Below are 288,358 nucleotides of genomic sequence, written 5' to 3'. Positions count from 1 at the left end.
GAAGGCCAATGAGGAGGATTTATCATGGAAGAGATCGGAGCAGCGGCCAAAGCAAGGCCAAGGCCATATTAGCATATTTATGCTTATTTTACCTTTACTTGTGATCCGTTTATTAACCTGGTATGCTTGCTCTGTCGGAATGCCAACTTCCATTAGAAAGGTTGACTCTCTCATTTCGTCTCTCACTCTCTCCATCTCATGCTCTCTCATTAGTTCTTCTCTTCATTATCACTTGCAGTCATCCAGTTTTAGATAACCACAAGCGGTTGAACTTGTTGTTGCAATTGAACTTGAAGATACATCAAGTTGTTTTCGAATGTCTTAATAGGCAAGATAATAAATATATAGTCTACCACTGAGAGACATAATGACTAACTTAAATTAGAAAATAGAGTACACTATAATAGAAAAATATACTCAAGCGAATTTCATAAACTTTGACATTTTTGTAACGGAATATGCTGTACATTTGACAACTCACATTGTGAGAGACAGATTTGAAGATGCGATTTTTTACGAAAGTGTCTACTGTACCCAATTTGTATCTATCTACCATCTACGCGTTATACTTCAACAACCGTCAATTTCATACTTATCTAACTTCAAATCATCAGAACCAGTAATCTATGGAGTGCAGGTTATTATGATTCTTCCAAGGATAATTCAGGGACATTCTATTCAATTGGTGATGCTGTACTATAGCCTAGACTTCTATTATCATTTTCCGACCTAGTGCTACACTGTCTCGTACTTCTGCAGTACCTATTATTATTCTCTGATCTATTGAAGAGTGTTACGAGACGATTTATGTACTTTATATGCCACATTGATCTGATAAGAAACGCGTTGATAATGCGCCGTGACGGTTGGGATTAATTTTTAATTCACAGTGATTGAGCGCACCGCTTGGCACCTCAGTGCTGTCAGAGCACGAAATCTGAGACGAACATGTTTCCCAACAGCTATTCTGTTGAAATAATGCGCCTCAACTGCGGCATACTAATGTGTGCGCAAAGCAGACAATGAATGACAAAAGCAGGTCGCACCTGTGGTTGCATTGCATTGCTTTAGAACAGAGTTGATTGTTTGATGGAGCCATTCTTAATTCTCGGCTGTGTTCATTGATGTTGTGTGAAGAGGACGAGAGAAGTTTGGAAATGTTTCACTCTGAAGAAAAACTCAAGCTTCAAGCAGATAAGAAAGCATGTTTAAACTCACATATTAAAACCTCTGTTCTGGTAACAAGTTCAAATCAGCTAAAGTAGAATCGGATCAAAATCATCAAATTCACATCAGTAGGCCTACGTATCTGCTTTGTAAATTCCGGGTGCGTTACAAGTCACTGGGTTTCACCTCCAGTTCAGTGTGCAGAGAGTAGGCCTTCTTTGATTCCTTTCAACAGTCCCAGTACGGCAAACAAGGACTTCAGTGTTTCAATTTCTGTACTGGTAGTGATGATACATTTGGAAGATTTGTACAGTACGTTTTGATTCTATACTCATTCTTGGTATTGTACTACTGAGAAACACATTAGTAAGCTATAAGTGGAGGTGCTGACCAATACATTGATAGGCATCCGAAGAGAGTGATTCTTATCTACCTACGAGTTCATTGTATTCGATTATATTCTATCTTACGTCCACCCATTAAAAACGAAATATCATAGGCCTACCTAGTTTTTGTAAAAAAACTCAGTTTCCAACAAATTCGTTAGAAAAATCTTTTCAAATGAAGCCTAACTTCCGTTTTCAAAACAAGGCTTCAGTGTATCAATTTCTGTACTGGTAGTGATGATACATTTTTTGAAAGATTTATAAGGTATGTATGTTTTGACCCTACACTCATTTTTGGTATTTACTTCATTCTTGGTTTATTTCGCAGTAATTTTATCACTGCTAAACACATTAGTAAGCTGGCCAAGATATTGAAAGGCATCCAAGGAGAGTGATTCGTATCCACCCCATTTATATTCTATTCTATTCTATCTCACCTCCACTCAAAAAAAGAAAACATCATACCTAGTTTTAGTAACTCACTTTCCAACAAATTCGACTGAATAATCTTTTCAAATGTAGAATAACTTCTGTTTTGATAACAAGCCTTCTTTTATATTCATTTAACGAGAATCTAAACTAATATGTCATCAAACGAAGAATCTAAAATACATATTTCGATAGTATACATGATTCAATAATATAGACTACATATTCTAGATTCCTTGCTCTTCTAGTTTTTAATCCTAATCTTTCTTCAAACAAACACCATTAAACTGGACTCGGCATTAGCTCAGCTAACAGAATTTGCAATTCAAGTTACATAATTACAGTTTGGAGATTAGTTTAGCGGCGGCAATTGGTCGTTTTCCGGTTGTAGGCGCGAATCTGCTGTTTCCTTTTCCGTTTTACAACACAAACGTAAAACGTAACGGTCACTGACTACTAGCTCTAACCACTGCTGCTCTACCCAACCAAAAATTCAACATGCTCCCGAGTACACAATCATTCATAAGATTTCAAGGTTTTCATTTCTTATTCAGTCTCTCGCTTCTTCTTCTCTACAGTCTTGATATCCTATATACAGAAGAATTGAATTTATTGTACATTTTATACTATTGGTCTACTTCTTTTGGTCGTTCATATTGATTTCATGAATTTTTCGAAATTCCCTCTAATTTTTCCAAACCCATCAAACATTTTCAATGACTGACAATTTTCATGTTCACTATGATACTATTTATACCTGAATAATACTTTGTTCTTCTAATTATATTATTCACATAATGCAAGCTTCTATCATCATAAAAGTATTGCTTTATCGCATGATTCTTCAAGCGTGGTGTAAGAAAAGTATATTATTTTATTATGGGCTTTTATGGAAATCATGTATCTTAATAGTAAGAATTTTCAAGCAAAAAGTAAAGTCCAGTAATGCTTCAACATGCTACTAATTAAAGAGTAGGAAATCATAATATATGCATAATAATAAAGTCATTATTAAGAGTTCATCATAAATTGAAGAGTAGATTCATAATAAATTCTATCTAGGGTAGGAAAATCGTTAGTAAGAATATTAATATTATTAAATATTGAAGTTTACTAATATTTAAAATTTAAATTAATATTATTTTCAATTCATTTAAAATTAAAATATGAATACTATTATTACTCAGAGAATATTAATTTAATAGTGATTCGTTAGTTTGTTACACTTTATACAATTTTGCAAACGGCTTTTCGGAATGTGTTTAGGCTAATATTTCTTGCATTATTATTGCTTCCAACAGTTACTCAGTCACTTCTCGGCCAGGGATATTCTAGTGATGCGCAAACTATAAATATTTTTTAAAAGTACACCCTTTTGTCAATTTACTCTCTTAACAAATCTCTTTTTTTTGACAAGCGTTTTAAAAATATTTTTCTGATCTAAAGAAGATGTGGGGACAATAGCCTTCGCAGACCATTTCTAATCCCGTTCAAGGATCTCGAAAAGAGTGGTAGAATTCTCCAGAGAAAGCCATTCACAATAAAAGACGGAAAGCAATCAAAAGCAATGAACTCAGTCCATTCCAATCCAATGCTCAGAAATGGCATCTTTATTATGTGAGCACAATTGGGTGGCTGACAGTTAGCAGGCAATAATAAGAATTGGTCACAGGTCACGGCTGCTGACAATCACACATTCCACAGAATAAACATCACTGAAATATGTGATTCATCATTCACCTGAGATGAATAGGGCACCTGTTAGCCTGTTGGATCAATGGGTCTCATATCCTAAAGATGCAAGTCATGATTGAGTTTTCAAATGTAATGACATTTTTTCATCCAGTTTGAAAATTATGAAATGTGAACCATCATTTAGCTGAGATGAATAGGACACCTGTTGGTTGGATCAATGGGTTTGATATCACAAAGATTCAAGCCATCACTCAGTTTTCAAATGTAATGACATTTTTCATCCAGTTTGAAAATGCAGCATTCCAACTTGATAATTTTTATTGTGTTTATATATTTGATAGTGTTAGACTTCTGAAAAATATATTTCTTGGTGAGAAGTTACTTCTCGACATAGAAGTGCCCATCAATCTTCAGATAACCTGCTATAAACATGCTAGATGAATAAAGTAAGTAAATATGGTAGAAACCAAATTCAATTTTAAGAATAACAATTTAGCCATAGCATAAGTTTCTCCCAATTTGAATAGGTACAGTCCATTATTGTACTTGTTGCATGGAGTCTACAATAAGTTTATCTTGGAAAGATCCTTACTTATTAAAATGCAATTGAATCCACCGGTACAATTATTTACCGGTAGGTGATATTTATTTCACCAATATTCAAATTTCTAATTATATAATCACGGGTTATCATGGACAGGACATCTCGAATATTCAAGATCATGGCTAAACCTCAACTTTGAATGAATCATCTTAGAACAACCGTCCAAATCTCTTCAATCTTCATAGTTGATCCACTTTTAATTTTCAATATTATTCTGAAGATTGTACATGCGCTCACCAATCCTCAGCCCGAACAAGTTTGTTTGGCTACAACCACTAATCATCCATTTGAGCGGTAAATTAATAATTAATGCTACCTACACACCTTCTTAGAATTAATTTCAGGCGTGGGTAGTGTGGATGGAAGCGGTCAATTCAACTTGCTGAAATCAGGGACAAGTTTTGACCTAATTAATCTTCAAACTTGTAGCAAACTGTTCTGAGGTTTCTGATGGCCTGAAAAATGAGTAGCGATTAAACAGGTTTTGTATACTGAATGAAAGCACAATGAATCGCCAGCACAGCCACCGTCCAACAAAATAGCCGTCTTCTTCCGAACCCCGGTAATTCAGCTATGTAGCTACTCTCCATTCTCTAAACAATAACAACCGCTTGTCTATTTCAAATCAGTATTTTTCTCTGACTTCAAAATGTGGATGTGAATCAAATGGTTCGTAACAATTTCTTGTTGTTTTAATAAATAATACAGTCTTTTCTGTGTCTAATAACTGGAATGAGGGGGATGTAATATAGTAATCGAATGGCGGTGAACATCATTTACTTAGTTTTATTCATGTTGGATAAATACCACATCACTTACAATACTCTAATAACAATACGCATTTACAATACACTTACAATACTTCAAGTCATCTTATGACTTACTCTTATGAATGGAATGTTATTTATTCTGAATATTTTTATTCAAAAATTAGCAAAGATGCTTTGACTAAACACTGCAATTTTACTGAGAATATATAATCATGAATAACAATATTTAATTGGAAGTGAAATTTAAAATTTATGAAAAAATGAGTAGCCTACCGTACCAAAAAAAAAATTTATTCTACAAATATTTGCATAGTCTCATATTATATATAAGATCAATCGAGGTGAGATTTCAACCAATCAATCAACCGACAGGACAGAAAGCTCTCTCATTGGCTGATTGTCTATGCGCCAACCCAATGGCAGAGCTTTCTGTCCAGCTTCCTGCCGTGTCGTGTCGGAGAAAAATATGAACAAAAAAGCAATTAAAGTTAATGTTGAGTAAGAAACATACACAAAAACAATGTATCCGCCGTTAATTTTCAATATTTGATCTTCTCTCGTCTTTATTTGTGTAAAGTGTGGAAACTCTCATTATTTGGCAAGCTTAACTGATGATTTTGATGAATGGTACTTAATCTCATCCAGTAATTAAATGGATTTCTCATTTTGTATATGAAGTTTGAATAGGCAGATTTGAAATCCTGTGTTCTGATTAAGGTTGAAAATTGTTTTTTTTCTGGTTGATCAAAATCTATTGGAAATCATTGAGGAGGCCAATAGGATATTTCATATTACAAACACTCAAGATTCCCCTTCAATGCATTCTTATTCTAAATCATTGCATCATTGTTACGTATTATCAAATCTATGTACTTGTTGCATCGGTGCATCAATGGGAATGGAGTTTTTCATGCATTTATTCATTATTTACCAGGTTGTTGTCTGTTATAGTCATAGTAGGTACCTAATTTCTTCACTTCTTCTTTGCACATCAACATTGAACATTAATCACTGAAAAATCCCATTCGAGCCGACCTAATAGTCAGTAGCTTACATTGAAGAAGAAGAAGAGCATATATATTATATTATGTTGGTAGGATACCTATTACTTCTGTAGACGTTTTCTTAATTCATATAAGGGAAGATTTTGACCAATGAAACAATCTTGGATCGAAGAACAATGAAAAACCTAAATACAACACTGGGACAATTTTTACAGATCAAGTTTGTTGGACAACAAAATATACAGACTCCTTCGTCCTTTTTCAGGATATACCAAAAAATAACATTGAAAGTGCATAAGAAAACATTTTGTTGTGATTTATCATTTAGTCAGCTGGAGTATTTTTTGTGTAGTTGAGAAGTTGATATTGTGGTAATTATTCATATTGGATGAAAAAGACTAAGAAATTGTCAAAAGCCACAGATTTATTGATACTAAGAAAGACCGGTTTCGGTTATTACACCACTGTCAATCTCTGATAAACTCTGATAAACATTGTTTATCAGATATTGACAATGGTGTAATAACCGAAACCGGTCTTTCTTAGTATCAATAAATCTGTGGTTTTTGACAATTTCTTAGTCTTTTTCATTCAAGCTGGAGTATTCGTTGCTTGCAATTAGGTACTACAGTTTTTCCATTCATTCATAACATCAGCTGAGGCTATTTGGGAGCTATCACACAGACAGTCCGTTATGCTCTGACACAAGATTTCAGCTGGTTAATAAAAAACATAATAATTTATAACTTTTAGTTTTACATTAACAAACTGAAACGGTTTGAGATATCAATGATTGTGTGGTTTTCGTTATTAATTTTCTCTTGGAACTCTGAATCGAAGTCATTTTATATCACATGACCACCTTCTCTTTTTGAAAAATTCATTTGATTCATATGAGGGACAAAAATGTTGAAATAGAGTAACAATTTTTGAAGAATAATTTTTCATCTAAAATAGGATCCCCAATAAAACCTACTGTCAAATTATTCTTGTAAAAAAATATTTTGCTACTGTTTCCATAATTTTCACCAATTCTGTATTATTGAAAGTTGTGGGTTTCAAATATTACAATACAACTGTTCATGAGCGAGTTCTACAACCCAGGGGGTCACTAGTTATTAACTATTACACCCATAGGCTAGTTGAAAACTCATGCATATTTATCAAGAACTGTGATTAATAAACCAGAAACTCACCTATTAAACTCAGCAATATATCCAATAACAGTGATTATAGTCAGCTAGCCCAAGAAGCACTTTCTTTGAGAATCCCTCAGGATATTATGTCCATTTTGGGACACACAACACACAAAAGCCGAATTCTTCAAGCACAACAAGGTCTAAATACAATCGTTCACTTTCCCATGTGATAAATAAAGGATATTGAAATCACATGAAAAATACCTTTGCAAAGTTTCACAAATGGGAAAAGTTTGTCAGAGTAGAGACAATGGTTGGAAAAGGAGAACACACAATAAACACGTGAGAATCAAACGCCGATAAACGGAGAGAAAAACACAACAATACACACGAGCAGCATGAACACGATTGATCATGTCAGGAGTCGGAGCGCCGTTCGAACCAGTTCAGTCTCAGTCATCAAAAATTTCCCTCCGACGCTAAAAAGTTCCCTTTTTCCACATTTATAGCAGGAAGCGGGGAATGTTCAGCAAATTTGCGGCTGATGTGCACCAATCTTTGGAAACTTTTTATTTATTTATTCAATCATTTACAATAAACTGATATTCAGCTCATTACATTTTGTTTTTACTGGTGACATTTTCCAAAGAAATTCGATTTCATCATTTGGATAGGTAGCCTACTATCAAATTACCGAAATGGATCAAAAGGAAAAGCCTTTTTTTATCATTTCATTTTTTAGGATATGCCTAAATTTTATATGCGCACAAAGTTGAAATCTATGGTGACATTCCAAAATGGAACCCAGAAAATAAATTCATGAATTTTTGTGGATACCGTACATTCTCCAAGATATTGTTTATCTCATGTCATATTTTATTTCTCAGAATAGTCTGAAGGAATTAATAGAAGTCTGAAGGAATTTATTCCGGTTTTTATAAATTTTCCTAGAATGATATTATTATGATTATTCATCCTACGGTATGTCATGGAATAAAACATGAGTTTGATGCGAGTTTATGGATCATCTCATTAAACATGTTGAGAGAACTCGCGATTATAAATTTCATTGTAGCCTACCTATCTATGTTTGAATAATAGAAAACTGAAACACATGGTTTGAATTTATTGAAATGAAATTGCGGAAAATTCATTCTCTATATAAAATGTTAATAAAGTTGGGATCATATCTTATAACTTAACTTTTATCTCCTTAATGAAATTTACTCATCAAAAAAGAGAGAATTACAAGAATAATAATTATTATTGTATTAGTCTATTCACGACTTGTATTATCCGATTCAATGGAAACTCACAACATACTCTAAAAATTACATATAACTTCACAATATAATATATATATAAAAATGTATAATGCCATACAAATTCATCATATGTTATTGTTCCTCTGACATAAAAGGTGGAATCAGTATGACCATATGACAGCTCCTTTAATGGCTGACAGTGTTTTAGCATTTGTCACTTGCTGAAAAAATTGTAGATTGAAAACAATTTTAGAGGAAAACGCTAAATATTCATTCAAATCCTTTTAAGCAGGAAGCTATTAGAAATATTGCTAATGGACTAGCAATAACAAGTTGCTAGTGTTCATGGTAAGTACAGTTAGCATTTTGTTTTTTAGTAAAATTCATTAAAATAAAGGTTATCAGATAGTCAATTTAAAACAATTTAAAATATTTTAATACATCATTCACTTATTGATATAACATTATCTTATAATTAAGCATTTTAATATATTTATTTTTCATTAGATTAATAAGAACAGCTTCAAATACCAGAGGATTTTCTTCCAGAGAATTTCAGAGGATTTTTCACATTTTTTGGTGTGATTGACCACAAATTTCATTAGTAATTGGACTTTGTGAGTTTTTTAAGAGATGCAGAGACCTATTTTTCCTGTTAATTGATTTTTTTACTTTGTAGTGTAATTTTAATATCCTTAGACTACGGATTTGGAAAAGTTACAAGACATTACCGTATTCAGATAAAAGTGACAAACATCACTACCTACTACAAAACAGTGCTTGGCCGTTGAGGAATTTTACCAATGCATAAATATTGTCAGATAGGCTTGATAATGAATTTTAATCAAAAAGGTTTTTCTACTGTTTGTATCTTCAATATTACTAAGTTTACAACCCAAAAACCATACATTCTATTAGTTATTGGATGAAAAAAAACTGTTACAATTAATGGTAGAATCAATTCATTGTGTTTTCTTTATTCTAAAGAGAAATTACTAAAAATATAATTATAGTAAACCACATAAGATTTCTAAATAAAAAGTTTCATTATCTTTTATTTATGACTGATCTTATTTGAAACATAGGTAACATTTTGTAAGCTCAAAGTGTTCGAGTAAAAAACTCCAGTACCGTACGGTAGGCTACATAATATTATGTATTTTTCAGTGCAGTATTTTATCTCAACTAAGTCTATTGCTTTCAGTTAGAAAAATAATTAAAATTTCAGATGAGATAATTCAATCTGATTACATGAATGACTGAAAATCAAATGGAAGCCTCAACAACAGCATTCAGGGCTAGTTCGGTAAGTTGAAGAAAAAAATCATATCCTTAAAAAATTAATAAAGCATTTTCTATTCTCCAATGCTTCAAAGATGAACACCACGCTCTTTTATGCATTATAATTGTCATTTTTCAATTTATTTTGATTTGATCAATTTACCAAAATGGATTAACTTTTTAAGAAAATTTGTTTCCCATCATTCTTACTTTTTAAGGTATGAGCATCTAGGATGAAATCTTTGGGGCAATCTACATACATTCTAACATTCTAGAATTGATAGCAAATAAATTAATGAAATTTTAAAGATGTTTTATTCAACGTACTGTTTATCGAAAGGGTTACTTTTTCAGAATATCAAATTAAGCTAAATTTCTTCAAATTTTAAAAAATAGCTTAAATTGTGTTGGTTTTACAAATAAAATAAATTTTCTTAAAATTTACATTTTTATAAATAAAATAAGACATTCGATAAACAATATCTTGGAGAGTAGTAGATGGAAAGAAAGCATTTCAAATTAAAATATCTACTGAGTACCGATGGAATATGAATTTGTACATCGTTTAATCAACAAAAAACACACAGTAAACATAATTTCAGCCCCTTAAACAATACATACTGAAGATGCCAAATAAAGTTTTACTCTAGATGATTCTGAATAGAATCCTGATTTAATAGTTAATAATAATTAATCCTGATTTATAGTTTTATTAATTTTTTAATAAACATATTTTAAACTTTTATTCCCAGGCGGATCAGACCCTTAGAAACTTCCATACTAGACTGACAGTGGGTCAAGAGTTCATTAGTAGTAAATTTGACGTAAGTTGCATAAGTTAAATATTTGTATACTAAATCAATATATCACTCATGCATTTTTGAATTAATAAGCATGGCCAATTCCAAACGATCTTTCAAAAATAATAAATAGGCTACACCTTAATTAGAAATAATTAAATTTCAGATCACAAAATATAATATTCTATTTGGAATTTCTCATCCCTCTTATTTGTTCAACTATTTTTTATCCGTGTTGAAACCAAATCCAGTAGTTCATTCCAATAGTCTTAGACTTTAGAGTTAATATCATTCCAGACAATTTCAAATTTTACCATTATGGAATCAAGAATATAGGACATTGAACGGCTTATTCGATTTCAGAATCTCCAGTAGCATTATTCCAGATAATAATCTCAATTATAAATTGAAGATATTTTTAAAAATGGAAGAATAATAGTGACAAAACAGTCTTTACTGAATACTGTTTGATTTCAGAGTTTGGACTATGATGTTCTGGAGAATTCAGTATACTTACATCGGTCCCGGAAAACCAACTATAAAATGTATAGTTTGAATGTTGTACGGCGGTATTTCAATTTCGCCCTCCTTGGTGCTATAACCGGGATCATTGGAGCCGGTTCCAATCTCAGCATTCATTTTATTGGTCACGATAAAAATGGCTTTCTTGCAAAATGTATCCTTTCAAGTGACATTGTTGACTCTACAGTCACAATTTTTATCAATATTCATCGCAAAGTAGCCTACCGTACTTGGAATATTCCTGCTCGTAGAGAATATTCTTTGTAAACTCTGGTTAGACTCCATAGGAAATAGAATCATCAAAATGATAGTTGGATATCGTATTTGCTTTAATAATAATAATAGGATTTTTGTCCAAGTTATTTGAATTCGAGGATTTAATAATTTATTGATTTATTATTTTTTATTTATTTATTCATGAACCTTATTCATTCATTGAGTTCAAAATCTTATAGTGAATTGTAGTGGAGTCTATCATCATGATAAAATTTTATATAATAATTGATGAATAGAGATATTTCAAGTTTGCTATGATTATTATTACTCATGACAACATTTATGTCAATCATCACATGAAAGCATTAAACCTTTTTCAAATTCTCCTTTATATCAGTGCAAGAATAATTTAAAATATGTAATACAAAAACTGAAATGCATTATATATTAGAAAAATATTATAACTTTCATTTCTATATCGTTGCATGATTTTCATCACATCTCTAATATTTGTGGATTTTCAGAGGCAGTACCTAATATGTTGAATACAGTATAAATTTGTTTTTGAAAATGTCTAATATAAAAAAGAATAGTTTCAATGTCAGAAATTTCCCTTAACAATTTGATAAGTGGGCAACAGCTGTGATTTGGAATTTGAATGCTTGTCATATCTATTTCTATGGTGGATGGGGCTAATTCTTTTCATCGTATTCATCGGAGTCTTTCTTGTTACTTACATCGAGGTAAGTTGTTTGTATTATGCTATCCAAATCCAATTGCAAAATAAAAAAATCAATACCTCTAAATTTTTGAATGTTTTTAATTTTATTTTTACATGTTTCTAGATTCTATATCTGAAGTTCAAGTAACTATTCACATATTTGAAAGAATTTAATTATTTTATTCAACTGTTTTATAGCCTACATTTTTTAATTCAGCAGAAACCATAGCAATAATTATTAGTGGTATGGTATGCAGAAGGCCTATGTAATACTTTGATGAAGTGCACTATCGTTCTTCAAAAAATGGAGAAAACTTGATAATTAACGTAGGTGGAGATCTCTTCATTTGTTCTATGTCAAATTTTCAATTTTAAATCAATAATTTTTATTTTGGAATTAATTATTAATGAATTAATTTGAAAACTATCTTCGATTATCCTAAACAAGTGGTTACCGTATTTTACAAAATAATAATTAAGGAGAAATATGTATGTAATAATAATAATAATAATAATATATTTTATACAGAAAACAAGACACAGATAAATTAAAAACTTACATGTATCAGGATATTTCGGGGACTGTGTCACCTTTTTCAACTGGTGAAATATGTACCGTAATGAAATAAGCAAGTTTTCAAGAACTTCAATCTATCTGTGTCGAGTTCTCTGTAAATATAAATATTATAGAACTCAAAAGTGTCTATTATGTGTTATATACAGTATTAAAAATCAAATATCAGAGATATACTTTGAAAAAACTTGTTGTATCCACACGTAAAACTTAAACTTATAGACGTAAACTTATCCACACGTATACTTTTTATATAAAACACAACAGAAGGGTATTGATGAATTATTTTCATCAATTTACAATTGAAGTAGCCCTATTGTTATTTTTATTAAAAAATATTATAAATAAAAAATATTTCTAGCCAGGAGCTGCAGGAGGAGGTGTTTCAGGAGTAGTGGCCTATCTGAACGGGGCCAACATTCCCAGAATCCTGAATGCTCAAGTCATCATTCACAAAGTGGCCAGCATGATCTGCACTTGTGTCTCGGGAATCACTGGTGGTAAGGTCAGTTCACCTAACAAACCTTCAATTTAATAGTTGAAAAAATAGTACAAACATGATCCGATTATCAAGTACTGTACAGCTGTCGGTTCTAAGTAGTTTTTTGTACAGCCAAACCTGAAATAGTACCTACATCTCAAGGGAACGTTCAAGAATTTACTATTATAAGGCCTGTACAGAATCGAGGGTATGATAACTATATCAGTATAAAGGTTCCACTGTATAATTTGTTAAAAATTTCCACAAAGCTCTAATCTAATCAAAACAATACAAGATCCATTATATCAATTGAAAGATCAATAATTGCATATCTTGAACTCTTAATTGAAAATAATGTTGTTCAGTTTGTAATTCACAAATCACTAGGCCCTATCTGTCATTCAAATAGCTCTAATTCAACTTATTGCCCATAATCAACTACAATTATTATTATTGACTACAATTATAAGGTTTTTATTACTCTTCACGTAAAAATATTCATAAGTTTTAAATATTCGTATTCAAGAGTATTATGATTGTAATTATTGAAGGGATAAATATGTATTATTGAAATCTGAATTGTCGTTCCTGAATATGGTTTGTGATGAGATTACCTGACGATTAACAATGGTTATTCTAAATTACTTTGGAAATAATGGATGTATGCTTCCTTTTTTTGTGATTCAGTCATGCTTACAAAGTTTCCAAGCTTGTATGAGGGTGATGGTAGGAGACGAGTGGATCTTCAGCTTTGGTTTTGAAACAACGGAAACCGATTCTACTAATGACACATTGATGAATGTAAAATGTAAAATTAATTTCAATCACCAGAAAAATCAATTTTGAATATTTGTTTAAATTTAGGAAGGACCAATGATCCACATAGGAGCAGTGGTCGGTGCGAACTTGGTGCTGGTGCCTCGGAAGTTGACCGACTCATGTTGCAAGATTTTCCACTTCGACCACGAGATCCGAGACATGGTGGCGGGGGGAGTGGCTGCCGGGGTCGCCGCTGCTTTCGCCGCACCTATGGGTCAGTTTTCATCTTCTTGCCCCTTAACATTTCTTCAATTCAACTATATAAGTCAGTTTTCATCTTTCTGCTCCAGACACATTTTTCCAATTTCTTCTCTAATTTGGACATTTTGTTTTACTGGATGATGCACACTAAAGTATTCAATTGTACCTGGTAGTCCAATAAGATGCGATGACATTACGACACATTATTTCACATAATGTGAAATCCACACGCTTGACGGATCGAATCGAGCCCACGAATATCAAGGCCGCATCAGTCTTTCAAACATTGATTGCGCCTCATTCCCCATCTGACTGAATATCATAGTCCTCATTATAATGGAATTTATTTTGAGAAAACGTTTTCTTTTTTTGAAAAAGTTGAATTGAGAAAATAATGTCAATAATAGAACTATAAACTGTATACATTTTACAATAACGAAAATAGAATTTTCTATAGCAGCTTTTTTAATTGGAGAATTTTCTTTAAGATAATTAGTGTAGGAAATAGAAAAATTATGTTTCGATAGATTTCAAATTGGTAATAGCATTTTTTATTTTATTTAGTTTATTTAATTCTTTATTGTGGATGATGCCCACATGAGATGGATAGCTCATGTCCTTTATCATGGGAGATATTCATTATAAAAAATAATACGGTATTTTGAATTTTCTCAGAGCTTCTATCTTGGAGAGTATTTTTGAACTGATTTCTAGGATTAATCGACAATATTTGATAATTGACCGAGCGAAGTGAGGTCTAAGATTCAAGTCGACGGTTTGGCATTTCTCTTTATGTTTAAATGTTTATATATTGCGCATTTACGGCGAAACGCGGTAATATTTTCATGAAATTTGACAGGTATGTTCCTTTTTAAATTGCGCGTCGACGTATATACAAGGTTTTTTGGAAATTTTGCATTTCAAGGATATAATATAAAAAGAACGCAAATATCCTTCATACGCAAATATTAGAGTAAAAATCAGACAATAGAATTATTCATCATAAATCAACAACTGTCGAGTGGATTACAAATTGCATGCCATGACGCATGCAATTCAATATCTCAATGTAACTTGGTAAAAAATCAGCTGCTGTGTAGACTATTAATTGCATGACTCATTGAATGCAATTTTTATGCACTATTAAATGAACTATTGATTGCGTGTGATAACGCATGCAATTAATAACTAAAATAACATAGTATTGTCTCTCGAACTTTCTCTGCTTTGAACTCGGTGTGCCCTGTTGCCAGTATGTCTTTTATTTATTTATGTACAGTATTATTTATTATTTCACAAAAACGACTTTCTAGAAGTATTTTAAGCCTAGGTGATAATGGGATGAATGATATATAATGATCTTGAAAGAGATTAGCTTTTGATGATAGCATTTTTGATACACCAACCCCAACAGCCATTAGCCGTTTTCACACCAATATCTCGCCGACACGACATACAGACAGGATATACTCTGATGGACAGTATAAGAGCAGGCGCGAGGTCTACTGTTCACAGAAATACTAGTTTATAAAATGTACTAATCGCTTTAGTAATGGGAATGGGTGTTTCTATAATTGAATCAGATGTTGTCTATCTTTAAGAATCAAACCATGGAAATACTCAACATTATTGGAATCATCCTTATTTATTATTGCTAAAGTCAAATGAATAACTTTGAAAGGGGTCCTAGAATTATATGAAATGAATCTTTAGTAGTAATAAAATATGGATCATTTAAAAGTATATACATTAATTCTATTATTTTTTGTTTCCATAGGTGGTCTTTTCTTAGCAATTGAAGAGAGTGTCAGCTTTCTGAGTGTCTCTTTGATGATCAAGATTTTCATAGCAGCCATGTCTTCTTCTTGGTGTGCCAACCTGATAATGTCTCTCCATACTAAGGACCCAGGTAAAAAATATTATGTCTAAATGTTTTTTAATTTTATGAAATTAAACTATAGCCTACTACTGGACTACATCAACACTCTTCAACATTGATCCATATAGCGTGTTTTATTTTAAACTAGCAGGTAACCTGTAATCCACAAGGGTCTATTTTAAAACTTGACAAACTGAAAACTTATCGTAATGGAATCTTGAAGAATTGAAAATAGGCCTATAACCATCATTGGTTAATTAAGAATCTATATACAAAATTTCAAGTTAATCAGTTGAGTAGTTGAGACGTGATGATGCGCCAAACATAATTTTCCTATCCCGTACGTGTATAAGCAATACCTACTATTACTTTTATAAGCCAGTTCTTCCCTTTATTATAGTATAGATTATCATAATTACTCACGAATAAAACATTAATGCTCCTCATTCAATCAATGCTGGCAGTTCAACGTGAATTTTACTGTAAAAATCGAAGCTTTTTCAATAATATCTAAATATTTTTTAAAATTTTTCAAATAGATACACTAGGTTTCTCTAATACTCGTTTATTATTATATTTCCATTATTCCATCAGGCAATGCTGGATCCGAGGATATCCTGTATATGGGCTTGATAACACAGGACGAACTGAGGTACACGTGGTACGAAATACCAATTTTCATTCTCATTGGAGCCATTGCTGGATTGTTCGGTGCAGCATGGGTGATGATTCAAAAATTTGCCACCGTTAAACGCAGGAAGTATGAAAATAAATATTTTTCTAATGTAACTGATTTGAGGATTCCACAATTTTATCTCATCTTTCGATAAATTGCGATCTTTTCAGCATATTTCCCTACCTGCAGTTCTGTTAAGAATATTGAACATTTAAAAAAATTTAAAACTTTGAAAACTCTATTTCCAAACGTGTGGATAGTTTACGCTAAGGAATCACAACTACAATCAAGCCTATGCATTTTTCAATAAATATATTTTTTAAACTGCTGAAAGAATGACAAGTGATAGGATATAATTTTATTAGTGAATGATTCATAAAAACAATGAGACACCTTTCGATAATAATTATGAAGATGAAAAGAGATTTTGCTTTTACGAAATTGTAGAAATTTGTACATAAAAATACTAGTTTGATTTTTAAACCGAGTCATTTAACTATGGACAGAGACACACAAGGCTTTTTGAGTCGATACGGCACGAAAGGATATAGGACTATTATGTTCATATTATTTTATACATTAAACAATTGGCACCACTCAGAACTGGCAGATCTGAGGAACTCGCCATGAAGCTCTCCGATTGGCTGATGCTCGATACACCAACCCTATCAAAGCGACAGCAAAAAGCATTTGAGTGAGGAAGCAGCTGAAAAACTTCCATTAATAAGTATTGATAGTTGACAAAACTATATCGAATAGTTTGCAACGCATGTCTCTCGTACAGTAGAATTTGAACTATTTCATCATCCTGCTACAAGTTAAAATATTCACGACAAGTATGACATTAATAAATTATCATTTTTTATAGATACATTGGAGCAAACAAGCATAAAAAAATGTTGGATGGATTATTTGCTGCTATCCTAACAGGAGTGAGTCATTTTGCTCTGTCTGTCTCATGGGAAGAGTGTCGTCAATTCACTTCTGTGTTTGGAGAAGGCGACACTGCTTTGAGTGTAAGCCTGATTGCAATTCAAATTAAAATTCTGCGTTTACAAGTATATTCTAAATAGTTTTACTTTATTGGAATTAGGAAGTGATGAACAGACAAAAAAATCATCTTCTCAATCCTTAATAAATTAGTTACCATACAGTACTTTTTATACATAGCAGATATATTTCCAACCGAGTGTTAGACCTATTGATGTTTTTACCAAAAATAGCGGAAAATTCATTCAGTCGATATAATCTGTATGATATAGATAGCTTGAATATTTTAATAAAATCTGAATAAAAATTAATTTTATTTCAATTACTGGGAATGATTTTCAGCATGGATGCCCGGATGGTTATCAGAAAGATTTGACATTCTTTACACTGAATACTGGAGAGGCTAGTCTCAGGTGGTTGATTCATGAAGATCCAGGTGAGTATTTTATTACAAAGCTTCTTGTGATTTAAATTTATCAAAATACAGAGTGGCCCAATAGTCACTACCCATCATCAAGTTTACGTTGCATAACCACATTTAGTTATCCCTAAATAAAATTTCAATTGAAAGCTCATGGTACATACTATAACACAAACACAATTATTATTACCACTATTAGTAAAGCAATTAAAATTGGACTATCATTATAATATTATTTCTCGGTATTGGTCTATTTGTGAGCCTATTGCATCTTCTTTCAACAAAATCAAATCATTAGCTGAAGTAGTGTTAGATCAACTAAAATTATAATCCGTTTTTGAAGAAAACGAATTATCCTGCTAGCTCGATACTTTATTCTGTATTTTTCACTATTATAGTAGTTAGTGGTATTTAGTTAATCATGCATAGTGAAATAGATGAGTAAAATTATAAGTAATTTTATTTATGCTATTCAACCTTACAACTGGTAGGAATAATAGAAAGTACTTTTTCAAAAGTGGAAGAATTGAAATGTTTAATTTCTTCAGCTATTTATAAAACAAAACTTCCAAAGTAGGTAAACATGTTATTTCTAGATAAGTCATAAATTCTTCATAATCATATATAATTTAACCTATAGGTCTATTGGACGAAATATATATACCGTAGCTCGATAGTAAAGTACCTTTTAGAGAAAGTTTTCAATATTAATAAACATGAAGCACTATTAGCCTATAATAATAAAAGAAAATAATATAGTATTGAATATTTTTCTATTTCAGATTCAATATCAACACTGGCAGTGGGAGTTTTACTCGTTCTGTATTTTTCACTGGCCATGTATACAACGGGAATCAGTATGGCAATTGGCATTTTTGTGCCTAACTTGCTTTTGGGAGCTTTATGGGGCCGATTCATAGTATCCCTCTTGTACGTTCACTATCCAGATTTTGTAAGCATGGATGACTCATTTTATGAAAATTACAGTAGCTTCTTCATTGAGAAAAGTATATACCATTTTTAAGTTTTACTAGTAGCTACTAGCAAAGAGGATAAATGGAGAGAAAAAGATTTTTTCGTTATTCGTCTATGCTACTAGTTAGTGGTATTGAGATGTTGACAGTATACGAGTATTTAGTGAAAATTACCATTTGTGTTGTCTCTTAATATCATATAAATATTATAAATTTTTTACCATAACAGAAGAATATTTTTTGCGGTAAATTTCGAAATATTTATATTGTGGAGTAGGCTACTGACTTCAACTTTTCATTCTATGCTATTCTCGCTCAGATAGGCAATTAGCAGGTACTTACTAATATACCAGCTTAGGAAAATAGGATGTACAATGTACCTATATAAACTTATCAAGAATAGATTTCAATCTTTCTATCCTCTTTGATATTAGGTACACTAATATAGTCCAGGCAATGATCAAGGCTCGAGGCAATGATCAAGTTTATCAGTGAATTGAAGTTTAGAGGTTTTTCTTCCTAATACAAGCTTACGATCAGACATTTGTCTTGTGAGCTTCAAGTTCTTTTGTACTGTTACGGTAATGATTTTATTTTTGGTAGGTAATATTAAGTAATTGTATGTATGTGTTTTTACAAAAAGAACAAATTAGGTAGGTAATTTGAAAATAAATTGATCTATCTAGTAATGTTCCCTTCGTTCATGTATAAAAAATTGTTTAAATTAGATTGGAACAATCTCAAAGTGAATTTTATTTTTTTGTCAAAAGAATGAATAAATAAATGGTGTATGTTAATATGAACAGGCAAACTTGGTAGAAGCAAAGAAATACATTTACATGGCTTCCGCAGCCCAGCTGTGTGGCACTCTGCGACTGACTTTCAGCACAGTAGTGATCATGATGGAGGTGGTTGGCAACAACTCCATGGTTCTGCCCCTCATGATCACCATCATGGCAGCGAGAATTGTCGGTGACTTGCTTTCCCCGGTAGGTAAAATACGATTCATAATATTCCATTCATTTTAATTAATCAATTATTCATTAATGAGTTGAATAACCTACTTTATTAAATACAAAAAAATAATTGAAGATAGGATAAAATATTCTGAGGAGAAAACGGATCCATAAAGTTGTTCCAAGTTGTAACTATGTTCAATTTGTCTAGGTCAAATTCAAAAAATTGTAACGTTTTGAACCTGTTCAAAAGGTCCTGTTCAAATAAGTTTTAATATTATTGATAGTATCATTCTTCTTTCTTTTCTTTATCCGGCGCTACAGCCCTAGGTGAGCTCTGGCCTCCTTCACAACACACCTCCATTCTTCCCTGTTCATGGCTCTTTCCTTCCATCCCTCCTTCCTTACCCCCATCTTTCTCAGGTCATCCATCACTTGGTCCACCCACCTGTTCCTTGGCCTACCTTTCTTTCTTCTGCTGTGCAACTTGCTATTAAAAACTATTTTCGGCATTCTAGCCTCACTCATCCTCATCACATGCCCCAACCACCTTATTCTTTGGGCTTTAATGAAGCGTACAATATTTTCTCCTTTTATTAATGCTTCTATTTCCTCATTTTTTCTTATTCGCCATTGCTGCTCATTAACCTGAACGGGACCGTAATTTCTTCTTAGTATGGATCTTTCAAAGATTTTTAACGCATTTTCGTCAGCCATATTCATCACCCAAGTTTCTGCCGCATATGTTGCCACTGGACGCACCAATGTTTTATATATTGTTATCTTGGTGCTCCTGCCGACCAACTTACTTTTAAATAATCTAACATTGGCATAGTAGGCCCTATTAGCTGCTTGAATCCTTTCTTTTATATAAGCATTATTACCTGTGGCATTTATTGGGCATCCTAGATACTTGAAGTTCTCTACACCTGCAAACTTTTTGTTATTCACGTAGATATTTCTTGGTACTCTGGACTTGATTGCTGACACACACAGATATTTACTCTTGTTCTCATTTACAACCAGTCCGACTTTTTGTGCTTCAATTTCCAGGATTTTATAAACTTCATAAACTAGCCATTATTACCACTGATAGTGTCAAAGGAAATAGAAATAATTTAGAGTTCGCTGAGTAAGTCAAATGATAGTATAAGGATATTCAAGGATAGTTTAAACCTATATACTAATCTTAGGGTAAGTTTACAATGTGTTCACTGGATTTGCAACTCTCATGAAATCATAGAAAATAATTTCATGAACATACAAGGATAGCTTCTTTAGACAGCTCCAGAAGTAGATTTATCACAGCTTCTAGTTACATTTATAACGACTTTTGTACTGTTTGTTGAAGGTTTTCTGACAAAAGAATTGTTTCAATTGGGGTTCCATTACACAGTCATAGGTATAAGCTGATCATACGACAGATTGAGGATATTTGACCAACTTCATCAAAGATTTCATTCCATTTTAGTAATAGGACTATATAAATATTTGATACGTTTAAATATTCAAGTTACGATTGAACTAAAAATAATATTGAGGTACTTTTATATTTTATCAATAGATATAATAAAACAAAAAAAGCGTAAATAAAATGTATATTATGAATATACCTAGATGTTATTTTCACCTTCATGAAAGTGGTACTTATCCCTATAAATCAAATTGGATTTATTTATTGAATAGAGTAAACAAATACAGTAGTCGAAAAAGAAAATTCCTCACCGTATCTATGATGTGATTTATCATAGGATACATATTATATGACTGTGTAATGGGGCCCTTACAAAATTTTAAAATTGAAAATACCGTAATTAATACAATTTCTAGTACTTACTGTTCTGATAGTCCTGTTTCTGAACTTCTGAATGGTATTGGAGAAGGTCTTCAATACTTATGAATAGGATGATAATGTATGTTGAGTATCTAATCACAACTCCATCCTCAGAGTTTTCAATAATTTTAGATTTTCAATTTTTGAAGCCGCAATTCGAGCTGCAGCTGATTTTGAGTGGATTTCCTTTCCTTCCACCCGATGCTCCACCCTTCTCCAGCGAAACTAAAATAGAAACAATCATGACGAAAAGTGTCAGCACTTTGTCTCCTCAAATATCAGTCAGAGTAGCCAATGAAACGCTCTCTGAATATAGTCATGGAGGATTCCCAATTGTCAATAAAAAGGTAAAAAAAAACGTCTAGAATAACTTATAACAAGGTATTATTATGACAAAGCTACAATAACAAGTCATTAAATAGTTCAATCGGAATAAAAGTTCTATAGAAAATAAAAAATACCATATGAATTTGAAGAAATATTTTTGAATACAGTAGGATACCATGAAATTCTCAATTCTTTGATTCTTTAAAATGAATAAATAACTTGAAATGATTTTGAGTTAATGGCTAGCAGCTATAAAATGGAAAAAAATTATATGCCTATATAATCGAGGCGTAACAATGCTTATGAATAGAATCTCATCCATAACTAGTTCACTAGTAGAATTCCCTGTTCGGAGAAAAATGGAAACGTTGCCAAACTAGGTTTACGTCAGTTGGTCACAATTATGAGGTTCAACAAAAATGTGCGTGCAATAAATAGGTCAAAAAAAATCTGGTGTGGCGCACTCACACAACTTTCCTTGCCGTTATGAAAATTTATCACCTGACGCTAGTGTTCCCGCGCATCTCAAGTCTACTATTCAAAGATTTGAGCCAGCTGGTGACAGGGCAATAACGCTGGAGACACACATGAGGTCTGCTATCTCTTCATAGTGAATGATTTAATAGAATCAACAATAATTTGCAATTGAATAATCACATTTTCTCGAATTTAAAGCTAATTTTCAATTTTAGGTGAAAATGTTACTAAACATTATTTGTAGATATTTTCATGCTCAATCTACTCCACTTGATTTTTTTTGTTTCAATTGTATCTGGAGCCTGATAATTGGGAATCTATCTGCATTGATGGGGCGGAGCTCCTGAAATTTTTACAGATATGGGACTTGTCGCAGTTGATAGAGCTTATCGATGACTATTTTAGGTATGAATTTTATCAAAATCGTTGGAGCCGTTTCCGAGAAAATCACGAAAAAACCTGTTTTTGACAACATTTTCGCCATTTTAGCCGCCATCTTGAATTGCATTTGATCGAAATTGTTCGTGTCGGATCCTTATAGTGAAAGGACCTTAAGTTCCAAATTTCAAGTCATTCCGTTAATTGGGAGATGAGATATCGTGTACACAGACGCACATACACTCATACACACACACACACACATACAGACCAATACCCAAAAACAAGTTTTTTGGACTCAGGGGACCTTGAAACGTATAGAAATTTAGAAATTGGGGTACCTTAATTTTTTTCGGAAAGCAATACTTTCCTTACCTATGGTAATAGGGCAAGGAAAGTAAAAATTGAAATGAATGAAAGTGGATGAGAGATAGGCCTATAGTTGCATAATTGTTATCAGCAACTAAAATCACACTCAATCTGTTACACTGATAGACTGAAAATGGAAATTATATTTTATTCTTTCAATTTGATTATTATTATTATTGATTATAGAATATGAACGTGAATTTAAATGAAAAAATAAACATATAAAACTGCATAATGGTTCATTGTTAGTGATGCAATGTTCATCTTTAAAATATTTTCATCATTTACAGAATTTAACATTTCCAGCAGAAGAGCTAGAAAAAAAGATAGACTTGGAAATTATCATGAATCCAACCCCTTATGCAGTGAAACCCGTAAGTTATCAGATTGATTTTTCTTAATTCTATCACTATTTCGTGCACCTCCATATTCTCTATAGACCGGATCTCCTGACTAGTGAATGAAACTTGAACATAAATGTTTGGACTTGAAGAGTAAGAGTACTATAAACATGATAATCGATAATCAATTTAATTATTGAAATTATAATAATTTTCGTGTTTTTCCACATAAAATAATTACTCATTTTTCCAGAATATGTCACTGGCTAGAACGTATAAATTGTTCCGAAACCTTGGATTGAGGCATGTTATCGTAGTGGATAACGAATTTAAGGTAATGTAAATTAAATTTGAAACATCATTCTATAGAATTACAATAAACAATTAATTAATCCCTATAGCTTCAGTAAAGTAATTAAATATCAAGTGAAAATAAAATGGTATTCATAATACAAAAATAATGTGCTCAATAATATATTATATTGTCAATAGTATATAAGGGTACGATAATGTATAGCATGAGTTGATCGAATTATTTTAATCAACAAGTAGCAGATAGGGTTCATTATAAATTTATGTGCCATACTTCAACTTATGCTGATCGTAAACAGAACTATCATGCTGATCGATGATCTCAAAAGATCTAATCATGGATTCTCAATCTCTACTCTCTTCTCAGAAATTTTTATTGCTTTCTAGTTCATGTTCATAAATTATATCATAGTCACAATCGAGCTGTTGAGACAACTCTACTACTGTACTCTACTCTACTCAAAGAAACCAAGAAGATGTAGGTTGAAATTATTTGTATCAAATTAATATTTTAAAAATTAATAAGAGTCGTTTGATTTTCAGCCGATCGGAATACTAACAAGAAAAGATCTAGCCAAATTCCATGCATCGTTTAGTGGGATTACTGCTTTACCTATTGTTTGAGAAAACAGAAAAATGTCTACCGTACTCTTACTCTTATAAAGTATTTTTGTTAACAAGTTGAAAAGGTTTTCGTTTGTAAATACAGATAATTACAGGAATCTACATTGAATTTTTGGATAAGAGCTTCAACTAATATGTTTAATATATTGAATTATTACTGGAGTTGATTTAATCATAAATTGGTTTAATCAGTATATAAATAAAGTATAATTTGAATGACAAAAGCATGTAACGGAAACTCCATTTATAAAACTGTATTAATTTGACTTTGGTGCATAATAAGCTTGCATGTCAGAGGCCCTGAAATTGATCAGTTGCGACCTGAAAACTCTGACACCAGACCTGAGCCAGCCAGGTCACTCGACATTATTATTTTTTTTAGCTTGCAATTTTTATTCTAAGACCTAATTACAAATATTCAATACCGTAGTGGTAAGTTACAAAAAAAAAAAACAATCAATAGTCGTTTCAAAAATGTATAATTTATTGAATTATAAATTTTTGAGCCTCTTTCACATTTCATTGAAAATCACCCAGCATTATTTGTTTATAAATTCAGATAATGGATAATCTATAACGAAACACAGCATTCATATTGTTTACTCAATTATTTACGTTTATTCAAATATGAGTTATCTCCACATTTTTATACAATAAAAATAATGCATGATATTGATATGGAAAAATATTTTTAGATCTTTAGAAATAGCATCAGATCTTTTAAATACGTAACAATTTTTAGAAAAATGTTGACTTCTCTTTAAAATTAAAAATTGAAATAAATACGTCTGTCTTCATTTTCATCCATCATGGTTCATAGATATGAAATAAATTTCAACTAAAACTAATATCGCGTTACTGTTAGATTGTGATGAAAAATGGCAAAAGTTTCATGAAAATTGGATAAGTAGCTTGTTCTTAGTCTTGTAAATAATTCCATAAGTCTGGATGTATAGATGATGAAGGACTAACATATATGATAATAACGTTAATGAACATTTTTGAAAAAATATTTTGATATAACACTGGAATATTTTTCCAATTTGATATTCTAATATGATTACAAAAATGCAAAAAATTCCACTACATGGATTACTCCTTAAATATGGATCCTTACTCATGAAAGTTACGTAATTGGGTGAGAAGACCATTTATAAAAGCGTATTTGACTACTAAAATATTCTGTGCGTTACAATATGGGAGAATCACTACATGTAAGGTACACTATACAATTGAAAACTTTAGTCTACAATGGAAACTGTACGTATTTCTTCTAAACAAAGTATACATCTATATCTAGTAGAATATCGACAACAAATAAAAGATAATAATGAACAAATTTGAACAGACAACGCAAATAATTACTAATCAAAAACAACAAGAAAACTAATAGATTTAGTAAGAAAAATATAAAATACATATAATTTTTTTGAAAATAGTATTAGTTTTATAAATTGAATGAATATTTAATTTCGTTTCTTGTTTAGTGATAATTCCAAGTGTTATCTCATTTACCTTACTCTTCATTGCAATTCCAAGATCCATAAAAATAACTAGAACATCGATCATGAAGTTCTCTCACAAAATTGTACCCTTTTCTATTCCTTAATATAAGACGGAAGGTGATAAAATCAGACGCTACTATAACTATACAATAACGCATGTTAATCTGAAATGTCAAATAAATCAAGCATAATTTTAGAGAACTTGAAAAATTGGTGTTTTACACAATTTATAATTACAAGACGCGAATATTTATTGTCATTATCCTTGGAAATACTCATTAAGCACCTATTCTGCACATTAGTATGATGAAAAATAAAAATAGGGAATCTTTTTGACACCCTACACTTAGGTTACAAGAAATTTGAGTAATTGATTATTATAAATGCACATCAATAGCTTATAATTTCAAGATATACCTATATTATTATTTATACAGGAGAAATCAATTAATAAATGCTGAATTTAATCACAAAATCAGTTTCCAATGTGCAGAATAGGTTTTGTTTCCAGCAATAGATGGAGTGATCCTCCTCAAAAAGTTCAATATCTTTAAAAAAAATTAGCATAGGCCTATTATTAATCATTGAATTACAACAAATATCTTCAACAGAAAGGACAACATATTTAAGAACATCAGTATTAATTTAACGTGAAATAAAATAAATAGCTTATAAATAAATAGAAACAAAAAATAGACATGTACCGGTAATTTTATGGAAGCACTGGACTGGTTTCGTTGTTCTGCTTGTCCACAGTGCTTTTGCAATAAAAATAATGTAAACTAAAAATAAAATAAAAACTGGTTTTGAAACAATGAATAAATAACTTGAACATTTAAAGCACAGTAAAAAAGTAATATCAGAGTAATATCAGACTAATAAAAGTAATATCGAAGTTTAAAAATAGATGTACAGTTCTTCAGTTCTGAACTGAAGCTATTTTAAAATAGTCACATTGAAACAAAATCCCAGTTTAACCCCATTATAATCAGGAACTAAAATAATAATTGCAAAACATTGGTATTGAACAGGTTTTTTCAGTTTAAATGCATTTAGAATAATCGATTAACCTATCACAGTAGTCTCCTACTGTTCAAAAATTAATATCAAGGAAGTTGAATAGTATCGTACACAGGCAACTTAATTAATAGTTTGTTGAAATAAATAGTATCTAATAATATCGATTAACCTCAAGGTAGATAGATAAAGTAACCTGGCTATAGTTGGCGCACGACAAGATAGTTTCTTAGTTTCCAGCCAAGGGCTATCTCGTCGTACATTACCTATAGGTCAGATCTAGTGAGAAGAGATCTTAGGCGGCTTCATATTTGATAAATGCGGGACAACACAGTTTCACATGGGCATTTGAAATGCAAAAATAGGCGAACACGAAACATTCACTAAGGCATCTGATATGTTATTGACATACTGATATATAATTTTATCGAGCTCGACTAGGAAGGGAAGTAATGAAAGTGGATCAATCAAAAATATGAATCGTCTACGTCACATTATTTGTGATAGAACAGTTTGTTCATGGCTCAAAAATTGCTAACTATACAAATCTTCAGACCCACAGAACATTGGAATAAACTTTCAAACTTTTCACAAATTTTAATGCTCTACACACTTTCCACGATTGATAAATATTGTTATATTATAACAAAATGCTGTAGATGTATACTGGTTCAACACCAGTTTGATCTGGGAAAATATCTTGATGGCACTTATAAACTAAATTCTTACATACAGTAATATAATATAAATTTTACACAAAATAATAACAAACTAAAATAGTAATCTTAAACATATATGTTAGTTAAAATTTTAAGTAATTAAATTATTGTTGGCAATATAATCATAATTCACGACGATAATGATAATAATAATAATGGTTCTACGTATAATTATTTGTTTCATGGTGTAATTATTAATAATTATAATGATAGTACAGAAATGAAAGCACTAACAGAGATGATATTATTATCTTTTTACAATTATATTTACATTGATAATCATCACCAGACAATAACCAATATTATTACAATACATATTTATAGTCTACAGCCAAATGTAAATGAGTATTATAGAATGGAGCTGATAAAAGTAATCATACCTTACCAAAACAACTTACTTGTAAATTATTTTGAATCATGACAATATCTACTATGATGTTCCAAAGTAAAATATTTTAAATAACAATAAATATAGTACGTACACTCTTACTAAATTAATTGCAGCAAACTAAAAATAAAGACGATTCCTATTGTAATTGACAATCAGACATAACATTTTTGACATACATCGTAAATTAAAATAAAAACTTTATTAAAACTGAATAAACATACATTGATACTTCTTAAATAAACGCCAGCAGCAGTTTAAATTGGAAATCGTTTCTCAATTAAACTTACAATGGCAAATTTGAAAAGTTTATGGTAGATTGTAGTTTAGTAACCAAGTTGAACAATGTAATTTTAAAATTGATCAGCTAACGATTGGTGTCTAGATCCATTTCCTATGGAACAGCTCAAAGATCGTCAGAGCCTGTAGCCACAGTAAGGGCTCACATAAGTCTAAGTGGAATATATAAATATAATAATAATTGCGAAGTGCAGAATTGGTTGAAAAGATTGGATAGAATGAGTTTTTCGAATTCGGTCTACGGACCGAATGTTGCCCATTCGATTAGGCTGAATAGGGACAAGCGAAACTTCACTCTATCCTAGAAAACTAGAGAATTGTCTAGAAGCCTGGACATAGACATCGATTCCCTGCTGCATCATTTGCTACCACCAGCAAACCAGTTCGTGTCGTGTCACCGGGTTTCTGGGCGAATTTCTAGTTTGCTGTGATGGAGTCGAGTCTCTATCCACCCTAATCCAATGAGCTACATTCTGTTTGTGTGCCAAATTTGAATAACTCATTCTATCCAATGTTTTCAACCACTTTTGCACTTCTCAATGGGAGGTGAAAGTTGAAATTATCACTTGTCTTGAAGATAAATTAATATATATTCCACTGGCGTTGTTGTTTGTTTAAAAATAGGTACTTTTGCTCTAATATAATCGATTACATACATCAACATAGAATAATAATAATTCAAAACGCAGCACCAAAGGAAGCCCAACTTTCAAAACTTTCCTGAAAAAAATCAATTCAATTCATGTGAAATAAATTTATTTATTCTTCATTCGGTGATAAATATATTACTTCATTATTATATTATATTACTTCAATACATTACTTCATTTCTATTAAATCATTGAAATAATTGGGAAAGCACAGCCCAAAACAATGATCGATCTTCCACTTCCTCAACTTCAGTCCAATCTTTAATCCAAAAGTAAACAAACAAGTTTATATTGAGATAAAATACCAAGATAGATAGAGATAAAATATTTTTTGGACCAAATTTTATCAAAGATTCGATTTTTTATAAGGCTTGTGATAAACTATCGGATCTCTGATAAACTATGACCTATTACACCATAAAAGATCTTTGACCAAATATTTTACCGTGTAATAGGGTTCTAAGCTAAGATTGAACTTATTTTAAGTATGAAGTATAACTATTAGCTAGGCAAAACATGTATGCAATTACGGTACAAAGACGTAAAAGAAAGGTCATACGAAATTGTAACACGACTTGTATGAGCAGGTGCCTTATAATAAATGTCCATTATTATCCACAATTTAGTATATTTTTGTTTATGCTGACTTAATGACAGTATTGTGGTTTTGCTTTGTATTGATGTTGCATGCTACGTATGTTCATTTTGTGTTTGTATCTGTGCAAGCTCCAAGCTGCAAGTTCACTTTCATTATTACTACAATGCTGGATAGCCATGACCACTTGACTTTTCATTCACACCAAAGAAGAGCGACGTCCAGTGATCAGTTTTTGTGGTCATAAGGTGTACCAGAGGCCAAAATTAATCGTTAATATTTTGGTACGATACAGGAGTAGTGTTTTTCCACAACTGCGAATGAACTTCAACCCCTGATATACCCTTTCGACCACAAAAAACCGATCACTGAACGTTGCTCCTATTTCGTACAAATGGAATTTGAAATGGCCACAGTGATGTTGAATCTAAACGCAGCAGCATGGAATTAGCACAGGCACAAAGAGAAATAAACTAAGCATGAATCATCAACCCATTTAATAGAAATATACCTTTATTGCAGGTACAACCTACGCTCACACTTGTCAATTTGATACAATTTCTCATAAACATGTTGATCCTCAATTTAAACTTTCCTATGGATGTTGATATACAGAGAGATTGAAAAGTCGCGCACATGTGAATGAACCTTCCTGTAAATAGTAGTTTCCATGAATTAGTTATGCTGGCTTCTGCAACATATCACCACACGTAGTTCCTACTACAAATCTAGAGATCATTGAACTGGATACTAGCCACATTGTGAAGTTACCGAGTTTACTGCTTCGTAAACATGTCGTTTTCTCAAGAGCAACGAGGTTTACTTTAAAGTGGGGTAAAAGTAGAGTAAAGTGGGGTAAATAAACCCACTCACTGTGGGTTTACCTTGAAGAAAGTGTTTATAAAAATATACCACACTGGATGAGTTGAAGATGAACATAACAACTGAAATCAACATCAATGTAAACGTGCTGAAAAAGTGTCATCAAACATGATAAAACGAGTTCGTGCATGCATTACTGAAAAATACAGCCATTTTGAGCATTTATCGTAAAAATGTAAGTAATTTGTGAATACATGTATACCTAATAATAAATAAAGTTTGTAAAATACATTTTACTACTTCCTTATCTTATTATCTGCGTATTGATGTGCGCGACTTTTCGATCACTCTGTATTTGCCCCAATGTTAATGTAAAAAGCATGATGAACGACAAAGGTGTCGATAAGTCAACCCCAATGTTAATGTGGACACATACCTATGAATGACTGCCTAGGAGTGGTAGGGCGTGACATAGGTGGAGGGGAAGAGGCCCTTTCGCGCGCCTATCTCGCCATGCCACCAATGCTGGTCGCTCCTGTCAGTCACTGTGATCACGTCACCCCGTCTGAACTCCAGCTCACCTGGCTCCTGCGGCTGGAAGTCGTACAGCGCCTGCACTAAGCACTGAACACACACAAAAAAAATGTCATTAGCAACGTCAAACAAATTCACAGTTGTATTATCATCTGAAATGAAGTTGTATTATAATCTATCAATTCAGTGTCAAGATAAAAATAAAATAATAGTTCACAATAATCAGTTGAGAAAGTCTTTCATTAAATATGGGCTAATTGAAATTGAATTTATTTTCAATTCGTTCTTGAAATCCGCACCATCCTTCTCTCTGATATTAATCGGTAAGTGGTTAAAGAACTTAGATCTCATGTAGGAGCAACGTTTTTCAAAGAATGTGTTGCTGAAGTGCATAAGTTCTTATTGAGTGTTTATGATACCGATGGTTAACATATTCTTCATTTTTTAATTTTAGAGTCTGAACACATTCTATTATAATGGAGTCCATAAACGATCAAGATGTAGGATTTTAAATTCTCTCGTACAGACTCTCTGAAATCTAACCTTAAGATTATTCTTACTGCTTTTTCATGTAATATGAACAATTTTTTCAAGTTTCCAAGAGATGTTCCTCCATAGAGAACTATTGCAAAAGACAGGTGAGAATGAATGTTGGCAAAATAGATGGTTCTCAGCGTTATCTGGCTGCAATAATTGGACAATACCCTCAGTGAATAGAGGCCAGAGTTCAACTTCTTCAATACGCCATCCACGTGGAAATTCCAAGACAATCGTTGGTCAATTGTCAATCCCAATTGTTGGTCAATGGTACTTTGATTTTGCGGGTTTTCTGAAGCAAGTCACCATCAAGGGTGAAGTCAGTCTCCTCACTCTCACGAATTCCAGCTGAGAACTTCATGGTCTCACATTCAGTTGGTAAACAGTATTACTAAGACGTCCCCCGCCCGAGTATTACTCAATTTTCCCCGGTGCAAAGCACGGGTTACCTGCTACGTAGTTATAGAATAAATTAAACTTTTCTGGACAGGGCAACGTGTATGAGAGACCTGAGAGTCCTGATTGACCCAGCACTTGAATACAGGATTCATTTAGCTAATGTCGTGAATTCGGCCAACAGATCACTAGAGTTTCTCTTCCGTAACTGTTAGGCTCAACTCACACTTACGCGACTCAGGTCGAGAACAAGAGACTCGCCTCTAGTCGAGAGTATGTGTTTCCAAATGGTGACACTCAGACCAGTCGATTTTAGTCTCCTCGACGTCACCATTTGAAAACACGTCATGCTCTCGATTAGAGTCGAGTCTATTCTCGACCTGAGTCGCGTGAGTGTGAGTTGAGCCTAAGCCCTAATATTCATAATGGAACAGTGAGGAGCAAGCTAGAGTATGTAGCATTTGTTTAAGAGTTATTACAGAGCACTGCCGTTAATGATTAGTGTTTTATTCAAAAAATAGTTATTGAGGTACCTATTTTAATTCAAGAAATACAAGTTTACATTTTGTCTAATAGTTTTTTTCACTGAAACCTTGAGGTCAACATTCCAAGTCTAAAAATTGAAAACCAGAAGATGCATTAGAGCATTATTGTTATATGAAATTTGTTAAATTTCTATGTTCCATGCAATAGACCAAGAGTCTATATAATATATAATATAAAGAGTCTATCTAATATACCAATTCAAATACTGTTTGTCAAACCCGGTCACCATTTCAATCCCTAACTAATTGGAATGACAGTGGGATAGTACAATAGACCAAACCTACTCCTTGACCCCTTTTATGACCGCTACAATACATTCAAAAATTCTTGTGAAAAATCATGCTGCTCAATTGTTTAACGTTTCACATGAAACGTTATCTTGTTGGTCATGTCATGTCTTGTTGGGCTTGTTGTCATGTCTATTTCTCTTACTGAGTAGTTGTGAAGGTGATATTGTGGTAGTATTTATCCGTAATGAACAATATCTAGTCTTTTTATTCAGGATTAAATTATTATTTTTGAGCTCAACTAACTCTTTTTCTCTTTTCAACTTTGTCTTCCCATTTTTTCTAATATATTATTTTCACACTATACCCTATTATTAACATATATTATTTTCACACTATACCCTATTATTAACATATATTATTTTCACACTATACCCTATTATTAACTTTCATGAATCTAACCCAAATACCGTCTCTTCTAATCTTATTAGTTATTCTAAATCGTTGTGGATATTTAGGCTAATGAAGTGAGATATATTACATTTCTTTTGATTTCCTTTTTCATTTTACTGTTATGCTATCACATGTCATTAAGGCTCGTACTGGAATTTGTCTGTGAGCCTTTCTATGTTTGTATCAAATAAATAAATAGAACACGGGAAATCAAATTCTTGATGAACGTTGGTCAAATATATATGAACATATTATACTGAGTAATATCTACGTGTGTGTGTGTGTGCGTAATATGTGTGTAGACTATGAATATGTGATGGAACTCTTTTTGCATGTGCGTGGTAATGGAGTGAATGTGTGGGTGATTGATGAAATGATAAAACATTCATGCCTATCGTCGGGAATCGAACCCATGACCAGGTAGCGCTAGCCGACAGAAGGGTCGGCTAACCTGGCCAGCATTTAAACATTTTACTTCGCTTCTCTAATACACATCTATTTTCTCCTCCGTTTTCATTCACAAATATAAAATAATTAAATTTTTCTTTGATAAGAAGCTTGTTTTATTAACCCATAATGAGGTTTTCTTTTTCTAATAGCTGGATCCACAGCCATCCCTAATAGGCTATAGAGATAACTGTGATGAAGCTAAATTCTTGGACAAAAATACCAATAGTGTTCACGTGTTACTCAAATGCAGTTACTTTTAGTCCTAAGGTTCAAAGCAGTCATTCAACTCTCTTGGGAGAAAAATAGTACTTTTATATTCAATACCAGAGTTAATCATGAGAGTAAAATGCAACTTTATGTAGTGAAGGGAGGAAAATATCAATTCATTTGGATTTATTTGGTCCCTGAGACGGGAAGCTGTAAAACATGAACTAAAGCACTTTATATAAATACATTTTTTTGACTCAAAATTGTGTGCGAATTAAGTTACGTCGGTAACATAACCTTTATACTGTGTATTCCAAATTAAGGTTTGCAGCAGTTTTGGGCAAATGCCTGTAGTTTTTACCTGGATTGTATTTGCATATGAAAAAATATCTATACTAAAACACTGATCAAGGAAGACAACACACAATTTGAACATGAAAACGAAAAAGAAGTATTCCCTAATTTATGTATTTCATCATTTGTTCATAAGTACAAGAATTGTTCATCGATATGATTGCGAGAGAAAAAACAGGCTCAACTATTTGCCAGAATTATCCGATATGAGATTCGATTCACTTTTCACATTATACACGAGTTGCAGTACAATACATTTATTATTCCTTTTTTATCTTTTTTTTCTTCATTGAATATTTTTCATTCTCTCTTTTGTTTCCATAGACAGGTATATTTTCATTTAAAGTTACATAGCAATCATCAACCTATGAAAAAAATAAAATGTATGTGAAAATAATAAAAAATTTAAGTAATAATATTCATGCAATACATGCAATACTGATCAGTAGAGAACAGCATGCTCTGCATACAGATATTCTCCTATTGAATTTGTATTGATAGCATGTTCCAAAAATAGGTTAGGTCTTCATTTCCAACAATTCAAGTCCAATATATTTCTGTTCATGACGTATCAGTATTTGGTCCATTATTATTATTATTATATTATTATTATTATTATTATTACGGATGATGCGCACATGAGCATTTTGCTTGTGCGTGGGTGATGAAAAGTGTGTGGATGATTTGATGAGATGATCAAACGTCCATGCCACGAAACAGGCAGAATGAAGTTGGTCACGCTGACCACTAGACCAAGCTGGCCCTTCAGCCAACCACCACCAATTAGCCCACCACATTAAGCAGGTTTCCAAAAATAGCTTAAACACCACAGGTGGTGGAACACATTTACATGAACAGACGTAAAAGCATACATGAAGAACTTACTATTTGATATCATCGTTGAAAGCGGAATGATAAATATCTTATTTATTTATTCAATTATTCAAAATTACAAACTTTTAAAAAATCAGGTGTGGTACACTCACACAACTTTCCTTGCTCATTGAACTGTAAGCCTCATTCTTAAACGAGAATAATTTAGGGGAATAACATAATGGCGATTGGCGGCAAAATTTTTGCAACTACGATCAGACTACTTTATTTGTGTATATATAATTGTTTTCAGAGTACTTTTTCCTTTGTGTAAATTGTGAAATTCGATGATTTTTTCAAAAGTTGTCAAAACAGCTGTTTTACAGATGAAATATCTCGACTATGACTGTGTTCTTTTTATAAACTGCTCTACCTACCTACCTCATGCACGAGAAGGAGGTTACAAAGTCCATTTCTCAAGGATGGGGTGGACCCCCATCAGTTTCCCAGGAAAAATACTCATGCCAGTTGATAGAGCTGATAAATAACTATACAGGGTATGAATTTGAAAAAAATCGGTCAAGTCATTTTTGAGAAAATCGTGAAAAACATGGTTTTTTGTAATTATCTGCCATTTTTCTCAAGAATATTACGGAGCTCCTGCAATTTTCCCAAAAATGAGACTCATGTCAATTGATAGGGATTATGAATAGCTATCTATGGTATGAATTTGAAGGAAATCGTTGAAGCCGTTTTCGAGAAAACTGTGAAAAACATGGTTTTTTAGTCATTATCCGCCATTTTTCTCAGGAATATTACGGAGCTCCTGGAATTTTCCCAGAAATGAGACTCATGTCAGTTGATAGGGCTTATAAATAGCTATCCATGGTATAAATTTGAAGAAAATCGTTAGAGCCGTTTTCGAGAAAAACGTGAAAAACATGGTTTTATCCGCCATCTTGAATTGAATTTCTTATTGTCGGATCCTTATGGTATAAGGACCTTAAGTTTAAAATTTCATGTCAATCGGTTAATTATGAATGGAGTTATGGTGTTCACAGACACAGACACACACACACACCACACACACACACACACACACACACACACCCAAAAAACATGTTTTTTGACTCAGGGGACCTTGAAACGTATAGAAAACTTGAGATTAGGGTACCTTAATTTTTTTTGGAAAGCAATACTTTCCTTAACTATGGTAGTAGGGCAAGGAAAGTAAAAAGTAGCACAGGCTCAAGCCCAAAACGGTTCCAATTCTAATTTATACGAAAGTCCAGATGTAGCTTATTTCTTAAAAGGAGCGAGCTATGCATCGACAGACCTTCGAGAGCCCAAACAATAACAATAATTTGATATTTTTGTTAGCATTGGTTGAATAGGGAGGATTGGTGTTATTTTAGGGAATGCTGGCAGTAAATTTGAGTATAACAACTGGCCAAACATTGCACAGCATTTGACAAGCAATATTGATTTGCTGTCATAGGTATAAGTGGTATTGATCACACACATGTCATGTGTCAAAGCGAATGCTTTACTGCTACCAATCACCATTAACAAAACAAACACGTTTTTAGAACCTTTTATTATATAATAAGTGACGAGAGAAGCTATATTGCTAGCAATACCCACCACATAAAATAACTTATTTGCTTCTAAATCAATTCCTGACTGTTTGAAGTAAAGTAGGATCAATCATGAATCTTCAAAATACATTTCATACTAGTCTCACGGTTCATACTCAGTTGAACATTGATACTTCTAATACACTTAAATCTTTTATAACAGTATTTGAATGTGATGTAAGTAATTTAGGCCTACTGTTGTATACGTGACTTCCATTATTGACCAACCGTTCAAGTTAGATTGAACTTTTAGAACTTATTACATATTTGGTTTAAATAATAATTATTTAAAATCAACAGAAAAGTGAAATTGAACCTCAGCAAATAAAACTAAAAGCAAACAATTGATAAAAATAAGGAAGAGAAATATGAAAATGACAGAATCTGATTGGTGAGGCTTACCTCTTCAGGGACCATGTCTCTTAGCTTGACATCTTGAGAGCGTGATACGGAAGCCGTCCTATGGTATTCAACTAACTCGTTCAGACTATTAAATTTCACCACCCAAAGGAAGAACTTGCCCTGTGCGTCTCTTAAAACTTTGAAATGCTGTACATCGGTAGAACATCTGCAACCAAATGTTACAATTCATTTTAGAGTCAACAATAACCAAATTTTATAAGACGATGCAAGAATTTAATAGAAGATATGTCTGAATTTAAAGAAAGTTGGAAATTGTTTACATTGGAAATGCGAATGTTTATATTCTATGAAACTTCTATTTTTGAGAAGATTGATCCGTGAGTAAGAGATGATTAATCAATTTGAAACTAAAAGTAAAGATAGGATCTTCAATTATTCATATTCACTGTATCCCAAATAGCAAAATTACTTCTACCGTACTTATTTTTTCAGTTACTCCAAGTCTTATCTACCCGTTTTCACTCATTAAAGTATCATGTAAGTTAGTAACTATATTTTTGTTTTATTTGAACAATGTACGAAAAAGTATTTCTTTAAACATTGTAAGGCCATTGACCTCAACGGTCCGTAGCTGAGAGCTGATGATATGATGTACATTGAATTCTCATGAAAGCTGTCCTGGGACAATTTAGAAATAAAATAACTTTTTAGCACCCTAAGATCTTACTTTCATTTTCTCTTACATTTCATGCTAATTAGCTCTGATTGTCCATTACCGAAATGTTTGGTGATCGTACGAGCTAATAAATGTATTTTTCAAAGCAAAATAGCTCAGACAGAGACAACATTTTAAATGTTTTCCTGTTGAAATAACAATGAAGAATGTATAGCTAATGGCCTTGTTTAATGATTAATCTTGAAACAAGGCAAATTCACTAAAAAATATTTCAATCCGATAAGAAAAAAGGAGTTGAATCATTGCATAAAATTAATATTTAAATCCATCAATATGAAGAAATTACGGTTCAATTTTTCTGAATTTCAATATTTTCTTTTAAAATAGAAGAGATTCCATAATATATTTAATAATTGAAGCTCTGCTCAAATTTTCGAATGAATTCAGTAAACGATTTGCGATTCATCATTACAGATATTAAAACAAATTTTAAGTTTCAACAATAGTATAAAATTACAGATTAGTCATACAGCATTAATGTGGGTGGGATTGAACTTCACGTTAACATGTTTCATTCTTCAACCTTCCTTCTGGAACCTCTTCTCAAGAGAAAAGAGAACACTCAATTACACAAGACTGGTAATTGAACAAGATTTGTCTTTTTATGCTTGAATAAAGAGGCTGGGATGATTCGCGATAGCTGTAGACGATTCCTACAAAATTGATATTGAGCTACGTCATTTCATCAGGAAACGTTATTATGGAACTTGCAATCCAGAAATGCAATCATAATACTGTAATTACAATTCCACATTTTTCAATCGAAATAAGATAGCCTAAACTAGAATGGAAGACAACACTTCGTAATTAACAATAAGTAGGATTTCAAACGAAATTAAGATTTTATAATTGAAATTTTGAATAGTTAATAACATTGAAATTTTACTATCTGTAGAGTTTATTTTCTACTGTATTTTCCAGTAAACTATACCCAATATCCAAGTTCGTCTTTTATATATGGAAGAATAATATTGAACATGACATTTTTAGAATATTTGACTTTTGTGATAAATTGTATGAAGATGAAGTTGCAATGACTTACTTGACGGATAATGAGAAGTCACCAGGTGAACTTTCGCTTACTCTTATTAGGAACGCCCCTTCATGCTTGTTCGACAATAGTTTTTCCGCATCTGCCCTCGTAATCTTCCATAATACCAACTGCAAGTGAAAAATATTTTATTACAAATTAAATAGTACTCGTACTGAGATATTATTTCATTTTTTATATTACTTATTTTATTACAAATTAAATAGTAATCGATCTGACCCTCGCTCCCCCACGCGCAGGCACACACGCCCTGCCTACCTGCGCTATTGTGCCTTCTAGGAATGAACGAAGAACAATTCAATTGAAACCAATAGAATGCCTGTGCTATCACCAAGTATTCCTTGTGCTGAGCATTTACATTTCTCTAACTGTTAACTTTTCTTAATTTGTACTCTAATTACTGAAATCTACATATCATTCCTTTCAAATGAGTCCAAATCCTTGAGTGACGGAGTTCCTGTCACTCAGAATGAAGACGTCTCCAGCATTATAAAATAGGTTGGTAAAGCCCTGGATGTTGCAATCACGGAGGATATGATCGATGCCTGTCATCGTTTGAAGCAGCAAAATAACCGGCCATCTCCTGGGATAATCGTACGCTTTGTTCGCCGAGCTATTAAGGAAAAATGTTGGAGAGGCGACGGGTGAAGAGGACTCTGTCTACAAGACATATAGGCATGCCAATGGATACTCCCGTCTACATAAACCAGTCTCTATGTCCGGCTAGAAGAATTTTATTTGCTAAAACAAAAAGGGTGAAAAATCAGATGAACTTTAAGTTTCTATGGGTTGACAAACGGGTAACATAAAGATAAGAAGAGACGAAAACTCGGCCATTCATCTAATCAAAACTGATAATGATATCGCAAAACTTGCAGGCAGTGGAAGCGGCGTTGATAAGACGCCAACACAGCTGACTGCGAGTCGAAAAACTAACTAAAATAAAACAGTTATCAAATAAATCCCTGCTATGATAACCCCAATGCACTCTACTATTACGATACCAATGTTATTTTATTTTTTGTTGTAAAGCTATTTATCTTTCTAATTCAATGTACTGCTATAGTTTATTATTTCATTATTAAAATGAATTCTCCTGATGTAAACTCTGAATTGATAAAATTAAATTATCAAAATATTCGAGGTTGTCGCACTAAAACCAATGATTTGTTCAGATCTGTACTAGGTGAAACTTATGATATTGTAGCGTTGTCTGAGACATGGTTGAGTAATGAGATTCATGATAGTGAATTGTTCGATTCTCGTTATCGGGTATTTAGGTGTGACCGTGATAGATTGGTGTCTGGAAAGCGGTGGGGAGGGGGTGTACCCCCATCAGTTTCCCAGGAAAAATACTCATGCCAGTTGATAGAGCTGATAAATAACTATACAGGGTATGAATTTGAAAAAAATCGGTCAAGTCATTTTTGAGAAAATCGTGAAAAACATGGTTTTTTGTAATTATCTGCCATTTTTCTCAAGAATATTACGGAGCTCCTGCAATTTTCCCAAAAATGAGACTCATGTCAATTGATAGGGATTATGAATAGCTATCTATGGTATGAATTTGAAGGAAATCGTTGAAGCCGTTTTCGAGAAAACTGTGAAAAACATGGTTTTTTAGTCATTATCCGCCATTTTTCTCAGGAATATTACGGAGCTCCTGGAATTTTCCCAGAAATGAGACTCATGTCAGTTGATAGGGCTTATAAATAGCTATCCATGGTATAAATTCGAAGAAAATCGTTAGAGCCGTTTTCGAGAAAAACGTGAAAAACATGGTTTTATCCGCCATCTTGAATTGAATTTCTTATTGTCGGATCCTTATGGTATAAGGACCTTAAGTTTAAAATTTCAAGTCAATCGGTTAATTATGAATGGAGTTATGGTGTTCACAGACACAGACACACACACACACACACACACACACACACACACACACACACACCCAAAAAACATGTTTTTTGACTCAGGGGACCTTGAAACGTATAGAAAACTTGAGATTAGGGTACCTTAATTTTTTTTGGAAAGCAATACTTTCCTTAACTATGGTAGTAGGGCAAGGAAAGTAAAAAGTAGCACAGGCTCAAGCCCAAAACGGTTCCAATTCTAATTTATACGAAAGTCCAGATGTAGCTTATTTCTTAAAAGGAGCGAGCTATGCATCGACAGACCTTCGAGAGCCCAAACAATAACAATAATTTGATATTTTTGTTAGCATTGGTTGAATAGGGAGGATTGGTGTTATTTTAGGGAATGCTGGCAGTAAATTTGAGTATAACAACTGGCCAAACATTGCACAGCATTTGACAAGCAATATTGATTTGCTGTCATAGGTATAAGTGGTATTGATCACACACATGTCATGTGTCAAAGCGAATGCTTTACTGCTACCAATCACCATTAACAAAAACAAACACGTTTTTAGAACCTTTTATTATATAATAAGTGACGAGAGAAGCTATATTGCTAGCAATACCCACCACATAAAATAACTTATTTGCTTCTAAATCAATTCCTGACTGTTTGAAGTAAAGTAGGATCAATCATGAATCTTCAAAATACATTTCATACTAGTCTCACGGTTCATACTCAGTTGAACATTGATACTTCTAATACACTTAAATCTTTTATAACAGTATTTGAATGTGATGTAAGTAATTTAGGCCTACTGTTGTATACGTGACTTCCATTATTGACCAACCGTTCAAGTTAGATTGAACTTTTAGAACTTATTACATATTTGGTTTAAATAATAATTATTTAAAATCAACAGAAAAGTGAAATTGAACCTCAGCAAATAAAACTAAAAGCAAACAATTGATAAAAATAAGGAAGAGAAATATGAAAATGACAGAATCTGATTGGTGAGGCTTACCTCTTCAGGGACCATGTCTCTTAGCTTGACATCTTGAGAGCGTGATACGGAAGCCGTCCTATGGTATTCAACTAACTCGTTCAGACTATTAAATTTCACCACCCAAAGGAAGAACTTGCCCTGTGCGTCTCTTAAAACTTTGAAATGCTGTACATCGGTAGAACATCTGCAACCAAATGTTACAATTCATTTTAGAGTCAACAATAACCAAATTTTTATAAGACGATGCAAGAATTTAATAGAAGATATGTCTGAATTTAAAGAAAGTTGGAAATTGTTTACATTGGAAATGCGAATGTTTATATTCTATGAAACTTCTATTTTTGAGAAGATTGATCCGTGAGTAAGAGATGATTAATCAAATTTGAAACTAAAAGTAAAGATAGGATCTTCAATTATTCATATTCACTGTATCCCAAATAGCAGAAATTACTTCTACCGTACTTATTTTTTCAGTTACTCCAAGTCTTATCTACCCGTTTTCACTCATTAAAGTATCATGTAAGTTAGTAACTATTATTTGAACAATGTACGAAAAATATTTCTTTAAACATTGTAAGGCCATTGACCTCAACGGTCTGTAGCTGAGAGCTGATATGATGTACATTGAATTCTCATGAAAGCTGTCCTGGGACAATTTAGAAATAAAATAACTTTTTAGCACCCTAAGATCTTACTTTCATTTTCTCTTACATTTCATGCTAGTTAGCTCTGATTGTCCATTACCGAAATGTTTGGTGATCGTACGAGCTAATATAATGTATTTTTCAAAGCAAAATAGCTCAGACAGAGACAACATTTTAAATGTTTTCCTGTTGAAATAACAATGAAGAATGTATAGCTAATGGCCTTGTTTAATAATTAATCTTGAAACAAGGCAAATTCACTAAAAAATATTTCAATCCGATAAGAAAAAAGGAGTTGAATCATTGCATAAAACTAATATTTAAATCCATCAATATGAAGAAATTACGGTTAAATTTTTCTGAATTTCAATATTTTCTTTTAAAATAGAAGAGATTCCATAATATATTTAATAATTGAAGCTCTGCTCAAATTTTCGAATGAATTCAGTAAACGATTTGCGATTCATCATTACAGATATTAAAACAATTTTAAGTTTCAACAATAGTATAAAATTACAGATTAGTCATACAGCATTAATGTGGGTGGGATTGAACTTCACGTTAACATGTTTCATTCTTCAACCTTCCTTCTGGAACCTCTTCTCAAGAGAAAGAGAACACTCAATTACACAAGACTGGTAATTGAACAAGATTTGTCTTTTTATGCTTGAATAAAGAGGCTGGGATGATTCGCGATAGCTGTAGACGATTCCTACAAAATTGATATTGAGCTACGTCATTTCATCAGGAAACGTTATTATGGAACTTGCAATCCAGAAATGCAATCATAATACTGTAATTACAATTCCACATTTTTCAATCGAAATAAGATAGCCTAAACTAGAATGGAAGACAACACTTCGTAATTAACAATAAGTAGGATTTCAAACGAAATTAAGATTTTATAATTGAAATTTTGAATAGTTAATAACATTGAAATTTTACTATCTGTAGAGTTTATTTTCTACTGTATTTTCCAGTAAACTATACCCAATATCCAAGTTCGTCTTTTATATATGGAAGAATAATATTGAACATGACATTTTTAGAATATTTGACTTTTGTGATAAATTGTATGAAGATGAAGTTGCAATGACTTACTTGACGGATAATGAGAAGTCACCAGGTGAACTTTCGCTTACTCTTATTAGGAACGCCCCTTCATGCTTGTTCGACAATAGTTTTTCCGCATCTGCCCTCGTAATTCTTCCATAATACCAACTGCAAGTGAAAAATATTTTATTACAAATTAAATAGTACTCGTACTGAGATATTATTTCATTTTTTATATTACTTATTTTATTACAAATTAAATAGTAATCGATCTGACCCTCGCTCCCCCACGCGCAGGCACACACGCCCTGCCTACCTGCGCTATTGTGCCTTCTAGGAATGAACGAAGAACAATTCAATTGAAACCAATAGAATGCCTGTGCTATCACCAAGTATTCCTTGTGCTGAGCATTTACATTTCTCTAACTGTTAACTTTTCTTAATTTGTACTCTAATTACTGAAATCTACATATCATTCCTTTCAAATGAGTCCAAATCCTTGAGTGACGGAGTTCCTGTCACTCAGAATGAAGACGTCTCCAGCATTATAAAATAGGTTGGTAAAGCCCTGGATGTTGCAATCACGGAGGATATGATCGATGCCTGTCATCGTTTGAAGCAGCAAAATAACCGGCCATCTCCTGGGATAATCGTACGCTTTGTTCGCCGAGCTATTAAGGAAAAAATGTTGGAGAGGCGACGGGTGAAGAGGACTCTGTCTACAAGACATATAGGCATGCCAATGGATACTCCCGTCTACATAAACCAGTCTCTATGTCCGGCTAGAAGAATTTTATTTGCTAAAACAAAAAGGGTGAAAAATCAGATGAACTTTAAGTTTCTATGGGTTGACAAAACGGGTAACATAAAGATAAGAAGAGACGAAAACTCGGCCATTCATCTAATCAAAACTGATAATGATATCGCAAAACTTGCAGGCAGTGGAAGCGGCGTTGATAAGACGCCAACACAGCTGACTGCGAGTCGAAAAACTAACTAAAATAAAACAGTTATCAAATAAATCCCTGCTATGATAAACCCCAATGCACTCTACTATTACGATACCAATGTTATTTTATTTTTTGTTGTAAAGCTATTTATCTTTCTAATTCAATGTACTGCTATAGTTTATTATTTCATTATTAAAAATGAATTCTCCTGATGTAAACTCTGAATTGATAAAATTAAATTATCAAAATATTCGAGGTTGTCGCACTAAAACCAATGATTTGTTCAGATCTGTACTAGGTGAAACTTATGATATTGTAGCGTTGTCTGAGACATGGTTGAGTAATGAGATTCATGATAGTGAATTGTTCGATTCTCGTTATCGGGTATTTAGGTGTGACCGTGATAGATTGGTGTCTGGAAAGCGGTGGGGAGGGGGTGTACTTTGTGCAGTGAAAAACAGTTGGCATTCCCGACTCATTCATGTCCGGGCGACAGCGCGCTATGAATCTTTACTTGTCAAGTTATCTGCACAAGATAAAGTAATCTTTATCAATGTTGTCTATTTCTCCCCTGAATCTGGTCTTCTCGATTACTGTGACTTCTTTGATTTTATTGAAAGTGATAATAATATTTTTTCACATGATTTATTAATATTGGGTGACTTTAATCTGAATGAAATAAATGGTTCAAGTTTTAATTTTGTTGGTGGTCCTAGTAAATATGCCAGACTGATGAATTGCATGTGTTTATTCAACTTAGTATCCTTTAATAATGTTTTAAATGCCAATGCCAAAACTCTTGATCTAGTGCTGAGTAATCTACCTCTGATTGTTTTGCACGAAACAAGCCCTCTGCTTGCTGAAGATCCACATCACCCAAGCTTAGATATTAGTTTTTTGATTAAAAAGAGCCTCTTGCATCCCCCTTTGAGTATCGAGTATTACAATTTTAAAAAAGCAAACTACTATGAATTTTATCTCACACTTAGAGATTCAGATTGGCATAGACTTTATGAATTCAACGATGTCGATCTCGCTGTAGACTATTTTTACGATTTATTGAATTATGCTTTCGCTTCGCATGTGCCCAAAAATAAAAATATTATTAAATCGAAGTATCCGGTTTGGTTTACTAGAAGCATTATCCAGATGATTAATTAAAAAAGAAATGTGCACGGAAAAAATCGTTTTCGGGATATTATTTGAACAAATTCAAGGAATTGAGAGCTGCAATAAAAAGTGAAATCAACATAGCACAACAAAATTATATAGAATCTCTACAAAATAACATAAATTCAAACGTTAAACACTTCTGGAACTATGTTGCGAGTAAAAAAGAGTCTAGATCGGACTCAAAGTGTTTTGAGTGGAATGGGTGCAGGTATACCGATCGGGAAGTACCGCAGGCTTTTGCTGATTATTTCTCATCTGTTTACAATAACAGCAACAACCGTAATAACATCCAACATAATAATGATAATGAATCATATGACAGCATTTCCTCATCTCCTCATCTTGACATATTACAAGTTTCATATATTTCTGAAAATGAAGTAAATTCAGCTATAAATAAACTTAAAGCAACTAGATCTTGTGGGCCTGACGGTGTACCAGCATACATTATAAAAGGTTGTAGAGATATTCTTATTCAACCTTTACAATTTATCTTCAATTTGTCCTTGAGATTGAATAAATATCCTAAAAAATGGAAAGCTGCAAGGGTGACACCTGTTCATAAGACTGGTGGAAAGAATATAATCTCGAATTTTCGTCCCATTACTATCCTCAATTCTCCAAGTAAGGTCTTTGAATATATTTTATATAGCAAAGTTTTCAACCATGTAAGACCCGCAATCTCCTCATTCCAACATGGTTTTATGCCATCGCGGTCAACTATAACTAATCTGTTGCAGTTCACCCAATCTGTCTCTTCGCAGCTAGACATGCATGGTCGTATGGATGTTATCTATTTAGATTACAAAAAAGCCTTTGATTCGGTGGATTTTGGGATTCCGTTGAAAAAATTGAAATGGTTTTGCCTGTCTGATAGTTTGATTGCATTTTTTGAGAGTTATCTAACCGATAGGATGTCTTATGTGGTTTTTAATAATCACAGATCTCTTTACTTTACCAATTCTTCTGGGGTTCCACAGGGGTCAAACCTTGGTCCCTTGTTGTTCGTCCTACTCATGAATGATCTGCCTGACCATATTAAAGAATCTAGTATTTTGCTTTTTGCAGACGATGTAAAACTTTTCAGACCTATTTCTAGTCTGGAGGATTGCTGTCTCTTGCAGCGGGATCTGAATGCGATTCATGACTGGTGTTTGAGAAATAGATTGGAAATAAATATATCAAAAACAAAATACATGATATTCACACGTCAGAAAAATCCTTTTCATTACAATTACAATATTAATAATGCAATCCTCGATTGTGTTATCCGTATAAAGGACCTGGGCGTCATAATGGACCCTACTCTTGAGTTTAAGGAACACCTAACACATGTTATGAATGGTGCTAATAGGTCGCTAGGATTTTTATTTCGAAATTGTAGGCCTTTTACAGCATGTGACGTTGTTTTGAAATTGTACTATGCTACAGTGAGGAGTAAACTTGAATATGCTGCTTTAGTTTGGGCTCCATTTCACAGCAGCACTATTCATGATTTGAGAAAAATTCAGAATATACATTTTTAAGGTATTTTTATTTTAAAACGTTCAACGCATTCTGTCCGATAGCTTTTTCAACAGACAATCTAAGGTTGATATTTAATGTTCAAAGATTGGAAGAAAGGAGATCTGTCAGTTCCCTCTTGCTATTATATAATATCCTAAACAATCAAGTATTCATGCCAGAATTTATAAGTATGTTGCAACTTCATGTCCCGTTTAATAGACCAAAACCAAATATTCTGTTCCACATGCCATTTATCAGAACGACTCATCATTGCAATTCTTATATATACAGAACTTTACGTTTGTACAATAGAATAAGCCACTGCATTGATCCGTTTGCTGACCGTTTCAAAACCTTTAAGAAATCCTGTGAACTAGCATATCGCTCTATAGCTAACTCATGATTGATAAATAATTATACTAAACTCCCTCATTTTTTTTTCTCTGTTCTAAAGCCCTATTTTTCCTCTATTCTCTATTTTATTCGTTATTTTATTTTTCTTATCATTTTTATTTCATTCTTCTTCATTTTCTATTATCATTGGTTTATTTTATTTTTTCATTTCGCCTCTTCTTATCTTATTAGTATTCAAAAATTGTGTTTACAATTTTATTTTATTTTTCATTCTTATTTTGCATCAAATATTATGTATCTAAACTAGTTGATGTCAATAAGGCTCTTCATGGATTTATTCTGTGAGCTTTTGTATGTAAATAAATAAATAAATAAATAAAATAAATAAATCCTTCAGAGCTCACGCCTGTTTGGACAACTATAATTAATTACAAAAAAGATTAAATAGATACGGTACTACTGTTTGAAAGGTACATTTGTGACAATTCTAAGCTTTTAAAAAAGTCTAATTTATTTATAATATTGTAACCTATTGACTATAAAACTGTTCAGAGTTGTCACAATTGTACCGTATTTGAACTCATTTTGAAAGGAATCATTTTTAGAGTTCAATAATTTATTGGAGTACAAATTGAGTAAAGTTGACAGTTGGAAAATGAATTTTTAGCACAAGGCGATTCATAGAAGAATCATTAGCGGGCAGGTATGCAGACCGTCCCTTTACTCACACACACAAACGCGGACTGCACTTGTGTGTGTGAGTAGTGTCGAGTCGGCCTGGCCTAATCCTTCAGAGCTCACGCCTGTTTGGACAGAGTATATTTAATTACAAAAAAGATTAAATAAATACGGTACTACTGTTTGATCGGTTTCTAAGGAAACGTATAGTAAGCAATAATTTAGTTAGAGTTTAATTGATTGTTCAGAGGATGAAAATATTACTTAATATTACATCAATTTGTAAGTAAGGATTCTGTCTCTAAAGACAGTATACTATGAATACTGTAGTATGTATAACTTTTTTATGGAATTACTAGTAAACTTTATTTTTTTGAAGATTCAATCGGTTTCGGCTGAACAAGTAATTCTATAAAAAAACATTTTGGTTTATGACTTTTTTTTATAATTTGATAAAAAATAAAAATATAGCATAACTCATCCAAACAACTTATTAGGTTCTAGAAATGAATAGTCGTACTTTTATTTAAATACAATATTTATATTTTGAGAAATCTAAGCCTACATTTGTAGAGGAGAATTCAAACACGACAGTCGGTTATATTGGAGCGAAACAGCCACCTATGAACAGGTGAAATATTAAAATAATATTTATCTTTGGATTAAAGATATTCAAAATCAAAAAGAGGTCTGGTGAGGAATGTTATTATTGCAATAGACAAAAGTCAGCCTTGAAATTATTCAATTGCTGCAAGGAAACATTGTTTGCATTGTGACGATTCGTTCGTACTTTTGTAAGTTTGTGAGCAATCTCATTACCGCGCGACTTTACTAGCAAGTTCACAACAAGGACACAGTAATAACAATATAACCAGTGTTCTTCATTATTTCAAATGAAGATCGATTGATAGTAATTACAAGGTTAGATCAACTTGAGTTGAGCGATTTTTTTATAGATTATTAACAAGATTCATCGAAGGTCGAAGATAAGGATACCACTAGAAATAATCAACATGAGAAATAGAAATTACTATGGAAAATAAAATAAATTACAAGCTTTTTACTAACTGGATAGCAATATAATTGTATATTTACTAACTCCATATTATAATATATTTGTTATTAAATAATTATTTATCAACTATTATGAATGTAAAAGCAACTATCATTCATGGAACAATGGTCACAAAATACACATAATATAATAATACTAATACTAAAGTACAAATAATACTAGGTAAGCCTACTTGAATAACAATGTTATTAAAATGTCCTATATAAATAATAATTTTACTGCTTGACTACAGGTAAGTTATTATTCTGCCTTGAAAATGTTAGTTTAAAATTGATGGGAACAAAGACCATTGTGTAAGGAAAATAACAAGTTTTTTATAAATATTCAAATAAGTGGCTAGAGTCACTATTATACAATACATACACCAATGATAAGAAGTATTTTGACAGTTTATGTTAATATTTATGAAGTGACAGCTCTATCACTAAAAAAGGAAATGCCGTTGTCAATTTTCATATTTTTAGAAGTGTAGTTAAATGTAAATACTGTTTTCAAAATTTTAAATTAAAATGATGTACTGAGAGAATAAATTCTTCGAACTTTGACCTTATTCTACATTCCTGGGTCAGGAATCATTTTAATAACAACACATATTTTTCTCATTGCGAGTTGTGTTGCATAAATGATAAATTAATATCACCAGAAAATTATGGGGAAATTGTTTAAATTTTGAAAATTGACTGATTAGCCTATTTGAAAATATCATTAGATTATTTTTTATTGGGAATGAAATACAGTAAATCAAACTATTAATTCATCAATTCGTGTTATTCATGGCCTGGAAGAGATCTCTTCAACACTAAGTGAGTCTTTTCATTTAATTTTCAACAATGCTTTGGAATTTTCAAAAATTCAATTTCTTTGGATTCCTAGAATCTATCATCTTGTGGATCATTGGAATGTTGGAATTTTCAGACAAAAGTGTAATCTTGCCAGTAAAGAGATAATCCGATTTGACGTTGAGAGTGTTGAGATCCCTTATGTTCATCAATAAATTGATATTTATTACTACTTTTAAAGCAATCATATCCGATGTTTTTTCAAAGATTAATAATTTTATAACTCTGTAACAACAATGCATATTTATCATCTATATTTCCATTAAACTTTATTAGGATGTTATATAATTTGGTTTTGAATGATTCCATTTCGAAACTCATCTAATGAAATCAGGAAGTTACAAATTATGTGATCATGCTGGTTCGATGAATGCTAAAAACCTGAACAATAAGTGAAATTAATATTTACAATAAAATATCCTGGTTCAGTCATTTTTGATAATTTACGTAGAAATAGTGATTATTTGGTTCACCAAGGCCTGGTCATTCTGAGAACGGAGCAACATTGCATTGAACGGTTCAGGCCAACTACGCTTACGATAAGATAATTGGATGTTTACTCCAAATGTTTAGGATTTGTGTTACTTATAGAAATGTACAAAATGTGAGTATAATATAATATGGTGCATTGTTGATGGTTTTTCGAATATTCATTTATTGCTCAAATGTACGTTACAAAATAATGACAATAAATTAAACGTTATTTCACAGTAATTTTTTTAAAATATTATTCCATTTTCCATGTTATTTTGTAACGCCAAAAGTGAGTACCGGTAGTTTTTAAAAATTTACTGTGAATGAATGTAATAAAATTTCAATCAATTTTTCATTGTAGAAAGAAGCATCGAATAAATTTCACTCATTCATTTTTCAATTATATATATTACAGTAAGGGATTAACTAATCGCTATAATATGCTTATAATTTATAAAGAAGCTTCAACAGCTAATCTTTGTTTGGGAAAGTGACGTTGAACTGCAATCTTCTAAAATCGGTTTTAAATTAAACTACGGCCCTGTAGAACATTGAACTAAAACGTTTCATTTCTAGGAAAGGGAAATCTTATTTAAGAATATTTCGGAAAAATTACATGTTCAACTAAATGTTTACACTTCATGGAATTTTAGAGCTCAAGTGTGAACGACCTCATTTAAGATACTTATTGAATTAGTTAAACTATTATACTTTAGTTAACTCTCCAACAGTATAGTTATAAGCATAATATATTATCATTAGTGATATATAATTAGATGAAGCACAAACAACTCAAGTTAATAGGCGAAAAAAACAAATAAGGAGTTTAATCTTCATATCTACTCAATTGAAAAAATACGATTATTTTTTATTTATTCATTATGATTTCTAAGCTTTGATTGGTCCAAAATCCAAGTTGTGTGCTTGTGTCATAGTTGAATTATTTATTTCTATAATTTCTGTATGCTTTCTGAAATGATTTGTATCCAGTTTTTAAATATAGCCTATCTCCTCTACTGGCTGTCTAATCCTCATAAATAAAGAGGAATGCAAATCGCAAAGAATTTACCAATTATTACAAACCGCTGTTTCAGAAAAATAACTCTGATTATTTATTGATGCACTGTATTTGACTTTCAGTACAACCTACATCTATCATTTGTCTTTTATAACATATATGTAATACTTAAGATAAAATGTAATAAGTTTGATTTAGTTTCTAGAAGAATATTGGTCTTGATTCTCAATTATACATCAAATATTGACATCCAGACAATGAACTATTAAGCCTTCATTACTCACTCGTGATTCTTCATTTCTATATAATTGCTGGGTATTAGTCCTTCTTTAGCGTCCAGTTCAGCTCTGTACCAATTCATATCGTCTTCCATGTTTAAAATCTGAAAATAGGAGGAATATTTATAATTCTCAAACATAATTATAATAGATACAAATATTTCTGAAAGTATTGTCGGGTTCCATAATGATGACTTAAAGTTAAATAAATTTTTTTATTATTCACTAAAATTTATGTGTTGAAAAGATCGAAAATCATTGTGACACAAATTAGCATAGTAATTTACTATCATCATGAAAATGCTTTTCAGTGAAACGAGATAATTTCAGCCCATTCGTACTTTGGGCTCGTATTGTATTCGCACACTAGGTATCCAGAGGTCGAGGGGTATCAGTTATGCTTCTTACACTAGTAAGTTACTGTATTCATTATTTTAATACTAGGCACTGGGCACTATGTTTATTGTTTATTGAAGGGATGAATTCAAGGATCCAAAGGTAAAAAGAGCCCCACACGTCAACCGAAGCTTATTGTGTTCCCAAGGGGTAGCCGTCTAGTTGTCCCCCCGACTACTTGACACCTACTGGACCAAAGGTTCCAACTAGTCATGACCGTAAACGACAACTTGACACCTCGCACCCTCGCGTCAGGGTGTCCCCCCGACTAGTTGTCACCTCCTTAGAAAGGGACAAGTAGACGGGGATGGCTCACGTCTACATGACACCTTGCACGTTGGCGTCAAGGTGTCACCCTGACTACTTGTCACCTTTAGCACTTGTCACAGAGTTGGCACAACTTATACCCCCGCGGCGTAGGGAGGAGGGATCAAACAATTTTTATCACTGGTTATGATGTATAATTTAATTCTAAGCACTTTTGGTTTAGTAACATTTTTCCGTCAAACGCACGGTTCGGGAGATATTCGCCGTCTTTGCTATTTTTAGGACAAATTTTTTCGAGTTGGTTGAAAACAGAAAAAATAAATAATAAGCCCTATTGATGACTGAACCAGATGTAGAACACCATTCTAAACACATTTAGTTTAGTTATATTTTCCCATCAGACGCACCGTTCACGAGTAAATTGAGCCTAATGCTAGGACAGTCAAATTTTCATCCATCAATGAAAAACCGGTTTTAAAAGGGGACAAGTAGTCGGGGTGGCACCTAGTCGCGTACCCTTCCTTCCAAAGTAGTATGTTAGTAAGGCAGACCAATACCTATGCCCTTTACAAGAACCAGGAGTTTTTCCCTATACTGACATTCCATTCATCACCTGGTTGCAATCCTTGTCGCAATCAAGTGTGATATGCTTGGCAGTCTCTTCAGACTAATTAGTCCTCGTGACCTACGTGAGTTCCACTCCTGGCCTTCTTTGTAGGTCCTTCCGCTGAGGAAGGAGCGGCCAAGTCGCCTCTAGGGCGCCCGGCCACCCTTGAACAAGCCTATTGACCCACATTTGTACCTGGTTTTTCACCCATCACTGGTCTCTTGAGTTTTTTTTTCTTTTTGCCCCTCCGAAACTTCGCAGGGTCAAAAGCCTCACCTCTCCCAAGAAGTGCCGCCCTTCTTTGAGCAGTGGTGAGTTTTGGCCTCTCCACCCACAAACTCGTGACCTACGTGAGTTCCACTACTGACCTTTTTGTAGGTCCTTCCGCTGAGAGAGGGGACGTCAAACTGACTCAATAGCGCCCGGCCACCCTCGAATCAGCCTCTTGACCCACATTTGTGCCTGGAGTGTCGCCCATCTCAAATCTCGTGGGTTTTATTTTTTCCCCTCCGAAACTGCCCTGATGGGGTAGATCCCGTGGATTTGAAGTCACGGCAACTTCTGGAGTTGCCTTGAGGTCCATTTTAGTCGCCTCCTTTGACAAGCATGGATACTGTGGGTGAATTCTGGTTTTCAACACATTCTTGAGTACGATGATCAAAGCTCCCCCAACCCTCAGGGGGCCACTGAGCGCTATAGTGAGATGCACGTTATACAGTTGGCACTTGATTGAAATTGTATTGCTATCCTTGTCTGATATTAGAAAAGCAAACAGCTCTATCCTTTTCTTGCTCCGCACCGTTACTAAATCGTTTCTAGACTATGTACAAATTTAATGAACTACCAAAATATTTAATCTCAATTATGAAAATGTATTATTAAACCATATGGGAATAGTCTTTGTTGACGAATAAAGTAAAATTGATCATTATTAGTAGGAATAAAAAATAATTAATAGGTTTATCAAGTTTATATCACATTTTACCAGGATTAATTGAATCCAGTTATAGTACCGTAACCATAGGGCAACCATGTAGCCCTATCTTTTGACTTTATAACGTCTCACTCTCACTATAGGGACACTAATGGGAATGGTATCCGAGAACAATTAAAGACCACGTTAACCGAATTGCTCTATTATGGACACAGACACAATTTATTTTTATAGCAGCTTCAATGTGGGGGTCAAATGTTCAACTCTGCAACAAATAACAACTTAGCGGTTGGTCAAACGGTTAAAGGTCAACCTTCAGCAGAGAAGTTAGAGATGCGCACTTTTGCTATGTTTATCTCGTTACTAGTTCCATTTGAGCTGCAAAGTAAAAAATTGTGTTCCTGATATTCCCCTCAAATTTCATCTCCAAACGATTAACTTTTGCAAAAAAAAGGACACATAAAAAAGATCAATTTGTCTGTGAATAAACTACTACAAAACGTAAGTAGGCCTAAGCTTAGAGCAGATCTAAAATTGTGTGACATTTTTATTTCTCTGCAGCTATTGTAGGGGACGCGACTGTCGAGGACTGCGACATTTGAGGACTGATTTTCAACCCGCTGTCGCCTGCTGCAAGCGACAGCCTGGGACACATCCTACTGTGATACCAGACTGTAGGCCTACCTGTTTTAACGCTAGGTATCCACGCTCGTTTACAATAGCCGGGGGATTAAAAGCTTACTAAAAGGTACTGAGAGGTAGGAAAATGATGAACGTTCAGTCATTCCACACATGACACCCTGAGCGGAACGCTATCCCCAGATATAATATGGATAAATTATCTTCCTCAAATCTCCATCTGGTACACTCAACCCACCTATACAATTCTAAATATATTTTTCAACTTACAGCGAAATTTGAACCTGTGTTCAAATACCGAACGACCGAACTGTAAAGGCTGGTATAAACGTATGATATGTCCTCAACTATCGTCTAGCGCAGGCGACATTTGAGGACTCTCTTTCAGGAGTCTTCTACGGTCGCAGTCTTAAACTGTCGGGGCTGTGCAAAAATTAAAGAATCCTCTACGGTCGCAGTACTCAACTGTCGCTTCTGTGCTTTTAGAAGAGATCTCTATTATAGGTGTCATCGTTTGACAAAGACCCTCTAAATTCAACTTTATTCTATTGCCTATACAGTTGAAATTAAAAAGATTGGTTGTAGATTAATGATTTATTAAATATTGATCTAGACTGTGGCTCTCTCTACTCATTTGCGGATGACACTAGCTCTGTTTCATGGAAATTCATGGATGGAAACATTTGAGAAAGCAAATAGTGGTATAGCAAAGATAAAAAATTGATGTGACCACAATAAATTATGTATAAATAAAGATAAAACTGTGGTTCTACCCTTTTACCTCACAATGGCTGGTAAGCCCTCTGAGGAGTACCAACTTAAAATTATTATTCATAAACCTGACTGTAACCAGTCTTATTGCCAGTGTGGTCCTCTCTTTGTTCATGATTCTGTAAAATACCTAGGCATCATGATAGATTCTCGACTAAGGTGGGAGCCACATATTTCTTATGTTTGTAATAGATTAAGGAAAACATTTTATAAGTTTGTTCAATTGAGAAATATTCTTCCATTGTACCAGTTGAGGATGGTATTCCTTGCCCTAATCTCTTCTGTAATTGAATACGGCATTGTTGGATGGGGAGGTTTTGCAGTATAAGAAAATTGTAAAAATATGTCTGAATAGACCAATTAGATATCCGACTAACCTAATCTATAAAGAATTCAAAGTTCTAAGCCCTGAGGATTTATATAAATTGAACTTATTAAAATATGTATTTGAACGACCATTAGATTTTCCAGTGACTCCTGAACATGGATATACAACTCGTGGTCAAGCCAGAGAGAAACTGTATGAGCCGAGATGTGTAACTGCATCTGCGGCTGGTCATGCAGCCTTTCAGGGTCCTTGTTTATTTAATGTTTTACCTTTCGATATTTCTAGAGAGTCCTCCTGATCGATTTTCTGTAGAAGGTTAAGACTGTATTTATCGGCTTCATAAATTGTTTCGTTTCGTTTTATTGAAATATGTTTAACTTTATTCTGTAAACTAGGCTATATAAACTAAACATTGTAATCAATTTGTTTCTTTTTGTGGAAGATGTGTATTTTTGTTTAGATTGCTTAATGGCATAAGATAATACTATTTATGTAAGTAGCTCTATATAGTACTTGAAGCAGCTGAATCGTTTTTCTTATATATTTTCTGTAATTCATAAGACGAACCACTCCTCGACGCAGGCCTAGCCTAATGAGGAGTGCACTTGATATTTTTTATGTTATTATGCTTTGTAAAATTGCACAATGAAGTGAATAAAAAAAAAGTTATTAGATTGAAATCTGAACAATTGAGCAAAGGTAGTTTTTTTAAACGCAGGCTAGAAGGAGACAGCCTACTTTTCGTCAAAACTCTCTAGCATATTGCTGATATCACAATAATTCCTTAGCCCCCAAGTGCCACGAGTTACTTATGTAGTTATATAAGTTGGACTGTGAGACTGTGACTTTATGATATACGGTAGATACTCTGAGAATTATGTGATGTTTTGAGCTCAACAAATAGAAAAGTAAAGTAAACATTCAGGATTTGGTTGTTGGAGTACTATACTCAACTGAATGAAGGGTTCATAAACTATCCCACTTCTCAATGAATAAACTATAGTATTTAGAATAGACCTCAGCCAACTCATCTCTATGTGAAGGCCTAATAAGTTAGGCTACACATGACGGAGTTTTTTAGGACATAAATGTATAAAATACTTGAAAATTGGAAAATTAGCCTGAACATGGTGTTGAACTGTAACTTAAATAATTTAACTTAACTAGATTTTGGAAGAATCTATAAAGGGTTGAATGTCATTTTATGAATTCATATTTATTAATAGAAATAATTTAAATTTATCATTGGCAATATTTGTTTGGACTTAAGAATGAATCATGAGAAAACTCACAAGACCTGAATCAAGGTTAGTCATAAATAACATGTGACTAACCTGATTTGTTTTCAAATGAATCACTCTAGGCTATATTGAGTTCGCCGACTACTGACTGGCAGACCCTGCTGAATTTATGAAGAGAATTTGAAAAAGTAGCCAAATGCTTCTTACAAAAAAGGAAATAACATAAATATTGGGCAAAAATCAAATAAAATTTCAGTTACAATACATTTGTAGTAAATTTTCTTAGGCCTAAGCAAAATGTAAATAATCTCCCACGTTCTTACCTTTAAGATTTGACTTTTCCTAAAGCTCAATTCATCTTCCGCTGTTGCATTGAAATCATGTTTTGCGATGGCTTCCATTATTGAATTATGTGACAAATATTCAATGCAGTCTAATAAAACTTTCACGCTAAAATATTAATGTCCTTGAGAGAAAATTATTTAAGGTTATCCCGTCAACTAATCGGCCACTAAATTTCACGGTATATTCATTTGATCACATTTACACTACTTTACAAATTGAAATCATTACATTTCTTTAATAAAACACAATCATTTTGAGCACGCTTGTCAAGTATACACAATAAACATGAAGAATGTATGGTCGCGAGCAGATTCACGAACACAAATAGACTACAAATGATTACTATTTTTCACTCTACCACCTTCTATGGTTGGAGATGGCCTCTACAAATTTGACAGATAAGAAAACATTTATGGATCATTCAATGTAAACACTATGTAAAATTTAGTTCAATTGTTTTCATTCGATTAATCTACTTAAAATAAGAGTTTACATTAAAAAAAACTACGTTTCAAAGCTTGTTATTACAATTTTTGTATGGAACTATTTGACTCAGCGTAGGTCCAAAAACAGATATACAGCAATGAACGAAATGCCTATGACTACTGTTCTTCTTCCAAGAACAAAGTGTGTCAAAGTATCGAATAACTTGAAACTTGTTTTGAGCCAGTTTGATAAAACGTGAATATATCCTGGAACAAATTATTTGTCTGGAAGAGGTATTCAAAATTCCTTAGCAAAACAGAGCGGTATTCTAGAAATTACTAGTTTTTCATACAATGAATGTTGATTCATCAAGAAACTCAATACTCATGCGCAAGGATATTTACCGGCAAATACGAATCACAGGTGAAAACAAAAGTAAATAATAATTGAAGGAATTATCAAAGAGAAAAGAGTAATAATATTCTAAATTACTTTCATAAGGCAATTTAATATGCTATATGCCCTATTTTATAAATAATAATAGAGACATTAGTAGCAAATAATGCTACGTTTCAAAAGAAGCACCGGGAAGTGATATTTGAAAGAATTATTACAATTTATATGTTGTCTTTAATAAGTTTATATATATGTCAATGTGTCGACAAACACCTGACAAGAGCCCATCTACACTGTGATGGTGTAGATTTAATTAAACTCTGAGGGATCTTAGGTATTGGCCGGGAGCGAATGATAATAATTGCACTGAACACTGCGACTGATATGCATATGCACCTAAACACTGACAAACAAAAACTACACCCAAACGGGGTACAGCCTCGCCTCATCTCCTAGCCTAGCCCTTTAACCAAATACCAGAACTAAAAACCATCTATATAATGAAGAAACAAAAATAAATAAAATTCCAACGACGCAAACTCATCATGGAAAAGGCGAAACAAACTAGATAAAATACCTCAGAATATACCACTTGAATTTACAAAGAGGACTACAAAATAAAATAGATAAACTACAAATAGAACTTGATCTCTATACTCCTGTCATAATCATACTATCAGAACACGGCCTTAGACTTGCGAGCTGTTGAGCACAAAAAAATACCATGATATTCATTGGTGACAAACTTTTGTCGAACTACTTATGTGGGGCGGCATATAGCATATTGTACAGAAAGGGCAGCCTAACGGAAATAACAAAAGAGATTGTTTTCAATGAAATGCAGAATCCTACGGAAAAAAATTTCGAGACAATAGCAGCAGAGATAAGACTCAAAAAACAGAATGGTAATAATATAGGTTCCTACAGATCACCAGACCCCAGAACGGAAACAAAATACTTGAAAAAGCTGGGAAGTATAAGGTACTGCAAAATTATTCAGATGAACAGTGTTTTATAGTATTGCTAGGTGACACAAATATATATACTCAAGACAAACAACAACTTACTAAAACAAGAAGGCTGCTATATATATATATATATATATATATATATATATATATATATATATATATATACAACATTCCAGTAACCAGAAAAACTCAGGCATCTACTACAAGTAAGTTATAGAGATGGCTGCTACCTAAACATGCCCATTGAAAACTACAAACAATCGCACATCCAAGCTTTTTTCGATCACCATTCCATACTGTGACATGAAATATGAAGTTGTTCATCTAATGGCCACCTATAAATATATATAAGAAACTACTCAAAAACAAATCTAAATGAACTAAAACTGGAAGTGAGTCAATGCGACAGGAGATATATAACTGCATTTCATACTAGAGGACAAATACAACAAATTTCGAAGAATCATGCGGTTCGCTGCATTCATGAAACTATGCCAAGACAATCTAAGAAGATAAAGACAAAAAAATTCAAAGACAATAGAAAGGAAAACCTGTACCTAACTGTAAATGAGGAAAAAATAACTGATCCCACACAGGTATGCAACATTCTAAATAAGTGCTTCACACAACAAAATATAGAATTTAAAAATTGTGAAAATACCACAGTAGAACTGGAAGAGTCGTTTACTGCTCAAGCTTTTAACCAATTTAAAGCCATCACTAATGTGGAACTTGGTCATATTCTCAAACAACTCGTCAGTACATGATGATATAACAAGCAAAATTCTCAAATACTGTGAAGATGCAATAAGTAAACCACTTTTTCATTTAGTAAAAGAATCAGTTGAACAATCAGCTTTTCCTCAAAGATTAAAAACTGCTATAAGATCTACCCAAAGTACAAGACAGGAGATGAGACCCAAAAAATGACATACCATTAGCAAATTTCCCAATCACATCAAAGATAATAGAGTGAACAGCTTATAACCAATTATTCACACATCCAGAAATAAATTATTATCTTTAAGCCAGCATGGTTTCCGGAAAAAACACAGCATATCTGTAACAATATTTGAAAAACAAACGCATTCAATGTGATCATACCCTAATCCTCTCATCTGGAGAACTGTATTAGTGAGATAACTATAAAGAAAATAAAAATCTCGGTACCCTTTTTTAAAAATATTTTATCACAACATGTTTTGGTCATTTATGCCATTTTCAAGTGATATGAATTAAATAAATCAAATTATATTTATTCAATTCATATCACTTGAAAATAACATAAATGACCGAAACATGTTGTGATAAAATATTTTAAAAAAAGGGTACTGAGATTTTTATTTTCTTTATATTTATATTACAAGTATCCCTATACAGGAAAGAGATAGTGAGATCTATATACGGTATATAGCTCTAATCAGAAGAGATTAGATATGATGTAAATTCTATTTATAATATGTGGACTAAATGAAAGTCCTAACTGCATCAAATAATAATAAGCAATGTTTCAAATAAGTCTTATTTCCTATCCCTATATGAATCTACACTATGCAATTGCTACCGATTAGAATATTACTCAAGGTGTATTTGCTCTGCCATAGCACATTCTAAACATATATTTTTTTATTTTTGTAAAAATTATCCTGCTTTTTCATTTGAATTTTTCAATGATATTATTTAGGATTATCGAATTTATTTTGAATATAAACAGAAAACTTTGGAAGTTAACTTATAGTTCATATATATTTTACTAAAGACAAAAAGACGGCGAGAAAAATTGTCTAATCAATTACTATATTTACATTTGAAATCTTCATAAAAGACACATCATAAATAAGCTATAGTTTATAGCTTCTTCAAAATTCTAATTCAATTTAAAATGGTAGATTATATAGAAATCTATTCATCCTTTTTCTTAGATACAACGGCTAAATAGCAGAAAGCGCCACATTTTGGAATGGGTTGAGCGGCAAGGAAAGCGCCGCCATCTGGGGACATTCTGACAAGCATTGGCCTCTCCCCGCTGGCTCCATCAACATCTTCTCCCCAGCAGCCTCGCTTTGCTTCCATTTCCAGGGCTTCAGCTGTTGCTTCGGCTCCACCAGGCTTAAAAAAACATCAAGAAGATTGAAAAAAGTCTTTCATATTATTTTTATCAAATACTAGAATTTTCTTAATAAAATATACTGACAATAATTTTTACATTTTTATCTTTCAGGACCTTCTACTGAGATCCGCTCAAAATTCATTTATAGGTAATATTTTTTTTAACATTGGTAGTAAGAATTTTTTAATCTTATTTTCATATTTTTGTTTCAATGGATTAGAAATCGGTATCTGATTTACAATAGAAAAAGTTTCAGATCTGAGAAGAGTTCTCTTGTACCAAATTCTTAACATGAGAGCATTCTGAAATTTTCATAATAATAATTGTGAGAATAATGATGTAGAATATTATTAATACTTCTTAAAGATTTCTTATCTTGTGTGGTAGTTGATTCACAAATTAGGCTGACAATAACTTATTCTAAGATTCTGTAAAAATATACATGAGATTTATTTTTTATAAACTGAAATACCAATTCATATTATATTAGTAATATGAGTAAGCCTATATAAAAAATGAATAGGGTACCATAAGTGCTGTGCAAAGCACTGAAAATCATACAATAGAAAAAATGTTTTTTAAAGGGTAATAAAAAGACAGATTTAAGTTTATTGATTGGTTTCTTTATTGGTATTTGCTAGTTGCAAGAGCTGACTGTTCTCATTAAATGAATGGGAAATTGAATAAATTAATTGAGCAATATTAATGAAACTGGTCATATACTTGGCAATGTCTATTATAATTATTACTTTGAAGAAAAAATATTACCAATAATTGAGCCATAGCAGGTAATGGTCCAGCAGGGGGGTCCTCAGTGAAGGGGGGTCTTAATTCTCCACTCTGGACATTGAGAGTCAGGTAATACATGAAGTCATTTCTAAGTTTTCTTTCTTCCAAGGTCCTATTACATGTTGTCAACTTTCTTGTCCATCTCAATACTCTCTGACGGTCTGGAATCGATGCTAGATTCTTCAGAATAATTTTTGTGAGAAACATATTGTAGATACAATCATAATCAAGATCTTCGACTGATTCTGCCATTTTGATTATTTAGAGGGTTGCCTGTAGAAAGATAATTTAGTTATCAGTTTACATATTATCTAAACATTAACTCACTTAAAACAAAAAATATATTATAACATACTATTCATATTCTAAAATTAATAGCTGAGATAACAGTGGTTGCTCACCGGCTAGACTTAAGCCTATTTTTCTACTATAATAATTAAACGGATTAAATTACTATTTATTTTAAATATGTATTTATCCAAACAAAGTTTTTAAAGCAGCCTATAGTATCAATAGCAATTTTCTCAGCAACTAAACATATTTTAGTATTTTTATTTTATGCTGAATATGAACATGAATGATTGATAGTTGAATACACTATCGTAGTAGGTATAAAGGTAAGATTTTTGTTCAACTTATTGGGTCAACATCTATCACATTTTTTATGGTCATATATTTGAGCAATTTGCAATTTGAAAAATGTAACCAAAATTGTGTTTATTCAAGACAATAATTATTAGTAGGGTTTTGACAGTTCAAAAAAATTAAAAGTATAGGGATACAATAATGGATGAGAGGAAATAGTTACAAGTATACAACATTAAAAATAAGCTTGATATTATACCTCAATTTGGAAAATATTGTCCACGAAAAATCAGTAGATTTAAAAATATAGAATCAGTCGATTATGAATGTGAGTTTCACTAGATAATTTGATACATAATTTCGAAATTTGAGTTTGAAACTGAAGCTACAATGTCCTGTTGATTTATGATTTCACTGAATAAATACTCATTTCTTTCTTCTTCTTTTCGTACTGGGCATCTTAAATTTAAAAGACTGTATCACATGATTTGTTATAAAGATGTTTTAAAATCTCACACTAGATAGTCCAACCAGAACATAATGCATTAATTTATATATATAAATTTATAAAGACTAGTTAACAAAAATAATATAAGGGTAAAAATTACATAATTTTTATTTAAAATATGTAATCTATTCTTCAATTTTTAAAATTTATGATCTTTTGACAAATTAAAAACCAAAGTTGTTGATTATGAATGTAGGCCTACAGTTTTTTGGGCGCTAAGTGTGTTTGTAATACCGTACTGTATGTATAATGGATAAGTATTGGATACGACATTTATTATAATTAGTTTATTACCAGTAGATCAAGATATCAATTAAATTGATAAAATATATGAATGTACTTGCTAAGTATTGTTCTATGAAAACTTATATTTGTAAAATAATTGAATAAGTAATGCCAAAATACTAATTCTTTTAACAAGTTTTCAATTGATGTTTTTCAAAAAAAGATGCCATTTTTAAACTTCGCGGTACCATGAGTGCCAAACTTTTTTTATCCGAATAAATGATTATGCCATAAGCAATATTCCATGGGAAAATGGTTTAATTCCATTTTTTAAATTTATTTGAATTTCATTATGGCTTGATTTGAAGGAGGGCTATTTGATTTCACATAAAAGTCATTGGATCATGTCGTCCCGTCCCAACAGAGGTACATAACCTCACTCTCAATACTGAAATTTTGTACTTTCCAGCATGTGACTATGTAAACTGGTATTTTATGTTAGATTTCATATTTGTAACCTAAGAATTATTTGTGTTAATATTGTTTTTTGATTTAGAATATTTAATTAAAAGAAAACATGGATTTAGTCGCGGCTGCTTTTGAGAAAATCGAAAAGGAGAAGGAAAAGTACAAACCCATCACTGTCAACAAGCTTATTGAACTTGATTATTATCCAGGAAACCTTCTCGCTATTGATACAAATGAATTGGACAAAACCGAATTAAAGTAAGTTTGATAGTTTTATTGAATAGAATTTAAAATTTATAATGATACTGTATTCAGTTTTATTGTTTACTTTTTACTGCTAAACCAAGCTACTGTACTGCGTACTTAGTTTTTACTGCGGTGGAGTCCATTATGCGTATAAACAGCATATTTTATCAGTACTTTATAAAGTAATCAGTATTAAAAACATCACACATAATATCACTTGAAGGATTACATTCCAATATATGGGAGAAACCTTCATGATTACAGTGAGAAACAAATATTTAATGTAAACATTTCGTTCATGTCTTGTCTCTGAAACATCCTTCTCATACTCTTTATACTTAAATCTGCATCCTTTACCCATAATATGGGATCGATGGCGTCAAAAACATAACATACAATACACAAAACAAAAACATACATAAGGCATGTTTAGCAAGACAGCATTTCCGACAAATCATCACTCATATATTCACTAACACTGTAGTACGCTTTGCTTTTCAAGTGCTTGGATACTCTTGGTACTCGTGTACTCTCTAGCAAAACAAAACAAGATATTGAACATTGCCTCTTGGAATTCCTTGGTTTTGTAGAAATCGACACAGGAGAATGTTTGTAGCACGTCTTGCTCAATAAGAAGTTACAGTTTTTCGTCACAGAATGATTGGTTTATAGTGCTTTCATCTTCCTGAGAGAGTGGATTGTCATTGGGCTACAGGACAGAACGTTTTTGAGTTTAACTCCTAGGATACTGGTTGACTCTCCGCCTCAGCTCGTGGTAATGCTGCCGGGCCTGCTTGAATTCTTCAAATTACACCTCGGGCTTTTCCAGCGTAAATAGTCCCAACTATTTAGAATCCGCCGTAGCACAATTCTGAACGTGGAAGCTCTAAAGTTACCCTGTATGACTTGCTGGCGCAGCGTTTCCATGCTGTAAATCAGCTTGTTCCATTCTTTTACAACATTCCAAACATAAGTTTTGATACTTCATGTTTTTTCATCTTTGACAAGCAGGACTGGATTGATTACGACACAGGTGAGTCTAGCTCTAGACGATGTCGTCCAAATTGTTCTCGAAATACTCGTTCAGTGAATCGTAAATTCTGGCGACAAGCCATGACTTGAGTTCACTTCTAAAGCTGCTGCCATCCAAGCACTTCCCCGCGGCTGGCAGCCTGTTGAACATCTTGAGGGACATGTTGGGAAAGCAGTCTTTCTTCTTGGTAGATCTGCATTGCGGGAGGTTTATTGATGTGCCATGTCGGAGATTCCGGCAATGAAGCTCCGCTTTTTTGAAAACTTATTTAGGTTTGTCTTGACGTAAAGTAGGCTGATGAAGATATAAATACTGTAAACTGTTCGGATTTTCAGCCGCCAAAAATTGGCCTACAGTGATCCAGATAGCCTAGCTACTTGGAGATATCACTCTCTCAGTCCTCTTTTCAAAAAGCAGAATAGCTTCACAATTGGAGACATGGCCCCACAACTGCAGACCAGCTCAGATGGCTGTGAAAGAGCCCATGATACTTTTCCAACAATAGAGGTTTAAGACTGTGCAGCTGGTGGACAACCCAAGACAACTTCTTGCAGACATTGTCAGTATGCTCGGTCCACTGCAGTCAATTAATGACTGCGTTTTATTGTCATTCAGGCTCAGCCTGTTAAGTCTGTCCTTGCTGAAAATCTGATTTGTCTTAAGGGTTGCGTCTTCTGGCGAACAGATGGTGGTGTTATCAGCAAAGAGCAGTATATTTCCTAGCAAACTCAAGTCTTTGGTAGCAATGATGAACAGGACTGGCCCCATGACTGATCCCTGTGGTAAAACATTTTTCACTGATAGTTGAAAGGATGAGTTTTATAAATAGGTACAGTCCTAGCAGCCTTGAATGCCCGTGGAAAACCCCTTGCTCCAAGCAGGCATTAATTACCTCTGAAAGGGTTCTGAAATATATTTCAAAATAAATAAATTCCATACACATCTGAATTTTTAAAAGATTTGATGAGCCTCAATACGTGAGATGGGCTGACAGGTCTCAATTTGTTGAACCGATTGTTTGTATTGAGAGGCCTCTCCAAGGTTCAAACAGTCATTGCTTTCATCTGATGTGGAATTTACAATCCGATCCACCTTCCCTAGGATAAACCTGTTCAAGGCATCTGGACTTGCTGTTCACTTCATAATTAGATTGCCCTTACTAGTCTTACTAAGTCCCAATCTGCCTTACATGGGTTTGGAGCCTGCTGAATTTTCTGATATTGGCATGACTCTTTGCTGTGTCTGCTTGCTGTCTATAAAATTGCTTAGTTCTTAGGTATTCCGTATTCAGAGTACAGACTATCCCTTGCTGAGCCCATTTCACACTTACATCTATGATGCACATTGATGACAAGTTTTTGTATACCAAGTGACTCAGGTCACATGTATAGCAAGTGTTATCATACTTCTCACATTTCTTATCTAAGCTTAATGGAGTTGATTTTTGAGTTTTTTTTATAAACATCAAAGTTCTTGAGCATCTGAAAAAAATCATCAAACACAAGTTGGGCTGGCTTATCAGAAATAATGCTGTCTCAATCAATATTTTTTAATATTTGTATTATGAATACGTGCAGTCTTCCTCCACATATAACTCTAGTTAGCTGAACATAGTTTTTCTCCCAAGGGAGACCAGATGCAAGAGGTTCACCAGGTTTACATTGACATCCAATGTTACCGGGCAATGATCAGCAATCACTGGATCTCCAACAATAACGGAATACTACCAGGAATCAAGAGTTTTGGCTACTGTGTCCAAGCAGTTATGTCCTCTTGTAGAACTTTGATTGACAATAAATTGGCAAAATATCATTATCAATATCTAGTGAAATATTGAAGTCACTTCCCAATATATTCTTTCCTAGACTGCTTAAAGCAGAGAGGCAATTGTCAAGTTGATTAATGAAAAATATCAAGTTTTCCGCTGGGTGAGTGTTACACAGAGACAAGAAACATAAAAACTTCTAAAACGTCTAAACCTGTGAGTTCAATGTCCATTTCAATACAAAACTCACTCAGGTCCACTGATTTAGTATTATTCTTGTCAATAACATATACAGCAACACCCCCATTTTTGTAACTAGTGCGTGTATAAACTGATTTCAAAGCTAGGTTACTATAATGTTCTGATACGCATGCACTTCTTCATTTGTTAACCATGTTCATTGATACATTATATAACAGAACAGAATTTATCCATGAATAGTGAAATTAATTTCATTTTGGTTCTTAATTATTCATGTATTAATTAATATTAATTAATTAGGCCTACTTATTATTAATTTGTATTTTTATTTTTATAGGTCAAATTTTGAAGAAGATGAGTTGCCCCACAGTTTTACACCATAAATCAAGTGTGAATGGAAGAGACCAAAGTAAATCATTTTAATTACATCAAGGTTTACACAATATTTCAGTCTTCGTAAGAGAAATGTTACTCTAGAAAGCTTTTTACATAAATTCACTAGGTGATACTCCCAGCTGAGTTTACTATCTAAGTACATTCCTAGTAACTTTACAGGCTTGAAAACATCATCATTCAGATTCAGGTTACCAGTACTTACATTGTTGAGAGAAAATATTATTTGTTCTGTTTTGCTCTCATTTACCTTAAGTAAGTTGGCATTGAACCATACCTTAGACTCATCCATAGCCCTTCCAAGCGTATCCTGAACAGTTTTTATATCAACGTCCTTATGTACCAGAGTGGTATCATCTGCATATAATATTTTGAAAAGACAGAAACATTTTTACTAAAATCATTTACAAAGACTAGAAACAGAAAAGGGCCAAGGACTGATCCTTGAGGAACCCCCATAGTTACATCAAGGAAATTTGAGTTTGCGCTATTCAAGCTAACCATTTGTTTTCTATTTTTCAAATAACTCTTGATCAGCATGAGCTCCTTATCTTTAATACCATACTTTTCAAGTTTTTTGCAGAGTATAGAGTGAGAGACACAGTCGAATGCCTTGCTTAAGTCCAATAGTAAAGATCCAACTGATTGCTTGAGTTCAAAACCATTCAAAACATATTCAACAAGTTTTTCAATTGCATCAATAGTACTATGATTCGGTCTAAAGCCATACTGAGAAGGATAGAACAGCTGGTTGTTAACAAAATATTCATTAAGTTGAATTACAATACATGTCTCAATGATTTTACTTAGTATAGGTACAATTGCAATTGGTCTATAGTTCTGGCGTTCATTAGGATCCCCCTTCTTATAAACAGGTGTAACTTTGGTAACTTTTAGAAAATCAGGAAAAACTCCGTATATAATTTACAATATAAGTCAGTTCAGATATAAAAACATCAACTAAATTTTTCAACAAATAATTTGACATACAATACACATCCTCAGATTTTGAGTGACTCATTCTATTTATAATAAGACTAATGATTGTTTCATCAACCTTTTTAAATCTAAAATTTTGGTTATTCAGATTACTATTGATACTATTATTTAATAGATCAGAGAAGTCTACATCATTTGTACTATTACTATTTGTTTGAATATTACCAGTAGCACATGACACATTAACAAAAAAATTATTAAACTGCTCAGGAGAGATTGGAATGACCTGTTTTGTTGAATTTACCAGATTACCTTCATTTTTGACAATTTGCCAGGCTGCCTTGCATTGATTTTTAGCCTCAGCTATAAATTTACCATTAGCTACAAGTTTTGCCCTAGAGATCTCTTGCTTGTATTTTATCTTTAAATTCTTGAACATAATTTTATACTCAAGGTTATTAGAGCTCTTCCATTTGTTATATATCACAAGAAGTAGTTTACGCATACTATCAAGTTCAGGAGTAAACCAGTTTATCACAGATGCTTTCTTCTTACCATTTATATTTCTAACATTTATGTATGGACAGCTAACATTGAAATACTTTGTAATAATATATAACAAGTTCCTAAGAACACTATTTACATCTTTGGTATAAATATCAGACCAGTCTGCGGTAGTCAATAACTGTCTGAAATAGTTTAAATTATCTAGAGTAATAAAACGCTTCTTAATGTATGTTTTACTACATGCGTCATCATTTTCAACCTCTGATCCAAATAGAATCCAAATAGAAAGTAGACCAGATACCTGCATGATCAGAGATCATGTCCTGTTCTAGAAACTTTAGCTCCACACTGTTGGCTGAAATATTTGATGCTACAATGTCAAGACAAGAATTGAATCTGGTAGGACATTTATGAACACAGTAGATATCAAATGATCTTAGTAGATTTAACAATTCAATACCAGCACTACCATTTTCTTTTAAGATATCTACATTTAGGTCTAAATGACCTAAGATAAGAGAACAGTACTTGGTTTATTATACAGGGTTAGGTTTTGAGTACAATCTTGCAGGTAATTAGTGAATAATTTCATAGGAATGCCTCATATGCCCAGAAACTGTAATTTCTCTAGTAATATTTTATACGATATGGTGTCGAAAGCTTTACTTGGATCAATAAATACAGCCAAAGTTTTTTCTTGTATTGAAGTTGTTGTATATGAAATTGATTAATTTTACTTTTGCATCTTCTGTACTTCTTCCCTCTTGAGAATCATATTGATAATTATTGATTGTCATGTACAACGTTATGGAAACTTAGGTAATTTATAAGGCAACTCTTTATTACTCTTTTCATATTTAAAACAATGGAACATCCTGTAGCTAGCAAGGCTACGACTTCTCGTCTCCAAACTTGATTGATGTCCACACTATGGAATGGAATTATTGTGCAACATGTCTAAGTTGCATGAAATCTCCCATTTCTGTAGGGAGACATAAACCTGCGATTTTAGGTATCGCAACCGGCCTGTAGAAAACAATTGTCCATATACACGTTTTATATAGACTACCTGATAAACGTTTCTTAGACCAAAATCGCGCAATATGTCTCGTAATTTGTACTAAGCTTTACATAAATCAATGATATTACATACTAGAAATTATTCATGGAACCGTTTCGGTTTAACCAGGGTTCAACTGTAGCTAGCCTACTCATATCTAAAAATGTGCATTATCTATATCCTTAAATAAATTTAAATGGCCATGTTCTTGTATTTTGGATTTTATGGTTATATTGAAAGGATGGATCACTCTTGTAACTTGATACATTATCAAGTAAAGAATAATCAGTTTGATTTTAAAATCCCTATTTCATAGTTCTTTACTTATAGCAATAATTCCTAATTGAATCGATTGTTTCAGAAATGGGTTCCTGTACATGGATTCAAGAAAGCGGCATCAGAAAAGGACAAGAATTGGCTGATTGAGGTGCCGCAGAATGCAGATCCGTATGAAGATCAGTTCGAGAAGAAAGCGACGGCCAAGAAAGAGAGGGTTGCCAAGAACGAGTTCAGTCGGCTGCGTAACATTGCTGCCTCTCACAACATCAAAGTTCCCAACATGGGAATATTAACCTCTGATAAGCTGTCGTCAACAGAGGTATGTTGACAATAAACAACAATTAACGTTAATATTGATTGACGAAAATTCTAAATTAGTGCCACCAAATACCCTGAATGCTTCCGTGCTGCGAATATTTAGAATATCCTTAGGGCCCGGTTGCACAAAAGCTTTTTAGATTTTAACCGGGATTAAATGCCACGAGAACCAATCAGAGAAGCCTTATTATCAAAAAAGCCTTCTCTTATTGATTCTCATAGCTTTTAATGAGGATGAAAATTTAAGGGGCTTTTGTGCAACCAGGCAAAAGAAGTTGCGATATTTAGAATGAAGTATAAAGAAAGTATAAAGAAAATACAAATACGATTAAGAAAATCACTACCTGATACTGATACGATGTTAAATACTTATGATTCCTCTTACTTGAGGCTCTGCAATTGAATACATTTCAGAGGTCACATTTCTCAGGTTGTATGCTATGCCAAATAGGAAATTGATGAAGTAAAGCCTTGACAGGTGGTGGTGGTGGTGGTTTGAAGTGTATCTTGTTTTTGGTTATTACTTTATGAGTAGCTTCATGGTCAAAAGTTGAATTAATCACAATGAAGTTATACAATGAAGCACTAATGAAGTACTCTATAGAATAATTAATGTTGTAGTTTTGGCTAGAATGCCATTCATTGCAATAATTGCAAATATAATAATTGTATTATCATTATTGGTCATGGCTATTATTGGTGGAAACTATGGTACATCAATACTTGAAATGGATCAAACATATTGAACATCTTTGCTCTAAGTTGAAATATCTGATCAGCGTATTTTATAGATTGAATAAAATTATACATGCTGAAGTTTTCAGAAAAATATATTTTGCTTATGCACATTTTTTAATATGCTAATGAAGTATGGAGAGCATCCTATAACACATATTTTGAAAATCTTTCCACTACTCGTACGTAGGCTTATCATAAGAGCAGCATTAGGTAGACCTAGACTATACCCTAGCAGACTCATATTCAATGAGTAAAAGTCCACACACTAAGAAAACGTTTGAACAGATTTATCAATCAACCGCCATCAAATGTTCTATTATAGCAATTCTCTTATCAACAAATTACCTACCAGCTTCATCAACAATAAAATCTCTGGGAACTTAGCCAAGCAAATTGATAAATACATACAAGAAAAACTTCACTTTGATTTAGAAATATAATTTTCCTCCACCTACTGTCTAAAGTGCTTACTTTACTCCCTGGAACATAATACTAAAGTGTCACTTTTTCGCTCTCGGGACGAAAAAACGAAAAAACTCCCTAGGGCGTAAAAGTAACTCCATTTAAATAACATGGAAGCATCTCTGTTTTAAAAACTTACATTTGAAATAGGTTAGAAGGTCTAAGCTGAGATGAGGAAACATAATAGAGGTGTCTGTCATTGAGTCAACTTCATTGTATTTTGTCTACTTAATTTGTTATTTGATGACAAATAAATTGAATCTGATTTGGAAAATATTTATCTTCTAATACTCCGTCTTGTTAGTTGGTATTTTTTACTATTTCTCCAGCCATTGAGCCCCGTTATGCCAAATGGTCTAGATCAAGTACCGGAGATGAATTTTAGAATAATGTATTATACTACTTGGCTTTGCTATTGACATAGTTAGAATTCAGCATCCCACTACATCAGCATGTAGAACAAACGCCTAAAAATATCAAATCACCACACATTATTGTATAGCAAAATATCATAAATGTAATTTTCCAAATTAAATTAAATTTTTATTTCCAGTTGAAAACTGCGGAAGGTGTTGCCAAGCTATCAACAGCATCACTCGGAAAATTCCAGCCCAAACTCAGGAAAGAGAAAGAAAACATCAAGCAGAAAAACATTCCCGGCGTTCAGAAAAGGAAAATGACAGTTGTGCCAGCTGCGGTCGAAAAAGCATCGAATCTGGAAATTCTGGACGGAATTCTGAACAAGAAACCCAAACTGGATGTGGACAAGGCGGTCAACAAGCAAATATTTGTTGAACAACAACAGTGAGTATTTTATTTATTTTCAATTTTTAAAATAATTTGTATAATAATAAAGCAGCTCTTCAAATTGATTTGTCAAGTTGTCGGCCAGGATAGCCGAGACAACAACCTTTCGTCTGCTAGCGCTACCTGGTCGGTCGTGGGTTCGAATTCCGCCGGTAGGCATGGACAGTTGATCATCTCAAGTCACCCTCAAACTTTCCATTATCCACCTACAAACAAAAAGCTCATGTGGGCATGATCCACAATAAATGAAAAACACAACCTACAGAGGGGGTACAAAAATAATGTATACACACAGTGAATATCTTGATGCCTAATGCACTGGTAGGCCGTTTCAGGCCTATTTCAATTAATTTCTCTTGAACACTGCTCAAAATGAGATAAAATATAAAAATAATTTGAAATATATATTATATTAATACTCAAGACGTGCTACATCCCCCGATGACGCTACGGCGGTCTTAAACGGCCTTGAAAGTTTACGACGGTCTGAAACAGTCGCACAGTTTGCATGCGGGCTACTCAAGCCACACTATCTTTTGACAAAACATTGAACTACAATGCAAAGTAAGATTTATAGTTGTACATTGTTTTGTTCTCTTTACATTCACTGTCAATATTAGTGTATACATTTTTAGACCCCTCTGTATTAAAGTGATGGCATTGTTCTGATGTGAAAATGTTCTTTGGCAAAAGGAAGAGACAACTTCATTGATATCACTGGTTCTATAATAGAATGAATAAAGGAGAAAAGGATTTATAGTTTGACATTTGAAAAAATTATCTTCTTTTGGAGGGATTTAGAGAAGTGCTGAAAATGTTCAAGCTTGATTTAAATCAAAGTTCTTTCACCTTTCGTTTAGCTCAAATTTCCATCCTGACAAAAGAAATTGCCCAATATTGTTTCAATTGATGATAATAGTTATGTGCATTGCGCATTTGCGTGGATAGGATAAAAACTTGGTGTAGCGGGAATGTAGCTTCAAAATTGAGAGTGTAGAAAATAATACATGTATTCAAATTGTGGAAAACATGTTGTGATCCATTGCAATACAAGAGCATTACATTCAACACTCAAGCTTGAAGATACATTCGCCGCTCCACTATGTTTTCACCCATACTGTGCATTATTTAAGCAATTGATTAAACATGTCGAAGATCGTTTACAAAAATGAGTTGAATAGCGACTATAAAATAGATGAAAAATTATTGTTGTAAGGTACTGTAATTATTCGTGATATTATATTTATAAAATATTATGCCATAGAAGATTTGTTGCACGTTTCGTAGGTCATGTGGCTCTGCGCTACATCGGCTTTGTCGCTACATCGGTAAGTCTTGATTAAAGCTAATGCTAAAAGGAATATCATCATATTTAAATAGGCTATTCAAAGAAGTTGAGTGAACTTACATTAATTTGGTCCATTGCCAATTCTTTTTTCTTCATCATTTTCAGGCGAGCTCAAGAGAAGAAGAACGAAAAACCGAAAGGTAAAGGCAAGAGGAAAGGGCATGCAAAGGGAGGCGGCGCCGGGGGTGGAGCAGGGGCTAAGGGGGGCGGAGCCAAGGGCAAGAAGTCAGCCATGATTGCGTCGAAAATCGGCAAAGTGAAGGGCAAGAGGAAACACGGAGGAAGTGCAGGAGGAAAGAAAGTGGGAAAACGGTATTCGGGTGGAGGAAAGAGACGTTAATAAAGTATGATTAATTTTTAATAATGTTTTGTCAACTCAAGTTACCCTGAAAAGTAATACTGTGTCATAAGTTACTATTGATTTTTTTCTGATTACCACTTAAGAAACTTTATTGCAACATTACATGGTAATGTGCAATGGTATAAACGTGTAATACTTTACGTGGGCCATTTTTTCAAAAAAGTTGATAGTCGGTCAGCATCAGAATAAGCTGTCAATTTTTTCCCAATTCATTACTTACATCTCAATGCGGGGAAGTAGAGGTAAGGAATTCTTGACTAAAGTACGTTAAATAAAGGATGATGATTCATGACATGCCTTCGGCACAGTAGGGATGATGCGGTTGTGTTGATTAATGCTTTTGCTTTTCTTGAAGGCATCAATTTTTATCACGGAAGAATTCCTCTGTTATTATTAGTATTAAAGAGAAACGAATATTTAGATAAATTTAATATACCTTTAAAAAATTTAGGAGGTTAGTAAATTTAATATACCTTTGAAAAATTTAGGAGGTTAATTTAGCATCTTCTTTTTTAAAACACATTTTTGAAGCAGATTTCATATTCAGATTTTCTATAGAATCTGAGCATGTTTTGCCACTAGTCTGCTATCCTTATTTTATTTGAATTTACTGCATTGGTTTACTTACAATTTTATTGAATTATCTACAGCAAGTTCTAATTTTCCATAGAAAATGGCGAAGACCGGTCGCAAACTACATCCATGCAATTTACAGCCCACACCAAGTCACTTTCAATCAAGGTCAAGCGAAGCCACACGCTGAGCTGGGTCTCTCACCGCAATGTCAACTTAGTCCGCGGTCCACGCTACCTCGGCAAAGCCGGCAGAGTAGTGCGCATGCGCAGTAACCATCTTTGAACTAGACTGATCCACGAAAACTGTGAACGAATCACAAAACGATCCACGCGTGGATGTTTACGTAGTGGATTGTGCTGGGCTGGATTCAGATTGCGGTGCAGCACTTCCAACTATGCTTTTACAAAAACTTCCCACAGCGTGGTTTGGTGTGGCGTGGATTGGACTGGACACACTTTGCGGCGTAAACAGTACAAGGTGTGTTGTCCAAGGTGCATTGAAAAGCACGAATATTAGAGTCAACATTTATCTCATTGAATGCTTATATGTATGTGCAAGTGCTGACCAAGCGCGCAGATGAGAAACAAAATGTGGAAAGAGCAATAGGAACACTCACACTGAACGCTACCAGCTTGTGGACTCGTTCAGTGCGAGTAGCTACAGGCAACTCATAACGTGATTAAATGGCTCTTCAGATTTAGTTTCTCGGCTCATTCATGATCTGACTTTCACTTGCACGTATCCAATGTGATCATACCCCTCCACTTCTGTAAACAAAATTCTGAACGCAGTTTGAACAACAGCTGTTCGTAACGATTTCACTGTTAATCTCAAGATCCTCTAGAGTCTGGTCTGATACATGATAGAAACCAAGTTGTAGAGATACAACTCTCAACCTCTACAAGCTCGATTGCCTCAAATTCATCTCGAATGTTGAACCACTTTTCGGTCTGTTCCTCATTGAAAAACAAATATAATTATACTATTTAAAAATATAGTGAGACCCTTATAATCCATACAAAACAACTTCCAACTTGGAGGAATATGTGGAGCAGATAAATGGAGGGAGATCAGCCAGTGATGAATAGTCATAGAAAGAAGCGCAGTTGCCAATTTGGCGATCAGACTCAGTCGATAAAGTGCTTTCAGAGAGGAAACTACGTATGCGTATCATGAGCAGTGAAACACTCTCTTAAATACTACAGAACGCTGTCCGCTTTAGCACGACAACATCACTGCTGCTTCATCCCTACTTTTCTCTGCTCCGCATATCCCTCCAAGTCGGAAGTTGTTATATAAGAAATATTATATATATATATATATATATATATATATATATATATATATATATATATATATATATATATAATATATATATATATAATGAATATTATATAATATAGTTATTATAAGGAATGCTGAAAAATTATAAATGGATCTCACTTATTAGAGATATATAAAAGCCTGGTCATGACTAATTCATCGCCTCTACTACATACGGTAGTCGAAAACTTGCCAGTATTGATTTGATAATACAGTTTAATGGGTATTACTATAAGGAATGCTGAAAAATTATAAATGAATCTCACTTATTAGAGATATCTTTTGAGCAGTTTTGGCTGCAACGCTGTAGTTCCTTTTTCATGCGATTGTAAATGTTTTCTTTCATGTACATATTATACAATCCAGATAAAAACAACAGACATTCGCCCAATATTGCTTTAAATCTTGATCTAGAATACACAGTCTAGAGGATATTTGCCAAAATTATAACTTAATTCACACAATTTTGAGTCCAACAAAATGTATCTTCTGAAATTTTGAATTTATCAGATCAATTAATTTCCAAATACCAATCCAAACAAAAGACCTCAATCACAGTAGAAGAAATGTCACCAAGGTTAATGTCAAGTCATTCCAATTGAAAAAACTTAGAACCGAGGTCAATTAGCAAATAGCAAGGTATAAAGCAACTAGCATATAATGTGGAGAGACCGAGAAGCCCTTTAAAAAAAATTACTAATATAATTCTGCATGAAATAATGCACTCAGATTGACGGTCTCATGATCAATCAATCATAGTGGAACATGGTAATGTTATGGAACCTACGAACGAAACCTCAAAAACTTGACTTTTGAGATAGGTCGAAATCACCTGACACAGTTGAAACTAATTTCACCTGGTGATTTAGGCTCGTAATAAATTCGGCCGCAATAGAGCAACAATTGGCGTCCGAATGTTAGAGCCTGTTCACATGACAGCGACTTACGTTCGGTTGACCAACCGAGCGGTTGCTAGGTATAGGGAAACACGTGGTGCTGTACACATGCAACGCTCGGTTTTAGTAGTCGCCGGCGAATCGCGGCGGTTGTAGTCTCAGACTCCACCAGAATCTGTCAACCCTAGTGTAATTAGCGCAATAACAGCTAATGCCCCCCGAATTGACCAGACACTTGACAACCCATATGTTGCCGAGACTGGAGGCTCAATGAAAAAATCTGAAAGGAAAACATATATGCAACAACAGCTTCATATTACAGTCAATGAAGAGTTAATTAATTTATTAATTAAAATTATTGGGGGAATTTTAATTAATGTTGTTAATAATAGACATTCCATTCAGGGTAATTTACTTATAATTTCTTACAGGGAAAAGTTTGGAAGACAATTTTTACTTTCCTTTCTCTATTACCATAGGTAAGGAAAGTATTGCTTTCCAAAAAAAATTAAGGTACCCCAATTTCTAAATTTCTATACGTTTCAAGGTCCCCTGAGTCCAAAAAAGTGGTTTTTGGGTATTGGTCTGTATGTGTGTGTGTATGAGTGTATGTGCGTCTGTGTACACGATATCTCATCTCCCAATTAACGGAATGACTTGAAATTTGAAACTTAAGGTCCTTACACTATAAGGATTCGACACGAACAATTTCGATCAAATGCAATTCAAGATGGCGGCTAAAATGGCGAAAATGTTGTCAAAAACAGGGGTTTTCGCGATTTTCTCGAAAACGGCTCCAACGATTTTGATCAAATTCATACCTAAGAAAGTCATTGATAAGCTCTATCAACTGCCACAAGTCCCATATCTGTAAAAATTTCTGTATAAATAAGCCCCATCTATGCAAAGTTTGATTTTAGATTCCCAATTATCAGGCTTCAGATACAATTTGAACAATAAATTTCAAGTGGAAAAGATTAAGCATAAAAATGTTAATGTTTTGTAACTTTTTCACATAAAATTGAAAATAAGCTCGAAATTCGAGAAAATAAGATTATTCAATTACAAACTGTTTGCAAAAGTTTATTCTATTAAATTATTCACTACTAGCAGGTAACCCGTGCTTCGCAAGGGTCTTTCATAAAATTTTGACGTAATGAAATCTAGAAGAATTCAAAATAGGCCTATAAGAATCCTCGGTTGATTAAGAATTTATATGCTGCATTTTAAGTAAATCAGTATGACCACCTTTCAATTAAAAAAAGAAGTTGGATTCAAAATGGCGGAAAATATTTGGGTGTGACGGAAAACCTGTTTTTATCATTCGAAAAGGATCCCCAATCATAAGTATCTTCTAATTTCCCTTTTAAGAGAAATCTTCTGCTGCTTCCATACAAACTGGAAGCATGACAAATAATTGAAAACTTGATGTAATCAAATCTTGAAGAATTTAAAATTGGTCTATAACCACCCTCGGTTAAGCAAGAATCTATATGCAAAATTTCAAATTAATCAGTCCAGTAGTTCTGACGTGATAATGCGTCAAACATAATTTCCCTATACTTTACATCTGTATAGGCTACGTTTATAATCCAGTTCTTTCCTTTATTATAGTATAGAAGATGATACATGGATGGATGATCATTGTTATTTTACTAAAAGATAGAATAAGTTAAATAGTTTCCCTTTCAGAGGGAGTTTTGACAACCCACAAAACTCATTTTTCATTTGAAGATATAACGAAAAGGTGCATATGACCTTATTTTTTTGCTCAGCTTGCCAAAATACCCCTCATTCCAATATTAAAATTTTCGACTGACTGTACAGTGAGTCAGTCATTCTATCAGGGCTCGAATAATTTTGAAATTTTAATTAAATAAAAATGGAAGAATATAATTTCTTTATGTAAATAACAACACCTTCATTTAAAGACATATTAACTGCATGCGTTTTCATATTGCCGATAAAGCATTGATGAAACTGTAGACGTTTATTTAGCACTTTGTCTCAAAAATTGTTCTAGCTGAAAAATTAATAATCCATGCCACGTGTAGGCCTAAACATTGCATCAGGAAAACGAAGTTTCAAAACTATGTTTTTCAGGTAGCAAGCAATATAGAAACAAATGTTACTTTTTTAATTTCGACCATATGATTTGGTGATTTTTTAATCAAATCGAATGTACCATTAATGAAATTTAAACATTAATTCTGAAAAATCTAGAAGGAGAATAATAATTTGGGCTTCCAGGAGCACGAGATTGATATTTTTAGAATCTATGTGCAAAATTTGGAGATCTAAATAATTCCCGTTTTCCGGTATGCAATCCAGAAGTTGACATGTTTTGATGCGAACAAACACAACCCTACTCTCTCTTATCTTCTTCTTCTCTTCTTCTTCTTCTCTTCTCTCTCTATACTTATAAAAGGCTAAGCCCCGACAGACTGAAATCACACCACAGCCCAAACTATTGAGCCTAAAAACTTGAAATTTTGCACGATTGTTTATGGTAGCCTGAAAACATCCACTAAGAAAGGATTTTCAGAAATTTGCCCCCCTGAGGGAGCTGGGGCCCCCCAAAATTTTGTACTTTTTAACCGCTCATTGCACAGCAAAGTCATGAGGAACTTTTTTGTTCAGCTACGAAAAAAAATTAGATCTATGCAGAAAAATTTTGATCAGGAGCACAGGGGGGTCCAGGAGAGGGCATTTTTCGAAAATTTTGATGTAAAATCACACTACAGCTCAAACTAATTGTCCTACAGACTTGAAACTTTGCACAAATATTCTTCAAACATGCTAGACGCGCACTAAGAACGGATTTTGATATATTTTGCCTCTAAGGGTTCCAAAGGATGAAAAAGGATCATATTTAGTAAGGTTATGAACATGGTAAGGTGAATGCCATATATGGAACTGAGATAATTGACACATGATATTCTAACATATGTTATAATCATTGGAAAGCTTAAAATAATTTCATCAATCAGCTGATCGAATTTAATTTTCCATGGATCGAAAGCACTAGCCACGTGTTTGTTCCATAGTTGTATGAGTCTCATACATTCCGATTGGAACAGAGCACAGAGATTTTCTTTGGTTAGGAGTTTGATGATAATTCTTTTTTCAAATTTTATTGCAAACAAAAATCACATTGAAAAATTTCTTAATAGACAACAAGATTACAAAAACAAGATGTCAAACATAAACCTATATTCATTTGTAGCATGGCCAGAAAAAGACAAACTTGAGTACTAGCCGTGGGCTTGTATATTCAATATAACTCATATTTTTGTGTTAATATTTTGTGAACAAGAAGTACGAGTTGATGAGAGATGTGAGTAATATCTTTTATTCGATCTAAATGGTTATTCATATTGTAGTAGTCGGGGTCACTTCAATCAAAGTTTTTTATTTTGTAGCTAATAAATGTCATACGTATTGATTGTCCATAATGTAAGTGATTAAACTAATCAAAATTAATGGCTTACTGGTCCTTCACAGAATTTATAGTATTCCTGGTGATTGAGCCTGTCTTTTTTCAGTGTTGACTATTAATAATAAAGCTTTATTTACAACTAGCTTACCTGGCGAACTTCGTACCGCCAAAAGTCAATGTATACTTCACTTTATTTGGTGAATCATGAAATTTATCTGACAATCAATATTTTCATTCACATCTAAATACGGACTTCCTATGTGCTTAGTCATGCAGCATTCATTATTCCCAAAACATATTCTTCTCAATCAATTGGTAGTAATATCTAACAGTAAAGTGTTTAATTAAAAAAAAAATAGGATAAATTAGTGTTTCAAAGATGAGTTCAATGTTTTCATAGTTGTTGATTAGATGGTCCAGGAAATATGCGATGTACGATGAATCATCACCAGGAATTACATATTCTTTCCATCTTCCATTTTAGGATTTTCAGGATGAAAATAAGCTAAGCTAAATTAAAAAAAAAATGTGAATTATTCTGAAATTCTTCAGTAATAATAAATGCAATATGAACAACTCTCTTCCATGAGGTGAATAATTTTTTCCAACATTTTCCGGTTACTCAATGATAGGGCGAGTGATAATTATTTGTATAGGTCTTCTAAGGAACCATTATCTACAACTGGAACCAATCAACTATACTTCAACTCCAAAGGTGCGTACAGATATATGCGCCGCGAACATGAGTAATTCACTTTTAATCAGCTGATGCCAAGCTTATTATATCTGAATCTTACTGTTCCTGTAAAAATACAGATATAAAAAGCTTGGCATCAGCTGATTAAAAGTGAATTGATCATGTTCGCGGCGCGTATATCTGTACGCACCTATAACTACCGTTGTAATATCAGTAGCCTACACAATTTATCATAGGGTGACGTGTTTATTACAGCTGGTAACTTTAGATGCTAAATCATATTATCTCAATATGATCTTGAATCATAATCATCTTTTCGTTCTTTGGTAGCCTCTAGGCCAACAATTTTGAAAACATAGGTCTGTAAAATAGATTAATAAATAATCATTATTAGCCACCCTATTAAAATTTCTGGTCAGAAACCATCCCCAATATTCACACAACATATTCCCAAAGTTTCATGCCGTTATGTCAAGTATTTTTCAAGTCATAGGGAACAAACACACAAACAGACATTCATTTTTTTATTTAAATAGAAGATTTCTTTCGGCTCAAACAAAAGCCTCTAATGGAGGTAGAATGATAAGGTTGACAACTTTCAGTTCTGTTGTTTTAACATTTTTTTCTTAAATCACTTTCAAAAAGTTCAAGTAGTACCTACTATTGTGTTTGAGACCTTCTGGCGCTATCATAGTTTCACAACTATTCTGTTCCACACTCCTATCTCTTGCAATCGTTAACCATATCTATAATAAAATAAAGAGTAGGCTTATACACGTATGGGATAGGAAAATTATGTTTGACGCATCACTGCGTCTGAACTACTGGACTAATTAGTAATTAACTTGAAATTTTGCTTATAGGCTAGATTCTTAATTAACCAAGAATGGTTATAGGCCTATTTTAAGTTCTTTAAAATTTCATTAAGTCAAGTTTTCAGATTATCAAGTTTGAAAATAGATCCTTGCGAAGCACGGGTTCCTGCTAGTTATTCACTATAATGAAGAGATAGCAGACTTCGTGTGTCTGCAGCGCTATTGTCCTGTCACCAGCTGGCTTGGATCTTAGAATAGTAGACTTGAGATGCGCGTGAACACTAGCGTCAGTTGATCAATTTTCATAACGGCAAGGAAAGTGTGTGAGTTCGCTTCACCAGATTTTTTAACCCGCAGTTCAGTTTAGGGTATAAGAAGGTAAACATACCAAAAGTCCCCACCCCTATGAAAAGGTACAATTTTTTGGACCCTCGCAAATATCTCGAAAACTATACGTTTAAAGGACATGACTATTCTGTACAAAATTTCCTACAGCGTTCATCTCACAACTTTTTTCATGATTGTCTCTCATAGTTTTCGAGATTTTAGATAAAAACACGTTTTGCTCCAATTTTTGTTATTTTTGGCAACATAGAGCTTTTTAATTATCGATTTAAAAATGCCATGCTGACTATAGAGCATTAAATTATCTTTAATTTTCTTCATTTCCCTAAAACCGTTGCAGTAGTTTTATTTTTGAGTGTGAAATCTTCACTTTTGCAACAATAGATCAATTGACAACAGAATTTGGAGGGAGTGTTTGCTGAACTCAATTTTCGACTTAGCAGCTTTGTTTGGACCAGTTAAGATGTAGGGTCTCCATCCCTACCACTTATGCTAAAGGGATGAGGGTTGTTTAAAAGTGGCATTTTTTAATTTGTTGCTTACCCGTTCATATATTGGGAACAAGCAATGCGCTCCACTGACATGACTAACCGTTCAAAAGTTGAGCTTGATAAATTTCCTAAAAATGTTGTGAGTTTTATATCTTCAATAGGTTTTGCAATATGCTCTTGAAAGTGTGAGATTTTTAAAAACACGGATTTTGCAGTTTCTGGACTTATATCTTTCAAACAATACTTCGAACAAATGAATAGGCAGGCCAGGCTACTAATCGTAGAATTAAAGAGCATTAAGTGAATGTTGTAGGGAATTTTGTAAGCTCTAAGTTCGTACAGAATAGTCATGTCCGAAAGACGCTTAGTTTTAGAGTTGCGAGAGACCAAAAAATGGTACCTTTGAAACAAACCCACTCCCTTAGCACAGGGGGAAGTTTGGTATTTTAACCTCCTTACTACACTAAACAGAACTTTAGTGTCAAAAATTGTCTTCCAAACTTTTTCCTCCATAGCCTACCCTTTTTTGAGCATTTATTGCCTTGACTACATTTAATACTAGATTAGTATTTTAGACTTGGACTGTGCAAATAGGCCAAACACTAAGGTTTTAGGGAGGAAACTGACTCAGCAGTAGGGTTATTAATCGTTCTCATGAGGTGCTGTGCTCTTGGTACTCCTTTGGAAGGGTGAATGCCATCAAGGCAACCCTTGGGTGAAAAGCACTATAATGCTTATCGAGGAAAAAATGCAAGCATGAATGAATTTCATGTAATTAAAATTATTTTATTAAAGTGGCTTAACTCTATTTTTTCAAATTGTTTTACTAATTATTGATAAAATATTTTAATGTAAATTATCAAATTTAAATAAATGCCGTTGGTCATGACATGCTGTTCTATAATAGCCTTGTATTCGACTCTGATTCTAGTTTTTTATAATTTATCTGCTAATATTTTTTCAATTTCAACGGTCAGTTGTCACCCACTATCGATTTACTTTGAAAGAAAAATCGAAGTGACAAGTGAGTCAGTTTATTATAGAGAATCAGATAGATATTAATAAAGACTAAATTAATAAGGGAATGGATTCGCTTACTAAGCTAGAATATCAAAGTGATTTGAATCAGATATAATAAGCCTAGGCTACTAAAGAGAACCGCAGTAAATTATTATTTTACTGTTGAATTTTTAAATTTATAATTGTATGGATATATAAACCTTTTCTGCACCGTTCTCAAGTGATGTTAACAGTAATTCGATATAATATGAAATGTATTTTTAAATTTTTGGGATTCTTCAGCCGGGAGTGAATCATTTTGAAACAAAAATTTCTTCCAATTTTCCCAATAGACAGCAAAATTAAAAAAAGACGCTAATAATCAAAATATTTTTCTAGGAAACCGCATTGTACTTCAATGCTCCATGTAAAATTGTAAAACTCAGTAAACACACAGAATCTGGTTGACTGGTCCCTAAATTTATTTAAAGATAAAAATAATTTTCGCCTCAAATCTGCATGTTTAATTATTGTTTATGGATCTTTCATAATGTACATATTGAACACCTTAGAGCATGATGATTATTTTTCATTGATGACCAGAAAGATAGATAGGGTTGAATGTGGGATGTAAGAATGGGAGTGGGATCATGATCCACGTTGGTTGGATGTGGATGTGATTTCAACCCCATGATTCAAATCCACGTCCCCATTATTGTCTTGATAAACAAAACATGATAACTATTTCACACAGCAAACTAACTCCATAGACCCAAAAGTAGACATTATTTCAAAATCAATACAATACATCATAAGTTGGTGGATGAATGATTACACCTATTCTATTCAGAAAATTTGGTTTATACTTTTGTTTTGACAAGAAAATGATTTACAAATTGATCTTAATTTGATAGACAGGCAAGCCTTGCACAAATAACAGGTCAAGCAATGGCCTCTTCATATCTCACGCAAAAAAGTTCCTTTCTCAGACAAAATAAAAATTACAAATCTTTATATTATAATATGTACACATCCAATCAGCCTAACACACACTTTATAATCCCGAATGTAGATGATATATCTATTTGAAAAAACAAATCAATCTATTTACCCAAACAGTTCTGGGCGTTTGTATATTATATATATATATATATTTGTTTATAAATTCGCATTTCTATTCAAAATTACACAGAACATTTTACAATAGAGCTTTTTCTACACTCGAACAATGTACAGAATATACACGAAAATTTACAAGTAAATCTATACACAACAGAATGGTCATTCATATAATCACAAAACTCCAATCAACTTCAAATAATTATTAATGGATTAGCTTATTTGAATTGAATCACTAAATTCAATTTCCAGAGCCACATCAAGCATTTTAAATGCCGATTTCAAATTGAATACAGTGTTACAATATTAGATGCAATTTGATAACAAACACATTTCAAAGTGAAAATACAAATTTAAAAAATAGTTATGACTTGTATTCTATGTTTCACATATTTGTGACATTGCTTTCAAGATAAATAAATTATACATCATAAAATATAATGAAATTTCAAGATAAAACTTTTGATTAAGATGAGAGGGAAAAGCAATTTCAAAAATGAAGCCAGAATTAATATCTCATCACAAGAATTGAATATTAACACATTCTGGTCCCTTAATTTTGTCAACTATCACGCTCTTCCAAAACGTTGAACAATTTGAATGAATACCTTTTAATCCCAACATTCGACTTCATCAAAATTTATACAATTATTGTATGATTTAAAAATTCGCTAACAATAATTTGTGTACACAGTATTTGAACATGAGTATTTTATATTTTTAAATATGAGGCTCTCAATTTATATGGTTATTTGATTAATAGTTGTATAACTTCTGGTAAACGGAGAGTTGGAGTAAATTATGATTGGATGTCATTTCCAGTTTTAATTATAAACAATTTGAGACCATTTTTTTCTAAATTTTTATAGGAAGAAAACCAGTACGCTTACGAATCGTGATAATTCCATGGTTTTCAACTGTAAAAATTTAAACATCTGAAATGAAGTATTCCGTATGGAGCACTTAATAGTTTACGATTCGGTTAAAGCAAATATTTTCCAACTCACCAAAAAGTTTTTGCGATTCAGCGTATTCAAAATCACAACAGGGGTTGATGAGTTGGGAGTTTTTTGCTAATTTGTTACTAATTGAAGGTGATTAAATTCTAACATTAGTACACCATCCACTAGTTGACTATATTTCAATAGAGTCGAAATCAATGTTCGGCTCTATTTCAAGTATTCAAAAACGTCGATAGATACTTCAACTCTTTCAAGACGAATTATTAGGAAATAACAGTATTATGACACCACACAACATCAATAGAAGAAAACTATTTATACTATGATGATGAAGAATTCTGGATATTAATGAGTTTTGTACAATATAACAGGCTATACAGGATTTTAGCTTAGATGAGTTGAGCTTATTCATTTTGATTATCAAGAAATTTGTATGAATATTGAGTGAAATGAATGGTATTATTTGAGAAACGTATAATGTTGAGAAAACAATTAAATTCTATAACAATGAAATCATAGTTGAAGATATATCGATAGTAATGGAGAAATATGACAATACCATCAAAGTATTAACCACGACTGAATTAAAGACAAATGACCAGAACCAGTATCACGCTAAGAAGGTTTAGGCCTTTACTAATGCAAATTTTCGAACTGGTTTCTAAATACTTCTTGAAAGTTTTTCATTCCCTTCAATACATAAAAAGGATTTAAAACCATCAATCTTTAAATATGTACTGTATAGTACCTAAAACGAGTTCCAAGAAGCTTATTTTAGATATTTTGCATAAGTCAAGATGAAATCAGATTCAAGACATGATATATTTATATATATATATGTATTTATTTATAAGTATGACACGATTAGGAATGAACCAGGCATGTTAAGAACCGTTAAAAAAGCTATTTATCAAGTGCTAGTGTGTTTTACATAGTTATATTCTGATACAAACGCCCAGACCAAAGAAATGATATAATTTTAATACTGGCTTCACACACTACAAGTAAATGCAACAGCCGAATGCTTCCTCAATATAATACATAAACATGATATTATAAAAAAAGTAACAAATAACATTATATTAGATCATTTTATCCACAAGAAAACACATCAATCTCTCAATGTGAATATTAAAAAACTGGAGATAAGGATTTGTTGAATGTATCATACTTCGTATAGGATGAAACCAATGGACTTTTCAAAAGCTATAAAAAGATATTTCAAACATCGTTCACTCGTCGATTCAACAACAATGTAATTCATAATATTTCAACTAGATTTTGTCTTTCAAGACCACAATTTAACCGTTATTTTAATAATTTTATTATCATCATCGCAGATTGGACCAAAAACACACATCTATTTTTTCTAACGTGAAAAATAATGTGTATTATAAATTGTATTGGTTATTTCGATTTGTTTCTTTCGATACAGGGTGTCTCGATGGGAGAGGTGACGCTGTTGTTGTTTCAGTAATTCAACAATAATTATTCAGAAATGTTGAAAGTTAACGCCGTCTGGGAACGGCTTGGGTTTTAATTGTGTTCTGTTGGCAAATATTCACATACACAAACATACATTCATACTTATCTCATTGCTATCACTCAAAATCGCACACATAAGTTTTACTTTGGGAAACGTCATTTGGCCTCGCATTTGTTCAAAGTTCTTCCACAATCCAGCACCGAAACTCATATCACTGTGTTCGCAACTATTTTCTCCTAATTAATAAAGTCTGAGAGAAATCATTCACTTCCTGTAAGTTGAACCGCACTTCAACCGTTCTTTCAAACATGAACTTTATTCGTGTAGGTAACTAACATGGCTGACTGTTTCGTGGTGTCTTACGATACTTATCCAGTACTCATTAAAACAATTATCACAAACATGCAATTAATATTGATACAAAAATAATGGTGTTTCTAACATTGAAAATAATAGTGTTCAGTTTAGACGAGAGAGTAACACACCTCTACACATGGAAAAGTACGTCTAGATAATTATATTGATGAGATTTCAGTTCAAAAACAACTCAGTTCAAAAAATCATAATTTTGCTATTAATTTCAACACAAACTATTCTTGCAAGAGAATCTGAACTTCGGAGAGAATATAGGTGATATTGAATGCAATCGTTTGAAAAAACAAAAACAGACGAGAAGAAATATTTCAAAGCTTTAACTACACTCAAATGATTCTCCTAGCACCATATCTTAATAAAAACTGTTTCTAAATAGAATTTTTTCGCCATTGATGAAATACAGTCAAGTTCTATAGAAAACTCAATTGAAAACACAAATGTTTTTTCAATTGGTAAGTTACGTTCAGATTTTCATGTTTTGAAGTTATTGTTACATATTTCTTTAGAAACAGTACTTAAGTAAGAATAGCTGTGTTAAATTAATTGGAATCGTTAAGATTCATAGAATTAATTGAAATCGTTCAAAGATTCATAGAAACAATAGGAAAGACAAATGAAATCTGTAAATGCTAAGATTTCAGGTGAGTTTTTTATAATTTTGAAAAAATCGTAAAAAACACACTTCACAATAAAAGTTAAAAAAAATGAAACCGATTAGAGCTCAAGTATGTTGAAATAGAAATATTCAACGGATTTGTAGTTTTACGATAAACGTTCTACACTACATATTTAAATATCTTTCTTAAAATTCAGTTATGAAGGAATAATGAATGTTTGTTATTTTGACTGAAGAGATGCGATTGGTGACATGTTTACTGGTGATTTAGCCGATTGCCATGCCACGCAAGCCAGCAATTGTGTTTCTGGAAGACAATGACCTACCCAAATATAAATACTAGCAGAAATATTTTCATCATACATCTAGCCTTCCAATGTGATATACAAATATAATAACAATGAAGTATAACAAAACTGAATAATTGATCCAGCGAGAAGATCAAAGACGTTACATAAAGCTCAAATTATTCATTATTCTCTATGACTTGTCTCAAAACAACTCACTCATAAAAAACAACAAAAACAACACATGATAAATACAAGCTACTATTATAAAAATATTTTGGGAATCTCACAGTACACACCATTATTTAAAATATAATATGTAAATATATATAGAGAGTAGGATATGAGGCTACCAAAAAGCAACGTTAGTAGCTAACTTAGACTACTAACTTAGACCAAAAATAACATTTATGACATACCATTACCTAATAAGTAGTAATCGTTTATCGCCTGAACTGAAAGGATAAATTCTATAAACCATACTACAAAATTACAACTACTTGGATGAAAAATAAATAGAATATTTATTCTTGATAGAAATTCATGTTTTCAAACAGGATGGTGCAGGTTACAGGTTCTTCACAGCGCTGTAGTCGTTGCACAATTTTAATTTTCATGTGAACGCAATGCCATAAAGTAATAATGACCATTGGACCAGTGGGGTACGCGCAATAGCGATTAAAGAATCTATAAAACCTGTATTACTGCATTCAAAGTCATAAATGCTGAATCTTTTGGGGGATTCCTTAGACGCAAGGTGCACCGTACAAGTTTCTACAACAATACATAACTGAAGGAAAACATTTAAAACGAGATTACTGTCATTCCGCAAAATTTGCTACATAATAGAGTTTTCATAACAGGCTTTGAACGCCAAATGAGGGCATCTTTGAAGTAATTTTAAAAAGTAAATAAGTACGTTTAAACATTTTGACTGTAGAAACAGGAATTGAATGATGAATGTATGCCATTTCATTAGTAATCTAGTAGTTTTATGAACGTTTCATGGAAATTACATTATTTAAAAATGTCTGGTTTCACTGCACCACTCTGTATTTTCTCATGAAAATTGAATCGATTCATGTTTCATCATTATTTTTTATCACCTAATAACAGCAACCATCAAGCAGTGAATGATTGTCATCGTCGTTTATTATACTTATATTGTTTTTTTTTAAATCAAATTTCAACACAGTTCTCAATACAAGAACTGAGGTAATCCAAGATCGAATTTCAACGTATGCTGTTGGAATACTTCGATTTTTTAATACAAATAAATTGATGGGATATAAGTTCAACGCTACAAATTTATAATAATATGTTTTACTAACTTACCTCTTATTGATAAAAGTAATAACATCAAACATGCAAAAATGCAGGTAAGCAAGCAATGAAGACAAAAACAGCCAGGCATTTTGTGGAATTAGTTATGTGAAACAAAATGTATGTGCGTAAACCTAAAGTCCGTTAAAGCAAGATGATTTGATTTCGGAGTTTCTACTGAAGTTAGTTCGAGATGTGGTTGGCAAACTGAAGCAACTAAAGTTATTTGCGGCGACGAAAATTAATAGAAGTATGCCGGGACTCGAATGATATTATTTAAGTTTGTTTTGATTTTTGAGGACACCTTTCAACTAGGGTTTCCCAGATCAAGTCAAGGGGACAGATCTAATTTTTCACTTCTAACATAAGCCTTGCTTTTATATATCTTTATTATATCATTGCAAAAAAGCCTGGTATGATAGCATGACTCAAGAACCATTACATTTACAATATTAGTCGAAAAACATGGACAAAGCATTTTTGTTGATAATTCAACATGCATTAATACAATATTAAGCAATAATTCGTCCAGTTATATCCATTTTTACACACTTTACAAATTAACACAGATTATTGTGATCGAATGCAGAATTTTTGGTAACAATTAGCATTCTCTTTGTCAGATAAAATGTGAAATTCATTTAAAGTAAATGAATGCAACAAATATAGTCTAAGTAAATGAATGTAACAAATATAGTCTATCACACATTTTTTGTAGAATAAACATCTATTTAATTCATTAACTTTAATAGGGAACAGTATCATTTCTTAGTAAAACGTAAAATAAACATAATTCAGTTTATAGGATAATTAGACTACATTGAAACCATATATTTTTTATTGGATAATTGTATCATAATATATATATATATAGTTGACTTGGCTTATTTTGAAGACAGACGACAATTTTATAAATTAAATGGATGGGGATTGGTTATCAGAATTGAGGAGAATTTACTACTGGCATGAATAATCTTTGAAACAAGATTACTTTTCATATTCATTTTATGCATGATATTCTTCAAATGGTAAAATCATTCAAATGTGATACAGTAATTTTAGAGCAAATATGTATATAATAATTAGAAAGATTTTGATTAAAACTGGAAGGAATGTCTGAGAATGAAGGTCATTAATATATATTTAAGAATGCTAGAATCAAATTATTGTTTGAAGAGGAGGGAGAATTGAGTTATTTTTGAAAAATTCACATTACATTAATACGTTTATAAACATTCCATAGTTTTCCAACATCCTAATTCAATCTTTTTATTTTTTCTAACAGAGTTTTTACAAAGTATGAGTGCTTGGTGATCATCTGAACTATAACCCAATATCTAACCTATAACTTGGATGTAAATAGGAAATGACATTGGGGAATACGGCAAGGCAGAACATCCAAAAGGATCAATCTGCAGATAAGAGTCATTTGAATAAATAAATTTGAAATAATACTTGGGGCATTTTTACCTTTCTGCAGATCATAAAAACAGATTTCAAATATTTTTCTAAGATACTCAGATTCATTTCATGAATCAGATAACACATTAAAATTGACTAATATTGGATAAAGGTTACAGAGTTGAATGAAATATTCGTATAAAATCAATTCATTCCGAATTCTTTGAGGGCGTTCTGCATAATTGTATCTTTGACAGCACAGAACACAAGTTTTATGTTTTCCGTATCTGTAGATTATCATGCAGCATGCAACACAGAAAATAGAACAAAACACAAAATTATTAATTGAAAAAAACATTCAAATTAAAGGATACACCCAACAAACATACAGCATTAAGAAGTAATGCAAGGTTGAGATAAAAATATAGGAATTATATAGACCTAATTTATTTTAAAAGTATTTATCAAACCTCAGTTATTTATTGATTCACTCTGATCAACTGGGTAACCAATGCAGTGTTTAGAATTTACAAAAAATGTACTATCGTGAGTTATATAAATTGGAGCACTAAAGTGTTATGGAATAAAAATTATGTGGTCATTTTTAATTCTAATGGTTTGCAAAGTGCCAGTATAAACTTAATTTCATTTTAAACTGGATTAAATCCATATCAGTCTCGTTCGTAATAATGTTGTATAGTTAGTAATTTTGACGCATGCACGTTGATAATTTTGTGCATTTTGAGTACAGGTCACCAGCTGATTAAATTCGGTTCAAGCTTTCACTGTGCAAAAGGCCCTTGGAGTAATATTAGATTCAACAATAATGTTAGATTTGAAATTAATGTCTAGTCAGCAATGGAAATTTTATCTATATGGTCTTCTCAAGAGGAAAAATCACACCGTTAACTGTTTTACATAGACATTTGTAATACTGTTAGTGGCAATAAACTATTCTTCAACTTCCTCTTGTAAAAAATTCTCAAAGTGGAAATTCATGACCAATTCACTCGTTCCAATGTATAAAAAATGAGAGTAATTTGAATTATTACTATTGTATTATAAGAGATAGATATTTAGACTAATTTTTTGTGAGGGAAAGCAACAATATTGGAAGAAAGAGTCTAGATATTTGGAGCTTTAGAATCTTTCAAGTTGAATTCAACTATGAGAAAACATTATTTTTAGTTTTGTTTCTATACTTTCATCGAGATAAGGGTGGCCTACTGAGTATAGAGAATTATAATTTTATTACTGGACTTTATTACCAACTTTCTTAAAAATAATATAAAAATTGAAGAAGCACATGCAATTTAGTTTGGATAAAGCCTGAACACACCAATGCCCCAATGTGCCCCCTCCCCCAATCAACTCCTGTGCAAAACTTTACTTTTGTTGATTAAACAAAGCATGCAATAGAGTAATTGAAAACGGACATTCCAAAGGTTAACTGTCACCGGCATGCACAGAATATTTTTTAAATAAAATACCTGTGGCACATGTGAAATGTGAATAGATTATCTTTTCGCTATCAGGATTTAGGTCAACAAACATTCGTAGAATGAACTCTCTAGCTGTGATAGCATCACGCTGAGGCCCTGTCATGAAAACAATTGCAAACAAATTTAGCACAAAATCAACAATAATCTAAAATAAAGTGATTAGTCTATTCAAAAATAGAGAATAATGTTGAACAAATTTAGCACATAATCAATCATTCAAAAGATATTTACTACTCACACAATCTACATTTCAAAAAATAATCACTATAAACAAATTGCGTAGGTTGAACTGAAATGTCATTGATGGGGGAAAACATGTAGACAAATAATAATAATTTATTACTCGAAAGGCCAGAAGTATGAACGTGTGATATTTGATAGCAAAGATAGGTACTGCAACCCGACTAATATACAATGCACAGATAATTCCAACAAATTCAAGGGAAAAATGATTGAAGAAACTCGAGATATCGTCAAAAATCCACTTTATTTTAAGAAAGATATTTTGACAATATCTCAAGTCTCTTCAATTATGGAAAAGTTCCACAACATCAATATTCACTCTACAAACTTTATCGAAGGGAAAAAAATTAAGAATAATAATAATTTTATATTTTTTATCCTCTAACAGTGCTTCAAGAACCATGTTGTTGAGATTAGCAGTTGAGATAAATTAGAAGAATCATTCAAGCTTCATCCTTTATGAAACTCCTCAACATTAACGGGAATAAATCGAAAAATAGGAAAATACATATTATGATTCAACAAATTGATCATTGAATAATCTACTATTTGAAATAAAGATTAATTGATAGAAAATTTTATTAATTGCTTTTCGGGAAACATCGAATGTAATTTGGCGATAATTAGATACACTCTTCACTAAGTTTTCCCTCAACTTCAATCAGTTCGATAAACTACACAATAATATTTGATTTATATTATCATTAAGAAGCAAATGGAATGAGGAAATGTAATCAATAAGGATTGTAGAAAACCCTATCAAAGAAATTTAGAAAAGATTTATGACAACATTTTTCAGTTCGCTTGAGACAACAAAAAACTCAATTAGAAACGATAATCATAAACATTTCTCTAGAGCACTTATAATACACCACTAAAAACGATAAATAATTCACAGTAAATAGTAAGCTAGTAACAAATGAAATTATTTCAAATAAATAACAAGGAAATAATTTTAAAAGGCAATTTTTACAAAGCATGTACCTAGTACCTTAACATTAAACCATACTTTCACGAATACCACACGAGGAGTTTGCCAATTTACTTCTTCAACTATTTGAAAAAAAACAAATTCATGATTATCACAAGAAAACGTACTGGGTGTAAGCTGAACTGTTTTATATGTATTTATGGATATATTTTCTATTATGAATGGGTTTTTAAAAATCAAAATTACGGTACTTCAAAAACACATACTAGGTGTAAGTATACATATTATAATGTAATATGCAAAAATAAAGAAGTCTAATCTCATAGGGAATGTGATGAGTAGGCTAATCAGAGATCAATATAGATTGAAATTTGTGCTGTGCTGTGTTTAGTAGTACTGGAAAGCTACGATCACACTGGAACCCAATAGAGGAAAAAGGAACTTTGGCCAAAAATGAGCGAAACAACCTGTGGCAGTAGTGAAATGCGAATAGCACTGTCGGTCTGGATCCGGATTTGTAGACAAATAGATTTTGCAAATGAACTCTCGAGCACCGATATGATCTTGTTTGGCGCCTTGTTTAAACAAAAAATATTATCAAAACTATTATAAATAATCTAGGTCTATCTGTGGAGATACGGGTCATGTGAATAAAAGTACGATATTTATTGAATGTAGTATCGAACCCTCACACACACTCTCTTTCTCTCTCCAATGGCGCTACATCCCAAATCGGGCTCTGGCCTCAACCAAACTACGCCGCCATCCCTCTCTGTCTAACGCCGCTCTCTTCCATCCCCTTACACGCAACATTTCATTAGCATTCTTCTGCACCCTATCCACTTTCACACACACAATGGTAATTTATAGTAACTTCTGGCGCGTTTCAAAGCATTGCATAGTAGATATACTGGATCCTACTATATCAAGAAAGTTAAGGCTATGCAAAGGCTGAAAAACTTTCTTCTGGTGATATTTCTCAAGTTTTTTGATTTGTATACTATCAAGTTTTCTCAGGAAAACATTTTTTATTCGATCATTACTTTTTGAGATATGAGCGCATAAAGTTTAAATTTTTGGGACAGATCATTTAGAATTTGGTAAGAGATAAATTCATGAAACTCTATGGATAAATAATTCTTCATGGTATTGTTGATTAAATAAAACAAAAATTTCCTAAAAATATCAATTTACTGAAAATAGCTTTTAGTTGAGTTATTTTTGGTAAATTGAATAACTTTATCAAAAAATGATGTTTTCTGAAAAATTTTGTTTTATTCAATCAACAATATCATGAAGACTTTATCCTCAATATTTCATGGATTTATCTCTTACCGAATCTGAAATGATCTGCCCCAAAAATTCCAACTATATGCGCTCATATCTCAAAAAGTAATGATCGGAAAAAATGTTAACCTGAGATTTTTTTATTTTGTTAGCTTGCTAGTATACAAATCAAAAAACTTTGAAAAATATCACCAGTACAAACGTTTTTTAGCCTTCTCCACAGACTTGAAACACATGGAAATACTGTTGTAAGAATATTGAGACTACATTGGATTATTGACTACTTATCAGTTTAAAACGAATGAGGTGATGAAATTGTCAGAAGGTGACAACTTTTGTATGTATAACATGTGTTTGTTTCAAGTTAAAACTAGCTCAAAAAATAATTACAATAGTGAGACAATGACAAATAGAAGATTAACAGAAGATCACACTATAGTTGGTAATATTGTAATTAATATTGTTCATATTTCATTATTACTATTATGGTATTGTAACAAAAAAAAAATTAATTTGCGCTTTTCCATTCCTGCTTTATGATAAATTTGGAAAAATTAGAACTTTTAATCAAATCACTTACCATCATACTCTGGAAAGTAATCAACGAGATGAGAATACATGATTTTCTCTTCCAAGAGATCCTTCTTATTAAGAAACAAAATTACTGATGAATGCTGAAACCATGGATATGTGATAATTGTTTTGAATAAGGCCTTCGATTCCTCCATTCGATTCTGCAAATAACATACATTTTATTTTCATACAATATAATAAAAGAAAATATGTTTATATAATAGATAAAACATCTTAAATCCTAAATTTAATTCAATAGACTAGAGTTCAATTTCATGACCTCTCTATTTCAATGTAAAGGTGAATCAAAAAGCTATACACCGACAATATTAATTCTCAATTATTCTTAAAAATAAAAATTTAAATATTAAATAAATTTTATAATTTTATCAATATTATATATTTTATCATAAAGTGGGAAAATTCTCAATCAAGAGATATGATAGTTACACTACAATATAGAGACGAAGTTATAGAAAATAATCAATATTGTAGTTCATACTTGAGTGGGGAACATATCACAGTGGAATTGGAAGAAAGATTTCAAGAGAAACATCGTTTGATGTCGGTGTAGTAGCCAATGAGAATGCTTCAAGAACTACTGTAATTTGGCAATACAAACCAAATTAGAAGACTGTGTGAGTATGTATTTAATACACTCTCAAATTTAGAAAGTATTGCTGAATGATATAAAAACAACAAATATATTATTCATTATAAACCAATGGTTTCCTGTAACCTTGCTAATTTTTAATAGACAGTAATTCACATGAAATCGTGTGCAATGGAATGTAGGCTACTAAGACATGTTCAACTCATAGCAGACTAATGCATAACACGTGCGTGCAGTGCAGTGCACTGGGGCAATTTGCTAGTTCTTGTAAAATGCAATCCAGGAAACTTGAAAAAGCATAATAATTTATTATTTTGTCAAAATTACGTGGATAATCTTCATCATATTTGAAAATTTCCATTAAAAAAATAAGTTTGATTGGTCTAGAACCCGCGACCTTTCTTTCAAGAGTCGCGCTTGCTACTGACTGAGCTATGGAATCACATGGAGTAAGCCGTGTTTGGTTGAGCATTTATAAATTAGAATTAGTTGATTAATAGAAATGAATTTAAGCTTATGTCCATCCTCTGTATATATCTTCCTGTAAAATTGCACGTTACTAATCAGTTCTTTAGTTCATAAGTGATGATGTGTCATTCGTGTATCTCCTATCCTGTTTATATCCTATCTATGAGCCGATTCTTTTCATTATTATATTATGCATTAGTTATATGTACACTTTGGGACTCAAGTGCAATTTTCAACATCGGGACGATATTGCCTAATGGGCAAAGTTACCATGAGGGAGGAAAAGTACCATGATACACACATCATATTTCTTTCACCTACATCAGTATTTATAACAACTAACCAAATTTATTATAAAGTGATATCTTTCATTAAGACCCTTTTCTCCAAAAATATTGATCCAAAATATAACTAAGGTATTTGATTGACACGTCGAAACATGTCGTGAGTAAAAAAAGATAAAAAAAGGTAATTGGATTTTTATTTATTGATACTACCTATAAGTATGCTCCAATAACTATACTACCTATATCGCACCATCGACGCACAGTCTCCACACGTAATACCCAAAAACCACCTCCACCTCCACTTCCAAAACTATTACCACTAGCTGCTGCGGGAACACGGAATTGGAAAATGTCATGTACATTTGAGTTCCAATTCCGCGTTCCCGCCACAGATCATAGCATCTACTAATGTCCCAGTGTGCCGGCCGTAAAGTTGAAATTCAAGAACATTGCTACATTTCTCTGTCATTCAATAATATTCCACACTAGCTGGTCCGGCGAACTTCGTACCGCCAAATAGTTAATGCATCTCATGACAAACTTTAGCTGGATGCAAACCTGAGGAGGCGCGATGCGGCATTTTGCATCCAGACGCTTCTTACTTATTGGTTTGAATGGAAGAACTCACACACACACTGAATCGGGCATGGCGTGGAATAGTGCGATAAGGCAATCTCCATAAGATCAAGACTTTGTATCATCAAGCCGCGCCTTCTCAGGTGTGCTTAGCCTTAGATTAATCTGATGCACTATATTTATATGAAAATTATCCAACAATAAGTATTTACATTTATATCTGAATATGGACTTCCTATGTGCTTAGTTAGTTGTGCAGCAGTTTGTATTTTTTAATTATAGTTGAATGAGGCTTGCTGGGAATTGAATGGTACATCTCATTGCTGCTGATTTTTCCGTGCATATTCTAAATTTACAGCATTTTGAGTTCTACGACCTAAGTTTGGACGTCGTTCAAACCGCGGCATTATCAAGAATTAAAATTCTGTCAATCAGTAGAAAAAAATTGAAAAACAGATCCAACGGCGGCTGTTGGATGACGCAATGATTATAAAAGTTGATTTTTATTTATGTGTGTGGCCAGCTCACAAATTTTCTCTCATAAGAATTACATGCAAACTTTGAAGGACCGTAGGAAAGAGTCTTGAAGTCAGATTATAAATTTGATGGGCCACAAACCTGGTCCTGAACATAACGAACAAAACTAAAAAAAAATCATCAAATTCGGTGCACACATGAAAAAGTTATTGAATGTTGAAATTTGAGGCTCGATTTTTATTTATATAGATAGATTATTAGCACTGTTCTATAGGTGTGTTACCGGAATTTTCCCATGTTATTAAATGGGATAAGTATAGTCACATTGAGAATTCATGACAATAGATACACGGAACTTTTAGCCTCATAGGGGAAAATTTCAAGTAAAAAACGGAAAAATTTCTAGTACTCTATTCCAGCGGATGAAATACGAATTTAGGTGGTAATAGAAAGAATTCTTCTTGTGCTTGCTCACCTCATTTTCAGATTCGAAGAGGATCTGGTCATATTCACTCAGAGCCACTAGAAATATAATAGAAGTGACGTTTTCGAAACAGTGGATCCATTTCCTTCTTTCCGACCTCTGACCGCCTACGTCCACCATCCTGCGAAAGCAATTCAAAAATTAAGTACGAACCATTCAAAATATCCAAATACAGTCAAATATTGAAACTGCTTCATGAAAGTTAAAAAAATACAATCATAGTATCTGAATAAATGCAATCAGTGTATGTAGTTTCTGCACTGGATAATAAAATAGGGTTTCTGTCATTTGTTTAAAATAAAAATTCAATATAATACAATGTGTTTATGCAAATTTATTGTATTCAATACATTTATTGTATTCAATATAATGTGTTTACTGAAAATACAATAAATTATAAAATGGAATCCGTTCAACTGTAGATATACACAATGATCAGGCTTTCCATGTAATTTTCATGTGGATAGAAGCATCCTGATTCACTAATTCATTACACACAAAATAAAAAGTAAAGTAGCTTTTATAAAATTCTTGACTAGAAAGAATACTTTCTAGAAAGAATAAAATTCATTTATTTAAAACGAGTCATCAATATTTGATAGCAGTGAACATTGTAATCATATTATCATTACTATTCAATAAATAAATAATAAACTCAACAGAAAACAATATAATGCATTTTATTCATTTATTTAAAATGAACCATCAATTTTTGATAGCAGTGAACATTGTAATAAATTATTATTACTATTCAATAAATGAATAATAAATTATTGCATTTGAATTGATCTCTAGACTGGCTAGACTAGTTTATGCACAATTCCATTCATAAAGGTTTTAAAAGGCTGTTCAGTACACCTTTTTATTTTTAATTAAATTGGATATTCTTTTTCAATATAATTGTTAAGATCATTATAAGAGTGAAAAAAAGTGGCAACTGAAATTTTTAAGTGGTCTAATAAGCGAGTTATGGGTTGTTGAAGAAGTGCTAAACACAGTTTTCTTTCCAGATCATAAACGGTTTCGAATTTTCCATTGGAGTTTTTTTTAATACATTCAGTATATCATTGGCTTTGTTCTAATATGCGTTTTTTCGCGATAAATGCCAAAATAAACAAGTTACGGTATCGAATTTACAAAAAATGTTACTTTTTTGTTTATGAACGATATGGAGAATATAATGTTTTAGTTTGGAAAGATACATTTTTTGAATTTTTAAGAGAAGTTCTAATAATATAGTCGAAACCGTTTACGATCTGGAAAGAAAACGGAATCTGGAAAGTTAGCACTTCAACAACCCATAACTTAACGCTTATTAGACCACTTAAAAATTTCAGTTGCCACTTTTCTCACTCTTATAATGATCTTAACAATTATATTGAAAAATAATATCCAATTTAAATAATAAAAAGGTGTACCACCGAACAGCCTTAAAGCAGTGCTTCTACACAATGGTAATAAGCATGCTTCTATGTTTCTATAATAGCATTCGAATCATGCAAGTTAATTTAGCAATTAGGAATAGACATCAAACAATGTATAGTATTGTCTCTTTCTGTATAGGGCTACTTGTAATATAAATAGAAATAAAAATAAAAATCGCAGTACCCTTTTTTTGATTATTTCTGGGTACTGAGATTTTTATTTTTATTTCTATTTCTATTTATAATGTATAGTATGTTTATTTTGAAGAAGATATAGTTTTAATATTGATTATTTCAATGTCAATAACGTTTATTTACAAACAAGTAATAAATTCTCTCTTATCATAAGAACTGTTTATCAAAGAATGTGCTGTGTTTATTCTAGAAAGATATAGATTCTAATATTGATTAATTGCACATCAATGGCGGTTATTAACCAAAAAAGTCGTAAAAATTATCTTATCTATAAAACTACTTTTTCATAACCCAATACTGACCATTTATTCTAATAATTACTATTTTTTTTATCCAAGTAGTTTTCCATCAAATGATGATAGATCAGCACATTTTTATCACTACTTACGTAAAAAATGAAATGAAAGCTTCAATTCATTTCCTATACATACAAAAACACTTAAATAATTGCTTGTAAAATAATGAAAATCACAAGATCCATGCCATGCGTGATATACAATCTAGACATGCTACTGTATGTCACATGCTTTTAAGGGGAAGAAAGATTATAAGAGAAACTGAATATGGGTTATGGAATATTAAATAAGAATAAAGAGTTGTTAGAATAGGTTAATAGAGTCAGACTAGCAAGAGCACTACAGATATATTCGTAGTAGATTAGGAGTAGACATATACAGTAAAATGAGGAGAATGCAATAAGATCAATAAATACTAACCATTTTCACATATTTGACAGTTTTATAATAAAAGAGAAGTTTGCAATTTGTCAACGTTTAGAAAAGTTGATAGAGTTCAAAATGTTGGATAAATTCTCCGAAAATTAATTATTAGGAACAATCAACCTGAGGAAGAATACAACCGTGATCTACTATTAAAAAAAGGATTTAGACTGTGGATAACATGACTGCTAAATCTCAAATAATTAGAGGGGTTAACAATCATGGAAAGAGCTCAAAAGGCATAAAGGAATTCTAATATTAGAACTCCAATATTAAAGGATTCTAATTGAGATTTTAAGGGTTTAAATTGGTATATTCTTTTCATTTGATTAACCTAATACCTAAATATGATAGAGTCCAAGTCAAATGGGTACTCTATAATACCAGTGGTCGGGGCTCGAGCTCGAAGAATATCCTGCTCAGTAGGCAGAAAATCTGCACTTTCAATTCTCGCTAGATCGCTGAGATAACTGCAACATGCAACATGCAACACTCACAATAACATGCCAACATTAACAACAAGTAGCAAAAACATACATGAACCAAACCTTATTAGAAAAAAATATGTACATAGAAAGCATATGCATTACATATTAATTTGTTTTCTCCCGATAAACTTGCAGGTGATCAGAGAGTCATTCCCAAGCAAAAAGGAACAGGATGCAATCCTGAAGAAGAGGAACAAGAAGAGATTAATCAATACTTTGATAGCAGAAAAAAACTTTCGTAGACTAGGGCCCAATGCCTATGATATTAACTTATTAAATTTGATGCACCATTAAATCAAGTAAGTTAGAGGGGTTTAACAACATGGAAAGAGCTCAAAAAGAAAAGGCATAAAGAAATTAATGTTAGAGCTCCAATATTGAAGAGTTCTAATTGAGTTTTTAAAGATTCAAATTTGTATATACGCCAGATGCAGTGGCATATTTTTAAATTGACCTAAATTGATTTAATAGGTATGTTATATACCTAAATAGCTTGAAAAATTAAGTTATTCTTTTTATTTGTGTTCCACCTTTTTTTTAAAAAAAAAACTTGTGACTAAGATGACTTTATTGTTGATATGTGTGACTTGTGTTAGCTGACATAAAGATCTGTGACGTAGAGCCATACGCTAAATAAAAAAAAATGCAACATTGAATCTATATTAATACTATCGGTTAAACATATAGAACCTATAGAAAATAAATACATTAAACCTATAGGTTTAATATAGATTCGAGTTAATGGTTCATTCGATTTAATAAGTGTCCTAGAAACCGGGCCTGAGAATGCAGGAATCATCTTTTAATAAATTAATGAGATTAAACACATTGCGTTTTGATGAGTGATTTTAAGCAGTCACTAGCAATCTAGTCTTCTATGAGATGCGGATTCAAGATAACGTGAAGAACCCCTGTAGTGCCAATATTCTAATCCTAGAAAATAATTTTATTCTTCTGGTTATATGCATTGGGTAAACCTACTGGTTGACCCTTTCCATGAATTGATATTTATGACAAAATTATTTTTTCAAAAGAAATTAGGATTACCAATAAAATTCTAATAAACAAAATTGGATGCATGCAAAACGAACAGAAAAACAGTACATGAGGATCATTCGTTGGATGGTTGGATTATCATACAGCAACACCCCAAGAATTGAAGTTTACTGTCCTGCCACCTGAATCGTAGTTCTTGATTGTCAATCAGGGTATTAATAAAAAAGGTCCCATCTGATCACATGAAAAATAAATGAGGATAAAAAGTACAAAATTAGGATTCTAGAGAAAATAGTTATAACACTTATAACAGTAGACCATAACACAAAAGCCATGCGTGCAAACGAGCAGAGTAAATATGGGAAGCATTTGTTATGAGGCAGAGGCAGCCCAAAATTGGAGTTGACTCGGTAAGCTACCTAAATCGTATTTCTTCAAGGTCAAAGGGGTATTCGATGATTCCAGTGGTGGGGACTCGCACCCGCAGGATGTCCTGCTCAGTGGGCAGGTAGTTCGGTGCCGCAACTCTGTCTATTTCCATAAGGTAACTGAAATTCATCAACATCAACATCAATAACACACATCCACTTCACCTATATATAGATTAGTCCCTCCCCTCTTCATCTTAGATAATTCATTAGAGAGAACTATCTATTTAATAGATTAATCATTTATTAAAAAGAACTATTTACTGTATTTAATTATCTTAATTTTTAAAAAGAATACGCTAATTATATTTTAATAGATCGAATTTAATTTTAGTGCTTCGTTCAAGTCATAATTACTGTGGACCTTCAATGCAACGTATCTAAAGGAATCAAGTGAAATATGATGTTATTACGTTGAAGCCTATCAGGGTACTTTTATTAATAAGATTGTTTTAACAATGGATATCATAAATATTATGATATAAATAGAAGCATTCAAGAATCTTTAAAATAAGGATTCGTTTGATCAGGGTTCTATTGAACTAAATTATTCTAAAAAGTGAACAAGGCAATTGAAACTAGACACATTTGGTGAATGTATAAGGTTTATTGGGTGTAAATATGATATTGAAGCTATTTGTGGGTTATATGACTCCATATTTTGTTTTGCATCTAAACCCAATGCTTATATTGAAGAATGAATAAAAAGTTTGATGAATACAAACGACCAATCCTCTATTATCATATTTTAATTCTATGTTTTGATAGATAAATAATTTTATCTGCTGTTAATTCGTTGATCATTCACTACGTCCATCAGAAAAACTAGTTAAAATGATAGAGGAAATAATAATAATAATACAATTATGGAATACTATATTTGTCGCGAGTGCCTAAGAGTGTAATAAATAGCATTGCACACACAATTTAAGGCAAGAAAACAATGATTGACGATTTAAAAGAGCATGAAGATAGAGAAGATTACTAATAGATTACGCTCATTGAACTGATAAGATTGTCATTATTTATTTAAAAGATGATAGTAGGCTATATTTTAGCCCTGCAACGAGTACTAAAATGAGTTAAAAATATTAATTAAAAATTGAACTTTGTTCATTCGAATTTAAATAATGGGAAATTGGTTGATACCAATTTTAAAAAATTGAAACTTGATTGATTATTTGTTCATTGAAATATGTTCTCTATTAACAGTTAAAAGTGACCAACTCGAAGAATGAGTTTGAAATTTATAGTAAATAGTAGACTAAAATAGGTAGAGGAGAACTATTTAAACATTTCTGACATACTCGATTTTATTTATTTGTGAATATTGTAGCCTATCGACCATTCGAGGTAGTGAGTTGGACCTGTGCTGTTGCAGCATGGATTTGTAGAATGATACTGAGATCAAACTGTTTATTCAAAATGAATATTCATCGCATTGAAGCTCGAAATGGCATGGAACGTTTAGAAGGCACATTAATACTCAAGCAACCGGTAAGAAATCTCATCTCAACACAACTCATAAACAACAGCACACCATCTATTGTAAGAATGAAGCACATTTCAATGGCGAAGAAAAAGATAACATAGTTTTTAAAACAGTTGAGAAATTAACAGAGAATAACAGCGGTTTTGATAATATTTTACAAAATGAAAGAAAAATAAAGAATCAAACGATGTATTGACTCAGTTTTCCTGTTGTTATCAACGGTAAAGGCGACCACAACTTATTCTTGACCATGAATGCCGAAAATGATGAATGATTGTAGGAAAATTTCACAATATTATCTGAATTGTTTTCGTTTCAGAGCCGAAACCATTGACTAACATGATGCTTGTTTGTAGCATGAAGCTTATCAATGAACTAGATATTCGAAATTGAGCATTAAATTCAATATAAATATTATAAAATTATGAATATCATTTACAAAGTTGAGGGAATCATACACAGTACTTATTGTTAGGAAGTTGACATCAGAAGCAGATTACATGGGATTCAAGGAGGTTTCTATGTGGGTAAAAACTCTAGGCTTGTGCAACAAATCATAAGTTGAAACCTTAAAGTTATCCTGATATAACGCTCCAATCCTTTTTTAAACCTAGAAAATATAATTACTTTTCAAGTAAAAACTTTAGCATTGGCTTTATAAGAAACGTCATCTGATACAATGAATATTTGAAGATTTACAAAAACTAAAGTACATAGCTCATTGTTTTTGATTGATCAGACTGGGTTGAATAAAATAATATCAACACTTTCAGCCAGTTGCACAAAGATCTAATAGAATTTAACCGCCGTAGAATTATGTCATCTAAATGAACAAATGCTGGGAGATACTATAAACGAAACTGACGGAAATTTGATGACATTTTACAGTGGTAAAATTGAATTTTATTCTTGTTTGAATTGGTTTCGTTTTTAGTTTTTATTTTGATTTGAATTGATTTTGATTCATAAATCAAATCTACCATAAATGCTTATCTCGGTTGGCGCAACCCAAGGAATCCATAAGACATTTCAAGATTCCTTGGTCCTCGAGTAACTATACAGTTCACCTTGATAATCAGATGATATACTCACTATTTAGCAGAGTCGGTAAGCTGATACTCCCGTCGCCGGTCATAGCACTCCTGGATGCCGGCGTCGGCCCACAGGTCCTTTATCGCCTCTACGTACGGACTCTCGAAAGTCGTCACTGTTTCAAAGTCTACACTTCGTATTGACTCGGCTTTTTCCTGTAACAAAAATTCACATTTTTCAATCAATCAATAAATTACTTGGTGAAAATCATAAATCTTATTTGAATAGAACCTTATCTGCTGATAGTCCACATTATAAATATCCTATAATCTAGAATAAGATGCAGTGGGAAAAAATATTAATTTGAATTATATAGTAGTATGTAGTATGAAATACGACAGAAATAACTTACAGGTCTCAATCATCTCTAAAGTATATTGTACCTTGGACCAAATAGAACAAATACAAGACTTGAAGTATCTAGCAAATAATATTCATATAATGATCCAGAAGAGTGGTAACATTACAAGAGTTGTATCTCAGGCAAAATGATTCAGGTTATAGAGTCAGCATGTGATTAAGAATGCCTTGCTATCCTTGTTTGTCATTAGACAAAGCAGATAGCTCTATTTTTCCATCTCCGCACCGTTGCCAAATTGTTTTTAGACTACCGTACTTTATGAAGAAATACGCTAAAATACCAAAATATTCAATCTATATAATTTATTATGAAATTTTATTATTAAACCATGAAAAAATATATTATGCCCGACGAAAAAAATATATTTTGATTGGACATTATATATTTATTCATAAACTTTATGAAGAAATACGCTAAAATGCCATAATTTTCAAGCTATATAATTTATTATGAAATTTTATTATTAAACCATGAAAAAATATATTATGCCCGACGAAAAAAATATATTTTGATTGGACATTATATATTTATTCATTTATTATTAACAAGAAACAATAATCAGTCTTGAATAACAGCTATCTACTATTATATAAGGCGATGAAAAAGGAAAAGTGGCAACAATACCTTCCTAAATTTCCTCTGACTTTATAAATTAATATCTCATAATATAACAATGCTAAATAAATACAGAAGCACACAAATAACGCCAATTCTTGTGACCCACTTTTTCTATTATCTGATTATTGTTTGAAATCCACCAGGTTTACTTTACTGTTCAATGTGAATGAAATATAGAACTTTTTGACGGATCAGATATCCTCAAAACCAAACAAAGAAAACTATGAAAATAATTACTTGAATTGATTGTCTTCTTTATTACTTATAATTTATAGTATTGGTTGATTGAAAATAGCTGATAGCAACTCAGTAGTTTGAGAGAATGAGGATGCTTGAGTTCAACTAATATTGGGATGCTAATTTGAAGATAGGGAAAATTTTTAAGATGAACATCTCAGAAATGTCAAGATAGTAGAAAAATTAAATATATTTTGGTGGATGGAATTATTAGACAAATCAACGAATGAAGAAATGAGTGAGTATTCTGAGCCGAGACACAGACCAGATGAAAATTTTCATGACGCTATCATAAATTACTTGAAATGACTAGGTTATGACAACAGTTTTATATTTGAGTATCAGGACATCCAAAAATATCAGTGGATCATCTTCTGGCGCTAGACACACACCAGACATGACAAAACAATATAAAATCCCAATTTTCAACAGAAAAGCATTTCTGATTTGTGAGTTTGTTGTACAAGGTTGTCAATTTTTCAAGTTATTTTATAGTCTTGTCAAATGAACTTACAGGAAAAACTTGAATTGTTTTCATCTAGTTATTGAGTGAGTAAGATTTTATCAATAAAGTGATACTGTTTGGCTGGTGATGAAACATATTGAACTCTGTGATGCTTATCACTTGACTAATGAGAAACGAGAATAACAATCAACTTATTTTAGGATTAAATTTTGATTAAAATGATCACAGCCCATAACCAGTACATAAAATAGCACATATATATTATAAAATTTGTCTGTTTATTTGTACGCGGCTTTCATCAAATTTCCAAGCGTTTCAGATCCAACATGAAATTTTAAGCTTAATAACTACTAGATTGGCTACAGAGATAGGTTAACAATAATTATTACTTGTATTACTGAAGAGATCATTTGATCATCTCATAAATTACCAACGCACTAATTCCTTCACCCATGCTCAAGCAATAAGCTTATGTGGGCTTCATCAGCAATAAAATAGAATCATTTTTCAGTGATTTGTGGCTTATAAAATGTTTAATGTGATGAAATCATTAATTTCATCGACATTAACCGATTCACCTTGGTTCTTCCAACAAATTCAAATGATAACGCCTAGAAAATAGAAGTGTCAAGTATTTTTTGAGCCAATATATTGAACCAGTACTCTTTCAAAAACTAATAATCGAAGTACGGTACAGTTCAAGGGAAATGTAGTTAACAATACGATATCATATTAAGCTCCATAACATTGACAAATTTTCCTAGAGAATGTCTGTAATTCACAGTTATTTTATATAATAACAAAACGCTGCTCTATAATGATAATTATTTAATCCCTTCATGCCCTCCCTATTCTATAATCTTCCTTATAAAAATTTATTTTCTCAGAAAAATTAATAACATTACAGATTACAGAAAATAATAATCATGATTTGATTGAATCCTTAATGCCCTCCCTATTCTACAATTTTCATTATAAAAATTCCATTTCTCAAAACATTACAGAAAACAATATTCCTGATTTGATTGATCCAATTTTTGCGGAAACTCTAGAATAGAAGAACAAACGGGACAGTTGAATTAAATATTTACGCAAGCATCATTCAGAGTTTGATCCTCACCAACAATGAAAATAATTGCAGTTCAATATTTGATCGGAGATCAAAAAAATGATTGACGTATGTACAACCGGCTAACAGTGCGGCTTATACCATACCGTACATACAAATATGGTCCTCAACTAGAAATGATATCGAAGTTCAATATTTGATTAGAGACGGGGACCTGTTCCATAGAAATTGACGAGTCTTTTAAATTGGTAGCATGTGCCAACATTGCCAGCTTTTCAGTTTTAGACTAATTTTGAAAAAAATTGGAACAGCTCACAGTAAAATGTGCGTACTAGATCTATGTAATAGATTATTACATAAACTGGTACAAGCGTATAAGCCCTAACGAAATGACAGATTGTATGCAATAACATATATTTTCCTTTGTAGTAATGGAAAATTCACTTTCTTCAATATGTTCTACCTAGCTTTGTAGTGGGAATTTTATTAGAAGTTGTAAATAAGAAAATATCGGCCATATTGTGGAACTGGATAATAGTTCTAGAGCCTCCACTAATTCATAGGTCATGATAGTACATACATTTTTTGGACTCAAAATAGTGTGTGAATTAAGTTATCATTTACATAACCTCTAGACTGTGTATTCCAAATTAAGGTTTAAAGCAGTTTTGGGCGAATGCCTGTTGGTTTTATCTGTATTGTATCTATTGTCTATGAATAAATAAATGATCATGAACTCATGAATGTTCGATCAATGATCGATCATCCATGAAACATTAAGGCTGTGCAAAGGCTGAAAATAAACTTTCTACTCGTGATATTTTTCAAAGTTTTTCGATTTGTATATCATCAAGCTATCGAAATGAAAAAGTTTTCTCAGGAATACATTTTTTCCGATCATTACTTTTGGGGTATGAGGTATGAGCGCCTGAAGTTTGAATTTTTGGGACAGAACATTTCAAATTCGGTAAGATATAAATCCATGAGATTTAGAGGATGGATTCTTCATGGTATTGTTGATCTAGTAAAACAACAATTTTCTAAAAAAAAAAAACAATTTTTGAAAAAGTTATTCAATTTACCAAAAATAACTCAACTAAAAGTTATTTTTGTTTTTTTTAGTAAATTGAATAACTATCTTAAAAAATTATATTTTCAGAAAATTTTTGTTTTACTAGATCAACAATATCATAAAGAATCTACAGTATCCTCTAAATCTCATAGATTTATCTCTTACCGAATTTGAAATGTTCTGTCACAAAAATTTAAACTTTAGGCGCTTATATCTCAAAAAGTAATGATCAGAAAAAAATGTTTTCCTGAGAAAACTTTTTCATTTTGATAGCTTGATGATATCAAATTGAAAAACTTTGAAAAATATCACGAGTAGAAAGTTTATTTTTAGCCTTTGCACAGCCTTAATTCAAAATGGGCATTCAATTGGAATATCGAATGGAAATCGAAGCATGATCCACAATAATGTAGAAGTGATTGATCCCCTAGATATTTTCGTTATGATATTTAATTATTTGATTCCTCATGCATCACATAAAATAGGACTTCTGATAAGAATATCTAATGACATTTAACCTTATCGACTATATCGTGAAACGGTTGATCTTTAGCTCTAGTCTACAGCTCTAGCAGCCTCATTTTTCTTTGTTTAGCTATGAGAGATCAACTCTTTTTCAAATCAATAAGGGTGGTATTTATAAATTGTTATTGAAGACTTCCTTAGCCAACAACGCTTCTAGGCAACCAAATCAAACTTGACCAGGTCGTTCTTGAAAATCGCCAATAGTCAAGGCCCCAAATAAGTATTTAATAAGAAAAATGACATATTATTCCACCAGGAATAGTACAATTTCCATCTAACGTAGAACAAAAGATCGTAGATCGTATCGTACAATCGATCATAGTGGACCGGTTGATATTGTAACATCTATAGTTTATGCAAACCTTAGTTTGCAGCACGGGGCTTCAAGGTCAATGTTATTTATTACGAGAATAGGAGCACACTGTTACCATTTCTATGATTCTATCAAAATTACCAACGCTCTTTCAATCACACAATTACCTCACAGGCTTCTGTAGATCTGGCTGCACTGTTCTCTATATGAGCAATGCTGCAATCCAGATATTTATAAACTGTGCATGCATTTCTCTGTTATAGGAAATTTTCAAGAACGAACTTGGTCGAGTTTGGTTTGGTCAGCAAGAGCGATTAGAACGATTCCAGTTTTTGTCTGCTGGTAACTGTAGCGTTGTTTGTATAGGTGTAGGTTTTCGAAACCGGAAAGGAACGTTCATGGACCTTTTGGAACAAAATATTACCATTTGATAGTTTGAACATCGATCTCAAAGGTCCTCTATCAACTTGCCCCAAGATCTAGACTTCTAGGCCCTAGCATATGATATTATTTGAAAAATGGTGGGATACTCACAATACATGATGAGTCTGCGTACTGAATTTTGAGCAAGTCCATGGCACGTATCATGCTCTGCATGGCCATGAAGATATTTTGGTAGACGAGTTTGATGAAGCCGCGCTTGTCCTCGTCCGAGTAGCCCGAGCCATGGATAATACGCATCTGCTTGATGAAAGTCGACTTCCCCGATTCTCCAGTACCTACAAATACAACACATACCAGTTACAATTTTGTTAGAAAAACTTGGGAATAATAGGTAGCTCTATTAGAAGGTACCTATAATACTCGTACAATACAATTACATAAGGAAATGCATTTTCAAGAAAGTTTGCCCAAAAATGAAAGTATTGAAATAGGTAGGTTGGTAAATTAAATAGGTTTGATTTGAGTAGGGAGGGGATAGATTCTCCAGTGCCTCATCACAACATAAACACACAATAGAGTTATTTTTGAAGTTTATTATAAAAAAAATTGAGAAACTAAGTGAAATCGACAAAAACTATATAAAAATTATTAAGATATTGGAATCGATTGGAAAACACAGGGGAATGAGTTCTTAGAAAATTAATGATTGGGAAATGGGGAAACTGAATAATAATGAACAATAGCATGCAATAATAATATACGAATAAAGTTCCAAAATAGTTTACAAGGTATTACCATCAAATTAGAAATATTATTGAAAAAGATTGGTTTGAAAAAGGTTTATAATTGGTGTGAGAGAATGAGGAAGACCAATGTGTATACTGCAGAAGGATAAAGCCGAGGACACATCTTTCATGCAGCGTTTCAATGCTATCACGGATGATGAAGATGAAGGCTTAGAATGGTGCATGCCATACATGTGATCTGTCCCACCACCACCCCTCAACCCTACACAAATATCGGACAAGAGTAGGATTGGAAGGCTGCATGATATATATATGTGGCTTCGGCTTACAAACAAATGCAAAAAAAAACATCACCGGCTTTTTCCAAAGCATACTAAATCTTTCCTACTACCAATACATACAAAATCGACTCAATATCAACCAGCAATCAGTCTCGCCTTGGTTTTAGACTAAATCATAAACCGAGTATGGAACTCATTGCATTCCAGGCATTCATGAATTGTAGGTTTAATTTTTTCTAGCAAAACGTTTTCCAAATATTTTTTATTGGTTAAATTTGATTTGATACGAGATATTTTCCCCATTCATGCTACGTAGGCTATTCCCCATTGTATTCTACGGGTTGGTAAACATTATGGAAGCATCTTATTATTCCTGTTACAATGAAAATTCAACGATGGGTTTCATAAGGGATCCTATTTGGATTGAAAAACTTTTTTTCTGTAGCTTCACAATTTGGTCCGCCATATTGAGTCCAACTTCATGTTTAAATGGGATGGTGGTCATGTGACACATGATTTCGATACAGAATTTCAAGAGAAAATAAATGGCGAAAACCACACATTGATATATCGAATACTAATAAATCATAAAGCAATGAGTGAGTACATTAAAAATCTGACACATCAAACTTTGCTGTTCAAAGTGTTGACTATGTGAGTAGATGTTACTTACTTTAAGTGAGTACTGTCACTTAAAAACCAAAATTTCATAGTTTCGATATCTTTACTTTCCTTGCCCTATTACCATAGGTAAGGTAAGTATTGCTTTCCAAAAAAAATTAAGGTACCCTAATTTCAAGTTTTCTATACGTTTCAAGGTCCCCTGAGTCCAAAAACATGATTTTTGAGTGTGTGTGTGTGTGTGTGTGTGTGTGTGTGTGTGTGTGTGTGTGTGTGTGTGTGTGTGTGTGTGTGTGTGTGTGTGTGTGTGTGTGTGTGTGTGAACACGATAACTCCATTCCTAATTAACCGATTGACTTGAAATTTTAAACTTAAGGTGCTTATACAATGAGGATCCGACAGTAAGAAATTCAATGAAATTCAATTCAAGATGGCGGAAAAAATGGCGGATAATTACCAAAAAACCATGTTTTTCACGGTTTTCTCGAAAACGGCTCTAACGATTTTATTCAAATTTATACCATGGATAGCTATTTAAAAGCCCTATCAACTGACATGAAACTCATTTCTGGTAAAATTGCAGGAGCTCCGTAATTACCTTGTGAAAAATTGCGAATAATGACTAAAAAACCACGTTTTTCACGGTTTTCTCAAAAATGAGTTGACCGATTTTTTTCAAATTCATACCCGGTATAGTTATTTATCAGCTCTTTCAACAGCTCTATGAGTCTCCTTCCTGGGAAACTAATGGGGGGTCTACCCCATCCTTGAGAAATGGACTTTGTAACCTCCTTCTCGTGTATGAGGTAGGTATGTAGAGCAGTTTATAAAGAAAACACATAGTCGATATATTTCATCTGTAGAACAGATGTTTTGACGACTTCTATAAAAATCATCGAATTTCACAATTTACACAAAGGAAAAAGTACTCTGAAAACAATTATATTACCTATATACACATATACAGTAGTCTGATCAAAGTTTCAAATATATGTTGCCGCCAATCGTCATTATGTTATTCCCCTAAATTAATCTCGTTTAAGAATGAGGCTTGCAGTTCAATGAGCAAGGAAAGTTGTGACCAGATTTTTAAGATTTTCAATGTAACATACAAAAAGATACAACCAACAACAAATTCTAAAACTAAAACACAAAGAGCGTGGTACAATACTGTGATGTGAAATAATGTAATAAATTGGGATAATAAAGAATTCTGTTATTATTTATTGACTCACCTACCTGCTACAATAGTAGAATAACCAATCTAGATTGTTTACTCCATGCTTTATAGGTAGGTTGGATATTCTAGGTAGCTACCTAAAGTATCTCTTCCTACTCTTTGCATATTTTCTTGCCAGTCTATCTTCTGTACTCTCCAGTTCTTTATTATGCATATTCCTTTATACTACTGCCTACAACCTTTGGCTATTCCCTACTTATTCCAAAAATTACCTATTTCAATAAAATACTTCATATATCACATGTAGCAAACTTCTTACTATATCTTCCTATTTAGCTCGTTCTATCATACATCTTTCATGATACTAAAACCTTTTATAGTGAAATCAACTTTACATTGTCAGCATTCCTTATGAATAACATCAGTGCTTCCCATTCAGTCAATGACAGTTTCAAGTTAATTGATTATTCCTGTGAAATATTCCATATCTTACAAATTACAAACTACTAACAATATCTTCCCATTGCATACTTTATCTTACCTACTCTTCACCAACAGCTATACATATCTGCTACCTAAAGCACCTCTCTCTACTCTATAGCATTCCCAACTATCCCTAGAGAACACTTCATACGTTCCATATTTACAAACTGCTTTCAACTTACAAAATCTTCTTATGCTTACTCTATCTTTCCAATTCACCACCTATATCAATATTTATAGGATTACCTACCAGCTAACTAGCTTGGACCAGATAAATCCATTTTAATTTATTGATTTAATTATACACAATTATTTGAAGTGAATGAGGAATTGAGGGAGCCCAGAACTGTTCCTCTCCCGAATTTTGTTACATATAGACAAACAGCTTTATATTTCTGGTCTGAGACCAATAGAATTTCTCCCAAGCCTACAGCATACTACCATAGAGAAAAGATAGCAGAAGAAGATATCCCATGGTATAAGGTAGTTCATGTTCCAAATTTCAAGCCAATTTCTTGTTAACTCAAGCCAATTACTGTCGACTACTGTCTATATATAAAAATTCGGAAAGGGAACAGTTTTGGGCTAGGCCTGTTGGTCCTTTTCTCATCATATATCTGATTTGTGTATTATGAAGTGTGAATAAATAAATAAAAATAAATGAAATTATTCATGTTGTGTTGAGTGTAAGAACAGTACAGTATGGGAGACTACAAGCGTCACATAGTTTCACGAAAACCAACTAGGACTATTAGCTTTATTTAACATTAAAAATTAGAACATAAAAGCCCAATACCATGGGATATATTCTTGTGCTATCTCTTCCCTATGATACTACCATTGCACACCAATCAAATCAGCCTCTACCTATAACCATCTACCAATTGTATCGACTGATGACCGGCCGGCTTGATGGTAGGCAGACATGAGGCATTGCCAGCACACACTATCGTTAAAAGTTTCGCTTTCGTTGGAACCTGTGCAGGTGTGTGCGTGAGGGGAGGGGGGAATGCGTCAGTCACCACACGACATACACAGTCAAAAGCTGGTCGGTCGGCCGGCGGCTCCTGATGCAGTTCCAACAGTAGTCGTAATAAATGGAGGAGGACGACAGTGAGGAGGAGGAGGAGAGAGGTATGGGGCGCGGCGATGGTGAATTTCGGAATGAATGGAAGGCGCACAAGAGTCCCGGCAGAATGAGTGCGCGAGCATGGCTGGGGGGATGAAAGGGTGGAGGAGGAGGAGGCCTCTTCACTCCTTCCGCTTCCTCCTCCTCCTCATTGTACCGATGAGAGGGGTGTGTGAAGCGGACTATCGATCCGGAGCTAGTGCTGGAGTACTGGCTGAGTCGACGCAACACCCCAACCCCCCCTGAATACCACCTCACCCCTTGGCCAGACCATGTCTCCACACGGATGTCGTCGGTCGACAATGTGCAGCAAAGCAGCCCAACACGGGGCTGGCAGGCTAGCCCCAACACGGCTTTCACTCACTAAATTTGCCACTAAATGGTGAATTTTGACAATAGATAATAAATAATGAAGTAAATCAGTAAGGGTATTAGGAAACCTTTTAAAAATCGGAAAATTGATATTTGGCTCCTGAATATAAGGTGGAAATGATCTAGTGGATCTTGAACTGTCGAATTTCAGTCACAGAAAATAGAATATTGCATTTTAGGTGAAAATAAAATATTGCATTTTTGGCAAAAATATTGAGCAAACTACTCGTTTTAACGAAAAATGGGGAATGAGTTGCGGTTCAGATTTTTTTTTCAAACTCAGTACCACTTCTATGTATGTAGGCTATAAAATGGTCGGTTACAGCTAACATTTTTTTGTAATTAGACTTCCTCTCATAGAAATTGTGATATTAAATTTTGAGGGGAATTTGAAACCGAAAAATCGTCGATTACAGCTTACAGTAAGCATTTTTTGTAATTAGACTTCCTCTCACAAAAATTGTGACATTGAATTTTGAGGGAAATTTGAAACCGAAAAATCGTCGATTACAGCTTACAGTGAGCATTTTTTGTAATTAGACTTCCTCTCACAAAAATTGTGATATTAAATTTTGAGGGGAATTTGAAACCGAAAAATCGTCGATTACAGCTTACAGTGAGCATTTTTTGTAATTAGACTTCCTCTCACAAAAATTGTGACATTGAATTTTGAGGGAAATTTGGAACATATTAGGGGAATTTTGTCACTATGTATGCTCTCAGCCCATATAGCTTGACTATGATTCGGATGAGAAGAGTACTGTATATTAGGATAATTTATTAGTACAGATGAAAGTTGGTATTTTTTTATCGAAGGCTCACTGTAGATTGCATTCCAGCTTCCACCCCGGTTCTCAAAATGTAAGCACATCAAATCGAATGTTGTGATTTTAAATAAATGAAGCAACTTAACAATATTGGTAGATAATTATGAAGTGCATACAGTGGGTTCACCGGTATAATTTTATGTTAGTCGAATTATTTGAATGAAAGATTAGAGTAATTTTTCATTTTTGAGAAAAAATGGAGCACTTCAATAACAGGTTTCTGTAATTTTGATATCTCCCAACATGGATTAGATTCCATCTCGCCTCAAACATGTGAATGGCAAACGGAAGCATCTTCCTTGATTTGGGCTGTAGGTTGGTAGTTTCCTAGTTTGTACTTTAATTCCAATACACACTTTATAGCTCGAACCTCAGCTTCCATCTCAAGCACAACCCTAAATTTGGGCTGAAGGGTATTTGAACTTTGTCTTGACTTGCGAAGGGTAGGATTTCGTTCTCACCCCAAAAAGGTTGGATATTGATTGAATATACTGATAAATTGTTATCTAGTTGATGATTGGAAATTTAGTAGCAACCTTAATACATTTGAGCCTGTAAAAAGGGGAGGCCGACCTGTACATCCTTTGAGAAAATGCAGCCTGATTGGAGTTGGAGAATTGGAGAAGCCTGATTGGAGAAGGTGAAAGTTTAATTTAATAACATTCATTTGTGAATCAAGGGTTGGTTTCTATTTTCCACTTCAAAAGAGATCAATGACTATTTGGATGGGTACTTGAATCATGGTCAACGAAAAATTGAAGAACTTGATAATAATGTTGCAATCCACAATAAGCTATTTCAGTCGAGAAAGATACTTCGAGTTTTGTTTGTATTGGCATTAACATATTGTTATCCACCAAAAACATGTTTTAATAAGATTCCTGCAATACCTGCATGCAAGACAGCCCTTCAAGACTTCAATTTAACTCAAATTGCTGGGTAAAAATGTTTAAATTTTGATTTAATAGTCTTTTTTACAACTAATTATAACTTCGAAAATAATCATCGCTTGAAGATAGGCATCCACATGAGTAAAAAGACTCATTCTCTCTCTCTCTCAAAAAATAAAAAATAAAAAAAAATAATAAAAACGTTTTGCAAATGATAATCTGTCCTATATTTGGCGTCAATGAGAGAATAAGAGTAATGCCATATTTGACATTAATTCTGATAAACCAAGAGAATATTTTACATCGGAAGCATTTTTCAAAAAATATATATCTATAATAATTAGAAACACTTCACTTGAATGGGCTACTTTTATAAATTAATAAAACAATATTGAAACTTGAAGTATCCTTTATTATTTAAAATATTACAACGACTAGTTGACCTATGGTCGAAAATAGTTGACCTATGGTCGAAACTAGTCGTTCTAATATTTTAAATAATAAAGGGTACTTCAAGTTTAAATGAAAATCATAAGTTGTTTTTAAGTGAAAATGGACTAAATTTTAGTAAAGTGAAATCATAACCCTATTTTAGACTTTTAAAATGTTAATTTGGGAGAGGAATAGTACAAGGCGTATCCTTAGTTTTTCTCTCCCAATCAGTTCTTCTTTGTAAAAAATATAAATAAATAAAAATAAATATTGTTTTTATTAATATAATAGCTAGCTTAGCTTACCTTTGAAACTGACACATTCCAGTGGTAGGATATAGTTCTAATCAAATTAGCAGGGGAGCAAAGTATAATCTTTAATCCAGCACTTGTGGTTTATGAATAAAACCAAGGAAGGATTAATTGAAGAGTTACATACTACATACACCACGATACTTTAGTCAATTAAATTTATGACAATTTGCCCAATAAATGTGCAACAAATCACTAGTATTCTGTTCTATTTACAAATGAATCTATAAATTTGCAACAAATTATTCTGTTCTATTTACAAATGAATCAATACCATAATATGAATTCAACGCAAGGTCATTTAAAATAATTTCTTTCATTACAATCTTATCTTTAGTATCAAGTTATGAATTTAAAAAAGCACAACCCATAGCTGAGAATGGCGATTTACACTGTTTTCCCGGAAATATCGCCACAAATGTAAGCTTCTCATCTAATAGCATGAACTTAATGATGCCTACTACTATGGAATTATTTCATTGGAAATGATTTCAGGCACAAGGAAAGTACAATAATTTAGTTATATCAATCACTCGTAATGTATAGGTAGGTAACTGATTCTACGAAAACTGTTTCAAATATTCAATAACAGCTAATAATGTGCTCTTAATTCGCTAGGAATGTACGGAGCCCGTATTGGCCTTCTTGTGATATGTAAGCAAAGTAGAATATGGTGCAACATACTGGTGTGCTTTCATTAAAGAGGTACTCAGAAGTATAACTTGCTAGAGCAAAGAATTGACTGCAGCGAAATAACTTGAGTATCATTAGAATTAAATCTCTATGAAAATATTCCGTGAGAGTTAATGGAGAATATTGTACAAAGGGAAAAATGTGATGGGGAAATAGTGTAATAGTTTAAAAAGGAGAAAGCGTAAATTATATTGTATTTATTATTTATCATACGAGTGGGCTTCAAGAAGTTTACAAAAATATACAAGTGTTTTCAATTGAGTATAGAAAAACATTCCGATTGGTAATTGATGAATGCAACCTACATGGTCAAGTGACCTTCATTGAGAACTAGAATAATAATATGAAGCCTACAGTTACTGCAAAACCCATGTGCTATCGAATGAGTCACTGACAAGCCAAGTGTAATTTTCAAGTGTACAGGTACATTCTCTGTAAATACAAGAACAGGAAATTGTAAAAATAATTCTTGGAAGCACAATCACTCAATTCCGTTCATATTTTTTGAAGGACTTGACGTTATTCAAGTCCGCATGAACACTACTCAGTACACAGCCATAACTTCATCTCTCATTAAAAAATTTATTGATTGAAGCAAATAATAAAAATTGAACTAATATTCTGCTATTTATTATAATAATATTGTCCAAACGACATAACATTTTTGTTTGATCTATTAAGGGAAGATTTGACGACGTTTATTATTATTTACTCCCTGGCACGTTAATAGAAATAGATGAACATTTGAATTATTTTACATATACCTTGAGTTGAACAACAAACATCATTGTCCATTGCTCAAGCTTTGGCAGAAAAATTTAGGGGTTCGAAGTGGAATTTGAGGTCTAATCTTTCCTTCAATTAGGTCCAATGTGATGGTGTCTCTAAAACTCTCAAAGTAGGAGGGTGTTAGATCAATGTTCATTGAATGCACAGAATATGTGGGCTACTATGACAAATATGTCCAATGAATAAACTTTGATTAATTATCAAATTATCTATTGAGAAAATGATGTGGAGAAAATCCCATGATTTTGAAGTATGCAAGAACATTTGAAAGTCTTATTCCTAAAAAAAGGATACAGACATTTGTCAAAATTGATACTGACTTAGTAAGAATACACAAATACAATGTTATTATGCATGGGAAAATGAAAGCAACTACACCGAAAATCAGGTATGCCACTCTACCGTGAGATTCGAGAATCTAGAAGTTGAAGAAACTCGCTTTGCAAGAATCAGGTTGTACCATGGCGTTGAAGTAATTCTCTGCCTCCAAGGACAACCTTTGTTACTTGGAGATGGAGGCTAAAGGTAAACGAGTTATTACTGAAATCAAGACTTATGGTCTGGAACTTGAAGGGTTGACTGTAATAAATGAGTTGTTTTACTGGGCATATATGTCGAGAATATTTGAATAATCTAAGACACGTGGCATGAAAAATTTGGCAAATATTCTACCAAGTTTTCCTGCAGATTATCTGGAATTGTGGCAGTTCTCAAATTAAAAGCGGGAGAGCATATTATTTGAACGATTCACTTGTTACACGTGGATAACACATTTTTGGATCAGATTCTACTGTTAGCCTAGAATGAGCACGTCATATATTATGTATTTTGCTGAAGATGATGCTAACTTAATTATAGGATTGTGTACTGGGAACGTGAGTTATGATTACGATAGATTATTGACCCTACATTTTCCAGGTTCTACTAAACCATTGAAATTGATGAAATTGATTGGCTTAGCTGACCAAATATGATATTGAGAATACAAGAGCGGTAACGTCTTTCTCCGAGAAGTATCTTAAAGAATATCCTTCAAATTTCCAATTGACATTGCTTAGATATTTCTTTTATCATCAACAGCTCACAGATAAAAAATGGATATTATAAACGGATTAAAAATGTATATTTATAATTAGAATCTACGGAAATACATATCTTTCAATGATAACGCTGCTGAGTACTGAATTCTTCTTCTATTCTCAAAGACTGGCTCTCCTTCTGGGATTTATTTACTTTCATCCGATAAAATTGATCGTATTTGTTTTTACAAGAACTCAAAAAGGCACGGTTAGAATAGGAATGAATTGAACTTAGCCTGACTAGCCGTAAGCGACACCACTGCGATTCAAATATTTTCTAAAACGGCTCATAAGAATTTGCGAAAGTGGTGAGCAAGCACAATGCTTAAACCGTTGAACCTAATATACAACCCATGATTCTGATACCGATATTGTATTGAAGTTATTGAGAACCGTATTGTAAATTCTACATGCGTTATATTCCAATTCAATCAGTAGGAATTACTTCAAAACTTTTAACAGAATAACTCAAGGTCAATTTTTGAAAACTCTGATTTTCCTGCATTTCACTTCGTAAAAAACCTTCACGGATACGACTTTACTGCTGGGAATTTTTTGTCTCAATTTCTGCGGTATAGAAAAGAAGGGCAGACGCCGATCTGAGTATTAATAGACATTGTGTGTGTGAGAGAGAGAGAGAGTGTGACCGATGTGGGTAGATAATTAGAAGGTCAATTGGTAATTAGAAACAGGCCTTGTTCATTAATGTGGAAAACACCATTTATAAGAGTGATAGACTGTTTCGGCAAAAATAGATTTTGATTGGATTCATAAAGTTAAAATAATGATCGCGCAGGTTCAGGAATATTGTAGTTAGTAATGAAGTTTTTATCAATTATTTTTAAAGGAACTTTCGGAGTAACAGACAATAATAAATTTCTTGCAAATTTTATTTCCCAGTGCTTATTTCAAGTATAGAAACAAACTGAAACAAACTAGGTATAGAAACAATCTATTAGTCCACATACTTCAGTATTATGAATTAGTATAACCATTTTTCAATAATTGGTTACTACTGTTAGTAATAATACATAGCTTGTAAGATTATTTTTCATTTGATAGAAAGAAAAATGTATCAGCCTTCATGTTAGAATTGTAAATGTAAAACCAATTCTAAAACTTTCATCACATTTTTTTTAAACTTGCATTTGGGTGAAAAATGAGCTTTGAAGAAACTCAAAATCAGCAGATTTATAATAATTACATCAGCAATTTAATTACTCAAATAATTTCTCATACTTCTAAATATTTTGAAATCAGAAGATATTGCTGAGAAAGCTTAGTCAACCATATCAAGCGCCTTGGAATATTTATTTATTTACAACAATAAAGTAAATAATAATACATAGGAAGATATATTATTGTAAAAACAAAAAACCTGGATCAGTTTTTGAATTGGTTTGTTGTGAATTTTAAATCCTCATCAATAGCTATATTCTTGAATAATTTTTTCAAAGTTATAAAACGAAGATCCTATAAGTTTATATAACTAGTTAACCATGTTATATCTATACTATAATAAAGGAAATAACTGACTTATACACGTACGGGATAAGAAAATTATGTTTGACGCATCATCACGTCTGAGCTACTGGACTGATTAACTTGAAATTTTACATATAGATTCTTAATTAACCGTGGATGACTATAGGCCTATTTTCAATTCTTCAAAATTTAATTACGTCAAGTTTTCAGTTTTTCAAATTTTAAAATAAATCCTTACGGAGCACGGGTTTTCTGATAGCCTAGTGTTTAATAAACATTTCAAACTACGCTAATACGCCCCGCCCCCCCCACCAATAAGATTCCGTACAAAATACGTTTTGGAATAAGAAAAAAGAAAAAGATTACTGATGATAGAAAAGAAATAAATTTAACAACAAGCGATTGAAACTGTGTATTCCCCATCGAGCTATTATAGACTACAATTCAACGACTAATCAACTATTGAACAAATTCAAGGACTATTGAACAAAGTTTAAAATACAATATTAATTTATATAGATACATTGCTATAAATCATTTTTTAAAAGCTATACTCTCATTTTATTGCCATAGATTGAGAAATTGCATTTCGATAACATTACTTTTAACATTACTATTTGTCAACTCTGAATAATTCAATTTCTGTTTTTCAACTACTGTATAATAAAGTATGATATAGCTAAAATGCTATAGTGTTCCAAATAACCAAAGGTGGGAGCTGTACAATGTACATAGAAATATTGTGGTATAGTAATAGTTTACGGTAGGCCAGGGGTGCCCACAAGGGGGGGGGCATGGCGCAATTTGCGCCATCAACATTTTTGGAGGGGGGCATGATTTTTTTTATATTTTATGTCAACATTTTAAATCATGGCTAAAAAATCAAGGTATTAAATAGAGATATCCTAATGTAGTTAATTTTAATACTTTTTCCCACCTTTACAATGCTATATTTTGCAAAGTGTAACTCAATATAAAGCATAAAAAAATACAATTGATGATAATATGTATGCTGGAATTTTAGTAATTTTAAGCCTATGAGTTTGAAGGTAAATCTTTGACAAAAATAAATCATAACTTCATCATCCACTATTATTCTGATTTCATTTGCTCAATTTTAAATGGTCCTGTGTTTGAGTTTCCTTGCTGTTGCAACCTAATTTTCTTAAAAGCACAATGATAAGTAAAATTGTAATGTACATTTTAATCTAATAATTATTTTAATTTCGAAGGCGTTTCATGATGATATTAATATCTTTGAAATGGGAATGCAATTATAAACAACATCGCAAACTAAAAGAATCTCCTCTTTTATGTGAGGTGAATGATTTTTGTAAAAATATAATCGTCAAGTAAGATACGTTTGATTCAGAAAATCAAGAAATTTTCTATATTTTTCTCATTTTCACAGTCTCGACAGTTTTTCGATATAATCAGTGATGCAAGATCAACTTAAGGCAGCTTATAGAGCATGGAATTTTCTCTCATTTAAGACCAATCGCAAGTTTCTATCATGTATTGTACTCATTTTAGAGACTCTTTAATAACAGTACAATCGCAAGAAAAATGAGAAAATAAAGATCATCATTCAATTGGCTGTAACTTTTTAACGGTATTGAAAACAGAAGTATAATCCATGGGAGTGAAAAGAGGAGAAAATTCATTACAACCTCGACTACTTTCTGGATTTTTTAACTGAAGTGTTCCACAAGATACGCAACGTTGCATATGCGAGACTGTGAAAATGGGGGAAATATCACAAATTTCTTGAACATTCGAAGTTGTGTATCTTGTGGAACACTTCAGATAAAAAATCCAAAAAGTAGTCCTGCGCGACCAGTCAATTCATTGGAAATTTCATTATCTTTAATATTATATAGAGAATGCTTTATCTCGATAAATTCAAGGTTCTCGAGATTGAATGGAAAACTTAAAAAAAGTCCAAAATTTTGGGGGTGAAGTCGCCCTCTGTTGTGTCAGCAAATTTCAGATTAGAATTTAGTGCCCCAAAATACAAATAAAACCATCGAAAAAAATTCTTTCGGGGCTGTTTGCTGAAAAACGACCATTTGACTGGACTATAAGTTGTTATCCTATTATATTAAGCGAGCAATTTCTGTATATCTGTTTATATTTTTCTATTTTTATATCTGGCTATCTGGTTATATGGTTATTTATGTTCAAAGAAAAAATTCTTTCGGGGCTGTTTTCTGAAAAACGACCATTTGACTGGACTATAAGTTGTTATCCTATTATATTAAGCGAGCAATTTCTGTATATCTGTTTACATTTTTCTATTTTTATATCTGGCTATCTGGTTATATGGTTATTCATGTTCAACGGATCTCGAAAACGGCTCTAACGATTTTCACGAAACTCGGAATATAGTAGGTTTATGATATCAAAATTCGATTGCACTAGGTCTCATCCCTGAGAAAACTCCCTGAAGGACATGAAAAGGATAATTCATCCTTGGAAAAACACTTGATGATTTCGTCGTCTGTCGATAACAAAAGATGCGTGTGCCTGTGTGGGAGATCAGCTGTGTAATCAATTAGCTTATCGTATCTCGCGAGAAATCTAGAAATTTTAATTTACTCGATCAAAATACAGTAATCTGATTTGTTGACATGAGATGGTATATATAATAATATTCAAAGTTATTCATTATTTTACAGTTCTAAGTGATTAGTGAGTGTTATTTTGTTATTCAATTTGGTATGTAAACAATCTAAATTAGAACTTTTATGTTTTCAATTATTTGGACTGAAAATTCCACTTGAATTCAAGTGTATGAAACATAACTACTTTTTGGAATATTAAATATTCCAACTATAAATTTTATAGTGAATAAATCAAAATTCGGGGAAGAAACAGTTTTGGGCTCTGCCTGTTAGTCCTTCCCCAATCATTTCAAAGAATTGAGTTCTGTTTATCAATGAATAAATAACGAGCAAAGCTCGGTGCCCCGATATTTGGTATCAATAGATAGAATTCACAAAATGTACTTGTTCAGATGATATCTTTATTCCAAAAACCAAACCATTCAAAGATACATTTTGTTCGACTTGTGTTATTTACTCCTGTAATGTTAAAAATTAAATACTACCAACAACACAACATCAGTGACAACCTGTTCCAATTTATGATAAATATCGCGGCACCGAGCTCCGCTCTGGAGTACCTACAAAAGCATTTAAAAATTATCACGAAAGAAGAAATTATAATGAATATTCATAGTTCATACAGAAAGGTTCTATCTAATCACAGTGGATTGAGATTAATTCGCAGAGGAATGCAAAAATTTCTTTCACAAAAGCATGTCAAATTTTAATCCTGATTAATTTCACGTGAACCAAATCACAGAAGACCATCTCAAAAAGATAGCTTATCTGATTGGTTCTACTGGAATTAATCAGGATTAGAATTTAACCGGCTTTTGTACAACTGCCACTAAGTACCTGATTGAATTAGGTAAAAAAGTTCAACAAGCTGAGTCATAATTTTGTCTGAGTCTCACACACATGCACTCGCTCACTCACTTCCATCATCAACAGACGACGATTTATCAGCTGTTTCTTCAAGGATGATTAAATTCCTTTAATGTCCTTTAGCGAGTTTCCCCAGGGATGAGAACTAGTGCAATCGAATTTTTATATTATAAACCTACTATGTTCTGAATTTCGTGAGAATCGTTATAGAGCCGTTTTCGAGATCCGGTGAAATACAAACATATAAACATCTAAACATCAAAACATCTGAACAGAAATTTCTCGTTTAATAGTATAGGATTTGGAATACCTAAACTTGCCGACATTATATACTGTATGAATAGAATCGTTCCAAATTTGTATGAATGTTCACTGAAATTGCTATGCAATATTCTTTTGCAATAAATGATATTATTATTCAACTTTTTATAAGTAACCTTTATATATTTAAAAAGCAAAGCCTCCCTTACTTATCTTTTAATATCCTATTAAAATATTTGTCATGTAGTTTTTCCTGATGTAATGTATAGTACTTTTTAGTCCTCCCGAACAAGAACGGGTGCACTGCTAGTCTCAAAAATAATATCAAAAAGATACCTTATTTCTATTTTAAAAGAGATAAGAATCGATGGTATATATTTTTACAATATTATAAAAACAGAAATAATTCCTCACAAGAACAAAGGTAAATAATGTCCTTTGGAAGATTAGAATGTAAGATGTGAATTTTATTGTCATACACTGACTAATGTTAAAAACTAAAGGGTTGGAATTGGGATACTTTGGGGGGGCATTACTCTTGGATTGGGGGGGGGCATGCGCCATTGCCCTTGGGGGGGCTGGGCACCCCTGCGGTAGGCTACATACTACAGTATATGTATATTTATATTGTATGCTACAAAGAAAAGGGTACAGCAGATATAGCCACCGCAATTAATGAAATTGATGAAAAAAAAACTAAGAAAAAAAGTCGATATTAACACAAGAGAGCAGAGCAGACTTGTGAAGGCCACGAATTGTTGGACTTTGAATGACGGCTTTCGAAAAAGGCATTGAGTGCAATTGTTACAGAAGCGTGAATACAATTATTCAGATTGTATTTTTTAAAAGAAATTGATTTTTCATCAGAGAAGAGAGTGTATTGAAAACTCTTGGATGGATTCAATTCCAACGGTAGTACTGGATCTGGACTGAATACATAACAATGTCCAAAGCAAGAAACAAACTGAAAGTGTGGAAAGGCAGCCGAACCTTCAAAGAGAAACTTCAGATTATAATAAAAATAGCATCAATCAACCTAATTTCAATAAATCAAAGTTTCGTTCAACTAGTTTCAGAAACAACGTAGAGCGAAATAAACGTTTTCCATAGCATATGCTACAAACCATTTCCTAGTGGTTAGGAACCCACCACAAACTTTATTCTCATGACAATATGATCTTAAAATAAAAGAGATGATGATACTCCCCACCATTTATTCTCAATTGTATTGAAATTTCTTAAAAAATTAATTAAATTCAAGATTAATAATCAGAAGGGACCCATGTTTTAGCGTATTGTTTGAGAAGAATGCTGTTCAACAAACAAGAAAAAATGGTATTGGTGATCAAACAACAAATACAATACACGTTTATCAGTGAAAAATATTAACAAATTTCTATAATAAATGATCTAGTAAGAAAAAATGGTACGTAGACACTAGAAACGTACAAAATATGGTATCAGTATCACCTACCTATATGATATGTCAACTGTAAATAAAAGTATAAATCTGAGTACCCTTTTTAAAATTATTTAATCAGGACATGTTTCGACTATATAATGCCATTTAAAAGTAGCCCTTACGAAAACAAGACGATATGTCAACTGTATGTTGGTTCACATTATGATGATGGAAAGGATCAATGAAGTCAAAACCGCTTGATGTCATCCTATTATTCTCGATTATTAGATGAGGTAAAAATTTAAAAAAAAATTCAGCGGGAAAAGCCTGCATGTTAATGCGCTGTGAAGCACATGCAGGGGAGAGTATTTCAAACATGTCAAACTCCAAGAATAATATTGCCACTACAAATAAAATCCCAGGAAAAATATTTACCACAGTCTTTCCTGAACGATGAAAATCAATTTGGCAGAAAATTGTTGTAATTTGTATTTATGAGATACATTAATTAGTAACGTTCATCAGCTTACGAATAAATATGATAAGGGTGTAAAATTCCTAAATTCCCAGCTCAATACACATAACAAGGGCAAAATTTGCAATCGAGCAGCATTGATTGGCAATGAATTAATAGGTTTTACAAACAAATTCTACAAGTTATATTTTTAGGCAAAGATAAGAAACTCCATAGATGAACAGTGATTGAAGTAATTTTTGCCCAATTTACAAATAATATAATTAATATTATTTTTAGTGATTTGAGTATTCTTGAGAGTAATAATTTTATCACCAAGTAGGATAGTATAGGATAGTATATTATACCTGTAGACTATCCTTGAGCACTGTTTATACTATCACTCATCGTTATACAAATGCAGGTTATGCTATAATAACTATGCAGTACCTATACTATCACTGCACCGGTAATGTGTTCGATTCCTATTCCTTCTAGCATTCATTGTATCCCTTATACAATAATCACCCATAAGTCATAGAATTATGTAGGTTTATGAGTAAAGAAACAAAAAAACTATTTTTTTCTAATCAATGAAATTGAGTTTGATACCACTGTACCACGGTCAAAAAATATAACTATTTTGGGAGAATACTTTGCAATCAAAGACTCCGATCAATATTTCTATAAAATAATCTTAATCTAATATAATCAAAAGTATAAAATAATAAAACCTTTTATTCTACTTTAATATTAATAAAAACAATAAACAAATCCTGAAATACCCTTTATTTTTTAGAGACTTTGAAATAGTTCAACAACTAGTTCCGACCCTAAGAAGTTAGTTGTTGAATTCTATTTTAAAGTTTTTAAAAAATAAAGGGTACTTCAAGAATTGTATATTGTTTTTATTATTTTTTTAAAAAGTAGCCCAGGTGAGTGAAGTATTTTAATACTTCAATATTTCTACAATCAATCAATCTTTTTCTACATGATACACTCCACATTTGATACGTATGTTTTTATCAGTGAAATTGAATTTCTGCAGCCAAAGAAAAATGGCTATAACCGATGAGCACTATCACTTTCCAGTAGATGTCATGGTGTCATCATCATGACATCATTGACAGGTAGGTTCGCAAACATCCATTAGCCATTATTCGTGGTGGGGCAGACGCGAGGGGTGAAGAAAAACTAAAACAAAGAACTCTTTTTTAGCCTGGATTTGCTATGAAAAAAGCAATAGGCTAGTCATGTGGAAATTGAAACTCCCAGGACATCATAATATTATAAGTCTGGAATCAAGCATCATTGTAAACTTTTGAAACAATAACCTACCCTACAAGTTAGCAGGACTACATGACCATTATCTCCATGATTTCGAAATGGATTGATTGATTTTAATTCAATCACTCACTCATTCATGAGAATATATTTATTTATATATCAGAAGATACCACAACTGAGTTCTATCAGACCTCTTTAAAAACTTTTACACTACTATTCAATTACTATTTGGTATATGGCCATAACGTATATTGGCATATAATATATAAATACAATACAAAGGATGTATATTGTGATTGCCATTGTGATTGCTCAGTTTTCAACGTGTCTGGGTGTGTGTGTGTTTGTGTGGGTGTGTGTGTGTGTGCGTGTGTGGTTTTGTGTGTTATTTAATAATATAAAATACTATCAGTAGAATAAAAAATATTATACAGTTCTGAACTCATTGACCCACGAACAGGCCTAATAGGCCTATGTGGGCAATTATTATTTCATTATTAGGGTTCAGAAATTTTGCTATGCAGTGCAATAATTGTAATCAGATGTTAGACAAAACTATAATAGTCTGAAGCACTTTATTTATAACACTATTTATAGATACCAATCTTTATTATTCTAATAAGGTGTATTACTATTATATTATAATCTTTATTACTCTTATAAGATGTATTACTATTATATAATATAATTATTGTACTCCTTTTGTCATGATGTCTCAAGTTTTATTTCAAATAATTGTTACGTTGTGCTGCATGCATTTTGTGCCCTTTCAAGATATTATAATCATGTATAAAATCTGGTGAAATAAACTCAATTCAATTCATATTTGGTAACGTATTTTGGTATTTGATATAATAATATTCGTATGGCTTTTATTGGTGGAGAGTTCCTAACGGAGGTTACCCCTCGCCTGATTCAGAGATAATCTTACTTATTTACTTAATTATTTATTATTTACTAAATTTATGCCTGTATGTATCATTTAGAACGTTATGACTGGGTTTGAACCTGGGATCTCTAGGCTGCTATCCACTAGACCACCGATCACTCTTATTTGATATAAGACACCATGATATATGAATGATGTTGATAATGATAAATATTTGTCAACTTGGGACAATATCAAGTTTTTTCTTTTTCAGGATGAATTAACTGTCCAAATTTCCAAACTTCGTGTGTCCAAAAAATGATAATTACCTCCGCTCAGTTCATAAGGGACAATAAAAATGAGGGGTTGTAAAGGAGTATTTTAAGAATATTTTTACATAGCAATTGATTAATTATTGGGAAGGAATACTCGGAATTTAAGAACATCTGTTATTTGTTTGTTATTTAAATTAAGTCACTCTTCACCACAGCCGAGTATATATATTAGTCTATATAAATAAAAGCGAAATGGCACACACTCACTGACTGACTGACTGACTGACTGACTGACTCACTCACTCGCAGAACTAGAAATCTACCGGACCAAAAACGTTCAAATTTGGTAGGTATATTCAGTTGGCCCTTTAGAGGCGCACTAAGAAATCTTTTGGCGATATTTTAACTCTAAGGGTGGTTTTTAAGGGTTTGAAGTTCGTCTTTCAGCATGTATATTCTTCTTATTCCAATATCTTGAAATTATAATTGAAAATGTCCATACCGTATGTTAATATAGAACTATAATCTAGAGAGAGTACCTCTTCGTTGTTCCTTTAGTTGTTCTGGTAACTAAATTAAAAATTTTGTCAGGTTGGCATTAAGTTGAGTTGACTTTGTTAGGTTGACACCAAGTTCAAGATTGAAATGCATTTATCCAGGACCTCCTAAATACCAATTTATCCAGTACCTCCTAAATACCAATTTATCCAGTACCTCCTAAATACCAATTTATCCAGTACCTCCTAAATACCTATTTAGGAGGTCCTGATTTATCGCGGAAAAATTGATTGGGTACTGCTACTTCAATCAGAGCTATTCCTGGGAATATTATATTACTAGCCGTCAGGCTCGCTTCGCTCGCCATATCCGTTTAGCCAGATGTTTAGTCTGGACCCCCGACTGGATCATCCTAACATATGATAAAAATATGACATAACATTTCAAATTTTGTAGGTGTGTTCAGCTGGCCCTTTAGAGGCGCAATAGGAACGGATTTGGAAAAATTTCCAAAGATACGCCCGAAATCTGCGTTTTTTAGCGTTTTCTCAGCTTTATCGAGAACAAATAAACAGATAATGTTCAAATTTACTACAGAAGCTCAGCTGGGGTGCAATAATGTTGTGTTAGAAGGAATTAGAAATAACGCCAAAGATATGCCCAAAATTAGCGTTTTCTCAGCTTTTCTGCGTTTCATCACCTTCTTCAATACTGTAATTGATGGAAATATATTTAAAAAAAGTCAGTACACAGGTTAAGCTGAGGTGGAAGAATTTTGTTCGCCAAAGATACGTCGATATAGTAGCAGGTGTTTTTCGAGATCAAATTGACATAATACGTTCAAATTCGGTACAGAGGTTCCGCTGAGGTCTACATGAAGGCGAGCGAAGCGAGCCCGCTGATCTCATTTTTGGACAATCCAGTCGGGGGTCCAGAGTTCGGTACAGAGGTTCCGCTGAGGTCTACATGTAGGCGAGCGAAGCGAGCCTTCTGATCTCATTTTTGGACGATCAAGTCGGGGGTCCAGGGGGCGGAGCCCCCTGGCTAGACGGATATGGCGAGCACAGCGAGCCTGACGGCTAGTATTCTATATTAGTATAGACTCTACAGATACTATTCTATGAATCTACGTGAGAAGTTGATTCTTACGTAGAATAATTATTTTTCATGAATTAACCCTTAACCCTTTTTTAATTGCCTTAACCCTTAACTATCCCATTGTATTATAATTGAGTGTCAAGATTAAATTTAATAATATACTTTAAATAAATTTTAACCGTGGGTTTCCATTGTCAGTGGTTGAAGTGATTGCTCGCAGAAGTGAGATTTTTCCATCTGCGATTTTTGAACTAGGCTAATCTAATTCGTGCTACAATCCAATTTTCTAACCTCAAAGTGAAGCCTCAACTGGTGACGACCGTGTACTGATACAGTGGAATCAATGCAAACAGTCAGCGTTCGTTATAACAAACACCAATCCTTCCCATTCAACCAATGCTGACAGTTTCAAGTGTGTCGAAGCTCCACAAGTCTCATCCAATTTTCAGTGTGTTGAAAACCAACTTACGTTGAAGCATCCACCACTCTAGTAACATCTATGAGTATCGCTTCTAACATTTTTATTCTTTTTCACTTGACAATCATATTTTTACAATTCATCTGGGCTTTTCTACTTCAACTTTCTGTATACTTCACTTCCATCACTTTCTTTCTGAATCGAATATCATCTTGTAAATGTAGGGTTGGGTATACAAAGTGGCCCCTCTACATCTTTGCTCTCCAAAGTTTGAGTAAATCCAGAAATTATAATTAATAGTATCCATTATTGACTTCATCTCAAGCCTTTTTACTAAGTAATTGATAAAAAGTTATCTTGACAAAGTTGTATTATCAATTTCAAGTATTTTCATTAAACAGATAAACCAAAAATCTATAAACTCAAACACGCAATAACTTAAATCGACCAATAATGTTCTGATCTGATCTAGATCTGCATCAGCCGAGGAAAAATAATAAATTTATTTCCTAATCCTCATTGAATTTTCATTCTTTATTGTTATATATTACTGAATATTAATTTTACTTGAATAACGTTATTCTATTCAACTTTTAAATAGAACTGAGACGTTTATGAATAAAAGTAAATTAAATATTCAATTTAATTTACATTTTAATAAATCTGGTGAATAATTATTGTATTTTACGTATTCATTCAAAATTTGAATTTAAATTGAGGACAAGGTAATTATTTTTGAATTGTTCGTTTTCTTACTTTCTAAGATCTAAGGAGTTGGATAAAAATACGATGACCGAGCATTTTGATAAAAAATTGAATAATAGAAGAAAATGATAAAATGAATGAATAAATAGTTTTTTACAATCACAACAATGTTCCAGTCCGATTTACAGGCACATAACCTGTTGAGTGTGGTGAGAGTGGTGGAAGGGGGTAGGAGGCAAGACCCCAATTTGAATAAATTGGTAGCGGCTTGACATTGGTAGTGCAGTTTGACATTAGGTGCATTTGCCACGTGCAGCCAATAATCAAGCTACACTCTAGTCAAGCTAACTGACATCATTAGTTAAAAACATCAATGCTTCTCATTCAACCAAATGCTGCCAGTTTCAAGTGAATCAGAGTAGGCCTACTTTGTTAATGGACGGACAGACAGCCAATACTAGATAACTTTAACTAGCCGGCTGCAACAAGTGAGATCGACTGTCAGCAACGGTTGAATGGAAAGCGTTCAAGTTATTCATGACGCGAATGATGACAGTATGAAGTGAATCTCAGTGAAAGGAATAATTATAAGAATGGACGAAAAGTAAATTATCGCCGGCTATGGCTGTGGTTATAGGTTATATTGGCGGCCGCTTCATTTCACTACTCTTATCATAGCACACACCAACACGAATTTCAGAATTTCTTCAAGCCGGTGCAAAGTGGACAGCAAGACGTTTCTGACCTTGCACCTAATCAGTTGTTGTATTTCTTTAATTTGGGTGCAGTGTAGACTGATTGACTGTTTGAGTAAACTAGGTTCCTGCTTTCTCGTTCTTAACTTCATTGTTACAATTTTAAGGGATGAAGTAAATATTACATTTTTTCAATTCCATAGAGATATTTAATTAATAGCTTATAAAGCTTTGAAAAGCCTATACAATTAGCTTTATAGCATTGATATTATTCAATACTTAGTTCAATCTTCATTATTACTACAGTCTTGCTTTCCAATGTATTCCTCTGCAGGATAATGAAGGAAAGAGATTTATTCTTGTGAGTGATCACACATTTTTACTTTCCTTGCCATATCCATAAGTAAGGGAAGTATTGCTTTCCAAAAAAAATTAAGGTACCCTAATTTCAAATTTTCTATACGTTTCAAGGTCCCCTGAGTCCAAAAACATGATTTTTCAGCTGATATCAATCAATAAATAATTTTATTCAATTCAATAGAATACAATAATGAATAAGTCAATACACAAATTTCTAATAATAATACAGAAACAGGTTTTATGGTTGTCTGGGCTGAATAGAAAGAAATGAGGAAAAACCTAGCCAACTATGGTTTCCCATGTAATAGGCAGGCAGAGGATATAAAAGTAAGAAATGAAGGGTGAAGAGGAGCGAAAAAGGGATGAATGGGAGAGGAAGAGAGAAAAAATATTTCAACACTCCTCTTATGGTAGACATTCTCTTTTTGTGCAGAAGAGCAGAAATTCAGTGGAAAGTGAAGATTGAGACCATTTAAATCTTACAATTTTGGGATTAAAATCTGTTTTGCTGCAACAATTTCAACATTAGGCTATTTCCAATTAATTAAGGATGTTTCAAGAATTTTCCACGTTTGTCAAGAATACCATTTATCTAATAAACTAAGAGGGAGCTTCCACAATCAGTCTATACAATAGGTCTGATGCACTTATGCACGTTGTGCCAACATTGATGTTTATTTCATCTTCACATTATAATTAATACCAAGTATGCAATATTATCTAATTTAAGAATTGATAATCGTTCATTATGGTATGGTACTCATATTGTGTACCGATAAAAATGGTCGATTAACTTCAATTATAATTTAATTTTTCATACCAATTTATATAATGCATGCAATTTATCTTAATGCATAACAATGTGATAGTATTGAATCACATTATTTTGGGTAATATTGTGGCAATATATTGAAAAATATGGAATTAAATCTTTATTATTATTGTTTCAATCCCAACCGAGTGATAAATTCAGTGTTTTTTTTCATGACAAATTCAGTGTATTTCCATCCATTTCATAGAATAAACAATTTAGATTGCTAATTCATGGAAGAAAAAGACGGTAAATAAATCAGAGGTGTGGATCGCAGAGAAGGAACAGGTGTATGCCAGATTACCAGTATTATTAATGATTATCTTCAGAGACAACTACATCTTGGTAGTTACCATTGCCCGTTTTTGTTGTTTCGACTTTTATTGTGACAATGACGCCATCGATCCCATAAGTGTGGGAAATGGATGAAGAAGAAGGTATAAGGTACTGTTAACCTATTCCTATTGATAGGTAGATGGTATTATCTATCCTATTAAAAGACAACATTATTATAGTTTGGGTTTATGCTAATTTACAACAGAGCCCTTGCCCTTATTAGGGGAGACGGGAGACACTTACATAAAGTCCATATTTTATTGGAAAGGTGTCAGTTGTAATGTAATCAACACCCATTTGATACTTACAAACAATTAAAACTAGTACTACGGAGATACTTCAAGGTAAGACCATCCTACTCACTATTCGAATAGTGATAAACAATTACTGAACTATGTTTGATAAAGGAGAAGTCCAAATAAAGAAAACTCAATAATTTGAAAAAACTGGAATAATGAAACTTGATTAATGAGTTCGTATTGAATTGAGTATGACTTATGCACAAGTACGAACGTCATATGTCGTCATTAATTTTCGTAGTATAGTACAATAATCCTTACAATAAAATGAATACAGTATTCCGATCTACTATCGGGTTGTTCATTTAGACTGCTGCCTGAAAAGCAGTCGTTAGGTCATGTCAGAGGCCCTGAAATTGATCAGTTGCGACCTGAAAACTCTGACACCAGACCTGAGCCAGCCATGTCACTCGATATTATTATTATTATTATTATTATAGGGTTGTTGCAACACATCCCATACCAACAGCCAACCTGTAAGTCCAAAGTATTTATTATTTACACAAGTGCAACTTAAAATTAGTTCTGTACGAGTAAATTGAACCGAGAAACAATATCCACCCACATTTCTAGATTAGTCACTCAAAGACAAGCAATTTCAGACCCACAACACAAGTTAAACTGCAATAAATTGAAGAAGATTAAAGAATAGGCTCTATCTTCACTGCTCGCCCTAACCTGTCCAATAAAACAATAATCACGTTCCGGGAGCATGAAATAAAAACTGAATTACCGTTGATTTTGCGGCCAAGGTGTAATCTTGGAGCATGATTGGCTGCCTCGCGGCCAATAAGAGAAGAAGTGAGCAAATAGGTTTATGATGCTGATTGCAGGGCGGGTCGTCAGATATTGTGGACTTGTTTGTTTTCAAGAGTGAGTAGCACCATAGCACCATAGCACTACTTTCAAAAGATATGTTGGTTGTTACTCTATAGGGAAAAGAGGAACATCTGACAAACTAAACCTAAGTAGCGCCCAAGGCGGACAAAATAAAACCAAACAGATTGATCGATAGTAACTTGAAAAGAGATAAAGAGAAAGATAAGTAAAGAGAGAGGGTGGATGTAAGTAGAAGAGAAGAATCTGAGAGCAGATGAATAGGTAGAAAGAGAGAGCATAGGTAGTGAGAAAGCAGCAAATTTGAGAGAACAAATTGAAGGAAATGCAAATGGCACGATATAAAAAATCAATGTTTGGAATTTGTATGTTAGTACCCAGACAAGGATATAAATTTTAAATGCAGCACAGGTCTCAGGTAAAACGTGTCATCATTTCATTTGATTTGTTCTAGCGAATGCGACTGACTGCTTGCTCTATCTATATCTATAGTAATGCACTCTCGCCTTGAAACCGGTCTTAGGCACTGATAAGAGAATTCAGTGCCACATACACTTGGTTGAAAATGGAGTCTTGAAGTAACTTTGGCTTCAAATTTCGACTCTAGAAAATTTAGAGTATTCTAATCGTAGAATAAATATTGGAAACAAAGTGCAGGGTAACAATTTTCTTGAATCTGATGCACTGAACCGGTGCGAATTATAAAAGAATTGAAATAACGAGTAAACTAAGTAAGGAGTAAGTGTATAAAAGTGAGAAATACGTAAGTAATTACAAAATTACTAGATAAAATGCGTTGGGAAACATAATAAACAAGAAACTATACATATTTATGAAAAATGTGTTTTCAATTCCATAATTAAATCAATATTTCATAATATTATGCTGGAAGTATTTTATAATATTGCAACATTGCAAAGAAGTCATTCGACAATTTCATAGTGAACATAATAATGATTAACCAAACAAGCATAATTACGGGGATTCGTTCTCATCATATAACACTTAAACGTCGAAAAATAAAAACTACGAAACTCTCAGAAAGACTTGCAAAAAATACATGATTCTTGATTCGCTGAACATTATTGGTATGAACATACTGTGAGGGATGAGGGTTGAAAAATGCTGTTACTTTAATGAGACTAATGAAGATCGAAATGGCAGTGAAATTTTAAATAGATTTCACCGAATATGGACTCAAAACAAATAGGTTTAAAGGAGTTGACACATTTATTGGAAACTACCACAACATCATGTCCCGAAGGCTCAAGGTGGGGTGTTTAAAAAATAAAAAAATTGACATGTAAAGAAGAAGAGTTGGAACATGTTGTAAACTCATAATCAACTAAGAAATTTCTAACTTTCTTTTATTATTTGGACTTTTCAGTGATATAAATTCCAAGTACAAAGTTAGATACTGTAGTACAAGAAGTAAACATGACATTTGACATTTTTATTAGTCTAATTCAGAAGTCAGAACTACTACATCTATACAAGGAGATACCACTAAAACATCATTTAAAAATCACATCAACCACCAATTACAGGGAATATTGCAATGGTTAATCGAAAATGTCATTAATATGTCTAAGGTTAGAAGGACATACAAGCAGTTTATATATATTTGATTGCCAGGTATTCCACTCTAATTGCATAATTCTAGTGATTGTTTGAAATTGTGTTCAGTTATGAACGGTAAGTAACTTACATAACACGTTGAGCGGTTAAGAAGACATTGCAGAAGAGTATATATTTCATCAGGTAATGCTAGATAAGATGTGGCTCATACAGCCAAGGTTTGATAAGCCATTAAAAGTATCCTCATAAGTGAGAGGATCGCCAATATTGAACTCTTAAAAACACATCGTCTTCAGAAGCTGTATGTGGTTTTCCAATTCTAATGAATATTATTTCCTTTTAGATACTCAGACTTTGTTTTTTATTTTTATTGTAATCTAGTTTGAAAAGACTAATGAGCATTTTTCTCTAATAATAATAATAATAGAAACTCAGAAAATATTTACATTTTTCCAAGATAATGCATAGAACTATTTATTTATTATAAGTATACTAATTTACATTACGATTGTGTTTTCATCCAATTGAAAAGAACCATATAGCCTATATAATATAAATTATATAGTGGATACTATTCAACAAAGTTAACCATATAATTGTGATTTTAGTAACACCATATATACGAAAACCTGGACAACAGAACTTGGAAAGTGGTTTAGGAGGATGACAAAAATTATTCGTTGGGATGGAAACAAATACTACGGAAATTCTTACCTCGGCTGAAGGCAGAGCTATCCTTATCACTTATTGCTGATTGGAGGTAATGTGCTGGAGTAGGTTTTAAGGATTAAGGTGCAATCACAAGTTTTCCCTGAGAATGATACCTACATAAGCACTGGGCTTGTGCGTGGGTAATGGGACATGAGAGCGATGATGGTAATAGATGAGTGGACCCACAATTATTTTGGATGGGATCCGAACCACCGGGAGTGATTTAACAGCCCATCAACCAATGTCAGTATTATGTCGAATCTTTCTTTCAATGTAAATGTCTGATCAAATTAGAATATGGTATACTAACTGACCTATCAAACTTTACCGTGATATTTCTATTTAGTGACAAAATACGGCAATGAACTAGCAAATTTTCGGGCATGAGAGATTAAACCAATTGGAGGAAGACGTCCCAGAACAACGTTCGAAAAAATATGTAGGAGCACTAGAAGCTGCTAGAGGAAACACCCTCCAAAAAATGCGAAGAGAATGGCAGGGGATAGAGGTGAGTGGAGGCGCTGGGCCGAGGAATCATCAAACTACCCTACCCTGTGAGGCAGAAGAGTAACTGAGAAAGAAGAACAAGATACTCGGACATTATTATTTTAAATGTTTTTAATTTTTAAACATAAATCTCTTTGCATAGGATCGATCCCAAAATTAAAACCATCACCAAGAATTTTCTATATCTGAAAAATGTATGAAATTCTCAATGCAATGCTTGACTATTTATAAATAGTACGGTCGGCGTGAGAACCGAAACCAGTTTGTATGGGCAGAAAGGCGAAACTTATTGGATCATGCATGTAACTTCTTGCAGCTTCTCTACTTAGTACGTTACTACATAATGTAGTGAAAGTAAGAAATTAATCACAAATATTGTCAAGATAGCTCCCTAAAACCACACATTTAATACAAGTAGCTCATTTTCAGTGCAATGCAACTGGGTAGCAAATACAAATGTTTTCTAATAGAATGAAACCTAAGGATTACTTTGAACTTTGATTTACAATCAATTTAATTACATTCTAGTAGATAAAGAGAAATGCTGATTATTTTTTTGACCAATCTATTAAGTTATGATTAACCTCTTCTCAATTTATTAGTTATTAACTATGGCACTTGACAGACAACTATCAATATATTAAATGAATCAAGCTGTTAAAAGCGATCACTTGTTCTCTGCAAAGACTAAACTACAGAAAGGTTTGATCTTGAAGTTTCATTGTACTGCTTTTGGAAAGTGAGAGAGCAGTAAGATCAAGCACCTTCATCCTTTTCTGCAGCATTTTGCTGCGGTCTATCAACACAAAAGCAATCACCACTATTTGCGCCAAGTTTTTTTGCAATTGCATTCTACAAGTTTCGACCACACACACCGTCAGATTCCCAATTAGAATCTCCCAATCTTCATCTTAAAATTATTCCCAACACATTGCATGATAATTAATACACAAAAAATATAATAGGATTCAACTATAATTTTTATTATTACGGCTGCATTTATCTGAATTACCACAGATACACTACACTGTGAAAATGAACTCTGTCTGGCTCACATTCTCAACCCGTTCTCAGTACTTGGAAAAGGAAACTATCTGATACCAAATGATATTATTATCAATATGAAAGGAAACAAATGGCATAGTAAATCTAGGAGTCCACCGTCAAAAAGTATGAATGAATCGGGGAAAATGAGTGGGAAACGTTGAAATTTGATAAAATCAATCAAATATGAATATTTTTCCAATTGCCTTGTGTGCATTATTTCGTGGTTTCCGTTGCAAAATAAAATTACGCATTTCCTAATAAAATATGAGGATAATTTTCAATCTCAATTTTATGTTTTTCTAGCAGACTAATCCTCAATGAGAATGGTTTAGAGTTTTTGAAAATTAAATTCAGCTGCTAAGATGTTTTTTGTATTGTATACCAAAGTCTTATACTTTATTATCCTTGAGCTAATACTAAGTGAACATAATAAAATAAAAATTATCTGTGATCTGTAATAGCATAGCCACCTATGGTATTAATTAGATGGTGATCACACCATCGTCAGGTTATAAAAATGAATGTTTACTAGTAGTTAAACGTAAACTGGTAGTTACGTTACAATTTGTATTCTTGTTTTTTTAAATTTTATCAATTGTTAAATAAATGTTATTTTAAATAACAAAACTATTAGTAAACTTTTATTTTTATAACCTGACGATGGTGTGATCACCTACACTAGTAGTTTCGTTAAAAATTTGTATTCTTGTTTATTAAAAATTTTATCAATTTTAAAGGGAACTATAATTATTCTATTTTAAAAATACAATAAAGTAGCCCTGAATTCATACATTTTATTTATGGTTATTTATGTCCAACGAATCTCGAAAACGTCTCTAACGATTTTAACGAAATTTGGAACATAGTAGGTTTATGATATGAAAATTCGATTGCACTAGGTCTCATCCCTGGGAAAACTCGCTGAAGGATATAAGGGTAATTCATCCTTGGAAAAACAGATGATAATTTCGTCGTCTGTTGATAACAGACGATGCGTGTGCCTATGTGGGAGATCAGCTGTGTAATCAATCAGCTAGAAATTTTAATAGACTCGATCAAAATAATTTGATTTGTTGACATGACATGGTATATCATAATATTCAAAGTTAATAATTATTTCACAGTTTTAAGTGATTAGTGAGTGTTATTTTGTTATTCAATTTGCTTTGTAATCAATCTAAATTAAAACTTTTCTGTTTTCAAATATTTGTACTGAAAATTGGACCTGAATTCAAGTGTATGGGGCATGCCCTACTTTTGGGATCATTTATAGTGTATAAATCAAAATTCGGGGAAGAAACAGTTTTTGTCTGTGCCTGTTAGTCCTTCCCCAATCATTTTGAAGAATTGTGTTCTGTTTATCAATAAATAACGAGCGAAGCTCGGTTCCCCGATATTCCTTCCTATTATATTGAGCGAGCAATTTCTGCATATATTTTTATATTTGGTTATTTATATTTATTTATGGTTATTTATGTCCAACGGATCTCGAAAACGGCTCTAACGATTTTCACGAAATTTGGAACATAGTAGGATTATGATATAAAAATTCGATTGCACTAGGTTTCATCCCTGGGAAAACTCGCTGAAGGACATGAAAAGGATAATTCATCCTTGGAAAAACAGATGATAATTTCGTAGTCTGTCGATAACAGAAGATGCGTGTGCCTGTGTGGGAGACCAGCTGTGTAATCAATCAGCTTACCGTATCTCGCGAGAAATCTAGAAATTTCAATAGACTCGATCAAAATAATCTGATTTGTTGACATGACATGGCATATCATAATATTCAAAGTTAATTATTATTTTACTGTTTTAATTGATTAGTGAGTGATATTTTGTTATTCAATTTGGTTTGTAAATCTAAATTAGAACTTTTCTGTTTTTAAATATTTGGACTGAAAATTGGTCCTGTGTATAGAACATAACCTACTTTTTGGACCATTAAAGCTGCGTTTATACAAAAGTTATTAACAAAATGTTAATAACTTAATCTTAATAGGTTCTATTAGATTGAACGGAACTTCACAAACACATATGCTCATCATGTGTATGATAAGTTATGTTCAATCTTATAGAATCTATAAGGGTTAAGTTATCATCATTTTGTTATCAAGGTTGGTGTAAACGCAGCTTTATAGTGTATAAATCAAAATTCGGGGAAGAAACAGTTTTGGGCTGTGCCTGTTAGTCCTTCCCCAATGATTTTAAAGAATTGTGTTCTGTTTATCAATAAATAAATAACAAGCTAAGCTCGGTGCCCCGATATTTGATGTAATATTAACAGCTGTTCATTCTTGTTAAAAATAATAAATTGTTTTTTATTAAGCAAGAAATAATATTTTTCAATAATTTCATAATGAATTTTCATAATTAAGATGAAATAGTTTGTTGATTAATTATTAATTCTACATTGTTAAACGACGATCTGGCAACAGAGCAGAGAGAAAGAGATAGCGCTATCCGCTTTGTTGAATGATAGACAAGGATAGCAATACCATTGCTAATCAAACACTGCCATTATAACGTGGACCTCACTTTATAGACGTTTTCGGTATACAAAATGCACTTTTGGGTATGTAGGCCTACTGTACTTTTGGATCAGAGACATTTGATTGCACATTGCACCAATCAAGTGAACTTGCAAGGTTGGAAATATTATAAAATGGACCAACAGGTAAAAGGAAGGGAGAGGACAATAAATGCACATGCTTCAAGGAAGATGGGTATAGCTCACTACTGAATTTTATTCAAAACGGATCTATCCTACAAGTATGAACCCAAATACTGTTTCAAAATCGCAATACTATTTTATGAGGGAAAGTTTTGTAATGAATAATTATCACCAAAAGTTATACGATTTTCATCAAAAAATGGCAATTATTCAATATTATAATAGCCTACCTACATTTAACTTATTTATTATTTATAGGTAATATTATTATATTTGACCTTTATCAAATCTTATACCTATCAGGTTCTTCTGTTTTATAAATATAATGGGATATAGTTGATTTGGTAATTAGCAGATTAGCACATGCATATAAAACTAAAACAACAATTTAACTGGTTCGTGGCATTCAACTTAAGTGCCGGTTGCACAAAAGCCGGTTAAATTTTAACCTTGATTAATTTCACGAGAACCAATCAGACAAGGCCTTTTCATAAGACGGCTTCTCTGATTGGTTTTCATGGAATTAATCAAGATTAAAATTTAACCGGTTTTCGTGCAACCGGCACACAGGGTAGGTAATTTTTAATGAATCAGCTGAAGTTAATGCTCCAACTTTTTGACTGAATACAACCCGAAGACCTAACAAAATGGGAAAACACTTAAGGGATGGAATTATAACAAAAATCCTGAAATTACTGGTTTCAGGCTATAAATGATATCAGTAGAAATTTTGTTGTCTTGTTGAGTATAACTTGTTAACACATAACAAGTAGCCGGTACAACGTACGAACATTTTCAGTGAAATCTAGATATTTCGATATTTAGTAGTGCTGCCTACGGTACCTACAATAGTGGAAACGTGCCATTTAGAATAGGCTATATTTTTTCATATGGTTAATTAAACGAAGGCTTTCGAAGTTCTATTCAATTACAATTTTGTATTAGGCCTACATCTTATATCTTCCAAAATACTCGTTGATTTTAATGCTTAAGAAGCGTTTTTATCAAACCAATTTGCTAGATATTGGTAGCAATTACAGAAAAACAATAACCCCATGCAAGTGAAGAAATAAACCTTTAACAATCAATGCGAAACTTGTACAAGTTTTAGCCAACAGTTCTCTCCATAGTACTTTCTTATCAATACTAACCTAACTTATCTAGAAAGCTGATCAATCAACAGTCAACATTTCTTGTTTGAGCATGAATGCATGTTAAAACAAATAAGTTGGAAGGATTTCAATTATAGGTACTCAATTGTAAGTTTAGAAGATATCAGAAGAATTAGAATGAGAAAAAAGATTTTTGCCGTATCAGTATGATACATGACATCGTAGTTTGTTTGAAAGCTAAATTTTACTTTTTGCTGACATTATTTAGATCCAACTACACCTCTTGCAGTAGAAAGAATATTGTTCTTTGATCTCTTACTATCAAGTACTTTCATTAAAATAGGATTTGTGAGCAAATGGAATGTAAAGTGCACGGCATAGCCACTCGGCTCTCATGCATACCTAGCCTTATCAATCTGTTATCAGTAATTATAATTCAGTCAGAAGTGATGGTTAAGTGATTGTTTGAAGAATTTCTAATGTTTCTGAGTAAACTATAAGATTAAATGTAAAATTTGGTTAGGTTGCAACTGGAAACAAAGAGAAAAGTGATACATTGATTGAGATCAGTACGGTATTATCTGAAAATTTATATACTTGAAAATTTAAGTGACTTACCCAATAACAGAAGTTTGAGCTCTCTTCTCGCATCTCGCTTATCCCTCCGTAGCTGCCTTTCTATTTCTTGATTAATTCTTTTTTGCTCCTTTGCCTCTTCAGATAGGCAACACGCCATGTTTTGCCTGGGCTACTCCGGAGGGGTCGCTCAGCCAATATTATCTGAAGCGAGCCGTTTTGGAGTGGTTGTAAGAACTTTTTCCACTCTTTACACAGCGTTCACTCCTAAGAAGGAATGAACATGGATTAAAAATTGTTTTTCACACGATTAACACCCGCACACACATTCACGCTACACACACTAATCGAACCCGTGATAGGGATCACTACTACACAAGTTCTCGCTGACACTGGGTGTGGTAGCCAACAGACGACGCAATTAGGCTATGCTCTGACCCTATCGAACAGCAAAGTTTTACTACCGGAAATTCAGACCTATGCTAGAAACCCCTGAACAACGACTCCCTCAATCCTATTAAATTAATTCAATTTGAGAAGCCAATCATTTTTACTCTCACGTGTAAAATAACAAGATTAAACACGACAAATAGTTCCGAGGTGGGATGAATGTGGGATCGGTCTTATCGAGTCGATTTTATCACTGCACACGAATCAGTTTACGCACAACATACACTGAAACGATCGGTTATCGTCTGACAACTTTCCATTAACACACAATACCAATTAATCCATTTATGAGCTGAAAAACAATTATTTAACATGAGAAGACACAGCAGACGCCTTCTGTCAAGATGGCGTCTTTTATTAACTTAATCCCTTAATTCCGTATACTGAAAACAGAATACGGCGAGTCGTGGCGGACTACATTCAAATTATCGGTTTCGCCGGTCACCCCGGATTCTTTACCATTATACACCTTTGGATAGAAAAATATGAATTTATCTCGAATAATGAACGACAGATTTGTCTAAAATAACGAAAATCACCCACCAAAAATATTGTTATAACTAAAACCGTCAAATATTGTTGCAGATAACTGAAAGACCTCGCCCACTTCCTGCAAAGTGTTCATAATAACGCCTAGAGAGAGCAGCACCGTACGAGCAACAAAAGGAGCGCAAATTTAAATCGTATTGTTGTGGGTCAAGTTAAAATTGTTTAGAAACTTGAAAACTTTGGTAATATGAATAAAAGACAAAACTTTAAATTAGCTTTTATAAAAGCTGTTTTATATGTTATGACTATCTGCTATTGTAATAGAAATTGTGCTATTAGTCTTTTATTTTTATTTTAAATGGTTTTTTCTCAAAAATGCATTATTTTCATGTCAAAGGCCAACATTATTTTCATAATACAGACCAACCTAATAATATCGTAGTAACCTAAAAACATTCTCAATTCACATGTTTACTAAAACTTTACTATACAGTACGTATTCATTCAGTGAGGAGTGCCAGTATTATTTTAATTAGATGTTTTTAGTGTATAAGGGACTGACTAAATGAATTAGAACTGCAATTCAATGACCAGGCTATTTGATTTGCATTTTTTATTCATTTACCCGTATAAAAAATATAAAACATGACTAAGGTCCAGACCATTATTAAGCGTTTTTCACGATTTTTTAGTCGGCAGGGAAGAAAGCTCTCTTTCAGATTGGCGCCTGAAAAAATGCTTAATATGATCTGGCCCTAAGTCATGTTTAATATTTTCTGATTCGGGTAAATAAATATAAAATGCAAATCAAATAGCCTTATAAGAACTTACCAATCTTATGATCCACTTCATGTTACTGGGAAGAAAGTTCTGGCGTCAATAATTCCTTTCAAGTAAATAATAATAATACTAAGCTGATCACTGATTAAGTGAACAGCTCAAAATATTTGAAGCAAGTACTTACTCAAAAACGTAATTTATACATGAGAAATTTAATCACAAACCAAATAAGAACGTTTCAGTTTTACTGAACTTTTCCCAATGAACGGCTTAAAAAAGCGACTTGTCGCTACGGAATGAAACAGCTTTTCTAAGTCTTCATGAGCAAGGCCAGTTCGGGAAGAGCATTGAAATCAAATTATACAGGTAATATTGCCGTTTGTTTGAACGAATTAGATTCAACTTTTAGAATCACCTTCATTAGGGAATGTATTTAGGTCAAGTTCAATAAAGGTATAATATATTTAAAAAATATATTAGCAATAGCGTTCAAGTTGTGGAACTGTTATATAGCAAGATAAATGTGAAGAAATAATAAAAGTGATGGATTATTAGAAGGCCTAGTTGTACGCAAAAAATCATATAAAACTGTAGATGTATGCAACGAACAATTTTATGGACGAGCTGTCTTTAGGATAATTTATTAGATCTTAGGGAGTAAATATATCTTATTTCAAAATATTAATTATTAACTGTACTCTTCCAACTCGTGGAAATGCACATTTTATATAGAATTATTATGATTTCATTCAATTTAGGTAGGCACTTTTTTATTACATTACAATAGTGAACTATTAGATTATTAGATGAGCTGAAGTCATGCAAGAATTGCCATAAAATAGAGTTGCTCAAGAAATTCATTGGTCATAGAACATCCACAAGAGTAACACACAATAAAAATACAATGGCCTCGAGAACACTTGAAAGCACTCCAGTCAGTGAAAAACTTAATGAATTACCGCACAGCTATTTTACTGCATGTAAGAATATTGTGAAACTCACAACTGTTTATAGCACAGTTACACAGTTCATGATGGATTAAGAGACACAGTTGAGTTACATCGGTAATTTTTGTACTCTACCCACAAAACATACAAGTTTATCAACAATAAACAAATAAATAGCTTTCAAGTTTTCAATAAATGATGTCTCAAAACCTACAAATTGTTCCACTGGATAATAAGATCATGGCAACATAGTTCGATATTAGTTTTGAGTACAACAGTCGAGCATCAGGTACTATTTAAATGAATCAAGAATATTGTCTTTGAAAATATAATTATTTATTAGAATAAACATGGTAAAGAACACAATCAAACTGTAACACTAAGATCCATAATAAATTCGTTGATAAGCACGTGCATATAATTTGATAACGATTAACACACAAATATTGAAGTGAGTTTTCAGGGCATTGACAAAGCTCTGAGCTTTGGCAAAGTAAGAAGAATTATTAAATGATAATAATTTATGCTAACTATGATATTGAACAATGACCACTCAACATACAATAAATTACTCAGAAAATTTAAAAGGGGATGGATAGTACTGGATAGCAGATAGTACTATAAACCAGAGTTGAAAGGTAAATTAGAGTGCTAGTTTACAGTGATGGATTGTTAACTGAATTGTTTGTAAAAATTGATGGTTGTAGTTTGGAAACATACTAGGAAATTCATAGTAGCCTATCTGGACACTTCAAAGGAGTAACTTCCAGGGCTCCCAAGAATACAAATATTCAATTGAAATGTTTCAATCAAAATCAACAGAATAAATTGATTTTTACACAACACCATAAATACGAGTATAATATCTAAACAAAGTGATTCATGGGTTAACATCAAATAAATTTCTATCAGAGGTAAACTTTTAAAAGTGTTTGCAATAAATACGTTCAATCATTCTGTTCCTCTTCATTGCCAAGGTCCAAGTTTGGTTCATATTCTAATAATCTTCTTCTCATAGTTTTCACTAGATCGTTTTTCTTGGCAATCATCTTTTTCATATTACTGTAAGCGGTTGTTTGGTTGAATTTCCTTTCCAGCTCCTGAAAACGGAAGAATGGGAAATGATAATACGAGTCAATAGAGAAATAGAAAACACCAACACTTAATACTATCAACTATTTCATCTAATACCCCGCATCAACTACATCATTTAATACCCCGGCGATATGGTTCAAATTAATTATATTTAAATTAATTTATTGGTTCAATTCATGTTGAGTAAAGTCCACATAAATCCATAAGTGGAGTCCAATCTCAATAAATTACATATCGAGAATACAAAATATCAAATACTTATGTATTTCATTAATATATAATTGGCAATTGCAATTAAATTAAAAATAAAACTTATGTATTTCATGAATATGTATCTGGCGAGTGCAATTAAATATTCTGAGAAACTCATCAATCAATCAATTATCATAAAAATCGAACTTAGCCTAATGACCATACGAAGGATTTACACTGATTTGATTCATTTCTTATAGCTGCGTTAACGCTCTCTTGCATTGAAATGCTAGCAATGCAAAAGCGAACAACGCAAAAATGAAAATTTTAAATCAGAGAGATAGACTGATTCCGAATTAATTAATTGTTAGCTTGTGCAAAAAATATATATAAATTCAATGATTTACTAAGCCAAAATATATAAGCATGTCTCAATACAAAAAAAATGTTGTTTAGTAGTGTAACAAACATCTGTTAAGGAATCAATGTCGTAAAACTTTTGGGATTGTTGCACTTCAAAAAATCAAAGCCTTTGCTGACTGAAAATGATAAGGAGTAATCATCTAAATAACCAGGATATGATAGAGAACCAAGAGCATGAGATCACGATTACTATCTTGAATCGATTACCATATATTAATGTCTAGAAATGAGAAGAAAATAAGGTTGAAAATTTTAAACTCCGATTGCCGGTTGTTGGTCTTTATATATAAGAATTGATATTATTTTGAATATATTGAATACATTACCTGCTCAGCTAGTTGTAACTGCGATTGAACGCACAACACTTGCTGACGCATGCTATCAAGTTCTGTGCTCAACTGCTCACTCAATACAGCCTCATATTCCCCAAGAATACGCTCAGAATCAACGCTCTATTCAAACAACACAAATATCAATATTAGTTGCATTAAGTTGATTGGTTCAAAAAAAAAACATTATTTTATTTGTCTTACAATTTTCATTCAATTTACATTCAACTGAATTTCATCATAGAGAAACAATAGCATAAATAGATATCCCATGGTATAGGGCGTTTATGTCGCAAGTTTCACTGTTATCCCAAGCAGATAGTTCACGTAGTTCTTTCCCGTGAAGCTTTATGACGCTGGTAGTCTTTAATATTGTGCCGTTCATACACTCTTACCCGGTCAAAACAGTAAATATCGACAATAATCGACAGTAATCGGCTTCAGATAACAATAAAAGTTGCGACATAAACTCCCTATACCATGGGATATCTACTTACGCTATTTTTTCTCCATGATTTCATCTTAACTAAAACAAAAAACATATCAACACATATATGCAATCAAAACTACTAAGATACCTACGAAATCTTAAATAGAATAAAAATATTCATTTTAGAATTGAATTTAGAATAGAATAGGATTTATTGTTTCTCATAAACAACAGTGCAATATTACAAGAAAAAAACGAAACAAAGATATTAAGTTATTAGCCAAATTTATCAAATGCTATGGCTCAAAAATATAACAATGTAAGAATACAAAGAAATATTTCTCATTTAAACATCGCCATATGCAGTCACAATAATATAAACAAAAGTCATTAGCCACATTTTCCAGCTAATTAATGCTAAAAAAAGCTAATATTAAAAATTCATATTTCTTTTAAATGACGAAACAATACATAATGTAATATACATATGTAATGTACTGTATGGTACAAGAAACAATAATGTGTGGTACCCCTGTAATGAAAATTGTGTTGGGGTTACCAAACTTGATTTTAACAAAAAATAAGAGTGAGTCAAGCCCGATACTCACTTACACTTGATCAGAAACAAATTTCCTTTTAAAAAAAGAAACAGAAAATAAATCTTGAAAAAATAAAAACATCAAGTGCCATTAGCCCAATGACCTAATCCAATTCTCAATATTAACTATGCTCATCAAAAATTGCCTGATATATTTTTCCAATAAAGGTTTTGACCTCAAATTTTCCTCAGTTGGATTAATCTTACTCCACATTTTTGGAGCTAAGTATTCAAATGATTTTTATATGCCTCTGTGTATGGTCTTGGTATCACAGTTGTCTGGGTATTTCGTAATCTTTGAGAATATATATTAATATAACTCACTGAATTACCACTTCTCAAATAGAAAGCCCTCATAACACGAAATACATATAGATGTCTTAAAGGAAACACAAGCAGTTGAGAAAAAAGGGGTTGAGCATGTTCTCGACTTCCTTTGAACAGCATTACTCTAACTAACTTCTTTTGTGTAATAAACAGTGGTTTCACAGATGAATAATAAATACCTCCCCACAATGTAAGCCCATACTGCAATTCAGAGTTTACTTTGAACTTTATTTTTCAAAAAACATTACAAACAAAGAAAACGAAAAACAATAAGGGAACTTACATATTGCATTAGCAAGTTGATGCTAAATGTAGCTATATATTTATAGTTTATTAATAAGAAAGTAACATTGCTGTTAGAATAATTATAATGTCTATTATAAATAATTACGAGTAATATTTGAGGGAAAATGATACCTGCATAGGTTTAAAACCTGTGGGCAGGTACCTAGGTTATTAAAAAAAGATCAAACAAAGACACAAAGAAAATTACAAACGAGTTGATAATTGTAACTAACGTAGGTAGGTACCTAAAAAAATAAAAGTGGAAACTTTCCAGAGATGAGGTGAAAGAGATTATAATCATAAAGAAGAAAGCAAGATTATAAATAAAACAAGCATTAGACTAATTGAACAACAAAGTTCGCATAGCTATTCAATAGTTATGCTTATATGGAACCTAATGGTTTTGCAATTACCAACGATGACAATAATTATATTTAATTACATTACGGGACTACTATGATACTATGAACAAGTTAACTAAAAAAAGGAGAAATGGAAAGGAGTACTACGAAACTAAACTAACAGAACAAACAAAATAATTGATGATAAGTTACTGAAGCAATCAAATTGGTGCAAACTGTTTTTAATCGTAAGCAAGTAGCTCAAGATCTTTTGATTCAAAACTAGGAAGACTATTGAAATAGGAGTTCACTAAGATTATATTCAAGTATATATTTATCTAAATTTTTCCTTTTTCCGATATTCATATTAATAATCAGGAAGTCTCGAGGAAGACTGTTCATCAATTTATTTGATACATAGATGAATTGTCGACGACATACATCAAGCACGGTCCGATCATTATCGTAGATTATGCTAGAAGGTCTTAAGTGGTATATGGGCTCACGCAGGTTGAAATTATTCTTATTTTTCAATATAAAGTGAAGAAGGCTTTTGGTGTACAACTGTCTCAGCGTTAAAACATTGAAATCAATAAAAAGATCGTTAGTAGGGTATCGTCTAGGTTTGGATGAAATAGCTAATGCATAGCATTACTAATGAATTTACTAATGCATAGTAAATGGTTTTTAGCACAGATAGTGGACACAGATAGCGCAAAAAATAGAATTTTCTAACCAAATATAGAACTTCATTCTTTACTATATCTATGTGAATTTTCCTATTCAAATTCTCATCAACTAAATTTCTACGATTCGAATGCACTCATGACACACAGTACTTGGAATTTCTTTTTCAAACAATCCCCACATTTATAATAAAGAGTAAATGGCATTTTAACTGTCCCTCTATAACTAAACAAAACATATCTAGTTTTTATACTTAGAGGTAAATGATTCAGATCAAACCAATATTTCAAAATATTCAAATCATTCTGCATTTTACCTTCCAAAATTTGAGGGTGATCCGCAGAGTAAATCAATGCAGTGTCATCTGCAAAAGCAGTGACACTCCCACTGAACCCACCCTTACAAAGATCATTAATATATCCAAGGAACAATATAGGCCCCAATACTGATACTTGGGGGACCCCATATCTGATTGCTAACGAATGACTCGTATTATTTGCAATACAGACACACTGCGTCCTATTGGTAAGATAACTTTAAAACCATTGGAACGGAGTTCCACGAATACCAGAAATCCAAAGCTTTTTTAATAGGATTTTATGATCGACACAATCAAAAGCTTTGGTAATATATATAAACAAACCTGCAACATTACAATAATTACGATTCAATCCATTATTTAGTTGAGATTATTTCGTGGAGTTAACAATGCATCCTCAGTGCATTTCCCTTCTGTAAACCCAAACTGATTCTTACTAAAAAATTTGAACTTGCTGTAGAAAGAAAGTAATCTACGCTTGACAACCTTTTCAATTATCTTGGACATAACTGGAAGAAGTGATATGGGCCTGTAATTACCGGGAGATTTTGGATCTCCATTTTTGAAAATTGGGACAATCACTGCACTCTTCAACTTGTCAGGAAATACTCCACTGCGCATACTCAAATGTATAATGTAAGTAAGAGAATCAATAATAATGGGACATATATGTTTAATTAACTCTACTGACCAACCATCAATACCGGGAGATTTTTTTATTTTTTAATGACGAAATTATAGAAATCAATCAGTGAGGAGCAATTTGGATTTATGCCAGGAAGAGGAACAACAGATGCAATATTTGCTCACCGGCAGCTGGTGGAGAAGGCAAGAGAGCTAAGGTCTCAGCTGCACATGGCATTTGTTGACCTGGAAAAATCCTATGACAGGGTGCCCAAGAGATTTGGCGAAGTATGAGAGGAAAAGGTGTGCCAGAGAAGTATGTTAGATTGGTGCAGGAGATGTACAAGGGAGCCGTCACTCGAGTGAGAACCAGTGTGGGAAGGACCCAAGAGTTTCCTGTGAAAGTTGGCCTTCACCAGGGTTCAGCACTTAGCTCATATCTGTTTAATCTGCTCATGGATGTCGTGGGTGCTGCAGTCAAGAGGCCAGCACCATGGTGCATGCTATTTGCAGATGACATCGTGCTCTGTGAACCTACCAAAGATCAGTTGGAAGAAAGGCTGGAAAGCTGGAGGAAGACTTTGGAGGAAAGGGGACTGAAAATTAGCCGATCAAAAACAGAGTACATGGTATTGGGAGACAATGATGGGCTACCCTTACAGCTTGAAGGAAACCAACTCAAACCAGTTGCAAGTTTTAAGTACCTGGGTTCAAGTGTACAGAGAGATGGAGGGCTTGATGTAAAAATACAGCATAGAATAAATTGTGGATGAATGAACTGGAGAAAAATGAGTGGTGTTCTTTGTGATAAGAGAGTGAATTGTCAAATGAAGGGAAAAGTGTATAGATCAGTGAGGCCAGCTATGCTGTATGGAACAGAAACATGGCCCATTTCAAAGAAACAGGAACGAAAGATGGAAGTGACTGAGATGAGAATGTTAAGATGGATGTGTGGGGTTACAAGGAGAGATAAAATAAGAAATGAATTGATCAGAGGCACTGTAAAAGTTGGACCACTGGGAAAGAAAATGCAGGAGACAAGGATGAGGTGGTTTGGACATGTACAGCGACGGGAGGAGGATTATGTTGGACGAAGAGTGCAGGATTTGGTTTTGGATGGTGTGAGAGGACGAGGTAGACCTGGGATGAGGTGGGGAGATAAAATAGCGGCTGACTTGCGAGAGAGTGGTTGGAGGAGAGAGGAAGCATTGGATAGGGCTTTGCGGCGAGGCAGACTAAGAGGAAGGAATGCCGACCCCATTTTAAATGGGATAAGGCACAGCCAGAAGAAGAAGAAGAAGAAGAATGACGAAATTATAGAATTGATTTCTTCGGTGTCAGTTGGATATAAAAACATGGACTGTAATTGACAAGTGACTGGAAAGCATTGCTTACTTACTTACTCAGCGTATGGCAGCACACACAACACATTTATAATCACAAAATTCTAAAAAAAGAAAACAATAGAAAATTCATAGGTATATAAAACGAATGAAAATATCTTAGTCACTTTTGACCTGGAAATTAGAGGCATGCTTCCAGGGTATTTAAGTAGGCTATTGATGCTGGTTTAGCCACCAGGAAATCTCCATGTGCACCCGTGTATGCTGATCTGGGGCACTCCTCCACTATGTGTCTCACAGTCTGGACTGCTCCACACTCACAGAAAGGGGAGTCAGCCTTCCCCCACTTATGCATCAGATAGGCACATCTACCATGATGAGTTCGTACCCTATTCAATGCCGACCATGTTTTACGAGGCAAATCGAAGCCTGGTGGCCTTTTGGCTACAAATGGGATGTCAATGTTCTGCTTCGCTGACCACGCTTGTTGCTAGGCCTCAGTTAAACGGAAACCTGAATCTAAGGCTGTAATTGCCGTCCTAACCGGTGGCTTACGAGATTGCAGACGGCTCTAATTGGCATCTTGTATATCCTCATGTATTGGCAGGCTTCGATTTTCCTGTATCTTCTTGTACTCTCTAGTGAGGGCATTCATGTGTCGAAGATTTAGGGGTGGGATGTGACTCAACACCGGGAGCCATTCCACAGGGGTAGATTTCAGAACACCACCTATCATTCTCATTGAGTTATTTAGCTGAACATCAACCCTATGAACATGAGAGCTATTCATCCAGACTGGAGCACAGTACTCATCAGCTGAAAAGACAAGGCTTAGGGCTGTAGAGCGTAATGTAGATGCTGAAGCTCCCCATGATTTTCCGCAAAGTTTTTGCATAATATTGTTTCGGGTTTTTAGTTTTTCTGCTTACTTTGTTAGGTGCTCTTTGAATGAACGTGTCCTATCAAGTATCACGCCCAAATATTTTGGAGCCTTACTGTGTTTAAGGCTTCTATTTTCGAATTGAATTCTTAGCTCTCTGTTAGCTTCTCTATTGTTCAGGTGGAAGCATGAAACTTCTGTTTTGTTGGCATTTGGTTGGAGACGCCATCTTCGAAAGTACCTACCCATCTCTCTCAAGTCATCTGTAAGAATTTTCTCTGACTCTTCAAATGATTTACACTGTGTTGATAATACCCAGTCATCAGCATAGCCATGTTTTCAAGACAAGGTTTCTGGCATGTCGTCAGCAATATACAGACTGAACAAGAGAGGGGCAAGAACTGAGCCCTGAGGCAGACCATTCTCAAGTTTTCTTTGTGAGCTTATATCAGATCCAATGATGACTTTGAAAGTTCTATCACTCAGCATATTATTCACAAGACAAGCTGTTATTTTACACTTGATCACTTTTAGGAGCTTATACCTTCTCTCCAAACAGCGTCATAAGCTGCTGATAGATCGATAAAGGCAGCAGATGTTTTCAGTTTCTTCTGGAAACCAGCTTCAATGCATGTTGTAAGTGATAAAACATGAGCTGAGCCAACTTAAGAGACAGGCAACAGAGAGTGAATACAGCTGGTGCTTTTCTCCCTTTCACCCCAGAAGAAATTGCATCAGCTCTTAAGCATGTAGCTTCTGGAAAAGCACCAGGATTTGATAGTATAAACCCAGAATTTCTAGTTAAATGTGGAAAATATGATCAACACAGCTCCTGTCTGGTCTGAGCCCAGCCTGCTCAACAGGTATGATTTCAAATATTTTCTGGCATACTCTATTGTAGATTAGCCTCTCCAGTAGTTTATACACCACCGATAGTAATGCAATTGATCTATAGTTTTTTGCTGAGTTTGCTGGTTTTCCTGGTTTCAAAATTGCTATAATCTTTGACTGCCTCAGCTCTTTGGGTACATTGCCAGTTTTCACATCAGTGAAAAATTTAGCCAGCCATACCTTTGCATATTTTCCACATTTAACTAGAAATTCTGGGTTTATACTATCAAATCCTGTTGATTTTCCAGAAGCTACATGCTTAAGAGTTGATGCAATTTCTTCTGGGGTGAAAGGGAGACTGTATTCACTCTCTGTTGCCTGTCTCTTAAGTTGGCTCAGCTCATGTTTTATTTTGGTCGAGTGTTCTCTCTCCACTTGTGCTCTGGATGTTTCCACTATGTGAGATGCTATTGTGTTTGCAGAGACACCTGCTTTTTGTCTTTCCATGGGTGCTCCACTGCCCAATTTCCTTAGAAGAGCCCATGCTTGTCGACTTGAGGTTTGGAAGTTCATGTTCTCAACCACATTCATCCATTTCTGTTTTCTTGCCTCATCAAGACTATGAAGGAGCTCATCTGCTACCTCTTGCTCACCTGTCTCCAAGAAGGTTTGATAAAGTTCATCACTATTCTGGGACCAGCCTGGAATATATTCTCTGCGATATCCTCTTGGGATGCACTTGTTAGCTGTACTAATGACTGCCCCAACAAATCATTTATAATTTTTACTTAGAGGAGGTTTCCAACCCAGGCATTTATCAAGTTCTTTTGAGTACCTTTCCCAGTCAGCTTTTTAGAAGTTCCATCTTGGATGTGGTGTGGAAGTCACAAGTGGGACCTGGTGACCTATTTCTATGAGAACTGGACGATGCTGACTGTGTGGAAAGTCAGAGAGAACTCGTCTGGTGATTGGAAGTGGTTGGCCCTTGTTATCACATGAGGAAAAGCATAGATCTGGATTGTATTCCTGCCTCCAAGCTGCAGATTTAAATGTGAACCGATCTTTTGCATCAAACACAAGATTAAGATTTCCACTTTCAGCCCATTCCACCACAGCTTCACCATTTGCATTGCAGTCCCTATACTTCCACTGTTCATGGTGACTATTGAAATCCCCTAAATAAACTGCAGGGTGAGGCTGAATTGGGATCACTGCAGTTGGCCATGGGGTGTTAGGTGGTTTGTAGATGTTTGTCACTGTGATATTTCCTATCTTGACTACAACAGCATAGATGTCATTGTCTGTTGAGGTGGAGATTAGGGTGGCATTGTCTATATTGCATCTCACATAGGTTGCAACTCCATATACATTATGATAAGTAGCACCAAGTAGGTCATAGCCAGGTATAGTACCTCTTCTTTTCAGCTTTCTTGAAAGATTTCTTGTCTGGTAGTCCTTAAAAGGACTTTTGAGTTTGAAATTGGTATGTGATTTCAAATTTGTAGTGTTGTGTTGTGTTTGGTCAGGAGAACTAAAGTTTGTCTGACCGCCAGCAAGTGCTAGTCCATTTAGCATTATCCAAGGTGCACCGTGTGGGGACGAACTGGCGTTACACATACTTTTTGCAGTGAATTCATTTTATTGATGCATCATTGCTAACATCCAACAAATACCAAAACCCTCAAATTATGGACATCCCAATGGCAGCTGTTATTGCCAGTCCACTATGGCGTGGGTATTCACCCATTAATAGAAACAATTTTTGAAAAGAAAGAAAGAGGTATTGGTCAGGGAAAACCAGATAGGATAGAGAAAGGATGTAGTGCGTGATCAGTAAGCATGCCACCCACCAACTACGCACTCAAGAGAATGGCACAAAGCTAAGTCAGTGGAAAGGTGCCATTCTAGAAATTGAAAGCTCCAGAGCATAAAGAAGAAGAAGAGGGGTGGGGAGCAAGGTCTCTGGAGAGGCTGTCTGCAGCAGCACTAGGCTACTGGGCGGTGGGATCGCCAACCCCTATGCCAACAAAGCATTGCTGATAAGTATCTGTTGTCTGACTCAAACTATTGCCAGCTCTCAGCTTTCCAACCACATTAATATAATAAGAATTGAGTATATTTGCAACTTCATGTGGGTCTGTTGTAATATTTACTTGGTTGTCATCACAGTATAAGGAAATTTCAGAATTGTTTTACCTACACCAGTAAGGTCATCGATTATTTTCCATTGGGCTGAGGAGTTGTTTTTATTGATTTCAAATAAATCATTATAATAATTTTCTTTCCTCAACTTTAAATAAGCTTGCAATTTTGAATTGAACCTAGTATAATTTCTTTTAAAGTTTTCATTATTCGGATATTTCAACGTTTTTTTAAACAATAGTCTTCTCTTTTCAATACGTTTTATGAAATGCACATTCATCCATGGTAACAGTTTATACCTTTTCGATATCCGTTTTTCATGAGTACATTGCATTAGAGCTACGTTAATAATATCACAAAAAGTATCATAAGCTAGATTAACATCAGATTGATTTAAAACAGAGCTGAAATTGCTATTTCCAAGTATTTCAAGTAATGTGACATAATCTACGTTCTTTATAGTTTTATCACCTCGATCTTCTCTACTGACTTCTGTTTGCTCTATTGAACAAAAAATTGCTGAATGATCTGTAATACTGAAATAAACTTTACCAGCAACACATTTTAAATTATCTCTACTTCTAAAAAAAGCATGATCTATACATGGTTTTGAAAAACGAGTTACTCTTGTTGGTGTGTGTGTTTATGTAGCTTTCTAGACCACAGCTTGCAATAAAGAAAGATAATCGAAATTAGAAGCGTTTATTCAAGATCGCAAATATTCAAATCACCGACTAGCAATAAATTTCTATTGTTAATATTGTCTAGAATATCTTGTAACTCGTTAATGAAAGAAGAAATTGAATACTTATGTAAAGGGTAAATGGCTAATATTGATATGGAAAACTCTTCAAAAATAAAATTCTGATGAACTATATTTGAGACAATATTTTTGATCACAGGCATTGTAATAAAATGGATCTCAATGACAAAGAATTAAGAAAGATTATTTTTGATTGGACTTAAATTCTATTGTCAATACCATCTATTGTCAAAGTTGAATGGTATTAAAAGTGCAAACCGACAAGATTGCATAATTAGTCATATTGTGATTTGAGTTATTTTTGTTTGATTCATCCAATAAATAAATATAATATTGACTAGTTACAGTAATAGGAGAGGATATTTCAACATTCTGGCTACAAGACAATGATCAAGAATCCGAGGAGGTCAATATAATTTCAACATCAGAAGTTGGTTTCTGAAATATTGATCTACAGCAACATAGGCTCGAAAAATCAACTGCACCGCAATCTAGGCTGGATCACACATCCTGCCAAGAAGACTCAAGTCATGCAAGTACATAGGGTACCTACCCACACAGATGCAACATGACAAGACCAGACCTACTGAACCGTAGCCGAGCTTATTGAAGAACATACTACATTTCAAAATCGGAGGACATGATTAAGAGAATCCTTAATTGAGTTCACCTTCCAACAATCATGACGATTTCCTGATCCATAGACCGTCACGAAGATACCGCAATTGAAAAGCGTTTTTAAAATGGTGTACAGTATTAAAAGTAAGTAATAAAACAATAGAATAAAAAGTATTACAAAAATATTCACCTCATTGATAGGAGGACGGTTCTCATTGGCTTCAATCCTCTTCAACAAGTCGTCTATTCGTTCTTTCAACTGGTCCAGAGATTTATCTTTCTCCAGCATATCTTTCAACATATTATTCTTCTCATTACATAGTTCGGAGATCTGGAAACAGAAACATTAATCTTATACTGTATTCAGAAACAAATTTGAAACTAATTCTACTTCCTATATATTTGACAAATGAGATCAGTTCAACTTGTGAGAAAAGTGAAGTTTCAATGTTGAAAATGAGGATTTAATCAATCTATGAATGAAATCGGTATATACGCTACAGGAGATTGACAGGCTTTAGTTGTTGGCGTAGTCCCTGAAATAAATCTATGAATATGGGCTATAATCTTGGAAGTCTGCTTCGATCCAACCAGGCCTATCACAATCAAACAAAACGTTTATAGAATAAAGACAGTGTCTACCGGCTGATTACAAATGATTTCTGACACACAAATGTAAGAGCACAAATTTTTCAAGCTAAGAAAGTTTCCAACGACTCTAAATCTTTAGAAATAGTTTGAATTCATATTTATTCAATCATTCGACGTGTAAAATGTAACAGCTCTTGCTTTACATAGTAAAAATGCAAATGTCCGAACATGAACCTCCAAACTTTTATTTTAAATCTCCCTTCCAATTCTTCAATTATTGACTTTCATTGGTAGAAAACAGTATTTGTCTAAAAGTATCTGGAGTTACACTGGTGTTCTGTCTTTAAAATTATGCAGTTTCAAATAAAATATAATCTAATGCTAAATGTGAAATTATTGTACGGCAATTGATTCAATATAGTAGTTGATACAACGGTTAATCTTTGAAGCACGAGTTGGATGTAAGTCAAGACACTAGCAAGCGAGTGACTTAAAACATCTCACAAACTTAAGACTACTCAAGCAAAGTATCACATATTCACATTGCTGACTTGTTGTTAGGTTAGAAATCAACCAGCTCGTTATGGTAGAAAGATTGAATCAAACATGAGGTGAAAAACTACTTGGCGAGAGTGAAGCCATAATTTGGAAACTTGACGAATTGAAAACTTGACAATTTTAAAACTTAACGAGTTCAAAAGATGACAAACTGGAAACTTGCCGTACTGAAAACTCTAAGTACTGAAACCTTCAAGTACTGAAAAACTAGAGGAACTGAACATTTTACAAACTGAATATTTGATGAATTGAGAACTGAACTGAAAACTAGACGCACTAAAAACTTGACGAACTGAAAACTCATCAAAAAATTACTAACGTACTAAAAAATTGAGGAACTGAAAATATTGAATTAACTGAATACTAGATGAATTGAAAACTGAAGAACTAAAAACTGACGAACTAAAAACTTGATAAAATGAAATCTTGACATACTGAGAACCTGTAGAAATGAAACCAGCATCAGAAACCGTAATTTAATGTTGATGCCGCCAGCATCTGAAACCGTCTTATAATGTTAAAGTCGTTGCATAATGTGTTCACTTTCCAGCATAGTTTTGGAAAACCACTGCGAAAAGAGCCCTGTAGTCGTTGATTGTGATGCTGCATCTACATATTGGCCCAATGAAGGCCAAAGAAGGATTGGTTTAACACAGCTGGCCTTCATTGGGCTTTAGTTAAATTGCAGGCTAGGCCGGTTTACTGTGCCAATGTATACATTTTAACATGGTGGTGTATTGGGGTACCGAGACCGACCCGTGCTTCAGCTTGCTTGACAATCTGATCGAGCCGCTCATTCTCCTGCTGCAGCCGACCCACTTCGATCCTCATCAGCGCCACCGCTCCCTCTGTGTTGTCCACAGGCTCCAGCCTTTTGCGCTCCTGATGTCCGCCCAGGTCCACCACTTCCATCTGCTTCACACATTCCAGCAGTTCCCTGCAAATACAATTATAATAGTTATTTTTGTTACAAGTGCGCAAACTGACAATTTGCTGCATCGTGCATTTACGCACGAGCCGTAGTCGAGTTTATTAGAGTTTCTTGAGTGTAACAAAATAATTATCATACTCTCATTAATAGTACATCATATATTTTATCCATTCATCAATTACTTCATTGTTCAATATGATTTTGTTCATCTATTAATTTTTTCCTATCTATCTTGCAACAGTTTAATTTAACATCTTGAGAGACTATCAAGATGAGTCTCATAAATGAAATCAAGGTCTATAGAAAGAGGTCGAGACACCAATGTTACTTATGGAGCTATTTTGGCGGCAAATTTCAAAATCTATTCTAAACTCTATATTAAACCAGATATATTCAATAATACCATTCTGAAATGCAACTTTTGGTATCGTGTCTTGACCTCTTTCAGCAACCTTGAATAAAAATTAGGGCCAGCTCTTTGTTAAATTATTGTCAATAATACTTTCTTCACATCATATTATAACTTAATAGAGAATCGAATATCCCTGTATTTTAGAAGGATTGCCAATTTATAAAATACGATTCTTGATTTATCACTCAAAAATTTAATTTTCTATACTAATTTAGTAAAGCAAAGAGAATACAGTAGTTTCCTCAAACGATTTGTATGTGTGGTTGAAAAATGTGCAGTAACATTTGTATTCTATATTCTTAGTTCTGCCAGTACCAGTTTCAACCATGAGTAGAATTTCACATCTTATTAGGATACTCCGGTCTAAAGAACGATCTAGATTAAGCAAGGGGTGGAATTAATTGCTTGAACAAATAAAATTTCAACCTTAATTATTATTCAGAGAAGATCTCTCCCCATTCATCAATTTCTCAACCCTAAACCAGTTCTGAGACTGAAATCCCGCAAACCTACATGGCTGAGCTGCAGAATCAGTAATCAGCAAGCCTTACTGTATGGCAAGAGCGATGTCAACTGTTGGGAGGTGAGAATAGAGATGGGATCAACGTATCTGCCCTCCCGACGGGTTCCTCTCTGCCTAGGAAAACATGGGTGCGCCTCAATAGAGTAAGGAATGGTTGCAGTAGGGTAAAAGCGACAATCCATAAATTAATGGGGTCTTGCGGAGTCAGCAGATTGTGAGTGCGGTGAAATGAAAACGCACCACCATATTACTGATGAGTGCCCTCTATACAGGTTCCCAATTGGGGCTGCAGGTCTCCTCACTCTTAGTCCAGATGCTCTCCAGTGGCTGAGTGACCTGGAAGTACCTATCTGAAAGTTAATATATGTGTAACTTTATTTTTATTTATTTTTTGACAAAGCTACTCAACTGGCAAGCATTTAATTTTTCTTGACGATTCTTTTCTAGTGAGGAAAGTACCTACTATGTTTTTCCCCCTGACCATACGAATATATTCAGAGAAAGATGCATAATTTAAGACCAACTGAAAGAATTCAGTATCAATACATATTTCCGTTCACTATGGTTATACGATCAATAGATGTAACACTATTATAAACTTGAATTTTCAAATACAGTGGGGCCTCAGTTAACCTAAATAAAGGGAGAGGACCATTTCGGATAACCAATCTTACCAATATTGTATACATCACATAATGGTAAATACATTATTTTAGAACCTAATCAAAATTCATTTTTGGGCATTTCACCGTGGAAGAAGTTTTTGATACAATTCACAGAATGAATAACAGCAACTGTTTGGATGTAGATGGCCTTAACTCTTCAATACTGAAAACGGCTGCTTCCGAAATCTCAGAAGTTCTAGCTCACATATTCAACCAGTGTCTGGACGTGGGGATTTTCCCTGACAAGCTGAAAAGGGTGAAGATGATCCCTGTATTCAAGAAGGGTGACAAGTCTGACATAGAGAACTACCGACCGAGATAGAAATAATATCTTAATTATTTTAGATGCTGCTCCACAAACAATTGGTAGAATATTTCGAAAAAAACCGATATGGTCTTCGAAAGAATTTGAGTTCTTGTGACACTGTTTTGAAGCTTGTTCAGGATGCCATTGAAAAGTTGGAGCAAAATAGACGTGTCAATCTAAGAGCCTATGATCAATCCAAAGCATTTGAACCAGTGGAATATAGTATCTTAGCAGACAAATTCTCTTACTATGGCCTTGAAAACGCGGCAGTAAACCTCATTCGATCATACCTGACCAAAATGCAGTTCGTGTATAGATATGGTGAATTTTCAAGTGGTGAAGTCGTTAAGTATGGTATGCCACAGGGATCCATACTTGGACCACTTTTATTTATCATCTAAATAAATGACTCACCAAGTTTGATAAGCGATTGTCACATCGACAATCAGCCCAACCTTTTTGCCGATGATCTAGGTCTAATAGTGAATGGTTCTGATAAAAAAAGGGGATATACAGTGAAAAGCAAATTGGCGATCGAGATTGGAGTGCATCAAACAGTTCAAGCCTGAACCTACAAAAAACCAACGATCAGTTCAGCTTCAGCACCAGGTCCACCAACATAGGCTCTCTAAAATTCTTGGGTTTTATGCTGAACATTAATTTAAATTGGAAGAGCCATATAACATACTTAGCTGGAAAGCTAAGTAAAGGTTTATTTGTATTGCGCAGGCTGAGACATATTGTGAGCCATGATGTTTTAATAAGTGTCTATTACGCTCATGTCTTTAGTCACTTAGCTTAAGGCATACAATTGTGGGTAAACTGTTCCACAATTATCATACTTGTCAGACTGCAGAAGAGGACTGTAAGAATAATCTGTAATGAACCACCCCAAGCTTCATTAGAGCTTTAGAGCACTATTCTGTAGATTAAGGTTATTGACTGCCTTCACTTTATGTGTTTTCGTGTTCTTTATAAATGTTAAAAAGAACCTGAGTAATTTTAGAGTAGGCTAAATGGTGATATCTATAGTTACCCCACATGAAGCAGCCTTAATGTTAGAATTGAGAGCAATCAATATACAAGCTCTCAGAAAAATTGGAAATACATGTCGGTAAAGCTGTTCAATGAACTTGATGTAGACGTTCCACAATTCAAGATTCACTTGAGGGATTTGCTACTGGAAAGGTGCCTGTATTCTATGAGAGTTTCTTGTCTGACCAAAGCTCACTGTGATAATTTATTGTTAATGGTGTTAGGCGTCTTAGGGTCTGCTATTATTATATTGTATTATTTTCTCTGTTACTAATATTATATTGTCGATCTTTGTATAAGCTATTGTAGAAAATGACGTTGTTTGTAACATTTTTATGTTCCTTGACAGTAAAAAATTGTTTGAATGATTGATTGATACATCACATCGGTTAACGCTGCATGTACTAGCAAATAATGGTGGTCAGACCATTATGTTTTCCTGACCAAAACCTACACAACATTTCAAAGAAATTGAACAATGAACAAAGAAATATACAGTGTATTTAATATATAGACATTTGAGACTTATGAGCTTTATATTATGTTGTGTATCTGCCATACGCTAAATAAAAATAATAATAATTATTATTATTATTTTTCCTCCACTTCCTATCTAAAGTGCTTACTTTACTCCCTGGAACATAATACTTGAGTGTTATTTTTTCGCTCTCGGGAGGAAAAAACAGGAAAACTCCCTAGAGCGTAAAAGTAACTCCATTAAAATAACATGGGAAGCATCTCTATTTTAAAAACGTACATTTGAAATAGGTTAGAAGGTCTAAGCTCAGATGAGGAAGCATATAGAGTAGTCATTAAACCAACTAAATTCAATACCTCAAATAGACATTTGATCAATATATGAAATTTATGTTTGTATGCTAAAATTATTACTTGAATATCATTATACTAAAAAAATGTTTAAACATTTTTCTTTATTCCATGTTATTCAAAATACCAGCCAACGAATATTCCTCATTAACTAATCAAATTTGAAACGGGAACTTCATTATAGTTGTGGCGGCCATTGTTGTTACAGCTTTTGCCTACAGATAGCGCACAGCGCTGTTGGCGGAGACAAGGTCTATAAATAAAGGTTATGACACTCGTGTTCCTTATGGAGCGGCCATTATGTGAGTTCTTTATGGCGGTACATTTGAAATATTCCAATCTGCTCATAACAAAATCATGCATTATGCTTTTTAAAAACAATATTCTCGTTCAGATAATATGTAAATTCAGGTTTTCGATTTTTTAATAATGAAATTTCAATATAATAAATGGTTCAATAATTCATTTTTCATCTTTAAAAATTGTTCTTATTCTTGTAACTTGTTATGATTCATAAGGCATTGGGACAAAATGCTAATTTCAAAAAGAGTTTGAAGTTCACAATCTAAAAATCAAAAATTCAGTTCCTAGTTGGAATCTAAATATTAATATTCTGTGAGAGGAATTTATTTTACAATTCAAAGCCAATATTGTGAACTAGAGCCCCATGAAATGGCGATTTTGCAATGCATCACGGGATTGTGTCATGACCTGTATTTTATAGACCTTGGGCGGAGAACTGTGATTACAAGCCAGCCCAGCTGTTTAGTGTTTACTTTTTAGATTATGTTGTAACTCATTGTTTGGTCACGTACGTTTTTAAAAATTATTTTATTTGCAGTTTTTATAAAAATGTTGTGTATATCACGAGTGAAAAATATTTTTTCTCCCTCAGGAAGATTGTTGCCCTCGGCTTCGCCTCGGGCTTCAAACTTTTCCCTCAGAGAGAAAAAACAGTACTTTTCACTATTAGATATACAAATAACTATTATCTGCCATATGCTGAATAAAAAAAATCTTTATAATGCATTACATATTACAGAAATCAGTGATATTATACATACTTGTAATTAAATATGAAACCATTTCGGTTGACCTGGCTTTCGGTTAACCGGAGTTCCACTGTATTCAATAATAAATATAGCAGGGAAAAATGTCTTCAAATAAACACTCAATAATCTTATGAAAAAGATAAATCTCGTGCAATATAATAACAAATTCAGTGCAAGATTACCTTACAAATATACTGTGCACTTGAATTATTCAGAGCAATAATTGACCTGTTCTGAATTTCAGAAAGATTAACGTTCATACGCAAGTGCCACTTTTCGGCCTGATTGAAGAGCTGACTCAGCAACAGGACGTTATTATGCGCAAAACCAATCAATTCCGATTCAATGTCACCTCTAACCACGTCCAGTAGACTCCTCAGTATATCCTCCACCTCACTTCGTGTGTACGTTGGTTCCAGTAACCTGAAAATATACAGAATTGAGACATTGATTGACTTATTTATCTAAAAACAATAAACCATAGACATAGATGAAAGTCCATAATTATCTCAAATAACATTGACTGAAACAAGTGACTGAAATCATAATATTGTAAATAGCAATAATTGAGGAGTCTGGTCAAGCATTTTTGATGTATGTTCTAACCTTTTACTTGTTGAGTTCTAGGCTATCCCACAATAGTCTGATCGGATTGATATGACAATGGAAATAGTATATAAAGGGTCGAACAGTTCTAGGTAGGTTCATGTTAGTGGAGCTGGCCACAAGCAGTCACCCTGACTACATAAGTAACTATAGTTTGTATAAAATAAGTGGAGACTTGGCCCTCATCCGAGGAAATAGCAGCGTTGCCAAATTGTGTAGAATTGCAACTTTCTCAAATTTCTAACTTAACCACAAAATTGAATGTAGAATATCATCCACGATACTCCAGTAGTGCTGTAAGTTTCAGGGTTGAAGGATTGGAAGGAAATTCCAATTTTTTGATGAAATTGAAAACATTGCGAAAATATGTTTTTCTTTTGGATATCACTTTTCTCAGAACTATGGAATACCGTAATAATTAAGAACTTTTAAGGGGGAGAACGTCTCCTTTTTATTGGTCTTGAGATCATTTTCATCCGCCCAATAATAGTTATTTTTCAATTGATGATTATGTTCGTCAATGTCAAGACATTGAAATTTTATTTATTTATTCATTCATTCAGAATTACACAACTTACAGAAAAGTACCACAGGCAAATGTAGCTAGGTTAGATCACTTCAATATTCTTCTTATTACACTCTCAATTTACAATTCAAAACACACAAAGATTATTTTTAAATTAAAAAATACTTCTAAATTAAATTAAATTAATTAAAAATAGTTGAAAAATTCCAAACTTTAAAATTTTGAGACCGAAATTTTGAAACATTGAGAGCAGAAAACATGAAATTTTTACATGCTAGAAACATTTTCGTTCAAAATATAAGAGGGTGGTGGAAGCGAGGAAGTTTCTCAGCAATAATTGAAATTAATTTTTAATTGTCAGAAGTAGTTGGAAGAAAGAAATTTGAGAAAATTACATTTTTAGACAATTTGGCAACGCTGTTATTTTTTCGGATGGAGGGCCAAGCCTTAACTTATTTTATACAGACTATAGAGCACTTTAATTATTTAATCCGGATGACCAGACATTGATACTTGCCAAGAGCAGTTAGTTATCAATCCAAGAATGCACAGTAATTTGATATTTGCGAAACATAAAAAGAGTTTCACAAAAAAATGTTGTTTTTTCTTGATAATGGTTTGGATACAGTACTGTGTCAACAAAACATTAAAAAAATAACTTACTTCTATTATAAAGCTGAACAATATAATATAATTCATGGTAGTGCATTATTGATTGATTCTTTATAAGAAATTTCAATGTATTGCCAGGTCTTGCAAGACCCATTGCATAATAACACTAAAAATTTTCATTAAAACAAATAAAAAAAACTTAATCAGAAAAGAGAATAGATATGTAGATAAGTAGAAAACTTTTAGAAGCTAAGAGTAAAACTTATCTGTTCTATGAAGAATACAAATAAGAATACACTTAAAATTTTATCAATACTGAGTAAATAAATGACTCAACTTTCCTGAACTAAATAAATCACTGAAGATCGCACATATGACATAGGTAGCGGATTGACGAGAATCATGTCATTTCAATTTTTACTATACGGTTGTCAGGTGAACATCAACGATTTTTATAGAAACATTCTTTAGAAGAAAGGATAGTGTAGTGGCAGGCAACACAAAGGACTATTTTAAGGTAGTTTGGTACGACTACTCATGACAGGATTCTCAATGCAACAATATTTTCGAGCGTTCTCACATTCTTAGGACGCTCATCTACAGGGTGTTTACGAACTGCTTACCAATAGGGCCTCTAGGGCATGGTTCCTCGGTATAAAACATATCTAAATATCATATCTAAGTTGTCCGTAAATCTTCAGTTACTCACACAGCGGCCATTTTGCTTTTTTCACTTATTATGTTTTTCTAAATAATGGTTGAACATAGAAAATTGAAACTCTGCGAAATCATTTATAACAACTAGACAAAGCTACAAAAGAATTATGCTAATTTTTCAGATTCATAAAACAAAATGGCGGCCATTTAAAATGTTGTTTCTTAAAAAACTCAGAAACCGTTGGCTTTACAAAAACTTTACAAGAATAACTTTTTTTTAATAAATTTAATTGTCTATCGACTGGTACCAGATTTTTGAGATTGGACCAATATTAGCTGAGATATGGCGGCCTTAGTGGTAGGTGACCACTGAGAGTTTGTTGCAGTGCAAACCAAGACATGCTGATGTAGTCGCTTCAATGATGCAACAATCTCTATTTGCATTGCATGTTAATTTGTAAGCGATTTTAGGAAACAAACAAACAAAGAACTTTACATAACCCTCTAAAGGTGGGTCACCAGCCACTAAAGCTGCCATATCTCAGCTAATATTGGTCCAATCTTAGAAAAACCAATCGATAGGCAATCAAATTTACTTAGAAAGTTAATCTTATAAAGTTTTTGTAAAACCAACGGTTTCTGAGTTCTTCAAGAACCACAATTATAAATGGTCGCCATTTTGTTTTATGAAATTGGAAAATTAGCACAATTTTTTTTGTAGCTTTGTCGAGTTGTTATAAATGATTGTGCAAAGTTTCAGTTTCGTATATTCAACCATTATTTAGTAAAAAAATAATAAGTGAAAAAAGCAAAATGGCCGCTGTGTGAGTAACTGAAGACTTCCGGACAACTTAGATATGTTTTTCACCCAGGAACAATGCCCTAGAGTTTTGGTAGGGAGTTCGTAAACACCCTGTACATATCTCTAGGAAGAGCATAAATGATACTACATTGTGCACATGTGCTTATTTTCACTGATTGACACTGCAGAGCTCATTATTATGCCACACCTGGAATAATTATGGTTTCTAAATCAATAGTCCATGATACCTTAAAGTTGAGAAAATATATGGTATAATACTTACCTAGAATCCAATACATCTTGAAAACACAAATCAACCGCTTTCAGGTTTTGCCCTCTCTGGTATCTGGCAAACTGAATATAGCTTTTGACAATTCCCTCATGATGCTCATTCAAACCAAGGTCCGTCTGAAAATAAGCAGATTTGACAGTTTAGCTTAAAATATAGTAATTATAAAAATTATCTTATAGAACGCAATTGAATGAAACCGGAAACACACTTGTCATGGATCGTTTTGATCTTAATCAATCATACAGGTGTATAAAGGCGAAATATACAACGTCTAGAATGCGGCAAGCCTCATCTGTTCATGAGTCGGATTGAAACCAACGATCTATATATACTAACTGGATAGCGAACTGCATGCTGAAAGAAGCGGTCCGGCTGGGCTGAGCGCTCTCCCCACCACAAAGGGGCAAGAAAGGCACAGCGCTGGAAGGCACCCTTGCTTTTCTATTGCACTATCAAACCCTTCGCTGACAAAAATTCGCTTTATATTCTCAATAATCTTACTTATTGATAAAAAGGAAACTTTGTAGACACATAAAGCATGTAAAAACAAAATATGTAATATTTATTATGAATTAATATAATTATTTATTAAGCTATAATTAAACACATCATATAATATTTTGTGTTTGCAGTACATATATGTAGCATGTGATCTACAATTCAATGAAATTTAAATAATTTCACAATGAATATAAAATTGAATCTATCTAGTACAATCTACCTAATCAATTATTATATATTGCACATTGATAATCTAATCGGATCTATCCAATTTAATCTAACTAATCAATAATAATATATAATGCAAACTATATTCTATAATGTACAATGATCTAATTTATTTCAAAGATATTGCACAATATCTAATTTAATATACCTAATTGATAATAACAATATTTACAATCAAATCCATACGATTACAATGAGAAGCAAACATTATTTTTAATATTATAAACTCTAAATTTATCTAATCTATAGGCTTAATCACTATATTTACAATCAAATCCAAAGAAAATCAAACATTATTTAATAGAATAAGTTTAGTGAGCTTCTGTCGGAGCCCAGTTCTATCTATATCAATTTTATTTGTTTTTTTCCTTGCTAAATGTTGGTCTATAATCTTCAGGTCTTGTTATATTTACCCGGTGGTTGTTCTCACCAATATCATCATTAATGAAATTATTTTTGAATGGGGAATTTTTAAAATGCATAAAACTTCTCATTATATTATTCAGTAGTTTACAGTTTTGAAGTATTACTGTAAACAAACTTGACAATTTTCAATACATCTTTGCTTGGCCTGACAAGTTTGCCATTTGATATGTGGTCAGTGAATTCTGTGAAGTGGTAATTTACTTCATCATTCAATAATGAGTCAATATACTCTTGGCATTTTAGAACTCAATATAATTTTAGACTGTATCTTATTATATTAAAGCTGCAAAAGACAAAAAATTACGAAAAATTCTCAGCCAATACGGCTGATTGTATCGGAGAACCAACCTCGAAATCAGTTAGAGAACACACTGGAGGCTAAGGGAAAACCTCCAAAATACGAAAATTTTACCCCCCCCCGGCACCCCTAGAGCCCCCCAAATTTTTTCGACACATTTGAAAAAGCCTCACACAGAAAATTCGATAGAAGCTTTTTTGTTCAGCTCCCGGAGATAAGCCTATATCCATAGTTCGATTTCGATCAAATTCAAATGGCGACCCGGGAATTTGAGTTTTCATCGAAAATTTGAAGTTTTCCCAAATACCAAAAATTCTCAGCCAAAACTATGAGTTCACTGTGAAAACTGAACACCAAATCTGTTGCATACTACACTGGAGGCTACGGGAAAACCTCCAGACCTTCCAAATTTTTCCCCCCGGCATTCACCCAAATATTTGGGACACATTTAAATTTTTTTCTCACAGAAAATTTATTACAAGCTTTGTTGATCAGCTCCCGGAGATAAGCCTATATCCATAGTTCGATTTCGATCAAATTCAAATGGCGACCTGGGAAATTGATTTTTCATCGAACATTTGAAGCTTTCCCAAATACCAAAAATTCTCAGCCAAAACTATGAGTTCGCTGTGAAAACTGAACACCAAATCTGTTGCATACTACACTGGAGGCTACGGGAAAACCTCCAGAACTTTCAATGTTTTTTTCTCCCAGAACCCCTAGCCACCCCCAAATATTTGGGACACATTTAAATATGTTTCCCACAAAAAGTTTATAAGAAGCTTTTTTGTTCAGATCCCGGAGATAAGCCTATAACCATAGCTAAATCTCAACCAAATCCAAATGGCGACCCGGGAAATTGAGTTTTCATCGAAAATTTGAAGTTTTCCCAAATACCAAAAATTCTCAGCCAAAACTATGAGTTCACTGTGAAAACTGAACACCAAATCTGTTGCATACTACACTGGAGGCTACGGGAAAACCTCCAGACCTTCCAAATTTTTCCCCCCGGCATTCACCCAAATATTTGGGACACATTTAAATATGTTTCCCACAAAAAAATTATCACAAGCGTTTTTGTTCAGCTCCCTGAGATAAGCCTATAACCATAGCTAAATTTCAACCTTCTTCAAATTTTCAAATTTTCTCGGGAAATTGAGTTTTCATAGAAAACTGTGTGTGTGTGTGTGTGTGTGTGTGTGTGTGTGTGTGTGTGTGTGTGTGTGTGTGTGTGTGTGTGTGTGTGTGTGTGTGTGTGTGTGGTGTGTGTGTGTGTGAGAGAGAGAGAGAGAGAGAGAGGGAGAGAGAGAGAGATCTATGTAACGTGTTCCGCCTCTCCTGGCATCATTCCAAGTTGTTACTGACCAGCTGCTGTGATCTAATTGAAGAAGAAGTAGAAGAAGAAAAAGAAGAAGAAAATACTACTAGACTCACTGAGTCCATAGAAGTTTGAGTTTTGTTTCTACAACCAAAAAAATAATACTTTTTGTAAAAAAAGCTAAAAGTTGCTCTGTCCAAGAATCAACAATGTGAAGACCCAAAGCGATTTCTCCTATTCTCCTATTCTACAGTTTTTGGCAAACCATTCTGGTTCATTGCAGACGACTACTCTACCTAATCTTCACTACCTAGCTTACCCTACCTAACCTACCCTCAACACCCCTAACCTAATTAACCTGCCCTCCCTCGTACAGTCGTAAATGGCAATTGCCCCCCAGCCGGAGCGCGAAGCGCGGAGGCTGCTACCCAACACTATACAGTCATAAAGACTATTGGGCGGGCAAAGCCCGCCTCCCAGCCAGAGCGCGAAGGCTGCTACCCAACACTATACAGTCATAAAAGACGATTGGGCGGGCGAAGCCCGCCTCCCAGCCGGAGCGCGAAGCGCGGAGGCTGCTAACCCACCCTACTGGTGGTGCAGGGGGCGAAGCCCCCTACCGAGCGCGAAGCGTTAGTAATAAGCTATAAATACATCGTTTATCAAACTTTGACTGATTAAGTGTGGTTAGAAGGCAGTTAATTTATATGTGCAGCAAGTTCATAAATGTATTCCTATATAATCTGAAAAATAAAATTAGTAATTATTAAACAATCTATGACTGGATAATGGACAACTATTTATTTTCTCTGTTGTAGTTCAGACACTGTGTTACTTGAAAATATTTGAAAAACACTTACTTTTCTTGTAGTAATATGAAATGAATACCGTAGTTAGAATAATGGTATTTTAATGCACATAAAAGAATAAATATATTTATTTGTACCATGCTGAAATAAAATATCACTTCCTTTCTTAAATCTGTTGGTGCAATTGTGAGCAGAACATGAAGCAACCATCATCTAAGGTGCTCGACATTTGGAGCTTTAATGAAAGTTATTAATGGTGCATAGGCCTCCGGCTGGCAGTAGGCTACTCGTGTGCCCCTTTGTGGAGGGGATGGCTGAAAAGGCGCCGGACCGTTTCTCGGCTGGCAAAGTCTACTCTGTTCGCTATCCAGTTAGTATATATAGATCGTTGATTGAAACGCTGTATGACAAGATTGTATCTGCTGTCCGGCTTCACTGGAATTTCATTATTGGTACTTACTTCATACTTCATTCCTTAGTCACGACCAAAGATTTGATTTGACTTTGTCTGCAGTGGACCCGCGACTTGGTCCTTGTCATCGCATGGGTTGACATATGAGCTGTGTAATATTACTTCAACACTTATTCACGTTTTTCAACTTGGTCAAACATTTAAAAAATATATTATTTTCAGCTTTTATCAAGATGGTCTTGTCTGTATAAGATCACGCATTTTTCGCTTGAGGTTCAGATGATTTGTTGGCCTCAAAGTATTTCTCCACAGAGTAGAATGGAGATTCTATCAACCACTTACTGAGTCTTTCCTTGAAGCTCCAGTCATCAAGGCTCTTCACTCCATCCGGTTAGTACCATGCTGCTGGAGAGGAGGCATGGCAGTGGCAAGATATTGCAGTCTATGAATGTTTAATCTGAGGTACCCAGGAAAAATGTTCCTTTCAATTTAAAAAATACACACTAACTTGTACTTTTATTCTGTTTCTAACGAGTTCTCTTCATATTTATTTAACAAGATTATATTAGCTGCATCTCATCTGGAATATAAGATGTGTTACATTATTTTCCTCACCATGTATTATCATTCGTTCTTCTGCAGATGTTTGCCTCTTCAATGGGCAGACTAGGATGCTAGTTTTATCTTCATTGAGCTTCAATATGTTAGCTAGAAACCACAGCTTGGCCTCCTCCAAGAGACTGGCATATTTTTCTCTCACCTGTTCGATGGTGGTGCCTCTGGAAATCAAGGTGATGTCATCCGCAAAAATTACTGCACCCGACCTGCTTGTAAAGTCGTTCATAAAGCAACATGACAAGTAGGGGGCATATATATAGGACTTGTTGAGCCTGTGGTGGCTGACAATCAGGCCCTAGTTATGAATGTTGTGGACTTTGCTAGAAATAAAGAACTGGAACCAGCATGGCCTGATAAGTACAAGTCTACATACAAGAGAATTAACTCTGAAAGTCTCCCACTCTTTGCCTCTGCATTACAAAGGATCAATTGGGAATATTTGGATACTTTTAACAATCCAAAATCTGCTTTTGGTGAGTTTTCAATGTATTCAACTTGCAGTTTAACATCTTCTTCCCTTCCAAACTGAGGAGATCTTCTGGGTTTCCAAATGTTAAGCCTTCATCTGTGGATGTCAAGCAGTGGTACACGGCTGATCAAAGCAAAATCAGGATGCTGATGCTGGTTGCCAACAACCTCTACAAGACAGCTGATGCCGGCGAAGTGAAGAATAACTATTACTCTGTCTATCTTGGGCTGAAGAGAATCTATCGACAGGAGGTGATGAGGGCTAGGAGATGCTGCAATGAGAAAGTGATAAGACAGGCCCCAAATCCTTGTGAAGCTGCATGGAATATAATCAACAGTGCAAGCAAGAGTGCTAGTCCAGATGACTTCAATAACTTTTTGTGCAGTCATTCAATTAATTTTCTTGGATCTCCTGCTATTGCTGTCAATAGGAGGCCTCAGTGTGTGTACAGGCTTCCCAGATGGAAAAAAGTTACCACCCAGGATCTTATCAATATAGTCAATGTATAATTCTACTAGTCCATACCTACATATTTGGTATGTCCCATCACTCATGAAGTCTATGATTGGAAGTATAGCTGATCCATTGTGTTCCTTGATCACCGCTGTTTGAATCTTCCCTGACCTGCTTGGAACATCTAGAACAGTCCCAATCTCCAAAAAGGTGACTTGGGAAAGGAATTGGGTTACTACAGGCCCATATCAATCATCCCAGTGTTTGGAAAAATCTTTGAAGTTGTGTCAATTACCTCAGTGCCTACTTTGAGGAAAAGTCTCTCTTTTCACCTCAACAGTTTGGTTTCCGCCAGGGCAGATCTACCACAGATGCTGTTTGCAGCTTGGTTGAAAACATGCTGAGAGCAATGGAGGATCATCATTCTGTGGCATTGACTCTGTGCCACCTGACAAAGGCTTTTGATTGTCTCTCACTGCATATTGCTGGAGAAACTTAAGATATATGGAATCTGTGATGTGGCTCTCAGCACACTGAAGAGTTACTTGGATTGTTGGATCAGGTGTTGTTCATTGGTGGTGCTGTGTCTGATGCTCAGGATGTGTGCTGCGGCATGCCTCAGGGTTGTGGCCCTCAGTACACTGAAGAATTACTTGGATTGTCGGAAGCAGGTGGTGTCCATTGGTGGTGCTGTGTATGATGCTCAGGATGTGTGCTGCGGCGTGCCTCAGGGTTCCATCCTCGGACCTCTCCTGTTTCTGATTTTTATCAACAAGCTCAGGCTGGAAGGAAATGCCCTCCTTTCTGCAGACGACACAACTCTGGTTGCCAGGGAAAGTAATATTATTGCAGCAATCCAGGAGTCTGCCCAGCTGTTGAAGGCTGCCAGTGCTTGGTTTCAAGTGAACAGCCTGTCAATGAATGAGAGGAAGACTCAGCATCTCCTCTCCACTCTGCAGCGGAATCCGCCAACCTTTGGGGATTGTAATATGAAGCTACTGGGATTCATGATGGATGCCACACTAACATGGGAGCCACATATTGACATGATATGTAATAGACTGTCAAGAGTGACCTATCTAATGCATATACTGAGAAGTCATGTTTCCCAGGAGTACCTTGTAACAGCATACCACGGCCTCTTCCACAGCCATATCAAGTATGGTATTGTGCTGTGGGTTCATGCAGGTAACTGCAGAAGGATTTTGCTCCTGCAGAAAAAGGTTCTCCGGATCATCACTGCTTCTCATCGCTTTGAACATTTTGCGCCGATCTTCAGGAGACTGAAGATTATGACAGTCTACAGTTAGTATCTGTTCAGCTCCCTGTCACTGTTGAGAAGAGTACAGCAAACCTATCTTCAAAAAGGACAAGTTCATGATCACAACACAAGACAGCGGGCTGACATTGATCTACCTCATGCAAGACTCACACGGTCACACAGTAGTTTTCCTGTCAGTGCACTAAAATATTCAACATGATGCCAGTGAGTCTCCGTGTGCAGGAAGTGAAGATATTTGAGAGGATGCTTTGGGCAAAGCTTGTAAACCTGCCACTTTACTCCCTGAATGAGGAGGTAATCCAGAATTTTTCAAGTTCACTTCAACTGCCACCCATCTCGATCTTGTGTTTTAAAGTTTGACCTAATAACGCAATTTATCCAGCAAGTGTTGGTCATGTATGGAGAAAACTTAATTACTGGTCTTTGAGGTACTCCATGCTTTACAGCTTTTAATTTTGGAAGTTATAAATTACTCAGTTGGATTACTTTTACTTTCTGCTTTCAATGAAAGACGCCACTGTCCCCAGGACTGTGCTACCTAGACCGGTATCTCTCAAGTCTGTTTGTCAATATTTTGTAAATACTAGCCTTCTACTTCCTTGAAAACTTACCTCAAAAAGTTCAAGACATCTTCTTCTCACATAAACCCTTATCAGATATTAGACCACACAGAAAAATAAGTTAACCTATTGTATACCGTAGGCCTACCTAAATATTATTCCACAAAATTCTCCATACATGAATGAATCAAATAGCCTACAGTAGGCTACCTACAAGTCTTATGCAGAAGAGTATCCTTACCTTTGGTAACAAGACACAATGATAGATTTAAGACACTGTGAGAAATGAGAAATAATTTTTTATTAAAAATAAAATAATTATCAAAATAACAATAATAATATTAGTGAAACTTATAATAAAGCTAATAATAGTAGGGTAGCCTAGCCCAAGTGACGAGTCACACTCACCATAGTGAAGCTTTTTATTTTGGAGTTTGGACTGTCGACTAAACTTATTTATATTGATCCGAAAAGTACAGACAGAATTTTAGAAGCTTACACGCACATACTAAAATATTAATCAGGATATTGAATCTATTGATAGACATGCAACAGAATGCCAATTTCAGTTTACTATCAAGTTGCCATGACAACACATTTTGTCCTTGACACTTTCTCATTTTGAGGTTATGTTCGACAAGACTGCACAGACACTTGTTCATGTTCGCTTTTCGGTGATATTTGAACTGATAATTTCGTAAACTAGTTCTTACTCAACGTTTATCGATAGATAGCCCTTCATTCAACCTCTAAATACCTATTATCACCCGATTATTTTTAGTGTTTATATAAATTTATTTAAAATGGAAAAGAAAAGTGTTTCTTGTATGATAGGACCTTCGATATTGAATTCAGATTTGTCATGTTTATCTGACGAATCTCAACGATTAATTGACAATGGTGCAGATTACTTGCATTTGGATGTGATGGATGGACATTTTGTTCCAAATATGACGTTTGGACATCCTGTGGTAAAATGCCTTAGGAACAAAATAAAAGAAGCTTTCTTTGAATCCCATATGATGGTTTCAAATCCAGAAAAGGTAAGTTGCTGCTGATAAAATTGGTGCCGTTTCTTAGACTATGAGAATCTATATACTTTGTTAAATGTTGCATTGTTTCTCAAAAAAACAACCTACCTTCTAACATAATAACCTGTCACCCAATATTCCTGCGTTTTTTTGGGAATGTTGCTTCTTTGGGCATACCACAGCTGCCATAGTAGTTCCGTATCCTAATTTATCATACTCACTTGAATTAGTACCAAATACAGTAGGTTACAATCATAGAGAAACTACTTATCAAGTGTCTAGCCTACACACACTCAATCCTGACGGCAATTAAGTGACCTGACGGACTGAGAGAAAGTCCAACTGAAAATTGGGCCAGCACCGAACAGGCGTGTTGGAAGTCTGATGGAAAGAACTCTAGACATCCAACTGTCGGAGCGGAAGAGCTTTTGTTCTCCGGTTAGGTTCGTACAGTTAGTAGCACTGTTTGTTGACAGTCGCAGGCCAATCCTCGTGGAAATGACTACGATAGTGTCCCCGCTCAGACAGACTGACTGATGTCTGGATTGTGAGTTTATAGCGCGCCACCGTATCAATGGCCTTGGCGGTCTAGATTGAATCTGTGTAGAGAACGCCTCTGACAGCTTAGCTCACACCAGACTGTCCGATTTGACGTCAGGATTAGGGCTTTTAGGCCTCAACTATACGTCAGACGCAGTGAAATCCTCGTTAGCAAGATACAATGTCTCTTATGGGATAAACTATCAAGGCTACTGAATAAGTCCATATATACTATCCTTATAGTAAAACATACAAGCGAAATAAACTCTCCCCATAAGAGGCCATGCATTCTTAAGACGCGCACAAAATAAGTTCAGCGCGTCAGACGGCCTTATAGCTGGGGTCACAGTCTTCTCTATTTTTTAGAGTAAACAACAGGATTATTCCAAATGATGAACTCATTTTGAAAAATCAACTGAACTATCCAAAATGAAGAGGTTATCAATCAATATTTATACCAATGAAAACATTCTCGCCATTTTAGCCGCCATCTTGAATTTTATTTGATCGAAATTGTTCGTGTCGTCCTTATAGTGTAAGGACCTTAAGTTCCAAATTTCAAGTCATTCCCATTCCGTTAATTGGGAGATGAGATAGCGTGTACACAGATACACATACACTCATACACACACACACACACACACACACACACACACACACACACACTCATACAGACCAATACCCAAAAACCACTTTTTTGGACTGAGAGGACCTTGAAACGTATAGAAATTTAGAAATTGGGGTACCTTAATTTTTTGCGGAAAGCAATACTTTCCTTACATATGGTAATAGGGCAAGGAAAGTAAAAATCTTTTCAAGTATTTTACAATTGAATAAATAAATACCTTAGGCCCCTATTAGCCAGTCTGACGGCCGGTCACGCAGTTAATAAGGCGGGCAGTCTGTCACTCCATCAGTTGGCACTGTTGTTAGACTACGGCAGCCACATTTTGGCTGCTGGTTGGATGCCGAGCCCAGCGATCACACTGGTAGCCGAAACGTGACTACCCAAGTTTTGAAACAATGTCCGGTACGGAGTGAGCGACTGTCCACCCGGCCGACTGTGTGATCTGGTAGCGCCTCCCGGCTGCCTGGCCTGGAAGGGGCTGAATTCTTTATTGTAAAAAACTTTTCTCTTTTCATTGATGTAAAGATTGCTCATTTTGGATTAGTAGTTTGGTGATTATGCATTTTTTAAAATGGGTCATCATTTGTAATGTGTATAGTTTTTCAATTAGAATAGTTTTTTCTATGCTGTGACATAAGTACTATAGATAGATTCTATCTACAGTAGGCTACTTAGATGATATATAAATAATTTAGCAGACACTGGTTTCTTCCTTATTTATTTTTAAACATTTTCTGAACATGTTATAAGATTGGATTGAATATGTCATCTCTCTTTTTAGTGGATTGAACCAATGGCCGACTCTTCAGTCAACCAGTACACATTTCACATTGAGCCTTGCGAGGATGTGCCAACAGTTTGTAGGAAAGTTCGAGAAGCAGGTATGAAGGTATGTACGATGGATTTATTGTTTTGTTACAATCTTTAAAAATAACTTGTCGTCGTCCTCTACTAGGCAAGGAAAAACAAAAATCAAAACAGTGGCTCATCAGCCATTCTGTCAATGAATTCAATAGAATTGAATCAATCTTTGTCTGATGAGAGACAGAACGAATTGTTGAAGTCAAAAATATTAAAATCAAATAGTTGAGGAAATCAAATACTGGAGGAGGAATCAGTGAAATAGTTCTGCATAGAGTTTTAATCCATGTTAATGTGCAATGTCAGGTGTTTTGAATTCCATACATGACTAACCAGCAATGTGCACTGTTCCAATAATTACTTTGGGATCCCATCCTATGGAAAATAGCTAGCGGAGAAATGAGATGATGCTTGAGATAGAGATCTATCGTATTTTGTCTCAAGGGTAATGGAGGGAGGATTTGAGAGCCCAACACTCATCTGAGAGATTAGATGTCTAGTCTTGCTATTTTTTATAGCGAATGATGCACACATGAGCTTTTTGCTTGAGTGTGGGTAATAGAGTGTGATAGGGTGATTTGATGAGATGATCTATTTGATGATACTCTATTTTATAACTTGTTACCTTCTTGTTTTAACACATACTACTGAGCCATGCTTGATTATGTAGTGTTTTCGTGATACAATAAATTCTATTCCAAGCGCTCTACCGGCGGGATTCGAACCCAAGACGAGGTAGCGCTAGAAGACTGAAGGATGTGACGTCTTAGTCTTCTCGGCTATCCTGGCCGGCGAGAATAAGAAAAAATATTCTCTTATTAGGAGACAGAATCTGTTTTCCTTTATTTTATCAAATCCCAAGTTTAATTGCCCACTGTAATAGTTACCTCTGGAACCACACCTTTTGTATTAGGTCTATTTATTATTTTTGAAACTCTGCTTGTTAGTTTGTGAATGAGTTGAAATTAAGGAGTGACTTCCTCACTTCCTATTTTTTGTATTGCATTTGAAACCTTGTTCAAGATGGTGGAGTAGAAAGATTACACGATTGCCAGCGAAGGCCAATTAAGCTTGTGGTGAATAAATCACTCCCCTTCAGCCCAGTACTGATCAATATCTCCTCCATCTCTTATTAATATTTTTGGTTTCCTTTTACCAATGACACCAAAATAAACATTGCTAGCAAAGTCGAGATATAAAGTTACAAAATGTACTACTTTTTTCATTATGGCATTTTCACATTTCTTAATCGAATTTTAATACTTTGTCAAAATGACTGTCTTTGCTTTACTGTCATTTGATGTAAATTAGTGTATAAGCCAGTATATATTGTACGTAATATACGTGAATGAAGAATTATCTACTCTATTGTTATTTTGTTGCAGGTTGGATTAGCGATCAAACCTAACACACCAGTTGAGGCTGTTGAGGAGTACATTGAAATGGCCGACCTAGTGCTTATAATGACAGTGGAGCCAGGCTTCGGAGGCCAAAAGTTCATGAATGATATGATGCCGAAAGTGAGACATCTGAGGAAAAACTACCCCAACCTCAATATAGAAGTCGATGGAGGTGTTGACCTGAAAACCATTCAATGCTGTGCTGAGGTTGGTATTTTCATCTAAAATGTCTTATATTCTTTGAATAAGTCTTTTATGAAAGCTTTTCAGATAATTTGAATGGATGTCTATATTTTTTGATGTATTGGTAATGCTAGTTACTGGCAAACTTTCAATTAGAAAGTTTCAAGAAAAACTCTATAAATAAAAGTGATTTAATAAAATTATGGTTTAAATTACATATAACAAGACATCAATCAGGATTCACAGCAATAAAAATGATTCTAAATTAAATTCTAAGGCCTACCATACACGTTTCGATCGGCAACCGGTAAAACCGATCAAAACCATCGTGTATGGTGTCGTCTCAAGACGAAAAGTGGTCTCAAGGCCGGATTCCTGCCGCACTGGAATCCAGTGAGGCCCGACCTCAAGACGGATTCGGAACTGAACGTGAATAAGGAAACCTGGTTTCGTCTTAAGGCCAAAACACCCGCTCTTCCTCCTCCGTCATATTTTCTACCCTCGGTCAACACGTTTTGCACGTGTTATGAATAGCATAGTTAAGCCGCGTTTACACCAAAGTTATTAAAAAAAATTAATAACTTAATCCTGCTAGATTCTATTATATTGAACATAACTTTTCATACACATGATGAACATATGTGTTTGTCAAGTTCCGTTCAATCTAATAGAATCTATAAAGATTAAGTTATTAACATTTTGTTAATAACTTTGGTGTAAACGCAGCTTTACTCGAAAAATCGATTTCTTGAACAATTTTTATCCACTTCATGACAAGCTAGAGACTTGAAACTTTCAGAATAGATCGAAGCTTATGACAATGCATCCTTTAATAGTTTTTATTATGATGCATTTCAAATTTTGATTGATTTTTACAAAACTAAATTTGATATGGATGAATTAGTTTGGAAAAAATCAAAATAAAGATTCATTTCATCAGCTGTATAGCAAGTTACACTATTAAATCTGAAAGATATTGATTTTGTTGTATTAATCATTGCATCTGTTAATTACTATGAGTGAATGCTACAAACACCCATTTGGGCATTTTTCCCAAAACAGCTCTTCTACTAATTTATACGAAAACAGTTCAAAAAAAGTTCTGTTAATCATAAAACTTAATATAAATAATTTCCAATTTCAAAAAACCATTATTTATCAATAGAAACAATTTTGGTAAAGACAACTTAATAGTTCTAAACAAAAACTAGAAAAATAATACAAAAATTCCACTATTTTGAATTCACATGAAAAATTTAGAGCTAAATAGAAACAAAGTCACTAGGGCTTTTCACATTGGCGTATTGTATCGTGTATTCAAGCCACATGTTTTAAAAATCTGTCTCTATGATAACATCAATATCGGGACACCGAGCTTCGCTCGTTATTTTTATATATTGACTAGCCGTCAGGCTCACTTCGCTCGTCATATCCGTCTAGCCAGGGGGCTCCGCCCCTGGACCCCCGACTGGGTCGTCCAAGAATGAGATCAGCAGGCTCGCTCCGCTCGCCTGCATTTTTCATTTGAGCATTTTTATCATATATATTATGTCAGGACGATCCAGTCGGGGGTCCAGACTAAACGTCTGGCTAAACGGATATGGCGAGCGAAGCGAGCCTGACGGCTAGTAATATAATATTCCCAGGATTGAAGTAGCAGTGCCCAATCAATTTTTCCGCGATAAATGCATTTAAATCTTCAACTTGGTGCCAACCTAACAAAATTATTAATTTAGTTGCCAGTTAACAACTGTTTCGAAGAGGTACTCTATCTAGATTATAGTTCTATAGTAACATATGATATGGAAATTTCAATTATAATTAAGAGATTGGGAGAAGAAGAATATACATGCTAAAAGACGAACTTTAAACCCTTAAAAATAACCCTTAGAGTTAAAATATTGCCAAAAGATTTCTTAGTGCGCCTCTAAAGGGCCAACTGAACATACCTACCAAATTTGAACGTTTTTGGTCCGGTAGATTTTTAGTTATGCGAGTGAGTGAGTGAGTGAGTGAGTCAGTCAGTCAGTCAGTGAGTGAGTGCCATTTCGCTTTTATATTATATAGAAGATAGATAAACAGAACACATTCTCTAAAATGATCGTGTTTATATTTCACAGCTGGCTATACGTCATCTTATGAATTTCGGGGATGCGATAATTTGATTTTTTATATACTCACTCGCTCACTCACTTTTTTACTATCCACAGACGACGAATGTCTCAGCTGTATCAGCCAGGGATGAATTACCCTTTTAATGTCGTTCAGCGAGTTTTCCCAAGGATGAGACTTGTGCAATCGAATTTTTATATCATAAACCTACTATGTTCCAAATTTCGTGAAAATCGTTAGAGCCGTTTTCGAGATCCGTTGAACATAAATAACCAGTTATAAAAATACAGAAATTGCTCGCTTAATACAATAGGATAAATATTCAAGATCATAATCATCAAAATTATTTTATCTAGCATTATTTTTATAGCATCATAGACAAATTTGGAAACGTTGGACTTAATACACAATACAATAATTCAGTGTGAATAGCCACTTGAACTGAACTATATTTACCTTGCAGTAGTCCTTTAGTGCTTTCGCCAATGCCAAGCAAGTCTCTGGTATTATTTTCCCAAAGCATTGAGGAGAAATTCTGGTATTGAACTTCATGTCTTCTAATGTTCTCCCCGTTGCCAAGTAACTCAATGTTGCTGTCAATTTTTCATGCGGCGTTATTGCTTTTCTCATCACAGAATCTTCTTTTGAAATTAACGGGGTGACCATTCTTAATAGATCCAAATAAGTTGACTCATCCATTCGTAAATAGTTTTTCTAATCTTTTGGATGACATTGCAACTCGGACAATAAGTTTACATGGGTGAACTTCCTCCTTTCAAGCCATGACTTCGCCCACATGCCCCTTTTGCGTTTTTTTCATTTGGACACTGCATACATTGTCACTGCAATAGCTTGTAGGTCTTCAATACATGACGTCTTGAACTGAATTTACTAAAATGTATTGCACTAAAATCTGCACAAAACAACGCCCACCTTCCAATAGAGCTACCGCGCGACTGGATACGCATCGGCCGTAAGGCCGACCGATACGTGAGTGGGGAGACCGCCATTAAGACCCGGCCATAAGGCCCGGACTGAAAACTCTGGGCCTTAAGGCCGATCGAAACGTGTATGGTAAGCCTAACACCAAAGGAGCAGTTTAATACAATCCAAGAATAACGTTCAAGTCAACATTAGATGGATAAATATGTTGAAATTAATAGAATGTTTTCCATTTCGAGTTGAATTCACCAGCTGATTCGATTCAGTTTACTCACTGCATTAATCACATATTTTATATAACAGACTTTCTGCACGTTTATGTTGCTGCGTTATATCAGGACTTCTTATATACTACCTAGTTTATAAGGGAGGTATATGGGAGGTCCTGGTTATATACCATATACATGTCAAGGCAGTATCACATGCAACGGTAAATGCGAAGGCCTTGAATAATTTCAACTGGAGACTAAAACCTCCTGTCTAAAGTATTTACTTTACTCCCTTGAAAATAATACTAAAGTGTCACTTTTTCGCTCGCGGGGGGAAAACAGGAAAACTCCCTAGAGCGTAAAAGTAACTCCATTTAAATAACATGGGAAGCATCTCTATTTTACTAGTAGTTATGTGAACAGTAGACCTCACGCAGTATTCTCATCCACAAGTACCTGATTGAAACTATAGATCTTATGGAAATACAGCAATAGACTGGCTTCTCCACACATCTGTGTAATCACTTGTCAGCTGATTTATGATGAATAATTCTATAGTCTGATTTTTACTCTAATATTGGCGTATGAAGGAGGCTCCTTTTTCCTTTTATATTATCCTTGGAATGCAAAATTTCCAAAAACCTTGTATATACGTCGACGCGCAGTTAAAAAAGGAACATACCTGTCAAATTTCATGAAAATCTATTACCGCGTTTCGCCGTAAATGCGCAACATATAAACATTAAGAGAAATGCCAAATCGTCGACTTGAATCTTAGACCTCACTTCGCTCGGTCAAAAACGTACATTTGAAATAGGTCAGAAGGTCTAAGCTCAGATGAGGAAGCATATAGAATAGTCATTAAACCAACTAAATTCAATACCTCAACCAGACATTTGATCAATATAGGAAATTTATGTTTGTATGCTAATTACAAACTTCATATCACTATACTAAGAAAATATAAACATTTTTTTTTATTCCATGTTATTCAAAATACCAGCCAACGAATATTCCTCATTAACAAATCAAATTTGAAACGGGAACTTCATCATAGTTGTGGCGGCCATTGTTGTTACAACCTTTGATGACAGATAGCGCATAGCGCAGTCGGCGGAGAACTGTGATTATAAGCCAGCCCAGCTGTTTACTTTTTAAATTATGTTGTAACACATTGTTTGGTCACCTACGCTTTTAAAAATTATTTTATTTGTAGTTTTTATAAAAGTGTAGGTGGAGGAAAAATGTTGTGTATATCACGAGTGAAAAATGTTTTTTCTCCCTCAGGAAAATTGTTGCCCTCGGCATCGCCTCGGGCTTTAAACTTTTCCCTCAGGGAGAAAAAACTGTACTTTTCACTCTAGATATACAAATAACAATTTATAAATACGTTGCGATTTACCTTCTGGCCCTCAGATTTATCGTTGCGTGTGAAGTCGCATTTGGAATATAATGAAACTAAGAGATAATTTGATTTTTTTAATAAGTGTACCCGTACTATGCTTGTGCATGTCTAATGAAAGAGGAATGATGATTAGAAATGATTGTATTTTCAATTTTAGGTGATTCTGAAATCATACATAAGATACATACAAAAGATTAAAACGTTCAGTCAGTAGAGTTCACCACAAACAGTCACCCTTTCGACGGGAGTACCAAGAGCACGTCGCTTTATTATTGGATTTCTGTTGTGCTTTGTATTGATTCGGTACTACATAAGAAAGGTGTCTAGTGATAGAGTAAGAGAGTTTCAAAAACTTACCCCCCAAATTTTTTTATTTATTTTTTACAGGCTGGAGCAAATTGGATAGTAGCTGGAACTGCGATTGTCAAATCGGAGAATCCAAATCACGTTATTTGTTCTCTTCGAGCAACTGTGCAAAATTCATTTTCGAAGAATGACCTCTGAGCTGATATTCAAATGCCATAAAGTAACATTCCAATATTGATTTTGATATTTCTATGTTAATAAAATTTTTTATAGCTGGTGTTCATAAATTTCAACTTATCAACTTTTTCGAATCCTTGATTTCCTATTTTTTCGAAGGATTATGCCCATATGATATTCTGGTTTGATAGTGATTTGATAATTAAAAATTGAACTTAACAACGCTTTTTGGTGGGTTCCGAACAACCGAGATGTAATTTTGAAAGGACAAAGATAAAAAGTTTGTGGTTCTGTTTAAAAAACGGTCACGTGTCTAACATGAGTATCAGGCGCTCGTCAATACTATAATTTCGAAATTGAATTAGGATCCTTATTCATGCAAGTTGCTGAGTAGAAATTACGACTTAATTACATTAATAATAACAAATTTATACTGAGCAACTTGACGTCTTTCTTTCTATTGATCAGCTTACAAATACGGTCCTGAATCACCGAACTAAAAAATCTCCCAATTTCAACAACGGCTTCTGAGTAAAATTAACACAGTTTGTTATTTACACGAGAAATGAAAAAAAAAAACAAGTCTATGATAATGTGAAATTAATTTAATAAATAACTAAAAATTTTATAAATAACTTACAATCTCTCAATAGGAAAACGAGGAAGTATTTTCCACGTTGAACCATTATCAATCTCTCCGAAAAAACGTTAGTGTGTGATAAACGTAATTTGAATTTCGATTTTTCAATAAATAAACTGTGACTATATTAAAGGCCGTATTTATAAACAAATCTCAAGAATGAACGAGCTGATTTCGGTTTGGTTGCCCATCAACCAATCACAAAGAGTCTAGTACTTGGATGCTACGCATCAAACCGAAATTTATTTATTTATTCCATTGTCATTACATATCATAATTATAATAAATATAATATGATTGGGAGAAGACAACAGGCATAGCCCAAAACTGTCTTCTCCCAAATTTTTACAAATAAAAGTTTCAAAAAAGAATAAGGTTAAGATTTCACTTTCACTTCAAAAAGTCCAATTTCCACTTCAAAACTAAAGACTAAACTAAAAATTTTGAATTAAAAACTGATTAAAAACAAAAATATTTCACTCAAATCTCTACAGATTGGAAATTTTTGAGTAATTTTGCAAAATTTTGAGCCAGAAAAAAACACACCACTTCACTATTAGCACAGCTAATTTGACTAACATTATTCTCAAGAATCAATTATAAATATCATGCATAACAATACATTTTTATTTTTTATTCACCAGTTCTTATTTAAAATGCGTATCTACCACAATAAATTTTACCTTCACTATAAAAAAGTTGATAATTTGAAATCGTTTTTTGGGAATTGGTGGTTGATAAGGGAAGGTAAAATACAGATTTAAGGTATTTTAAAATTTTATTAAAAATTGCATTGATATATTTGATCAAATATTGAGAACTCGCCTTAGTTCCGCCAACGATATCAAGATGGCCTCTTCCGTTCTAATCACTCTAGACCCTTGTTTGGGGCACGTATTAATGTATTTGTCAAATAGTAAACTAACATCATCAACAGTTAGTTTTTCATCAGCTTCTAGAGCCGCTTCTAACCCATGGAGTCCACCAAAAACAATCAAACAATGTTTGTAACTACTGAAAGAGTCGACATCGACATCTTCAACATGTGTACCTTTTTCGGAAGTGCCGATTGTCAGATCATAGCCGTCTTTGTAGGGACTGTTGGTCAAAACGTCGCTCAAACTATCGGCCAACCTCACCGTGTAGCCCCAGTACAGGTTCAGTTCGGATTTGGGCTGTGAGGGGGGCACAACTAGGCCCGTCAACTTTTTTGAGCCCTCTTTTTGAGGCAGGAATTTGACAGTGACACGCAGAGAAGGCGTGAGTACTTTGTCAACTACCACGTCTCGCAGTAGGCCAACATTCACGTAGGAGCCTTTGCCTGCACGCAAAGGCACGTCACTGACCACTCCTTCCCTATACAGAAACACCAATCTGTAGTAAATATAATTGTATTCAATTGAACTACAATTTTTAACTTTTAGAAATACCATATCACAAACAGGATAATGAATAGTAATAATTTCACAAACAGAAATAATGAATAGTAATAATTTCTGGTATGTCATTGATTTAAAGATTATTTATTTATTGGTTGAACCAATACAATATTCAAAAAAGAGAAAACTGGCTGCTGCCCAAAACTTCTTTTATTTCTTACTTTTGTCTCAAATATTTAGGTTGTCTATATTAATATTGATATAGCGTAAACTCATATTATTATTATTATTGCTTCTCAAGATTGTTTTGGGTAATCATTCATGTGAATAAGAAAAAGAGGATCCAAGAATTGACCTTGAAGCAAACCATTGGATATTTTACAGAGAGAATTATGGTTAATTGTTGAATATTCAACATAGGAATCTACCATATTACATAATATAGAAACGGCTTTCCAGTACACAGAATGCTGACTGAATATGTGAATCGAATAGAGTTCAGGAACTCGGAATTCAGCCTTGCAAGTCGGGTCTTTCGATTTATCAGGAATTCATACAAAACTCAAATTTAATAAGATACTATTGAAGTATCAATACATGATGACCTGTAAACATTTGAAAATTTACTAGACATAGAATCTTTATCTAGATCTCATTTCAGGACTTATCTGGATGTCATATGTTTCTGATTTTTGATCAGTGCTACTTTTTCCGGTTTGAGAAACCAGGTTGCGACTAGTTGAAAGTGATTGAATTATTTAGGTGAAAAATAAAGAAAGGGTTATGCGGTGGTAATGTATTTCTCATGGAAATATTTCCTAAGATGTTTAATGAATTTTGAATATTTCCTTAAATTCGAATTCAAAGGTGAAAATAATTTAGTTACCTGAACGGAGATTCATCTTGCTGACGTAGATGGTGGGGGGCATCCAATGGATTGAGCAGTCCGGCATACTGCAGGTCTTTGTGCAGGGGGAATATGTGCTTCCTCAGATACTGCGGACACTCTAAGTACTGCAGAATTCTAGCCAGCTGCAGACAGGACCAGCTCTTCTTTTTGTCCACAAGGATTTTCACTTTGCTGTCGTTACCTTCACCTTTGTCATCAAACACGATAATCTGAAAACAACGTTTGTACGGTAATGAAATAGGATATTTTTTAAATAGCAAGTAAGTATTTAGCTAGGAACTGAAGAAAGATTGACTGATAAGGAGACAATGAACTATTTTGGGATTAATTATTACAAATATCATTCTCACAGATATCATGGGAAATTGAAAGGTTCTAATAAAAAAATTGTATGACTTTTAGTTGGTTGGGAGTACCTTAATGCTGCATCCACACTTTCACCCAATGCATACAAATGTCGACAAGCGCGAAAGTAAGGATGGTTGCCAGGTCTCGCCTTCACTTGCCTTCTCTTCCCATCGCTCCGATTTTTGTCGAGTGAAGGCCAGCCAAGCATCCACAAATGGATTGCAAGACCAACGTGGCCAAGCTGGTAAGCTTGCAGCGACTTGACGATAGTGTGGACAAGGAATTAGGGACGGTCCCAACTAGACAAATATTATAATTTATGCCGTCAATGGGCCTCACGACTGTTATACATCAACCGGGACCGACAATTTAACGTACCCATCCGATAATAAGGGCTTGGCTTAAAAAGTTTGTTCATATAAATATAAGTGGATTGGATATTATAGGTACAACTACACAGTTCTCGTGTATGAATATAATCTTCATTCTTGAATGTGAGCTGGTCCTTTTCTATTGAAATATAGTTACACGAGATGAACACAATTTGTTGGATATTATCTATTTTGAGTCTATACATTAACAGTTGTAACGCTAACTGAATATAAATAATATTTGAATCAATATTTACGGGGACTCCCTTTTATATAGAATGTAATAATTCATTCTAAAATTTACTTAAGTATTTCAGTTATATTTCAAACTTGGAACGATCACCTAACCATCAGTTGATGACAGAATTCATCTTCCACCACTGTACTTGAGGATTATTCATCCAGAAAAGTTCACTTACTTCATCGACGTTGTAGATGCAAGCCGCACGTGCAATTTGTCCGGCCAGATACGTTCTCAATTCAGCTGACTGCGCATTTTCCATAATAGAGCCTGGTACTGCTATGCTCACTGTAGGCGGCTCAGTGAGAGCTGGTGCTTCTTCAGGTTTGTCAACAGGTGCCACGTTCGAACAAGTAGCTTCACACGTGATTTCACTCTCTTCTGGCTTGTCCAAAGCCTCCTCAAAGCTATTCACATCCTTTTTCATTCCTAATTGTTTCAATAGTTTTTTCTCTTTCCATTTTTTTCTAATTGTTTTTCGTTCGCTGTTTACCTCCTTCCAAGTTTTTTTAGTTGGAACTGGCGCCATGTTTTAGGCTAAGGCTAGATCTAGAAGAAAAAAAGCTTATTGAAATTATGATACCAACCATTTAATAATGGTGGAGTAAGGGGTTATAAAGAGGGAAAAGGAAGATGAATTGTATTTAGCTTGAAATAGAATGAATCTTTCAAAGATGGTTTTGTAGACCATAACATTATGACTTGTGTAACTTACGGTACATTTATCACAATTATTTGGAGAACTATCTTTAATGTGAAGCTCATGATACATTCAAATTAACGTTCAATTATTCATCTCTATAATTATTTTTTCTCTCTTAACACATGGACTATGTGCGGGCGCAAATGTCATGAATAAGGCACTCCGTGATCATTTTTGAGTAACAGTCGTGGAAGATGTCTCAATTTCTTCGTTAGGTCTAGCATAATAAGAATCGTATAAGTCGAAATCACAGGCAAACACCTCGGAAACAAGATGGCCGCCAAAATTTTCAGGGTTTTGCTATATCGCTTGTATTCCAATAACTGTTCAAGATATTAAAACGTTTTTCTGGACAAAAATATTTTAAAAATCTTCCTCTACAATATTTGTTTTATAAAATTCTCCTCTAAAACTCATATTTTTTTAGTTATAACCTTCAAAAGCCAAAAAAACGTCTTCTCTAAATTTGTTCAAATTTCATTCCATTATAACTTTTTTGTGCAAGAAATAAACTTACAGAGAAATTTTAAATCTATGAAATCTAGAAAATTTTTTCAACTTTGAAACGATATATCTTCATGTGCTGTACGTCAAAAAATGAGTTCTCCAAAGAAAACCCTGCATGATTTCTGGAGCGTTTTTCCATAGGCATGAGGTAATAAGCTAGAACTATAAAATCGATTTTTTCATGACTACTTTAAGATAGAGACTTGCAAATGGTCTCAATCTCTTCGTTACAACAAGACGAAAAAGAATATCGATGATGGAAACAACGAAAATATTCGTCATCATTGAAAAATGCAAGATGGCGGTCATTATTGACAAGAGTATGAAGTTATATTCACCACAGTAAAAGTTGGTGGAATTGGATAAATCTTTCGAATATTGTAGTATGATTATTTTGGAGCTCCCAGATGGCTGAATTGATCCGATATCCTCGACATTATTAGAATTACAGATGATTTCTTGAAAATCGACATATTTTCGCTGCCTTTTTTTTTCATCATGACAAACATTTTTGAGATTGATATCATGGATTAATCTCTTTCTACACATCATTATAAAAAGATTGATATCATTCCCAAGTCTGTACCTTCAAGGAGTCATGAGTTACACGGTTTTCTAATTGTTGGGATTGGCGCCTCTCCACTCACATGATCTCATGAACTTATGTCATTGTGCGAAATATCAATGTGAGGACAATGTAGTTGGTGATGGTTGAAGCTGAAAATTAGGTGTTTTTCACAATACAAGGAGCATTGTTTTCAGGTGTACCTGGAAATCTATTTGAGATAGAGCGCTCTCCCTGTCTCAGATTGTAGAGCACAAAAATACGCCCAGAGGGATTTTGAATTATACATCTAAATGTTGACAATCGGAAAATATTGTTAATCAAAAACTGAAATTCATCAAAATTGATTTTTCCTTCAAATTTCACTCATTTTTGAAAAATCATAACTCAGTACTCATTGGAAATAAAGAGCTCCGAAATATCTCATTTTATTCAGAATTTCATGATCTAAAAAAAGGCGAGAGCAAATTTTTCTGTCCGATTACGAGATTTGGCAGAAATAGCTGAAAATGAGCCGAAAATACAAGGTTTTTGGGCCATCCTGTTTCTAGCACAAGAAAATTTTGCATGAAGAAATTGGTTCTGAACTTCTCTTATGTATAATATTTTAATAATAATAATATTTTAAAAAATCAGAACTACAATATGAATTGCATGCACCAATGTATATAGTGACTGGACTATAGTGTTATTCAACTGTGAATACATATACAGAGTGAAAAGTGAAATATTGTCCCCAAAAAATGTATGTTTCAAGTTCTTGAAGTTGAATAAATAATGGAAAGAGTGGTCAAAAGTTGAAAAAATGTTCTAGATTTCATAGATTTGAAATTTCTCTGTATCTCTTGCACAAAAAAAGTTATAATGGAATGAAATTTGAACAAATTCAGAAAAGACGTTTTTTTGGCTTTTGAAGGTTATAGCTAAAATATTATTATTATTAAAATATAATATTATTAAAATATGCATTTTAGAGGAAAATTTGATTAAACAAATATTGTAGAGGAAGATGTTTAAAATATTTTTATCCAGAAAAACGTTTGAATATCTTGAACGGTTATTGAAATACAAGCAATATAGCAAAACCCTGAAAAATTTGGCGGCCATCTTGTTTCCGAGGTGTTTGCCTGTGATTTCTACTTATCATCATCACGATCCTTATCATGCTAGACCTAACGAAGAAATTGACACATCTTCCACGGTTGTTACTCAAAAATGACCACGGAATGACATTTGCGCCCGGACTAACATGCGCATTTTTCAAATAATAAGTTATAAGTGGGGTGATGAAATCCTGATTGTCATGATCTAGTTGTTAGTGAATCATTAATCCAAATTCTTGCTAACCATTCATAAATTTATTTGATCATCATTTAAAACTTTTATATCGTTGAAACATTTATTTGAACTATGTAATTTATAACCAATATATTCAATATATTTCGTATTGAAAGCTAGGAAAAATTAATCATAATATTTTAAAAACCTGTTGCTGGTCAAGCTATAGGCCAGATCCAGTCTCCTCTCCCCACACAGAAATCTGCCTTCGTGGAAGAGTTGCATGTTCTACTTTTCCATTTCACAAGTATTCAAACATCTTCATTTGTTAGAATATTTTTACTAATGTAGTATTACATAGTATTTTATTATTAGTCACTGAATGCATATATTTCGATTTAATTGTTCACATTGTAATGGTTATTTCAAGTTATTTATAAAATAAAAACATTTTGAATTTGTAATAAATAATATAGCCAGGCCTACTGATATCTTAAAAAGCCTTGAATACGCAACACATTTTAATGTACGATTTACTGCCACTAAATGTGCAAAACAGCTATCTTTAAGGGCCGGATTCCGAGCTCGGGATTTAGCTATGTTCTAGACTTTAAACAGCTGGAGTCAGCAAATTGGCTTCCCGAAACGGGGCGGCGTAGTCGCAGTTTTTATGGTAATCTTTCTTTTCTCATTTCTATAATTGGAAATGTTTTTTCTTGACGAAATGAAACATTCCTAAATAATTCAAAATAGCTGAAACTTAACACTATTTTCTCTCTATTTTATTTTGTGTTCAATTTTCTAGTTTTTCGAAATTCAATTTAAACGTGGACTACGACTAAGCCCCGTTTCGGAAAACCAATTTTCTTACTGCAGATGTTTCAAATCTAGAACTTAGCTAAATCCCAAGCTCGGAAACTGGCCCTAAGAGTTCTCATCAATTCCTTCTTTGAGAAGAATAAACTTTTCTCAAGTACGTAGTTTGATTTCGCAGAGTAAGGTCGTATGGTCGCAGTAAATCAAGCGGCTGAGCAGATTGGTTTGAGGTTGGTGAGTCCCTGGAATTGACCTTATGTGATTTGAGTATTCGACTGTGTTGACCATTACAGATACCAAACTTATTGAGAAACATCGTTACTAAGGCGTTGTAGACTCTGCTTTAAACATCTTGAAGACGTACCTGACTGGGAGGACACAGGCATTATCATTGAGAGGAGCTACTTCCTGTCCTTTTTCTATGAATTTTCTTGAACCTCACGGTAAATACTGGGGACGATATTAATTGATATTCCTTAAGTTTTTTATTCATTGTTACACATTCTGATTCACTTGAAGTATTATGCCAACCTTAAAATTTCAAAATCTTTAAATCATTATTCCTGGACCAAAAATCAAATGATGGAGCAGTGTGTGATATCATAACCTCAAACTTTGGACAACATTAACTATTTATCAAAATTCTTGGAGAGAAATAGTACAGGCTAAGCCTAGTTTTTCCTTGAATGTCATAATTATATTATGATTGTAGTATTTTGTACAATAAATAAATGATCGTTTATTTGCACAATAAATAAACGATCCATTTCATAATAAAGTTCAACGACTTGGATAAAAATTGCTCAACTTTCCTGTTAGCTGATAAAAAATTGCTGTCATTTGGTAATGACATTAAGCGTATATTCATAGACATGAACGTCTGTGGTCTTCAACGTCATTGACCCCAGCTCCATCTTTTATCTGAACGAGTGTAAGACAAAATATATCGTCAAAGTTTGTTGCAAAGTCTGCCTTATGACCCTGCGCGCTAGTAGGCTTTGTTTGGGATCCAAAACTCCTCTAGGCTAGTCACATGCAACAAGTCACAAGATATTGTCCCCTTTCCCTACCCGAATCTTTTTCCTTTTGCTCGAGCATCAGAAGAACGCATGTCTGGTAATGGTGAGTCATGCTATTTTCCACTGCCATTCAGCCAAGGTTGTGAACATACTGAAACTGCAAAAATGAACTGGATTATAACGGCAAGCAAAAATCATGCACATTGCAACCTCCTTTTTAATAGTCTGGGTATTTCAATAGTAGCCAGCACTACCTTTTTCTCTGCCTATGTACATCAAGAAGTACCAATGATATTTGTTGACTCGGAAAACAACAGCCAATAAGAGCTATTTGACATCACAAGAGTGCGCCTCCAGAGATCGCGGGTTTGCTACATGAGTTCAGAACTATGCTACTTCAACAGGCTGCCTGCACGTGTAAAGCAGTTTATTCTGAGCCGGGCCAAGTTGTGACCAGTTACTTGCGAGCCAGGACTTATTAAGATGTCCATAAATTGTCTACGACCTGTCTCAATGCAATCTGGCTGAATTTGTCATTGGGTTCATGAGGACGGCCATTACATATGTTAACTAATTGTAAATATAATTGAGTGTGGCATCTCAGTTCAAAGCGATTGACAATCAGTATTGCTGATCAATTAGTATTTTTTCAAGTTTATTCATGTCTTGACGCTATCGATCCCACAAGTATAGTTGACTTAATGGATGAACAAAAAGGTATAAATTTCTAACTCATCTAATATATTATGTTCAGTTGGAAACAAACTTTATTTCAATTTAAAATCCATATTGAAATATCAAAGCAGATGTACATCAATAGACAAATTGAGAGATAATTAGGCCTATTTCAAGATTTTATTATAAATAAAAAATGGCAGCTTTAGTGATAGGTGACCTAGCTTTAGAAGGTTATGTAACATTTTATCTGCATAGCAGATGGAAATTGTTGCATTATTAAGGCAAACTTTAGCAGCATGCCTTGGTATGTACTGCAACAAACCTCCAGCAGTCACCTGTCAGTAAAGTTTCCATATTTCAGTTGATTCGTTCAATCAAATGAGAACATGTTCTCAAGTGAGAACATGAGATGTCAATCGATTTTTAATTAAAGTTGGTGAAAAAAGTTATTCTTGGATTTTTGTAAAATCACGGTTACTTGGTTATTCAAAAATACAATTTTAACTCCCCCATTTTGTGGTATGATTTGAAGAATTGTCATAATTTCTTTGAAGATCAGTCTTATTGTCGAGATGTTGTGAAAAGTTTCACTCCCTTATGATCAACCATTATTTAGAAAAAAAAACTAAATTGCGGCTGTGTGACTTAGGACTCTCAGACAGCAAAGCTTCTTTATCAGTATGTATGTGATGGTCAACACAATCAAACGCTCTGCTCAAATCACACAATGTAGCTTCTTGATCAGTAGGTATGTAATTTTCATTTCCTGTGCATGATAAATGACCTGTCTGCAAATGTTCCTTGTCGAACCGTACTCTACGCAGATGACACAACTCTTGTCTCAAGCCATGAAGATCTTCACATGCTGCAGCAGATTGAGGCTGAAGCTTTCAGTATGGTGGCTGATTGGTTTGCTGCAAATGGGCTGCTGATAAATGCTGAAAAAACTCAAAGGATTGTCTGTGGTCTTAGGAATGATGCATCTGCAGTGAAGCTTCTTGGCATTTATTTGGACACCTAATTGGATTGGCAGGTGCATGTGAGCAATGTCTGTACTAAGCTGTCTAGAGTGATTTATGCTCTAAGAAGATTAAGAAATACGATTTCATTGGATAAACTGAGAACTGTTTACTTGGCCTTGTTCCAATGTCATATAGAATATGGTTTAAAATTATGGGGACATGCTCCCTCAGTAAATGACATACTCTTGTGCCAAAAGCGAGCCATAAGAGCTATGCTAGGTAAGCCTCCCAGGGAAACATGTCGTCCTTTATTTGTTGAGTTGAAACTGTTATCTGTGCATGGTCTTTATATTTTATCAGCTTTAATAAATGTCAAGAGAAGTCTGTTACAACATAATGAAAGAGGTTCACTTCACAGGTTTAATGTTAGAACCAGTCATGATATTAATGTTCCTAGATGCAGACTTAGAAAGACTCAGAACCACTGGCTTTCTTGTGGTATAAAATTTTTCAACAAACTACCTCTTGATTTGCGAGATCCTCCAATAAATGTGTTCAAGATCAAATTGCATCAGTGGTTTGAGAGAAACCCATTTTATTCAATAAATGAATTTTTATCTGGAGGCTATGATATTGATGTATAGATTGTTTATGTTTTATGCTATGTTTCTGTGATTTGACCTACCTGACTGTGATTGATTCTTGTTTAATCTCCGTTTGTCTTGACTGTGATATTAATGTTATTATTTGGCAATGTTTTGATCATCATTAGATATGTTGTTGTTTTTTCTGTTATAATTAATTTAATTATGATCTAGACTGACTCAGCAGTCAAACGGATAAGCTGTGATAAGATTTTTATATTGAATGGACTATTGACATGGAACTTATATTTATATTTTATTGACTATAAATAACTGTATGACGAGACTCTATGTTTGTAAAAGCTCTTGAGTTAATAAAACATTATTATTATTATTGGTCAACACAATCAAACGCTCTGCTCAAATCGCACAATGTAAGTGCCAGGGACTCCCAACCTCAAATACTGGACCAATTTTATTAGCCACTGTATTCACTGCATCAAAAGTTGAAAATCTCTACGAAAACCAATCTTAATAGATACTCAAGAAAAGGTTGTTTCTCTCAAAAAACTCCTCAAGTTGTGGTATGATGACCGCTTCAACAATCTTTCTTAAGATTGGAGACATGGACATTAGCCTGAAGCTGTCTAGGCTCTGGCGGTCACCCTTTTTTAACACAGGAACGGTTCTTGAGGTCTTCAGAGTCAGGAAAGATGACATATCTCAGGCAAGGGAGTTTGCAATATCATCTACGATCCACCACCTTTCTAAGCTTGAATACAGACATGCCACACACATTAGGGCTTTGGGATGTCTTGAAATAACATAAAATCTTTCTCAGGGCAGGCGGCGGAAGAAAAACAGACGAGCATGCACTGGTGGAAGTCGTACAGCAAACAGTTCAAGTGGATCACAAGTTTGGAAACACTGTATAATTTACGAGTCTTGGCTATCCAAAAATTGAGCCAATACAAACATTCAATATCAGCCTACTTGTAGAAAAATACTCTGCACAGTCCCTATATTATAGTCTAAAAGAATAAAAATAAAGTTTATATAAGTGATAGTGTTTACAAACAAGGTATAGGCTAATGGAAGATACCAAAACGTAATTATTGACATAAAGGTTGAATATAAATTACCTGAATAATTTAGATATTTGATTTAAATTAACTTTACACTGCAAAGTTATGTTTCTGAAATACGATACTAACTTTTCTGTTACGGTAATGAGTTTTACTTCTTGAGAGGTTAAACTTAAAAGAAAACGTGACGATCTAGGTTAGAATTCACTGCCATTTGTATCTAGGGACGTTCCGATACTTTCGATACTTACTGGTATCGATACTTTGCTTTCGATACCGGTGGTATCGGTATCGAATGATTCGATACTTTACTGGTATCGATACGCAAGTTAGAGTATCGAAACGGTATCGAATGGCGAAATGGGTAAAAAAGTAGTTCACTTCAATTAATTACATAATCATAAATAAATTGTTATATCAATCTTAGAAGATTATAAGGATTAATATAGATGAAAATTATAGTACTGAATTATAGCCATCACTAATAACAAACAGTACATAACTGACTCAAGCTCAGTCAATATTGGTTCAAAAATTATCAATTTGATCTACTATTAAGACCACATTTATAATTTTTGAACAAATATTCCTACAATTTGAAATCAAATTGATAATTTTTGAACCAATATTGACCGAGCTTGAGTCATTTACACATCTTTAGGGACGTTCCAGTTCCGATACCACCATCTTTCAATACTTGGTATCGAAAGGAGGGTATCGTTATTAGTAAAGTATCGGAAGAAACGTATTGATACCCTTATTGACCAAGCTGGAGTCATTTTCCCATCTTGCCAGAGGGTCTTCTTTGTTTCGACAGACTATTGAGACTATACTTGATAGATTGCAGTTTTGCAGTTAGTAGATAAGTATTTTAGTTGGTAATTCCGATACTTAATGCTCACTCGATGCTTGTGGTATCGGTATCGATACTTTTCTTTCGATACTCATGGTATCGATACTTTTCTTTCGATACTTTACTAATATCGATACTCTCCTTTCGATACCGACTCGATACCAAGTATCGAATGAATGGCGGTATCGGAACGTCCCTATATTGTATCTCAAATAGTGAAGACCAACGAGCTAAAATATAAATATAATGCATCTGAAAAAAACGGGGTCCGTTTCACAAAGGTACAAGTAGGTTACAAGTCTTGTTGCTTGTTGCCAACCATGGTTTTGGAGAAATATAGAAATAGTTAATATAGAAATAGAAATAGTTAATATAGAAATAATTAGTTATAGAATAGACACGGCCCATTGTATATTCATACTGAAAGTCGATGAAGCCAACCCTTAGACCAGTTATAGAATAGACACGCCCCATTGTATATTCATACTGAAAGTCGATGAAGCCAAAATCTACTGCCAAATCCACCCATCTTGACGTCACAACAGTGACGTCACGCATCGTATAGAAATGATAGAAAACTTTTTTGAGTTTGTTGTGTAAGTGTTTGTGGTGTTTAACTTACATTGTCGTTAAACAATGCATTGTTGTTAAACATAGCTTGTTTTACATAGCAGATATTTATATTTATGTAATTATTATATATGAAAATGGTAATCTCCTGCGCAGCATATAATTGCACTGAAATTTTTAGGAATAAAAGTGGAATATCTTTTCATGTGTAAGTTGAAATTTATACACATAAAATATTGTAAGTTGTAACTGTAATTATCCTTGGTTATGATGTAAGTGAACTTATTGCAGCATGACAATAAAGTAGTTTTGTAGACTACCGTACCGTACCTTATTATTTCCAAAACACATTTTAACTTTGAAGCCGATATCACATAAAACATTATTACTTAACCAAAATCGTTTTTGCCCGTAGCTAGAAATAACCTAAAAACACCATGAATCTGAAATAGACACAATCTGAAAGTTTTCCATAGGATGCGTGACGTCAAGATAGGTGGATTTGACAGTAGATGTTGGCTTCAGAGGCTAGACTTCCCAGCGTGTCTATTCTATAACTGGTCTAAGATTAATTCAGATAATAAACACAGTAAACGGAAACATAAGAGTGAGGCGGGATGCACACCGGAGAAACGCGTTTCATGAAACAAGCTTCAGGAAACGTGTTGCATGCAAACCATTTCACTCGTACATGCATACAAAAGAAACGGTTTTCCCTTCAGTTTTACAATGGATTCCGATGACGATGTGGTCGTTTTGTCATGGTGGCTAAGGAATTAAAAGAAAAGACGAAAATACTGGGTACGCCCACTGATCAGGGATCGAGACCATAGTTCCCTTGTTGTTGCGAACTTGCTCATAAGTGATCCTATCAAATTTAAGGATTTTTTTTCGAATGTCTAAGCCACTTTTTATCGTTTGGTGGATTTGGTTGGTGCACAAAAAACAAAGAGGGACGCCAACTGGAGGCTGGCTGTGTGCCCAGAGGATCAAATGCTAAGAATAGTTGTTTGTCATTTTCATTTTATATTTAGTTTTTCTCCTTAAAACCAAACTTTGTGTGTTGTTGATTTACTGGTTCCAATTAACTATTTCAAATAATAATAAAAATGAATACCTGAATTGTTCACTTCTTTTGCAACTGCTTCCCATGCAATCTGTACTTTCTCCCTGTTGCTGTACTCCTTCAGTTTAAAGTCAATCAATAAAATTCTTTATTCACACATTGTTGTACAAAAAGTTAATTGTATCAAAAAGTGTATCATCAAAAGTAAAATCAAAACATAAAACATATATGCCCAGGGCCGGTGACAGGGAGGGGTAGGGAGGGCTACAGCCCCGGGGCCCGATCCGGGGCCCTAGGTCTGGTTTAAAATACAAATCAGCGGTCTTTTTGATCGGGCAATATTTCCTTTAACAGACTTCTTATCTAAAAATAAAGTTGGGTGTAATGCATTAATCAGTAGGGCAAAACTTGAGTTTTTCTTCTATTGTAGAATAGAAGAAAAGAAACGGTAAATTTGAAGGTGAGGGGTTTTAGTACTGTGGTGGCCCGCAGGTCCGGCCCGGCCGCCCGGTGGGTATTATCAAGTCTGCGAGGTAGCAGCATGCAGCATTGGCAACACTGCACTAGCCGTCATCGCGGCCAATGGCAGTGTATCTGTCTAGCTTCTTTGTTTACTTATGTCTGTGGCACGCTGTCAATTTTCTGTGCGGTTTCATGGATAGTTCTATCGTTCCGTTTCTGTTCCATTTGAATCACCTGATTCAGCTTACATTGAACAGACAGCATTTATTTTGAGATACGTGCATGAAACCGAAGAAGAAAGTGAACCCTACAAAGTGCAAGAACGACCTCTATGTTTTGCTGATTGCACAAAAAAGAGTGGCAAAGATATTGCTGAGCTTATCTTGAGTACTTTGAAACGCTATGAAATCCCTATAGAAGACTGTAAAGGCCAAGGGTACGACAATGGAAGTAACTTGAAAGGTGCCTATAAAGGAGCTCAGGCTTTCATATTATCAGCCAACAGCGAAGCTGTTTACTCTGTGTGCACTTGTCACTCCTTAAACCTTTGTGGTGAACAAGCAGCGGAGTGCTGTCCAGCGGCTATAACTTTTTTTGGGGCTGTCCAAAAGTTATTCAACATTTTCAGTTCAAGCCCCCAGAGGTGGGATATTTTGAAAAATAGAATACCCGGATCTCTTCACTCCATGTCAAAAACACGATGGTCAGCAAGAGTGGATAGTGTAAGACCTGTTGCACCTCATCTTTCTGGAATAGTAGAAGCACTTGAGGAAGTGATCAAACTAAATTTGACAGCAGAATGTCGTCGAGACGTAGGGGGACTGAAGAAATACTTCAAGAGCTTCAACTGCCTTCTTCTTGCATCGGTTTGGTACAAAATATTGAAACCCATTGACACAGTCAACAGAGTTTTACAGAACCGTGGTGAAACCTTAGATGTAGCGTCAAAGAATCTAAGTCAATTGATAGAAGATTTGAAAGTTTTGCAGAATGATGGTTGGGATAAAATCTTCAATGAAGTTTTGGTCGTTGCTGAAAACATAGGGTGGCCGCAGCAACTTGAAGAGGAAGAGAAAAGAAGTAGGAAACAAAAAAGAGCAGCTGACGAGGATGACGAGGTGTGTGATGACAATACGGAACATGAACTTTATGCAAAGACCACTTTTAAGAACAAAGTTTTTAATGTCATTTTGGACAGTGTCATTGGGGACATGACAGTGTGTTTCAAGTCAGTCAGCGATTTGTGTAGTAACTTTTCTGTTTTGTGGTCATTCAAAGAAATGCCAGATGACCTGATCGAAACTAAATCTGCTGAACTAGTACAACGACACCAAAAGGATCTGGGAACCGATCTTCTTGAGGAACTGGTGAGTCTGAAGCAAATATATGAAGCAAACTTTGGTGGAAAAAAACTTTTACCCTTTGAACTTCTCAATAAAATTAAACTCTTCAATTTAGAATCTTTATTCCCAAATCTTACTGTTGCCTTGAGAATTTTTTCCACAATTCCAGCCACAGTCGCCAGTGCAGAACGTTCATTTTCAGTATTAAACAGAATAAAAAACGTTCTATGCTCAACAATGTGCCAAAACAGGTTGTCAAGCCTAGGTGTTTTGGCGGTGGAAATGGACCTAGTAAAATGAGCAAATGTAGATAGAATAATTGACAAATTTGTGTCAAGAAAAGCCAGAAGAGGAGTTTTGTTGTAATCATGGTTAGATTAAAGACTTTAATTGACGGAAAGTGTTGTTTACTTTGAAAAATGGAAAAAAATCAATTATGTATAATCATAATTTCTCTATGTGAATTATATGTAATAATTATGTATATGGATTAATAAATCAATTTCTCCAATCAAAACATGTTGTATTTTTCTTTTTTAAATACCATTGTCTATTCAATTAATTCAACATTTACATACGGTATCTGTGATGCTTTAATTTAAATTTTCTATTGTATAATTTTTTTTTGAAAAGGTTTCAATTAAAACCATTTTGTATTTCTTCAATGAGTGCCTAAATTTGTGGTTTACTTAAATATGAAACAGCCTGAAAAGATAATTTATGAATGAATAAGTGAAAACAGGTCTAGATTACACCAAAATGAGTTATTTTATCTGTAATTCAACATTGTTCTCAGGGACTGGGGAGTATCCCTAGACCCCCGGTACCCCACACAAACAAAACGCCTTCATGCATATCATACCTAGGGGCCCGGATTAGGTCCAGCCCTGGGGCCCGCGATTGCTCTCGCCGGCCCTGTATATGCCATACAGTAGGCTACTACATCAATCATACATTACTCATGTATGAGTAATTTCTTATATTATTGTAAGGTTCCATTATCAAAAAACTTGACAACACTATATAATGCCCCTCTTACCAAAAAGAAAAGACATCTTTTTTGAAATAAGTCATAAAGGCACGGGCGTTTTTCTACAACTTACACAAATTTCCAAAATCACACAATTTCTTGATGCGAAACATGAAACTACAGCTAGAGGAAACCGATTATTTGAGTTGCATTGAAATGAAATGCATTTCTCCAGTGTGCATCCCCCTTAAAACCTCCAAGAAATAAGGGAACTCCACATGTGTATTACAATGTATTGCTCATAGATTCCTCTGTTTCACAATCCAAAAGAGGTTAGAAATACCAAATGATAACTACCGTACCTTCTATAGTGAGGTCCACGTTATAATGGCAGTATTTTATCAACTTTTGTGTTACCATCCTTGTCTATCATTTGACAAAACACATACCACTATCGTTTTCTTGCTCCACAATGTTTCCAAATCCGTTTTTAACAATGTAGAAGTGTAATTAATCCTCACCAGTATGGATTCCGTCAGGGGAGATCAACCACGGGAGCTGTGCGGTGTTTAGTGGAGTTGGTTCTTGAGGCAATGGAGGGCAGGCAGTTGGTCTCCATTGCTTTGTGTGATTTGACCAAGGCATTCGACTTGTTCTCGCATGACATACTATTGGGTAAAATGAAGAGGTATGGGATAAGTGGAGTTCCTCTGAAAACCATGGAGGATTACCTCTCCAATAGAATGCAGGTCACATCGGTGAATGGTGCGGAATCACGGTCGAAGGAGGTGATCTATGGAGGGATCGATTCTTGGTCCTCTGTTGTTCCTTGTATTCATCAACGACTTCAGTGTGCATGGAAGAGCCTTATTGTTCACTGATGATAGAGGCTTGCCAGTAGTTTAAATCAAACAAACTGTGTCAAAATGAGGGGAAACACAGAACCTGTTGTGCATCTTAAAGCGTGGTCAGGCTCATGGTGAGGCGGAGGTCAAACTCTTGGGTTTTGTGATGGACCCCACTCTATCGTGGGATCAACATATTGGCATGCTGTGCAATTGACTGGCCAGGGTGACGTTTTTTATGTGGAAGCTGAAGCAACATGTGCCTGCCATCTACTTAATTACAGCCTACCATGGGCTGTTCCATAGTCATATAAGCTACGGAATAGTACTATGGGGCCATGCGGCTAGCTGTGAAAGGATTCTCCTTCTACAGAAGAAATTTCTTCATGTCATCACGTCATCGCATTACCTGGAGCACTGCCAGCCAATCTTCAAACGTATGAAAATACTGACAGTGTACAGTTAGTACATGTATAGCTCCCTACGGCTCCTAAGGAGTGAGGTTCATGCCTACCAGGAGAGGGGCCAGCTGCACCACCACAATATCAGAAGACGGGGCAACATTGACCTGCCCTACTCCAGACTATCAAAAGCACACGAATGCTAAAAATTTTCAACAGACTGCCAATTTGTGTTCGTGAGCTGGAGTATGGGAAGTTTTGTAGGCTGGTATGTGAAAAACTCATCAACTACCCTCTCTACTCATTGAGAGATGATGAGACCAGTGGACTTGTAGACCAGTTTGAGATTGTTTCATGAGTTAGTATTGCAGTCCATCTACAAAGCCACATGAAACAACCTATCTGCAGCCATCTCTCGTTATTTGTGTATTGATTGTTTTATATTTTGCAAAGTCTGTCTGGCAACTGCCGGTCATGGACTGAATATACTGAATTACTGAATACTGAATTAGAATGAGGACATGAGAGCTATGACATTTGAAATTTGTTTTCATGAGTTGAAACATATTTGTTATACATTATAATAATATCCTGGATAATATCTGGTGCTGGATAATATCCATTACAACTCATTAATTTGGATTTAAGCAGCAGAAAGCACAGATTAGAAATACTAAAAAATAGTTTTTTGTCTAGGTTGATAGGAATTTGAGGATCCATTGTCAGACTAGGCAAACCACTATGTGAAATAATCTATGTGAAATGTCACAAAACATCATTATCTACAGACGTTAGCTAGATAGTTGTGTTTGTAAAGTGAGGTCCACCTTATAATGACAGTATTTGATCAACTTTGGTTTTGCTATCCTTGTCCATCATTCGACAAAGCCGGTGGTACTATCCTTTTCTAGGTCCACAATGATGCCAATTATGTTTTTGTTAGTGTAGAAATATAATTAATTAATGCAGAGAATTGGCATCGCTATTCTTCTATCTTCATCCACTGCCATTATAACGTGGACCTCACTATAGCAGTAATCTATATATATAAAAGCGAAATGGCACTCACTCACTGACTGACTGACTGACTGACTCACTCACTCACTCACTCACTCGCATAACTAAAAATCTACTGGACCAAAAACGTTCAAATTTGGTAGGTATGTTCAGTTGGCCCTTTAGAGGCGCACTAAGAAATCTTTTGGCAATATTCCAACTCTAAGGGTTGTTTTTAAGGGTTTGAAGTTCGTCTTTCAGCATGTATATTCTTCTTCTCCCAATCTCTTAATTATAATTGAAATTTCCATATCATATGTTACTATAGAACTATAATCTAGATAGAGTACCTCTTCGAAACAGTTGTTAACTGGCAACTAAATTAATAATTTTGTCAGGTTGGTATTAAGTTGAGTTGAATTTGTTAGGTTGGCACCAAGTTGAAGATTTAAATGCATTTATCGCGGAAAAATAATTGATTGGGCACTGCTACTTCAATCCTGGGAATATTATATTACTAGCCGTCAGGCTTGCTTCGCTTGCCATATCCGTTTAGCCAGACGTTTAGTCTGAACCCCCAACTGGATTGTCCTAAACATATGATAAAAATGCTCAAATGAAAAATGCAGGCGAGTGAAGCGAGCCTGCTGATCTCATTCTTGGACGATCCAGTTGGGGGTCCAGGGGGCGGAGCCCCCTGGCTAGATGTATATGGTGAGCGAAGCGAGCCTGACGGCTAGTCATTGCCATGCTACCAATTTCTCCTAATTCGGTTGGATAGCATTTTTCACCTATTAACCTAATGAAAGTTATCGGCTCCAACGTAATAGATTCTTGATAAACTATGAATGGATCTATCGCCTATGAATGAGAAATCCAGTTTTCAGAGCAAATCAACTTATAATCTTCAGAAGAATTTTGGCAATATACTACACAAATACACAAAGAACAATATCTTACACGCTTAAGCATCTAAAATCATTACGAGCTAAATACTTATCCACTTATATAGTTGAAAAACGATGGCTATAGGCTTGTAGACACACAAATCAATTAATTATAGACAAAATAGAACACCATAAACTGTTCAAAACTCAATTTAAAACATCAATAGTTCACTTAAACAGAAAATATTCAGAGAGCACAAAATTAGAACACACGCAGCCAGCCATCATTTTTAGAGAAGAAGGAAGCCTCCTTGTCAGAACAAAAACCACATCTCAAAATCACTGTGTCTACGTCATGGACACGTCACCAAAAAATTATAAATTACAAGTTTAGAATTCACATTTTACATTTGTTCTCAATAAAACTTTATTTTGAAACTATAATTTTAATTTTTTATATATCATCTCTATTTAAATAATCCATTTATCTGTTAATTCTGTCAACTCAGCCTCGGTGGCACCATGGAACATGCAACACAATCATTTACGATAAATTCTCAGTCAAAAAGTTGTCTGTATATCGATTACTCTGATATTTACTATAAAGTTTTATAGATCTCGAATTGAAGATTCGATTCCAATCGAGAAAAAAATGTAATATTACATCATTCATCTAATATCAATATTCAGTCTGGAAGAGATATTAAGATGCATCAACCAGAAATCCAACAAAACTAACTCACACCACAAAGTAGAAGGAAACAGAGAGAACACTCTTACCGGTTATTGTTTCGCCTAATGTGCAGTATCAACCTATACCGGTAGAAAGCGCTTGTATACGCAAATGACGATTTCTGTCTGAGCAGGATTAGTGCTGTTGTAGGGGCATGTAGTGGGGAGTCATTGGCATCCTACACTTTCCTCTCCAACAAACCAGTTCACACCACTCTCTCCCCCCAGCAAAACAACTGCTGGCAGCATTCTAGAGGCTTGGGGTCTGCATGTCATTGTTTTGCTAATAATACATAGACTGGACATGCTTTATTCTTATTCTAATCACTTGCTACTCTCAACTCTCCAGATTGCATGAGCGCTGTGTCTCCAATGACAAAGTGGATTAATTTTTATTTGTAATCAACAAGAACAATAAAACAATAGGAAGTGAATCAGTGGTCAGATAAAGTATTGTCCTTTATAAAAATGTAGCATAATCCAAACTTTATTTCATTATGTACTTCAATTTAATAATTGAAACAATTTAAATCTATCTTATTTAATCCACAATTGCGATTTTGAACTTGAAAATTCAGAAAGAGCATGGAATAATTTTAATTATGACATGTTCTTGAGGTGCTGTGTAATGCAGTATTATATTCTTCCATTATTGTTCTAAAATGATTATAAAAATTATGTCAGCTGCTCATTAACAATAATATTGTTTCAGTTACTTTTTTTCCATTGAATAGCCAAAGATTGTTAACCTTTTTCATGAACTGTACCCAGTGGAAAGTTCTAATTTTGCATATCAACTATGAATGCCAGTATGCGAGCTGACGAGCAGGAGATTGTGGAAGAGGAATTGATTTGAAAATTCAATGAATTTCTCTCATTATAAACTTATAAGAGCCACTATCTTTTAAGGATTCAGTAAAATAATATCCAGTTTCATTGTATATTATGATAAGGAGGAAATTGATTGATACTCTTTAAAAAGATTTACCGACCCCTGTTATTATGTATGTGTATTTTTGTTGTAAATGTATTTCCTTTGCTTGATATAATACAAAATTATAAGTAAAGCAATAGAGAGCAAAACTAAAATCGTAAATCAATTTTGGAATAATCTTCATGACCTTTTAGAAGAAACTTTGTGGCTGAATCTGCTAATCAAGTTCGACCATGTTGATAAAACTTGAAACACAAAAAATCCTGTTGATTTTATCATTTTCATTCATAGTGCACTTGGACATACTGGATGCACGGTATGATTCAATCACTTGAAAACATCAAGAGATTGAAGATAATATTCTCCTCATATTCATGATCTCGGTAGTTCTAAGATAGAAAACAGTAGTTAAAGATAAATATTGAAGGCAACTGAGCTCCTATAGGATAAAATTTAGAACCAATCATGAGTTTCTATGATGTATGAGCCTCGTTTTAGAGACCCTTGATTAACAGTGGAATTGCAAAAAAATGGTAAAACTGCAATCATCACTTTTTTAATCAGTTGAAACTTTCTAATGGCATTGTTGATTGGAGTGAGAAGAGGAGGAAATTCCTCACATCCTTGACTAGATTTTGATTTTATATCTGAATTATTTTATAAGATATGCAAACAATTCTTGAACGAGCTCTTTGACACAGTGGGTCACTAGTTCATACAGGTAGAAAAAAGATTAATTCTTTTAACCATATATCATTATAATATGCTTGAATAGTATCAGTAGATACGAGTAATTTTTCATATAGTTATAGCTAAAAGTAGGTTATAGTAATTATTGCAAAAATAATATATTTATTATCTGATATAGCCTATTACCATAGAGAAACAAATGCTATCGTTTCTCTATGCTATTACTAAATATGTTTTATAGGATGCATAAATTATTTAACTAAGATTTTTCTGGAATTTTTATTCTGGAATATATCACACAGTGGCTGATGATTTCGCAACAAATTTATTACTGTCTTTATATTTCTTTACTATCAAATTCATTACAAGTAAACAAACAATCTAGAAATGTAATTATGTTGATACTATTGAAAGGAAGTGAATAAAAATGGGGGTTTGTGTTTCCCTCGTGATTTATTTATTATTTGAGTTTATGAATTTTGTACTCAGAAATAAATGGCTGTCTAGCAAGTAGTCAAATAGAAAAAAGCATGAAATAATTTTTCTGAACAATTTCCAATAAGTTACATTTAATCCATAAAAGATACTGTAAAGAAGAATAATTTCATTTGACTTGAATTTTCAATTATGAACTAATTATATGAATAGATCGAATGGTGATTTAATAATTATTAGATTCAGTGTTTCATTTTGGATTGAAAAAAATGTATAACAGTAATTGATGGAGCCTCATTTAATCATTGATGAAAAATAAATCTGGAGGGAACTCATTATCAGTTTATTTGACATTGTGTAATACAATTGACCTGTTTTTGGGCTGATACTTGTAGTCGACTGATGCATATCAAACTCGATACAGGTGACATCTCAGTTAGCATTACCTCATGCTTGTAGTAGACGGCTGCATACCAAACTCGATACAGGTGACATCTCAGTTAGCATTACCTCATGCTTGTAGTAGACGGCTGCATACCAAACTCGATACAGAGTCACGTAAATTTTGTATCATATTTGTAATTATACAATGTACATTTCAGGCTTGAAATGACAATGTAATTTGTTTTTCGGAAAAGAGATAGACGCTGCATACAGGATTAATTTAGGTGAGGATTAATTTAGGTAAGGTTTGGTTTTTTGATATTCTCAGCTTTCAAGGTTTAGAGTTCTGCATACAGGAATAATTTAGGAGAGGATTTTTTGAATCAATTCTTTCATGATACTGTGACTGTTATTCTGAATTCAAAGTTGTAAACGTGAACATGGATGGCAATTACCTCCAGGTAATGTGGTAGTGTTGAAGTTTGAGATACAAGGTCAGCAATAAGCGTTGGCATTGTCATTGGCGTATGCTTTGGTGTCGGCATTGGCATTGGCATCAACATTGGCGCAGGCATTGGCATCGGCGTAGGCATCGGCGTAGATATTGGCATTGGCATCAGCACAGGCATCGGCGTAGTTATTGGCGTAGATATTGGCGTTGACATTGACATCAGAGCAGATATTGGCGTTGTTATTGGTGTAGATATTAGTGTAGATATTGGCGTTGATATTGGCGTTGACATTGACATCAGAGCAGATATTGGCGTAATTATTGGTGTAGATATTGACATCAGAGCAGATATTGGCATTGATATTGGCATAGGCATCAGTGTAGATACTGGCGTAGTTATTGGTGTTGAAATTAGTGTAGATATTAGTGTAGATATTGGCGTTGACATTGGTGTAGGCATCAGCATAGATATTGGTGTAGACATCAGCGTAGATATTGGTGTAGACATCAGCGTAGATATTGGTGTAGATATTCAATGTATGTTGGAACATCCTATTCAACATTCTTCGCCAAATTGGGATAGACTACAGAGACCGAAGACTGATCTACAACATCTATAAACAAGAAATTGGAGTTATTAGGAGTGGAAATGAAGAGGAATCTGCACACATTCAAAAAGGGGTACGACAAGGATGCGCGCTATCCCCATACTTGTTCAATGTGTATATTCAAAAGGCAATCGACAGAGTGAGAGAAAAAGTTTGTACAGGAGTGAAAATTCATGGGGAAACGGTAGATATGCTTCGTTTTGCAGATGATATAGCAGTAATGGCAGAAAGTGAAGAGGAACTACAGAAAACACTGAATGAAATGGACAGAATAATGGAGGAAGAGTTTAGATTGAAAATAAACATCCGAAAGACCAAAGTGCTAATATGTTGCAGGACAGGAGAGAACAGCTCAGCAGTAAAGCTAAGGAATGAGGTAGTAAATGAAGTGAAGGAGTTCAATTACCTGGGTAGCAAAATCACAAGTGATGGAAGAAGCTGCAAGGACATTGCCAGCAGAATTGCCCAGGCTAAGATTGCCTTCAATAAGAAGAAAAATCTATTCACCTCAAAAAACATAAGTCTCGACGTAAGAAAAAACATGTTGAAAACGTATGTATGGAGTACTGCAACATATGGAAGTGAGGCGTGGACAATGGGGGTGAGAGAGGAAAGAAGATTGGCTGCATTCGAGGCATGGTGCTACAGAAGAATGATGAAGATCAGTTGGAGAGATATGATTACAAATGAGCAAGTTTTTGAAAGAGTGGGAGAGAACCGGAACTTCTTGAAGTGGATCAAGCAAAGAAGAGCACAGCTGATTGGCCACATCATCAGACGTGACACTCTACTGACAAGGATAATGGAGGGAATGGTTGAGGGAAGGAATATGAGAGGAAGACCTAGGCTGGAGTATATGAAACAATTGCTACGGGATATGAGATGTGGATCATACTACGAGCTGAAGCGGAAAGCGGACGACAGAAAAGCATGGAGAGCTGCTGCCAACCAGCCCTACGGCTGTTAACCCAAGAGAGAGAGAGATTCAATTGATGAGTCACACTAGTTCGAAAATCACCCAAATGTTCTTAACACTCTTCATGGCATTCACTTGTTGCTGATTTCGAGATTCACGTGATAATTATTTCAATGTTTATGTCCATGCTGTACCTGTTATCTTAAAATGCTTATAAACTAAAAGGAAAATTTTGATTAGGCTATCAATACAATCTAATACACATGAAAATTATTTCTAAGTATATAATCAATATAAAATTGAAATTTGTTAACATCTTATTATACAGTCAGCAATACATATATTGTGAAATTTGGAGACATCAATTACAACATTTCAATAGAAAAAAATAATTTCATTTCCATTTATTCATTGTTCAAATATTTTATAAAAAGCAAATTATTCAATATTATTAATCATCGTTTGTTGGATACTATAGTTTATTTCGACTTTTCAATGTTCTAAACACAAACTACATTTCATGACAAAACTTTACTATCAATCATTAAACAAGAAATCATTCAAAACATCAATAATATTTTGCTTCAAAGGCAATCAATATTCGTAAGTAATCATCTGCATCTATGGCAATCAACATAAGTAATCAACACAAAAAATATTATCTCATTACTGCCTCTCTAAGTCATAACCTCTGTTATTCCTTCTTTAGGCAATAATGTGTTTCCATCTCAAAAAACAATCACATACCAGCAAAATTCTAATCAACAAACCCCACTAAAATTTCTACATACACTCCAGCATCCATTTCAAACGATAATCAATCATATCAAAATTTATAGAACAAACAGTTTTTAAAAAAAATTTAGAAAAAGACATCAATTACAAAAACTTTAGAAAAATTTTAACCTTTAACTCATTTCAATTAATAATATGACAAGACGTTTTTATTTAATGAAAACATTATTATTCAAGTTAACTTTCATTAATACATCTCATATATATGGTGACACAATTTATTAATACTTTCAAATTTTGAAGTTTTATTATTATAACAAAAGAATTTATACATAAGATTAAATTTCAGCATGTTCTAAATTGAACCATTTATTTTTTAAATAAATTCAGAATTTGAAAACTGTATAATAAGTACAAACATTTCAAGATTACAATACAAAGATGATCAAGATGGATAATGGGTAAATAAATTCCCTAAAAAATACAAACAAGAGAAAAAGAAAATTGGGTAAATAAATTTCCTAAATAATACAAAGAAGAGAAAGATTAATTAGAGCCTATCCTACATGTCAGTACTGAACTTTCATAAGGAAGTATATTTAATAAAATATACTACTATGGAATTTTGTAGATTCCAAGTATGACTCTAATTTGTTATAATTGTGAGCTATCACTCCCACAAAAACAACTGGTGAAGGAAAAAATATGTTGACTATTGTGACTGGGTGGAGAGTTCCTAGATGTCTGTAAGGCAATGTGATAGCAGACTCTAGTATCGGACCACAAAAACAAAAGTATGCAAAAGGTTTTTTACAAACATTTGATGTTGCAGTCTTAAAGTTTTTATATCGCAAACAAGTAGGTCAGATAATTGAGTCCAGCCATATGTGGTTCATGCCCACACCTCTAAAAGAATCACACCTACTTGTCTACCAAAAATCCAAAGTATTGGACAGCAAAAAAAAAAAAAAATAATAAAATGCAAAATGGGTTAAAAGCCCAGAAGAAAACTATAACCTAATTACATATGGCTTATGGCACGATATGCAATGAAAGATGAGAACATGGGACATAATTTGCTCTGAAAAACCTAATTACCTAATATGATACCTGAAAAAAATAGACATAATTAAAATATGTAATACATGATGAAAAAATATACCGCAAGCAAACAATTATTTACACTACAATGGATAGATTTTAGAAAAGTTAAGTTTTATCAACAATTTAAAGATTAGGAAAATAAGCTACTATTTTAACTTCCAAAATTATTTCAGAAAAAATACAAATTTAAATGACTATGGACAAGATTGGTTAAGATATGCATCATAGAAGAATTTTACTGAACATTACACAAAGACAGGAAAGAATCGAAATTTGAAAAGATTAAGGACCAAGAAAAATAGGCTACAGGAAAGAAAAAAGACACAATTATGGACTCTTACCATACACTGCGTAGCGATTATGCTATTCTGAATCCCGGCATAACACAGGATTCCTAATCATTGTGTGCTGGGGAATACCCTTTCATCATGTGATTCACAGTCATCATCTTGTAAATAAGCAACTTGAAACAACCTTTGAATACTAACACATCAATGGAAACTTTGTGCTTTGTTTTCTTCAAGAACATGATTTTATTCATGGGTTCATTTGTTTCAACAAAGCCATTTTGCTCACAAAAGTCAGTCATGTTCACTAGATAATGCTTTGCATACACCTTTTCAATTTTCAGTTGAAGGTTGAATTCATCAACTTGATTCAAAGCAAGATTCATTTTGTTTACACTGTTCCTAACCTCTACAGAAACCTGTCTCATGTAAACATTCACTTTACTTACTGTTTTCCTAACTATCAATTTGGCAATACTACTTTCTTTACTGTTGACTTTCAATAAAGACAACTCCCTACCTACTACATTACTCAATTCTACTATCTCACTACGATTTACTTTTTCAATAACATTAACTAGGCCTACATTATCTGAAACTTGAACTAATTGATCTTGTATCTCTACACTACTATCATCCTGCTTCAATTTGTTTTCATCTTCATGACTATCAATCAATGTCTCATGTGCATCTTTTAATAAAAGGTTTATACTAACCTGCTCTAATCTAATGCCAGCAAATTCTTGCTTCATATCATCAAACCTAGCACTTTGATCTTGTTTCAAATTATCAATCTTAGCATTTTGCTTATCAAACTTAGCATTTAGCTCATCAAACCTAGAATTTTGCTCATCAAACTTTTGTGTTAAGAATGCTATAAGATTCAGATCATTTTTAATGTTTGCCATTTTGTAATATGCACTGATATCTATTCATTGAAACTTGAGCACTCCAGAACTGACCTCCCATTCAGCAGTATACCATTCATAACCTATCAAGACATCTATCCTACCAATAATTTTTTATAACCAAGGATATATTTTGTAGTTTGAGTCCCACACCAGGGCGTACCATATGCCGTGCTACCAATTTCTCCTAATTCGGTTGGATAGCATTTTTCACCTATTAACCTAATGAAAGTTATCGGCTCCAACGTAATAGATTCTTGATAAACTATGAATGGATCTATCGCCTATGAATGAGAAATCCAGTTTTCAGAGCAAATCAACTTATAATCTTCAGAAGAATTTTGGCAATATACTACACAAATACACAAAGAGCAATATCTTACACGCTTAAGCATCTAAAATCATTACGAGCTAAATACTTATCCACTTATATAGTTGAAAAACAATGGCTATAGGCTTGTAGACACACAAATCAATTAATTATAGACAAAATAGAACACCATAAACTGTTCAAAACTCAATTTAAAACATTAATAATTCACTTAAACAGAAAATATTCAGAGAGCACAAAATTAGAACACACACAGCCAGCCATCATTTTTAGAGAAGAAGGAAGCCTCCTCGTCAGAACAAAAACCACATCTCAAAATCACTGTGTCTACGTCATGGACACGTCACCAAAAAATTATAAATTACAAGTTTAGAATTCACATTTTACATTTGTTCTCAATAAAACTTTATTTTGAAACTATAATTTTAATTTTTTATATATAATCTCTATTTAAATAATCCATTTATCTGTTAATTCTGTCAACTCAGCCTCGGTGACACCATGGAACATGCAACACAATCATTTACGATAAATTCTCAGTCAAAAAGTTGTCTGTATATCGATTACTCTGATATTTACTATAAAGTTTTATAGATCTCGAATTGAAGATTCGATTCCAATCGAGAAAAAAATGTAATATTACATCATTCATCTAATATCAATATTCAGTCTGGAAGAGATATTAAGATGCATCAACCAGAAATCCAACAAAACTAACTCACACCACAAAGTAGAAGGAAACAGAGAGAACATTCTTACCGGTTATTGTTTCGCCTAATGTGCAGTATCAACCTATACCGGTAGAAAGCGCTTGTATACGCAAATGACGATTTCTGTCTGAGCAGGATTAGTGCTGTTGTAGGGGCATGTAGTGGGGAGTCATTGGCATCCTACACTTTCCTCTCCAACAAACCAGTTCACACCACTCTCTCCCCCCAGCAAAACAACTGCTGGCAGCATTCTAGAGGCTTGGGGTCTGCATGTCATTGTTTTGCTAATAATACATAGACTGGACATGCTTTATTCTTATTCTAATCACTTGCTACTCTCAACTCTCCAGATTGCATGAGCGCTGTGTCTCCAATGACAAAGTGGATTAATTTTTATTTGTAATCAACAAGAACAATAAAACAATAGGAAGTGAATCAGTGGTCAGATAAAGTATTGTCCTTTATAAAAATGTAGCATAATCCAAACTTTATTTCATTATGTACTTCAATTTAATAATTGAAACAATTTAAATCTATCTTATTTAATCCACAATTGCGATTTTGAACTTGAAAATTCAGAAAGAGCATGGAATAATTTTAATTATGACATGTTCTTGAGGTGCTGTGTAATGCAGTATTATATTCTTCCATTATTGTTCTAAAATGATTATAAAAATTATGTCAGCTGCTCATTAACAATAATATTGTTTCAGTTACTTTTTTTCCATTGAATAGCCAAAGATTGTTAACCTTTTTCATGAACTGTACCCAGTGGAAAGTTCTAATTTTGCATATCAACTATGAATGCCAGTATGCGAGCTGACGAGCAGGAGATTGTGGAAGAGGAATTGATTTGAAAATTCAATGAATTTCTCTCATTATAAACTTATAAGAGCCACTATCTTTTAAGGATTCAGTAAAATAATATCCAGTTTCATTGTATATTATGATAAGGAGGAAATTGATTGATACTCTTTAAAAAGATTTACCGACCCCTGTTATTATGTATGTGTATTTTTGTTGTAAATGTATTTCCTTTGCTTGATATAATACAAAATTATAAGTAAAGCAATAGAGAGCAAAACTAAAATCGTAAATCAATTTTGGAATAATCTTCATGACCTTTTAGAAGAAACTTTGTGGCTGAATCTGCTAATCAAGTTCGACCATGTTGATAAAACTTGAAACACAAAAAATCCTGTTGATTTTATCATTTTCATTCATAGTGCACTTGGACATACTTGGATGCACGGTATGATTCAATCACTTGAAAACATCAAGAGATTGAAGATAATATTCTCCTCATATTCATGATCTCGGTAGTTCTAAGATAGAAAACAGTAGTTAAAGATAAATATTGAAGGCAACTGAGCTCCTATAGGATAAAATTTAGAACCAATCATGAGTTTCTATGATGTATGAGCCTCGTTTTAGAGACCCTTGATTAACAGTGGAATTGCAAAAAAATGGTAAAACTGCAATCATCACTTTTTTAATCAGTTGAAACTTTCTAATGGCATTGTTGATTGGAGTGAGAAGAGGAGGAAATTCCTCACATCCTTGACTAGATTTTGATTTTATATCTGAATTATTTTATAAGATATGCAAACAATTCTTGAACGAGCTCTTTGACACAGTGGGTCACTAGTTCATACAGGTAGAAAAAAGATTAATTCTTTTAACCATATATCATTATAATATGCTTGAATAGTATCAGTAGATACGAGTAATTTTTCATATAGTTATAGCTAAAAGTAGGTTATAGTAATTATTGCAAAAATAATATATTTATTATCTGATATAGCCTATTACCATAGAGAAACAAATGCTATCGTTTCTCTATGCTATTACTAAATATGTTTTATAGGATGCATAAATTATTTAACTAAGATTTTTCTGGAATTTTTATTCTGGAATATATCACACAGTGGCTGATGATTTCGCAACAAATTTATTACTGTCTTTATATTTCTTTACTATCAAATTCATTACAAGTAAACAAACAATCTAGAAATGTAATTATGTTGATACTATTGAAAGGAAGTGAATAAAAATGGGGGTTTGTGTTTCCCTCGTGATTTATTTATTATTTGAGTTTATGAATTTTGTACTCAGAAATAAATGGCTGTCTAGCAAGTAGTCAAATAGAAAAAGGCATGAAATAATTTTTCTGAACAATTTCCAATAAGTTACATTCAATCCATAAAAGATACTGTAAAGAAGAATAATTTCATTTGACTTGAATTTTCAATTATGAACTAATTATATGAATAGATCGAATGGTGATTTAATAATTATTAGATTCAGTGTTTCATTTTGGATTGAAAAAAAATGTATAACAGTAATTGATGGAGCCTCATTTAATCATTGATGAAAAATAAATCTGGAGGGAACTCATTATCAGTTTATTTGACATTGTGTAATACAATTGACCTGTTTTATTTATACATTCATAGATATAATATAATTCCCAACTTATTAGTAATATATAATGGAAAAGGAACAACAGCTTTTATGTTGATATCAGCAGCATGAAATAATAATGAGATGGAAATTATGGAGTAAGCCTACTGCAGTATCACACAGAAATAGTTATTTGTGCAACTAGTGCGCAAAGTGACAGTTAAGTGATACATAACCTAGCCACATTTGGACTGTTGTATAAATTAGAATTGGAACAGTTTTGGGCTTATAAGCCTGTGGTACTTTTCTGTAAGTGTGTAATTCTAAATGAGTAAATAAATAAATAAATAAATAAAAGAAATGTTTACGCCCGAGCCATAGGTGAGGGCAGAATGGCTTCTTGAGTGCAGCAGAGGAACTTTGCTCACGTATTTCACATTAAACTTTTCCTACAGTTACCATTGAATATGAGAAGTGGTTGATTAAATGATTATTGGTAAAATGATGGCTGAAATCCATCAAATGTTTGTGTGTGTGATGCTGTTATTAATAACAACCTTAATTCATTTAAAAATTGATAATCCAATTGAAGTTGAAAATTCTCAGCCAAAGTTTTCATTTTTATTCATTCAAGAATCAGAAAAAATACAGATAGAACAAAAAATTGCATTTAAAAAACACACCAACAGCTGCTGCAAGATGGCTGAACCGACAAGCACACGCCCTAGCGGGAAGAATCGTACCTAAGTTTGTTGACTGTCGATCAGCTCTCCCGTCGAACAAACTTATACCCACCCATTTCATAAAGCTAAAAAGTACTGAAACAGGATTCAGAAATTTAGACTTTTTCTCAAATTACCGAGAAAAATGCTCAAAGTAAACTGAAAAATATTTATAAAAATAACAGAGACAACAGAGAATATTTATAGTGGTATTGTTATGTTTTTTATTATTTTTATTTATATGAATATCGAACAGTAATCATTTCACCTCAAAATTCGAATTTTATAATGTATAGGCTATTTGCTACTTTTCTCATTTCTTGCAGTTGAAATAATAATATTATCAATAGAAAAGAACTATTATTTATTATTAAATGATGAGAAGTTATTATTTAATTATGATTTAGATAATCATTATTCTTGTTTTGGATTTCTAGATTGGGATTTTATCATAAATGTAGGGTAGCCATTGAAATGATTCTCATCTAAATCTAACCACAGTCATTGTTACCAACTTAATTTTTGTTTCCGTGCACTAATCCTCCATATAACCCACCAACTATTTTGTGTTGCCATGTTGCAAATCTGGAGTGCAGAAAAATTTTTTCCTGCACTAGAGCGGAAAAGTGATTCTTTGCGTTCTGTAATCAGTGCAGGAATGGCCACTTTTCAAGGTAACTGTAGGAAAATATAATTTCCTTTCTGCTCTCTGAGAAGTTACTGTACTAGTTTGTGATTCACTGTATGGTGTGTGTGAGTGTGTATGTGTGTTTGTGTGTGTGTGTGTGTGTGGTGTGTGTGTGTGTGTGTGTGTGTGTGTGTGCTTCATAAAATTGAAAAGACAGCAGAGCAGAGCAAGCCGATCTACTAGTAATTGGATAATTGCCAATAATTGTGACTTGTTTTTACTTTGTTGGATGTGGATGTGGATTGACAACAACGGAGCAAGGGGAGGAGGTGACAGAGTACTACAACTGTTGGAGGGGGATTTCTGAGTTAGCGGGGAAGGCCTGTCGATAGTACTGATCTCTCGTAGCAAATTGAAGAAATAACTGTTATTCACCCACTTTACCCCCCTCCACACCCACTCCATACTGCTGGTCACCCATTTAGAGAAACATTAGATGCGTCCTCTGAGCTTTCTTCTCTGTGCTCACCAACGAGCTAAAATATAGTAATCTATAGAGTGGCTGAGTGGCCGCTATTCCTGTTACGAATATAACATGGGCAGCCATGACAGAGAAAGGCAAAAGCGGCGGAAAATTTAAATGGCCCTATTGATATAATGGAAACTTGCATAAAAGACAAGGTGCAAATCAGATATATTTAATAAATATTACATTGAATTTTTATCGAGAATTTTAAATATATGTATTACAGTTGTTTTGCATCCATAAAATCAACTGTTTGAAATGCTTTACTTGAAGCCTTGGTGAAATTAATGTAGCCTAAGTTACATCAGTGTTAATACTGCTTAGCCGTACAAGTGCTCTAGTAAGTTGAAATGCCATACCATAACTGCAAAATTATTATTTTAAAGATTGGATTATTTTTATGTTATTTTGAGTAAGTAGTTCAAAAAACTAGTTCATGAAGATGTTTCTTTGATATCAGCTTATGGTACTTATCCACATAACTCTAAGTTCATAACAAGAAGGCAAAATATGATAGTCAAAAAAATAACAAACTATTTTGTGGCCGGTATTAGACACTGAACTCTATACTAACGTATATACTATATAACGTATATACGAACTCTATACTTTTTAGTATAGAGTTCACTGGTATTACACGGTAATATTTCTGTCATATGCAGATCATATGAAATAAAACGGTGTACACACGTACGTTTGCCTCGGGTGAGCATTGAATGTACGTGTGGACGCGTTTTTGCCATACGGGTAAGGCAAAACGTAAACATTGAAGGCATCATATTATAACCTATTCTAATGAATTAGGTTAATGAATGACAGATCAAATTGTGATCCAATAACTAATTGTAAATTGTAGGATTATTGTAATTTTGCATGATATGTGGATTGTCAAATATTTAAATAGAAACATGCATAAAGTATATAATTTGTATCATGAATAACAAATTTAGAACTGCATAATTCAAGTGAAAATAGCTTCTCTACAGGGTTCCTACAAAAAAGTATAGCTCACATATCTTACTGTGGCTATCAAATCATCTTGTGTTTGTTTTATGTTATCAATCAGAGTTGGTAATTCAAATTGTAATCTTCAATATGGTATCATATGTTTTAGATATCTAGGCTATCCATAGAGAGATTGAAACTTTGAACTAGTATTCCTTAAAGGTAAATCTTAAAGCTAATCTTTTGGACAATCTTGTTTTGTCATGTGTATGAGCAGAGTTAGTTTCAAATGGGCAGCAATTCAGTATTTGATTCAATTTATGGCTAATTTCGTTAAAGAAGACTGTCAATTTTGTAGGACAGTGTTTGATTAGGTCATCAAAACTTCTGGAATTATTGTAGAAATTTTCTTTTTTGAGATTCAGAATAGATATTGGAAATCAACAAATGAATCGCCTAATGCCAAGAATCTCAAAGTTAGGGCCAATCGTTTTTTTTTAGATAACTATTTGAATTAGATTCAGTATATTAACAAAATGATGTTTAGACATCCTAATAAAGTTTGAATTGACAATCTCATATCTTATGTCATGTAGCCATTTATTTCCTTACCTCAACCTACAATCGTTCAACCCACCAACATCGTTTGTTAAGTTTTATTTTCGATTTTATTATACAAGTCATTGAAATAAATGATACAGTTGCATTTTGTAATAATTATCTTCAATGATGGAATGACGCCATTTGTGTGATCTGTGCCACTGAATGAAATAATAGTGGACTGTAAGAAATGCTTTTGTAAATAAAAATTGTTAAGATGTATGAATTGTATATTTATTGTACTACTGCACAAATCCAACATGCCAAAAAATGAATGATAATTTATAATAAAACTGGTAGCTGGGAAAGACGCCAAATAAAAAAATAAGGTTTAAGTAAAACAGTTCAATAGATTTATTATATACTCTGAGAAACGTGACATATTGTCTTAAATTTAGGAAATGCCACACAGGGCAGTTGACTGACGAGAAATAAAAAATGACATAGTAAAAAATTGAAACAGTAAAAATTGAGATTGTCAATTGATAAATGCTGACTTGATAACAGGAAAATTTAATTTAGGTACAAGACCAAATTCCTAGTGAAATTGATTGATACATTACAAACCATGATGCAAGTACTGAAATACTGAAAATGTATAACTGAAAAACTTATATATTATATATAGCAAACATACATTTATGAATAAAGTGCCTACAGTAATAAATTCTGGGACTTGAATGTTATAATTTTAGCATTGAGATCGTTCGTCATTCAAATTAAAAAACAATTTGTGACTAATGAATAAGTATAAACCTACTATATGTAATGCTCCGTAATGAGCTAGTGCATCAATTCAAAGAGAAAATAAACCTTCAAATGACAATAAGTAATAGAGAAAAGTCAGGTCAATGAGTAATCGCAAAAAATACAAAAGGTAAATGTAGTTTGACAATAAAGAACAATTAAATATAAATACTAAATGTTGAGTAATAAACAAACGCTTTCAGGACATATTAAAACCTTTGTAGTTCTGGATAGGTTTTATTAGATACACTAAATAATCATGAGTTGAACGTCAATTGAAAAGCATATATTCAATGTAATTAATAATTTTAAAGACAATATAAAATAGGTAGTACAGTGAAATGAAACAGACACTGTATTCAAGAACGTAATTGACAATGGCTTAGACTAACTTTAAATGATAGATCAAAGTCTGATATGATCAGATATATAAATAAGTCAATATGAAAAATGTAAAGTACAAATACTTGCAATAGCCTACTTCCAAAAATATTGGTAAAAAGTTGTGTCTACAAATGGGAATCGCGACTTTAGAATAAATAATTCCAAGTAAACCCTGAAAAGGTCAAATAATAATTAAACAAACAAGGCAATGAACAAATAATAAAAATGCTGATAATGATTCAAAATTGATACAGAATACTTATCAAATGCATGAAGAGCATGAGATCCAATCTTGAATTGGATGGGCAGTACATCGAGACCCCCTCGATGATACCGGACGATGGTGGAGACCTGGATGGACCCACGAAATGGAGCGGACCAGAGCGAGCTACCGGAGCTGGACTGGACGGCGAACCATGAAGAGCGGCGACTAGGATGACCCGCAGGCAGGACAAGAATCAATCCGAGCGACAGACTCCGGACTGGAATGTTGACGAATCAGGATAGCCAACAGCGATGGCTCAGTGGTGACGACACAGGAACGGCGGCGACACAGAGATGAGTGGGTAATGTCAGGTTAACTATTGTCAGTGCAATACGGGCAAGACTGACACAATGACGGTGTGACACAGTTGAGATATGCAACACATAAACTTGAAAGTAACGTAGCTGAAGATTCACTGAATTGAATGAACCGTCCAAAAGTTTAGGTACGGTGAATGAAGTGCAAAGTTAATTGAGTTGGCTACGGCCAAAAATCACAACACTGATGCTAAGTGAATGTCTGAATAGACAACCATCCAAATGCTTGGCATGAAAAAGATATGCGTAAGAAACGTCTAGACACGGTAGGAAATACTCCAAAATAATATTAAATAATACCAAAATGTACAATAAAATTAATGTACAAATGTAGCATGACAAAAAACTGATATAATCCGTGAACTGCAGAAAACACAATGAAAGTGGACCGATGACAAAGTGACTTGTGCACTAACACGACAAGTTTTCAGATTCAGAGCTCCACTTGCTCTTCCTTTGAAGTGTGACTAGAAACTCAGCAGACCAACGATCCCAGAGTTCCTGAGTGATCAGTGCTAACTGACGCCAGCGTGAACGGTGATCGATGTGAGTGGTGGTTGGTGTGTGGAACGGCAGTGCGGTGAGCGGACGACCAACCAAAAAATGCCCAGGAGACAAGTATGCTAAATCTTGAGGGTCCTCAGACAGAGGCACAAGAGGCCGGGAGTTGAGGATAGCTTCAATCTGTGCAGACAGCGTGGAAAGCTCTTCAAAATTCAAAATCTTATTCAAAGTGACCACTCTGAAAATTCGTTTAAAATTTTTTACAGCGTTTTCCCATAGACCTCCAAAATGAGGAGCCCTGGGAGGGATGAAATGCCAACCAATGTTGAAAACGGCGGCAAAGTTGTGAATTTCAGACTGAATAGCAGAATCTGAAAGAAATGCATGTAACTCATTGAGTTCATTGTGAGCGCCAACAAACGTTGTAGCATTGTCTGAATGAATGGCAAAAGGGATGCCACGACGAGCAGAGAACCTGATGAGTGCGGCAATGAAGGCCTTTGTTGAAAGCTCGGAGACCACCTCTACGTGAACTGCGCGCGTTACCATGCAAATAAACAAAGCAAGGTAAGCCTTGGAAAAATTGCGCGACTTTGAGCCACCAAGACAAATTGAAAGAGGACCTGCGTAGTCAACTCCACAATTATAAAATGGAAAATCCGGTTGTACACGAACTGCGGGAAGATGCCCCATGATTTGCTCGGAACGAAACGTAGAGAAACGAAAACACATTTTGCAACCTTTTATTACACTCTTGATGATGCGACGGGTGGATGGTATCCAAAAACGTTGTCGAATACTGGCCATAGTGACCTGAACGCCAGCATGTTGAAGACGTCTATGAAATGAGACAATGAGCGCACGCGTGAACCTATGTTTAGCTGGCAATAAGATTTGATGTTTATAGTCGAATGGAATATCTGCCTCCCGAAGACGACCACCTACTCTCAGAAGATTGTCAGTATGAATAAATGGAGAGAGTGACTTGATAGAACTATTGGAGGGCAGCTCCTTACCCTGATGCAAAAATTTCAAATCGTCGGCAAAAACATCTGATTGAATGTCTTGAATGATGCGCAATTCAGCAGCTTGAATTTCCTGAACCGACAGTTCAACAGATTGCTGAGATGCTGGTTCACGGCAATGCTTCAAATTATGAATGAAACGAAGAATGTAAGCAGCAATGCGAACTAATTTGTGATATGATGAAATTTTTGACGATAAATCTAAAAACAATGAAGTTGTTGAACAAGTGACAAGCGAGATTTTAGGCTGTGAAATGATTACATTCGATGAAATCTCCTTCCAGGTGAATTTGCTAGCCATGATGGTCCATTCCACCACAACTTACTAGAAACCAAAATGTTAGGTGAGCAACCCCTAGAAACCAGGTCGGCAGGATTGTCTGCTGTGCGTACATGATTCCAATGGAAATTAGAAGTGGTGTTTTGAATCTCTGAGATTCTGGTTGAAACGAAAATATCAGAACGATTTGGCATGACCTTCAGCCAATCACACACTATTTTTGAGTCGGTCCATAAATAAACTCCTGAAAAAACAAGTTTTGCAGCGCTGATTACTTTGTTGACTAGACGTGATGCTAATAGAGCGGCTTGTAATTCTAACCGTGGGATTGTTAACAATGGGTTGAGAGACGCCAACTTCGATTTTGAGGTGAGTAATTGAGTCTTGACTCCAGTTGGTGATTCACTGCATATGTATAGACAAGCACCATATGCGGCGATACTGGCATCGCAGAACGCATGTAATTCCAAAGAGGCATCAACGTCATGAGGTAAGACACAGCGTGGAAATGAAATGTTGGAAATACTTGGTAATTGATGTAGAATTGCTAACCATTCCTCCAATAAATCCTGAGGAAGTTTCTGATCCCAGTCAATTTTTAATAACCAGAGTTTTTGAAATAAAATTTTTGGTAGGATGACAACCGGAGAGATTAGACCAAGCGGATCAAAAATGCTGGATATGCAAGAGAGAAATTCCCTTTTTGTGAATGATTTTTTGGGTAAAACTTCTGAAACACTAGATGAAATGAGGAGAACATCCGAAGTGGCATTCCAAATGAGGCCTAGAGCCTTGACAACACTATCATTAGAATCGGATAGAGGTTTTGACGAAACTGTCTCAATCAAATGTGACGGAATAGTAGATAATAATTCACTAGAATTAGAAAGCCACTTTCTAAGCTCAAAACCACCTCCCTGCAGTGTAGCAATCAGCTGTTGAACCAGAGGAATAGCTTCTTCAAGAGATGAACACCCTGAAATAAGATCATCAACGTAAAAGCCATTTTTGATAGTGATGGAAACTGGCGAATCTGGTTGACAGTCTATATCAGCAAGATGATTGAGTGTACGTGTTGCTAAAAAGGCAGCAGGTGCAGTTCCATAGCTGACAGTATTCAGAACGAATTCCTGAATAGGTTGGTTGATGTCTGCTCGCCAAAAAATACGTTGGAAGTTACGATCATCAGGATGCAGCAAAATCTGACGATACATTTTAGTCACATCTGAAATAAATGCTATTCGATGCGTACGAAATCGCAAAACAATGTCAAAAAGTTCAGGTTGAACTGTATAACCTATATGCAGTACTTCGTTGAGAGAAATGCCGGTATTAGATTTTGCTGACGCATCAAATACTACTCGAAGGTTGGTAGTTGTAGAATCAGGCTTGAAGACTGGGTGATGCGGAATGTGGAAACATTTGTCAAATGGTTGCAAGGGTGGAACTGGAGACATGTGTCCCAATGATTGATACTCATCCATGAATGCCGTATACTGCTCCTTCAATTCAGGATTAGCAGCCAATCTTTTTTCCAGTGAATGGAAACGGTTAAGAGCTTGGAAACGAGATTGACCTAGAGTGTGAAATGACTCTTTTTTGGGAAGAGCCACAGAAAATCTGCCGTCTGAGGCACGCTCGACATTGGCAAGATAATGCTGTTCAATCTTTCGGTGCTCAGCTGTTAGATTGTCCTTAGGAAGAACTTCTTCAAGCTTCCAAAATTTTTCCATCTGATTGGAAATCTCACAAGTAGAAATGAAGTTGGAATGAACAGAAGGTTCTATCTGAGATGAGTGTGTGGACAAGACAGCACCCCAAACCACCCAACCTAGTTTGGTGCCTTGCAAAATGCAGTCAGATGAAATTTGAATTTGACCGAATGTCAATATGGAAGCATAGACTGAAACGCTCAAAAGAAGATCGATTCCCTGAGAAAGGTGAAAAGCAGGATCAGCAAGCTGAATGTGAGTGGGCAAACTAAGTTTTGAAATATCAATTCCTACTGGTGGAAGACTGGGTGTAATTTTGTCGGCAATAATGCAAGAGACCTTTCTAGACCATGTGCGATCAGAAGAAAACACTTCCACAGATGTGGAATACATCGGTGCTGTATTGATGCCAGAAACTGTATGTATAGTATTGTTATGACAAGTTGAAACTAAAGACAACCATGAAGCAAGATGTTTGGAAATGAAACAGGTGTCACTACCTGTGTCCAACAATGTGCGACACAAAATAGGTTGACCAACCTTATTATAGACTACTACCTCTGCAGTAGGCATGATGGATACTGTTGAATTTTTGTTGCCATCATATGTGTGACTGGAGTTACTAACTACTTGACCAGCGGCTGGAATCGGCGACCTAGCAGATGACTCTACAGTTGAATTCAATGACTGTTCAGAAGTAGATGCGACAACTGATGATGAAGCGAGCGGCGACGTGCGGAGGTTGACTGCCGGCTGTGAACCACAACTGCAGCTGTGAAGATGTGCTGAACGACTGCTGTTGGAGGAAATTGTAGTATTCCTTAATTGAACACTGTTGGCATTTGCTGTAGCCTTAGAGCAAGATGACGTAAATTGAAATGATGCACCGTGCAAAATGGAATGATGTGCCTTGCCACACTGCTTACATGCACCAAAGCATTGGTGTCCTGTTGAAAATGGGCGGAGACAATTGAAGCACAAGTGCTTTTTGCGTACTGCGTCAACACGAGCTTGTGGCTGTAGATTTGACAGCTGAGAACAAGTGAAGACAGAATGTGCCGAGTTGTTACAATACAAGCAAGCATTGGGACGTTGAAATACCAAATTGGGTGTAGCAGTACTGCGACTGTTGTTGAATGATGAATTGGATGTTCCAATACTACGATTGTTAGAGTTGAAAGAAAGAGCTGCCGATCTGCTGGGCTGCTGCTGGTTAGCCCTAGGATTGACCTGAGCTGAGTGATTCAAATTAAGTGACACAGCTTGTGACACTTTATGTTGAGACTCCATAAAGTTCCAGAGATTGTCAATAGAAACATCATCCATAGTAGAGTTGTATCGCTCCCAATCACGTAGGGTAGCAATATCAAAACGAGACACAGTGACATACATGAACAGAAGGTCTTTAACATCTATACCTAAATCAAGTGCTTCTAAAGCAAAAATGTTTGTTTTTTGATGGTCAATAAGACTGCGCCAAGATTGTGCTGATTTTGAATTGAGTTGCGGTGGGTTCAAAATTGCCAAAACATGTCGATCAGCAATAAGTATTGGATTGTCGTACCTGGTTTTCAACAAATTCCAAGCTAAAGTGAAATCACCTGGTGGTGCATTGGCGATTCTATTCAACGCTTCGCCGGATAATACCTGTTTGAGATATTGAAACTTTGCACTGTTATGAACTGAATCATTATCAACTATAATACTAGTAAATGCAGAACGAAAATTCAACCAATTTTCAAAATCACCATTAAAACGAGGTAATGGTATTTCTGGTAATTTGAAACCTTGTGAAACTTGAATAGGTCGTGGAGTGGGGGCATGCACTAATGCAGGTTCAACGAGAACCCTATTACCTCTTCAAAGGCTGCCAGATTGGCCTTGATTCTAGAAGTAATGTTAATAAAATTTTTTGAAATTTCATAATGAATAGTTTTGTCTCCATTGGGATCCCCTTCGTCTAAGCTATCCTTGATATTAACATAGGCGTGTCGAAGGGTATCAATTTCCTCTTTGACAGTGATTAATTCATGATATTCTAGCTGATTTCTAGGCGTTTCAAAATTAAACTGATCAATGAGCCACTGTAGGTGATCAAACAGATTTTTTCTCTTTGCTATTAGCGCCGAGATATCAGTTGGAAGAACTTCAGTAGCCATGATTACAAAGATTACTACAACTTAAAATTAGAATACTTGCGACCCTAAAATGCTGCCAACTGTAGTTGTGCGTGTGCCCACGTTAAAGCGCAAACGTTTGCAAGAAGATGTGTCACCAAGGCTTGTGTGGAGAGCCAAATGAACTGAGTGATGTGACACCAAGCAAGTGATAATGGTGGCGCTCGAGCAACTTGTGCACAGGATGCAGTGTGGCAGCTTACAATGATTCAGGTCTTGAGAGACTGGTACCAACACGAGCGCAGCGTGCTTGTCTGGGGTCCAGTTAACCTTGAAAATGAATGAGAATCTATTAATACAAACAATGCTAATACAATAGTTAATGTCAAAAATTGGACCCTAAAACTAAGGCGTCAATGTTAAAGATCAGGATGATTTTTTTTTTTTTTACAAATTTAAAAAAGTTTGAGTTGACCAGGGGTCATTAGATAATGAGTTGTCCCAGGTTACTGGCCTTGATCTGGCCGAAGGAGGACCATTTTAACATGTGTGATCTGTGCCACTGAATGAAATAATAGTGGACTGTAAGAAATGCTTTTGTAAATAAAAATTGTTAAGATGTATGAATTGTATATTTATTGTACTACTGCACAAATCCAACATGAAAAAAATGAATGATAATTTATAATAAAACTGGTAGCTGGGAAAGACGCCAAATAAAAAAATAAGGTTTAAGTAAAACAGTTCAATAGATTTATTATATACTCTGAGAAACGTGACATATTGTCTTAAATTTAGGAAATGCCACACAGGGCAGTTGACTGACGAGAAATAAAAAATGACATAGTAAACAATTGAAACAGTAAAAATTGAGATTGTCAATTGATAAATGCTGACTTGATAACAGGAAAATTTAATTTAGGTACAAGACCAAATTCCTAGTGAAATTGATTGATACATTACAAACCATGATGCAAGTACTGAAATACTGAAAATGTATAACTGAAAAACTTATATATTATATATAGCAAACATACATTTATGAATAAAGTGCCTACAGTAATAAATTCTGGGACTTGAATGTTATAATTTTAGCATTGAGATCGTTCGTCATTCAAATTAAAAAACAATTTGTGACTAATGAATAAGTATAAACCTACTATATGTAATGCTCCGTAATGAGCTAGTGCATCATTCAAAGAGAAAATAAACCTTCAAATGACAATAAGTAATAGAGAAAAGTCAGGTCAATGAGTAATCACAAAAAATACAAAAGGTAAATGTAGTTTGATAATAAAGAACAATTAAATATAAATACTAAATGTTGAGTAATAAACAAACACTTTCAGGACATATTAAAACCTTTGTAGTTCTGGATAGGTTTTATTAGATACACTAAATAATCATGAGTTGAACGTCAATTGAAAAGCATATATTCAATGTAATTAATAATTTTAAAGACAATATAAAATAGGTAGTACAGTGAAATGAAACAGACACTGTATTCAAGAACGTAATTGACAATGGCTTAGACTAACTTTAAATGATAGATCAAAGTCTGATATGATCAGATATATAAATAAGTCAATATGAAAAATGTAAAGTACAAATACTTGCAATACTTCCAAAAATATTGGTAAAAAGTTGTGTCTACAAATGGGAATCGCGACTTTAGAATAAATAATTCCAAGTAAACCCTGAAAAGGTCAAATAATAATTAAACAAACAAGGCAATTGAACAAATAATAAAAATGCTGATAATGATTCAAAATTGATACAGAATACTTATCAAATGCATGAAGAGCATGAGATCCAATCTTGAATTGGATGGGCAGTACATCGAGACCCCCTCGATGATACCGGACGATGGTGGAGACCTGGATGGACCCACGAAATGGAGCGGACCAGAGCGAGCTACCGGAGCTGGACTGGACGGCGAACCATGAAGAGCGGCGACTGGGATGACCCACAGGCAGGACAAGAATCAATCCGAGCGACAGACTCCGGACTGGAATGTTGATGAATCAGGATAGCCAACAGCGATGTCTCAGTGGTGACGACACAGGAACGGCGGCGACACAGCGATGAGTGGGTAATGTCAGGTTAACTATTGTCAGTGCAATACGGGCAAGACTGACACAATGATGGTGTGACACAGTTGAGATATGCAACACATAAACTTGAAAGTAACGTAGCTGAAGATTCACTGAATTGAATGAACCGTCCAAAAGTTTAGGCACGGTGAATGAAGTGCAAAGTTAATTGAGTTGGCTACGGCCAAAAATCACAACACTGATGCTAAGTGAATGTCTGAATAGACAACCATCCAAATGCTTGGCATGGTGAATGAAATGTAACAAATGTTCGTAGATCACTAAAAGAACTGATTGAAACTGATACACCATCTACGGGGTGGACATGAAAATTGCTAATACTTCGATCTAGCAATGAATGATTAGGTAGCTAGCTGACTAACCTAACAAAAACGGATACAGAGCAGAACGTCTGACTGCACCGTGAAATGATGAGAGTGTGATCTTGGAATGCAAGCAACACACCAGTAATAATGTCCCGCGAGACCAGAATTACTTCAATGAAACGAATGAATGCGAAATTGGGCCTCAAGCCCTACCACAAAATGCCTACCACAAATGAATGTTCAGTTCAATCATATAACTTGTTGCTGAATGTTGAATGTTCTGGAAACTTGATTTTCATAATCAGTAATATGAAAATGATTTGAGTTCTCACACTGAGAAGTGAATAAATTTAAATTGAAGATAAAAATTCGAAATAATCGTGACGAATGAAACGTGCTCTGACATACCAAATACTGAGATTGAAGATATTTCACAAACTAACGAACCGAAAGTACTGAAACTTTATCGAAGCACTGGAAGAAACATTCTACGTTGAATAAACATGAATTTAAAACTTGAGAATTGAAAATTTTGAATTGAAAGCGACGAAAATTGAAGAACGGAAAAAAGCTGATGTGAACTGTTACGCCATTGCTGTGTGAAAAAGGAAACAGGAAAGTGCATGCACGAATTGCGTTGTAAGAAACTACGTATAGTCACGTCGATGAAAAAGATATGCGTAAAAAACGTCTAGACACGGTAGGAAATACTCCAAAATAATATTAAATAATACCAAAATGTACAATAAAATTAATGTACAAATGTAGCATGACAAAAAACTGATGTAATCTGTGAACTGCAGAAAACACAGTGAAAGTGGACTGATGACAAAGTGACTTGTGCACTAATGCGACAAGTTGGGACAAGAACACAATGCATAGTGCGAAATCTGACATCATTGTTGTCATGATGTGGAAAATTTACATCTACCATGTCTTCCTGTCGTCTGCAAATCAGATAGCTTTTTGAATGCCAAGGCATGTGTACATAAAGAAGGTGCGTACAGACTGTCGCTCTGCTCCGCAACCAAACGTCACTCCAGCAGAGCGATTGATGATCGACCGGGGAACGCGAGAAGATCTAAAGGTGCGTACAGACTATCGTTCCGCTCCAAGACCGAACGTCACTCCAGCAGAGCGATTGATGATCGACCGGCGAGCAACAATGGTTCGACTGGGGAACACGAGAAGATTTACCATCTTCCGTAACGTTCATGATCGGTGCGAGTAGAGAGCGGAGGCGGAGCGATTGCTGTGCAATGGTGGTACGTGGGCGGTACGAGGGAGGAGCGTGCTTGGTGCGGGTTGGAAGCACGAGTATGTGTACGCAGCTTAACATCTTCCATAACGTTCATGATGGGTGCGTGGGCGGTGCGACTGTGGTTCGATGGTGGTACGAGGGTGGTACAAGGGAGGAGCATGCTCGGTGCTGGTTGGAAGCATGAATATGTGTACGCAGCTTTAGATTGTTTGCGCGAATCTGTACAGACGTGTGTACAAGGCTTTAAGTTGTACGAAATCATATTTTTCCATATCATAGAACTATTACCGTCTAATACTGGCCTAACATATTATTATATAATATTATTATATTATGATCATGTTAGGCCGGTTTTGTTTGATGTTAGGCCGGTAATAGTTTATCTCTTTCCTGTATAGGGCTACTTGTAATATAAATATAAAGAAAATAAAAATCTCAGTACCCTTTTTTTAAAATACTCTATTTAGTATTTATTTATTTAATTCATATCACTTGAAAATGGCATAAATGACCGAAACATGTCGTGATAAAATATTTAAAAAAAAGGGTACTGAGATTTTTATTTTCTTTATACCCGGTAATAGTTCTATGATATTTAAAATTATGATTTCGTACAACTTATTTCATATGATCTGCATAATATGACAGAAATATTACTGTCTAATACCGGCCTTAGTTTGTTATTTTTTTTGATTTAATATAAGCCGATGTCTATAGTTCATTCCAGTCAAGTTTGCAATACCATAATCATCACCATAAAATATCATAATGATAATATTTAGTTTAAAGGTGCGTACAGATATACGCGCCGCGAACATGAGTAATTCACTTTTAATCAGCTGATGCCAAGCTTTTTTTATCTGTATCTTTCCATTTTTGTAAAAATACAGATGATATAGTCAGCTGATTAAAAGTGAATTGCTCATGTTCGCGGCGCGTATATCTGTACGCACCTATAGAAGTCAATTTAACTCACAAAAACACATCTATTCCTGCAGTAGCAGACTGGCAATAGAGGCACAGAATAGGTACAGAATGGAAACTTGTAATCAATCGCCTATCTAACCAATGCTTTCTACATGACCCCAATACTAAACACGTCACGTGACCTTGGGAAGTTCCAATCCTGGTCTTCTGATTGGCTCGTGGCAGTGAATGAGATCAATTGATCCGGATCATTGAAGTGATCCGAACCTACCATCAATACTATTACAATGCGGCGCTTCCTAACAAGATGGCGGATTTTAGCGTCAGGGTACTAGCCAAGTTTCCGTACTGTATGTATACTGTTATAGAGGCTCTTGTTGGCTCTCTCTGTCATGGTTGCCCTTAGTTGGCCGTGTAACACATTGAGAGCGCTGTAAGCACACCAACAGCCGCTCTATGGTTTACTATAATAGCTCCTTGGTGTACACGATATCTCATCTCCCATTCAGTGGAGTCGGAGTGACTTGAAATTTGGAACTTAAGGTCCCTACAATATAAGGATCCGACACGAACAATTTCGATCAAATGCAATTCAAGATGGCGGCTAAAATGTAGAATATGTTGTCAAAAACAGGGTTTTTCGCGATTTTCTCGAAAACGGCTCCAACGATTTTGATTAAATTTATACCTAAAATAGTTATCGATAAGCTCTATCAACTGCCACAAGTCCCATATTTGTAAAAATTTCAGGAGCTCCGCCCCATCTATGCAAAGTTTGATTCTAGATTCCAAATTATCAGGCTTCAGATACAAATTAAACAAAAAAAAAATTGAGTGGAAAAGATTGAGCATGAAAATATCTCCAGCAAAAACCTTAAAGATGCATCTCTTATCTCTTTAAGGTCTTTGTTCACCAGCGTTATTGTCCTGTCACCAGCTGGCTCAGATCTTTGTTTATAAGTAGACTTGAGATACGCGAGAACACTAGCATCAGGTGATCAATCCTCATAACGGCAAGAAAAGTTGTGTGAGTGCGCCACACCAGATTTTATCTAAGTTTAAAACAAGAAGGCAAAGTAGTCAAAAAAATAACAAGCTAAGGCCGGTAGTAGACGGTAATATTTCTGTCATATGCAGATCATATGAAATAAGTTGTACGAAATCATATTTTCATCTTTTTTCATGTTACCGTCTAATACTATTACTATTTAATACCGGCCTAAGATGATCATATAATATGAGCTGATGTCTATAGTTCATTCTAGTCAAGTTTGCAATACCATCATAATCATAAATATAATAATTAGTCATAGAAATCAATTTAATTCACAAAAACACACCTATTCCTGCAGTGACAGAGGCTCTTCTTGCCTCTCTCTGTCATGGCTGCCCTTTGTTGGCCGTGTAACACATTGAGAGCGCTGAAAGCACACCAACAGCCGCTCTATGGTTTACTATATTTTAGCTCGTTGGTGCTCACACTTCGAGTACGCTCTTCGACAAAATTGCGAAATGGCTGCTCTCTTTACGAGAAATTTTCACTTTAAAAAAAGTGTTGCAGCAGCATGCTCAGAAACGGTCTCTCTTTGTTGTTCAAAGGATGATAAAACAAAATTGAGTAGAGAAACGTTTATACATGCTTCAATCTCAACTACTTTTTTATTTAATGACTATATTATATTGAGAAAAATCATCATTTTATTTCCGGGAATTTTTCGGGGATTCCAGTTTATAATTCCGGGTATTTGAGACTGGTTCCGGGGAAAATTTTGGGTAATTTTGTCCATTGCCATTGGCAACACTGGTGATCACCTGATCAGTGTCAGTACTCAGTACAAAATAATGTACAAATACAAAAATATTCTTGTCCTCGTATCTCGCTCGTGATGATTAAAAATATTGTTGAATGTGAAAATTAAAATAGTGATACTATTATTTTTCAAAATTCACTGCGATTAATTTGTGATAAAAATAATTTTGAAACATGGTTAATGTAGACGTTGAATTTTGGTTAGTAGCATATAAATAATTATTTAACCTTAAGAGTAAAAATACCGGTACCTTCAACAGCATGTACAACTTACCATCTGCTAATTTTTGGTAATTATTTATAACGGACACATCAGGTATTTTTCACTTTTTTCAATTTTAAAAAATATTCTGTGACAACTGTCAGTTCACTGTTTAACACTCAAAACTCCAATGCAAAAGGAGAAGTTAATCTTACCAAACCCATCTAAACCAAATCTTACTATAGTAAGATCCACGTTATAATGACAGTGGATTAAGATGGGAGAACAGCGTTGCCGATACTCTGCCTTGATTAATTATCTCTCTACATTGTCAAAAACAGATTTAGCGTCGTTGTAGAGTAAGAAAAGGATAGTACTACCTGCTTTGTCAAATAATAGACAAGGATAGCAACACCAAAGTTGATCAAATACTGTCATTATAACGTGGACCTCACTATAGTGCATAACCTACTAGTGCGTCTGTGCGTGGGGACATACAACTCACCGATGCCTCAAATAAATAGTGGATGCAATGATTGCGCTCCTCACAAACGTTATATATCCTTAACTCGAACTCAGCCAGGGAAGTCGGCCTTTTTTACACCAAATCTAGGTATGGTCACTTTTTTATCACTAGTAGGCTTATTTCACTTTTTGGCCAAATTGCACTGTTCCCTACTCATTTTACACGTTGTTACACTTGAAATATTTTATTTTAACATAAAATCTTAAACTTCCTCATCTTTGAACCCTGTGCTCTCTAAATATTTTATTCTACAACCAACACAATCCATTTTGAAATAACTTGGTTCAATAGTTTTTGACAAACTTTGTTGATCAAAATAAAAACTACAATTTTTTTTCTCTATAAAGAGCAACCATAATTACATACAGAATGGTCTTTATAATTTATAATTTAAATGTTTCCAACTTTTTATAATTTTGATCTGGCAACCACATGATTGGTCAATCAGTTTAGTAATGATATGAGAAAACATAAACATAACCATACATAACCTTGATGAGTGAAGTGCGTTTTAGAATTTATATTAATATAATTTTTGAAATGCAAAAAAATTCCAAGTAAAACAAAATATCATCACATAATCAAATTCATAAGTATTATAAGGAATAGAATAATTATATCTTTTTAAATTCCTGATGCGTCCTTTGTAAACTAGTACAGGTTATTTTCTTTAAATAATTAAAAAATATCATTTTTCGGTACCAGTTTTACAACGGATCCATCAGGTATTTAAAAAGAAGATCTTACTCTATTCCTTAAAAAACTTATGTATTTGATTATGTGATGATATTTTGTTTAACTTGGTACAACAATTTTCTCTTTGCATTTCAAATATATTGATATAAATTCTAAAATTAATGTTCTTCACTCATCAAGGTTATGTATGGTTTTGTTTATGTTTCCAGGATGTTTTTTTCTCATATATCATCACTAAACTGATTGGACAATCATGTGGTTGCCTAGATCAAAATTATAAAAATATAAACTTCACTTGAATGGGCTACTTCTATAAATTAATAAAACAATATTGAAACTTGAAGTACCCTTTATTATTTGAAATATTACAACTAATATTATTTTAAATGTAAAGTTGTAATATTTTAAATAATTAAGGGTACTTCAAGTTTCAATATTGTTTTATAAATGTAGGAAAATTCAAATTATAAATTTTATGCAGTAAGACCATTCTGTATGTAATTATGGTTGCTCTTTATGAAGAAAAATAAATTTTTATTCATATTTTAATCAACAAAGTTTGTTTAAAACTTCTGAACCAAGTTATTTCAGAATGAATTGTGTTGGTTGTAGAGTAAAATATTTAGAGAGCACGAGGTTCAAAGATGAGGCAGTTTAAGATTTAATGTTAAAAAAAATATTTTTAAAGGTGTAAAGCTTTTGTTTACACCAAAGTTATTAACAAAGTGTTAAGAACTTAATTCTCATAGATTCCATTAGGTTGAACGGAACTTGACAAACACATATTTTCATCATGTGTATGATGAGATATGCTCATTCTAATAAGGATTCTATAAGGATTTAGTTATTAACAAAATGTTAAGAACTTAATTCTCATAGATTCCATTAGGTTGAACGGAACTTGACAAACACATAATGTTCATCATGTGTATGATAAGATATGCTCATTCTAATAAGGATTCTATAAGGATTTAGTTATTAACATTTTGTTATTAACTTTGGTGTAAACTCAGCTTAACAACGTGTAAAATTTGTGGGGAACAGTGCAATTTGGCCAAAAAGTGAAATAAGCCTACTAGTGATAAAAAAGTGACCATACCTAGATTTGGTGTGAAAAAGTCCGAATTCCCTGGCTACCTGGCTGAGTTCCAGTTTAAGAGAAGATTGTGAGGAGAGCAATCAGCCCATCCACTATTTATTTGAGGCGCCGGAAGTGTTTAAAAAAATAGTGAAAAATGCCTGATGTGTCCGTTATAAATAATTACCCATTTTCTTCTGTTACATTTGCAACTTTAAAAAAAAGGAATAAGTGAGGAGGAGACCGGGTCCCTGGGCTTGACAGGCGGCGGCCTTACATGAATACCCTGATTCTTCTGACTAAATGACTCATTTCATGTGTTGAGATTAGTAGTTGGTACAACAATGAGAAATTATTGGTGGAAATTTTAAATTTTGTTTACAAATGCAGAAGTGAGTATGGTGGGCGCTATATTGTGAATTGGTGGTTCTTAAAGACTGGAGTGATAATAAGGGAGTTAGAACATTGATTAACAAGTGCATGGATTGGGGAATTTTGAAAGAAGAAGTAGAAGGTTTTAACTGTGATAATGATTTTTTTAAAGTTTTGTAAAAGTATTGATGGCTACAAATTAATTAGTATTAATGGACTTGCACGCACAAAGTTGTAGTCTGGAAACAAAAAAGAAAAGATGCAATTATTTGGTAAGTTTGTGAACAGAAACTCTTTTGAAAACTCAAATCTTCCATTGTGGAAGATTTTTGGTTTAGTCCATTTATGAAGCAGCTGATAAGTGAAGAATTGAAACTTGCTACAATTTTGCCAAACTAAAAGCTATAGTCCGGGCGCAAATGTCATTCCGTGGTCATTTTTGAGTAACAGCCGTGGAAGATGTCTCAATTTCTTCGTTAGGTCTAGCATAATAAGGATCGTGATGATGATAAGTCGAAATCACAGGCAACAAACACCTCGGAAACAAGATGGCCGCCAAAATTTTCAGGGTTTTGCTATATAGCTTGTATTTCAATAACCGTTCAAGATATTCAACCGTTTTTTAGACGAAAATATTTTTTAAATCTTCCTTTACAATTTTTGTTTTGTAAAATTTTCCTCTAAAACGCACATTTTTTTAGTTATAACCTTCAAAAGCAAAAAAAAAACGTCTTTTCTAAATTTGTTCAAATTTCATTCCATTATAAAAAACTTTGAAACGATATATCTTCATGCACTGTAAGTCAAAAAATGAGTTCTCCAACGCCCTCCAAAGAAAACTCTGCATGATTTCTGGTGCGTTTTTCCATAAGCATGATGTAACAAGCTAGAACTATAAAATCGATTTTTTCATGACTACTTTAAGATAGAGACTTGCAAATGGTCTCAATCTCTTCGTTACAACAAGACGAATAAGAATATTGGTGACGGAAACAACGAAAATAGTCGACATCATTGAAAAATACAAGATGGCGGTCATTATTGACAGAAATTTTTATATCGCTTGTTATTCAGTTATTGTGAGAGATATCGGATTGGTTTTACCACCAAAGTGTTTGGAATTAACCAAACAATGATGTTCGAGAGAATCATCTCATTTTGACCAAAAACTTGAAACATACATTTTTTGGGGACAATATTTCACTTTCCACTCTGTATATGTATTCGCAGAAGACAAACACTAGTATTATTGGCACAGTGTTGTAGAATATTTCCAAAGCTTCAAAATGACATCTAGTTGGAGGCTGTAAGTCCATATTTTACGGCTGGAGCGTCATCAGAAAGATAGTAAAAAGTACTGTTTGCAGCGGAAAACATGCCTTCTCCACTAAATGCCAATCCCAACAATTAGAAAACCGTGTAACGCATGACTCCTTGAAAGTACAGACTTGGGAATGGTATCAATCTCTTTATAATGTGTAGAAAGAGATTATCTATGATGCCAATCTCAAAAATGTTTGTCATCTTGTTTCCGAGATGTTTGCCTGTGATTTCGACTAATCATAATCACGATTCTTATTATGCTAGACCTAACGAAGAAATTGAGACATCTCCCATGGCTGTTACTCAAAAATGACCACGGAGTGCCTTATTCATGACATTTGCGCCTGGACTACTAATTTTATTTGACATATAATAATAATTATTGTTCATGTAATAAATTTATTAATGATTCCAATAATTGCATTTTATTTATGCAATATTGCTAGATATAAGATTCAACTCCTAACTTATATTTTTCTTTGAGAAGTAGGGTAATTGAAAAGACAATGGCTCTGTGGACTCGCTTTAAACTATCACTCAGTAGTCTAGTCAACAAAGGGTTGTAGAGGATACATGCTTTTCTTCAATTTAAATATTTAGTTTTATCTTACTTCCACAATCTCGCCAAGTGCGTAGCCTTCTAAATGACGATGAGCCTGATAGTGTACTAAATATGGCTTTTATACCAGCGCTCGCCTTTACTTGCCTTCGGATTTTTGTCGAGATAAGGCATGTGGCTAGCAGAGCATTCACAAATAATATATCTCATTCAGACACTCGTCACATTGAAGTTTGGATTGCAAGTCCAATGTGACCAAGCTCACCAGCTTGGCAAGTGTTTGGACTAAGCTAAGCATTACATAGGAGCGAAATCTTAAATTTAGCTTCAAGTGCCAACTTGGATGTTCCACACCTTTAGCAGAGGGGTTAGAGATGGATACTTTTGATATATTTTCCTTCCAACAAGTCCTAATAGAGCTGCAGAGTCAAAAATTGTAATCCAGACATTCTCTTGTCAAATGATATATATATATATATATATATATATATATATATATATATATTATATATATATATATTGCTACATTGAACCCCTAACACCACGGCTATAAAAATTGAAGCAAAGCGTGAAATAGTGAAATAATACATCAAACTGGGAATAATTCATTGTTATTCGATCATATGCTTGGTATTTAGTTTTTGATGTACCGGTATTGTTGAAGTGAGTGCTATAAGCCCTGAATGTGCTAAAATGTTGACGAAAACCTGTGTTTTCAAAACTCACACATTTAAGAACAGTATAAGCTATCGTAAGAACTATTGAAGATGGTTTCACAAAACTCTACTGGACAAAGCTTGTAGGAAATCTACATGCTTTTTGATTAATTTGCATGGTTGGTAATATCGGTGGAACGCATTGATTCAGCGTGTAAGCAAAAAATGAAACTTTTAAACCACCCTCATCCCTCAAGCACTAGGAGTAGGGATGAGTACTTTTGATATGTCCACCTTCTAACTAGTCACAACAAAGCTGCAAAGCCAAAAATTGGGTTCCAATCATTCTTTCCAAATTCCTTTGTCAATTGATCCATATTTTGTTACATTTTTTTATTTAATAGTTAAAAATGCATAAGGAAGGTCAAAAAATATGAGGCAAACATGCTTTTTTTATTGTTACACCTTGAATGGCTCGGGTATATCGTAAACCATGAGGGATATGGAAAAAGTTAGCAGATGGATCTTGTAGGAAGTTTTGCACTGAATCCCTAAACGCATAGTTTCCGAGATTATATGAAAAACCAAAAAATTGTACCTTTGAACCACCCCCATCCCCTTAGCACAGGGGGTAGCGGTGGGGACTTTTGATATGCTCACTTCATTACTACTCCGAACAGAGCTGCTGGGTCTAAAACGTCTCTTCCAAACTTTTCCCTCTATACCTATTTTGAGCATTCATTGTCTTGACTACAGATAATTTAAGATCTATGCGCCTTAATGGATAATCACTTGATGAGTCGACGCTGCTGATTGTTGTTAATTAGTTCAAAGTCGTTTCCGTACTGTTTGGAACTCACCTAAAGGTGCAATTCCTTAGCGACGGATTCTCTAGCCGCGCGTTGTATTGACGGCTTTAGTCTATTACTGCATAGTCTATAAATATATTGGTATTGATATACATAGCAACTAATAGCAGCCGCGCGGCTAGAATCGTAGAGTCGTTGAATTGATCCTTTAATTTTAATTGCACTTTTATTTTGTATTATTGAATTGACATTTAGTTTCATTCATTTCTTCTTTCAGCGGCACTTGTGGACATATTAATAACTTTAATGATATGAAAGAAGTTGTCTTGGAAAGGGTCCCCGAAGCAAAAGTTTCTGGTAGAGAAGGAAGACAAGGTACGTTTCAGGTAGTTATTGACGCTAGATTAATTTCTTTTCTAAATGAAAATTGTAAATACGAAAACTGGGCATTTGATGAAATCGTTTTACTCAAGTTGTAACAATAAAGTGAAGTTTGAAAACTCTTTCTAACGAAAATTGAAAGAATGTTCCAAGAATAATCATGGCATCGAAAGACGTCTCTCTGAATAATATTATGAATGAATAAATATTGTTGGATGTATGGTATTTTATGTAAGCTATTCTTTTAAATGCTTTGTGTTTTTAATTTTGTGAAATTTTACAGATTTTTTTTATGTATTGATTGAATTGGTAAAGAAGTGAACAGTACCTATATTTTTTTGCAGTAGTTATAAGTTAATGCCCACATCTATAAATTCGGTTTGCTAAATTTATTTTGTGCGTTGTTTGAAAATAATAAATTCGTTTACTGAGTTACCCCTGATATAGTAATCCCATCTTAAAAAATAGTTGCAAATACAATTTTTGGGAATTTATTATTTGTGCTTTCTACTGACAACCTCGATTCTTACGTTAAATATTATAATCTCTGTTTATTCCTCTTTAGTACATTCTTTCTCCCTTCTTATTCTGCAGGCTCCTTTGAGGTTGAAGTGAATAAAATACAAATCTATTCAAAGTTGAAAACGATGGCGTTTCCTGACTTTGATGAAGTTGCTGATATTGTTGAAGATGTGGCCAATGGCGGAAAAGTCAGACAAGCTATCAGACAGCAGCCAATATCTTGTTGTATCCAGTAAATTCATCATTATAATTTGTTTTTACAATATTCAATTCATATGGTGCTCCATTGGTGGTGTGGAATCTCACCTTAAAATTTGAATTTAATAAAAAATCGACTAAATTTGAATCAGTAGAAAAATAGTAGTTCTTCGATCATTATGACTTTCAGTATTAGTCAATCGCTTGTATTGTATAAAATTTAAATCTACTATCAAGATTAAGATAAAATATTGATTTAATAAAATAATTATGTACCACCTAATGTTTCATGTTTGTTTCATTCCGTATTATACCATTTTCTAAAATATATTTGAACTCTAATAAATTGTATTTCGAGGGACCAAGAGAAAATCCGTTGTATCTGGGTTTTCTTGATAATGCAATAGTGGGGTTACTTTTACATTCGGGGTTTTGTAAAGAATAGTACATCCAGCAAGAACGAGAGACTCATTTTTGGGGTACCTATGCATTCTATTGACCCAAATAAGCATGACATAGAATTCAAGTGAGAAACATTTTTGGGTAGCTCGATTGCCCTTTACGGGTTGCTCAATTGCCCTTTTGGGTTGCCCTTAACCTTTTTTAAAAATAAATAAATAATTATCTCACATTATAAATAGGCCAACCTAAACTTAATTTCTAGCAATACGTTTTTTATTGAAAGTTTGGGAAGAGACTGATTTCCACCAATTTCATATCCGAGAATATGTGCAGTTGTCTCTTCAAGATTTTTTTTTATGGATTTGATCTTTAGGATACATACATCTTCATTCATTGATTGGATTTTGCTTCCAAATATAATATCAAGGTTTGTGTGGCTCAAGTAGTATCTTCTAGTATAAAGATAATGTAATGTGAGAAAGCAAAAGGGACTGATCAAATATTTTTTTTATATCCATTCAGTAAAGTCCGATATAATAATCATATCTCACACACACACACTTTGTTATTTGTAATGTAACCTACTATTTACATGGAGAATAATCAATAATTGAAAATAAAATATAATAGTTAGCCTACCAGTTCTGGAACTATTGAATCAATTCTAAGGTAACAGTTGAACAGTGATTTCATTTTTCATTATTCTAGATAATTTTCTTTTCACAAAATTTTTGATCTTTGATGAATTCTAAAATCTTTCTGATGAGATCTTTATCAAAGAAACTTTTTCTCTATGTGTCGAATTTTACTTCTTTTCCTTTGTTTAAATTCTATTGGTGTTGTATTTTTCCATTAATCCAGGGTAAATAGAATGATAATCGAGTATAAACGTCCGGATAACCAGGTTTAGCGCATCCTGATCCAAAAGAGGTAATGCCCAACAGGTACCATCTTCCGTCTTTCTGGCTACATTGGAGTGGTCCTCCTGAATCACCCTGCAACATTGAAATGAGAAATTGTACAATCTATATTCCTATCATAAACAATCTAAATCATTTATACTAGGATGGACATGCTCATTTCTGGGTAATTCTCAGCTTGTGATAATCTCATGACATTTCGATTTTTGTTGAGATTTCAATTTATAATCACAGATTTGATTTTGATTTTTTTACATCGATTTGTTGAGCTTTTGATACTAATCACATGCAAAAAATTATTTTTGTTAGCAATTCACAATACTATAATGATAGATTAGGTACACATGATTCACTTCTTACATCCAAACTCCTCATAAAATAACAATTTCAAGAAAACATAAACTACGAAGTGATTAAGAGTAGGCAAATAGCAATCTTTGCGGTTTATAATAGGAAAAAACTTCCATTTCAAATAAAATGGAAAAATAAAACTATAATTAGGCCCACTGCTACCTGCAAGAATATTTCTAATCTTGAAATGTCTATTAAGGAATACTAATAAATGTATTCAAAACAAAAGAAAAATTATTAAGTATCCTACCCTTCCACGGTATTTAGATGAAACTTCTTCTATATACCGTACTACCCTTCATTTTATTGAAACTAGCAAAAAGGAAGAAAGGGAAAAGAATGAAATCTGACGAGACATGTTTAAGTTGAACATTAGAACACTTATGTATATTTAATTTATTATTTCATCTATATATTATCAATATATATTTTAATTATTAACTGAACTGGGCCTGAAAAAGCATAAGCACATTTATATTTATTGAAACTAGTTGTGTTGCAATAAAATGAAGTATACTTGATCATTTTTTTTGGGTTTTTGAATAATCAGTATCCCTAAAAACGAGTGAATATTAAAATATATCTATATTTCTATTGCAATTCAACTATCAGTATATCAGCTATAGGCTATTTTTTTATTCTGCAGTGAAATCCTAAAAATGACGAGATGCTTGAATGACTTACTATGCAAGCACCGGTGGATCCATCAAGTTTGCCAGCACACAGGTGGCTGTCCTGGATGGGCACTGAGGGCCCGTATTTCGCTTTGCACAGCTCATTATCGTGCACGGGGATCCTCACCTGCCTCAAAATGCCAGACAGCTTTCCAGTTTGAGTTGTACGTCCCCAACCTCAACACAACAATTTTACTACTTTGAGGAGAGGACAATATATTATAATATTGATAACTCTACCTATGTCTTTAAAATAACAGTTCAAATTGAAAAATCATTGATATTAATAAAGAAAGAAATCAGATATAATTGACCGAGCGAAGTGAGGTCTAAGATTCAAGTCGACGGTTTTGCATTTCTCTTTATGTTTATATGTTCCGCATTTACGGCGAAACGCAGCAATAGATTTTCATGAAATTTGACAGGTATGCTCCTTTTTAAATTGCGCGTCGACATATATACAAGGTTTTTGTAAATTTTGAATTTCAAGGATAATATAAAAGGAAAAGGAGGATTAGAGTAAAAATCAGACTATAGAATTATTAATCATAAATCAGCTGTCGAGTGGATTATACATTGCATGCCATGACGCATACAATTCAATATCTCAATGTAACTTGGTAAAAAATCAGCTGCTGTGTTGACTATTAATTGCATGCCTCATTGAATGCAATTTTTATTCACTATCAAATGAACTATTGATTGCATGCAATTAATAACTAAAATAACATATAGTATTGTCTCTCAACCTTTCTCTGCTTTGAACTCGGGCTGACCTGTTGCCAGTATGTCTTGAAGGAGATAAGCTTTTGATATTTGCATTTTTGATACACCAACCCCAACATGCAGCCATTAGCCGTTTTCACACCGATATCTCGCCGACACGACATACAGACAGGATTTACTCTGATGGACAGTATAAGAGGAGGCTGTGGTTTATAACTGCGCGAGGTCTACTGTTCACAGAACTAATAGTCTATTATAATTCGATAACTCTATGTCGTCAAAATAATATTTCAAATTTTAAAAATCATTGATATTGAAGAAAGAAATTAGATTAAAATTAAGATCAGAAAATTATTTTTGGAATGGAAGGAAATCATATGTCAAGCGATTTCAAAGACCAACTGTACAAAAGATCCGCCCAGCACCTGAGAAACATCCTTGAGAGGTGAAATGGTAGGATCTTACACAATCGAGAATTGTATTGAACTATCTAAAAAAAAATTCCACATCACCAAGTCTGTATACTCATTTTTTATTTGAAATACTCTTATTTAAGAGAAAGCTTGCACGCTCTTTGAGAAACATATTGCCTAATGTGAAAATAAACAACAACAGAGAACAACTCACATTATAGGCCCACAAATGAACGAGTACCTATTCACTTTCTTGGTAAGGGCTTCTGGTATTTACTGCAAATTGATAATCAAACTGAATGATTCCACTTGAAAATTAAGAATTGAGAAATTATAGGAATTCCACTTGATTATTGAAAATCGGAATATGTTGTGAGAAGTAAAATAATGTTAAAAAGGGTACCTAGTATGAAATTACTATAATATTTACACTTCATAAAATATTTGATAAGAGCATTATCCAAAAAGAATGGCATAAAGTATAGGTAGCCTACAAGTTATTGATTAGCTTGAAACCTTTAAATCTTACTAGAATTGGCATCCATTTCCTTAATGAAAATTTTATCGAGCAAGATTCCTGTAATCAAACTACTAGTGAGCCAATGTTCCAAGATTTTGATTGCTATCTTTTTCTATTGTGTTGTTTTTATATTGACGAAGCCTATTGCATGTTTGTAACTTAGACCAGGATTGTATAATACTATGTTTAATGGCTAATAAAAATTCTTTCAGTATTTTGAGTTTGAAAGTTGATATTACGGTACTGATTTTATATGTGGCAGAGATTGTCTCATACCTGTAGCAATGCAGCGTCTAGGCAAGTTGTTCTCAGCTTTGTCGAGACAGACGGCTCGAATCATACGACCCGATACGGGTCTGGAAAGTTTCAGCAGTGCTAAAATATTAATAATAATTAGAAAATTAATTATCAAAATTATTTTGAACACGTCTACAAAAAATTATATTAACATAAACTCATATTTGACAATAAATTATTGATTCCCAACTATATTTTTATCATTATTAATATTATTATTATCATCATCATTATTAAGGAACACCTACTATAGTAGGCCTGAAATTTATTAGCAGAAATTCTACCGAATCTATTATGTTTTGTTGCTAAATTTTACGAACCCCGGTACCTATTTTAAAAAGTAATATTGATTACACACACACACACACACACATATATATATACATATATATATATATATATATATATATATAATATATATATATATATATATATATTAAATAAACTAATCTTTGTCGTGGTTGAGACACTTTGAAGCTCCTCCTCAGGAGTGAAATACATACTCCATCTCTCATCACAAAAAATCTGGTGTGGTACACTCACACAACTTTTCTTGCTCATTTGAACTATAAGCCTCATTCTTAAACGAGAATGATTTAGGGGGAATAACATAATGACGATTGGCGGCAACATATTTGAAACTACGATCAGACTTCTGTATATGTGTATAATTGTTTTCAGAGTACTTTTTCCTTTGTGTAAATTATTGTGAAATTTGATATTTTTTAAAAGTCGTCAAAACAGCTGTTCTACAGATGAAATATCACGACTATATTGTGTTCTTTTTATGAACTGCTCTACCTACCTACCTCATGCACGAGAAGGAGGCTACAAAGTCCATTTCTCAAGGATGGGGTGGACCCCCCATTAGTTTCCCAGAAAGGAGACTCATTCCAGTTAATAGAGCCGATAAATAACTATACAGGGTATGAATTTGAAAAAAATCGGTCAAGTCATTTTTGAGAAAATCGTGAAGCTATCCATGGTATGAATTTGAAGAAAATCATTAGAGCCGTTTTCGAGAAAACCGTGAAAAACATGGTTTTTTAGTGATTATCCGCCATTTTTCTCAATAATATTACGGAGCTCCTGAAATTTTTCCAAAAATGAGACTCATGTCAGTTGATAGGGCTTATGAATATAACTATACATGGTAGGAATTTGAAGAAAATCGTTAGAGCCGTTTTTGAGAAGACCGTGAAAAACATGATTTTTTAGTGATTTCCGCAATTTTTCTCAATAATATTACGGAGCTCCTGGAATTTTCCCAGAAATGAGACTCAGTTGATAGGGCTTATCCATGGTATAAATTTGAATAAAATCGTTAGAGCCGTTTTCGAGAAAACCGTGAAAAACATGGTTTTTTAGTAATTATCCGCCATTTTTTCCGCCATCTTGAATTGAATTTTATTGAATTTCTTATTGTCGGATCCTCATGGTATAAGGACCTTAAGTTTTAAATTTCAAGTCAATCGGTTAATTAGGAATGGAGTTATCGTGTTCACAGACATACACACACACAGACCAACACCCAAAAATCATGTTTTTGGACTCAGGGGACCTTGAAACGTATAGAAAACTTGAAATTAGGGTACCTTAATTTTTTTTGGAAAGCAATACTTCCCTTACCTATGGTAATAGGGCAAGGAAAGTAAAAAGTAAGTTTTTTTTTAAATATTTACAAAAATACACAGTGTCACAGCCTACTATAGATAGAAGGCCGGAACATGTTCAATATGGCAACGTATGGTTCAGGCCGACTTTGCTTTATTTTGATATGCATAGATTCATTACACCATTAGAAAAATTGTATTTTGTAGAATCATTTTTATTATTGTATATTGTGAAATCATTTGCATTTGTTAGTAGGGATAGTAATTATTTGATTTATCATAATATGTTAATAATGTGATTATAAACCACAGAGATATGTAAAGATAGATTAAACTATTGCTATTGGATATCAATTCTTCTGTGATTTTTTGTATACTATTATGCCTAGATATAATTGAGTTAATGGACAAAGTTGAATGAACTATCATTATTCCAGCAATTTATTCAATCAATAACCTATTAATTCATTATTAATATGAATTATCACTTCTCTTTATAAGGCTACTTTGAAATTATTAAAACATAATATAAATCTTCAATACCGTTCTCTTTGTATTTTTTTCTTTCAAAACACGACTAGTTCCAACTCATCTAAAGCCATTTTTCCTAAATAAAAAAAGATGAGTTGAAACAAGTCTTGTTTTGAAAGAAAAAAGAATAATAAAGGGTAGGGTACTTGATGATGTGTTTTAATATAAATTGATGGATATTATTACGAACAAAAACTAAATGGTAGTACAATATATTCCCTTTGATAGATATTATTGAACTATCGATTATCATTACGGTGTATAACTTTTTCTAGTTTCTCTTTATAGATCGCCCTCAGGAAACCCTGCTCTTTTCTTACAGGGTCTTGATGAGGTTTTACATTTGTTCAGTAGACCCAGGTGGAAAAATTATCGCATTGTACTGGGAGGTGACCTTAATGCTGAGTTTAATGTACTACAAGATAAGGCAACAGTTCATGAGTTGAAAAATCTATTAAGGCAGTTCAACTTTTATTGCACAAATTTAAGGCCCACTAGGGGATCTGCTTTTGCCTTGACAATATATTTACCAACATAGGCACACAATATATCTACACAGATGTAAAAGCATTCCATTTTTCTGACCATGATTGTGTTTTTCTGAGCCTATTGAATTTGGCCCAAGGGGATGGCGGTGTCAGGACAAAGATGGTTTCTACTAGACCTGTAACTGTTGAGAAGATGCAAAATTTTAGATCTGCACTATCAAATATAGATTGGGTAGCCAAATTGTCAAACCAAGTGGGTGGTGAAGCTATTTTTAACCGTTTTATGGGAATATTTTTGTATTATTTTGATTTGTGCATACCACAGAAAATTGTTAGAGTCACAACTAACTCTCCTGAAGCCAAAGTGAGGAGGAAACCTTCCACCTGGTATACACCTCAGTGTTATGCCTAGATATAATGAGCTATTATGATACACCTCAGTTGTATCATCACTTATATATAAGAGACAGGACAAACTTATCTAGATTAGCGTATTGTAATGCTAGGACTCTAGGACTGAGTATAAGAATGCTATAAATACAGCCAAGAAACAGTACAACTCAACTCAGATTGAGCTCTCCAGTAATAAATGTAAATCAGCCTGGAAAATGATCAATCAAGTTAAAAAAGAGAGTCGTAATGTTAGTATGGGTATTCCTCCAGATGCTTCTAATGAACTATTTGTAAAATCAGTTGAAGAAGTGCATGATAAAATTGCTCAGCCAATCACTACTGCTGCCCAACTTATTGAAAGTTGCACTACAGCAAGAAGGCCTGCCTTCGGTTTTTCTGAAGTAACTCCTAACATTATATTAGATATAGTTAATAGCTTTAAGTCATCTGACAGTGTAGACATCTACAATTTATCCAGCAATATAATTAAAAAGGTCATAGACTGCATTGTTGAACCTCTAACTTACTGCATCAATAGTTGTATAACGGAAGGAGTGTTTCCATCTATACTCAAATTATCAAGAGTAGGTAGTACCAGTTTATAAAAAGGGACCAAAAGATTGTCCATCTAGTTTTCGCCCCATATCATTAGTTCCTATATTTTCAAAGATCTTTGAGTCAGTAATAAAAATCCAGATCTCAAATTACCTAAGTGAACAGCACATTTTAAGTGAAGCTCAGTTTGGTTTAATAAAAGGTAGATCTACCGCATCTGCAATAGATGCCCTGATTAAAAAAGTGTTGGATGCTTTTGAAACAGGTCAATTTGCTCAGGCTACCTTTTGTGACCTCAGCAAGGCATTCGATTGTGTTGACCACACAATCCTGCTGAATAAACTTGGTCTCTACGGTATGAACAGTGTAAGCCTCATGTTAATTGGGTCATACTTATTTGACCGTGAGCAAATAGTCTATGTAGGTCATACTAAATCTAAGGTAAAATGATCAAGTTTGGTGTTCCTCAGGGCTCTATTCTTGGACCTGTACTGTTCACCCTGATGATAAATGATCTTCCATTATCAGTGACATCTCAGTCAATGCTTTACGCAGATGATACCACTTTTTTCAATTCAGACTCAGATTTTCAAAAACTCGCTTTTACGATGGAACATACTTTAAACCAAGCAAGCATATGGTTCAGGGCAAATGGTTTCCTATTGAATGATAATAAGACTCAACAAATGATTTTTAGCTTAAGAGAGATTCCAACAGATAATAGTGTAAATAATGTCAAGTTTCTAGGTATATATATTGACGAAAAATTAATATGGAAGCCACATATTGAGTATGTAAATAGTAAATTGTCTAGGGTTATTTATTTGTTGAAGCAATTAAAAAATTATGTACCTGATAGCTATGTAAGGTCAGCCTATTTTGCATTTTTTCAAAGTATTCTTTTATATGGCGTGTTGTTTTGGGGTAATTGTAGCCATGTTAGCAGTGTACTTTTACTTCAGAAAAAAGCCATCAGGATATTAGGAGATGCGCGTAATAGTACTGAGCATTGTAGACCTTTGTTTATTAAGTTGAGAATCTTGACAATCATAAATCTTTATATATATATATATATATATATATATATATATATACACTGCTCTAATACATGTAAAAACAAAGGTAGAGAAAATTCCAAGACATACCATACATTCTTATGCAACAAGAAAAAAGAATAGACTGAATATACCATTCCAAAGGCTTTCAAAGTCAATGAATAGCTACAATATTATTGGTCTGAAACTGTACAATAAGTTACTTCTAAGCTTAATAAATGAGTCTACAGATAGATTTAAAATGAAACTTTTCAACTGGTTAGTGAAAACACCAATGTATTCTATACAAGAGTTCTTGGATTCCGATATGATTATTGATGTTTGATTCCTTGATTGCTTAAAGCTTTACTTTCTTGTTTTAACATTTTAACAGGGCCTTGTTTGTACTGTCAGGCCCGGCCCCAGGGGTGGGCGGACCGGGCGGCCGCACAGGGCGGCAGGTTTTGGGGCGGCAAATTTAAAGGAACGGAAAATTTTAAAATACAAATAAATAATAAATTCATAATTTCAAATGTGAATGGTAAAATTATATAAGAAGTTTTTCAACCTCGAGCTAATGAAGACTTTTCTAAGATCAACAATGTCCCAGGAACGTCTGAGTGGTCTAGCGAACATAAAATAGTTCAGTCCCCAGATCTTGAAGAATTGGTGAAGGAATTGCAAAGATCAGACGAGTTCTACTTAATTAAACAGGTGTGTTAAACAAACTTGTAGAAATTGTAGTTCTAATTACTTAGCAAGTCCTAATACTATGTTGCAGTGTACGTCTTAAGGCTGTGCAAAGGCTAAAAATAAACTTTCTTGTACTGGTGATATTTTTCAAAGTTTTCCGATTTGTACCGGTATATATCAAAATGAAAAAAGTTTTCTTAGGAAAACATTCTCTTCCAATCATTACTTTTTGAGATATGAACGCCTAAAGTTTAAATTTTTGGGACAGGACATTTCAAATTCGGTAAGAGATAAATTTTTCATGGTATTGTTGATTGAATAAAACAAGAAAATTTTGAAACATTTTCTGAAAATATTAATTTTTTGAAAAAGTTATTCAATTCACAAAAAAAACTCAACACTATTTTTGGTCATTTTTAGTAAATTGAAAAACTTGCTCAAAAATTGATATTTTCGGAAAATTTTTGTTTTATTAAATCAAAAATACCATGAAGAATTTATCCTTTGAATTTTATGGATTCATCTCGTACCGAATTTGAAATGTTCTGTCCCAAAATTTTAAACTTTAGGCGATCATATCTCAGAAAGTAATGATTGAAAAAAGAAAACTTTTTCATTTTGATAGCTTGATCTTTAAGCGATCCTTGATCGTGTCCTCGCGCGCCTCTCCACTAGGAAATACTGAAATGAAGTGCAACTAACGGTTGATTCTCATAGAACATGATCTCATGAGCTTATATCATTGTGCGAAATATCACTGTGAGGACAATATAGATGGTGATGATGGTTGAAGCTAAAAATGCCCAGAGGGATTTTGAATTTTACATCTAGATTGTAATCGGGATATGTTGTTGATCAAATACTAAATATAATCAAAATTGATTTTTTTCCTTAAAATATCACTCATATTTGAAAAATCATAGCTCAGTACTCATTGGAGATAGAGAGTTCCGAATGATCTCATTTCATTCAGAATTTTATTATCTTAAAAAAGGCAAGAGCAAATTTTTCTGTCCGATCACTGATTTTGCCGGAAATAGCTGAAAACTGGAAAATGAACCTAAAATACGAACTTTTTGGGCCACTCTGTATTAGCACAAGAGAATTTTACATGAAGAATTTGGTTCTGAACCTCTCTCATGTATCCAAATAAAATATTAAAAAATCAGAACTACGATATAAATTGCAAGCAAACCCCCATTTTTATGTCTATATTGACTGGACTTTACTGTTCCCCAATATTTATAATTGTCAAATATTTGTTTAAATGTCAATAACTAGTGTTAAACATAATTTTTTAAAGTTTACTGAGACTCTGTGGTGTCGCATCACAGCGGAGACACAATAGTAACGCTGGTTACACACTGGGCGGTTTCTGCCGCGGCGGCGAAACTGCCGTCGCAGCCTCGAAAAAAAGTCAAGCTTACACATTCAGCGGAAAAAATACCGCCAAACAAGCGGCAAAATATGATCAGTATGATCGTATGATCAGTAGCCAAAATAATTGTTGTAGTTCTTCATCGCAAATGTGTTGTGACTTCACTGTTTCATGAGTGTTCAGTTAATTGTATTTTGCACATTTTCCAAAAGTATATATTATTAAGTGTTTAACTTAAAATGGAAAGGCAACAACTTTTACCACGTTTGTTGTGCCGTCGAAGGAAAAGAAGACAGCAGAGAAATCGCCTTGCTTGGATTCATTGAAATGAACGTTTTTATTAAATCGACAGCGATATACAAATATTACAGTTTTTTTCTTGTCATCCAGAGTTTCAAAATCCCCCTAATCTCCATACACACTTCCTTCCACGCATTCCTTGTTGCATCTCGATCCTTGAATATGTCGAGGGTTTTGTCCCACAAAACTGGCCTCTGTTCTACAAATGATATTAACAACTCATTGTCTATTAACTTACTCATTTTCTCACACTCGTCAACCACATACACTTAAAACAATAAATAAATGTTATAAACAACTTACAAACTTTACAACAAGACACAAATTAAAAGGCTGATTTTCAAAGATCTCTGACTTGGAGCAACTGGGAAAGACGACTGATCAGCGGCGACGGTAGACAACCGCCAAATATGTTAACGCCCATTTGGTCACGTACGCCACTGCGTAGACAAGAGCAGCAAAACACCGCCAGCCGCAGTGGCAGTGGACGGCTGCACAGCTGCCGCCAACGGCAATATAGCCGCGCGGCGTTTCTGCCGCCCAGTGTGTAAGCTTCCATTCAAGTTCATAGACTACTGCTCGAACGGCGGCGACGGCGAAATTACCGCCCCGGCAGAAACCGCCTAATGTGTAACCGGCGTTAGGCGATCGCTCAAGGAGGGGTGGAACCCGGGATTAACAATTAAAGACGGGATACTTGCGGGGGGGCGGCAAAGTCCCCAGGGCCGTGCCTGTGTACTGTTGTTTGTATAGTGATGAATATTTGAATTCTTCTGGGCTTACTTTAGATGTAGTTATGTTTATGTGTTTATATATGTATATCGTATATACTTTCAATTACATTAACTTATAACCTTCTGACTTGCATAATGTTAGTATAGTTTTGACTTTGTCTATTGCCAATGTTGCTTAATGTCAATAAAAATGTATTTATTTATTTTATAGTTAGTTATAGATGCACATAAAGCGAATGCATTAAATTCAGAAGTTTCTTAAAAAGAAGACAATATTCGACTTCCATATTTTTATTTTACATTTAGAAGGTACTATTCAATACTTTCATCTATCAATGAATACATTTGATCATTAAAATTGCTCGTAGGAAATACTGACACAGAAAGTAAGTACTGTGAAGTATATTGCCAAGCTAGGCATTATACTTGAAACTCCTAGAGCTAAAGTTAAAATTAGTCTATTAGTTAATATTATATATTTTTTTACTATCATTGAATTGATTTTCTCAGTATTGGTATTTGATAAAGGGCATAAAACTGGTAGTTAATCGGGAGTCTACCAAAGTGAATTCACTTTTCTCGGCCTGATGCTGAGCTTGACTGCGACGTTGCCAAGTTTTGCGCTCCAGCCTTTATCTAAAGTACGTAAGCCATGACAGTGTCTAAACTACAACAATAATGTTATTATAGAGTGTTTCGTCATAACAAAAAACATCAATTTCAAATAATCTTGAACGGTATCTTTACTTTCTATGTCTATATTAATCCAGGCTGTATGGATTTTCCCTCAAAGTGACAACCACGTTTTGGTACAATGCAACCAAACATAGGATATAACTCCTATAGAACCAACATAGATGCAGCTTCAAGATTGTGATACAAACTATTTGCTTCCAGATTCCATCCAAGGCTATGCACCGAGCTTTTGGAAACTTCTGGTCTTGTGACGTTTGTAAAAATACCGATTTGGATATACTATATCAAGTTACCAAAATAAAACAAATTTCTAAGAAAAATAGTTTTTAGTATTTTTACTTTTTGAGATGAAAGCTCCAAAAGTTGAGATTTCCATTTCCTAATTGGTGGCAAATGAATTCATGAAATTCTTAAGAAATATTCACAAAGTAATCGTTTATCAAGACATACGGTATTTGATTTTTTGGAAAATCAGTTTCAGAGAAATTTATTCCAGTTCTGTCCAGCATGTACCAGCATGTCATTCTACGAGCAATGCCTTGGTGAAGGTATCATCAATCTTCATGAATTTATGTTCTACCAAATTTGGGAATGGATCGGACTTCCCCAAGATTCCAACTTGAGGCGCTCATATCGCAAAAAGGAAAAAAATAATAAAAAAGTTTCTCCTCAGAAATTTGTTCCATTATAGTACCTTTTATAGTATCCTATCCAAATAAAATTCAAAAATTTCACTAGTCAATGCTTTTCAAAATCGTGTTGCACTGACTTTAACTTTGGACTGTGTTATCATTACAAGTGGTATACATACTGTAATTACTTACATTGCTCGTACCTATATCATTCTGGTAGTTGTTGAACTTTTCGTGGACAAGAATGTCCTCAACCGGAATCCTCTGCTCTCCTTTTTCATCACGCTCTCGGTCCCAGTCTCCCAGGACCACCGTCCACAGTGCGGCCAGCGGCAGACTGAATATATCACTGCAAAAATAGATCAATATCCATTATTTTGTATCATTAATATAGTTGTGATGAGGTGCTTTCCATTCAGCTCTCTATAGGGAGGTGATATTGCTATAATATTGAAGTCATAATATCAAGTGTAAAGTTCTATATTAGCATGTGGAAAAATATGAAATGATCACACTTTTTCTATGTATTTCACACGACATGCAGTTGAAATGGTAACTTTTTTTTTATTCATTGAAATCATACTAAAGTAAGCTTTTTGTATGATGATTGATTATGTGGCATTCCTCCAAAATAAATACAATATTATGGTTTTACAAGGAAATCCTGTTCTTTAATTATTGTGAAGGCTAATTGAATTGTACAATGTAATTTGTGATACAAAGGGCGTTTGAATTGTTTTCATCAATTCATGCTAGTAAAAATGAAAAATGGAATGATACTTTCAATATCTATAAACTAAAGAAATTGGCAAATTCAAATCTCATGAGGCAAAACCAAAGTGAAGAAAAAATACGTTGATGTAAAAAAATTCCTTCATTAAAAACAGTTTTATTTTAAGATTAACTCTTCTATAATATAATTAAAATGTAATAAAAACTTACCGCGCCAACAAAACTAAAAACATATATCCTTCAAGTACTTTTTATCAGGCATGAATGAGAAAGAGTTTTCTATCAAAATTAATCATTTCAATGGTGCATATGGTCTCTTCACTATTTTAATGGAGGAGAGAGGAGAGACCAGAGAGTCTCACCTTGTATTTCAATCATATGTTCCTGAATGCTTGGGGAAAATGGTGAACCAAACCATGACTGCGGTTACATTAGGTACTGGTTTCAATCGCCTAGATATCTGCTCTGAGTTTTCAATTAGTTTTAAAGATTGACATCATTTGAAACAAAATTTCAAACCGAGAACATCTATTGAGAAAATATAAGTTTATTCATTCAAATGAAAGTGTCCTCATTAAAACATAAATCACTGAAATCAGTGGAAATAACTACTACGGTTGGCATTTAATTTGAAAATTGGACTTACTTGTGTATGCAGTGTGCGGCAGTAAGTATCCAGAGAGGATGCACTAGCACCCCTCCACACCAATGTCCTATCAACCCCAATTTTGGGTGAAGCACTTGCAATGAAACCTTGAAATAATAGAATATTCATTACACCAAGAAAAGTTGAATTTAAAACTTACATCAGTCAAGCTCATTAAGGTTCTTTCGCAATGATCTGTCCGTACTGAATAAAATTCAATAGATATAAATTCAGTACTATCTAGGCACTGAAGTGATTGTGAAATCGTTATCAATAATTATTGTGGAACCTCTTAAATCATTGTGAATCTGACAATATCTTCATTGCAAGTTATTATTATTAATCGTAAAGCCCAATTCAAATCTGAACATGCCAATTGAATTCAAATTGAATAATTGGAATCACATTTTCCTCCATCAATTCATCAGGTTGTCAATATTTGCATTCGCAGAAGTCCTCAGGGTAGTTGATAATATATTTTGTATTCTCGTTTGAATATAGCCTACCTACTGTGTTTCCATTAGCACTTGATAAAATCCTTCCAACTATGGTGTTCGGTACGGTACCTATAGTAGACCTGATTTATGACTATATCATAATTTGACTGAACTTGACTAATTTTGAATGCACTTTGCACTTGTAGGATTGATATGCTCCGAAGAAGTAAATACATTTTTTGAGATTAAGTGTTTCAAAATCTGACTTAGCAAGTAGGCTACCTGCCATTCCTTTTATTGGAATCCTCAATCCTGCTTCGTCATATAAACTTTGCTCTGAACATAATTCTTTGAAAAATTAGCTTTATAGAAATAAATGAACATTTCTCTGTTTTGATTGAAAATGCCACACAAATGTTAACTATTATAGACTTTATTTAGGCTGGAAAAAACTTCAAATTTGTCTGATTTAGAAACCAACTGGCAGAATGCTGTTTGCTTCTACTCACTTGCCATGGCCATGCTCCTTTTTGGCTCTCTTTGCCATTGACAATTCTTCCTTGCGAAGAACTGCCGCTGTAATTGCGCGGTTGGCGGTAGTTGATCGCGCCTCCTATTCCACAATCACGGCCTGCAATCAAACAATCATCACTATCATTTATATAATTTTATTTATATCCTTAGCAGATCAAGATCTGCATATAAGTGGTTTCTGTCTGATGTATTATAGGTGTAATCAGAGCCGGATCTACAGTTATCATTAGGGAGTGCAAGCTAGTTTGTTGGCTCCCATTCACATATTAATAGAATTGAATAATAAAGCTCAACTTCCAAGATACTTTGTGATTTATAAAAAATAAATCCATTTTCAATCGGCTTATTTTAATTTATTAATTTACTCATTCTTTATACGGTACTGTACAGTGTACACACAGTACTGACTGTAATTTCAATTCATATGTTACTATAACCAGTTTATCAGTCTCCAGTCTACTTCAGAATTCAGATATAGCTCCCAATCTTATTACACAGTCTAAAGCATTCACTTTCATTTTTAGGGGGGCTACTGAAAATATTGAAACACAGTTATAGAATAAAACAAGTAGGCTACATCTGAAAATGTAGGTCTTACCTACTCGAGAGTAAAATACATTTTGAAATATGTTTATTTAGAAAAAATGCTCATAGAACGCTTTTTCAGATCCTCAGCTGTACAAAGTTTGAACATTTTGGGACTATTTGTTTCTGAAAAAGCTAAAAAAAACAACTAATGAGAAATTGAATAATGGAAATCCTTCCATCACAATCTTCTGTCTATCAGTCTTATATTCTTCGAAAAATTTGAACTATATTCTTCCTCACCCATATTTTGCCAATTTCTTTTCATCCATCATCACATTGGCTTTTTTTCCTTAATCATATTTCCTTATACTCTCATTTTCGGCTATGATCCATTTGATCTCTATATTCTTTACTAAATTTGAACTATTCTTCCTGAGTCATACTTGAAAAATCAGGGAAAATTTAAAAACCGTCAGTCATGGGCGTATCTCCGGAGAAATCTTCCAAATACGAACCAAATTGTGCTTGTACTAAAAATGCATGAATAGGCAGGCAGTAGATAAACTGAATAAAATTACAAAAATGTGTTTCACAATATTTAATTTTCACAAAAAATAATTCTCTTTTAAATTTGTTTCTCCTGAAACTATTTTACTCTTAGAGTTAATAAGTGCATGATATAGTGATAGAAATTGGAAAAGCATATATGAGATAGCATATTATCATTATGGAATCTGTTCATTGTTGTATTGTGTGCTTGGACCAGTGAGCTATTAGTGCTGTAGTGAGGTCCACGTTATAATGGCAGTGTTTGCTCAGCAATGGTACTGCTATCCTTGTCTATCATTCAACAAAGCGGATAGCGCTATCTCTTTCTCGCTTTGCTCTGTTGCCAGATCGTCTTTCAACAATGTAGAATTAATAATTAATTAACAAAAATATTTGATCTTAATTATTATGAAAATTCATTATGAAATTATTGACAAATATAATTTCTTGTTTAGTAAAATAATTGTATTTTGAACGAAAATGAACAGTTAATATTGCATCAATAAACCTGTATCAGCTACCGTCTATAGAAGGCATTGACAAGACAGAGGGTCGGCAACGTTGTTCTGTTATCTTTCTTCACTGCTATTATAACGTGGACCTCACTATAGTAATTTCATTTCACACTACATAATAGTATTATAAAAGTACTATTGTAAACTCAGAACAGGCATTGTATCCAATTGAAGTGTATTACACAGGCATTGACAAGTATTACACACTTGTCAATAAGGAAGAACAAGTGCGGAAGAAATTGTTGTCAACACACATGATGGCAGAAGCAAGGAAGCCAGGTATGGTGGCCAGGTGGCCGGTAATTGGCGGAATGTGTTGAACGGAAATTCGATTCGACCAAACAGTACAAGAAATAAGATAACACAGTGAGAGCTGTAATGAAGCTAATTTTACTTTCGTTGTAGCGAAAGACAAGATAAAAGAAACGGAGAAGAATTTTTTTGTTGAGTTAGAAGAGGCGGGCAGTAGTGTAGTAATAACATCCATGAAAGTGAAAATGGAAGCAAGAAAGTGAATGGCGGGAAGGATCTCTTGCATTTGGCGCCATTTCTCAATGCGCGCGCTTTTTTTGCGCCCTTGGAAAGCAACCTACCGGCTTTCCTCATCATCATTATCAACTATTATCTTACAAATCGAAAGAAATGTTTCGACCAAACCGGATGTAAGTGCTTATTCGATTATTCTGTCATTTGGCATAATGGGAGAAATTTCGTAAGAGCATAATAATTTTTTTAAACGGGTCTGCAGAATGTCTTCCCTTTCGCTTTTAGAGTTTATTTATATCTCGACATTGAATCAGATCTTGTTTATTATTTATTAAGGTCAATAGTTTCTCTTTGTATTACAATCTAGTTCATAATGAGATCCACTAATCATAGCCTTTCAAATTAACCAATATTTCAATAAAATCATAATAATTGCGAACTCAATTGTGTCAATAATTCTTCATTGTTATTAACTAGGATTTATGATGGGAAGAAAATTAATTGGGAAACAATACCTAATAGACGTCTCAATCCTTGATAAGATAACTCAATTTCCAAGTATTGAATTATTTGATCATTTGTGGATGTTTATTACAAACAATACTAAAACAAACAATACTATTACAAACTAAATATAACTATTATTGACCCATTGACTGGACACTGGAGCAAAGCTTTTGGATCGCGTGGAATCAATCTACATTTTTGTTTCAATTTTTGGTACAGGTCATTATTTGTCATTATATGTGTGTCATTTTATCTATAAAAAAATCGGGAGTGGACCAGTTTTGGGCTAAGCATATTGTTCTTTTTCGATCATCATATTACTTTTATTTTTTCTTATGGAAGTTATTATTGTGAGTAATGTATCATCATACAGAATAATTATTTTGATCAGTATTTTTTCCATATAAGTAAATGAATCAATGTCCCTCAGGGTTTCTCAATAGAACCTTTGTCACATAAAACAATGTTCGATCGAACTAGTCATTCTCTTTGTCATCAATAACTGACACATAAAACAAGCCCGGCGTGTATTTCATTTCTAAAATAATTTCAAAAACGGTCGTAAATACTTTCCGTCATTTTGGAAAGCACTCAAGTGTCAGAACACAAAATGCCGTTACCCGAAAGCAGATCGTTGAAGAAAGTGGAAAAATCATAAAACGTTTACGGTAAAAAGCGATTCAATAGTATGAATACTTTTCTTCGTTTATGGTAATGATGATTTAGCTGTGCTGTCTGTTATGCTTTTCTCGTTTATGATGATAATGATTTGTTGAAGAGCATCGCCTGCTGGGTGGTGGTGTCTGATGGTTCATTGTGTTTTTAAGTATTTTTGAGCTAATCAGCTGTTCGTGACAAGTTCTACGAATGCCAACAGAACAAAGCGAAACGATTGAGAGCATGGCCTGGAAGGTTGTGAACAACGCCGGTCCATGATAATAATTTAACAGCGGGTTGTTGAAGTAAAGGCGCCTATGAGAAGAGAGAGAGAGACAAACTCTGTCGGTCCAAACGAAAGTGAAACCGTTGATCTTCCACTTGACGACCTTCGGTAACGGTGCTTTCTCTTTCTTTCCTTCTTCATCATGAACTGAAGAACATCAATTTGGTGTATTTTTTTCCAATTGTAATTACTTAAATCAACAAGAAATGGGATGAACATTGTGTAGTACTAATTCATGTTACAAGTATTGAAACCAATTAACCAGATCAAATTGTACGATATTTGTATCATCCTACATTTGACCAATTTGTTGTATAGTCTTGTATCAAACATAAGTTTCATAATTATTTTCTCGCATCTGATCAATAGCATATTACTCCTAATCAACTAATTGTATTGTGTCACATTCAATCAATTTGCTGAATTGTCTTACTTGATGAATTTGTTATACTGTATTACATTTGATGGATTTGTTTTTGTCTCACATGTGATACACCTGTTGTATTTTCTCACCTTTGTAATGTATTCAATGCCTACAACTTAATGTATTCCAGATGTATCAAGAGAAGTGATGGAGTTGTCTTCCAATGGTTTCCACTTTAATGTATTACCCTTTTATAAAAAATGTGTTTAACAAAGTATAGCATATACATTTTTGTCAGGAGTTCCCACAACACCAGATCATTTTTATATTGTCTTCGTAGTTTATTATGTCCTATTTTGTGATTATAATCATGTTGAATAGAGTAATAAAATAAGAAAATCGATCAAGGACTGTTCAGTATCAAACTTGCTCAAAAACAACAAATAGGCCTGATCAACTAATTAGTTCAAACATAATTATGGATATGTTCTATTAAACATTTTCAGTACAGTACATACACTAAAAATTTCACGATTTTGTTTAAAAGCTCTCATCAATTTACAAAATTGAACTACATGCTCTAGAATTCTTTAAATTTTTTTACGAAATACTTGAAAACTATTTATTCAATCACAAGTTTTGATACTTAGGAATTCTTTCCACGTCATCACAGTCACTCTAGTGTCTAGTGGGATGTGTTCTGGTATGACAGTGAATACGTGTGTATTCCGAAAGTGTAAGGACACACTGCATTAGTCATTCAATGATTCAGTTATGAAAAGAATCTAGGTTTATAGTACAGAAACACTCTTCATGAAATAAACGTGACTGTCACATTAATATGAGGCAACACTGTAACAAAAATCTCCCAAACAATGTTTTGGCATTGTTTTTGGTAGCTATATTGTAAAAGTCAAATTTACCTCGTCAAGTTTTCTTGTATGACTTTTTCTAATCAGATATTGCCTACATGTGTTCGTTTCTCTGGATATTCCCTTCAAGTAGTATTAAAGGAGAAGTTTTGAAATAAAATGATGGTCTTGAGATAGTTTGATATTGGAAAATGACCTGACCATTGAAATATTATACTTTTCTTGCAGAGTAGCATAGAGAGAATAGCAATTTCAATCTTGTAGTTGTTGAAGCATTAAAAAATGATATCAATGAAACGATGATAGGCGTTCAGTTCTCCCTCAAATTACACGGAGAGAGAAGAACATAGAATCCTTAATTTGTTGAAGCATTCAAAAAGGATATCATAATTGAAACAATTTATTTTGTTTTCCTCGAGTATATTTTAAGAGAACTTTTCAAATTTTCTAGGATTAAAGCATTAGAAATATATCATCGGGACTAGAAACTGTAGTTTAGTTTGACAGGCTTTTCACGGAAAGTACCGTATATAAATTTTCTAAAAAATAATTTTCTTAAAATACTTTTTTTCGTATATCTTTTTTTAGTGGTCACCCAAATTTTACCTAAAAATGTATACCTTTTATTGATGAGATCATATACAGTATTTGTCAATTGTTGAACGAATAACGTATTTTATTGTGGTTGACATTTAGTTGTCTTTCAATAATGATAATATCGATTAGAGAAACAAAAAAGAACATTTCTAAATTAAGTATTACTATAGTGAGGTCTACGCTATAATGGCAGTGGAGAAAGATAGGAGAACAACGTTGCTGATCCTCTGTCTTGTCAATCAATGCCTTCTATAGACGGTAGCTCATACAGATTTATTGATGTAATATTAATAGCTCATTCTCGTTTAAAATAATCAATTATATTTTGTTAAGAAAGATCAATAAGGAAAAATTATATTTTTCAATAATTTAATAATGAATTTTCATAATTTAAGATGAAATATTTTGTTAGTTAATTAATTATTCTACATTGTTAAAAGACGATCTGGCAACAGAGCAAAGCGAGAAAGAGATAGCGCTATCCGCTTTGTTCAATGATAGACAAGGATAGCAATACCATTCATTGCTAATCAAACACTGCCATTATAAGGTGGACCTCACTAAAGTAAGGAATATTCTCATCAACTTCAGCTAAATTATCAAAGCATTTCAAATAAACGAACAAGGATAGCATTCAGTTGCGATCAGCTGATAGGCAGTTGTAGCTCAGATCAAGTTCGGGTCCATTACTCGGACAACGTTCAAGGTCATTATGGCACATCATGCTTCTATGCGATTCAAATGGTGGGAGCAGATTATGCAACTCCGCAATACACGGTTTTCTACAAAATAGGTCACACTGAATGAAAAGTTTATTACATTTTTAACATGGCACTTTAGAGAGAATTGATCAATCAGCTTCAAATTTTAAACACAAATTCTTCGAACCTTTTTACAGGTCAAGTTCGTTGGACAACAAAATTGACTCACTCCTCCGTCACCCAGGGGGTCTCAAGTATTATAATTTTGATGCGGTATATCCTTGTCTCTTTGCACTTAAAGTCTGTGAAGTGGAAGATTTCCAAGCTAAATTAATATAGAGCTTTGAACTTGAAGCTTTGAGCTTCGAGTAGAATTTCAGTTAAAAATTTAATTTTGGATTACATTCTCTTGAATCTTTGCAGACGATTAACAAGCAATTTTACGATTCCATAAGAATGTTTTCACAATTACAGTTCTCTAATTATTGTACGAAAGTAATTAATTGTCCATTAGCCCAGAATTTTGTTGGGTCATAGAAAGCAAAGCTGCGTACTTTACAGCTCCAAGATGACCCTGAACAGATGCTGGGTTGCAGATGCAGATGGCAACTCATCTAATCATCTATCCAATTACTGTCATCTAGTGAGAGTTGGTAGAAGTGAAGCGATACATGCATAATGAATGCAAAATATGAGCCATTATATACTGCATTAGTCTATGATTCTACCGATTCTGAAAGGTTTCAGATACAATTGACAGGATATTCATTAGACTTTCTCAGCTCAGAAAGATCAAGCTATGTTATTGCATCCTAGTCGAACGTACTTGTGAAGTATCCTACATCAACCCAACACGAAGTTGAAGGTATAACAAATAAGTGTCAGTATTTTGAAAAGTTGATAAGCTCTCGAAACTTAGAAGCGAAGTATTTGAAGGTTCACTAATTGAGCATAAATGGTGAAAACATTTATGTTATGGTAGTTAGAACTTATTACTATAATGTCTATTCGATTTGATAAATTTATGTTAATTGCTCACAAATCTTACTTTCGTTTTAAAGTTATGAACAGTCTCAAACTGATAATGTGACGTCCAACCATAATTCATTGGCATCTCTTAATTCATTGGCATTGGCATGATTTCATTGGAATCTTTTAGGCAATTCCAATTAATAAGCCAATCAGTGATAAAGCAGGCATTTCTTTCAATCCAGTTATCTTACTCATATAGGAGAAAGAGTAGTTGCTCAGCTCTTGAGCGCTGCAAGTGCACGATGACTGTTTTTTCTATGTTTTGGTTTCATCAGTGATTAAGATTAAATTAATGTTTCACCATTGATTGAAAATTAATAAGAATGAATAATTTATCGAATTGAACATAAATTATAATATTATACATTCCACTGCAGTCTACTTAGCTTGATTTTGAGCTCAAATATGAACTGTTTAGAGACTGATGGAAAATTGGTACAAGACTTTATGCACTCGACAAAGTTATAAATGGAAAGTATAAAAAATGATGATTGGTACACCAAGCCTGGATACAACTAATTCATCTTGTTTATAGTACATCATGGAATAGCACTTGATAAAGGATGAATTAATACAATGAAGGTCATTGATCACGAAATTTTGTGTCACAATATTTTTTATTCAAGTGTAGAGGACATTTTTGTATTCACATTTATATAGGTACAAAGAGTTTAAATATGTACAGTATTTTGCAATCCCTATCCAAGTGTACTTCAAGTTATCAATATTAACTAGAATCATGATCTAGCCTTAGGTATTCATGCAACCATGAACATGGCTCTGTCAAGACACTTTGAATTCTTGCCAGAAGCATTGTACTTGGTTGCAGACAGAGTAATCAGTCCAGTGATGAGTTAATTGAACATGAGCTGAGCTGAGACATTTTGTGAACTACGGTACCTACTTTGCTTACTTTCCGGGGGAAAGCTTTTTCGTGAGTTGTTTTCACTTGACGCTTTCGGGAGAGTGTCCAATGATCCTGATCGATTCTACGAAGCGCCTGAAAGCTCCCTCAACTACAAATGCCATCAAAGTTGAACAAACCAATAGCTTTTCTCATTCCTATTCAATGTGCGTGATCATCGCAATCTTCTTTCTTTCTTTCTACATACAGTAGTTGTAGCAGTTGTTCTATCTGAAACAATAAGGTTATCCTATGGTCGTGTCTTCTCTGTACCCTTTCTTGTATAAATATCACGTTGTTCGGCTCCCTGCTTGTGACTGAATAATTAATTCCTGCCAGAAGATGTAGATCGTTCCCAAAAAGGACACAGGAAGGAAGCCTTTGGATAAAAGAAGGAACTTTCTCCGAGACATGTGTGTGTGTGTCCGAACTAAACCAGGGTCACCTTTCGATTGTTCGGTCAGATGTACACCTCGCCTACTCCGGCATGCTGATGCTGCTCTGCTATTCAATCCACTTTTAATGTCATTGTCTGTAAATCGACGAGTGAAAGAACAAACACCTTTTCTCTCTCACGCGCTTTTTTCGTTCTTTCTCTATCGCTAACTACTATCTGTCTATCTCAGCTGGAAACATCCCAGCCAGTCATTGTCGTTAAAGGAAAAGTACTCTTACTTTCTAATAAATTATTCAATCCATCGGCAATCATTGAATTGATCGATCGTTTTGGTATCAAACCAGTTGAATAACCACATTCGGCTTTAAAAACGTGTGGGTTGGTAATCTGTTATTTTCAAATTGAGCAGTGTCTTGAATCGACTTTTTATAGCGAGCTCCTTCTATAAATGACATAAGATATTTGTTGACAATCTTGTTCACTTGTTTTTGAGTAATTGGAGATTCTCAATTGTCACAAACAAGACAGTCATAGATTTGTTTCTATTTATTGAGTTGAGAATATCATGGAATGATTACAACACCTTCAAGCCTCACTTATCACATATTTTAGTAAATTTATCATGCTCCTAAAAATTTTAATGAAATATTTGTCCGCTGTGAAATATTAAAGCCTGGTTGCACGTATGTTTATTATTTGATTTAACCGCTATTAAATGCTGACTAATGACGTCATCGTATTGTCGGACCGATGGCTCAACGTATTCATCCGAAACACGGGAGTAGCCCGAGAAAAATATCTTGCCCAGGTCGGGATTTAATGAGAAATAATGAGACATAATAAAAATTATTTAATAAAACTCTCGCAAAAAAGCTGTGGAACTGATGAAGACATATTAATCCTCATAACTACTGAATTCTCTGCATTCATTTTCCAATACCTAGAGGATGTCTAACGGAATAAGAGAATGTGTTTAATTCTCATCTACAATAAATTTCAAATAAAATGTTGTCTAAGTTTGGCGAATTGGATGTTACGTACTTAAATAATAGACTGTGATACATCTTACACAATCCAGATTTCCATAAACATAAATCCTCCCAGGAAAACGTGAATCGGAATCTTAGCTTGTCTGAAATAGATATTACTTAGTAACTTTGTTGAGCTTCAGATAACTTTCGTAACAAATTACATCCTCTTAGAAACGTTATTTGAATAGCAAAACGATTTCCAACATTTATAATTCCCTGTTGTGTTGACTGTAAAACAGGCATGGCATACACATAAGAGCCAAATATTATTATAGTGAAAGTGATATTCGATAGTTTTACTGTTCTCAAATTACAGCTTCATTTTCACGATATGAATTATTTATCATGGTAAAAGCGTTCAAGTTGTTGTTGGAATACAGAAATAAATCATCACCCTCCACTATTTTTTCTCCAAAATGCTCACTCAAGATACGAATTGAATAGTAGTATTTATTGAATACAGTTAATGGTAGATATATTAAATAGTAATTAAATAAAGCTTCATGGTCTTGAGTTATATTTTCATATGATGAGAGCACCTCAATTTATTTGAAGAACTTCCAATGATAGGTCCACCTACAATTCAATGCCGAGATCATTATTTAGAAGTGGCCTGTGGAATTACTATTCGAGTAAACAAGATCCAAAAATCAAATTGTGAATTTTATTATAGAATATTGAAAATCAATTTGAAGAAATACTAGAATATTCATTGTGAAATAGAATCCGCAAATTTGTAGGTTTAGTTATTTTTTACAATCGAACAATATACATTTTATATCACACAAAACTTTATGTGATTTATACAAAAATTTTTGAAAAATATTTTAATCATAAGAAGAAAATCTTTGTCACCTGAGATTTCCAATAATTTCCAATTATTTTATTTTAATTATTAATATTATTTTATATGTTATTTTATTTTAGAAAATTATCTCTAATAATTATCGGAAACCCACTTACTTGAAATCAACACAACTTACCTGTTCTCTCTCTTTTAAACCATTGGCTGAATTGGCCAAGCAAGATATCAGTGTTATACTACTGGTGGAGAGAGGAGACTAAATTAGTTTATTGGTTCATATGCTATTTTTCAAACTATGTACTTGGAAATGAACAACATAGTACCATATTATTGAGATCAAGTAGATCTCAATAATGTTTATCATAGGTAACCTCGCATTTCAATGTTTAATTCAATCATGACATTACAGTGCATACAAGTAATAAATAGAGTAACACTATAAATTAGTAACTTTATAGAGTCTAGTCCAGAGGTCTCCAACCTTTTTTATCCAATGGCCACATTGTTAATTCTTGGGAGGCTTAGAGGGCCAATAACAAGGATGTACGTGGAATTTGACTTGTGGGGACAAACACGACGGGGGATTTGGGGGGTGTACAATTATTATATAATATGAGGAGTTTTAAGAGTTTTAAGTATGTTTAAGTTGGAAGAAACTAAACAATTAATATTATTTTAATACAAAGTCCAATTTATTGAGTGTAAGAAGCTCATAAGAAAACTTGACAATGCATGAATTTGTAAAAAGTTACTATGCTAAAAGAGAATAGGTACTCATTTTTAGTGAGAAATTGTTTTCCACTTGAATTTTCCGCCCATTTAGGATCAAACTTTGTGGTTCCGATCATTAAAATTGATTTCAAATGTTCATCTGACAAGAAAGTATTTGGATTTATCAAACTTCATTTTTGAAAATGTCTGCTCACACTTGTTTAACTTGGTTACCTTCTTTGTAGCGTTCGAACAGGGACATGTACATTCCGTGCAGACCATTTGCTAATATCTCACAATGGTTGATCGCTGCTTGTTTACAGCTAATTTTACACTTATTAAGAAATGGAGTGGCTAGTAAGAGAAGAGTACTGAACTCACAGTTGTTGTCAAAAATGTATATAAAAATATACAGTATTTTTAAAAATCTGTTGCAATAACTCTCGGCGGGCCGGACAAAATCCATCCGCGGGCCGGATGTGGCCCGCGGGCCGTGGGTTGGAGAGCCCTGGTCTAGTCTATTGGATTTCACTTGTAGAGCTTAGACATGGCTGTCTAAACTCTAAAGACTAAGTTCATAAGTAGCCTTATCTAGACTAAGTTGAGATTCACATGAGTTTTCACTCATATTCCACTCAAGAAATTGAAATATGATTTACGAATTTAGGAAATGACTCACCATATTCAGTGTTGGCCCCGGGAAGTGCAGCAAGAAGAACGCCCAACACCAATATACATGTGATGAAAGCTGTCGGCTTATTCTCGCTGATAAAAAGTTTCTTTGGCATAAATTCATCTGAGTTTCCGTTGCAAAATAACTGCTGCCGGAAGTAACACATCATTTTTTGCACCCACACTGATTCATTCTTTAGCACAAATGCTAAAGCATTGTAAAATCGTGTTGAGACGTTCAAGTGTAATCGTTCGGTGACATGATGACCGCAGAAGCAAGCCACTGACTGCCAACACAAATTAAGTTGAAGAAATGACTTCAGTTGGAGTCGAGGGACTTCAAATACTGAAATATTCAAGGTTCATTATTAATATTATATATGTCTTTGATTTGCTGCTAAGAATGAAGAGTAATCATTCATACTCCTAATATTATCAATTATTTGAATAACACAGAAGAGAAAATACTAGATTATCAGCTTCTAATAATGAGTTGAATCCTGATACAACGGATTATTCCTTCCAAATTATGAGACAATGATCGTCAAACTACTCTTTGCCCTCAGGAATACTAATATTAACTAATACCAGTGATTAATTGCAAGTTCATTTGCTCTTTGACTTGAAAGTTTCAAATTTGTAGGGGAATAGTTTGGAAAACAACTGAGAAGCTTGTTTTGTTTCTAGATTCATATAAATTCCCAAAATTCAACCTATAACTAAAATAAAACAAATTTATAAACCTACTTCAAATCGTAAATCCACAAGGAAGGGAGGAAACAATGATAGGTTATTTTTTATATTACGGGAAATAATATTTAAAAAGCTTAAAGATTGGAACCTTGAGAAATTGAACAATTCCAAGTGATTCAATCCTCTCAAAACTCATGTAATATGAAATCATTCATCACTTGAAAGATTACCTTATATTTTTTTTCCATTTATATTATGTTATCTAATGTAAGTTTGTAACGTGAATGTTGATGTTGTGGAACTTTTCCATAATTGAAGAGACTTGAAATGTTGTCAAAAATTCACTTTATTTGAATAAAAATTGATATTTTACAGGAGCACACACGAAAGCATGCTCCTGTGAAATATTAATTTTTATTCAAATAAAGTGGATTTTTGACAACATTTCAAGTCTCTTCAATTATTTAATGTAATTTGTACATTATAATAGTCTCAAAATCGACTTATGAATTAGTTTTCCCCTTCATACAATGTTCATTTATTAAAGTACTCCAAAGTGAATTCAAACCTTACAAGCAGAAATTTCAATTGACTTGATTATTATTGAGGTTAAACTCACTTAATCCATCGTCCAATTACAAATCACGCGATGAACGATTACACAGATTGTTTGTAGCCAAAAAACTGGAAAAACACTCCATTTCGTAAACGTAAATAATCCTAGACCACGAATCTCATCAATATTGTAATTCCAAGATAAACCATACGATGAAATTGGAGTGATACTTGAATACGGATTGGAAACCGCAAGTTAAATATTCGAACCACTGATCAAATTCGCGGCGGATGAATGTCGTAACGGTTCAGATCAGCTGACACAGTCTTCGCGCGCTTTCTGAAGCCGCGAAGAGCAGCGTTCAGAGTTGTTGGTGAACAGCGAAAGTCTGAAACCGAAATGCATGGAAGTGATCATTTACGATCGGTTTTCTCTGACGCGAGCCGAACTAGTGAAACGGAAGGGGCGATCCTTGATACAAGGAAAGGGAGGAAGGAGGATAGGCGTGAAGACGATCAAAGAGGAAAGGAGAGGTTCAAAAGAGAAGTAGAAATGGTTGCGGATGGCTGGAGAGGTAGCGGAGGTGATGATGATGATCTGAATACGACAGTTGAAAGAAAACTGATGTGACTTGTGGTGGGAGTTCTTAGTAACCCACACTTGAATATGTTTACAAGATGTATGTTGGTAGTTTTGTTCAAATATGTTACTACGACAAGAGTGGAATGTAAAGCATAACATCAACTATCGCTTTCATTGTTTGACAGAAATAATGCTGTAGAGAAATAGGATGTTAGCTGTTTAAAGAAGACAATATTATTGTTGTAAAACAATGTGGAGATTTTAGGTGGATATGAGTGTTGGATACACTGTGTTTAGATATTCAAATACTTATTCAGGAATGCAAGACTAGTACAATGTTGAGACGGCGTAGTATGTAATAAATTGACAATTTTCTTGTGGTTTCAGTTCCTTTTCTATATATATATATATATTATATATATATATATTATATATATATATATATATGAAAGCGAAATGGCACTCACTGACTGACTGACTGACTCACTCACTCGCAGAACTAAAAATCTACCGGACCAAAAACGTTCAAATTTGGTAGGTATGTTCAGTTGCCCCTTTAGAGGGGCACTAAGAACGGATTTGGAAAAATTTCCAAAGATACGCCCAAAATCTGCGTTTTCCCAGCGTTTTTTAGCGTTTTCTCAGATTTATCGAGATTTGAACAGAAAATGTTCAAATTTAGTAGAGAAGCTCTGCTAGGGTGTAATAATGTTGTGTTAGAAGGAATTTACAATAACGTCAAAGATACACCCAAAATTAGAGTTTTTCCAGTGTTTTTTTGCTTTTTCTCAGATTTATCGAGAACAAATGAACAGAAATTGTTCAAATTTAGTACTGAAGCTAAGCTAGGGTGTAATAATGTTGTGTTGGATAAATTTGAAATAACGCCAAAGATACGCCCAAAATCTGCGTTTTTCCAGCGTTCTTTTGCGCTTTCTCAGCGTTATCGAGAACAAATGAACAGAAATGTTCAAATTTACTACAGAAGCTCAGCTGGGGTGTAATAATGTTGTGTTAGGAGGAATTTGAATTAACGCCAAAGATATGCCCAAACTTAGGGTTTTTTGCGTTTGGGTGATTAAACCGAGCGAGGAAGAACTTTGACTTTCTGATGGAATGAAGCATGCTCAAATGAAAAATGCAGGCGAGCGAAGCGGGCCAAACGGATCTCATTTTTGGGCGATCCAGTCGGGGGTCCAGGGGGCAGAGCCTCCTGGCTAGACTGATATGGCGAGCGAAGCGAGCCTGACGGCTAGTTTTTTTATAAAATTGAAAAAAATGGAGGACGATTTACTGATTTTTAAAGTAAATCTTCGATTGATTTTAGATTATTATTTCAGTATAAAGGTCTGAATGTCTCAAATTTGAATGTTTCCTCAATTCAATATGTACATTATATTCTCAACACGTCCAGTGTCATCAAAAGGTAAATTAAGTTTTCATTTCTGGAAGTAGATCTTTGTAAGAGATTTCCAAGTTTTTGATTTCAAGAAATTTTGGGAATGTTCGGTCTTCACCTTTGAATACCGTACCCACTCCTCACGGCAAAGAATGTAAGCTTTTTAAAATGTATGAATTCAGGGCAACTTTCTTGTATTTATAAAATATAATCATAGTACCCTTTAAATATACCCTATAGTTACGTTACAATTTGTGTTCTTGTTTTATTATTTCATTAATTTTAAAGGGATCTATAATTCTATTTTATAAAAAAATGTAAGCTTCATTTCTTTAGACTTATTTTCCTAAAATAATTTTCCCCTGAATTTAAATGAAATTCCATTCCAAATTTAACATAATTTTGTAAAGAAAAAATATTTCAGAAGGATTGGACACAATATTATATTATAACATGTACGTAATACAGGAAATTTGTCAAATTAAAAATATAAATCTATCATTGTAACAATTGTAACAATTAATTGTGTTAGACTCAGATTACTTCATCTCAATATTCGTAGCTATAATAAGAACTTTGATGAATTTCTCATATTGTGGCAGGGTATTAAAACTAAATTTAATGTTATAATTTTAACCGAGGCATGGTTGGACGAGGATAGTGAGCTCATGAGCCTTGACGGGTATCAACTGTTTCGAAGTCACAATTGATTGAATCAATGTGATGGCATAGTTGTGTACTTGGATGATAGCTTATCTTCCGTCACCTGTAACCAGTTCTCAATTGGTGGGCTAGCAACGATCTTGACCTTCAATTTCACCTGGGCCAATACACCTTGTCAACTTCTCTGTATTTATCGTAGCCCGTCTTCATCTCTTCCATACTTTATTGATAGTTTAACGAATTTGCTCCATACCGACACTAACCCTTCATATCTAAAAATCATAGCTGGCGATATAAATTGCGATATCCTTCACCCAAATATAAACTCGCAAGAGGAACGCTATCTGGATATGCTATATGAATGTGGTTATATATCATGCATAGACCGGATAACGCGCCCCAATAGCAATACATGCATAGACCATTTCTTTATCAAATTGCCGTTCCACTTCAATAGCAATAGCAATACATGCATAGACCATTTCTTTATCAAATTGCCGTTCCACTTCAATGCATGTTCTTTCATTCTTCAAACGAGAATAACTGATCATTTTGTAATTGGGCTAGAAGTGGAGAATAATTTGTTGATAGAACCGAGTAGAAATAGTGACACCCAATATTCCAAGATCATTAACTGGTCTGGAATTGATGAAGCCTTGAAAGTGGAGAGTTGGAGACGGGAGGTCGAGGCGGCTGATGTCGATGAGGCTGCTGAGAGTTTCAATGAGAAACCAGAAAAATTTGGAGCAGTTCACAACATACGAAAGAGTGTGTGCTAAAACGAAAAAAATTAAACCATGGATAACCTCTGGCCTCCTGCAATCGATGCGTCGTCGTGACAAGTTGAGTAAAGAGGTCAGGAGAAATCCATACAATAATCAACTCAGACAAAAATTTATTCGATTCCGAAATACACTTGAGGCAGCTATTAAGCGTTTTAAATACAATTATTATAAGAATAAATTGAGTGAAGCTGGGGGAGACTCTAGGAAATTCTGGAATGTTATTAATGAGGTTTCTGGTCGATCCACGGGCAAGCCGAAATTTCCGCTGCAGGCGTACTGTGAGCGCGGCGGTGAGGCCTCTCCCGCTGAAATTAAACAAATAGGTAATGCCTTCAATGAATACTTTGCCTCGGTTGGCTGGCGGTTGGCCGGGGCACTGCAGCCGACTGGTCCACTCGAGGTGGACGACGCCGACCATGCGACGGACGCTGGCTCCGGGATGGGATGGAATACCGACCAAGTTAATTAAAAACAGCATTAACACACTACAGTTACCTCTGCTACATATAATTAATCTTAGTTTTACAACAGGTAGATTTCCGAATGTTCTTAAAATTGCAAAAGTTGTTCCTATATTTAAGTCTGGACAAAAAAATGTTACCTCAAACTTCAGGCCAATTTCTATACTTTGCATGGTATCAAAAATAATTGAAAAATGCGTCAAAATACAACACACAAATTACCTTGAGCGTGAGAAAATAATTTCCAATTCTCAATTTGGCTTCAGACAAGACAGGGGTACCTCCCACGCGCTTTTTGAATTAATAAGATACATAAGTGGAGAAATAGGCAACAAAAAACGGGTGATTGTCACATTCCTCGACCTGGCAAAAGCATTCGATTCTATTGATAGACATAAATTGATAGTGAAACTCCAGCACGCCGGCGTTGAATCCCTGGACTGGTTTATTAGTTACTTGGAAAACAGGTCGCAGTTTGTGTCCATCAACGGTACACAGAGTGACCCAAAAAGCATCGAGTATGGTGTGGTTCAGGGTAGTACCCTGGGCCCCCTACTATTCTCTATCTATATCAATAACATAACTAGAGTAAATATTGAAGGGAAACTATTGTTATTCGCCGATGACACTGTTTTAGTGTCGTCTGGAAGTTCTTGGGACGAAGTCTATGAACAGGCCTCCTCAGACCTACTAAAAGTTAAAAGGTGGTTTGACCAGAACACCCTATCCTTGAATGTCGGAAAAACCAAGTCTCTGCCTATATACTTTAGACAGGATGGCGATCCTGAGCTGAGAAGGCTTGCAATACACTCCTGTGGTGATCTGCGGTAGGCCGCCTGCGGCTGTGACGAGGTTGAGCGTGTGGAGCAGTATTGCTACTTGGGAATAACAATTGATGACAAAATGAATAATAAAGAATAAAGAATAAATGAGTTGGTTCCCACACATTGTCAATGTTTAACGGAAATTGAGGAAATTATTGTATGCCTTCTCACAGCTGGCATGGTTGCTGGCTGCGGATCAGTGCAGGAGTGTGTATTTTGCGTATGTTCAGTCGCTGCTTCAATATGGTGTAGTGGCGTGGGGCGGTGCCTCGGCCGCTGTGCTTGAGCCTCTGGCTGTCAAGTAAAGAGCGCTTATAAAAATTATTCTAAAGAAACCAGTCAGATACTCGTCAGACCAGCTCTTTTCCGATTTCCAGGTCCTGGATATCCGCCAGCTTTACTTGAAATCCATCCTCACATTTATAAAAACAAATAAAACCAATATCTTTACAAACTTACAGCATGATTATCAAACCAGACACCGAATAAATTACGGATATAACTTTACCAGATCAACCTTAACGTCACTGAACAGTAATCCCTTTCTACTTGCCCATTTGATTTATCGAAACCTCCCACAAATAATCATAGTTGCAGAAGAACTGCAAAAGAGAGTAGGTTTTTGGCTCCGCTCAATCGGCCTGGTGGCCGCCGCGGCGCTGCTGGAGTCGCCATATAGGTGACACGAAGCAGTTGGCACATGCTCAACCACAAACCTCACTAGTTTGTGATTTTGTATTCCAAGCCCTTCGTGCCTCTCTTATTTATTTCAATTATTTATATTCTGCTTTTATATTGTACTTTCTATTCAAGGTTGTTAAATCGTCAGTTCAGATAGCTCACAAGAAGATGAAGTATTCTGAGTCGGGTACTTGTGCTGTGTGAATCATCATTCATACAGTTTGTATTTTATACATTACAGGATTTAACTTTTTTTTTATTTATAGGTTGAGCTTGAATCAATATAAATTATTGACTGTTTTTTTGCACTTGTATTACCTGTATAGATTGTGTACTTTTTCCCCGCGCACGGATCAACAGTCCATGCGGGGAAATAATTATTCCATAATTATTATTCTGTTCTATATTGTACATTGTTTTTGTATTGGAATAAAGAAATTGAATTGAATTATTTTTTATTAGTGAGCTGTAGTCTGCAGAATAGTATTGCTTAATTGTTTGCTCCGTGAATGAGTATTATCTGAAATATTACAATTACCATGTAAAATCGTCATTTTTTACTGATTGCTTCGTCCTTTTGAAGAAATATTGCAATATTTCCCCTTGAATCGCAATTTTCTCTCAGGGATGCCTGAAACATGAAATATACTTATGACATTAATGTAGGTAAATATGGAACAGGAGTTTCATCTTTCACAACAAACTCCATATTATATATATATATAAATAAATATAATATACATCCATACATACATATACACTCACACACACACACACACACACACACACACACACACACACACCACACCACACACACACACACAACACACACACAACACACAACACACACACACACACACACACACAACACACACACACACACAACCACACACACACACACACACACACACACACACACACACACACACACACACACACACACACACACACACACAACCACACACACACACACACACACACACACACACACACACAACACACACACACACACCACACACACACACACACACACACAACCACACACACACACACACACACCACACACACACACACACACAACACACACACACACACACACACACACACACACACACACACACATAATTCATAAATAATTCGTGCTTTATTTGCAGAATAATTATAATTTTATTGAATAATTTTCTAGAAAATATTCGGTACAGAACGGTACTCTTATCTAATATACAGTTATTGATAAGTACCGTAAGCTTTATCGCTCGGTCGCTAACTATTCCTTTAGCAAATTCTTTCATTTTAAAAGGTAATCACAATTTTTCTCTCTTCTCATGAGATCTATTTGAAAGATTCATCACAATATATATATATATATATATATATATATATATATATATAATATATATATATATATATATATATAAAATATGGCAAAATGAAAACCAAATTGGATGAGGCTAAATGAATGAATTTGAATTTAATATTACTAGTGACCAATGACTGGACAGTCTATAGAGTATTGTAGTTATAGCGTTTTCATAACCATTTTTCAGTTTGACAGTGACTAATCTATATTCACGATATGTTGTATACGATATTATATTGACTATAGGCTCTTTAGAGAGTATTACAGTTACTGTAAAATATGTGAAAATACAGCAGACAATTAGAAAAGCCGATTAGGAACCAAAATGTTGGTTGAAGTCTGGCGTTCCTCTCTGTGATTCTTTATAGTATCTGTAGAAAGTTTGACATTTTACTGCAGTCTAGCGGTGAAACAATGAACTAAAAGTCTGAGAGAAATAGTTCTGCTTCAGAAGAATTTACTATAAGCAGTACTGGATAATGTAAAGCCAAAGACGCATATGAAGGTTCAGGAACTTGATTATGGAGAAAATACTTATATTCTAGATTTAATTCTCTCTTTTGATTATCAGAAAACAGAGGTATTTTTTACTTGTGGAGAGGCTTTATAAATCAATATTTCAAACAGTCATAATTTTCATTAGTTTCATAATTTTAAACACAACGAGAACGCGTAACCCGCGCTCCGCAAGGGTCTTGAATAGCATAATAGACTGGACTATAGTTCTTACCAAGCTGAAAATGAAGCTGAAAGAGTAACATCCTATCAAATCACTAGACAAAAATTTACTGAAAAAATACAACTGAAAAAATACAACAATTATTCATCATTTTGTCAAAATTGCGTGGATAATCTTCATTGAAAATTCTTAGCAAAAAAAAAAAGAAATGTAGTTGGACTGGAAACCTCAACCTTTCATTTAATTATGAAATTATTGGAATTGATTGATTATTAAAAATAATAATAGGCTTATCTTATAACCATCATCCGTGATCTTAATGCAAACTTTCAAGTCAATCAATTCAATAGTTCAGGACTCAAACTCAAGCATGTATTCCCTAGGTTTTCGTCCCAACTTCAGTACAAGCACTGCTCTTGTACATAATCACCAATTGACCATGTACAAACTTTAGGTCACAGTCCTTGTGCAGTTCTAGTGTTTGGCAATGTCTCACATCCATAATTGCTCTCATAAACTTCAGATTTAATGATACTTCTATGATTCGGGTTTTGCCTGGTTCTCATCATATCTATTGGATTGCTTTCAAGATGTTATTGATTATGCGGGAAATATGTCAGCATGGACTCCAGTGTCGCGAGGTGTACCTCATGGACCGTCCTGGGACCATTGCTTTTTTCAATTCAATTCAATTCATTTTAATCAAAAACTTTATACATCACATAGTATGTAAAAACAAAGTAAAGGCGATACATTATTTTGTAACATTAATATGAAAAACAAGTAAAAAGTAAATGAATAACTCCATGCTTGGACAACAAGTCCGTGTGCATGGAGGAGTCTTCTGACAATCGATAAGAAAAAGAATAGCTATACTTTATTGACACTAGATACAATGCAAAATCTTGTAACTAAAAACTTGATAATAAAATAAGAAATTGAAAACTATAAGCAAAAAAAATAGTTCAACTAAGAGACGAACTAAGAAAAATTGATGAAATTAATTTGCGGCATCTAATGCATCATTTATTAAAAGACGGAACCTGTGGTTGAAGGGAAAGAAAAAACTGAACAGAACCAATAGGTAAGGACGGACTATTAGGAACAATATCACTAGACTTAAGGAGACCGCAACAGAGCCTCTGCAGCCGCCGGGCCAATAATGAGCAGCTCACTCCGCGTTTATAGACGGCGATGCTACACCCCTCACTAATTGATAGAATTTCTGGAGGTGCATTACGATAAAGCCAATGGGCCAAATGGAAAGAGTTTGATAATTGCATTTTGATTTGAATTATAATGCACCTCTTTAATTATAATGAACTGTCTTTCAAAACTGTTCATTCCACCTGTTTGCTCATTGCTCTATTCCCACTTATCTTTTGACGGCATTTCAGATTGCATAAATAATATGAATGCAAATGTTTCCTCACTTCTTCTATGGGCTGATGCTCATGAGCTTGACCTCAATCATACAAAGACCAGAAGTGCCATCTATGGCTTCCCTAGACTTCTCAACCGGATTTATCTGGAAACACTTCATGCTATTGTGATATGTAATGTGCAAATAGTTTTCTCAAAATCTTGGGTGTTCTCTTCGATCAAAATCTCAGCTGCAAAGATCAGACTAATCAGGTGTCCAATTGTGTTTTTGCAGGAATGCACCAGTTCAACAGACGCAAGAACTTCCTTCCTAGGAGCATGAGAATCTTGTTGGTGAGATCACTGATACAGCCTTTACTGGATTACTGTTGCTTGGCCTTTATTGATCTTACTGCTGAGCAAAGTACTAGACTGATTTGTGTACTAGATCAATAAGGGCCAGTTTCCGAGCTCGGGATCCTTTAATTCTGGACTCACAGAGTCCAGGACTAAAATAAGCGCTCGGGTTTAAATCGACATTCTGAGTCACGGGTTGATCATCTAATTTCCGGGGTCTATGGGAGCTGGACACAATTGAGTTGGAATCAATTAATTTCTCGACTTATTCGAGTCCAGGACTTGAAGAAATAACAATCATGTGGGAAATTCTCAATATTTTACTGTTGTATTGTTGGCATTGTAGCAGAACAGCTGATTGAAACGGGCTAAGTCAAATGAGCATACTCTCCAAACTATTTTAGTCCAGTCAAGGAAAGGTTATAGAGGGAAAAGTTTAGAAGACAATTTTTGATCCCGCAGTACTGTTTAGGGTAGTAAGGAGGTAAACATATCAAAAGTCCACACCCCTACACCTTGTGCTAAGTGGGTGGGATGGTTAAAAGGTACATTTTTTTGGTTTCTCGCATATAACACGAAAACGATGTATCTCACGGACATAACTGTTCCACACAAAGCTCACATAATTTTCGACAATATTCATCCCACAACTTTTTCTATATCTTCTCTAGTTTTCGAGATATCCGCTCTTAAAGATGTGACATTATTGAAAAAAATACGTTTGACTCAATTTTTTTCTATTTCTGCTCTTATAACTTTATAAAAATCGATGGGAAAAATCCATGCTGATTATGAGCTTATAGAGCATCAAATTCTCTTCAATTTGATGTATAATTTCACACTTTTACGCATTTCCCTACAGCTATTGCAACACGTGTCAACTCAGCGGTTCCACACTTTCAACAGAGGAGATAAAGAAACGCACTTTTGCTATATCCACCTACTAACTAGTACAAATTAAGCTGCGAAGTCAAAAATTGTGTCACAGACACCACCTTCAAATTCCATTGTCAAAAGATCAATTATTGTTGCAGCATTGAAAATTCCACCCACAACATTAAAGTTGCTATAACAATGAAACGTAAACTTGGAATAGTGAAATAATACATAATTCCAAAGAGATTTCAATGCTCCATAAACCAACGATAAGCATTAATTTATACGATGCTTTGTTGGAGAGTTATAAGCACTGAAAGAGCAAAAAATTGGATAAAACCCTGGTATTATAATAATTACAAACATTCAAGAGCAAATATCTCGGAAACTGTTGGGAATATCACAGAGTTCCACTGAACATAAAGTGTAGAGAATTTATCAAGCTTTATTTTAAAATAGTTATTCATGTCTGTTTAACGCATTGTACTCGAGATATGAGCGTGGAAACAAAAAGCTGAAAAATGCTATTTTTAAACCACCCTCATCCCCTTTGCACATGAGTTAGGAATGGGAACTTTTGATTATGTTTTCCTCCTAACTAGTCTCAACAAAGCTGCAAAGCCAAAACTTTTGTTCAAAACATTCCCTCCATATTTCTTTCTTTGTCAATCGGTCTATTGTTGCAAAATTGAAGATTTCACACTCAATACTAAAGCTGCTGCAAAAGGTGTAGGGAAATCGTAAAAGTGTGAAATTATACATTAAATTGAAGAGAATTTAATGTTCTATAAGCTTATAATCAACATTGTTTTTTTTCCAAATTTTTAAAAAGTTATAAGAGAAGAAATATAAAAAGAATTGTGGAAAACGTGTTTTTTCTTAAATTTCAGATCCACAGTAAGTTGTCACATCGACGAACTCAGAGGAATCTTCCGTTTTCAGGACTTCAGTATAATAGGTATCTAGGAATCATTCTTGAAACCTAGCATTCCATCAAACCAAGTTGCCCTGCCTGGGTTTTATCTTCTCCGTAATGATAGGTTGAATAAAGCTTGTGGGGGCGTAGTAGTGTATGTCAAAGACTGTATAAAACTATAATATTACTCACATCTGAGCCAGTATACTCTGCTCGACCAGAATTCATGTTCCTTGAATTATCTTTGTCCAGATCTAATAGATTACTTGTTGGAATTTGCTATCGTCCCCCGAAAATCGGTCATTTTACTGATTTTGAAAATGCATTGCTTCCTCTTATGCCATCTTATAACCGTGTCCTTGTCGTGGGTGATATGAACACTGACCTCAACATGACTAATCGTAGCTTTGACTATTATCAGGTCACTAACATATTTCAGTGCCTCAAATTGACTATTCTACCACTTGATCCAACTCACCATACAAATGAATCTGACACTTTCATTGATTTTCTCATAGTTAGTGGTCCAATCGAGGTTGTTCAAACAGGACAAATATCAGTCCCAGCTATTTCTGGACATGACCTGATTTACTGTGTGCTCTCTCATAAGCCACCAAAACCAGCACAGAAATTCATTACTTTTAGATACTTTGAACATTTCAATGAACCCTATTTTTTGACTGATGTAGCTCAGACTCCATGGCATCACGTTGAAGCCTTAACTTCAGTTGATGAAATGGTAGAGACTTTTGAGAATTGGACTCTTAACTTATATGACAAACGCCTTATGTTGCTCGGAGAATAAATAAAAAACGACGTGTACCGTGGATGACTGCCAACATACTGAAAATGATGGGCAGAAGAGACAAAGCTCACCGGAAATTCAGGAAGACATTCGACTTAGACAGTCTAATTGAGTATAGGAGCCTTAGAAATAAAGTAAAACAACAGTTACGTAGCTCAAAGATCAGGTACCTGAATTCATTCATGACTGACAACAAACAAGACTCTTCATCACTATGGCGTGGTATAAAAGAATTCGGTCTTGGCAAACAGAAATCCCAAATCCAAATTGACTTACCTCTAGACGATATAAACAATCATTTCATTTCACATTCAAATCAGCGTCATGAGTCAGCAATAAGAAATCATTACAATGACCTTAACGATCAAGTAACAAACCTCAACATAGCATTAGAATATCAATTCCACTTCCATCCAATTTCAGAATTAGAAGCTTTCAAAGCAATCCAGCATATTCATAGCAATGCCACTGGGGCTGACAAAATTCCAATCAAATTTATCAAGAAAATGTTCTTTGCTGTCTTCCAACTATCACATTCATTTTCAATTAGTCTCTTGAGAACGGATCTTTTCCTGAAAGTTGGAAGGCTTTGAATGAAGTTCCATCTCCAAATAGAGATGAAGACCTCCGACTACCTATCAGTATCTTATCCGCACTATAAAAAGTACTTGAAAGATTTGTACATGCACAAGTTACTGAGTTCCTTGAGCAGAAAAAGAAGCTTCATAACTTTCAGTCTGGTTTTCGTAAATCTCTTTCATCAGAAACTGCTCTCCTACGTGTCACTGATGATATTAGGTTGGCAATGGACAAAGAAAATTTACTATATTGACTCTTTTTGACTTTTCTGAAGCATTTGATACTGTTGATCACAAAGTTCTTTAAAAAATTAGCTATTCTTGGTTTTAGTCATCAATCTATAGTTTGGCTTAATTCATATCTCACAGATAGGAAACAATGTGTTTCTCTTGGAGAGAACAGGTCGAATTTGTTGAATGTTTCACATGGTGTTCCTCAAGGTACAATTTTAGGCCCTCTTCTTTTCACTCTGTATGCAAATGACCTCCCCTCTTCCATAAAATGTTCCAGTTTCCATACATATGCAGATGACCTTCAAATTTATGCAAGTTGTCCGATCACTAAACTAAATGAAACCGTGCAAAAAATGAAACAAGACATGAGTTCGATAGTGGAATGGACAAGACGAAACGGCCTCAGACTCAACCCAACCAAAACACAACCCATAATTATTGGTTACTCACGTTTAGTAAACAATATCGACTTCAACTCGATACTTGAAATAACTGTTGAAAAACCTAGGCATCATTACGGATAAAATCCTCGACTGGTCAGAACAAGTCAATAAAACCTGTAGAAAGGTTTTCTCAGCAATGCATTCACTTAAAAAATTACAAGATGTCTTCCCTAGGAGTATACGATTAATACTGGTCCAATCTTTCCAATTTTTCCACATTTTATGTACTGCAAATCCGTCCTCAATGACATGTAAGTTACACTCAATGATAAAATGCAGCGCTGCCAAAATTATTTGTCATTTTGTTTACTCTCTTGAACGCCATGAAGATATCACCCCAGCACACATTGCTAGTTCTACCCTGAAGCTTCCCGATCAGAAACATTTCAGGATAATCAAAATTGTTAGAGATACTTTGGAATATATTATAAATATATATATCTCAACTATTTCAAAAATGATTTCAAATTTGTTTCCGATGGTAGGATGATAGAAACTTCCCATACTAGAACTGGTGCAAATACTCTCAGGATACCTAATCATCGAACCACTATCTATTCCAAATCGTTCCTTGTCAGTGCTTGGAATAAACTTCCCAACTATTAGATGCATTGAGAGCCGAGCGGGCTTCATCCTGTCTTTGAAAAAGTATTGTGGAGCGGTATTTGATGGCTTCACACATGTAGAGTGAATCTTGTACTGAGTCAATGGTGTAGCGGCTATAAATTTTGTAATTGCGTGCGTGGACGCTGAATGTACACCAGACTGATTGATTCACTACAAGATTCAATACAATTGTCGGAATCGCGGGAGGCCTAAACGCTCGCTCACCCTTGATTCTTCTAATGACAAATTGTATAGTGATGAAATTTTTATAAGCAGTGTAGCGATCGCTAAACACTGAAGACCTTAAAATTATTACCTGTGAAGAATGAGCATACAAAATCATACAGGTCGAGCAAAAATCCCGATGTAGATAATTTACGGGACTGCATCTCTAATAAGTTCTGAAGGATTAAAATACGGTATTTGGACCAAATATCGTTCAGAATATATTTCGAGAACAGAGTCTTGTCGGGTTTTAAGCTCTATTGTAGGAATTTATATGATCTATGGCTGCCACTGCTGTACAATTGATGTGTTCGCTCCTAAGTCGAGGTAGGTAACAGATAAAAGCTGATATATGAGCAGGTAAGGACAAAGAATAAATATCTCGATCTGACCCCACTCGCTACATCCACTTAGACCTGTTCCAATATCCAGCTTAATTCAATTATTCCAATGATCGTATTCGATTGGTTCTTGATGATATAGAACGTATCAGACACAATAATTGACAGGCTTAAGAAATAATCGAACTCAGAAAGCGAATTAACAAAACTGAAATATATTACAATAAAATATGCAATCATACAGTGCAGGTTCAGAATTTGATTTACAGGTTGATAATAATTTGGCATTAACAGAATAGTTAAAAATTTTCTTGTGCTTGCATGATACCATGCGTGATTCGACAGAATTTTACAATTGATAAGATCTAACAGTTTGAAAAAATAGTGAAAAATGAATTATAGAAAATATTTTTTAAAATGTTCGGGGTCGTGGTTCAGGCAGCGGAGGATAGCTAATCAACTACAAATTCTTATAAATTTAATATGAGTAAATTCTAGGCTCTTAAATGCTAAAGCGCTTGTCGGCGTGGCCAATAATTTAACGAAGAAAAATTTATGTTTTTCTGCACTGAAATATTTTCGAAGCGTAGATTGGGGCCCCTTATGACTTATAACTCACGTGAAATTCCTTGGTAGTCGTGGTTTTCTTCTCTAGATCAAAAATCGTTTGATCGGCGGCAATCCAGGCTTCGGTTTCAGCACGTGGGGAATTTTAATTTAAATATCTCCTTCACCGAATTAATTAAGGGATAATTTACTTTAAGCTTTTAAATTTATCGATTGATGAAAACAGAAATTTACAAATAACAAATAGATTGGCCTAAAATATCGGCTCACAAATAGAACATTTAAAAATCGAACAAGAAATTTTACAAATAGGTCTTTGGTAACTATGAAAGAGATCTACACGGTAAGGATTTCAAAAGGGAAGTGCTGCTCTTTTCTCTAAGCTTTTAGGCTAGACCTTGCTTCTCAGAATCTCAATGTAATAATTTGCATAAAAATTTGCCATTGGTAGAACGCTTGTGACGTAAACATGACGTCAGTGGCAAGCAGTAGAATACAATTCTTTTAATTACAATAATGATTCAATTTAGGTAATCCTTAAAACTGCTTAATCTTATAGACATAGTTTCTCTCATACAATGTACATGTGCTAGTGTAACTGATAAGGCAGGGTTGGTGTCTGATAATAGATTAACATGTGTTGCTTTCAAACGATCACCGTCTTGGTGCTATTTCTATGCACTGTGATTGGCTTAGACCTGCCAAAGAGATTTAATTACCATGTGGTTCAGTTGAATTAAGTCGTTAATGAATTAATACCCTTGTACAATTTTTTATTAGGTTTGAGATTGTTATAAATAATTTCTGCCATTTTATCAATAATATAATTTCATACTATGACCTATTTAGTTACAATAAGACCTGACATATAACATAATTTCTTAAATAATAAATAATTTCAACGATAACACATACATTTTATTTTTTTTTATTTGAAATTCTTGATCCTTTATGGATAGTTTTGATTTTTAGAGATGGTATTATATCTTACGTGAAGCCAGCGTGACATTTGACGATACTTCGAATCAGTCAGCTGCGTTCGAACTGTTTTTAAAAACATCTGATCGATAGTAAACAAAGTGTAACCTCAAAATCAGTGAGCGATTCATAAATAATTTGTGCTTTATTTGCAAAATAATTATAATTTTATTGAATAATTTTCCTAGAAAAATATTCAGTACAGAACGGTACTCTTATCAAATATACAGTTATTGATAAGTAAGCTTTATCGCTCGGTCGCTAACTATTCCTTTAGCAAATTCTTTCATTTTAAAAGGTAATCACAATTTTTCTCTCTTTTCATGAGATCTATTTGAAAGATTCATCACAGTATCTTATAGAGAAAATGACTGAGTCTGTCCAACCCTAGAGCATTGCATGACAAATATTCTAATCTCACTTCCTTTCCATTCTTCATTCCATTCATTCATCCATTTTCCACATCTCATCTCCATTCTACATAATACATATTCATCTTACCATCTAAAGATTCTCTGTTCTTTAGTATTGTATTTTGTCAATATTACTCAATCAATTTCTAAAATTTTAATTTAAATCCCACTCTATAACGTTTGCTCCATTTAATTTTAAT

At 33.9% G+C, this 288,358-nt stretch overlaps 12 protein-coding genes across 31 annotated transcripts in view; 5 read left to right on the top strand and 7 right to left on the bottom strand.

Annotated features, from left to right (window-relative positions):
- Positions 1 to 8,220, bottom strand: part of LOC111044883 — a 130,523-nt gene extending 122,303 nt beyond the window's left edge. Inside the window, exon 1 of the mRNA XM_022330137.2 lies at positions 7,252 to 8,220. The gene's annotated coding sequence lies outside the window, so the exon portion shown is untranslated. The remainder of the gene's footprint in view (positions 1 to 7,251) is intronic.
- The window catches only part of LOC111044870 (H(+)/Cl(-) exchange transporter 7), a 68,653-nt gene extending 46,484 nt beyond the window's left edge, over positions 1 to 22,169 (top strand). Inside the window, exons 3-15 of the mRNA XM_039435098.1 lie at positions 9,688 to 9,765; positions 10,493 to 10,564; positions 11,018 to 11,216; positions 11,909 to 12,021; positions 12,935 to 13,078; positions 13,919 to 14,087; positions 15,852 to 15,983; positions 16,548 to 16,713; positions 17,498 to 17,645; positions 17,962 to 18,055; positions 18,823 to 18,992; positions 19,821 to 20,003; positions 21,954 to 22,169. Of these exons, the coding sequence (XP_039291032.1) occupies positions 9,715 to 9,765; positions 10,493 to 10,564; positions 11,018 to 11,216; positions 11,909 to 12,021; positions 12,935 to 13,078; positions 13,919 to 14,087; positions 15,852 to 15,983; positions 16,548 to 16,713; positions 17,498 to 17,645; positions 17,962 to 18,055; positions 18,823 to 18,992; positions 19,821 to 20,003; positions 21,954 to 22,169 (1,857 nt within the window). The 5' untranslated portion in view covers positions 9,688 to 9,714. The remainder of the gene's footprint in view (positions 1 to 9,687; positions 9,766 to 10,492; positions 10,565 to 11,017; positions 11,217 to 11,908; positions 12,022 to 12,934; positions 13,079 to 13,918; positions 14,088 to 15,851; positions 15,984 to 16,547; positions 16,714 to 17,497; positions 17,646 to 17,961; positions 18,056 to 18,822; positions 18,993 to 19,820; positions 20,004 to 21,953) is intronic.
- Positions 22,170 to 23,447: 1,278 nt separating this feature from the next.
- LOC120352684 (H(+)/Cl(-) exchange transporter 7-like) lies at positions 23,448 to 30,507 on the top strand. Of its 2 annotated transcripts, none has more exons than XM_039434406.1 (3): positions 23,448 to 23,729; positions 23,950 to 24,030; positions 30,329 to 30,507. In XM_039434406.1, the coding sequence occupies exons 1-3, from the start codon at positions 23,607 to 23,609 to the stop codon at positions 30,428 to 30,430; spliced, it is 306 nt and encodes a 101-aa protein (XP_039290340.1). In that variant the 5' UTR covers positions 23,448 to 23,606; the 3' UTR covers positions 30,431 to 30,507. The 2 variants fall into 2 exon arrangements, with proteins under 2 accessions (XP_039290340.1, XP_039290341.1); XM_039434407.1 differs by lacking the exon at positions 30,329 to 30,507 and adding an exon at positions 24,552 to 24,785.
- On the bottom strand, positions 25,095 to 58,138 carry LOC111044882 (growth factor receptor-bound protein 2). The gene is made up of 6 exons (XM_022330136.2): positions 57,341 to 58,138; positions 51,841 to 51,938; positions 43,538 to 43,657; positions 41,811 to 41,976; positions 31,065 to 31,252; positions 25,095 to 29,281 (listed from the first exon to the last, which is right to left on the bottom strand). Exons 1-5 carry the CDS (start codon positions 57,416 to 57,418, stop codon positions 31,079 to 31,081), a joined length of 636 nt encoding a protein of 211 aa, XP_022185828.1. The 5' UTR covers positions 57,419 to 58,138; the 3' UTR covers positions 25,095 to 29,281; positions 31,065 to 31,078.
- Positions 58,139 to 60,922: 2,784 nt separating this feature from the next.
- On the bottom strand, positions 60,923 to 63,137 carry LOC111044869. Its single transcript, XM_022330111.2, has 3 exons — positions 62,899 to 63,137; positions 62,034 to 62,327; positions 60,923 to 61,264 (listed from the first exon to the last, which is right to left on the bottom strand). Exons 2-3 carry the CDS (start codon positions 62,304 to 62,306, stop codon positions 61,058 to 61,060), a joined length of 480 nt encoding a protein of 159 aa, XP_022185803.1. The 5' UTR covers positions 62,307 to 62,327; positions 62,899 to 63,137; the 3' UTR covers positions 60,923 to 61,057.
- A 6,998-nt stretch (positions 63,138 to 70,135) lies between these two features.
- On the top strand, positions 70,136 to 74,350 carry LOC111044881 (ribosome biogenesis regulatory protein homolog). Its single transcript, XM_039434405.1, has 3 exons — positions 70,136 to 70,582; positions 72,335 to 72,585; positions 74,042 to 74,350. Exons 1-3 carry the CDS (start codon positions 70,544 to 70,546, stop codon positions 74,274 to 74,276), a joined length of 525 nt encoding a protein of 174 aa, XP_039290339.1. The 5' UTR covers positions 70,136 to 70,543; the 3' UTR covers positions 74,277 to 74,350.
- Positions 72,772 to 146,424, bottom strand: LOC111044880 (guanine nucleotide-binding protein G(q) subunit alpha). Of its 11 annotated transcripts, none has more exons than XM_022330133.2 (9): positions 144,428 to 145,425; positions 110,918 to 111,102; positions 105,723 to 105,877; positions 103,130 to 103,258; positions 101,568 to 101,696; positions 98,880 to 99,009; positions 95,991 to 96,144; positions 92,938 to 93,045; positions 84,719 to 91,734 (listed from the first exon to the last, which is right to left on the bottom strand). In XM_022330133.2, the coding sequence occupies exons 1-9, from the start codon at positions 144,543 to 144,545 to the stop codon at positions 91,652 to 91,654; spliced, it is 1,191 nt and encodes a 396-aa protein (XP_022185825.1). In that variant the 5' UTR covers positions 144,546 to 145,425; the 3' UTR covers positions 84,719 to 91,651. The 11 variants fall into 11 exon arrangements, with proteins under 11 accessions (XP_039290335.1, XP_039290336.1, XP_022185825.1 ...); XM_022330130.2 differs by lacking the exons at positions 92,938 to 93,045; positions 103,130 to 103,258 and adding exons at positions 94,591 to 94,698; positions 146,289 to 146,424 and having other exon boundaries at positions 90,755 to 91,734; positions 144,428 to 144,652; XM_039434399.1 differs by lacking the exons at positions 92,938 to 93,045; positions 101,568 to 101,696 and adding exons at positions 94,591 to 94,698; positions 146,289 to 146,423 and having other exon boundaries at positions 90,755 to 91,734; positions 144,428 to 144,652.
- Positions 146,425 to 147,365: 941 nt separating this feature from the next.
- Positions 147,366 to 177,627, bottom strand: LOC111044878 (leucine zipper transcription factor-like protein 1). Of its 2 annotated transcripts, none has more exons than XM_022330123.2 (7): positions 177,458 to 177,627; positions 169,667 to 169,791; positions 166,409 to 166,603; positions 161,184 to 161,364; positions 159,469 to 159,609; positions 149,088 to 149,213; positions 147,366 to 148,151 (listed from the first exon to the last, which is right to left on the bottom strand). In XM_022330123.2, the coding sequence occupies exons 1-7, from the start codon at positions 177,458 to 177,460 to the stop codon at positions 147,999 to 148,001; spliced, it is 924 nt and encodes a 307-aa protein (XP_022185815.1). In that variant the 5' UTR covers positions 177,461 to 177,627; the 3' UTR covers positions 147,366 to 147,998. The 2 variants fall into 2 exon arrangements, with proteins under 2 accessions (XP_022185815.1, XP_039290332.1); XM_039434398.1 differs by lacking the exon at positions 177,458 to 177,627 and adding an exon at positions 174,283 to 174,463 and having other exon boundaries at positions 147,372 to 148,151.
- On the top strand, positions 177,450 to 186,977 carry LOC111044879 (ribulose-phosphate 3-epimerase). Its single transcript, XM_022330124.2, has 4 exons — positions 177,450 to 178,092; positions 180,030 to 180,137; positions 181,495 to 181,716; positions 186,748 to 186,977. The coding sequence occupies exons 1-4, from the start codon at positions 177,853 to 177,855 to the stop codon at positions 186,862 to 186,864; spliced, it is 687 nt and encodes a 228-aa protein (XP_022185816.2). The 5' UTR covers positions 177,450 to 177,852; the 3' UTR covers positions 186,865 to 186,977.
- A 456-nt stretch (positions 186,978 to 187,433) lies between these two features.
- LOC111056953 (putative methyltransferase C9orf114) lies at positions 187,434 to 200,870 on the bottom strand. 5 transcript variants are annotated; one of them, XM_039434394.1, is made up of 5 exons: positions 198,987 to 199,141; positions 195,672 to 195,777; positions 190,911 to 191,281; positions 189,749 to 189,981; positions 187,434 to 188,839 (listed from the first exon to the last, which is right to left on the bottom strand). In XM_039434394.1, exons 3-5 carry the CDS (start codon positions 191,259 to 191,261, stop codon positions 188,290 to 188,292), a joined length of 1,134 nt encoding a protein of 377 aa, XP_039290328.1. In that variant the 5' UTR covers positions 191,262 to 191,281; positions 195,672 to 195,777; positions 198,987 to 199,141; the 3' UTR covers positions 187,434 to 188,289. The 5 variants fall into 5 exon arrangements, with proteins under 5 accessions (XP_039290328.1, XP_039290329.1, XP_039290331.1 ...); XM_039434395.1 differs by having other exon boundaries at positions 199,059 to 199,138; XM_039434397.1 differs by lacking the exons at positions 195,672 to 195,777; positions 198,987 to 199,141 and adding an exon at positions 200,683 to 200,870.
- A 35,293-nt stretch (positions 200,871 to 236,163) lies between these two features.
- On the top strand, positions 236,164 to 243,615 carry LOC120352682 (migration and invasion enhancer 1-like). 2 transcript variants are annotated; one of them, XM_039434392.1, is made up of 3 exons: positions 236,164 to 236,339; positions 242,638 to 242,735; positions 243,336 to 243,615. In XM_039434392.1, exons 1-3 carry the CDS (start codon positions 236,314 to 236,316, stop codon positions 243,497 to 243,499), a joined length of 288 nt encoding a protein of 95 aa, XP_039290326.1. In that variant the 5' UTR covers positions 236,164 to 236,313; the 3' UTR covers positions 243,500 to 243,615. The 2 variants fall into 2 exon arrangements, with proteins under 2 accessions (XP_039290326.1, XP_039290325.1); XM_039434391.1 differs by having other exon boundaries at positions 236,164 to 236,429.
- A 613-nt stretch (positions 243,616 to 244,228) lies between these two features.
- On the bottom strand, positions 244,229 to 272,485 carry LOC111044875 (chymotrypsin-like elastase family member 2A). Of its 3 annotated transcripts, none has more exons than XM_022330119.2 (8): positions 272,087 to 272,485; positions 270,782 to 271,120; positions 259,136 to 259,257; positions 258,190 to 258,296; positions 257,015 to 257,160; positions 247,744 to 247,842; positions 245,819 to 245,985; positions 244,229 to 244,858 (listed from the first exon to the last, which is right to left on the bottom strand). In XM_022330119.2, exons 2-8 carry the CDS (start codon positions 270,942 to 270,944, stop codon positions 244,694 to 244,696), a joined length of 969 nt encoding a protein of 322 aa, XP_022185811.1. In that variant the 5' UTR covers positions 270,945 to 271,120; positions 272,087 to 272,485; the 3' UTR covers positions 244,229 to 244,693. The 3 variants fall into 3 exon arrangements, with proteins under 3 accessions (XP_022185811.1, XP_022185812.1, XP_039290324.1); XM_022330120.2 differs by having other exon boundaries at positions 270,782 to 271,061; XM_039434390.1 differs by lacking the exon at positions 272,087 to 272,485 and adding an exon at positions 272,041 to 272,059.
- Between the last annotated feature and the right edge of the window lie 15,873 nt (positions 272,486 to 288,358).

The sequence above is a fragment of the Nilaparvata lugens genome, chromosome 8 (assembly GCF_014356525.2).
Source record: "Nilaparvata lugens isolate BPH chromosome 8, ASM1435652v1, whole genome shotgun sequence".
NCBI lineage: Eukaryota > Metazoa > Arthropoda > Insecta > Hemiptera > Delphacidae > Nilaparvata > Nilaparvata lugens.
Note: the sequence above shows the minus strand (reverse complement) of the source record. Positions and strands in the feature narration are given on the sequence as shown.

Excerpts from the sequence above, each read along its gene's own strand:
- LOC111044880 (XM_022330133.2), bottom strand. The coding sequence starts at position 144,545 with ATGGCGTGTTGCCTATCTGAAGAGGCAAAGGAGCAAAAAAGAATTAAT. Across the intron at positions 103,259-105,722 it reads CTTACCGACTCTGCTAAATA|TTACCTTATGGAAATAGACA; the intron begins GTGAGTATATCA and ends GATGAATTTCAG. Across the intron at positions 101,697-103,129 it reads CTTGAAGAAATACGATTTAG|TTATCTCAGCGATCTAGCGA; the intron begins GTAGCTTACCGA and ends TGCATGTTGCAG.
- LOC120352684 (XM_039434406.1), top strand. The coding sequence starts at position 23,607 with ATGCAATGTTCATCTTTAAAATATTTTCATCATTTACAGAATTTAACA. Across the intron at positions 23,730-23,949 it reads CCCCTTATGCAGTGAAACCC|AATATGTCACTGGCTAGAAC; the intron begins GTAAGTTATCAG and ends TCATTTTTCCAG. Across the intron at positions 24,031-30,328 it reads TAGTGGATAACGAATTTAAG|GTACAACCTACGCTCACACT; the intron begins GTAATGTAAATT and ends CCTTTATTGCAG.
- LOC111044878 (XM_022330123.2), bottom strand. Across the intron at positions 166,604-169,666 it reads CAAGATGTATTGGATTCTAG|GTTACTGGAACCAACGTACA; the intron begins GTAAGTATTATA and ends GTATATTTTCAG. Across the intron at positions 149,214-159,468 it reads ACCGTCCTCCTATCAATGAG|AGCGTTGATTCTGAGCGTAT; the intron begins GTGAATATTTTT and ends TTGTTTGAATAG.
- LOC111044875 (XM_022330119.2), bottom strand. The coding sequence starts at position 270,944 with ATGATGTGTTACTTCCGGCAGCAGTTATTTTGCAACGGAAACTCAGAT. Across the intron at positions 258,297-259,135 it reads AAGGAGCATGGCCATGGCAA|GTTTCATTGCAAGTGCTTCA; the intron begins GTGAGTAGAAGC and ends TATTATTTCAAG. Across the intron at positions 257,161-258,189 it reads GCCGCACACTGCATACACAA|TGATATATTCAGTCTGCCGC; the intron begins GTAAGTCCAATT and ends CTATTTTTGCAG.
- LOC111044869 (XM_022330111.2), bottom strand. The coding sequence starts at position 62,306 with ATGGCAGAATCAGTCGAAGATCTTGATTATGATTGTATCTACAATATG. Across the intron at positions 61,265-62,033 it reads CTGCTATGGCTCAATTATTG|CCTGGTGGAGCCGAAGCAAC; the intron begins GTAATATTTTTT and ends TGTTTTTTTAAG.
- LOC120352682 (XM_039434391.1), top strand. The coding sequence starts at position 236,401 with ATGTACAACTTACCATCTGCTAATTTTTG. Across the intron at positions 236,430-242,637 it reads TTACCATCTGCTAATTTTTG|CGGCACTTGTGGACATATTA; the intron begins GTAATTATTTAT and ends TTCTTCTTTCAG. Across the intron at positions 242,736-243,335 it reads TGGTAGAGAAGGAAGACAAG|GCTCCTTTGAGGTTGAAGTG; the intron begins GTACGTTTCAGG and ends CTTATTCTGCAG.
- LOC111044881 (XM_039434405.1), top strand. The coding sequence starts at position 70,544 with ATGGGAATATTAACCTCTGATAAGCTGTCGTCAACAGAG. Across the intron at positions 70,583-72,334 it reads ATAAGCTGTCGTCAACAGAG|TTGAAAACTGCGGAAGGTGT; the intron begins GTATGTTGACAA and ends TTTTATTTCCAG. Across the intron at positions 72,586-74,041 it reads ATATTTGTTGAACAACAACA|GCGAGCTCAAGAGAAGAAGA; the intron begins GTGAGTATTTTA and ends CATCATTTTCAG.
- LOC111044882 (XM_022330136.2), bottom strand. The coding sequence starts at position 57,418 with ATGGAAGCCATCGCAAAACATGATTTCAATGCAACAGCGGAAGATGAA. Across the intron at positions 43,658-51,840 it reads ATAGAAATGAAGAATCACGA|TTGGTATTATGGAAGAATTA; the intron begins GTGAGTAATGAA and ends TTTCACTTGCAG. Across the intron at positions 31,253-41,810 it reads GAGACATGGTCCCTGAAGAG|TGCTTAGTGCAGGCGCTGTA; the intron begins GTAAGCCTCACC and ends GTGTGTGTTCAG.
- LOC111044879 (XM_022330124.2), top strand. The coding sequence starts at position 177,853 with ATGGAAAAGAAAAGTGTTTCTTGTATGATAGGACCTTCGATATTGAAT. Across the intron at positions 180,138-181,494 it reads TTCGAGAAGCAGGTATGAAG|GTTGGATTAGCGATCAAACC; the intron begins GTATGTACGATG and ends ATTTTGTTGCAG. Across the intron at positions 181,717-186,747 it reads CCATTCAATGCTGTGCTGAG|GCTGGAGCAAATTGGATAGT; the intron begins GTTGGTATTTTC and ends TATTTTTTACAG.
- LOC111056953 (XM_039434397.1), bottom strand. The coding sequence starts at position 191,261 with ATGGCGCCAGTTCCAACTAAAAAAACTTGGAAGGAGGTAAACAGCGAA. Across the intron at positions 189,982-190,910 it reads GCATCTACAACGTCGATGAA|ATTATCGTGTTTGATGACAA; the intron begins GTAAGTGAACTT and ends CGTTGTTTTCAG. Across the intron at positions 188,840-189,748 it reads CAAGATGAATCTCCGTTCAG|GGAAGGAGTGGTCAGTGACG; the intron begins GTAACTAAATTA and ends GTTTCTGTATAG.